The sequence below is a fragment of the Lepisma saccharinum genome, chromosome 3, assembly GCF_977018435.1.
Source record: "Lepisma saccharinum chromosome 3, izLepSacc3.1, whole genome shotgun sequence".
NCBI lineage: Eukaryota > Metazoa > Arthropoda > Insecta > Zygentoma > Lepismatidae > Lepisma > Lepisma saccharinum.
This window is the reverse complement of record NC_139231.1, coordinates 99102710-99357318: the sequence shown is the minus strand read 5'-3', so window position 1 is coordinate 99357318 and position 254609 is coordinate 99102710. Positions and strand designations below refer to the sequence as shown.

General features: G+C 38.4%; 1 protein-coding gene and 1 long non-coding RNA gene across 2 annotated transcripts; one reads left to right on the top strand and one right to left on the bottom strand.

The window, feature by feature from the left end:
- Positions 1-15998: 15998 nt before the first annotated feature.
- LOC145985905 (uncharacterized) lies at positions 15999-23898 on the top strand. The gene is made up of 4 exons (XR_014441465.1): positions 15999-16116; positions 19464-19523; positions 22679-22738; positions 23743-23898. It is a non-coding gene; the product is annotated as an uncharacterized LOC145985905 (long non-coding RNA).
- An 893-nt stretch (positions 23899-24791) lies between these two features.
- Positions 24792-229611, bottom strand: LOC145985904 (uncharacterized). The gene is made up of 5 exons (XM_083120042.1): positions 229577-229611; positions 181877-181915; positions 125920-126032; positions 27887-28635; positions 24792-25112 (listed from the first exon to the last, which is right to left on the bottom strand). Exons 2-4 carry the CDS (start codon positions 181880-181882, stop codon positions 27903-27905), a joined length of 852 nt encoding a protein of 283 aa, XP_082976168.1. The 5' UTR covers positions 181883-181915; positions 229577-229611; the 3' UTR covers positions 24792-25112; positions 27887-27902.
- Between the last annotated feature and the right edge of the window lie 24998 nt (positions 229612-254609).

Sequence of the window (254609 nt, the reverse complement as noted above, 5' to 3'; positions counted from 1 at the left end):
TGATATTTTAAATGGCATAATTAACCCTGTAATAACGGATAGCTTACGTAGTCACCCAACTATTGCGAACAGCGAAAGGAAATCACACGAGGATTCACGTGAATGGTCTAGAAAGAATTCTAATCAGAAATAATTGATTGATTTAGTTTATTTTACTTCACTTTTTGTGCCACTTTTGGCTAATTTGCCAAAATGAGTGATGACATGATGAAATTGATGAATGGACATTCAAGAGCACCCATTCCGGGATTCGAACCCAGGACCCCTAGCGTTCTTTTTCCCGATCTCGGTACCTAAATTTTGAGGTGCACACCCGCAGTGATTTGCAAGAACTTGGAAGGTCTGATGACGCTATCTCCATCACTTGAAGAACAAATCAAGTTAATTTTCACTTACTCATGTCACAATTGGTGGACTTTTCGAGCCACATTGTTATAAATCGAGTAAATTTATAGTTTACAAATGCTACATTACAACTCATTGAAGTCAGTGTTTACATAATTCTATTCTATCTGTAGGCAAGACATTCAGAACATTACGATCTATATTTTTCAATATAAAAGGACAGCTATTTTTGCAAGCATTATGCTTAAATTTAGCACTACTGTTTCGAAGATATTCTGAGGGGACGGGTTTGAATCCCCAATCTTCTATTTGTTGAAGCTACGCGGGAGACCCACTTTAAACTGCAGGTCCAGTCCCGATTAGCCTATCTGAGCATAAAGTGAACATTAAATAATAAAAAAACTGAACCAAACTGAGTCATTGATTAGACCCACGAATCCCACGGGAATGCTATTGGTCTTTCATTGCATTTGCTCGTTCGTATATTTCATGTAATCATTACTCTTGGTTAAAAGGGGTTCAATTCCATGCGGGATATATTACATTTGAAACTGTAGGTGCAGTCTCGATTAGACTCTCTGAGCATTAAATAGACCCAAAATTTGTCATCTATACTTTTAATATATCTGAAGTCAAGTATCCCGTTCTACGTGCGAGGTATTAGATATTTGGAACTCAATTCTTGCTGCATATTTAATTTGCTTCTTTGAGTTTATTCACCACAACCACAACCACCGACTCTACAATAGAGTCGACGATAAACGATCAACGATGAAGTCTCTGGGGTTTGTACTACTGCATTAGCATCTTCACGTACCTGTTGTACGGGTTCTTGCTACTGTATCGCCGTTGTTATTGTTTCTGCAGAACTGGTAACGTGAGTCGCCTTGCCCGAGCGAGTAGGAAGAGACGCCATACCATCGAATGTGCAAGAACTGAAGGTACGTTTCACTTTATCATATACAGAGAATTTCCCTGCAAAAATTGCAATTAAACCATACTACATGATTTCACTTAGTTGTTACTTCATCACACAACGTATATAAATATGGTACATATTACGTATGCTACAATTTATACTGTAAAACTCGGAGCACGATTTGTTACGTGTCTACCGTTTGGCAACCATCTTGCAGCAATAAGCTTCTACTCTCATGCAAAAAATGTTATAAAAAGAACCAAAGTAGCAGTTGTTTATACAAGGTTGCTGAATTCCAAAATGACATTAATTTTTGTTCATAAGCTAATGTTTTCATGTTACTTACGGAAATTGAACTGAAACCACACCCTCATTTTATCGTGTACCCAATATGTAAGGACTTTACTTTCTACAATGCAAAAGCAACCGAAAAGAGTTAGTCCTTGCCATAAATTGCTTAGAAGTGTTTAAAATAACGTGCTAAACATATTTTTCATGTATAATTAGTCCCGAAATAATACAAAAATAGTAAATTTCCTGCTATGTAAGTTTAATGTTTACGATAAAAGTAAGATTGTGGTAAAAGTAGTATTTTATAAAAACAGTAGTCACAATTTTATACAAAGTGAAAAGTGTTGTACATTGCAAGTTGTTATTTCAATATTATTTTCCGTAACAAATTTGCAGAAAAGTTTTCTTTTTTTAATCGAAGGTCGACAAATTCATGCATGAGACATGTTACACAAGTCATATCTTATATGGAATAAAGTGATTGTAAAAGTGACTTACTTTGAAAAGCAATTTTTTGCTGACCTCCGTGGCGGAATGGTTAACACAGCGCGGTGAGTGTCACCTCATCACATCACATCATCTCTCATCCTCATCGTAGCGATTAGCCAAAAGTGGTAGAAGAGAGAAGTAAAATAAACCAAATCAATTTTATTAAGGAGAACGACCAGTTCTGTGCAGAAAGAATTGAACTCCCTCCAAGGCCACGAATCACCTCACAAGGGGAGAAAACATGTCGTCGGTCCCGTGTTTCATAACAGTGAAGTGGTGTGGGTTCCGTGTGCTTGTTTTTACTGCAGCTTGTGGCTTCAAGTTCTCAATTTGTAGAATCGAAAGGAAAGTATGTTGCGAACAGTTCGGCAAGACCCTATTATAAATATTGCAGCTCATGTTGTTCAGGCTGCCTTACCACGCAGCCGCTCTTGTCAGTGTGATCTTCAAAAGTGGACGCATCTGACTATGTTTCCCTTACTCGTATTTAGGCGTGAAGTTTGATCAAGGTATATTTGTGAACGTTTGATGCATTTGTGATTATGAACCAAAGCTTTTGGAAAATTTCTTGAATTTTTCTTCAAGAACTTGATTACCTAATCGGAAACTCCATTACAGTCCACACGGTAACGTATTGCTTTCTTATGTTCATTACACTTTACGCTGTAATTTTGTTATCGGTGTGATATTTTAAATGGCATAATTAACCCTGTAATAACGGATAGCTTACGTAGTCACCCAACTATTGCGAACAGCGAAAGGAAATCACACGAGGATTCACGTGAATGGTCTAGAAAGAATTCTAATCAGAAATAATTGATTGATTTAGTTTATTTTACTTCACTTTTTGTGCCACTTTTGGCTAATTTGCCAAAATGAGTGATGACATGATGAAATTGATGAATGGACATTCAAGAGCACCCATTCCGGGATTCGAACCCAGGACCCCTAGCGTTCTTTTTCCCGATCTCGGTACCTAAATTTTGAGGTGCACACCCGCAGTGATTTGCAAGAACTTGGAAGGTCTGATGACGCTATCTCCATCACTTGAAGAACAAATCAAGTTAATTTTCACTTACTCATGTCACAATTGGTGGACTTTTCGAGCCACATTGTTATAAATCGAGTAAATTTATAGTTTACAAATGCTACATTACAACTCATTGAAGTCAGTGTTTACATAATTCTATTCTATCTGTAGGCAAGACATTCAGAACATTACGATCTATATTTTTCAATATAAAAGGACAGCTATTTTTGCAAGCATTATGCTTAAATTTAGCACTACTGTTTCGAAGATATTCTGAGGGGACGGGTTTGAATCCCCAATCTTCTATTTGTTGAAGCTACGCGGGAGACCCACTTTAAACTGCAGGTCCAGTCCCGATTAGCCTATCTGAGCATAAAGTGAACATTAAATAATAAAAAAACTGAACCAAACTGAGTCATTGATTAGACCCACGAATCCCACGGGAATGCTATTGGTCTTTCATTGCATTTGCTCGTTCGTATATTTCATGTAATCATTACTCTTGGTTAAAAGGGGTTCAATTCCATGCGGGATATATTACATTTGAAACTGTAGGTGCAGTCTCGATTAGACTCTCTGAGCATTAAATAGACCCAAAATTTGTCATCTATACTTTTAATATATCTGAAGTCAAGTATCCCGTTCTACGTGCGAGGTATTAGATATTTGGAACTCAATTCTTGCTGCATATTTAATTTGCTTCTTTGAGTTTATTCACCACAACCACAACCACCGACTCTACAATAGAGTCGACGATAAACGATCAACGATGAAGTCTCTGGGGTTTGTACTACTGCATTAGCATCTTCACGTACCTGTTGTACGGGTTCTTGCTACTGTATCGCCGTTGTTATTGTTTCTGCAGAACTGGTAACGTGAGTCGCCTTGCCCGAGCGAGTAGGAAGAGACGCCATACCATCGAATGTGCAAGAACTGAAGGTACGTTTCACTTTATCATATACAGAGAATTTCCCTGCAAAAATTGCAATTAAACCATACTACATGATTTCACTTAGTTGTTACTTCATCACACAACGTATATAAATATGGTACATATTACGTATGCTACAATTTATACTGTAAAACTCGGAGCACGATTTGTTACGTGTCTACCGTTTGGCAACCATCTTGCAGCAATAAGCTTCTACTCTCATGCAAAAAATGTTATAAAAAGAACCAAAGTAGCAGTTGTTTATACAAGGTTGCTGAATTCCAAAATGACATTAATTTTTGTTCATAAGCTAATGTTTTCATGTTACTTACGGAAATTGAACTGAAACCACACCCTCATTTTATCGTGTACCCAATATGTAAGGACTTTACTTTCTACAATGCAAAAGCAACCGAAAAGAGTTAGTCCTTGCCATAAATTGCTTAGAAGTGTTTAAAATAACGTGCTAAACATATTTTTCATGTATAATTAGTCCCGAAATAATACAAAAATAGTAAATTTCCTGCTATGTAAGTTTAATGTTTACGATAAAAGTAAGATTGTGGTAAAAGTAGTATTTTATAAAAACAGTAGTCACAATTTTATACAAAGTGAAAAGTGTTGTACATTGCAAGTTGTTATTTCAATATTATTTTCCGTAACAAATTTGCAGAAAAGTTTTCTTTTTTTAATCGAAGGTCGACAAATTCATGCATGAGACATGTTACACAAGTCATATCTTATATGGAATAATGTGATTGTAAAAGTGACTTACTTTGAAAAGCAATTTTTTGCTGACCTCCGTGGCGGAATGGTTAACACAGCGCGGTGAGTATCACCTCATCACATCACATCATCACTCATCCTCATCATAGCGATTAGCCAAAAGTGGTAGAAGAGAGAGAAGTAAAATAAACCAAATCAATTAATTGTGAGGTGTTGCACTTTTGTGTTCCCACCTTGCTGCTAGTAAGGAGAACGACCAGTTCTGTGCAGTGTAACGAACCTGAGAGTTTAAGGTTTTATATTTGTAAGAAGTTAAGATTTATAAAATGTTTGTTACTTCAAATAATGTGCAAGTTGTGACAGACAACTATAGTTAGATTGATACAGTTGTGTTTGGAACTTGTATATATGTTTATAAATACGTCATAATCTGTTCGTGTTGACGTCACTTTCTCATCTCAGCAGAGGAAGTGAACCCACCTGAATGTTTTTCACATGACGACAGACTCAGTTAGAAAACAGGGGAAGGTGAGAAATCAACAGAAACGTGCTAACGGTTAATGGAATGCCTGAATAGTGTAATTGGTAATTATTTTCGTTTTATTCTGGCTATACTCGGAAATAATAATTAAGTACAGAAACTTTCGTGTATTTACGTTTGTCTTGTCCAACGTTAATTCTATATGCAAGTGTGTTTAGTGATTGTGATGTGATTTAATATGCTATAGAATTGTTGATCTTCAGCAGAAACGTAAGAAAATCTGTACCTTGCTTGTAAGTCCGCATACGATAGGAAATATAAGTGATTATAAAACTGCGTTTAACTTTGAATACTGTGTTGTGTTTCTTTTCTACCCAAGAAGTACTGACGATTTGCAAAGATTCTCATGTTCCCGACTAAAGGAGTAGTGTTCTAAGTTTCTGACGACTGGTATACAAAGTGAAAAGTGTTGTACATTGCAAATTGTTATTTCAATATTATTTTCCGTATCAAATTTGCAGAAAAGTTTTCTTTTTTAAATCGAAGGTTGACAAATTCATGCATGAGACATGTTACACAAGTCATATCTTATATGGAATAAAGTGATTGTAAAAGTGACTTACTTTGAAAAGCAATTTTTTGCTAACCTCCGTGGCGGAATGGTTAACACAGCGCGGTGAGTGTCACCTCATCACATCACATCATCACTCATCCTCATCGTAGCAATTAGCCAAAAGTGGTAGAAGAGCGAAGTAAAATAAACAAAATCAATAAATTGTGAGGTGTTGCACTTTTATGTTCCCACCTTGCTGCTAGTAAGGAGAACGACCAGTTCTGTGTAGAAAGGATTGAACTCGCTCCAAGGCCACGAATCACCTCACAAGGGGAGAAAACATGTCGTCGGTCCCGTGTTTCATAACAGTGAAGTGGTGTGGGTTCTGTGCTAGTTTTACTGCAGCTTGTGGCTTCAAGTTCTCAATTTGTAGAATCGAAAGGAAAGTATGTTGCGAACAGTTCGGCAAGGCCATATTATAAATATGCAGCTCATGTTGTTCAGGAAGTCTCTACTTTACGAGGCAGCCGCTCTTGTCAGTGTGATCGTCAAAAGTGGACGCATCTGACTATGTTTAGGGGTGAAGTTTGATCAAGGTATATTTGTGAACGTTTCGTGGGATTTGTTTCATTTGTGATTATGAACCAGAGCTTTGGGAAGATTTCTGGATTTTTTCTTCAAGAACTTTATTATCTAATCGGAAACTTCATTACAGTCCACAAGGTAACGTATTGCTTTCTTATGTTCATTACACTTTACGCTGTAATTTTGTTATCGGTGTGATATTTTAAACGGCATCCTTAACACTCTAATGACTGATAGCTTACGTAAGCACCCAACTATCGCGAACAGCGAAAGCAAATCACACGAGGATTCACGTGAATGCTCTAGAAAGAATTCTAAGCAGAAATAATTGATTGATTTAGTTTATTTTACTTCACTTTTTGTGCCACTTTTGGCTCATTTGCGAAGATGGGGATGGGTGATGACATGATGAAATTGATGAATGGACATTCAAGAGCACCCATTCCGGGATTCGAACCCGGGACCCCTAGCGTCGTAGCGCGATGTGCTAACCACTCCGTCACGGGGGTCGGCTAGCAGAAATAATTAATTAGATTTTGAAATATCACAGCGCTTTTTTCGAATGGAGAGGAAATAAAAAAAACTGTTTTACTGGTGTCTGCCGAAGGTTCAGCCGAATTTTAATATACTCCAACATTTTGTACTTTTGTCAAAAACGCATACTTCTCCACATCTGTGTCGTAAATCAATGAACAATTGATAAATTTCTTGCATTACTGGCAAGACTACCAGAACAAAATATTTAGCAGTAAGGAACGAAACGTTTAGAAAAAGTGATTTACGTTTGGTGGCAGTTTCAATTTTTACTGTAGCATGTATACTTAATCCATGTACACGAATTTAAAAAATTAAACTACGGTAAAATAAACTAAAGGAACTGCCTGAATGGTATTAATTTTCCAGGCCCAAATTCGAGTGTCCTTGTCCCTGCCTTGCCCTGGTCAAGTAGGACTACACCTAAATCTTGCTATGGTTGCTGAAGGTAATTTACTGGCGAAAAAATAAAAAATAAAAATAAGAAAAGTTCTATCAGACACATCGAAACATGAGGGCAATGCATGAAGAGTAGATGGCGGAAGCATATTGGGAGCGAATTTACAATACCAGATCCGTCCCCGATTTTTGTAATATTTCGCAATACTCATTAATTGAGGCCTCCTAATAATGAATTTGAAGTTAAAATTTGAGGATCACGTGTAGAAATTGCGAAATAAGCGAAATTGAGTGGTCCGTGATCGGATCAGACATGCACGATTGCTCATTATTTACCGTAAGAGTTTGTGTTTCCAATACTTAAAAAACGAAATATACATTCCTGACATTACTACGACCCCAAATTTTAACTATGCTTGCCTAACCTAACCTAACCTTACCGTGAATGGTTTGTGGGGCTATCCGTCAATGGTTTGTTGGGCTACCCGTGCATGGTTTTACGACCCCAAATTTTAACTATGTTTGCCTAACCTAACCTAACCTAACCTAACCTAACCTTACCGAGAATGGTCAGTGGGACTATCCGTGAATGGTTTTGCGCTAATTGTGATAACGAACCGATAAAAAATCTTATTTTCGTAGCACTTTAACGGCAAACGTTCTTCATCGAAGACGCCATTTTCATATCCTGCAATTTTACGATCGATGCATTGTTGCCAAACTTACCTGTAATCAACATTTTATTTTACTGTTCTCTTCCGCCATTCTTACACGATCCATGCTCTCCAAGTATGAAATCAACAGTGTGGCAACGCTGTAGACAGCGTAACTAATTGCGAACGTCAATTGTTCATATCAACAAATATGGTTTCCATACTTGTATATACGGAGAATCATTGCGAGAATAGAAAAGCTTATTTTACAACTTCTACACGTTAATGAACAATTTCTACACCTCACCCCAACATGTTAACCTCAGATAAATCATCGCGACTAATTATTTCGTGAGTATAAGCAGTAGCATAGAAATTACAGAAGGGTCCGGTATTGTAAATTCTGGCCTCATATTGCCTTATTATGAAATTCCTGGGCACTCCACTGTTAAACACGGTAAGGATTAACCGTCTACATCGTTTAAGTCTTATAAGAAATAGTGTGATGTAAATATATATATCAAGATTCCTTCTTACGTGGAAACAAGTCATAATCATAAAACGTACAAGGGCTTTGTCACGTTCATAGATACATTAGGATCTGATGCAGATCAAGTATAATTATAAGTGAAAACTCACTTTAGATTCCACGTTTTGGATTTGCAGTCATAAATATGTACACAAGCATGACATTTACCGCTTTTGACGAAGATTCAAAGGACATTGAAGATTATTTCTTACGCTTCGAACAGCTATGTATTATTCAAAAGTTCAGCAATGATGAGAGAGTTCCTGTACTAATTGCCTTTATAGGTGCAAAGGCATTTAATGTTTTGAAAAATGTAGTCGCACCAGACCTTGTACAGAAGCTGTCGTATTCTCGTATAAAGGATAGTCTTTTGTCACACTATAAACCTGTAACTAATAAGTTTGTTGAACGATATAAGTTTCGACGTTGTGTGTAAGAGGAAGTTGAAACAGTTTCTGATTATTTCATTAGACTAAAGCAACAAGCCATAAAATGTAACTACACCAATTATCTGGACGAAGCTTTGGTTGAACAGATTATATTAGGTATTCGATCTGATGTTACTAGAAGAAAGTTGCTTTTTTCGGACTATCGGTGGACTATCACCATCCCAGATTTCTGGACTTTTTGTTTGTTGTCTGTGTGTCCTGTGACGAATACAACGTGAATGTACCACTCTTTGAGTTCCATCGGCAAAGCGCACTTTGTAAAGGTGAGTTCCACCCAACCTTGCTACAATATCTGCCTGCTTGAAGTTAGGTGACAAGTGCTTCGGTGATTGAATTCATACGGCTTCGGTAGGTGAAAATGTCCTGTATGGTTTGCTGTGGTTGCTCCTAGGCTTCAAGAAAGGAGGAGCTTCTGTCCTCTCGGCATCTCTAGTATGATCACCACGTATACAGTTTCACCATGTTCCTGGACTGAAGGTGAGGACTGAGGCTGCAGGAAGACTACGCTCCTCTCCCAACCGGGAATTTCTCAAAAACAGCAGGTACTCTGCTAACTTTGTATCGAACTGTAAAGAAGTCAGATGTGGATGTTCATGCAACATCTTCAACATGCCAGTCTTCACCGTGCGTACGTACCTCTCTGCAAGGCCGTTGCTAGGACTGTGGTGCGGCGGTATTGTGATGTGTTCAATCCCGAACTGTTGGCAAAAGGAACTGAACTTGAGGCTGATAAATGCCGGACCATTATCCGAAACTATTGTTTGTTGAATTCCGAGAGTCGAGCATGACTGAAGAATCCAGAGTATGGTCTCCGGTGTATCTAAGGATGATACTGGCCAGACATCTACCCAGTGACTGTAAGCATCCACAAGTAATAGGAACTTCCTCCCAGCCAAGAAGAAATGGTCTACGTGGAGCCTTTGTCCTACAAATCTAGCTTCCGGCTTCCTATTATCTGGACCTTTCTTGATCCTGGAACGTGTGGATTGACATGTTGCACAGGTCTGTATACAATGTTGTATATCCCTTGTCATGGGCCACCATGCTTGTGATCGTAAGGTCTCCATCATCGTTCTTTCCCCAGGGTAGTTCGAATGCAAGAGTTCCACAACCTTCGAGCGAAGCAACTGTGGGATGACTAAACTCCCCATCCACCACAGACATCCTGCCTCTAGCGAGAGAAGGTTTCGCCTTTCGTAGTAAGGGTAAATATTGGAATCCCTCATCCGTTGATTAAACCTTTTCGGCCAATCCCTTTTTACATATATATTGCAACTTCGGTTATCACTGGATCAGCATTGGTGTGAACAGCGATCGTCTGTAGAGAAATCGGCGCTTTGGTGCCTGTCATGCTGTAACACAATGTAGCTTCCTCATCCACTGGGTCTTCTATGGGACAAGGTAACCTGCTGACCATGTCCGCCACAGGTACACGTGATGATGTCACTACGTCGTAGTTGAATCCGCATAGAAAGAGAGACCAACGCAGTAGTCTGTTCGAGGCATGCTTGGAGATTGACTTCCCTGGTGAAAACATGAACTTAATGGCCCGTAGCATCAGAGATTAGCTCAAATTTGCTCACGCCAAACTACACTTAATGCTTCTCTTTCTAGCTGTGCATATCTTTTCTCCACATCGCTAAGTGTAGATGATGCACATGCCACCGTAGCGAGCTCACCTTCAACACGATGGCATAATCGGGCGCCGCAACAATATGGAGAACCATCGCATACAGCACAATAGGTTTATTTGAATCGAATGGTATTGTGGGTTGCGCTTCTCGTAGTGCCTTTAGAATGTTCCTAAATTCTTTGGATGTTTCAGTAGTCCACGAAACATCTTTCTTCAAGAGAGAGGTACGATGTGGTATCTTTGAAGCGAGATTGTGTATAAATCTTCGATAGAAGTTTAACATGTCGATAAAGGACCTCAACTGTGAGATGTCCGACGGTTCTGGACAGTCCAATATTGCTTCTAGATTCTTACGGGAAGGACTAATGCCTTTCGAAGATATGCAGTATCCCAAGTATTCGACTTCCATTTGAAGGACCACTACGGAGAAATACTGGCAATTCTTCAATTTTGCAAATATATCATCAATTTTTGCTAATGTTGAACTTCATATTTTCTGTCATCTTGTTGACAGTTGAAGAAAAATCAACACATAGCCTCAAAGACCCATCTTTCTTGGTGACTGCCACAAGAGGAGATGCCCAATCAGCGTCAGCGCCTTGGGGTTTATGGTCATCAGCACCAGGTTGAGATGGGGTAGTTTCGGAATCCGAATTTCGGTCCTCCGCCGATAGCTTCCAGGAACATCTCCACGGTGTCGTTGACCTCTTCCAGCAGAAACCAGGGATAGGCATCGAGTGCTCGCCGGACGTCGTTCCAGAGGGTTTTTCGCCACAGGTGGCGAGGACCGTTCTGGGGGTGGAGATTTTTTACCTTCTCAGCGGAGGAGAGGCTCACAGCGACATCGAGAGAGGTATGGTCCGAGGGCAGCAAATTCCTTTCAGGTGTTATCTCTAGTTCGCACAGTGTTGCCAGCACATAGTCCAAATTGCTCTCTCCACGCGTTTTGTACATGTTATGATGCTTCAACCCCATGCCGTGTATGAAAGTGTCGAGAAACCACTGATCACTTGGAACAATTTACGATTCCAGTTGTTGGATTTTCCCACTCAATGGAGAGATTGAAATCACCACACAACACGACATTTCCACATTTCATAGCTGCCAACACTGAATCCCTGCAAGCTTCAAGGATATGAAGGGGAGAGTTTTTGTGCGGGCGATAATATGAACCAAGAATAAGTTTATTTTCTTTATGAATATTTACCTCCACCCAAATAACTTCGCAAGCCCGACTCAGATCACGACGGTGTTTACAGTTCCATTTCGTGTTTACACAAATCATGACCCCCCCCCCCCGTTGATTTAGACGGTCGTTTGTAAAAATGTTAAAGTGCTTGGCGAACGGAAGTTCAGCATCACTCACAGTATCATTCAGCCAGGTCTCGGTGAAAACTAGACAGTCATATTCAGTGGCGTCTCGTGGCCTCAAATTTGGCCGGGGCTTATTTTTTAAAGAATTTAAAATAAAGGGTGATCCATAAAGAACGCCGGATTTGAAGTTGCTATAAATGAAATTAATTTTTGGAAAAAAAGCACAAAACACATACCATTCTCTTCAGGAGATATTAAGGTTTAAACATGGAAAACAATATCAGGCATATGACCCCCCCTACTAGCCCTACACGCAATCACTCGGTCCATGAAATTCACCATGAGCCGATCACACATTTCCCCATCAAGTGTGTTGAGGACACGTCGAATTTCTTGCTTAAGTTCCAACAAATTTCGGGGTTTGTTCTGGTAAACTTGTGACTTGGTGTACCCCCACAAGAAAAAGTCACATGGTGTCAAGTCACAAGATCGAGGTGGGAAGGTTTGGTCTCCTCGCAACGAGATTATTCTGTCCGGGAACTTTCACGCAGCAGATTGAATGTTTCTTGTGAAATGTGGCAAGTTGCACCGTCTTGTTGGAACCATACATTTTCGATGTTCATTAGATCCAAACGAGGCCACAGAAAATCAGTTAGCATTGCACGGTAACGAATTCCATTCACTGTCAGAGCATTTCCTTCTTCGTCTTCGAAAAAGTAAGGACCGACCAAACCCCCACTCCAAATCCCACACCAAACCGTAACTCTCTGAGGATGCATTTCCTTTTCCTGAATCACTCTTGGGTTCTGAGATCCCCATATTCGGCAATTCTGCTTGTTTACGAACCAGTTTAAATGAAAATGAGCTTCATCGCTGAAAATGATGCGCTTTGCGAAACCCTTGTTCTCTCGTTCCCTTTCAAGGATCCAGTCAACAAATTGCCGTCGTTTTCCATGATCCGCTGGTTTCAGTTCCTGCGTTAACTGCACTTTGTACGAGTGCAAGTGCAGATCTTTCGTCAAGATTCTTTGCATTGTTGTTGGCGCCATATGCAGTTCTTGAGCATGAAGGCGATACGATTTTGCAGGACTCACAGCAACAGAATTACGCACAACAGCAACGTTTGCTTCACTCCGGCGACTTCGAGGGTGTCCAGGGCTTTTGATGTTTTCTGTTGATCCAGTTTCTTCAAATTTCGATCAACCTACGAACAGTTGATTCGTTCGGTGCATGAAGATGACCAAGTATCGTACGGAGTTTCCGAACAGTCACCGCGAAACTTTCACCATTCTTGTAGTGCGTTTTGACAATCAAAACTCGCTGTTTCTTACTGTACCTTTCCATGGCGTTAGCAACACACACAAACAGTAGAACAACTGAAACGCTTCTCAACACAAAACCTCAATGATAACTGATAACAACAATCGCACCAACAATGCTGCCAACCAAACAAAAAACAATATGGCGTCCTTTTCAAATCCGGCGTTCTTTATGGATCACCCTTTATAATGACAATTCACATGAATTACAAAAAATAGGTATTTTTTTCTTCTAGACTACAAAACTGGACTTACTTTTTAGAAAGAATTTAAAATGTAATGACAAATTACATGAATTACAAAAAAACAGGTATTTATCTTCTAAACTACAAAACTGGACTTATTTTTTTTAAAGAATTTAAAATATAATGACAATTCACATGATTACAAAAGAAACAGGTATTGTTGTGAAACATACCTTTCTACGAACGTTGACTCCTGTTCTTCTGCTCAGCAAATTTTGTTATTACTTTTTCGTTGTAGCCCTCTATCTTTGAAATGTATTCTATGTCTATTGTAAGCAAGTGCCAAGGCATTTGGTCTGTCTTGTTCCATTGCATTTCTTAAGCAGGTTTTAATACGCTTCAATGTGCTGAAACATCGTTCAGATTCAGCTGTTGCCACTGGAGTTATTAAAACTATGTTTGTCCTTTTTACTGTTTCTGAAAAGGTACCCTCTAAATAATTTTAAATAAAAAATGAATGCAATCTACTGATAGAGTTTATGTTTTTCAACTCTTCACTACAATAAAGAACACGAAGTTACCTCTTCTATGAAGGGATAATAAATCTGGGAAGATGCCTCTGTTTAAAGATTGTTCTCTTTCATTATGTCCTCGTAGAGCAAGTTCATGTCGACCACAGAATTTTAAGCAATCGATAATTCTATTTAATATATGCCTATTTTTCCGGACAAATTCATTATGTCTTGTAATTGACAGCCTATGTCCTTCATCAATTTGTGTTCGAACATCAACCCTGCCAAACTCACTCAAACATAGCGAATGAAAGCCACCAAAACACTACAGAACAACACGCGAGATCGAACGCGACGCAACGGAACTAGCCCCGAATCAGCACTCAAATCCATTGCACTCTCCCCTCCCTCCTCTCACTGCTAGCATGTGACCTTCACTGTAGCGTAGGTGGGTGTAGGCCACTCCTTCCTTTGCGACGTACCTCGGAAAACGATAATTGACATCAATGCCGCTAGGAGCGCTGTCGTATCCATTGCAACAGACGATGAATTTACGTGGGTAAAAATCGCCTTTTAAAAGACTGTGTGATAGTTATGCGTTATGGTGATTGTTAATTACGTGAATACGTACGTTTTTCTTTAGGGGCTAAGCCCCGGAAGCCCCAAGGGACGAGACGCCACTGGTCATATTGTATTAACTCACTTAGGTTTATAGCACCATCAGAGAGCTTATTCTTTATGCTCTGTGTATTCTGATAATAAACAGAGAAAGCAGTTGCATTTTGTTTTGAGGGACCGGGGTTAAGGTGGATGTCGCCGCACATGAGCGCGAGGCAAAGCAGGTGAAAGTGCCGTGCGACGGTTTGCTTACCTCGTGGTTCGTCCCCTTGGGTCGGTGACCGCGACATGGCTGCCGAGAGTCCAGGTACACATCCAGCTGCAGGAAATAAAAGCTCCTATTTCCCAGGCTCCATCCATCAAATGAAGCGTCAAAACTACACGCTGACCCACTAGAAAACTGTTCTTCACATACACGGCGTTGAAGCACACAAATATAACAAAAGACAGTAGAATAATGTCACATTTTGCAGAGAGAAAAAACATGCTTCGACTACGTTCCGCCATTATACTATAAATATTCTTGGAATTTTGGTTTATCGAGAATTCAATAAAGTTTACTCTTTTGATAAAAAATGTTCAAGAATCAACTCTTCAATTTTACTGATTGATTGATTGAGTTGGTGTTTTAAGTCTATTTATGTACAGAAAGGCTAATCGGGACGGCCCTACAGTTTCAATTGGGATCTGAACCACTATGTGCCTCCACCGGGTATCGAACCCGGGACCCCTTGATTACAAGGCGACGACGCTACCTACCACTGGACCATCGGGGAGGTCCTCTTCAATTTTATTGAACGCATAAATTCTTTGTTTTCGATTTTCTGTCAGTTTGCATAACTTTCAATTACGTGAATCCTATCACTAGCCAAAAACATTATTATGGATGATAAATTGATATTAAACACGAGATAATATTTATAACACATACAAATATCAAAATTAAGGTAGCATCTGTAACTAAAAAGGAATTGTCTAATATCACATCAGCTTATAATTAAGGATTTCATTTCCCATGAGACATATGGATAAATTATTTGTGTTTTTTTTATAATTGTATGAATACCAGACTACTCAGGTCGACATTTTATGTTCGAACCATTGGTTCTCTACTCTGTACCGTGACTGCTTCAGTCCAAGAGGTGCCAGAAGCTGTACGCCTTTTTCTAGAAGCATAGCAATGGCGGTGCCCAGTACATTTACTGTACACACATCATAAGAATGAATGTATTAATGGCGCATAGCCATAATCTCGCTAAAGCAACATTCATAGGATAGTTTGGAGAATTTCAAAGAAATGCTTCCAGAACGGTAAGCGTAATCTATAACAATAGCTAATGCGTGTGGACGGTTATGAAACCAAATACAAGGCCATTATGGATTGGATATGTAGCATACTAGGTCGTTTCCAAATCTGCCTATAGATTAACAATGAATCACCTAGCTTCATGGCTTGCTCTTCCACAGAGCGAAATCCCATTCAGTTCCTTATAAAAAGGTCTGAGGCGCCTTGAGCATTCAGTTAGCAAAGATGAAAGCTGCCGCTCTGTTTCTTGTTCTCTGTCTCCTTGTTCTTTTCTCTTTTACGTTGTGCAGTGATTGCATTGGGCATTTAGAAACGGTAAGGTTATTTAATGTAAATTAATTTTTCATTGCATCACATAATACAGCCTTCTGTACAGGCCACAACACAACTTTCTTCTGTTTATCGGGGCAGGCCCGTAGCTAGAGGGGGGTAGGGGGGCAACTGCCTCCCTGAGAGTCTGCTTTGCACCCCCACCCCTGTGAAATATACCGAATACATTCTTACCTGGAATTCTCACTAATCTTTACAATTATATCCTGTATTACTCTAGCAACATAACAAAGACATTTATTGATTTTGTGATTTATGAATGTGTGTGGGATTCCATATAATGTCGTATTAGAATTGCCGGAAAAAAATCCCTTCCAGATTCATACTTCGTGAAATGATTTCGCAATTTTCAGTATCTGGAACAGTTGTGACATTTTTGAGTAGTCTTGTATTAAAGGTGCCTAATGTATTTGGATGTTTTTCTTGGATGTCTTGCTATGAAGTTTGAACTGAATATTTTTTTGTTTACCAAGTCTACCTTTTGGTAATAGCGATTCATGTGATAGAGAGAGGGAGTGGATAAATGATTTTTGTTACTTAGCGTTGCTTTTATGCCACATCTAGCTAATCGTGACAATGAGTGATGACGTGAAATTTATGAAGAGGCACTCGCAAACAGTGCTGCACCCACAAGGGGGCAGGGGCATTGTCCCCCACCCAATCTTGGACGGAAGTCCAATTTAAGGGGGGCAAACATTGAAGTAAAGAAACATGACTATAAGATCGACCACAAGGAAAAAAACTTTGGACGAAAAGTCCCCGCGCAGCTTTCCCCTCTTCCCTTCAGCTAGCGCCATAAGGAAGCATGGTCCTCTCTCCCCCTCCCCTCCACGTGGGAGTACGGTGCACAGGAGTCGCGGGTCTGCGCAGGTTGTTTTGCTTGTGGTTCCACTATAGCAGAATCTAAGAATAGCAGGACAAATGGATACTCAATATGGAATTAGTTTTCAGGTGTTTCTTGCATCTTTTTCCAGGTGGCTAAGGGCACTTGCAGGGGGCACAGAGGAGCAATTGCCCTTTCGATTTCAAATTTTATACAAATAAAAGTACATTTCGTAAAATTTTCTTGCTCGCTTCGCTCGCATGCACAAATATGATAAGCAACATAGGTGTGTGTTATGATATCCATTTTATAAAGGAAAAGTTAAGTCTTAACCCTGACTTGTTTGCATGATATCGTTTCCATAGCATGTTATATATTGCTCTCAGAATTTTAAACAGCAGAAAATAAATGCCATTTGCAACTGCGAAGCTATCAATGGGATTGCATACATTCAGGACAGAAGATGCCATATTTCGATTGCTTCTAACATCAAAAGAAGAATTAGACGATCAAATAGTGATTGAGAAAAGTTGCTTGCCGTGATGTCCTGTACATGCTGTGAAAGTTGTCGGTGTTATCAGGCGGCACCCTATGAATATAGGTTCAAGAAAATGACAATACATTGTGCCTGTAGCAGACGTTGTCTGTTAAAATACCTCAGGCACAACCTAATTTTTTGACAAATAATTATGTCAACTCTTCTGCTATGGAGTGGACTCTCCTAATTTTAATCATATATCTTAAGCCATTCTATGACTGGCAGAAATCAGTATCAGCATAAAAAAACCCTGATATTTGGGGCTTGTATGCTTCTGCTCAAAAAGTGGTGGCGATAAGCGGCTGAGATATCGTTCGGATTCGTACCATAGTCATTAAGGAAGGTTTTTTCATAATGTAAACAGGATACAATATTTCCCTCTATAAAACTTTTTATGAAATATTAATGATGACACAGTAATCCAAGAAGTCATTGATTAATCAAGGAATTCTTATTTGTTTTTCGGGTGTCAAACACATGTATTTCAACACAATATTTTGCAAAATGATTAACGTAACCAGTAGGCAAACATTGTATGTATTGATGCAAGAGTCTTTCATTTGAAGCAAATAGAATCCGTGGTGGAGTAAGGGACCCATGTCTTAATGTTTTAGCAAGTAGGCCTACAAAAAATAAATTACAAATTTTTACACAATTCATCAAAGTGTAGATAATATGTAACCATTATTATTTAATTAATTCTATTTTTCTTGCATAACACAACACAATGGTGTTGTTGCATTCCCGTCAGATTCCTTTGTGCGTAAAAATCTTGCATACTGGAAACTAGAGGGAAACATGATGAAGCACTATTTATAAAGGACTTCCTTAATCAGTTCTGTGGAGAAGCCCGAAGCTGTTGGTACACATTAATCGTCTATTAACATTATTGACCTGTAAATATAAAGTAGATACAGTCCCGATTAGACTATTTATGTTAAACTTTATCTTTGTGTTCTTTGGTAGTCCGAAAGTTCATTATCGAAATATTGTGTTTTGATGTTGCTCGAACTCTTTTTGTTCGTTGTAGTTTCAAGATATCATCACTTTCCTGTTACTTATCACTTTTGGAGGGGGGGGGGCAAGTGCCCCTCTGTACCCTGCTATATCTGCCTTTGCAACACAATATATTAAAAATTTTCCCCTCTAGGATTGACTTCGCCCCCCTAATAACAATTCCTGGCTACGTGCCTGTATCGGGGCGTTTAACCGTTTGGTGACTGGCCAAGGTAAGGCAATCCCACATAGTCTAAACATAAAATTACTTTTGAACTAATCCTCTTCCACCATTCTCCCATAATATGCAACGCTACGTATGCAAACAGGATATTAATTACACTCTCATTCTGCTTGTGAAATAAAATTCTGTCACATTGTTATATCTTTCTCTTTCTCTCTCTCACACACACTTTCGCCTCTCTCTCTCTACACATACCACTACCCATGAAGTAATTATTTTTCTGTTCTTTCTCGGTGTCTGTAGTGAGTATGTCAGTGGCGTGCCCAAGGGTGGGGGAGGTTGGTGGGGATCATAACCCTCGTTTTGCCTAAATCAATATCCAAACGGCATTCTGCTCTCTCTCTCTCTCTCTCTTTTCTTTCTCTTCCCCTCTCTCTCTTTTCTATTTCCTTTTATTCTGTAAGCAGCAGACAAGACATTAGAGAAGTTTAAGTTATATGTTTATTATATTTTCTTTAAAAAATCTATGTTTTTTATTAAATGAAAGAAAAGCGTCTGGGTGACAAACTACAGATATCAAATAAATGGAAATAATAGGATTTAATGAATTAATTAAATAAATAATTTATAATTAATCATTATAAACAATTTAAACGTATGGACATGATTTTATTAATGACTCATTAAAGACAGAATTCCGTTAAACAAGTGCATAATATACATTAGTTTTCATTGCAATTTTGACAATATTAACTATTTGTGAGGTACTAATAGCAGACTACACATTTCAGTGCGACGAAGATTCGGAATGTTGCGATGGGATGAAGTGCATACTTTATGAATGCATATAGGTCAGTGATTTTTTTCATTACTTTACTTACTATGTGTGTGCAGCGAACAGTATAGTGCCGCTTGTAAACGCCTCAAAGAATTTGACAGAAGGAAGATGCTTCCGTTATAAGACAGTTTATTTTTGTCTACGTTATCTACTAACCAAAATGCATTCTAATTAACCTGAACTGAGGTCATTAGTGACTATAAGCTTTAGTGACGAGTACAGTGCTGATTACCACAGGCTTTTCCTCTCAACTATATTATATACTTACTTTGCTTTTCCTCGCCTTAAACACATGTTTCTTCATCACATGAATCACAATCCCATACCCTAGTCCTCAGCGGATCTGTGTGCTTCTAAAACAGAAAAGTATCCCGGAGTACTGTAACTCACTTATGATGCTATAGAATTATATATATGTATTTTTTATGGACATTCCATTTTTTTTTTGTTTCACTATAAACTAAATTTGTAATGTATTTGGTTCGAGACTATAGATTTAGGTTCACTATACCCGAATGTTCACTACAACCGAGTTGAAGGCATTTAGACTTGACTATAATTATATTTTTTCAAGTTCGGAAGTTTTATATTTGGACATGCACGTAATGTAACATTTTAATACATTCTGAGGCCAACCACAAATTCTAATGATACCAGAAGTCCTACATGAATCGTAAACTTGATCGATCTCGTCGATAGCATAACAGCTGTCGCCTTTTAGTCAAGTAGTCCTGCGTTTGATTTCCGGAGGAGCTGCCTACACTTTACTCTGATGCTCTAGAATCCATTAGCTTCTCTGAACATAAAGTGTGTGTGTGTGGGGGGGGGGGGGGGTGAGCGATGTTATTTATATGCTAGCCAACGGAAGCCTTCCCGATGCCGTGGAGGTAATGAGTTTGAATTTGCGATTTTAAGTCCACTTTTATGCTCAAATAGGCTAACTGGGACTAGACCTACAGTTTAAACTGGGATCCAAACTGCTATCGAACCTTGTGGAGAGAGTCACCTTGTAATGAAGAGGTTCCGGGTTCAGTATGGGTGGGGGAAAATTAGATAGTGTTAAATTGCTGTTCTGTCTGAGTGTCCCTTTCATCAATTTCATCAGTCATACTTATCGTCACGATTAGCCAAAAAGTGGCAAAAAACGTATGCTAAATGACAAAAATCAAACTAACATTTTATTTACTCTGAGGCTGCGTGTGTTTGGTACACTGCTGTTCAGATAAAATGGCACATACTTCAACTGTCCGCACTTATGTGAATATGAGTGTACTTTGTCTTGGAAGTAGAACAAATCTGGTGACCTTCATATGCTCGTGTGGCAAGAAAAGTGTTAATGCCTAGCCATAATCTCACAACAAAACGTACGTGAATAATCTTTATATAATGCGAAGAAATGCATAAAATTGTAAGAATAGGCAATGCTTGTGTGTAAGCAAGCTTCCGTAACTAAATGCAAGACCATTGTCCCTTGAGTATGCAGCATACTTTATCGTTTCCAAACCCTGACACTAGAAACATTAAATAATAAACCAATTAGCTTCATAGCTTACTCTTGTTCAGAGTGGAATTGCATTAATTATAAATTGACTTGAGGAGCTTGAAGCACCCAGTTAGCAAAGATGAAAGTAGCCTTTCTGGTTCTAGTCTTATCTCTCCTGGTTCTTTCGTCGTGTTCATTAGTCACCGGCGGTTGCGTTGAGAAAAAGGGATCGGTAAGCACGATATAGGTTATGTACAGGGTGTTGCTCTGAAAAAGGTAACTGAGAGTATCCATAATTTACAATGCTTAGTTAGTTACCTTCTTTTTGCAACACTTGTACTTACATTAGACTGTGTCAGATATTCACTTTGTGAATTAGACTTGCACTGCAGGTATGGTCCGAACAGTTATGATTTCAAGTTCTTAAGAATGGAATAAAATTACAGTATTATTATTATTAGGACGAAGATTATTATGTAATTTACATATTTTTCCTACGTATGTAAAGTTCTCTCTGATCATTGCACCGTGCCATTAAGGCACATGTGAGGGAGGTGTGGAGGTAGGACTCTACACATTCTCTGTCTCGGATCTTGTTGCCTCGGACATCTGGGAGAAAACTGAGTTCCTGATGCAAATGCATGTAGTCCTTTCGTATATATTTTTTATGAATGTATTCAGGCACAACTTCGAAGGGGCCTCTTCCATGACGTAGTGGTACCTCCGTGTTCTTGTAATCAAGGCGATGCGAGTTGATTCTGTCGGAGTCAATTTGCACAGTGGTTCACATCTCTCTTTGAACTGCAGGTCCTGTCCCGATGAGCCTATCTGACCACACGGTCGACTTAAACGAACTTTGACAAACAATGTCTGGCCATAAAACTTGATAACAAATTCATCTTAGTAACTCAATGAAACATAATTAAATAATTATAGTAATATAATTGATGAAAATTAATATAGAAATCAAATAACACCAGTAAATAAGTTAATATGTGCACTTAATAGAGAATAGAGATATCCCCAATGAATTCAGAATATTCCACTACTTAGTTAATTTTAAGCTGATTAGTCTATCTGTAATCCTTCTACCATAAGATACGGTGTTGTTTACGAATGCAAGAAAAATGCAACATACAGACGTTATAATTCTAAGTTTTCATATTCGTTGGGAATTAACGTACCCTAATATTAGACTGCTAGTTTCAGCATCCATCTGTTGTCTCTCTAAATCTTATTCATAATAAAACTTCCAATTCTTTCAGTGTGTTTAATGGAAGCAGGCAATATTCGAAATTGCTTAGGTAATTATTTTATATTAATTTAATATCTGATTTGACTGTTTGTCAGTGAGTTACATTTGTGTAATTTCTGTTCGATACATATGTATTATATGATGTTATGCATTATAGGTAATACATACGTAAGATATAATGCATTGCATGTGTGATAAGAAAAGGCTTTGTGTGGCCCTAACCTATCTATATGAACATAAAGAAACAATAATAATAATGTAATAGTACTCATACGTGAAATTACATTAATCATTCAGTTAAAGGTTAATTTAATTCAACAAAATTAGAACTGTATTAAAAATGTCAATCCATAAAGTAAATGTGCATTTCTTTGTTATTTCTACAATATGAACTATCTTCAAGTTGTTAATAGAAAATTATACATTTTAGTGTGACAGGAATGCAGAATGTTGCAAAGGAATGAAGTGCAAATGTTTTGCATGCTTATAGGTGAGTCGACATCTTTTAAGCGATTTTAAGTGTATATTAATTCTATCTATACACTCGAAAGAAGCATTAATATTATTATTTAAGAAACAAAATCAAATATAAAATTCTTTTAACGGCAGTCATGGACTTGTAGTGTCATTTCTTGCGTTTTCAAGAGTTTTCTATTCGATGAAACTAGCTAAAATTTTTGAATCTTAAGTATTTAATTTTAAATTAATTTTAAAAAGTAACATAGACATATATAGTGAAATACGTGTACACAGATTAGCACATTTGTTATCAAATCCAACGTGCTTGAGGAAGCTCTTCTTAAGAAAGCTGCAAAAATTAACATACGACACAACTGGTTCGGCATATTGAATATGGCCGATAAATGCAGCTGTCAAGTACATGTTAGCCTACAAAGACAATTTTCTAAGTTATATCTGCAATTTTAGGGCAAAATTTCTTTAATTAATTCCTAAAATAAATCGTAAAATACTTCACATCATTACAATTAATGGATCAGCATATTGCATATGTGCTACCAAAATGCTAGCAGTGGTTACAGTGGCTTTATTAAAGTTGTTTATTAATTTTGTGTGAAAAAGAGTAAACTTGAAGCTCCAAATTTTTGAGAGTTCATACATTTGTACCCTGCAAAAATAGAGTTACTCTGGTAAACGAATGCCCCTGGAATTGAAGCGGGGCGGCACTTTCTGGAAAATCATCACCAGGGGCGTAATATCTCTTTGCTTTCAACAGTCACCTAGACGTGAATCAGAGTTCATGCTTGAAAAGAATCCTCTCCCGGAGACATGTTCATGAATATTTCAAACAATCTTCAAACAACACATATATGGCAAGTAAAGCTTTGAGTACGTGATAATTATTCGTGACGTACTTTGCTGGCTTACCAGAAGTAGGAGACGTATGATGTTACTGAATACGAAAAATGTGATATCATATTACATTTGTTTTTAGCCCATTTTATTAATTAACATGCTATACTTTGAACTTTACAGGTTGATAATAAAATAACAAACATGGCATCCATTTGTTTCCTAGGACACGAAACTGGGTTCCAGGAAGAAAAGAGATCTAAAAGCCATGTATGTTGCATTCGACCAAGAAAAATGCACGTGTTATTATTATTACAAGATTAATAAAATGTCGAAGTAGTTGGGAAATATCAAGTTTGATTTCAGTGCACGAAAATATTTAATAAAACTTTTTAGAGATAATGATTTAAACCTTACCTCCTTATAGATTTCATTTACTTTTTTTTTTTTCATTAGGTGTATAAATATCGATTCTTCTTCGGTTGTGCCGGACCCTTGGCGGAGTGATTAGTACATCGCGCTACGACGCCTGGTGTCAAATCCCGGCTTGGGCATGGATGTTTGTTTGTGAGTGTCCATTCATCAATTTCATCACATCATCACTCATCCCCATCTTCGCAAATTAACCGAAAGTGGCACAAAAAGCGAAGTAACATAAAGCAAATCAGTCAGTCAGTCAATCAATCAATCCTTGGTAAATGTATTTTTCCCTATAAATAAAGACATGTAGAACGTTTAAAGAGCGTTTTGCTCAACAGATATTAAGAAATGGAATCATCTGAATTTTCATTATTTGTCCATTACTTGACGGTGGATTGAAATTTTGGCCTTTCTTTATATACATAAAGAAACACGAATTTAAGAAATAATTAAACATGAAGCAAGCTTATTTTCTAAGCTTCAACATATCATGCTATTTACTTCTAATAATAAATAACTACTCACATATTAAATGTGACTTCTTCCCACAGAAAATACTCTCGCCTGCTTCTCTGCCACCCCACTATATTTTTTATTGGCACATCAGTCGTAGAACACTTCTTGACAGGGAAATAACTACAGCCGAGAGCATGCAGGCAGAGAGAACTGTACACATGTTGATGCTGATTGTTTGAACCCAAATACTACTACCCTTATCAGCACAAGACTTGAAATTTTAATGAATGTGGTGAACACGGAACTAAGATTCCGAAAAAAAAGAAAAGAAAAGAGCACAAGAACTGGTTTTGACACCATGCTTTTATTGTCTAAAATACATTCACATGAACAGAAAATTATCTGGTAAATGCAATACAGAGAGGAAAATGCAACAAGTGAATACTCGATTACAAAATGCAAGAGACTAAAATTTGTGACGAGATAAAGAAAAAGGGTAAACTATGATATGTGAATATTCTCTTTACACATGATCGAGGGAAACATTCAACATGAAGGAATTATAAGGTGTCCAATTGTTCAACAAGATGCCAGCATCGTTTTTCTTCATCTTAGCTACAGGAAAATTCGGGGGTTTCTATGTGCAGCGCCAAGTAGGTGGAAGTTCACTGGTGCTCCTTGAAAGAATGAAGAAATAAGTCAACACAAGTCGCAATGTGGCATACAATTACAAACTATTTGCACATTACAATATAGATACATATGCTTTTGCTTCTATTATTTGTGGTTGTCTGTATGACATACTATCATATTTCGTATTTATGAACATTAAGTTGATTTAAGAATTCATGCTGTACAGTGGGATCCATGAGTATTACCGTGCAAATTGTCCATGACTATTTTCATTAATTTTTCTCTTACATCCTGTATGTTTTTAAGTTATGGATTTTTATGTATGATGGTGCAGAAGTTGTCAACAGCTTGTTGTGAGTTTTCTTTTAATTCTTAAAGCTCTTATTGGGTCAAATAAAGTGCACGAACATGGTGATGGACAATTTGCACGGTAATACTCATGGATCCCACTGTACGAACCTTATAATTGTTCCTATTTTGTGCTAGTAAGTCTACTGTGCAAAATGTCTTGCCAGATACATTGAACTTAATATCTCTCTCTTATTCCTGATCTCTATTTTGTTTTTCAATTTTCCTATTTCAGTCTGGGAATCTACTGTATATAGTATTAAAAATATGTAGTATAAGTACAAGTATAAGTCCTACATTACTAAACTTTTGGTTTCGGTTTTAGAACTGTAGGAATTCCTTTCAGTATATAGAGTTCAATGGACCAAGATTCATTTATGGTTTCTTTCAATTTAAAACAACTAAAAGATATATATTAAAAAAAAATATTTTTGCTTCGCTACGAAATGAAGCTTTGTCTATGAAACAATTGTATACATTTAAGACTTATTTTTGTCGCTCAATTCAGAGACTAGTGTTATTCCCTGGCATTCTAAGGAATTGGCAAGCTTCTTAGTCTAGCAACAAATAATGGTAGCAACTTAATTAAATATTTTTTACAACTCTTTTCAACGATTACATATAATAGTGTTAATCAAATGCTTGAAGGACGATACATGTATTCGCACGTTATAACAATCTTACGCGTGTACAATACGAAGTAATTGTTAAACACACACACATCTACACAATTTGAAACACACATATACACGTGAAAGCAATAGGGCTAATTGTATATGTCACAATTGTTATTTGATTAATTATCTTTGGATTCCCTATTGTCAGAATAGTGTATGTATAACATATTATTGCCGAGCATTTATTCATTCAATTGCAACTGATGGCATACGTATGTTGTGATAAGTGTATTGTAATCATATGATTAATGCATCGTACATTATGTTTCAGTAATAAACGAATGAAGTGAAAGATTTCTGACCAGTCTATTCTACGTAAATGAGAAGACTTGCTGCTTATTTTGATCTAAGACAGCGAACAAATTTTATTTCATCTGTGCGAAAATTTAACAGGAAAGACTAGATTATTTAAAAGGCGAAAATAAACTAAGATATATGATTGTGGAAATGTCATTACAGTATTTCGAACTCTCATGATTGTGCTACCCTTGTCAATTAGAAAAACTTATTTTTATTAAGTAAGGAAATATTTCACACGGATAAATATCCAAGAAATTAATATCCAATTTCAAAATTTGCTATTTATCATTCAAAATGCAATCGAACTTGCCACTCGTAGGAATGAAGCATATGCTTGACTTTTTTACACGAGAGCACATATAAAATGAATTTTGGTTCGTAGTGAATACTAAAATTGTGTCAACACAGCCCATAAAATTCACGAAAATTTTTCATGTTTTTATGTAAATACTTTTTATATGAAATAATTTGTGCGGAAATGAGTTCTATCATACCTTTAGAAAGGCGAGTTGAAGAAAATGTAACATATATTTGATGTCAGTATCTGCAATCTAAGAATCAATTGTAATTGAGTTTTTCTTTTCATATTTCAAGAACAAGTCCTCTCCCCCTCCCTTGTGGCAGAGTGGTCAGCGTAATACGCTACGTATAGTAGGTTCGAACCCTGGATGTGACATGGGTGTTTATCTACATATGTATTTCATTAGTTCAACATTCATCATCATAGTAATGCCTAGCTTAAGATATACAAAAGGAACGTAAAGTAACAAAAATACAGAAACCCAGTTATTTATGCGGCGAAAAAAGTAACCTCCCAATTTAATTTTAATCTTGTGTTGATTATAATTTATATTAGAAAAGTGAAAGGTTTGTGGTATGATTCGAAAGTCAGCAACCAAAAGCTAGGTGGTAAGCCATGGAATACGAGATATGCTCTATATAAATTAGAACAAATGAGGAAATGAGAGCATTAATTTGCTTTGTGAATTGAATTCAGGTCTCTATTATTTTAACTGTGTTTATTACAAATCAATAGCTCTCCGTCTACTATAAGATCATTTAAGATATAGTTTACTAATGTATCTCCCGCAAACTTGAATATCTAGCACAATGTAACACTTTATTACAGTGGAGTGACCAAGAAATAACACCTTATCAATTTTTGCAGTTATCGGTTTTCGAAACGCATACAAGAAAGCTATGCTGAAAACAAAACAAACTGGAAGCAGGAGGCCGTCAGTATACACCTAAAGAGATGGAAAAATAACTACAAATATACAAGTACGGAACATACACAGAAGCGCCGCCGGTTTACGAAACCACACATCACTACATGAAAACATTTTAGAAAAATCTCCACCATTAGACAAGAAGCGCTGGAAACATTGTTCACAAGAAACGCAGAGGATTGACGTTGAACACGGTCAAGAGGACAGTGGACATTACCATCACCAGGATTTTCAGCACAGAATACCAACGGAAGCCAAGTTTACCATAATGTCTTGGTCCTCATATCGTGTTAAATCTGCATATCCTGTGCATGGGGAAGAGGTAGCAAAGGCCTTGGACGCCTCCAGGAGATCTTTTTCCTGGACTCCTTCCAGAGCTGAAGTAGTCGTCCCCTCCAGAACCCACAACGGCATCATTGACGCATTGCTCGTCGAAGGTGTTCACGCATTTTCTCTTCGTGAACTTCTTACCAACAATGTTACTCCTTCTTTCAACAGTGAATCTCCTGCCTGGGCTGTTGCTTGGATCGAATACGTCTCCGTCGTTGTTGCCACTGTCGTTGGTGCAGTTCTCGTCCCACAAATTTATGTCGCAGTCCCTGGAGTTACGTTCTGGACTTCGAACAGGGACCAACAGATTTCCAGGCCTGTTTGCAGGGTCTGCAATTTGACCGTCGAAGCAGTTCTTATCGAAAGCGTCGGTGCACCTCGATCCTGACTGCAGCCTATAGTAAACATCAGCGTATAGGTTTCCGAGATCCGCTTTTACTACGTCATAACTGGGCCTCTTCGTTTGGAGAACCGGAACTCCTCTTTTGCCTGGAGTATCATCCGGGCTGAAACTCTCGCCTCCGGTGCCGGAGTCGTTGATGCAGTTCTCGTCAAACAGGCTTAGGCAGGATTTTTTTGATCTGGGAAACAATTTGGGCGTGGAGCTGTGGTAACTTGAACTGCCAGATGGAGCAAAATATTGGTCCCGAACGATTCCAATATTAACAGCCTGCTGCATGCTGCTAGGGCGGTACAAAAGTAAAAAAAAATGAAGCTGATCATATTGATATCGGCCTTATTTGTACCTTTTTCTATACACCAGCAAACTGATTGTCATTATTATTTTTTAAAATTACGAATTAGAATTTTCTTAAGAAGGTATTTTATATTGAAACACAAAATATGTACGAATAACTATAAATTAAAAACCATTCCAGATGACACGTGGCTGATAGTCCGAAGGAAGGTTTGTGGCCACCATTTTCTTTTAAAGTCAATACAAATAGTATGTTACTGTGTTGCTGTTTGGGCATATTTTGAATTGGCCAGTTTTATCAACGAAATATGGCGGCCAATAATTTTACTATAGGATGTAGAATTTACATTACTATGCAAAAGGAAAAGGAGTATTTGAAATTTGTTTCTATTTGTTGTAGAACGAATTGTATTAAGTTCGTATTTTAAAACCGGAATGCATAACCATATGCAAAATCAAAGAAGGAGAAACTATTGTAAAACTATCTAAAACTATTGAAAAAAGTGGCAGGTGTCATCAAAGGAAATTAGCTGCCACTCGTAAACAAAATTCAACGTAAAATGTTTTAAATCGTCAAAAAATTAGGATTTTTAAAAATAGTCGCGGAAACAATTCTGGTCCACCTTACATGGAATGACTCGAACAGTAAAATAACTTTTTGTTTCATTGAAACAAATATGATTAGAAGATAACCATTACGTGAAGCAATAATTAAGATTTTTTTTTAAAATGTAGGAAGATTTATCACCGACTTTATTTTCTCCTTGATTAGATGTTCAAGCTTGACGAACAATAACGATACAGCTCTTGATATTTATTTAATCCAACTTTGTAACAAAATAAGCTAGTATTTATTGTGGAAGATTTTGTTGCGATGAAGGACTGCCTGGAAGCGTGGCATTGTCGATGTTCGGTGTGTGGAAGATTTGATATGACTATCATTGTGCAAGATCGACTACTTGGTTCACAAGAACAACATTTGAGAACGATATTAATAATAATAATATATATATATAATACGATTATATAACATATAATTAATCATAATAATAAAGAATAATATAATTTTGGCTCGCGGTTTTGTCCTCAAAAATCTGGCAAATCTACTGATATATAGTGGACGTTGATGGATGCCCTAGGAAAGACACAAGATGTGAAATCCTCCGAAAATCCTGTATATTTTGAAAGGAAGCAAAATACTGTTAGATACACCGCGGCGCTGCTACCTTTAATCTACAGGTTGTTGAGGCTCCTGCGACGTCTCTTGCCGGGATTCACGAAGGACTCGTAGTGCCTGGCCTCGTTGACGGCGTTGAATGCGTCCTTGTAGTCGCAGCTGTGGGACATCCCTCCGTTCAGGAAACAGGTCCTCTTGCTGGAAATACATGGTTGTTGGTGTTTATTTGTTGCTCATTAGCATGTATAAAGAAATCACATTTTTGTATATGCACCAAACTACATCCTGTACGTACTAAATGTTGACTTACGTTCAGTAGCGTAACTAAGGACTTAAGAGGTCTCTCACTCTTAAATTTCTATAACGAAAAATTTGTTCAGCTTGTCTTTCACCTCGATAAATCATTATTCTTTCAGAAATACAGCTGTGATGAAAGTAAACATATACGATTCATAAATCACCATGTTGGTGTTAAACTCCGCCCCACATTAGAGGCATGTATTATCTATTCTACAGCTTACAACAATCCTAACATTATTGTCTTTTCCCCAAGCATTAGTGTAAGATTTCCTTTGTTGTTAGTTTCCCACCTTTGTTCAAGACTTAGCCGTTTGAATGTCGACGCCCTTTTATTTCTTGAAGCCACTGCTAGGTCATTTGAAGCGATATCATGGGTACTTTGTAGGTGTAATTCAGGTAGATTTTTCAGATATTTAACACAATATCTGAAGAACAACATTTAAACACAAATAAAAGCAGGTACTTAAAAGTCACGGCAATATTTTATAATACGCTGGAAAAGTTTGGTAAACGATATGTTTTTAATTTATCGCTTCATTTTTTTCTGCCAACTGGCGAGAACCACTGAGATGCTCACTTAGTTACGCCACTGCTTAGATCTAACATAATAATAATAATAATAATAATAATAATAATAATAATAATAATACATTTCTTTAACATTACACAAACTTAACACAGCCGAAGTTATTTTTTCCGAATTTCGTTGAGTTTGGCCTTTCCTTCAAGCAATACTAAAATGATGTTTGACAAAATACAAATAAACTCACAGAGAAAATTATGCAGACATATCGCAGATTGGAGGGCGTGTGACTCCCACACAGGACATCCGGGTTCGTATATCTGTGTGGATTACCTCAGGTGGGAATTTTTTTCTCCATTTCCTCGCTTGAGCGACTGTGCGTTTCATCCTGCCTCGGAGCAATGGATACTGGGAGAAACCATGAAGGGTAAAGGCAGCCGCAGCATGGTGCGGATCACATCACCGCAGTCGAGAGATTGATTACTGATATCGAGAATGTTGTCAGGACATACCTCGACACGCCCTATGTGCCTTTATATCACGGTACAATGCACAGTTTTACCGTTCTTCATGTTGATGAATATATTTGTTTGGCATGTATAAAACTGAATATCGAAAACACATTTTTTTAGTAAATGAATTGATGATAAACATTGTTTGCAAATATTCATTTCCATGTGTAATATTTCATATTAGTTGAAACGTATGGGGTGAGCTAAAAGTCATTAACCAACTACATATCTCTAAAAAAAGACAAAGACAAAATAATAAGTGTTTTCATTCCTGCACCTCTGAAGTACTGTATGTTACCATGCCCATCCGCCATCTTGTATTACATCACCTTGAATTGAAATTTTGAATTTGAAAGTCTAAAGTGGAGATGTGAAATTTTTCGAGAAATCAAATGGTGTTCAGAGATGTATAGGAATTGTTTTCTATGAGTTTTCTCCTTTCCTTATTTCGGTGCTAAGTATGAGTAGTATAGATTAGGTCCTTCTAGGCCATCTTCTAGGACCTCATCAAAAGATGGCCTAGAAAGAACTAAACCATACTACTAGTAAGGCTACAGAACATAGGCATAGCTACGGGATGTGCCGAGTGTGCCTAGGCACACCCTAATGGGCTGCTTTATCAAAGAGAATTAAAGACAGATATTTCAATAAGAGAGAAAATAAGCGGCAGTTTGTAAGAAGTTGAAAATGTCATTACATGGTACAAACGTGTGCATTATCGCTAATGAAATGAGTGTCTGTAGTTTTTCGATTTTGTGATGTCATTGGAGAAGGAAGATATTTACTGCATTCTACTCTGTACTGCAGCGTCTTTCTTCTATACCTGTCACAAGCTGCACGTGTGAGAGAGCTTTCTCCAAGCTTTACCAAGTTAAAACTAAATTAAGAGCAACTCAGAAGCAGTTTAGATTGAAAGCCCTGCTCTCGCTATTGTCACGTGCCAGTTTCGACGACACAATGAAAAATGCAAGGAAGAAATGTTTCCCGAGAGCGACGATAGATGGCAGCACGCCATGTAAAGAAAAGCAGAGTTCATTGTAGAAAATAGGAGCGGAGATGATATATATTATAGTAAATGAAAAATACATAAAGGAAGAGTATAAAAATTATAGAAGGAGTGAATAAAATGTTGTATATAGCCAATTATGATAAATAAGAATATGCTCGTATATGAAACAATTATGAAAGTTAATAAGTGAGCAAATGAATTCAGAAATGTATATCCCTCTCCTTTTTGATCATCTGACGAGGAGAACATCGTCAGCTTTTGTGTTTCTCCGTCCCTCGGTGGCGCTGTGTTCAAATTAGACGCCCCGAAGCACTTACGGTTGCGCTTCTTATTAGACGCACTGGGCCGTAGGCAGCGCTTTGCTGTTAGCGATCCTGGGCTATTCCCCTTTTGGTCGTTACATAGGAGGTGGCGCTATTGTCAGTTTAGTCGACCCTACTCTTTCTATAAGTATAGCTTGCGTAGTTGCCAAAGAAGTGGGGAAAGCGAGCGCATATATGTAATAAATAAGATTACGCTTTAAAAGGAAAGAAAATGAATTAGAAGAAAGAAAACAAGAAGCAGCCTTTTCCAAAATAGAAGGAGGAAAAGAAGAAGAAGCCTTTTCCAAAATAGGAGGAAAAGAAGAAGAAGCCTTTTCCCAAAATAGAAGGAAGAAAAGAAGAAGAAGCATTTTCCAAAATCAAAGAGAAGAAAAGGAAGAAGTATTTTCCAAAAATAGAAAGAAGAAAGAAGAAGAAGGAAAAGAAGAAGAAGCCTTTTCCCAAATCAAAGAGAAGAAAAAGAAGAAGAAGTCTTTTCAAAAAATAAAAAGAAGAAGAAGCCTTTTCCAAAATAGAAGGAAGAAAAGAAGATTTCCTTTCAAGAAGAATATAACCGACGTAAATTTGGAATCAGCATATATATATATATTTCAATGTATATATTTTCTCTGTATTGTGTACAGTTTTCAGAATATAGATCCGCATTTAACTATATCCTCTTGGCTATAAAACGCTTTCTTATTTGGAATTCTCGAATAAAGAACCTATCCCCTGAGATTAAGAATTTCTATAGCCGTGGTAAATAACATTTAAGTACGTACCATCAAAGGGCGTAGCACTATTTGTGGAACAGGAAAAAGCTTAGTCTTTTGATGTAAATGAAGTTATTGATGAGTTTAAGAACATTGTACCCTTTGACAGACGTCTCTTGTTATAGATGACGTGTATTTTGATGTATTTGTTTGTAACATTTATGAACATTTTGTGTGTGTGTAATTTCTATGCAATTTGATTTTTTTCTACTACATATATATTCAGAAATTTCCAACACTGTCATTTAGTGAATTTATATTTCTTTACAAATATCAGTCCAGTTAAAGAGCCAAGTGATTGTGTTGCAAAATATGCTATTAAAAAGGTGCAAGACCTCATTTTTTTTCTTTGTGCACACCCAAATATGAAGTTCTAGCTGCTCCTATGCTACAGAACCTCTTCCTTAAGTTCAACTGTTCAACTGCAATGCACGTAATTCTATTAGATTGGACTGATTACTGAGCTTTCTGCTAAAAAAAAACAAAAAACAGACAGAACATTCACACATTGAAGAGACCTTGGATTTGAATGTGTACATCCAATAAGTATACATTTTTCACGGTCGCGTTGTTACCTTAGAAGAAGCACCAGGAAAAACAGTCCTAATTTCCTTTCATTTCCTTTGACATCTTTTTCGGTCCCATGAACGAAAAGCGCCACTTCTCTGTCTGAAACTTGGAAATAAATTTCAAAGGATTCTGATTGCCAACACGTACTAAGAAAATTGAAATTCTCTTTCCGCCCTGGCATATTGATGCAGCGTACCTCTCACCAGCCGTTTTGTCGCATCAACTTCTTATGATCAATATTTGACATCCTGTCAGAATTTGTTAATATACAGAGGCGTTGCTTTAGATATGGGTGGAGAGTAAATTGCACCTATAGAGTGGGTGACTTTTTCTCGCTAAAGTATAAAATGTATTGAAAAACTCGCGTGCTATGAATTCAATAATAGTATGCAACACTGCTCTCACAATGTGTTTTTGGTATAAGAAAGCGTTGAGTGCTTGAATTCAAAAGTTCGTGGTAGGAGTCCCGGTAAGGGCTTGAGAGTCCTATTTGGTAAGTAATAAAAGACATATCTACATTTTTCACTTTTCCTCTTATCTGTATAGATAGAGGAAAAGTTAAGGAGCAATATTTGTTGCTTTAAAATCGTAGCCAGCCTGAGGATTTATATACACCAAATTCTAACAAAATATTGATGCAATTATGCCCTTAATACCTAAAAATACGCAAAAAATGACCACGAATAGCAATTTCGAAATAATTTTCGCTGCTTACCCATAGAATACCAAGCGCTTCCGGGTTCGATACCAAGTGAAGGCACATAGTGAATCGGATCTGACTTTAAACTGTAGGTCCAGTGCCGATTAGCTACTGTGTATAAAATGGACTTTAAACAGCAACTCGAACCTTCAGCATACGAAGAAAAACAAACTCCTACACAAACAGGGTACAATATGCAAGGAAACAATTTTTTATTGAAAATGTTATATCAAAGCTTTATGACCAATAATTCATTCTGCAGTACATTTTTTTTTCAAAATTTACGACAGATTGATTGATTCAAATAGTTTGTTCTTGAGTCCACTTTATGCACACAATGGCTAATCTGGACTGGATCTACAGTTTAAAGCGTAAGCCGAAGCACTATGTGCCTCCGCCGGGTATTGCACCTGGGACCCTATGCTAACAACGCGACGCCGTTACCACTGCGCTATCGGTGTAACCTCCTTTTCAGAAAATAAATTCCCTTAAATTGAGACTTTCTGCAACTTTAAAAATATAGTTTTCCCCAAACTTCTAGCCATTTCTAAGTGCGTTCGTTTTGGCTCTGGGCAGGGATAGCGCGTGACATGGTGCAGATGCCGGCATCTTCGTCCCCGAATGTCTCGCTTATTTACACACACGCATCTTTAGCATGTAGACAATTATATTTATATTGCATAACGGTTACTAACCTGTGTTATAAGAGTTGTTCAAAGTTATTCACACACTATCTCGGCCCAGAGCCAAAATTAACGCACTGTATAATCATTTCCGGTATTGTAGACGGTTCCCACATCTTCCTGTACAAATTGTGAAAACCATTACTCAATCGGCAATCAAATCCTACGCTTGATGTTGTTTACATAGCTGGATGTTAAGCTGTAATTGTTAGATGCATATCACTGTTTGTGACATCGGCCTAGATTTGGTAACAAAATACTTTAGGAATGTGTTTCTGATAACGTCGCAGAAAATCTGTAGGCATTACCTTCCAAAAAGCGGCGAATTCCCAAAGCAACATCCGGGCTCACCTTTGGCTCATTTGAAGCTTGTTACTTCGCTAGAAACCTAGCGACCCGGGAAAGATCCTTTCAAAGGGAGACGCTTCGCAGAACAGCTCCCGATGAATTGAGAAAATAAACTTTGGCTGCAAGAAACAAGCTCTTCGCTAACGACCCACCTTCTTGAATTACCATTTTCATTCCATAAGGCAGAAGTTCCACCAATGCATGACAAGGGCGTTAGCGCAGAATCGCTTGTAAACGGAAGCACCTGCGGATGAATTGGATTGCAAATTATTTTCACTTAGTTGCGGTACTTGGCCTGCAGGTGAATGCTTCAGGGAAAGCAGAACCTGAAGACCAATTAGCGGCTCTAATTACAAATTTCCGAGAAATATTTTTTGCTTCAGACCATTCACGAAGACCTAAGTTACTCGTAAGTTAACAAAATTTACCCTCAGCTCAATAAACACATTATTGTTCTCATTTTATAATTTAAAAGTTACATGAATATGCGTTAAGGCAGCCATAAGAATGTTTTCTCCAGCCTCCATGACTGTATGGTTATCGTAACGTACTCTAAAACCACTGATGGCAGATTTCAATCCTCGGCGTTTGTTCCATTATCTGTTTCATCAATTTACCATCCATCAATCATCATCATCGGTTTTATCTAGGCTGCTTAACATCGAACTAATTACAAAAAGGAGAGTTGTGGTTTAGAAGGTCAAATAAGTAAAGGTTTGTCTTATATGCCTACTATGTAGTAAGTTAGGCTAATCGAGACTAGATATGAAATGTGCCTCCACCTGATATCGAACCTTGAATCTCTTTATTACTACAAGTAATTGGAGAATCGCCAGGTTTAAGATGGCAAATCCACATTCTACATCCAAGTACTCTTTCTATATGATTATTTGATAATTACTGACGATTTTGTTCTCTCGTCATTGGTGATGCATAATACGTCAGTTTCCTGTGCTTAATTAGTCCGAAACTACAAACAAAGCAAAATTTGCCACAAATCACAGCCATTAATTCATTGTTAAAAGTTAACGTTTTTCAAATGGTTAATTGTTTCTCATATTTTCCGTCAATTTTGAAATCTTATTTTGGTATTTCGCACCCCTGTTCAAAGTTATTTCCCTTTTCCATTGATGATCGAGGCCCATGGCTGGACGTCCAAATTCCTCCCGCCTCCCTTCTCTAATCCAGATCTTGTTGCATAAATGCAGAATGAACTAACAGCAGCTTCCAGCAATCAGGTCTTCGAATTCAGGATTTTTTTTACAGAAACATCATCGTTCTACACAGGGACAATGCAAGTTCACAGAGATGGGCAACCTTCTTCAAACTCTCAAGTATATCAAAACTTTAGGTAAAGAGAGAACCAACATTACACGTGGGTTTAAAAAATTCAAGTTATCGATCAAAGCTTCCAAACTTTACCTTTTAACTATTTATCCTGAAGCTAAAATTTCACCTGTGTGTTCGAAGATAATCGCAAGAGAAATAAAGCCTCTCCTCCTTCGAGGTAGAAAAATCATTTATCTTGTTATCTTGACACTAACACGAAATTAAAATTAAGAAAATACAAATATATTTTACCTATTAATGAGCAACATGGGAGAGTACAAATTAATATTTTCCTTCATAATGATCTGGCTCTTTTCCGGCCACTTCCCTGTCTTGTTCTTTTCCTGTCTTTCCGACTTCCGCAATTCCAACCAGAGTCACTCCGGCAGTGGATGGACAGATCCCTCAAGAGTCTTTCTCATCATTTTCACGCTGTCTGTTCATACCTGCACAGGCAGTTCCATAGAGGAACCTACAGCATTCTGAATTTATAATGCGATTGAACAAGGCTAGTCGCGGCGATGAGGATGAATGATGATTAGAATTGATGGAAGGACACTCACAAACTTAAGCTTGACGGCCACTGAGACGCGGGGAAACACTTCCCTTCCGCGCGTTTCCCTGTAGTGGGCGTTAAGATTTATACGCACACCCACACTCGACCTGGGATCGTCGGTAGCGAGGTTGTGAGTCCAACACTCAACACGCTCTGGCACAAGGACGGATGAACAAAGAATGCTGAGCTTTTTGCCCGCTATGAAGCTCCGAAATGTATTCAATGCTTCTTTTGGAGAGGTAAGCCATTCCCAACTACCGTGTGTTGGGAATTATAGCATTTTAATTTTGTTGACAGTCGGAATTACGCGGGAGCGCATTCGGAGGAACCAGAAAAAAGAATTCTCCTCTAGAAACCTCCAGATTTCTTCCATCAAATTCCCCACATTATTCCTCTCGCTTCGGAGAGGCGCACTGGAGTGGGAGGAGTTTCACCCTTTGATTTAATTGGAAGTAGAAATATTCTTCTGGGTGGCAGGGTTCAGGGCGCTCTAGTGAGCGATAGGCACAAATGTTCTTTTGTGTGTATGTACCAATTTGTGTAATGTTTCTTTCATTTATATCTAAATAAATAATAAAAACAATATCTAAGAAAGTCAATTGTAATGAAGAATGATTGAGAGAAAAGGACACTGCAAATAAATGAATGGAATATATTGGTCATCATCTAGAATGCAGAAACGTCGTCGTGTAAACAAACATACCTTTTCCTCCGCACGCCTGACTCGAAGTCTCAAGCAGTGCGTAAAGTGATTTCAGTCAATAGCCTGAACGTCAACCACAAATGAATATACATGAGTACTACTACTACTGACATTAATAATAAAAATGTTAATAATAATAATAATAATAATGTATGTTAAAATAAAAAGGTTCCTATTATTATTTTCCTGTAGATAAAGTAAAGTGCTCCCCTGTCCTTTGCACGACGCCATGAAGGCGTATAGGGGGTGTAAAGTTAGGGCCCCAGACTTTCTCGATTAAAGCCGAAGGTGGGGGTGATGCGATCAGCACCACGCTCCTGGCTGCCTTTACCACCCAGAGTTTCTTCCAGGTACCCACTTTATACGACGCTGGGTGGGTGACGGAGCCGCTTGAACAGGTGGAAAAAATCCTGGTTCTCCTCCGCCCGGGGATCGAACCCGGGTCTTTCGCATGGTAGTCAGACGTCATAACGACTTTTTTTATTTTAAAGGAATACACCTAAGCGGTAGTATTCCCGTTTTAAACTTTTTCTCATTTTCACATATATCAATTTTCTCTAATTTATCTGTATTCTTATTGGGACAAACACAAGCATCAGCAGTTGATATCTACGATAACGGATGTTGCTGCGTGGGTGGTCTTTAATTTGCACGTACTTATAACTAATTTGCACGGGTTTTAATTAATTCGCATGTACTTAGAACTAATTAGCATGTACTTAGAATACTTTACATTTATGTATTTGCTTAATTATAACTTTTTATGAATATATAATTATTTATTTTATGAAAAATATGTATATAGAAGGTAATTAGAGGTACTAAACGCTATGCATATGGTTTTATATTCATTACTGCAAAGTATGTAATGTATAAATCGATAATAATTAATGTTTATAATATTGAAAATAAGTTTTTATGGTTTATGAACTGCTATGAGAGGTGTTAATGGTACGAAAGAAGACGGTCCCGGTACTCGAACCCGCGATATGTAACGGTAATATTTATTGTGTACTATGTAATAATGTTATATCGCATGTAATATATTGAGCGGAGACGAACTATGCATAACGTGTGAGCTGAGTCTGATGCCAGACAGACAAGGGTGAACTCCGCGCAGGTAGAGGAGAAAGGAATTTGGGGAGTGTGCGTTCAAGGTCAAATGACGTCACAACGTTAGAACAAAGAAGGAATCTGATTCACCAATCAGAGAACGCGTCGGTAGATTTTCTGAACCGGTTTTTCCAAGGTTAACCAGTACGCAAGAACAGGAGAAAGGTATGCAACGCTGTAGGGCATGGGAAGGGTTTGATCCAGACAACAAAGGATGTCTGGAAATGCACAGCAATGGTCAAATCTCTGAAGCTATGCGTCGCTTGTAGAACCGGTTTCCGCCGCCAATTAATATTCCGCTCAGGTTTGCCTCCAAGGCACAGGACGCTTTAGCGCAGGGTTTTTTATCTGTACTATGAAGAAGGGAGAGCTATTAGGGACGGGGCCTACAGTTTTCACCATTTGCTTTTATTACGGGGTAACGAACCTAGGACCCTTTGATTATTGATTTAGGTAGTAAATGTATGTTACTGTGTGCTATTTAACTTAATTTTGAGTTTATTTTTTACCAAACTTTGACTTTATGTCAAATTTTTTACAAGTTTTTATGTATTTTTACAAAAATAACACTATTTGTACTAATCAGCAACATTTTTTATTAAATTTTGGACTCACAAAGACATTTTTTCAACTTTTAACTTATTATTTTACAACTTTATGTTAATTTTTACCAAAATAACACTATTTGTACTATTCAGGCAACATTTTTTATTAAATTTTGTATTTACAAAGAGATTTTTTCAACTTTTAATTTATTATTTACAACTTTATATTAATTTTTTACCAAAGTAACACTATTTGTACTAATCAGCAACATTTTTTATTAAATTTTGGACTCACAAAGACATTTTTTCAACTTTTAACTTATTATTTTACAACTTTATGTTAATTTTTACCAAAATAACACTATTTGTACTATTCAGGCAACATTTTTTATTAAATTTTGTATTTACAAAGAGATTTTTTCAACTTTTAATTTATTATTTACAAGTTTATGCCTATTTTTTTTACTCAAATAACACAATTCTATCTGTTCAGGAAAGACTTTTAGTTACATTTTCGACACACAAAGTGTGTGTTCTCAACTTCTATCTGTTTATTTCACAAGTTTAGGCTTATTATTACCAAAATAACACAATTCTATCTGTTCAGGAAAGATTTTTAGTTACATTTTCGACACACAAAGTGTGTGTTCTCAACTTTTATTTGTTTATTTCACAAGTTTAGCCTAATATTTACTCAAATGACACTATTTATATTATTCAGGCACCATTTTTATTACATTTTGAACTCTCAAAGACACACACACACACACACACACACACACAGAGAGAGAGAGAGAGAGAGAGAGAGAGAGAGAGAGAGAGAGAGAGAGAGAGAGATTTTTTCCAAGTTTACAGGATTATTCTCTAGTTTACTCAAATAACACGATTTGAACGTGTTTTTTTTATTACATTTTGGACACACACACACACACACATCCACACACACGCACACACAGAGAGAGAAAGAGAGAGAGATTTTTTCCAAGTTTACAGGATTATTCTCTAATTTTACCAAGGGGACTATAACTGGACGTTTATTTTCCCCCTTAAATATAACAATATAATGACAAATCACAGGACAAGACGATGCTAGCAGATGACTATGTGGCTTTTAAGTCCATCTGCCAAACTTTTTAGTATGCTATTTAGCCTTATAGTTTTTATTCAGGGTAATTTTCAAGTATTACTGACTTTTTGAGTGATAGACTTAATATCAGGGGTTATTTGTATCTGTTATATAATGCGAGTTTTATTTTTACTACAATTATGACTAAATTCCACTGACTGAAGATTAAAGCTTAGACTCTAAAGGGGCTATTTAACATGTATAGTGACAATTCATAGGACAATATGAACCTTACAGAGGCTTGTAGGAGGCATAGGAACACATGCCAGAGCTTTATTAGACTGCAAGAAGCACTTACAAGGAGTACTGCGAGGAAACGAAGTTGATTTTTTTGAGTCCTTTACCAGTTACACAGCCAATATTTGATATTTTGACACACAAAGTGTGTCTTGTCTAGTTTTGTCTATTTATTTCACAATTTTATGTAATTTTTTTATTCCAATAACACAATTTTAACTATTCAGGCAACATTTTTGTTGCAATTTGGACTTACAAAGAGATTTTTTTAAATCTTTGTATTAAATTTTCTATTTATTGCGTTTTGTATCTCACATTCGATATTACAAAGTTCTAAGGTGTGTATAATATTTCAAAGTATTTTCAGGGTGTATTTGTTAATGCATTTTGATAATAACTATTAGGTTTTTGAATGAACTAATGTTAAGAAAACGCGTCGGTTTTATTTCATCCAATTAGAAAACGTGTTGATTTTATTTCAACCAATCAGAGAAGGCGTCAGTTTTGCTTATGAGGTATAAAAACTGCGTAAAAGCAAGCAGAAGCTATTTTGAGAAGTATTTGTGAAGCATTGTGTCAGAGAAGACATCAAGTTGTGATTATTGGGCGTGAGTTTCAGACCAAGAACTCAAGAGAAGCTATAATTAAGGTAAATGATTTTTATTATGTAGCGTTTTTTAAATAATATGTAAATGCTAATATTGAAACGAAGAAAACGGCAATACAAACCAAAAAGAATATGCGTAATGTGAACAAGTACTACAACTATTTTTCTTTTTTTCAGGTGCTTCTAATTTTGTATGTGTGACTGAAAGGGACCATTAGTGAAAGATGGCGTTTTCAACCTCCACAAACAAGGCTAACCACACTACGGTGAGTACCTCGCAAGAGATTTTACCACTGGAATGTATATTTCTCCACTAGTTTTTGAAATAATATATAAATCCAGAAAACAAAGAAACGAAAAAAGCAAATACAGAAATGAATATGCGTAATATAAACAAGTACTACAACTATGTTTCTATTTTTCAGGTGTTCTTATTTGTGTATCTGTGAGTGGAAGGGTCTGTTACTGGAAATAACGCCAACAAAGTAACCGACAAGGACATGAGTCAAATAATTGCATCATGTCCATGTTTTTCCAATTATATCTATAAGGATTGTGTGTTGGAGACTTTGAAGAGGTATACACCTGGCAAGTATATTATATGCTGGGGATGTTATTCTAAACAAGGCAACCAACTAGCCCACGATTGTGTAGTTAACCATTTCTACGAGTGTGAGTGCGTATGCTGTAAAGATGAAGATTTACTCTCTGAACGTTATTTTACTTGCCAAGGAGAACGCTGTTTGAATAAATGCCAACGATGTGTTAAGTGGATGTGCGAGAGAATCCATTATTATTTACAGGATTTGGATAACACAAAACATATTTTTGATTTTTATATTACTAACCATGAGGATGTTGCGGATGCTTTGACGGCACACGAGGTACAGACAGAATACAAAGTTTTTTATAGTGTGTTATGTGAAATTTCAAACAATATCGAACTAGTGAAAACTCTTATAGATCCTATACGCTCAGCAGAGCTTACTTATGGTAGCACAGGATTTTTGTGAGAGTTGAATAGAGACTGACTAATAACAGCGAAAATGGTGCAATACATTATTGATGTACAAGGATTTATTTATAACAGAAAATTTATATTGCGTGAGATTTGTGTGAGTTCTACAAATTTGGACACTGTGTATTATGCGCTTGTGAGTGTTCCCGATTATTTCAAAGAGAACAAAGAATCGCGCTGGGTTAAAGACAATCTCCATGCATTAATGTATGATATTCCTTGTGGATGTGAAATATACTATGTCCGGAGGGCAGTTAGGAACTTGAACTGTCAAGGTGGTACATTTTTCTGCAAAGGAAAATCCCAAATTATCAAAGATTTATTTAATATTGATAACATTGTTGATTTACAAACTGTAAACTGTCCATCCCTTAAGAATTTGTACATGTTTCAAGGAGGATTGTGCAAGTATCATTCTGATACTTCTCCCCCAGCTGAACAAGGTTGCGCATTCAGAAATGTTCAAAGACTTGTATGTTGGTACAATAATAAAAATATTAATGTGTAATGTATTTTAGTGCTAATAATAAAGATTTGTGAAAAAGAAATGTTTTCTATGTTGTTATTTAGTTTTAAAGCCTTTATTCAAGGTATTTTCAAGTATTACTGGTTTTTTGGCTGCATCAACACATGGGTTATTTCTATTTGGTTTATTATACGAGGCTACAATCACTATATGTCTATGAGGACTAAAATCCACTGATTGAACCTTAAAGCTTAGGCTTACTATGTATATTGATTAAACACAGGACAACACGAATCGTACAGAGGATTGTAGGAGGCATAGGCCCACACGCCAGAGCCTTATTAGCCTGCAAGAACAACTTGTATGTTGAATTGTGACTGTTTAGCAATAATATTTATAAAGTTTAAATCATTTTCATTAGATTACATATATATTTTGGATTCAAATAAAACACTCAAGTTAAGTTTTTTAAGTTTATTTTTATTTAATATACAAATATAGAATATATCAAATTTACATATATGAAAAGTACTCTACCAAAGAGCAAAAGTCACATAGGGATTACGATTTAGCCGATGCTGAAATTCTTCCATGAGGGATTTGTAGTAAGAGAGAAATTTTTGACACTGTTTAAAGTTGAGGGTGACTCCACCAGAGATGCTGGTGATTTCCACTTTTATATTTTCTCCACTGCCTTCGAAGGTGAAGTAAAGTTCTCCTATAATGTTTATAGATCTGAATCTGTCTTTTTGTGTGGGGAATCTGTTTTTGTAAGTGTCGAAGATCACATCTGATTTGTAGACGCATGATGGGTACTCTTCTTTATTTAGGACAATGTATTTTTTTCATGTTTCAAAATCAATTCAGTGTCTGCGAAAGTACCTCGAATAATGATATCCATGTTGGCATCGATGATGAATCTGGTTTCTAGTTTTATGTTGTTCATTTGGTGGGTGCCTCTGATAGACTGCATTTTGGTTTGGTATCAATAAAAAGTTTTAAAAATATGCAACTAGTGCTACAAAAGGAACGGAAATTATCGACAATTTCTGGATTATAACTAAAATTCAGTTTGCCTTTTACATATCCAATATTTACAGACCAACACTAACTAGACTTCGATTTATATAAATGTAGCAGGAACTATATTTCTGAGAACCAAACTATATTAGGATTATATGTTAAACTTATACAAAACCAGATTATTCTATGTAAGTATATTTATATTGACTGGATTATTTAACAGATCAAACAGAAAGAAGGCAAAATCCACTAAACGTAGGTGATTGCATGAAAATAACTAGGTCAAGGAGTGACCAACAGTGAGCTGAGGTTATATATAGAGGGTCGCTCTTCATAATTCTTACCTTCGCTGGATCGGCGAAGGAACGCACTTGTGGGCGGTAGAACCTGAATGGGCTCCACCAAGACATCGGAGACTCGAAGCAGATGTCTTGGTGGATGAACCCAAGTAGGGTCATAGGCGCTAGGGTCAATTTGGTCATTTCTTCTTGTATGAGGAACCAATTTGGCCAACTCCCCAAATTAACTTAAATTGAGGTTTTCACGCATAACAAGTTACACTATATCTAATTACGGACATATAATACTAAAGCTTTGCTAGTAGTTGATGAGTTGACAGTAAATTTGAGAGTTTTAGCATTATTTGTCCTGAAATGGATATAAGTGTAACTTGTTAAGTGTGCCAAACACAAAATCTTCAACATATTGTACTATGTAACCTCAATTTTGAAAGCTAACTGAACTCTAGCGTTTCGAATTACATATAGTAAAGACCTCTATAGTGGTGGTAAAATACATCCAGTCTGTAAAATTTTGGAAATGCTGTCTCCTTCTCTGTCGACCCAGACCAAACGAGTTCTCAAATGATATTTCTTAACATAACTAACTTTTCAAAAAGAATACCTTGTGCTCAGATAGCTTAGTTGGTATAGCATTAGGGTTTTAACCTATCTGTCCAGGGTTCGAGTCCCTGTCTGGGCGGTTAGTATTTTTTAATTTTATCATTGGATCTTGTGCAGCCTAAATATAAAATATGTTTACAGTCTAAGAGATTATAATTTTTCTTCAAATTTAATTAGTTATAAGCAATGTAAGTTAATTTGGGGAGTTGGCCAAATTGGTTCCTCATACAAGAAGAAATGACCAAATTGACCCTAGCGCCTATGACCCTACTTGGGTTCATCCACCAAGACATCTGCTTCGAGTCTCCGATGTCTTGGTGGAGCCCATTCAGGTTCTACCGCCCACAAGTGCGTTCCTTCGCCGATCCAGCGAAGGTAAGAATTATGAAGAGCGACCCTCTATATATAACCTCAGCTCACTGTTGGTCACTCCTTGACCTAGTTATTTTCATGCAATCACCTACGTTTAGTGGATTTTGCCTTCTTTCTGTTTGATCTGTTAAATAATCCAGTCAATATAAATATACTTACATAGAATAATCTGGTTTTGTATAAGTTTAACATATAATCCTAATATAGTTTGGTTCTCAGAAATATAGTTCCTGCTACATTTATATAAATCGAAGTCTAGTTAGTGTTGGTCTGTAAATATTGGATATGTAAAAGGCAAACTGAATTTTAGTTATAATCCAGAAATTGTCGATAATTTCCGTTCCTTTTGTAGCACTAGTTGCATATTTTTAAAACTTTTTATTGATACCAAACCAAAATGCAGTCTATCAGAGGCACCCACCAAATGAACAACATAAAACTAGAAACCAGATTCATCATCGATGCCAACATGGATATCATTATTCGAGGTACTTTCGCAGACACTGAATTGATTTTGAAACATGAAAAAAATACATTGTCCTAAATAAAGAAGAGTACCCATCATGCGTCTACAAATCAGATGTGATCTTCGACACTTACAAAAACAGATTCCCCACACAAAAAGACAGATTCAGATCTATAAACATTATAGGAGAACTTTACTTCACCTTCGAAGGCAGTGGAGAAAATATAAAAGTGGAAATCACCAGCATCTCTGGTGGAGTCACCCTCAACTTTAAACAGTGTCAAAAATTTCTCTCTTACTACAAATCCCTCATGGAAGAATTTCAGCATCGGCTAAATCGTAATCCCTATGTGACTTTTGCTCTTTGGTAGAGTACTTTTCATATATGTAAATTTGATATATTCTATATTTGTATATTAAATAAAAATAAACTTAAAAAACTTAACTTGAGTGTTTTATTTGAATCCAAAATATATATGTAATCTAATGAAAATGATTTAAACTTTATAAATATTATTGCTAAACAGTCACAATTCAACATACAAGTTGTTCTTGCAGGCTAATAAGGCTCTGGCGTGTGGGCCTATGCCTCCTACAATCCTCTGTACGATTCGTGTTGTCCTGTGTTTAATCAATATACATAGTAAGCCTAAGCTTTAAGGTTCAATCAGTGGATTTTAGTCCTCATAGACATATAGTGATTGTAGCCTCGTATAATAAACCAAATAAAAATAACCCATGTGTTGATGCAGCCAAAAAACCAGTAATACTTGAAAATACCTTGAATAAAGGCTTTAAAACTAAATAACAACATAGAAAACATTTCTTTTTCACAAATCTTTATTATTAGCACTAAAATACATTACACATTAATATTTTTATTATTGTACCAACATACAAGTCTTTGAACATTTCTGAATGCGCAACCTTGTTCAGCTGGGGGAGAAGTATCAGAATGATACTTGCACAATCCTCCTTGAAACATATACAAATTCTTAAGGGATGGACAGTTTACAGTTTGTAAATCAACAATGTTATCAATATTAAATAAATCTTTGATAATTTGGGATTTTCCTTTGCAGAAAAATGTACCACCTTGACAGTTCAAGTTCCTAACTGCCCTCCGGACATAGTATATTTCACATCCACAAGGAATATCATACATTAATGCATGGAGATTGTCTTTAACCCAGCGCGATTCTTTGTTCTCTTTGAAATAATCGGGAACACTCACAAGCGCATAATACACAGTGTCCAAATTTGTAGAACTCACACAAATCTCACGCAATATAAATTTTCTGTTATAAATAAATCCTTGTACATCAATAATGTATTGCACCATTTTCGCTGTTATTAGTCAGTCTCTATTCAACTCTCACAAAAATCCTGTGCTACCATAAGTAAGCTCTGCTGAGCGTATAGGATCTATAAGAGTTTTCACTAGTTCGATATTGTTTGAAATTTCACATAACACACTATAAAAAACTTTGTATTCTGTCTGTACCTCGTGTGCCGTCAAAGCATCCGCAACATCCTCATGGTTAGTAATATAAAAATCAAAAATATGTTTTGTGTTATCCAAATCCTGTAAATAATAATGGATTCTCTCGCACATCCACTTAACACATCGTTGGCATTTATTCAAACAGCGTTCTCCTTGGCAAGTAAAATAACGTTCAGAGAGTAAATCTTCATCTTTACAGCATACGCACTCACACTCGTAGAAATGGTTAACTACACAATCGTGGGCTAGTTGGTTGCCTTGTTTAGAATAACATCCCCAGCATATAATATACTTGCCAGGTGTATACCTCTTCAAAGTCTCCAACACACAATCCTTATAGATATAATTGGAAAAACATGGACATGATGCAATTATTTGACTCATGTCCTTGTCGGTTACTTTGTTGGCGTTATTTCCAGTAACAGACCCTTCCACTCACAGATACACAAATAAGAACACCTGAAAAATAGAAACATAGTTGTAGTACTTGTTTATATTACGCATATTCATTTCTGTATTTGCTTTTTTCGTTTCTTTGTTTTCTGGATTTATATATTATTTCAAAAACTAGTGGAGAAATATACATTCCAGTGGTAAAATCTCTTGCGAGGTACTCACCGTAGTGTGGTTAGCCTTGTTTGTGGAGGTTGAAAACGCCATCTTTCACTAATGGTCCCTTTCAGTCACACATACAAAATTAGAAGCACCTGAAAAAAAGAAAAATAGTTGTAGTACTTGTTCACATTACGCATATTCTTTTTGGTTTGTATTGCCGTTTTCTTCGTTTCAATATTAGCATTTACATATTATTTAAAAAACGCTACATAATAAAAATCATTTACCTTAATTATAGCTTCTCTTGAGTTCTTGGTCTGAAACTCACGCCCAATAATCACAACTTGATGTCTTCTCTGACACAATGCTTCACAAATACTTCTCAAAATAGCTTCTGCTTGCTTTTACGCAGTTTTTATACCTCATAAGCAAAACTGACGCCTTCTCTGATTGGTTGAAATAAAATCAACACGTTTTCTAATTGGATGAAATAAAACCGACGCGTTTTCTTAACATTAGTTCATTCAAAAACCTAATAGTTATTATCAAAATGCATTAACAAATACACCCTGAAAATACTTTGAAATATTATACACACCTTAGAACTTTGTAATATCGAATGTGAGATACAAAACGCAATAAATAGAAAATTTAATACAAAGATTTAAAAAAATCTCTTTGTAAGTCCAAATTGCAACAAAAATGTTGCCTGAATAGTTAAAATTGTGTTATTGGAATAAAAAAATTACATAAAATTGTGAAATAAATAGACAAAACTAGACAAGACACACTTTGTGTGTCAAAATATCAAATATTGGCTGTGTAACTGGTAAAGGACTCAAAAAAATCAACTTCGTTTCCTCGCAGTACTCCTTGTAAGTGCTTCTTGCAGTCTAATAAAGCTCTGGCATGTGTTCCTATGCCTCCTACAAGCCTCTGTAAGGTTCATATTGTCCTATGAATTGTCACTATACATGTTAAATAGCCCCTTTAGAGTCTAAGCTTTAATCTTCAGTCAGTGGAATTTAGTCATAATTGTAGTAAAAATAAAACTCGCATTATATAACAGATACAAATAACCCCTGATATTAAGTCTATCACTCAAAAAGTCAGTAATACTTGAAAATTACCCTGAATAAAAACTATAAGGCTAAATAGCATACTAAAAAGTTTGGCAGATGGACTTAAAAGCCACATAGTCATCTGCTAGCATCGTCTTGTCCTGTGATTTGTCATTATATTGTTATATTTAAGGGGGAAAATAAACGTCCAGTTATAGTCCCCTTGGTAAAATTAGAGAATAATCCTGTAAACTTGGAAAAAATCTCTCTCTCTTTCTCTCTCTGTGTGTGCGTGTGTGTGGATGTGTGTGTGTGTGTGTGTCCAAAATGTAATAAAAAAAACACGTTCAAATCGTGTTATTTGAGTAAACTAGAGAATAATCCTGTAAACTTGGGAAAAATCTCTCTCTCTCTCTCTCTCTCTCTCTCTCTCTCTCTCTCTCTCTCTCTCTCTCTGTGTGTGTGTGTGTGTGTGTGTGTGTGTCTTTGAGAGTTCAAAATGTAATAAAAATGGTGCCTGAATAATATAAATAGTGTCATTTGAGTAAATATTAGGCTAAACTTGTGAAATAAACAAATAAAAGTTGAGAACACACACTTTGTGTGTCGAAAATGTAACTAAAAATCTTTCCTGAACAGATAGAATTCTGTTATTTTGGTAATAATAAGCCTAAACTTGTGAAATAAACAGATAGAAGTTGAGAACACACACTTTGTGTGTCGAAAATGTAACTAAAAGTCTTTCCTGAACAGATAGAATTGTGTTATTTGAGTAAAAAAAATAGGCATAAACTTGTAAATAATAAATTAAAAGTTGAAAAAATCTCTTTGTGAGTCCAAAATTTAATAAAAAATGTTGCTGATTAGTACAAATAGTGTTATTTTGGTAAAAAATTAATATAAAGTTGTAAATAATAAATTAAAAGTTGAAAAAATCTCTTTGTAAATACAAAATTTAATAAAAAATGTTGCCTGAATAGTACAAATAGTGTTATTTTGGTAAAAATTAACATAAAGTTGTAAAATAATAAGTTAAAAGTTGAAAAAATGTCTTTGTGAGTCCAAAATTTAATAAAAAATGTTGCTGTTTAGTACAAATAGTGTTATTTTTGTAAAAATACATAAAAACTTGTAAAAAATTTGACATAAAGTCAAAGTTTGGTAAAAAATAAACTCAAAATTAAGTTAAATAGCACACAGTAACATACATTTACTACCTAAATCAATAATCAAAGGGTCCTAGGTTCGTTACCCCGTAATAAAAGCAAATGGTGAAAACTGTAGGCCCCGTCCCTAATAGCTCTCCCTTCTTCATAGTACAGATAAAAAACCCTGCGCTAAAGCGTCCTGTGCCTTGGAGGCAAACCTGAGCGGAATATTAATTGGCGGCGGAAACCGGTTCTACAAGCGACGCATAGCTTCAGAGATTTGACCATTGCTGTGCATTTCCAGACATCCTTTGTTGTCTGGATCAAACCCTTCCCATGCCCTACAGCGTTGCATACCTTTCTCCTGTTCTTGCGTACTGGTTAACCTTGGAAAAACCGGTTCAGAAAATCTACCGACGCGTTCTCTGATTGGTGAATCAGATTCCTTCTTTGTTCTAACGTTGTGACGTCATTTGACCTTGAACGCACACTCCCCAAATTCCTTTCTCCTCTACCTGCGCGGAGTTCACCCTTGTCTGTCTGGCATCAGACTCAGCTCACACGTTATGCATAGTTCGTCTCCGCTCAATATATTACATGCGATATAACATTATTACATAGTACACAATAAATATTACCGTTACATATCGCGGGTTCGAGTACCGGGACCGTCTTCTTTCGTACCATTAACACCTCTCATAGCAGTTCATAAACCATAAAAACTTATTTTCAATATTATAAACATTAATTATTATCGATTTATACATTACATACTTTGCAGTAATGAATATAAAACCATATGCATAGCGTTTAGTACCTCTAATTACCTTCTATATACATATTTTTCATAAAATAAATAATTATATATTCATAAAAAGTTATAATTAAGCAAATACATAAATGTAAAGTATTCTAAGTACATGCTAATTAGTTCTAAGTACATGCGAATTAATTAAAATCCGTGCAAATTAGTTATAAGTACGTGCAAATTAAAGACCACCCACGCAGCAACATCCGTTATCGTAGATATCAACTACTAGCATCCATTTCCGAACCGGGATTCGAACCCGGTACCCTTGGCATTGTAGCGCGCTGTCCTAAGAACTCCTCCACGGAGGTCGACATACGACTGAGCTACCGCGGCTCATTATTTGTCTGTATCCAAACTGTATAAACAGAAGATCTATCACGTCTGCCATTTCAGGGAATTACTTTCTCATATACATTTTAAACGAATATCACCAAAATATATTATTTTTTCTAAATTTCCGTACTGCCAGCCGAGAGGAGACAAATTTAATACATGAACTTCTCTTTTCCTCTTCATCTATTCCTTACAAGAATTAATGTAGCAGAGAATAAACTTTTGTATAGTGTATGAAATAAATAAAATGGATGTCCAAAGTCGCAGCAGGAACTGAGTTCCGGTGCGTTCCAGCTCACTTTAAGCCCTGGTCTCAAGACATGTCCTCTCGATGATAAACTTTCCCATCTCTCAAGGTTAGGGACGGGTGAACAGCATTCCCTTTAACCCAGGGAACAAGAAGGGGAAGAAGATACTGATTTCCCTGAGACTTTTATCTTTCTCTTTCGAGTGTTGGAGAACGGCCTTCACACCTTTTCATTTGAGAAGGTAAAAGTTTCCCATAGAGATTACAGATATTAACGACATCATATTTTTTTTACTCTCAATCTTTTTCTCTCGCGAGACTTCCTCTTGCTTGAAAGCAAATTCGAAGCGGTGGAGCGCGAAAGCAGATGACGTGGAAACGGTCAAAAGTGGCGCTCCTATGCTCAATCAACTTCATCTTGTCTCCCTTATTGCAGGAGGAAATCAGCTCATCCTAGCGAAAACTCAACTACTCTATCCTGTCTATCTTTACGGAAGAAGCCAATTGTCGCTCATTTTATCTTTCCAATGAGGTGTATTTCAAACGTAAAAAGTATATTTCATATGACATTATCTCAAGTGAAATATAGGGCCTCCCCGATGGCGCAGTGTTGGCGTCGTTGCCTTGTAATCAAGGGATCTCGGCTTAGATACTCGGTGGAGGCACATTGCACAGTGATTGGGATCCCACTTTAAACTGTAGGTCCAGTCCAAATTAGCCTTACTGTGCATAAAGTAGACTTAAAACACCAACTCAATATTTTTTGTATCTGGCCCTGCGAGGCAAATGGAGTCTCTGTAATCTATTGTAAACCGTTTACAACACGCATAATTATCAACAATAAGTGTAATACATGTCATGAACGAGTCCGTGTCGCTTGCGCCGAGTCATTTGCGCCGAGGGTTCTTATCGGTTCATTTCCGCCGCGACATATGTCAAGACCTTCCTTGGTGGGTTTTCCCACAATCCGGAGTGTCATTACCACCGCGCATACGTGTGTTTATGACGTTGCCCAGCTGTAGCTGTGTTTATCTTCGATTGAAAAGGAAGGTGATTGGTAAATGAATGTAAGATGAGAGTATATATGAGGGATCTACATTGGGAAATTAGAATTTATGTAAAACTGAGACTTGAAAGAGACGACAAGATGTCTGAGAATATGGACATGATAGAAACAACGCGTGGAAAGCCGTTCCTTATTTATGCTTTACTTCCGGACAAAACCGAAATAACTTATCAAAGATTCTTTTCATTCATTAAGAACTACTGTTCTGAGATTAATCCGAAAGTGATCAACCTAGACTTTGAAAGTGCAGTACTTAAGGTGTTAAGAAACGTGTTTCCACTGACACACAAATATCAATACATCGAAATGGACAAACGTGTTGAGTGTGTTCTTTCGAAGTGCAGGAGCTCGGGCGATCTTCGAGGATGCCTTCGAGCATTTGCATACCTACAAGAATTAAAATAACGTTAGTATTGTTGTTGTGCAAGTGTATCGAAATATTGTGTTTATATAGCCTATACGCGTACGTACCTATTACTTGTATAATGTTTGCAAAAATAACACTGTATTTATCATGTATTTGACGATCTTATGTAGTGTATAGTCTAATAATTAAGTGCAATAGACTGGCACATTTATGTTGCTTTCCAAAGGTATATTTACGTAGTACTTGTAGAATGCTTGCAATATTTTAACAATAGTTAATAGGCTGATGCTAGTGTTGCCCACGAGACGAGACTTTGGCCTGTCTCGTCTCGAAAATATTCGTTTGTCTCATGACACATGGTCAATCTCGTCTCGTCTCGAATTTTTAAAAGCCTGTCCCGTCTCGTCCCGTGGACAACACTAGCTGATGCTGATTTATGTATTTTGTGTTGTGGAATAAAATTGATACAAGTAATCCTGTGTAACGTCTTTTGAAATAAGTAAAGAGAAGTCATGACTCTCTGAATAGGTTTTACATTTCAGTGAAACACAGCTTTGCAACGTCATAAACACACGTTTGATTTTATGTTTTAAGTCCACTTTATGCACCATGTGATCATAAACACACGTGAGCGCGGCGGTGATGACACTCTGGATTGTGGGAAAACCAGCCAAGGAAGGTCTTCACATATGTCACGGCGGAAATGAACCGATAAGAAGCCTCGGCGCAAACGACACGACACCGCCAGGAACACCACAAAGCTATGACGTGTATATCCCCGGCAAATGAAGGCCGGGGTAATCGCCAGGTCGAAGGAGAAGTTAATAAAAATACAAGGGTCTAGCACTCATTAATTGTTCTCTGCGTGTCTCGTGAAACTTAAGGAACTTTCAGACCGATGCAGAAAGTGACACGGGGCAGTTCACACCGAAGTGACAAACGACCTATCCAATTTGTAGAAAAACATTCGCTAATCATGAGCAACCAACAGACCGAGGCGACACGATGCACGCTATTAAGAAAACGGCCCAGTCCGAGCGACATTCATGCTACTCCGGTGTGCAGAGCAACATCCATTTCTGAAGGTTGGTTTCCAATAGATATTAGTCGCCTGTCGCTTTGGTATGAAAGCTCCCGAAGGACGTCCATTTTGACTGCCATCCACGACTGTAAAAATGGCCATGACTATTTGTAAAGTATTTATAGCTAATTACATAGTTAACGTAATTAATGTAATTTCAATTATTCGAGTTTCAAAACTATGTGCTTAGACAAGAGAAAAGAGACAATTTGACAGACTAGGTCAACTACAATCCTACAGTTTGGTGTACACACACCTGTAATCTTTCACTGTCAAATCTTCACCTCCAGTAAAAATTGAAATCTATCACGAGGTGATAAAGCACTGTTTGAAAAAACAAAATAAAAAAAGAACAAAGATATTCATTAAAATGTAACATAGGTATTAGGGAGACATAAAACCTAATGATGATTTCATTTCTTGCTTATTGTTGGGCCTCCCTGATGGCGTAGTGTAAACGTCGTTGCCTTTTAATCAAGGGGTCCCTGGTTCCATACCCGGTTGAGGCACTTAGTGGTTCGGATCCAAGTTTAAACTGTAGGTCCAGTTCTCATTACCCTATCTTTACGGAAAATAGACTTAAAACAACAAAAAAGCACAAACCTGGCTATTGTTGTCTCTGTTCACATGCCAACGTTGTCGAGATAGATGAACATCAATTTAACCTGTTATGTGTCTTTTATAATCTATGACGTAGCTGCTCTTAATCCGACCTAATGGAATCCTCTGTCCTGTAAAGTCGCCTTCTACTAAGCGAATTGTGAAAACAGGCAGACGCTACTCGGAGCTCCTGCTCGGCGGACACTCGACGATGGTTAATGAATAGGAAGCGGGTCCCTTTCTCTTTCCAGAAAATTCCAGCGTAGCTTTGAGGTCGAAAGAGCTCAGATGCAGTAGATTATCATAACTTCTGGGTTCACTCAGCACTGTTGAAACTTGAAACTTTTACTTGCAAAAAAAAGGGGGAGCTAGGCACGGGAGAAGTTTGTCTACAAACGTGCAGGCAGATGCCTATAACGGCGAGTGTGTAACTTCGCAACAGTCTAATAGTTTCGAGTCTAATAGTCTAATCTATCAGTGTTACAAAAAATTATAAGGAAAGTAGCAAGTTGAGAGGTGCTTGAAAGTAGTGTCCCGATGGGTGTTTGCCGGGGTTATGGGAGGAGGGAACATCGAAAATTTTGAGCGTTAATGAGGGTAGATTTAAAAGTTCGTAGTACTTGCATCGTTTATCATTTGCACGAATTTAGAGATGCTTGGGGTTTATACATTTGGAAACGTTAGTTGGTTGCTACATGCATTTTTTTTAAAAAAATTGCGTAATTCAGTTTTTGTGCATTTGCCAAAATGCGCCACACTGAACGAAAGTTGCTACATGCATTTTTTTAAAAAAAAGTTTGCGTAATTCAGTTTTTGTGCATTTGCCAAAATGCGCCACACTGAACGAAACACGATGTTGAAAATCTCCTAAGACTCTCTATAGTCTCTGCTCTTCAGTGAACAATAACGGATAACAAGAAGAAAAAAAAAATATCGAGTAAAAATAAAACGACCCTGAACTGAATCCCATGGTAACATTGTGACGAAACAGAAAGGCTGTAAGTTCACTTCAGAAGCACATAGTTTTTGTTTGTTTTGACTCCGCTTTATGTACAGATAGACTAATCTGGACTGGATCAATGGTTTTGAAGTTGGTGCCTCAACTGCGTACCGAAGCGGAACCCTAGATTTGAAGGCGACAACGTTACTACCACGCCAGCAGGAAGACCGAGTATGTGGAAAATGTAAGTATGAGAGCAATATTGCGTTTATCTAATGGTTCAGATATTGTTTTACCTTTTTGTAGGATTTTGTGTTTGCTTAGAACATAGGGTCAATTCCACTGATTCTCAGAATCGTCTTTTTACCAATTAGCGAATACAGTACCGTCATTGTTTAGAAACAATTCTAAAATTACACAGACATTTGCGAAATCACTCCGTAATTTGTATAGCTATTTAGTCTTCGTATCAATCACCCAGTACGTTCGGTGATTGGTAGCGCATTCGATGCAAACGCATTGCATTGCCTGTAAGAATAGAAGCGGCTACAACCCACGTAATGGAATGACCGGATGCCCTGGCAATCGCAATTGATAAAAGAGAAGATTGTGGGAACAGTGTTCAGCAAGACTTAAAAAAACAAACATGGCCGTGCTTCATCTGTATTTATTCGACCTAATGGTGTTTGCTCCATCCGAGAATTCGATAGCGCCAATTACAACTAGACATGTCTTCGGGTAAATCCTAACAGATGTGCTTTCCCAAATCTTCCTTGCGTGTAATGCGTAAAACGTCATCCTTAAAGTGATGTAATTATTTTCCAATACTTTTATCTAAAGCTAAAATTTAATGATTAAGTGCATATAATGGACGTGGTAGATTCAAAAAGTTCTCGGAATATCACCATTGGAATTGAAAGTTATAACACAACCCTGATTCACTTTGCAATGTCTTGGAACTTAGCGATTTTCTTGTTCTTAAACCTTGTGTTTTATGTCTTTTCAAGCCTAACATATTCACATGCTTCTTTTCAGTGTGAAACATTACAATCTTTCACAAGGGATTAGGCAGACCAAGTTCAGTGTTCTTAGTGCATTAGTTTATATCACGTGGTGCATAAAGAAAGGAGTCTTCCCAATGGCGTTGTTGCACTGCAATCAATGGTTTCAGGGTACAGAGTGCGATACCATGCCGAGGCACATAGTGATTCGGATCTCACTTAAAACTGCAAGTCCACTCCCGATTAGGCTATCTCTGCATAAACTGAACTTGAAACAAAACTCAAGCAAAGGGAAAAGCATCCGTCTGCATATCATGCCCCCGGACAAGGTATAAGTAGAGATTTGACACCTACCACTAAAAGAAAGAAGATAAACAGAGAGACAGAGACAAAAAGAGGAAAATGAGAAAGAGGTAGAGAGAGAGAGAGAGAGAGAGAGAGAGGAAATGAGAAAGAGGGAGAGATAGAGAAAGAGGAAATGAGAAAGAGGGAGAGAGATAGAGGAAATGAGAAAGAGGGAGAGAGAGACAGAGAAAGAGGAAATGAGAAACAGAGAGAGACAGATAGAGAGAGATCTCACAGGTCTACTCTCTGTTTTGTGTGAATATTCTTCCATGAATTACCATTTACTCAATTCTGTCTCTTTCTATCTTTCTCTCTCTCCCCCCACCTTTCTCATTTACTATTTCTCATTTACTCTTTCTCTCTCTCTCTCTCTCTCACGGTTCTACTCTCTGTTTTGTGTGAATATTCCTCCATAGATTACCATTTATTCAATTCTCTCTCTCTCTCTCTCTCTCTCTCTCTCTCTATCTCGTTTCCTCTTTCTCTCTGTCTCTATCTTCTTTATCCTCTTTCTTTGAGTGGTAGGTGGCAAATCTCTACTGGTATAAAATTTAATTTCAGAATTTGCTTTACAGAACTCTCCAGCCAATAGCATTATCTAAGCCTTATAGAGCATACATTATGAAGAATATTTAACTCCCATACGTACATTAACCACTAGGCAAAACATTACGTAAACTTCTTTCTGATACAATAAAAAGATAACAGGAAAATACGAAAGGTCGCTAACAAATAGGGCTGCCGATTTTCTTATAATGTCCCTACCAGACACAATATTGATTAGCCTATCCGTACGTGGAGCACTTTTGCATACAATCCATACTAAAGTTGCAACCTTTTGTATTCAATTATGTAAGGAACCTGTTATAACTACTAACATATTAGAATTAGCACATTCCGCCTGCAATTGTAACTGAAAGCGGACATCTTGACTACAAATGGTAAGACGAAGCTTCAAAAATTAAGAGGAAATTTTAGTCTTAAAGATTATATTGTTTGACCTTTAACATAAAACTAATTTTTGGAATTTTAAAAATCGTGGAACCATATATTCTTTGTATTAAATGGTTTCATTATAAAACGGTCTTTCAGTACTGTATCTGAAACTTTAAGTGAATAAATAAATATGTTGGCCTCCCCGATGGCGCAGTAGTTGCGTCCTCGCCTTGTAATCAAGGGGTCTCGGGTTCGATACCCTGTGCAGGCACATAGTGGTTCGGATCCCACTTTAAACTGTAGGTCCAGTCCCGATTAGCCTTACTGTGCATAAAGTGGGCTTAAAACACCAAATCAATCCAAATAAATATGTTATGAAAATATAGCCTGGTTCCTGTATTTTACACTCAATTTTTTCGATCTACCGCCAAAGCGCTTCTACGTACTACACCCTGGACTGCATTTTGCAAACTATCGAGGACCTGGCGTCTTGGCTTACAGCCAGTATAAACCTCTGTGATGTTCATGTTTTGTGCTGTCCATTCGTGTCTGTCCTTTTATCCGTTTCATCTTATCACCATTCATTCCCATCTTCGCAATTTGCCAAAAGTGGCAGAAAGGCGAAGTAAAATAAAGCAAATCAATCACATTTTAATACTCACTGAACCTGATTTATGTTATTAACTTCCGCTGAAGGATGCCAATTTCCAAGCGGGGGTCACGAATCAGTTCGACCCCACATCCCGACGCCCATTATCCGAAAGAATCCTTCCAGCGAGGATAGAATCGGGAATTTCAAGACGACAGCTTTGTCACTAACATCGAAGAAGCCCCAATGATATTTGATAAGGTGTTGCTTTGTAACTAAGCCAGAGGTGGGCAAAAACCACAGTGATCCTCATCCGACTACATAAGGTTGGCTTTGAACCAAACTTCTCTCTCAGAATGACTACATGGTGCTCTTCACACGTGAACAGTTTCTAAACCACGGATCTTGAGAATCCTGGCTGAAGACTTCCGCGCATAATGAGGTTGAGGCTCAATATGCAGGAAGGAATTAAGACCATCAGCCAATCGATGGGAGAGGGAAAGCAGCTCCAGGCGGCGCCGCGCAATCTCCTCGCCAGTTCCCAAAATATAGAAACTTTTAATTAAGACGCGGCTCCGGTAAGTACTCCGGCACCCGCGAAACAAGCTTCACCGTTTACCCGGAGGCGCAAATTGTCATTATGGTTCGTGATTAAAACAAGATGGGTACAAGATACATCTCTTTTTAATACGCTTCGATAAGGTCGTGACGCGTTTCATGGAGCCTCGTTTATCAGAGAAACCAATTAAGCACGAGGACTCGAACAGGTGAGAACAGGGGACTCTTCAAAATCACTTCAACGCCTCGGGTTTGGATATTCTCCTGGTCTAGGGATGGTACTACGAGATTAGATAAATCTTGGTCTAGAGATGAGATCGATGCGAAACTTGCCTTCCCGTTGGCCTAGTGATAAATTCATCACTCAGTGGTGACACAAAGTAAGTCCCGTCCCGATTAGCCTATCTGTGCAGACCTGAAACCAAAACTCTATCTCAGACTCGAGATTAAACCAATCGAGATGAGAACAATACCACGCCTATCGAGACTGATCGATACGAGAGCGAGAACAAGACTTGCTTTCAAGAGTTCTGTTTCGTTCTGCGTAAATTGATTTGATTTATTGATTTGGTTTATTTTACTTCGCTTTTCTGCATCTTTCGGCAAATCGCGAATGTGGGGATGAGTGATGATATGATCAAAATGACGAATGGAAACTAACAATCACCCATGGCCAGGTTGGTGTTTGAACCCGGGACCCCTGGCGTCGTAACGCGATGTGCTAACCACTCCGCCACGGAGGTCGCGTCGTCTTGAGTAAATTATGATGAAAAATCTAGTCAAATTTGTTTGTGTTTTGCACATTCACACTCGTAAGGAGATTACGTCTGATTATTTTTAATAGAAGAATTATGTGTTTTCTTTAATATTGAAAAATGAAAATACGTTTCCCCGCCTGCTTGATATTTGGGAGAGCCGAGTTCGATCCCCGGGGTTGGGATTTTACCACCAAAGTCTCTGCATATAGTGGCCCTCCAAGTCATCCAGTCTGTAATAGATGTACACTTGATGAAAACCCTGCTGATTTCCGTGGTGGTGTGGTTATCTCAGCGCACTACGATGGCAGGTGCCTCGGTCTGGGCATGGGTGTCCTTTGTGAGTGTCCCCTCATCAATTTCCATCATATCATCACTCATCATCATCTTCCCGATTACCCCAAAATGGAAGAAAAAGGACGTAAAATAATTCAATCAATCAATCAATTAATTGATGGAAACTTTGTGGTGTAAGGGCAGTCGGAACGTGGCGCTGATTCCATACAAATTACTCCATATCCCCTATATTCCTTTCCCATTTTCTGATTTGTTTAAATACGTTTCTTTTTTTGCATGCTTGTTTCCGTTATTTCCATAGGGGGACGAAATCTTGACTTCCCTTTCATGGGCGTATCCATCGGGGTGGGGGAGGGTAAACCAGGTCCAGAACAACTTCTGCTGAAGTACATGAAGGCATCTCGGTAATGGACGGCATCATTACTGATCCATAGCGCTCCTGGTGGCGGAAACGGGTAAATTAAACTCTATCACTGTACGAATATTTTTCTTTCAAAAGAAAACAGAAATTCAACCATTTCTCTCTCTTTTCTCTTTCGTGAACTTCACATCATTTCTGCGAGGAGTAGAAAAATTACCTATTTGACAGAAAAAATAATATTACCCTATTACATGAATAGTTTATTCACATTTTGCACCGCCCCTTCAATTTCATTACAAACAATTCTCTCCCAACTTTGGTTCTCTCAGATTTATTCTTCCTTCGATTGAACAAATAAATGGGACGATAAAGCTCAATTATCTCCTCTCGTTCCTTTCTGCCTCGTAGGTAATTGAAGAGCTTTGAACAATGTAAACGAAATATATTGAAAAATTCAGGGAACTCGGAGTTTTCTTGGAATCTCTGCGAAGAACGTAAAACAGTGAAGAGACTGGAGGTAGAAGAATAGCATTTTTGGTACACATTCATTTCATCTTCAGAATTTAAAATGTTAGATCAACGTCTACGGCAAGAGCGGGTTCAAGCTCTCTCGTGGTACTAATCCACTGATTGAAGCCATTGGGTTGTTGTGAGGATGTTTGGTATGTGGCGAAACTATACATTAGAATATACTAGTATATTATTTACAATATAAAATTAAGTTTCTGTAAGAATATTATGACGGAACTACCCTGAATCTGCTTATTTTTTACTGGTCTCAAGGAGATGAAAAAATGTCGAAGTGTGAAATATACTTTCAATAAAATATTTACCCTGGTCCTCGGTGTGGTGTAGAAAGTTACATTTAATAAACAACACACTCAATGTTCCAATTGATTGTAATCTAATGTACTGAATACAATCTGCTCAATGCTCAATGAATTGTTACAAATTGTTCGGATAGATTAGTTACCACATGTCAATTGCAGACTCGTGTGTTACCTGATTTCATTCACACAGTCTTAACAACTTATTACTTTGGTCGTTTTGATGAATGGATACTCAAGAGCTTTTTAATTAAGGATTAGTTATGAAATATAAACCAAACTTGCAATTCTTCAACTACTACAATACAATTTAACTTGACGTTCAGAGGGTGAAATGTATTCTGTTGCCCATTCCTCTCCAATGATTCAAATCTTCTTTCTGGTCACAATTATTTACATTTCTATAAGTTATGATTCCTGAAATATGAATAGTTTGCATAGAAAGTTTCGTACTGTAAGGATTCTTTCTTTAATAGTGTGGTTGGTTGACTCTCTATGGTGCTTACGACAAACAAACAGGTTTTGAAGACATTGGGGTTGAAGTCATCACATGGTGAAACTATTCGAAACTGTCTTCCACATCTTGCATGTTCTCATAATGGATGCTTGAAATTTATAGGCAACAAAACCTCTCCAGTTCCTTAAATGATCCTCTAGGTTTCCATGTCTCGAAACAAAGTTTCAAAAACGGCGTCTATCAAGCTGAAGAGTTAATAATATTGGTTTTATTCTCGTTGTTGTTATTATTATTACGATTGGTTGTGTGTGTGTATTTGTATATCTGCATCGTATTACGTCTTCTTTAATTTTTCAATGTTCATATCCTGATATAAATTGAATTTATTGTGTAGCGTATTCATGGTTTTCAAATAAATACACAAATAGTGTAAAGCGTTAAAATTGAAACCGTGTGGAAAGATGCAATAGTTTGAACGTGAAAGCTTTCCTACGATTTCCTACCGTACGACAGAAAATGGTCTTTAGCTTTCCTTAATGAATGAGACGAGGCGTTACATCTGATGCATTCAACAGGTATTGGGGAGAGGAAGAAGTGTGTTTGAGACGATATCGAGCAAATGTTGATCAATCTGTACTCGAACGTTACCAGATCATTCCAGACGAGAACAGACGTCTTTAAAATCGAGACTAGACCTAGACTTATTGTCCTATAGTCTCCAATCCTTAAAACCTTTTGTAAGCTGAAATATTAGTAAGATATATGACAATCCTTCCTAAGTAACAATTCCTGTATCATATGACTTAATCAAACATACCGGAAAGGTTAAAGGTTGATATGTTAATTTGGTTTATTTTACTTTGATTTTCTGTCACTTTTGGCTTATCTCGAAGATGAGGATGAGTGATGATGAAATTAATGATGACATTCACAAATAACACCCATGCCTAGGCATGGATTCGAGCCCGCAACCCCTGGCGTCGTAGCGCGTTGTGTAACCACTCCACCACGTAGGTTAGCAGAAATACTATTGTAGTTGATACTGTACTAGTATTCATCATGTTATGTACATCGAACATTTTAGTTAGTGCTCAAAGTGGAAATTCCTAGCTGTGGGGATGCTTAGTCGAGTATAGGGATAGGTGCTTCTGGAGACAATGAAGGAAGTGAGGGGATGTTATGCAAATTATCCTAGCTGAAGGATGCTTCATGCAGATTTTCTTGACTCGTGGGATAGCAACTCCGACTTAGAGCACTGGTTTTAGTGTAGACTTGTTAGTGTACATGCTTATACATATTTCTGGTTGCGTACTAACTTTTTGTAGTTGCGTGTAGAACAATAACTCAGGTTTAACTTTGCTTGTTGTATCTGTAGAGACACCATCGTCCGCATGCAACGAAACTGGAATGGACAAGCAACGCACCCTTTCATCCACCCTCATAGAAACTCATTGGAAATTGGAAGAATTATTTCCAATGTAGGTCTCCTTTGACCACAATTCCACGTGTTTTTGTCTCTGAAGGAAGTGAAGATATAACATTGGTCCTGCAGTTGATTCAGTCGTAGTCCCAGGTGTGCGAAGATAGTCTTTGATCTCTTCGGCGCTGTTGGCAAAGGGGGGACAGGGTGGCCTCCCGTTACGCCCCCCGTATCAAGTGTTTCCGTGTGGTCGGTGATCGATGCAGGGGTTGATTTCCGTGGTTGGCTGAGCAACGGCCATTTACGAGGTTCGCCGAATTGTTTGTCGGCTCGAAAATTACATTAAGCGGGCAGGATTAGGCGAATGGGAAAGTCAACAGCCCCCCCCCCACCCCGACAGGTAAATATTGAAGGGACACGGAGCAGGAAGGTGACCCACGACAATGAGGACATTACGTCAAATGGTTTAAAATTGGAAAACCATTCGTAGCAACTTGTCCCAAAGACAATTTAAATATATGGCTTTAAGATCCTTAAAACTACCAAGGTCTCTTTCTATGTACCTTCCTATATAGAGCAGAGGGTGGACCTTGTGGGTTCACCTGTTGCTTCGGCATATGATCTTAGCCCACACTATTAAAGGTGTGGTGTAATATAACGCAAACATGTGGTTTCATATGCTGAGAAGTAATGTATCACATGCTCCATTAACGGTATTGCAGATTTACAACCTCAACAACGTTGATGTAATGCACAAAAATAGAGTTTCGGTGGATTATCACCCTTCTAAACTAATTGGGTGTTATTACACTAGCTGCAACAGCACTGGAAATTGTTGTTAAGACGTAATTCAGACTATCCAATATGAATTTTAGTCTTGTGACGCTAATCGGGGTTCAACCAGTAGAAACAAAATCATACTGTCATTAGATGTTGCAGTGTTGGCTATCCATTATAACAATTTTGTCATTATATTTGGGATAAGATAAACTATTTGTTTTATGGTAGGGGGCATTTATTTCTGAATGCATGCTTACGTAGTAAATATGAATATGAATGACTAACCCAGTTCTGTTAATGTATGATGAGGCATTCTTTAAGAAAGAATCAAGTATATCTCATAGAATGATTGATTTTGCTTTTTAGCCGATTTTATACGTACATGCATACATATTTATATTATGTTTTATATTATATATTATAATTTAAATAAGAATAAAACCAATATTAAAATATTTTATATTTTTTATAAATAGATTCTAATTATGAGCCACTACACAATTTACTTAATAAATAATATATTAAACCACTATTATTCTGTACATATAGGAAGGCTAATCCTGACTGGATCTGCAGTTTAAAGTAAAAACCGAACAACTATGTGCCTCCACCGGGTATTGTACTCAAAATCCCTTGATTACAAGTCGACGACGTTACCACTACGCCATCAGGGAGGCTATATAGATCACATGAAACCATATGCCAGTGTAAATCGGTTTCCTCAATGACGCGATGGTACCTCCGTCACCTTGTAATCAAGGGGTTCTAAGTTCGATCTCCAGTGGAGGTGGATTGCACTTGAAACTCAGATCTAGTCCCGATTAGCCTATTTGAGCATAAAGTGGACTTACTCTTTGGCAACATTTCTGACGGAAGAACGGGTGAAGACGGCCGTCAGAAAGCTAATTCCCGTGAAATAATAGACCAAGATAAGCGACATTTTAACGCATGCCTCGTAATTTGTATTCTGTACCGCTAACCACAAACCGTCCTGACTTTAAGTGGTTTTCGTGGAGAAAGGGCAAGAAAGCTTTAGAATCTTAACACGTGCTAAGGAGAAAAAGTGCTTCCATTGCGGTTCGATGTAAATCAAAGATGACTTGCAATAAGTGGAAGATGGGTAATTTAATGGAAGGTGAATTTACTCCCGATTTTCATGAATATTTAAGACTTTTGAAATTAAATTTCAGTGCGATTCCATAAATCTTTACGGTAAAATCGAAACTTCTTATCATACCAAGTTTGTTTTAATTCGTGTTTCGAAATTGAGTTACGTGAAGCGTAGTTCATTATGCTCATATCAGTGGTAGTCTTATTGAAGGGAGTGAATTAATTAAGGGGGGTACAATGAGGGCGTCTCCCTCCAGTACAGAACAAGCATCCGTGACAGGTAAAGGTCGACTTTTATCTCATCCCTTTCGACTATACAATATTCAAACGTATAGACTAAATATGGTCGCACTCAGGGCTCGAAGTGGAAATGTTCACGACACGCTGAAGGCTTTATTTTAGTTAGCATAGTGTTGTACTTTTCTGTTTGATTACTACAGCGACGAGATTAACGAAAGTGAAATGACGTGCTGATTAGAATTAATAATAGTTAATATTAAAATATTTACATAAACAATGCAAAATAATGCAAAATAAATTGGACATGAGACTTCTGGAATTTTCTTTATTTTAAAATTTAAACAGGCGGAAATCGTGAATGGATATTACACCACAATACCTGAGACATATCCCTATTATAGCACAAGACACGTCGGCAAAAGACTCTTGTTTAAAATTCTCCTTTTAATGGAAAAATTATAAAATTAGCTAGGCGTAACTTTTCTAGGAGTTTATGGTTCACACGCAACACTGAACACGATATACGTATTTGTCAAAAGAAATATTTGACAGACTCTGGCCTGTAGGACATTTTTGTATTTTTCCGTCCGGTGCGGCTTAATATCATTATGTCCAGATGTTGCAACTCACATTAGAGCTATAATATTTTCTGGAGATTGTCACGGATTGAATTATGAGAAAATCTTAGGAAATGCAGGTAAACGGCTCTCGCAATACGTAATTAGGTTAAAAAATCTCAGGTCAAGAACCTCTCCGTGATTAATTTTGCATCATAATGAATCGTTACGAACGCACGCACAAGTGTAAATGCGTAAGAAGTCGCACCCCACCTATGCTCCTGGGGGACATCAACGGGCGCTCGGGGAATAGCCAAGGCGAAGGCGTTGCTCGCGAGGGGGAAGAGGGGCAACCCTAATGAATTGGCTCGACTAAGTTGATTACGCTCTTGTGTGACCTCCGGTAGTTTACCAACGCAAGTCTCTCTGCAAGAAACGGAATAAATAAATTTTCACAAAGGTCCTTTTATGGCCTTATTCAGGAAGCAGATTCACACTAGAATTAGTTTCCAACTACTCTAAGTCTTCGACAAATTGATGAACACTTGAAAGTTCCTAATATTTTATTGTTTGGCTAATAATTAAACATATATTTCTTTAAGCACGTGAACAATTGTGTAGTAAAAAATCATAAAATTGACAATATGGACGTTAAAATTTTCAATGGCATATTACATTGGAGACATTATATTTTGATACTCTGCTCATTGTAATAGTAATATTTTGTTACTCACTATTATTCAATCGAATTAATGTACTTACTTCAGCACTGAAAATTATTCAGATTTGAACGAACGAAATACATTTTTTCGAATCTTCCTACATACACTAAAACATCTTTGCTTATCAAGCTAAAATACCTTGTAACCATGGTATTTGCTAACAATGGTGTACAATTGTTATTGTTTTTATTATTATTTATTTGGGATTGCAACCTTTTCACGTTTACCCATAACAACCATTGTTATTGTTAAAGTTATGTTTTTTTGTTTTTACGTAAGAAAAATAATCTTGTATTTTACAACAAAGAAATCACGGAAAAAGTGGACATACTTTTCACAAAATTATATACTGAAGCAGAAAATTTATTTCAAATATGGGACGGAAATCCGATAAAGGATTCAGTCCGTTTTTGGGTGACTTACTTATTTAGCAATATTCTATTACTAAATTATATTCTATTCTCTATTGGTATCTTTCTCTCTCTTTCGCATTTTAGTATAGGCTTCGTTTCTTTAATTACATGTCATTGCACTGGAATCCTGTTAATTTGCTTCATGCACATTCTCTTTGTGACTTCAAGTTTATCTTTGCATATGCAGTATTAGTAAAATAACATTATTAAAGAGAGAAGAAAATTATCTATAAATTGTTTTTGAAGGAACAATTGAATCGGCAATTATGAATTAAATAGTAACCTGGTTTTCCTCTGAGGGTTGTAAGATTTTTGTCCGATCCTAGATTAATTATAGAATATACTAATTCGGTGTGCATGCTGTTCCTTGAAATTTCGTTCAATTTGACGTTCATTACATTTCCATACTAAATTCTTTGGACCGCAAAATTAGCAACACGCAGCAGGTGGAATTATGTCCAGTCCTTGCACACAAGGGATCAAAATTGGACCACTTCGTTATAACTTCCGCACCAACGGATATATTTCTCCATAGCAACCGACCCTTGCGGAGAAACAGAAGCCACCTCACCCACGACCAAATGACCACAAGTTAGAATTCATCTTTCTATAGTTCTCTTCGGTGGATATCAATTACTCTGAAGAACGAATTACTAGTATATTTGAATGAAATAATCACAATTGATCCACCTATTTCCTACATTGTAATTTTTTTGATAGGACAATGGTGAAACACACGAAACAATTTTCTTCCTTCAGAATATAGGCTAATATATCCCATAGTTCGCTATTTGGAACTAAAAGGGATGGAGTGACAGATGATGAGTAGAAATGTATTCATGTCCGAATATTATCAGAATAATTAAATCAAGGATACTTATCTGGGCAGGCCATGTGGCACGAATGAAAGAGGAAATAAGAGTTTACAAGATTCTTGTTGGGGAACCTGATGGTAAGAGACCTGTAGGAAGACCAAGACGAAGGTGGAGGGATAGCATTGAGATGAATCTAAAGGAAATCGGTAAGGATTGAAAAGATTGGATTGATCTTACCCAGGATAGGGACAGATGGAAGGCTTGTGTTGCTGCAGCCATAAACCTTTGGGTTTAAGAAGGCTAGTGAGTTCATTAGTTACTTCGCTGGACACGGAGTACCATTTGTGAATGTTTTCTCACTTAGGAAGTATTATCATTGCATTGTTTACATATTATATCACAAACATTGGTGTTACAGAGACACAGAGAGTGGTTCCAGAAGTTTCAAAAATATTTTTTAAAAAAAAATAACCTTTAAAATAACACACATAAATGGTTCTATTCTAATCAACAACATTTTAACGCTACTAAAGTCAAACTTTGCCAAGAATGTGTTGTGGACCTCCTGAGACCATTCTCTGTGTGTCTATAACACCCGTGTTCAGAATATACGTCACTGGTATATGTAAACAATGCATTAGTACTACTTACCAAGTGAGAAAAGATGCAAAAATGATCCTCCGTGATGGGCAACTAAGTGTTACATTAAATTTTGAAGGGGAAAAGTCGTTTCGTGTGTTTAACCGTTGTCCTACCTTACGCGCTGACAATCTCTCTCCAGAAGCACTAACTCTACCAAGTGACCCTGCATGGGAGATTATTTTTGTAAAAGCATGCACAAAAAATTAATTTAAAACTTGCAGAGCAACCGTGAAATCTATTTACCATCTTCAATACCCAACTGCTACGAAGTAACGAACCGGCGAAAGATAGTGGTTACAATAGCCAAGTTATTAATGTGCAGAAATGTGCACCACCATATACGTAGGTGGATAGCATTAGCAGTTCGTCTACCAGAATGAAATATAAGAACTAAAGCTTATGTTGTTAGTACGACACACTTGCAATATTTTCATATTGTTGAAATGTGATATAATGCAAGTTAATATATTTTCATATTGTTATCCATGGGCTGTCTCAATGAAGTAAGACATCAGTGTGTTAAAGAACTGTGTCGAATAAAGATATAGAACCATTTACAAATACAAGAACATTTGTTCATTACCAAGTTGAAAATCTTTATTGTATGCAATGTATTGACTCAATTTATACTCAACAACCTTAAAATTTTCGAAGATTATTTTTTCAATAATGATTATCTTTGACAAATTTTTCGGCGCTCTTATTATAACAACCCATCCGTTTCTAAATATCGTTGACTAAAAAGGAGGAAAATATTACATCCGTAGTTTGTTTATCGTAAATCAGTTTGCAAAACTAACAAGTTTTTATTTTTTTTGATCTCTTGCTTAGAAAATCAGCATTACAACTGTTTTGAAGTAGGTACGGGTTGCATACAGGAAGTGCCCGTATACTCTAAAAGGAATCTTTACCCCTTCCAAAATTAAGTCTTAAATATGACACTGTATTTTCTCTTTAGTAAACGGCTTCTTATTTGTAATCAATTTGTGTAGTTCTTATCGATATAACATCCAATTTTAATATTAAAAATTCTGTATGATTTGGGCATAGCAATTATAGTAAAAATGCTGCCATAGAAATTATATTAAGCTTTCTTTCTAACACTATTCACTGGCTTTAGGTGTACTATCAGCAAGAGGATACTCAAAAGAAACTGTACTATCAGCAAAGGATACTATAAAAAAATGGTATCAGCAAAGAATATTGTCAGCAAAAGCATACTACCAGCAAAATACACCATCAGGAAAAGGATACTATCAGCAAAAGCTGAAAACAATATATATTGTACATTTATGTTCTTCCGTACGCCAGTAAGTTCTCGGTAAAGTATCATTGTTACAAAGTCAAAATTTTGTTAGTTGATTATTATCTAACTAATAGTAACTCAATCAACTATCGATCAGTCTGTCCAGCAATAGCACACAACAATCAATCTCAAACCAGCTGCTGGTGTTAAGATTTAAATTTCTGAAGTTGAAGGCTATTTAGCAAGATAAAAAAAAGTAAAGGCAAAGTGTTCCCCTGTGCATAGCACCACGCCATGAAGGCGTATAGGGGGTGTGGGGTTAACGCCCCACACTTTCTTGATCCGGTCGTGAGTGGGGGTGATGTGATCAGCATCACGCCCCTGACCGCCTTTACCCCCCAGGGTTTCCCCCAGGTACCCATGTTATTCGACGCTGGGTAGGCGCCGGGGCCGCTTCCACCGTTAGAAAAGTTCCCGGATTTGAACCGGCTGGGGATCGACGCGTTACCGACTGAGCCACCGCGGTTTAGCAAGAGTTAACATTATACGTTATAGGATATTTCGATTGGTTCGTCTGTCTCTCTGTGGTGTCAAATTAATGGAAAAGTCCACTATAGATTATTTATTTTTGTTTGTATATCTATCGAATTCTTCAAGTTTAAGTATGAAATTTTGTGAGTAGGAACAACTATGAAAACTGCCTCGTTAGTCAAATACGTTGAGTGACCGGTTCGAGCTTACACCTGATTATGGGCGTTCTTCTGTCCTTTCATCAGTTCCACCCAGTGGCAGCGATTAGGGGGGCAGTAGCCCCCTTCTTTTTCGCCACTTTTGCTCCCGCACTATACTAAACCTTATATGCCAAGCGAAAGTAACCTGTCCTTATTACCCTCTCCCCCAGTTTTGGCACCTTGTCCCCCCAGTTTTGGAACCCACTCGCCGCCACTGGTTCCACCTTATTCCAATTCATCCTCATAGCCGCTATTAGCTTAAAGGAATATAAGTGACGCAAAATCTTTTTAATATATAAAAATGGGTGTATGTGTGTATGTATGTTTGTTCCAGCATAACTCTCGAACGCCTGGAGCGATTTCAACCAAACTTGTAACACGTATCACTTGCAATCTGGAAGGAAATACTGTGAGGCTGAGACACCCCTGGCATCCCTGGGGGTGGGAAGGGGGTGACATGTAAAACGACCGATATTAGTGTGGAATCAATAGTTTTTGGGATCACTAAGATGAATAGTGACACTCCCAATGCCGTTCAACTCCAAGACACCACTGGCACCCCTGGGGTGGGAGTGAGAAAGGGGTGACATGTAAAAATAATCGAAACCGACCGATATTAGTGTGGAATCCATATTTGTCGGGTTCGCTGAGATTAATAGTGACACTCCCAATGCCGTTCAATCCCAAGACACCCCTGGCACCCTACGAGTGGGGGTGGGAAGAGGGTGACATGTAAAACGACCGATATTAGTGTGGAATCCATAGTTTTCGGGGTCGCTAAGATGAATAGTGACACTCCCAATGCCGTTCAACTCCAAGACACCTCTGGCAACCCTAAGGATGGGGCTGAAAAGGGGATGACATGGAAAACGACAGATACTAGTGTGGAATCCATAGTTTCGGGGTCGCTAAGATGAATAGTGACACTCACAATGCCGTTAAATTGATTTATTCTTGCTCCTGGATGTGGAACTGAAAATGTTGTTCATAAATGGTTGTTATATTTATATTATAGTGAAATTGTAAAATATATTACTCCATAATTTGTATACTGCTCTTATACTTTAAAATACATGTAAATAAAATTAGTTACATTTTACGCTATAGTTAGAATCCAATAAACATCCGGACAATGCCGGGTAATCAGCTAAAGAAAATAATTGTGAAGTATAAACTGGATAATTTGTATCAAAAGACCGATAAATGGCCGAATCCATGTGTTACAATCATTCTTGACAAAATTGGTGTACTATATATTTGTATATTATGAATATCAACTGACGTAATAGGTCATATTGTTAAAAAAATCCATAACAAACGAAATATGTTTGTTCGCTCCAGTTCCTTGTCCGTACCAATGGAGTATATCTTGGATACATAGTCAACGTAGATCCAACTTCCTACGTTTGAAATTGATACCAAAACGCTAGACTTCATCAACCCGTATTCAGAACGCAATCACCTATCAACTGAGTGGAGAATTAGTCTTCACTACTCTAGTGGAGAATAAGCCTTGCTACCTTCTGCCTGATTTCTCAGTTTGTCAGGCACAGGATATTAGATTGAGCTTGTCATACAGCACACCAATTCTTTGAAAGTTGTTGAACACGTACACGCAGACAGGGACATGCATTTTCCATGTTCTGTTTATCCAGTGTTCGAAATGTCACGTCATCTAACAGTCGCCTCATCCAGAACATGTTCTATATCTTGTTTGTATCTGTATTTTCAGAATGAATACTCCTTTTTCCACATAAATTGGATTTCATGCTTCAGAATCGCCGTCTTCACAGTGCAATTTTGATTCCATGCTATTTCCAATTCCAGAATTTGCTGCTATCCGGGTTCGATTTTTCTTCATCAATGCCGCTGCAAAAGAATCTATGGGGCTCTCACAGCATCTCCTCAGTAGGTCCCTGTGGTGCTGATCACACCAGCTCCCACTATGTCTAAGATCGAGACTGTGTACCGTATACTTTGCATGCATTTTTACATGGTAGAATTCATAGTTGACTTCTGACTTTAATACAGAGCCTTTATATTTTCTATTTTCAATTTTCATTTCATTTTCTATTTCCTAAGCGTGATTACCTTTTAGCAATACTGCTTTCCAAACAGCTGATTCACATTTGCCCTCGGTACTGACGGAGGAACTAATTTTCAATAATTGAGACAATAAATATAAATGGGAACGCATAATTTGCTTTTAGACATGGTTTCGGCAACCGCCATCAGAGAGTGATCGTGACGTCATTCTTAAGCTGATCGATAATTTATGTTAATAGATCACAACAAAGCCACACAATATGCCACTCTCGTGTAGATTCAAAATCAATTATAATAATGTTACTTTCGATCTCGCCATTGAAGTTCCATGCTTTGAGTCCCGGCATGGCTTTTCTTTTTTAGCGTTCCTACATCAATTTCATCTAATCATCACTCGTTCTCATCGTCGCGATTAGCAAAAAGTGAAATAAAGCGACCCTAAATGACAATATAATAATGCAAGTAATAATAATAATAGTGGTTGGATGTCTTCTGCATAACCCTTGTTGGGATTATCACTACCCCTTCAACCTCTGGAGTAGTTCCCTGAAAGGCAAAATCCGCCTCCCTTTTCGATGAAGGATGCAAGTTATTATATTAAGGACTAAACGACACTATTTCTATTTTGGAAGCTGTTTCTGACGCCAGTTAAGATGGAAGATTAGCAAAAGTAATGCGCAATTTAATTAAGGGACGGCAAACACAAATACGAATAAGGATCCATCGAACAGTTTATACTGTTGGCACTATTATTGAATAACTTTTATTTTTTGAAATACCTGATTGTTAAAGGTAAATTCCAGCTTAATGAATATAACATTCAACTAGCACTCTCAGGCTTTTGTTAATAGCGTTCATACAGTCAAGGTAAGACTCGAAACAAAAAGTTATTCGACTGTGGACTCTGGCAGTTTATTTTCTGAAAGATATGTGGTTACAACGAGAATAATGTACTAATAAAACAATACGAAAATTGTCGCAACAGACGTAACCTAAATCAGACATATCATATGTAGTGCTTAGTGAAAAATAAATTTCTTGTGAAAGTAATACGGTTCCATGCCCTTAAACTTCTGACTGTAGAAGGCCATCGCATGTACTTCCTTCCAATATGAATGTGTTAAGATTCTTCAAACTGCGTCCATGTGGAAAGTTTCTGTCGGTGCAAATTTTGTGCACAAAAATACTTTAGGTTATTAGCTAAGATCATTTAATTTTCCTAAATTGAAAATGGAAGAGGATCCTCAGACACATCAGTTGGATGAAATCACTTAGTAGGAACAACATGGATTTCGAAATTCCACAAGTTGAACAAGAGCTGGATTAGGATTACAGAGGGTTCTGTTCAGTGGAGGGCGAAACCAACTTCTCGAGATGAAATACTCCAAAACCGAAAGGATTTGCAAACCAGTCGAGATTCAGAGGTAAATGTTCACTGGAAACACATTCTCAGGAGCAGGCTTCTGGTCGTACTCAGATAACAAAGGAGCCGAGAGGTTCAGCAAGGCAAATTCGTCAGAGCATCTGAAGGGTGGGGTGGATGCAGAGGTCAGATATCCAGAAGGAATGAGCGCACTGCTTGAGTGATTTTTGTCGAAACAGCCTTCAAGGCTAAGACCAGACATGGAGGTGGTGTCATATTACCAATACGCGGAAACGCGTCACTTGCGTTCTGTTGCTGCGTCCCAGTAGGCGTTAAACTTTAGGCTCTATGTCAGGACCCAGGATTTCCTAGTAACACAAAATAATTCGCGGCGTTAAACAAATAAATACATAAATAAATGAGGCTTCATTCACCGTTCGCGCAGTGCTGTTTACGCACAAATTACCCTTCCTGCACTATTTTTTTTCTGTAATTGAATGCCTGAAAAGGTAAACAATTGAGTTTGTTCCTTTCTCATGCATCTAGTGAGATTTGGAAACTCAAACGAGCTTAAGCTGTCTCGAAAGGTCCTCGACACCACCCCCAAAAACAGGAGTTAGTCTAAAATTCTCATTTTTAATTAATTGTGTTCTGACGTACAGGTATAACTACGAGGAGTTGGCAGACTGAACAAACTTACAAATTAACTCGTCGCTGCAAATATCCATTCATTCACATCGTATCGGTTATCCAACGAGTAGAAACAAAACACCGTCTGAAAGTCGGTTTAAAATTTGAAGAAAGTGACGAGAATGCGAACATATTTTAATGTACACAATACAGTTTTTCAAAAGACCTGCAACTCTAATTTTGATTGCTTATAACAACAACTGACATAGGGATTCACATAAGGTTTACCGTATTATTGTATTACTGTGTAAAGGTAAAGCACATTTGTTTTTAGTTTGTCAAATAAACATATCTTCTCCTCCACATATACAATATATGTATATACTCATTTCATATTAAGTAATTGACCTATTGGCCTAGCTCCTAGCATAATCCTAGTCAACTTCCGTGGTGGATTGATTAGCACAACGCGCTACGACGCGCTGAAGTCCTGGATGAAAAAGCATAGAAACTGACTTAAATTGATTAGATGTTGATGTAGGGGAAAACTGCCGCTCAGGAGTTTTCCTTAAGAAAAAATGGAAATAGAAAATAAGCGTTAAGTGGTTGACTTTTGATCTCTGCACGGAAGCTCCATGGTTCGCGTGTCGGCCTGGGCATAGATATTCTTTATGTAGAGCCCGGGTGTTCAGGTACTGAAAAGTATTAAAAATGGCAGGCAAAAAGGCAACGAAAAGTTGAAAAAAAAGGCAGTTTATGTCGAAAAAAAGGCAGTCAAGTTTCAGAAAGAGGCAGTGAAAATTGAAGAAGAGGCATTAAAAATCGAAGAGAAGGACTTAAATTCTTCTCAAATCTTTAAAAATGTATGTACAAATAATAATTTGAATAACATGGGTTATTGAAAAACGAAATCAAATAGAAGAAGAGAAATATAATTTTAAAAAAAATGCCTTGTCAGAATTACAACAGAGGCAAAAAAGGCAAAAATGTTTGAAAAAGGCAGCGTAAGGTGAAATAGGCAAAAAAAGGCAACATAAAGTATTGTTCAGAATGTTAAGAACCTTTGGATCGGTGTACTTTTGTGTTCAATTTTTGTCTACCAGCGTCTGAAACGAATAGGTATTTTGCCTAAAATCCTGTCTCTATTTATGAGCGTCTCTTCATCTAATCATCACTCATCCTCATGATCGCGATTAGCCAAAATTGGCAAAAATGAAACGTAAAATGACAAAAATACGAATACAATTTACAGATTGTCGTAATTTTAGTTAAATCATGATTTACTATATCCCCATTTACACCATTAAGCTAAGTGTTGTTATATTGTTTTTCGTCTCCAAATGCCATAAGGGTTCACAGCGCTTCTGGCTTAATTACAAGTTCATTTTTATATCTTCATTTATCTGTGTACACCAATTAGTTGACTCTGTGTATTGGCATACTATAAAACTGCAGTATTTTTCCTCACCTGGCTGAAAAACCGGTGAGACAATTTGTAGTCTGTACCAATTAGGCTCGTTTATTGGTTCGTTGGGAGAAATTTTAATTATTAGTTAAAGTGAATCTACTTCATCCAGCCAGAATATAAAACCCATATGAAACAATCTTCGGATACTTTTATTACACTCGAAATGAAGCAGCAGCTCTGTTCCTCATTTATTTTCGCCAACCACCTGCGATTTCGACATCACGTTGTCCTCGCATAAGCCCGCGGACGTGTTGCCATAGCAACAGAGCAAGTTAAACTATTATCAGTCATGTTCCAGAAGTGAGAAAATAGTCCGCATTGCGTAGTTGAATCTATTTAGTTCTTCATCGAGTTTTATTTTCAGTTTTATACTTCCCTTTTGCACAAATAGACTAATCGGGACTGAGTCTGCAGTTTAAAGTGGCATCAGAACCAGTACCTCGATGCGCAGTGACGAACGTCGTCAGCTTGTAATCAAGGAGTCCCTGGTTCGATATCCGGTGGAGGCACATAGTTGTTCAGATCCTACTTTAAACTGTAGGTCCAGTCCCGATTAACCTTTCTGTGTATAGAGTGGAATTAAAAACAAACAAACAGACCGGGTACCTAACCTGTTGTTCCTTGAGTTCAACACACAGAAAACTAAATGCATCATATCGATTGATGCACCAGAATGCATCGATTGATGAAGTAAAGTGTATTTTATGGCCTCTTCAGAGAATCAGATTCACATCTGGGTGCATTTTTGTATGTCGTGAAAGAAACACCAGAGTGCATCATTCGATTTAAGTGAGGATTCCTTTCAGTCGAGATGCACTTCAATGCATCAGTTGATGTTCCTTGATGCACCTTCCTGCATCTCTTTGGATGATGCACTTAAACGTTTGGTCTGAGCTACAGAGTTTATGAAGCTCAGGCGAAACGTTTAAGTACATCATGAAAAAAAGATGCAGGAAGGTTTATCAAAACGCATCAAGGTGCATCAACTGATGCATTGAAGTGCATCTCGACTGAAAGGAATCCTCACTTGAATAAAATGATGAACTTTGGTGTTTCTTTCACGACATACAAAAGTGCACCCAAATGCATCAAATGTGAATCTGATTTTCTGAAGAAGTCATAAAACACACGTTAGTGCATCAATCGATGCATTCTGGTGCATCAATCGATATGATGCATTTATTTCTCTGAGTGAATGAGACGACGTTACCACTACGCCATCGGGCCCATTTTGTTCTTCTTGCGGTCTCTTAATTATTAAATCACTTCTTATTATGGAGAATATCGAAGGTTCTACTTTCGAGACCCGAATAAGCACTTCTCTTGTGCGATTGTGTGAAATACCAAAGGACAAACACAAGTGGCGGTCGCACTGGATTTGGGGTCGCTCTAGAGAACGGATGAAGAGATCCTGTGTACTAATAAACTCATAAAACTTTCCCCTTCATTTTCCAGTACTTTAAAAGAACTTAACACGAATCTAGCAACCAGAATGACACGTCATTCAGGGATTTAGTAGGCTGGTGTATTTGGGTTGGGTGGTGAGCAAATTTGAATATATTATTATGTAAGTTGTATATTGTTTTCTAATATTAATAACATTTATTACATTTGATTTATTTGATTTGATTTATTTTACTTCGCTTCTTGTTCCACTTTTGGCTAATTTGCGAAGATAGGGATGAGTGATGATATGACGAAATTGATGAATAGACATCACAAACGTCTATACCCAAGCCAGGATTCTAACCCGGGATCCTTGGCGTGGCGTCGCACGTGATGTGCTAACATTTATTACATAATATGCCACATTAAGTTTCCATTAATAACTATATACCAACGGCTTTTAATATATATTAAACTATCATAATTACATTTTAATTTAACTTCGTTTATATTCCAACAAGTACTGTACAATAACTAAAAAGGTGAAACCGTTTGTGATCTACACACAAAAAATATTTTGAGTATTATAAAAATTTTGAAGTAAAATTTCCTCTAAAAATGTGTGGGTTCCACGGGACAGTCTTGGGAGGCCAGTGCCCTCAGGTTCCCTTTAAAAACTTCCCTTCCGTTAACATGCAAGAAAAATCAAATAATTTAAACAATACTATTCCAATAGTAATAGGGTTACATCTTACCTACTGTGTGGTGAATACTATAGAAATAGGGGTAAAAATTGTGTTTAGTATATCGTTTGCTGCTCTTACCTCGCTCCTTATGGAAAATAAACTTTTTCGCCAGTAGAGTCCATGCATTGAACATTACGTAGATCATTTTTTAAAATGACGTATGCATTGTTAGGATTGTTGTATTGGTTAACTATTTTATTGATCAAAGGCATTTGTTTTATACTCGACAAGGGAATAGAAATTCCTTTATTAATAACGACTCCTTCGATTACAATGCTGTTGACGTTTCATTTTAAGTTTTATAAAGAGAATCTTGTGTTGACCCCTTTTATCTCAAGGCCTTGGGGCTTTTATTGTAGCTACTTTGCAAACACAAATAGCGTTGGTAAAGCAATAATTGTAATATCAATTTTGACGAAACGTTTTAGTTTTTTTGACTTATATCGCTTTTCTGCCACATTTGGCTAATCGTAACGATGAGAATGAAATGATAATATTATTAAATCGATGGAGGCAATCAAGGACAGCGAGATTATGATACGCACAGCGAAGCGACAAAAGTTTGTAGTGAAAATATGTACTAAACATTTTTTTATACAAATTGACTACCTAACCACTCCCTTCTGACGGCTCTTGGGTGATTTCAGAAATTAACGAACAGAGCTTTGTCTTTTTTGTCACCTGGCAAAAAATCGTTTCCAGAGAAAGATAAATCACCCGAGCATCGCCAATTTTCCCTCTCTTGTGCGTTTTACTGAATACCCACTAAACAGGAGATTGCATTGGAATTGAATAAAGGCTCTCTGAATTCGGCTTTCTCATGTATGGCCTTTGACAAGAGAGATCTCCTTTTGTAATCTGGACAATATGGAACATTCGGGGGATGAAAAGATGGGATCAAACAGTTCACGTTTGGCTTCACCGATGGCTTTGTGGATGCTGTGAGAGGTACGCAACTTACTAAATTGACGCTTGCTCCACAAAATGAGGTATGAATTCAAAATACAAACAGGCATCCCATAGGAGACATACGACATGTGGAAAGTTCATCATTTACATTTAGAATGTTATCAACAGCAAGAAAACGAATGCCCACATTTCCAATCCACCTGCAAGTTTTCTACTCTATTAGTTAGTTAGTGTTTTTGAGGTCACATTGAAAGTCATGCATATATTCAGCGTTATGTGCTTGACGCTCTACGTTAAACAAGTTGTTCAGACAATCCAATAATATTATAACATACGTATTGCAAAATAAAAGCAAATAGTAGCAAATAATATGTAATAAAAGATACAAATATCCAATAACACAATAATACAGATAACAGCGCAGCACTAAGTGTGAGCCAGACTTGTCACGGCCCAGCAAGTCTTCCTGGTCCACTGTGTCAAAATATGAGGGAAAGCCAAATGTAAGCCTTAACAGTGCGACAAAAATATAGGACAGACTGTATACAGCTCAAATTTACATGAGGTATCAACTGTTATTCACAAAACAGCCTCAAGGGTGCAACACTGACCAAGTGAACTTCACAACACCATTTTTGTCATTTTAAAGATGGAGCCTCCTCCATACAATTGTACCAGTGAAGAGCAGTGGTCTCGTATAAAATAAGCCAATTTCACGATAAAAATTAAATTTAAGTGTACAGTTAATGATGAATATACATTTTTCTTTGAAGTTGTTTCCGACCTAAGTCTTTGACAGCAATGCAGTGATCTACCCATAACAGAAACTGGCGTCACCACTGAGAGAGAAAGAAGATGGAAATGACAAGAATTGAGACAAGGGAGGCACAAGATAGAAAAACACAATTCAAATGAGAGAAGGCAAGATGAAGGAAAAGTGGAGGATGTTAGATCTCAGAAGACGGGGAAATGGGGACTTATTAGAAAAGTAAACGGTGAATAACAGTATCCTTACAGGTGAAATCTGAGTGCTTGCTCAATATCAGAGAGCCGTGGCCTATTTAACAGGCGAGCAGCGTGGGGTGTAGCGCGTGAAACGAGTGCCGGAAGGGTAACTGTCAAGGGATCGATTCTAATTCAGGGAAACAAATAGCCGTGGGGCCCATGTCAACGCGATTAGTGCCCCAGCTGCTACGACCCCACCGAGGTTCGATCCGCGGACACGAGAAAATGGACCTGTACTAAATCCTAGATTATAGCTATGTAGCTGAGATTAGATTCTCCTTGGAGGGGGGGGGGGGGCGTAAGGAGTGTTCTTTTGGGATAGGCATTGAGGTGTCAATCTCTCTTCCACGCAGCACACACTGGAAACGAGACACTGGCGCCTGAAGCCTGTCTGGGACTTCCATCGAGTCTTGTCCATTCGAGTTTGTGATTGTGCATTCATCTATCATCTTATAATCATTCATCTCCATTGTCGTTATTAGCCTAAAGGTGCAGAAATGGACGCAAATAAACCAAACTAAATAATCAAACCTTCTCCTCTAAGTTTCGAATGAAGAATTTTATTGTTAATCAACTACATCAAGCAAATAAATGACATATATGCCGTTGGCCTTAAGATCCGTAAGTCGAACAATCACTTCACTCTGTCATCGATCCACAAAATACGTGGTTTGGAAATTTAATAGTGGCATCTATTTATTCTCAAATGAAACAAAAGAGAAACCTCTGTGGAACTTTTACAGCTCTTCGATATAGTAACCAGCATTGTGTAGAACCGTTGCCAGCGACGTGGAAGTCGTAGTACAGCAGCGCCTGTTCTGTTGATGGCTCGAATGGGGAGAATTGCCTGCAGAATCTCTGGAACAGTTTGGAAGCGAATGCTCTTCACCTTAGGGATCAAATCAAAGTCACAGGGGCTGTTTGAGCATCTGTCAGCCCCATCGAGCTAACAAATTAGCCACAGGTTGCAACGCAGGTCGCAGGTTATGTTCCAAAAATGAACAGTAATACTACGCATTGACTCTCTGTTCTGGAGGTACGACGACAATCACAACTTTCACATTAGTGGGGTTCTGACTACACAACTTTAGACCGCCAACTCCAAGGACACTCTACCTAGGTATTCCTCTCGTCACTGCGCATGCACCTAGTGTTGGAAGGAAGAGTCCATTTACTGGAAGGTATCAAACTAATATGTGAGAATCACCAGTTCCGTTTCATGACGTATGTACAGCAGTGTTGCCACTTAAATTTCTAATCCACGTACAAATTCAGGATGCAAACGGTTCAGAATGGATTTGAAAATCAACAATAACGCTACGTTTATAAATTTTACGAGACGTTATGTATAAAATGTCTTCCATTATATTATGTACCCATCCACCGGATATCAGAAGCAGCGTAGTTGTAATTCCTCCTATCACCCATGAGCACGTCATTTTTTGCAAATGACCGAAACAGTTTAATAAATTATCTTATTTCCCTTACCATAATCAACATTCTATTGGGTGTATTGGTCTATATTCTTGGTTTGCATTTACTATGATTATTATATAAAATGTGAGAGCATATTAAAATTAGAATTGTGATTGATTGATTTGTTTTATTTTCCTTTTCTGCTACTTTGGGCTAAACTATTGTTTGTTACGGAAACACATCCAGCTGATGGGGTGTAAGTGTCTTTCTAAAGACACCCAAATGTCACTCTCACTTCCAAATAGTATAGTACACCCTGGACTGTTTGAAGACTAGCGAGACTCTCTTTGTGACTGTCCCTTCATCCATCTCATCTTATCACCATTCATCCTCATATTCGCGATTAGCCAAAAGTGGCAAAATTTCGAAGTAAAACCAATCGAAGTAAAACCAAGTAAAACCAGCTCGTATTTGTGTACTAAACATGCAACTCACGAAATCGGCAATGTAATGTTTACAATGGTCATACTTTTCAAAATGTCTAAGCAGAAACATAAAATGTCAGAGCCCAGGAGACAGTCACATTGACAAGTCTTTTGGTTAAAAAAGGACTAAAAGTGTTAGAATGGTTAGTTTAGCTACGATTTGGTTTTATGTTGACGCGTAAGGGCTGTTGTGGCAGTACGTCACAATGAGAATGAAAGTTGCAAACAGTGTTGTTGCCTTAAACCTAAGTATCTTGAACAGGAAACTACATTAGATAACTACTTTCCAGTTACAGATAAACCAAGATGAGAAAAACCCCGGCAAACTTGCGTTCTAAAGTGAACAGTCATTTATTTTCTCCTCTCGCTTCCCCTTCGCTGGTGCCCGAGTTCCCTCGTGTTGTCATATGTGCTATCTACTTCCCTCGCTAACTTCGATGTCAAAAACTTGAACAATGTTAAATGGCACGCTCTTATTTTGCTGTGCACATTGTTTTCCTCTTCATGATGATAAAATAAAACTTGGCATTGAATAAAAAAGTTGACGATGATGTGTTGAAGAACGTCACACATTTTGGCAACGTGGGTGCATCATTACATGGCAAGCAGCTGATTGCATCACTCACGCTCCATTGCTCGCTTGAGAATTCAACGACAGTGCCACAGGGGTTTTGTTTTCTTGGTCGAGTTGTATCCTTCGTTTGTCCTAAGTTTGGCGTTTTCCGCGAACTTTGGTTCGGCCGTTAATGTCTGTTGACTAAGTTACGAGGTACGTGCAACAGGTATAGTGGACAACAGACAATAGTAAACATCACCTTTATAGTTTCTCTTAGTTCGTAGTGGTTGCAAGATAGAGGTGGCTGTAAATCACGAGGTGGGCCAACGGGCTGTAAACAGAGCTTTGGAGCGGACGTGCTAAGCAGTCGAGAAAAATCGTTGTGGAATAGCAACTGCACTATGTTTTATAACGCCTTGCTATTTTCTGGCGAGGGGCGAAACTACGCCTCCGTACCAACACCTCACGAACAAGGACGAAGGTCTCGAGACTAGTAAAGCTGTTGCATTTCTCGCTAGTTTTCTTCTTGTGAAAAGTATCATTATGTTCGACGAACTGCCAAACTTTAATAATCCGCTGTGGCAGGTAAACATGCGAGGCACGTTAAGCAAGTGACGTTTCCTGGTGTTATTAATACTTTTCGCGTAGGTTAGGTAAGAATTTCCTTACGTTCCTCCTTTTGGTTGAGTGTCGCAATACATGGTGTGAAAAAGGAGCCATCGATTTTTAGGTGAAAGGCAGCTTTGACAAACTTTTGTACAATGTGAGTTGTTGATATTATTAGTTACTTTTAAATATTGCAGTCATGCATTCTTCATGTTTTATAGACTTGGCGATAAATTCATGAGACTAGACACGACAAAAAAAAAAAAAGCGAAAAACAACTCTCTCATATCACTAATATTGCAGTGGTTTAGTTAGGCAACGAGAAATGTACTTGCATGACGGCATTGATGCATTACCAATGCATTGAACTGTGCTGCTATGCCCTAGCTTCATTATATTTCAGTTTAAAATTACGTTAAAATAACTTGCTTTCTAATACAATGTATAGTATTGACGAAGAAGTTTGTTCTTGATTGGTTTTGATTTGGTTTATTTTGCTTCGATTTCTGCCACTTTTGGCTAATCGCGAAGATGAGGATGAGTGACGGACGATATGATGAAATTGATGAAGGGACACTCACAAAGTACATCCATACTCATCCCGGAATTCGGACCTCGAACTGGCTTTCAGTAGCCACATTGTTAGTCGTCCACTCAATGTGCTAGGTCACATATCTCGTCTCCTGTAGCAATGAAAATTGCTTTGTAAATGAATTGTAGTTATTTGTAGAGAACACACATCTTCAGAACTAGAGAAATATTGAAATATTAAAAAAGAAAGCTGACGTTTAACATATCTCGCTATACAATTCATTGCCGCCTGGATACCTTATACTCTGTCCAATGAGTCTCTCGAGCAAGCGAACGAAAACAAGTGTCCGTCCAAGCATTGACTCGAGAGGACTCGACCATGAACGCGTCATACGGAAAGGGATTGCATGGAGGGGGCTACCAGCAGTTTGCAGCAGCGCACATTGTTTTACTCCACCCACGCGCTTTCTCTCCTCTTGTGTTACACGCGGCGTTGATCCGCAGACTCCGGGACGGAGTATAGAGGCCCATTCACTACTTCCGAGATGAAAGAAGTTATGATTAATCTAGTGAGGTAACAAAGCGATCTAAAAGTAAGCAAAAATTATAAAATGGAAATCAACTGCAAAGCAAAATAAGGTAAACTTTGTGACGTTCCTTTCTGGTGTTCGCCAATGGATCACGGATCACTACGTCACGGTAGCTACCCAATCTCCCTGTGCGGCAGAGTTATGAGACTCTCCTTAATGTTATGCTACACAGCATTCTCAGGACGAAACGATTAAAACAAAAAAATAGCTTCTTGCTATTTTACAAATTTAATAACTCATTTTACCTTTAAACAATCACTGCAAAATAACAACAATATTCACAAACGCAATCACATTTGAATTAAGTTCCGGCTTTTCCTTTAAAACAGTGTTTTTCACAAAATTAACATCATCTCACGCAACTCAACTTACTTTTTCCTTTTCACGCACTGTTGTCCCGGCAACGGAATCAATAAAAGATTGGACAGTTCTACAAATGTTTATAAACCGGAAATGACTTCCGCTTCCGATATTGCGTGTAACAAATATATAGCAAAAACTACAAATTTAAATCAACACAAACAACAGCATTAAAACTAACAAATAAATCAAACAGATTTCTGTGAAATTAACAGAAAACAAATAACATATTACATATCGCCAAAATAGACAAGGCGTATCAACTTATCCTATGTGCATTGCACCATGCCATGAAGGAACATTAGCCCCATCTATTTCGCTACACTTTGTAACACCAGGTGTAGTGCAGGGGCATCCCGGTGTTAGGCTGGTGCATGGGAATTGCGTTCAACCAAGTTGACGCTGTACACAAGAAATGCCTCTTTCCTGCTTCCAACATTCATTTGATTGGTAAGCAGGTACCACGTGACCACACACCAAACTGTTCAGCGCTCCAGGAAGTAGTGCAACCGGTGCAGACACCAAATACATTACGTGACACCAAATCGACGAAGTAGACGGCTTGTAGTGCACTTTGTAACCAACTTAACGCGAGAGTGCAAAAGACAGCGAACTAGTGTGGCTACGAAGAGTGTGGACGCAGGACATACTCATTTTCGATCTCACCCATTGTGAAAGTGATGTGAACAGCAGCCTGTCTCTGCCCTCCCAGGTACCTACTAAATCCAACTCTTCAGAAAATAAACAGAATATTAAATGTGAACCACTTCAATCAATTATGACCGAACGGCTTAAACTTGTTACTGCTTCGTAATTACGAACCCTGAATGAGAGAAATATATTGACTTTGATATATGCAGAGTGGTTTTGACGTTGTGGCTTGCCGGTAGCAGCAAGCGGTCTGTATCTCATCATATCATCTCGTCGCTTTGTTTACAGGCTTCATGCGGCGATATAGCGCGGTCAGTTCTCAGCAGGTTTTTAAGTTCAAGGGTGGTTTACATTGTTTGTGTTGAAACAGTTTCCTTTTAAGCGCACGTTTCGAGCAGAATGCCACATTGTTTTGAGAGGTCATTTGTTTCGTCGCGTTCCCCTAAGGACACAGTACTCGCTTGCACAAACCCACTGTGTTAATAACAAGGTACTGGTACTAATGCGAAATTTGATCTCCCATAACCAACCAAATAATATACACATGCTACTTCTGAATGCACCACTATAGTGAAGGAAAGATGAAAGTTAACTTGTTCGACCATGTTGAATTTATCATGTTAATCTGTGTTTAATGTCGATATGTAATAGGAGCGACAATAATGTATGTATATATATATATATATATATATATATATATATATATATACAGGGTGTTTCTGTGACCATGTTACAAACTTTCAGGGATGATGGAAGGGAATAAAAGCATCAATATGAGATCAGAAACCTCTGTCCAGAAACACCTCATTCAGAAGTTAAATGGTTTCAAAACCATTCTCACATGAAAGGTATGCAATCCACAAACTTATAAGGGAGCCCCACAAAAGAAAAGAGGATGTGACCTTGAGAAACTAGCAGATAAGTTGTTTGTTTATGGACATAAGAGATAAGAAATCTCAATCCGAAAATTCCCAAGTCAAGAGTTATAAATCAAAACCGTTGTTGGAAGGTACATGGTTCTATGCAGTCCCTTTTTCCAGGATGTGAAACTACCACAGTGGCTCTGGTCCCACTTTACCTGTAGGTCCAGTTCCGATTAGCCCATCGGAGCATAAAATAGTCTCAACAAAACCAAAGTTTAACCAAAATTTGGGATGGTTATGGAAGAAAAGAAAGATATTTCTTTGTAGCTTTAATAAGTAAATTACTATCTCCTACCATTACTACATCATACATAATTAGCCAATTATAGCAGTTGTTCAAATTTGCATCCTCCAGTATCGATGCAGGCATGACAGGATCACAAGAAGATTTGTCGCATACGCTCTAACATCCCCGGAGTCGTTCGGGCGATGTCACTGTCAGCAAGGATTCTTGTCAGTTCTCATTCATTATCCACAGGCGTCTCGTACACAACACGTTTTACGTGAGTCCACAAAATAAATCAAGTGGGAACAGATCAGGTGAACCTGCTGGCATACCCTTCTCGTCACTATGGTTTGGCTTGTAACTTCTGAACAATGCTTTTCCGGACTGGTGTTCCTTATCTCATATTGCATCTTTTGTCTCCTTTCATCATCCCTGAAAGTTTGCAACATGGTTACGGAAACACCCTGTATATATGTCTATATAAGAAATGTAATCATTCTGTACGAGCATCACTGGTACAGTTGGTAGGACCTGGTTTCTATTCCTTTGATAGGTGACCTTGAATGTTTCATATGTTTCCGTCCATAAAAGAGTCCGGGTCTCATCCAGCCTCTCATTAATGCATACCTTGAGCTGATTCTATTTTTACGACTACGAACGTAGAGCTCTTATTCCTCACATTCTGAGCTTAATGGTACCGTGCAGTGACCACAGGACAACTTCAACTTTTCCCTTTTTTTTATTTTTTATTTTTAATAATTTTGTTCTCAGTTGTCATTTACTAGAAGCACAGAACCTCTGGCAAATTATGTTGAAAATTTTCTCATAATATTTCTGGAGGGGAGAGGGTACTTTACCACTTACCGCATGAAAGTCCATCCTGTGCGGGGCAAGTGCGTAAAAACTCAAGCAAAACTCGACCGCGTACTCTAGCTACTGACGATGAAACAAGGGCAGAAAACGTAATCAAATTGATGAAATGAATCCCCTCGTAAAAGCGAACTCCTTTCAACAAAAATCATGAGCGAGAGATTCAACTTCGCGTATCGTTGCCTAGGTCGTACCTGCTGAGGTCAGATCCCCAGGCGGATGATATCACGTGTCAAAGGAATCCACGTCGAAAATTCTGTCGCCACAAAGAGCAATTACGGAGAGGTATTTTCTTTTATTTCCCACTCCGGGCAGGCCTTGTTTAAGAGGCACAAGAAGCTATGCGTCGAAATATTCTCCCATGCGACATATTTGCCTCAACTTTGTAGCAGACTTTAATTAGCTTCGTTAAATACGAAACGACTGGGGAAACTGTATCCGAAAGAAGAAGGATTGGGGAGGGGGGGATCAACTCCGGCGTCGGGGCGAATGTTGTTACTTCCGTTTCCTGTGGGACTGGTGAAGGGAATTGATTTTGAATCAGGAGGGTAAAGAAAATATCCAATTAACGTTATCTGAAAATTTGTTTTCTATTCTGTAGGAAAGTGTATATTTATCTCTGTTTGTTTTTCTGTAAATAGTTCGTTTCTCTAGCTCGAACTCTTCCATCTCAAAGCCATGACAACGAGCATATAATAATAATAATAATACTAATAATAAAGGGCCTCCCCGATGCCGCAGTGGTAGCGTCGTCGCCTTGTAATTAAGGATTCGATACCCGATGGAGATGCATAGTGGTTCGGATTCCACCTTAAACTGTAGGTCGAGTCCCGATTAGCCTTACTGTGCATAAAGTGGACTTAAAACACCAACTCAACAAAATAATAATAAACTTTATTATATTGAATATACCTATTGGTATCTTGACTCTAATTTGGCACATTGTGCAAGAGACAGAGCCACTATTTCATGAAATATAGAAACGGACAAAACACAAAATACGCTTTATACTGGTAGTTCTAAGAATATGTCACGTTATTTCAAAAATATGCCTTTCCAAATACATTCGGCGTGCAAGATGTGATCTTTGCTAAAGGCACCCAATAGTCAACCTCACTTCCGTAGTACAGGGTCAACGAAGTTAGTAGTAAGGTGTGTTTTATACAGCGTATATTGATACACTTGTAGGTTGAATTGTATCTTTTGCAAATATGCTGTATAAAGAAACAAACTGGCGGGGTACTAATTGAGGTGAGTGTACACCCCTGTAACTGCAGTTTTGCAGGGCAACGAGGCTATGACGTCTGGATCTACGGCCAGTATGATCCTCTATAGGGGTATGTGTTGTCGCTGGCCTCGGTGGCGGAGTGGTTATCACAGCGCGCTACAACGCTAGGGGTCCCTGGTTCGAATACGGACTTGGGCATGGATGTTTGTGAGTGAGTGCCCCTTCATAAATTTCATCGTGTCATCACTCATCCTCATCTTCGCAATTAGCCAAAAGTGGCACAAAAGCGAAATAAAATAAACTGAACCAATCAAGTCAATCAATCAAACCAATCAATCAATCAATTATGTGATGTCCTGTGTTTTGTCCTTACATGTGACGAGCGCCCTTTTGCAGCTTTAACTTTTAACCTCGGCAAAGGGAAACGTGTTGAATTTTGTTACGGCAAGGAGCTAGGACTCGTGTAATGTGAGAGGTGCAAATATCCCAAGTGTTGGCACACCCCAGCAAAATTATTTCAACCAACCATTCAACGAAATATATTTATTTACATAGCACTGTCACATGTAGCACACTGTGTGAAGCACGCATACAGTATATTACTAGTATTATTATTTTCCTTATGTAGAAACCTTCTGTAAGTGGAAAATGTTTTCCTCGTGCCGGTAGAGAAATGTGATGCGAAGTTTGAAATTATTCTCTGCAAGACCTAGCGCTATCTGAACAAGTTTATATGAGATGTGATGGAGGTCATATTTTTCCATTGACCAAGTTTGTTGTAGAGATAAAGTTGCTTTTATACAGTCGGTAGCGTCTCAGGCTCTCATGCGAAAGTCCTAGATTTGAATCCCTGGATGGGACATACCCGACAATGTCCCTGCAGAACCTGTAAGAAGGAGTGAGAAAGCGGCCGGAATATGGTGCTGACTACTTCACCTTAATTATGACGAAGATCGAAAACATGAAAAGACGTACGTACCTCCCATGCAGTGCCAGTGTAATGTGCTATGCACAGGGGATAACATTATTTTTTTGTGAGAAAAAAGGGCAACAAAATATAGATGTGGGTTGAAAAAGAAAGTCCCTCATTTTATGAAATATTTGGGCACCCTACTTCGCGAGGAACTCCTTTCGAAAAAGAAGGCAAAAGAATACAACACAGTGCAAATTCCAGAAGGTGGTGATGGAACCAAACGCAAATGCTGTTAAGGGACCAAAAAGGATTATCCTTTACAGAAGGAAATTGATTTAGGGAGAAGAGGACCCTGAGAGACGCGAAAAAGTTGAAAGAGAAGCATAAGAACTGGTAGGTGCATCACACAAGGTTCCATGCGAAGAACGATTCTCACTAGCTGTCATAAGTTCAAAAGAACACAAGTCCCGGGTTCGAATCCCGGCCTGGACATGAATATTTGTGAGTGTCTATTCATAAATTTCATCATATCATCACTCATCCCCATGTTCGCAAATTAGCCAAATGTGGCACAAAAAGCAAAGTAAAATAAAGCAAATCAATCAATCAATCAAAAGAACACACGGTGTCCTGGAAAATTCCACACCATCGACGAAATCACAGTGTATGTTCAATATGTCCTCTGTTGAATTCTACACAGATCTGTAGGTGGAGTTGCATGTTGCTGAGCATACAGGGAGCTTAATATGGGGCCATGGCATGGTATTTGTCCTTGATCCCGGAGCGGAGGCAGACTAGATCGCGAATTCTCACGCTGTACACCCAAGACTTCAGGTACACCAATTCCAAGGGTCATCTGCGACCAATCCAGTTGTCCCGGAAACGTAGCCAGTCGCGTAGAGCTCTGGCGTATTGCGAGTCAATTTTACTAATTTTGCCAAAGTGCGGAATTTTGGGACACCCTGTGTATTTTTTGCAATTTAGCATTACACAATCATTGCAGAAAGGGTTGTTGTAAATAATTTTCCAGCGGCTTACATTCTGAATTTTGGGAAGAAATCTTACATCAGAAGCCGAGCTCGTAGACTCACACACTAATCTGGTTTCTGCAGCTGATTTTGTGAGCCTTGCTCTAGCCTGAGCAGGATAGAAGTCGTCGCTGAAGAGGAACCTAGAGGGTCGGTTTCTTCCCTCAACGCACGCTGGATGTATAGAAAAACAAAAAATTTACAAAAGCTGGAAGCATTATGGGAGTCACTCTTCCCTGTTCCTCATATCCATATTGCATCCGTGGCGGAGTGCTACAACGCCAGAGGTCCCGGGTTCGAATCCCCGGCATGAACATGGGTATTCTATGTCTCATCATCAATTCATCATATCATCACTCATCTTCGCAATTAGCCAAAGTAGCAGAAAAGCGACGTACAATAAACCAAATCAATCTATCAATTTTACCCTTATTGGCAAACTCACCACGATTCTCGATAGGCGAACGAGTTAGGGTGTCGACTCACAATGTTCCCACCGAAAGTTGCAGTTTCGAAACTTAGATTGGACATAGTGTTCACTTTCTTGTCCCTTTGGAGCAAATCAGAGATAAAATTCAATTTAGGAACAATGAAAAATTTGAAAATATACTGAAAACAGAGATACTTTCTTAACTGATTTACTACAATTCCAGTATTCTGATTTATCATTTTCTTTCTTAATCAGTCCTTAATTGCGTCTGCGCATACGAAGAACACGACGTATAGGAATCATGTAAACGTTGTCTTGTCAATATAAAATCTTCGCCTGAATATCTGTCGATGATGACGCACGCGAAAGAGCAGACGGTTTCCTTTATTTTCATAGAAAGGGCGTTCCTCTCCTTACAAATGAGATCCATCTAACAAGTTGAAGGGCTGAGTGAAGTCGGTTCTACAAGCTCCCTTGGGGACGAAAGCTTAACGCACGTGTGCGTAAATCGTGGTCCGATGAAGAATTCGACACGTGTCGCCACTAAAACCAAGAGCAATGACCAAAGGCAGCGGAAAGACCAATTATATAAGAATAAATATAATGGAGTCGTTTCACTATCATGTCAATTGAATCGTTTATTTTGGAAACCCCTGTCCAACATCGAAATTTAATTCTCTTTAAAGTTTACATACATCATATGCAATACATATGATAGCCAGCCTCAGTAGTGGAATGGATATCACAGTGTGCAACAACGCCAGGGTTACGTGTTCGAATCACAGCCTAAGCATGGGTGTTCTTTGTGAGTGTTTCTTCATCAATTCCGTCATATCATCACTCATCGTCGCCATTACCCAAAAGTGGAATTAAAACGATTATAAATAACAAATTCAAAAGATAATGCCAGAATATTGATTTAACGCGTTCTTATTGAAACTGGTATAATAATCTAACTACTTGAGACGAAGAATGTATTTTTATTATTTACTCTACACGTGCATTTGTGAAGATAGGGAGTTTCTGAAATAAATGGTTTCAGTTCCACACGAGTTTTCAGCCAATAAATTACTACATTTCCATTCATAGTACTACCATCGAAAGTGGCTTCGAGTTCTAATACGTAAAAAAGAAAAGAAGAACAATTGAGAATTTATGTTCACAGAGTGACGGATTCAAAGCGACGACAAAGTATATTGTTCGATCGGCTACCTCGTGCAGACGAATCCAAACGCAAAAGGGATAATAGGCAGAAGCATGAACAAAATCTTATTTCATTTATATGTGCTCGGTTGTTTATTGTCTACTTGTGCTTGTAATTCGTGACGACTTACTATTCGCAGCAAAACATGCGACTAATGTTATGATGTTGAGGTTTTCGTTCCCTTCCCATTAGTACCCTAAATCTGCTGGAAATATTCAGAGAAACATGCAGAAATTCTTGAAGAGACGTTCACAGAAAAAGCCAACTTCTCTAGTCTTCTTGCTTGAGGCAGAAGCCCGCCTACGTAAGCTATTATTCCGAGGTTGCTATTGAGGCAATATGAGCAATTTCGCCAAGTGAAGCAATTGCTTTTTTTTTTAATTCATCCAATTTTATTTAACCGTTCCTCCTTCCTACAATTTCACTCGTAAAGATGTTTCTTCCTGCTCGCTTTCTCTTACTCCTTTTCTCCCTGAACAGCTATTGTGGGACGGATACAAACAAGAGTAAGGACGCTGGTCTGCAGCCAGGTAAATGTCTCCGCCTTCGCTTAGTGAGAACCTTTAGGGGGGAGAGTCTTATTGAAGTTTGGTCAGGGACGTCACGAGAAGGTTTAGAAACCATTTATACCTGACCAAGTATCATGTGTGCAGTGGGATCAAAGAGAAACAAAGACGTTGTAACGTGTAGCAGTGTTCACGTTACAAAGATGTATATAAACTTAATATTTTTCTTTGTTTGGTACTTATAAATTTTATGTGTTAATATTTCATTACCAAGAAAAGTGAAACACACCTCGTATATAGACTATACATCCTGATGTTAAATATAAGTTCAAAGAGTTTGTTTCTTTCTGCCAGCAAGCTGAGCTGGAATTTCATTATCGGTGACAACAATACGAGAAAGCAATCGCTATTGTGTAGAAGCCAGGCAGACTCAACTTGATGTAAACGTTGAAACCGGGGAAAAGACGAAAGATTAGGCTGTCTTCCCCACGCTATATCTGTCGTGTCCCTTGGCGGACAATAAATTAATTAATATCATATTAATCCCTGATTCTTTTACTGCAAGACGGTGTAATCAGAATTTAGTTACGTTAAGGTAAACGAAAGTTATGCCCGCGCAAGACAAAACCAGTATTTAAAAAAAATTTTGCTTAACATTTTAACGTTGTAAACTTTCTTTCTTTCCTTTGTTGTCTTTTCGCGTGGCCGTTGCAGGGAGAGAGGGGAGTTGGAAGAAGCCATACTCCCTAGTCAAATTAAATGCTGAGTGTAACAATTAAAATTATATTGCCTATTTAATATTCACAAAAGGGTAAAAATAATAATTTCTGCATGTAGCTAATTATGTTCTTCATTGATATTTTATTAATATGTATTTTATTGTAATGTAAAATTGATGTTAAGATAAAAGTTTGTAAATCCTTCACGGCACCGAGAAATCCTATATAAGCAGCGAAGCTCGGTGGCCCGTATTCTACATGATGGAATGAAGATACAAGCCAACAGCAGACCAGCCTACAACAAGCTTATCAATCACTGCAAAGAGCACTCGCTCAGCTACGCCACCGACAAACCACGCCGAGAGAGGCCGGTCAAAGTAGTACTCCGACATCTGCCGATCGACCTATCAACGAAAGAAATACAGACAGAGCTAGCAGCGCAAAACTACAAAGTACAACAAGTTCAGCAGATGAAGAAACGAGACCCGAAGACCTTCATTAAGACACCGATGCCATTGTACCTAGTCTCATTGAGCAAAAGCGAGACAACACAAAACATCTACAGCCAAGACCACATCCTGAATTATGAGATGAAAGTGGAACCATACCGCTCTCCAGGTATACTGCAATGCCACAGATGCCAAAGGATAGGGCATTCCCAGAGCCAATGCAAGGCTCAACCAAGATGTGTGAAATGTGCAAATAATCATTTCACAGCAGAATGCCAAAAGAAAGACCGAAAACTCCCTGCAAAATGCTGCAACTGCGGAGGAAACCACCCGGCCAACTACAGGGGCTGTAAAATGTTCCAATCAATACATCAGATGAAACCAAAACCAAAGCTAGATGATGGGAAGGAACAGCAGAAACAACTACCATTCAGCTTACCACAAGAGAAGCCACCGGCTAAGACTACACCATCGACTACCAAGAACTATAGCCAGATACTTCAAATTCCAAATGAAGAACAAGAAGAGACAAATGAAATCATCAAATGGATACTGACAAAACTGCAAGACAAGAAAATAAGAAAGCTCATCAAAACGGCGAAAGACAAGATCGAAAAGGCGAAGAACGAATCAGATAGAACCGTCGCAGCTCTGCAGGCACTAGTCGAGTTCGTCACAGAAGTATTCTAAACAGACAACCAAAAACAACTCAGATATAACACGAAATGTCATAGCAAAACGGCCCTTTTAGGACCAAAAATTAAGATAGGCCCTTGTAAGGACCAAAATTTTGTCGGCCCTTTTAAGGACCAAAACACTCAGTTCGTAATAGAACTGCCACTACAGATCGAACCTCGAGCGACAGTTGCAGAGGTAACAGAAGCCAGATCACCATACTACGCCACTACCACAACTTAAAACAGATGGGAGTCAAGGAAACGGTACTTCTACAAGAAAACTTCAAGAAAATGCAACGTGCAACGTGCAACGTGGCCCGTGTCCTTTTTGTATTCGAACTCCAGATAAATACGGAACTCGTATTACCGTCTTTTCTTTTCACACCCGTATTTCTGAGCTTACTTCGACGTCGCTACTAGGAATTGGGTTATTCTGGATTATCGTTAGGACAATTACTTAGCTCTTCTGGTCAGAAGGCTTATGTTCTCTCGGTTCTATGCTCCTGGTCAGGAGATATAATTGAGAGGATTGTGATTGTCGTAGGATATACCAGAATTCGGGATCGGTCGATAGACTGTTAGTAGTCAACGTTTGTGTCCCTGGTCAGGGAACACCTTTTCTTATTCTGTGGTCACGGATTAATTTTCAGTTCTCTGGTCAGAGGCTGAAAAGAGAAAAGGAAGTTGGATACTTAACTGGATATCGACAGAACCTAGTGGGAAAAAGGATTGTTGATTGCTTATAGAATCTTGGTCAAGATCTATAAGTACATTGAGAACCTTTGACCTAGAATTACGAGGGACCTTACATCGAGGATTGAAGAAGCCGGAATAACCCGAACCTTGAGCCGAGGGGACTCAAGCCCCGAAGAGATACTGAGCGTGAAGCCGAGGCTCAATAGACCCAACCGAACCAAGTACGATCCAGGGCGGATCCTTACAACGTTGGTTTTTATTCCGCTCTATACTCAGACAGGCTACTCGGAACTGGGTCCACAGTTTAAGGTGGGATGCAAACTAGGGATGGCCAAATCCGAATAAAATTTTATCCACATCAAATATTATCCGGATTTCCGAGTTTTATTGATTATCCAAATTATCGGATATCCGAATGTGTACATTATCCGGATAGTTTTATCGTTTAACCGTTTTCCGGGCTATCCACAAATTGTTTTATTCGTCTTTTTCGTTTTTCGCTTTACTGATTTTATCCTTCATCAAATCTGTTATATCCGGATATTCTAATTATTCGGGTATTCTGATTATCCGAATTCTTCAGATATTTTGATATCCGGATTTCCGAATATCGGATAATTTGAAATTCGGATATCCTTTATATAAAGAGAGAGAAATTAGAAATATAGGTACAGAATTAGGGGAAGCAAGAAAGGGAGAGAAAGATAAAAATGAAGAAAAAGAAAGAAAGAGAGGGAGAGAAAGAAAGAAAGAAAGAAAGCGGCAAGAAGAGAAAGCAGAAGAAGAAAGAAAGCGGCAAGAAGAGAAAGCCAAAGAAGAGAGAAAACGACAAGAAGAGAAAGCAGAAGAAGAAAGAAAGCGGCAAGAAGAGAAAGCAGAAGAAGAAAGAAAGCGGCAAGAAGAGAAAGCAGAAGAAGAAAGAAAGCGACAAGAAGAGAAAGCAGAAGAAGAAAGAAAGCGCCAAGAAGAGAAAGCAGAAGAAGAAAGAAAACGACAAGAAGAGAAAGCAGAAGAAGAAAGAAAACGTCAAGAAGAGAAAGCCGAAGAAGAAAGAAAACGACAAGAAGAGAAAGCAGAAGAAGAAAGGAAGCGACATGCTGATAAATCGGAAAATGAAGAACGGTGGAAACAGCTGCACGAAACTCTAAGCAAGGAACTGTCCCAAAATAATGAGTAGTGGGAGGTACTCCACACAACGCTTACAGTTGAGCGAGAGCGTGAAATGGAAGGAATTACTCGTTCCATGGAAACTCTGGGAGTGAGTGTAACCGAGATGAAGGAACAGATGACTGCTTATCTAGGGAAAAATGAGGAAGTAAGTTCTAAGGTTGCTGAAGGCTTCGAGAGGTTAGAGAATTTTGGTGAAGAACTACGTCAAGGAGAAAGTAAGGTTTCCTCTTTTTGCGAAGAGATAAATACTAGTATTTCCAGCTTATGTGAGGAAGTAACCCACAATATAACCAGCGTTCGTGAAGATGTGGATAACATTGCAAAGAATAACACTTGTGTGGCCACCGAGTTACGTCAGCTGAAATTAAACGTGGAACAAAACATAAGCTCCCTGAGAGACAGGCTTCAAGGACTTCGCGTAGATTCAACTCAACAGGAAACCGCTGTTAAGTCACCTTATGGCTTTGATAACCATCAGTCAGCTGGAGAGACATCCGATTATTTTGAGTGTGAACGTGCACGTGGACCTCTGAGAAAGATCTCAAGGAAGAATAATGATAGGCGCACAGTGGAAGATCAAATTGTTCGAGGTATGGAAGAAGGAATTAATCACAGTAAAGTTGTGACCTCCATTGGAAACTCTGATGCTGGAAGGTTTGGAAAAACCTCGAAGACAGAAAAAAATCGGAAGAGACCTTCTTGTGATTCATCTTCGGAGGACGAAAGACCACCGGGAAGGATTCGTCGGAAGAGGCGGAAACCCGGAAGGAACTCAACTCCATCTTCAGATTCGGAATTAGATAAAAAAATCGGAGGCCGATATGTCAAATTACCTCGAATATCTGACTTAAATCAACTCCCTAAGTTCAGTGGTAACATTGAAGCTCAAAGTGCACAGAAGTACTTGAAGGAACTAAATGTTAACTTTGAGCTTATGCAAGTTCCAGAGAAATATCATCTCCAGTTACTATCCAGATTGTTTACCGGACAAGCCGATCATTGGTTCCAGGCCCATTACGAAGAGTTTAAGGACTACAATGGATTTTGTAAAAAGTTTACTGCTACATTTGCTTCAGAGGAAGCAAAACAAAGACAATTGGACGTCTTGAGAAATAGAAAGTACACTAAAGACTCCAATCAAACCATGGAAGAGTATGCGTAAGGAATCTATGCTGGGTTTAAGAATCTTTCTCCCGTACTCATAGAAAGTGAGGTCTTGAATTTGATAATTAAACAGATGTCTTATAAAGTCAGACAACTTTGCCTCGTTAACCCACCGAAGACAATGAAAGAGTTAGCAGCGTTCCTGAAAAGATATGAAGTGAATGAGGAGGCCGAAAGCTGGAGAGCAGATTGGTTCAAGAGAAATGAAGCTGGGAACAGTAATAATGGAAGGTTTAGAAATCAGCAACCAATGCAGAGAAATACAGCAGTGAGACAAGGCGTCCGAGAAAACCACGGACCTGCGGGGAGAAATATTAACAACAACGTCCGTAACCATGAGGAACCAAGGACAGGTAATAATGGTTACCGTCAATCTAGGGAGTTTAGAGGAAGGAAGTGGTATAGAAGTCGGCTTAATAGACAAGAACCAAGATCTGATCCCGAGACGAGAGCACCAGAAGGAGGTTACGTCGAGAGAAGAAGAAACTCTGCATCTCCTCCTCGAAGAAGAGTCTACAATTCTCCTAACCGGCAATTCGTGACTTCAGGATCTCAGACATATGAATCAGAGTTACCGAGGACCTTTGAGCAACAACAAGCTGTTGATCAGACTCGTCAGTTCTATTGGAGCGCTCCAGTGGTTCCCACTAACCAAGGTTTAAATGGGAATCTTGCTTAAGTTCCGTTCCGCTTGGGCAAGGAAGTAGTAAGGAACGATTAATATCCAATGGCGAAACTTTTAACAGGGCTTACGAAATCCATTACAGCTACTCCTTAACCAAAGTAGAAGAGAAAGCTGTGGAAGAAGGGATTAAGAGGTCTGTTGAATTAACTACTTTCCATAGTACGCCCAAAGTTAAAGCTCAAGTTGCAGACGTTCCTGTCGTTTGCTTACTCGACACTGGGAGCGAGGCTTCGTTGTTAAATTTCGACATTTGGATGGAACTACTTGAGAAGTACAGGGGAATGAAACTACAGAAGGATCCAGAAATTCGAATAGTTGGAGTAACCGGTTCGAATCGGATAAGGATTTGTGGGAGAAGGAATATTAGCATTAAATTTAAAGACCAAGAATTGAACACTGAAGTATTTGTGATAAAGAAGTTAGGTGTTGATGTTCTACTGGGCATGCCGTTTCTTAAGCCCTATGGAGCCAATATCTGTTTGTTGGAGAACGAGTTGACATTGCAAAGTAGCTGCACCCCGCTCACTGTTAATATAGATTACGACGGAGGCAAGGAAGCCAGAGTAAACGTCGCTGTGTTGGATAAGTGGAGTGCCAGTGAAGATAAAATTAGGGAAAAGGTTGAAGAAAGTCAGTTATTGTCCAAGAGTGAACAGGATAGTTTGTTCCATTTGCTTATGAAATATCACCATGTATTTTCAGAAAGACCTGGCTGTGCTAGAGACGTTCAGTGTGAGATATGGTTGAAGGATTTAGAGCCAGTGTTTAGGAAGCCTTATCCGATCCCTGTTGCCAAGCGTGAAGCTTTAGAAAAGGAACTAAATCTATGGAAGGAATGGGGAGTCATTCAACCTTCGAATTCTGCCTATTTGAATCCTTTAATTGTAGTGGATAAACCTCAAGGACAAATACGCCCGTGCATTGATTTTCGCCAGCTCAACAACAAAATTATAGTTCCAAGAAGTTCCGTCGAACCCATCCATGAGTCTTTGCAACGTTTCCGAGGATCCAGGTATTTTTCCAGCTTGGATCTCGCGTCTGGCTACCTTCAAGTAAAAATACACCCTGGCCATAGAAAATACACAGCTTTTTCTTATCGAGGTCGCTTATATGAATTTACTCGGATGCCTTTTGGACTATCGAATGCGGTCAGCACTTTTGTCTCAGTCATGCACAAATATTTTGGTCCAGAGAGTGAGGAGTATCTGACCGTGTATCTGGATGATTTACTTCTTCACTCCAAGACGCTTCTAGAGCATTTACAGCATTTACAATTGGTCATAGAACGATTGAGAGAATGTGGAATGACCATGAAATTAAGGAAATGTGAATTTGTCAAAAAGGAGATTCGCTTTTTAGGGCATATAGTATCAGGAGAGGAAGTAAAACCTGACCCCGCTGAAAATGAAGCCATTTTGAGATTTCCTCGACCGACTTGTAGAAAGGACCTCCGGAAGTTCTTAGGTCTTGCTAATTGGAGAAGAAAATTTTATCCTGGATTAGCACAGGATGTAGAACCCTTAAGTCACCTCCTAAGGAAGGATGTTAAGTGGAGCTGGGGTGAAGAGGAAGAACAGGCGTTCCAGAAAATTAAGATTACGTTAGTTACTACTGGTGCATTGTCTCAGCCAGACTTTAATTTAAGCTTTTGTCTACAGTGCGACGCCTCTGCTAAAGGGTTAGGCTGCATATTGTTCCAAGAACCAGAAGGTGGCGAGAAAATTGTAAATGTTATCCAATATGCAAGTCGAAAACTGAAGAACAATGAGAGACATTATTCCATCCATGAACTGGAGTGTCTGAGTATCATTTTTGGTGTGGAGAAATTTTCAGTTTATCTAAAAGGCCAATCATTTAAAATATACTCGGACCACAAGGGACTCGTCTGGTTAAAAAACTCTCAGGATCTTAATAGCAGGTTAACTAGATGGGCTTTGAAACTACAGGCTTACCAATTCTAGATTATTTACGTCAGAGGAAAGGATAATGAGATAGCTGACACTCTTTCCCGGTATCCTGCGTCCGATTCACCAGAAGGAGATTCCGAAGACACTTTTTAAGGTGAACTATATTTGGCAAGAACGGGAAGAGACTGAGGAACTGGAGAAGTGGATTGAAGCCCAGAGGGAGGACTTGTTTTGTCAAAACATCTTGAGCATCTTGGAAGCTCCAGAAGAGACTGATACCATTACTCAAGGTAGAACTAGGAAGAATTATTGTCTACATGGAGGTTTATTGTTCAGAAGAGTTCAGGGTGAATCCGTTATTTGGAAGCTTTGTGTGCCGGCAATATTTGTTTCCCAGATACTTAGAGAAAATCACGATAACCTAGGACACTTTGGCATTACAAAAACCAAAGCAAAAATAAAATATAGATATTTTTGGCCCAAACCATCCGGAGATGTTATTCGGTATGTTAAGGATTGTGAGATGTGTGCCAAGACAAAAATGGATAAGATAGGAATCCTGAGAGAGAAGCTTCACATTTCACCCAAGGATCCTCATGAGATGCTGTATATTGATATTATAGGTCAGCTACCAACTTCCCATGGGTTTTCCTACATTTTTACTGCCGTTGACATTGGCACAAAATTCGTTTCGGCCTATCCTCTGAGGAGAGCTACATCTCAGGAGATCGTGAACTTATTGGAGAAGACGTATTTTGCTCACTACCCTCGAGTAAAAGTCATCCTCTCAGACCGAGGTACCCAGTTCACTTCGACAACCTGGAGCGAATACATGAAAAGGAAGGGCATTACTCATGTCTGCACCACAGCCTATCATCCCAGCAGTAATGTGGTAGAGAGAATTAACCAAGAAGTCGTCCGTCTTTTGCGGCTGTTTTGCTACAGAAAGCATACTCGTTGGGCAAATTTCATCAATGATATGGTTTGGTTACTGAACAATTCAGTTTCCTCTGTTACGGGATATGCTCCTTCTGAACTTTTCTTAAACAGAGCCATCCCGGAGGAACCTCATGAAAGGTTTTATTGGCCTGTAACACAGGTCAAGCCTTGATCCTGAAGGAAGGAGATCTGGTCCTAGTGAAGAACCGTAAGCTGAGCTCCAGTCGTCTTCAAACCATCTCCAAACTCTTCGAGGTGTACGTCGGTCCATACATCGCTACCCAGATGAGGGACAACTCAACACTTCTCCTGCAGCCGTCTACAAAGGAGCCTGTAGATCGGGTTAACTACCAGAACCTATGGAAGTTCACCTGTTCCCAGGAACGACGGAGGGAAATACTCGGAGAAAGCCAGATTTCTTGTGACTAGTGTGGAACCTCAAGACTTGCCAGTGAATTGTTTATGAACATTAAGTGAAGTTTTGAAAATTTTCACAATTTTTCTGTGAAAGAGAAAATTGTTCAAATTTTCTCGTAGGAAGCGGGGCAATTGTAACGTGTAGCAGTGTTCACGTTACAAAGATGTATATAAACTTAATATTTTTCTTTGTTTGGTACTTATAAATTTTATGTGTTAATATTTCATTACCAAGAAAAGTGAAACACACCTCGTATATAGACTATACATCCTGATGTTAAATATAAGTTCAAAGAGTTTGTTTCTTTCTGCCAGCAAGCTGAGCTGGAATTTCATTATCGGTGACAACAATACGAGAAAGCAATCGCTATTGTGTAGAAGCCAGGCAGACTCAACTTGATGTAAACGTTGAAACCGGGGAAAAGACGAAAGATTAGGCTGTCTTCCCCACGCTATATCTGTCGTGTCCCTTGGCGGACAATAAATTAATTAATATCATATTAATCCCTGATTCTTTTACTGCAAGACGGTGTAATCAGAATTTAGTTACGTTAAGGTAAACGAAAGTTATGCCCGCGCAAGACAAAACCAGTATTTAAAAAAAATTTTGCTTAACATTTTAACGTTGTAAACTTTCTTTCTTTCCTTTGTTGTCTTTTCGCGTGGCCGTTGCAGGGAGAGAGGGGAGTTGGAAGAAGCCATACTCCCTAGTCAAATTAAATGCTGAGTGTAACAATTAAAATTATATTGCCTATTTAATATTCACAAAAGGGTAAAAATAATAATTTCTGCATGTAGCTAATTATGTTCCTCATTGATATTTTATTAATATGTATTTTATTGTAATGTAAAATTGATGTTAAGATAAAAGTTTGTAAATCCTTCACGGCACCGAGAAATCCTATATAAGCAGCGAAGCTCGGTGGCCCGTGTCCTTTTTGTATTCGAACTCCAGATAAATACGGAACTCGTATTACCGTCTTTTCTTTTCACACCCGTATTTCTGAGCTTACTTCGACGTCGCTACTAGGAATTAGGTTATTCTGGATTATCGTTAGGACAATTACTTAGCTCTTCTGGTCAGAAGGCTTATGTTCTCTCGGTTCTATGCTCCTGGTCAGGAGATATAATTGAGAGGATTGTGATTGTCGTAGGATATACCAGAATTCGGGATCGGTCGATAGACTGTTAGTAGTCAACGTTTGTGTCCCTGGTCAGGGAACACCTTTTCTTATTCTGTGGTCACGGATTAATTTTCAGTTCTCTGGTCAGAGGCTGAAAAGAGAAAAGGAAGTTGGATACTTAACTGGATATCGACAGAACCTAGTGGGAAAAAGGATTGTTGATTGCTTATAGAATCTTGGTCAAGATCTATAAGTACATTGAGAACCTTTGACCTAGAATTACGAGGGACCTTACATCGAGGATTGAAGAAGCCGGAATAACCCGAACCTTGAGCCGAGGGGACTCAAGCCCCGAAGAGATACTGAGCGTGAAGCCGAGGCTCAATAGACCCAACCGAACCAAGTACGATCCAGGGCGGATCCTTACAACGTTGGTTTTTATTCCGCTCTATACTCAGACAGGCTACTCGGAACTGGGTCCACAGTTTAAGGTGGGATGCAAACTAGGGATGGCCAAATCCGAATAAAATTTTATCCACATCAAATATTATCCGGATTTCCGAGTTTTATTGATTATCCAAATTATCGGATATCCGAATGTGTACATTATCCGGATAGTTTTATCGTTTAACCGTTTTCCGGGCTATCCACAAATTGTTTTATTCGTCTTTTTCGTTTTTCGCTTTACTGATTTTATCCTTCATCAAATCTGTTATATCCGGATATTCTAATTATTCGAGTATTCTGATTATCCGAATTCTCCAGATATTTTGATATCCGGATTTCCGAATATCGGATAATTTGAAATTCGGATATCCTTTATATAAAGAGAGAGAAATTAGAAATATAGGTACAGAATTAGGGGAAGCAAGAAAGGGAGAGAAAGATAAAAATGAAGAAAAAGAAAGAAAGAGAGTGAGAGAACTTGAAAGAAAGAGAAAAACAAGACAGAAAAAGAAAGAAAGAGAAAAACAAGAAAGAAAAACAGTGAACAAAATAAGAAAACAAAAACAGAGAAAGAGAGAAAACATGAAAGAAACAAATAAAAGAAGAGAGGAATACATATAGGAAGAGAAAGAGAGAGAGAGGGAGGGAATGGAAGAAATAAGGAAATAAAAAGAGAAAGGGAAATTGAATTAAGAGAGAAAAAGGAAGCATGAAGCAGTCCAACCTGAATCTATTTCCACCATTCTTCAGCCCACCCAAAATACAAGTAAATTCTACACCGTCAGTACTGGATCTCGACAGGTCCGCAACCGAAAAACACCAGTTTCAAATACTGGGCAAGAAATAAGTTCCGATTAAAGTATCTCAACATAAAACAGACTAACAACAAACTTTGGCATTGATGGAAAACTGGAGCTCATATAACTGATAAATTCAATTAAAAACTCATTAGGAGTGACAATAGATAACAAAAGTAACAATGAACAGATGTTCACAGGAACGGTTTACTGCAAGAAAAATCATGTTGCTATGCAATAAAACTGTAGTAATGTGCATTTGAAATTTACGTTCACGTTTCCAGTTCTTCAAAAAGTAAGAATATTTAATCTATCCATAAGAACGAAATCGCGCACTTTTACATCTCTTTATTCTCCGTTACAGACTTCTGCAACTTTGCACAAGAAAAATCGTCTCGTAACTTATTATTACTGACGTAAGTACATCATGTAACTAAAACTTTTACACTTTGGAAAATTTATTGTAAGTTTATGACATAGCTAAAATAGACGAAGTTCGTTGCCTTTATGAACAACATTTCTCTGATTTCTGATTAAACTTTATAGGAAAAGAATCAACCAATAGCCTTGTACCAATAGCAAATGTACGAAAGGAGGATACAAAGTGTCCAAATTGTTTAATAAGTGCTTTATCTTAAATTTCAAGTGCTGAAACTGTACAATAGAGGAATTTCTTCGTGTCCTACATCTATGCTTACATGATTTTTCGTTCTGTTACTGAAATTTCGAACCCTTGGAACTAAATTCGGTGGGACAGTTGTGCTCGAAATACAGGGTATCCCAAAAGCGCCATCTATATCAATGAATGAAGTCGGTAATTGTAAGATCAAAGATGTAATTAAACACACATGCCCACACTCACGATGCACGCTGTTGAAAAAACTCCCCAGTCCAAGTCACACGCAAGCGACATTGCTAGTTTGTCATGACACTCCGGTACCAAACTTAGCATTTATTCTTGAAGGTTCGTTTCCAAGTGACGCATGTGGATTGTGACTTCAGTCTGAAACCTCTCTAAGGAGTAAAACGTATGTAGTGAGGGCAATGTTAATATAACCAGGGAGGAGAGGTGACTGAAAGTATTTCTTTGGTCGATGCAGTATAAGTTTATACCATTGAAGGAAACAGCATATGTTTTTTCCACCCATACCAAGTAAACGTAGAACTTCCTAGGTGGAAATATTATGCTTCCTTGGTAAAAAGGGTAACATTTGTTATCGTAAGTCAGGGAGAGGGAAATTTTCTATGCCTAAGGTGTAGAATATGGTAGTATTGAAACTATGGCTTTCTTCTACCCCCGATTACTTAACGTGCAGGTTGCCATTATTAAACAATCTGTATTATGTTTATTGTGTAAACAAAATGTGTGAAATATCATTTCTGGTCATTTCCATGGTTAAATTTGCATAAATTGGTATTATTGACTTAAATAGCGTGAATACCTGGAAACTTTCCAGGTAACAAACCAATTGGTTATATTCAGTGAAATGAAATAGATTTCCAAAAAAAAGAAAAGAGTATGCGGGTTTTGTTGGACCACAGTATCATGATATTTCATAAATGATATGAAAAGCATGAGTTTCTTTCCCCTCCTACACCGACTTAACTAATAATTTAACAGATGGGAAACGAATTGGATTTCATTTCTTATATAGTAAGGATTGAACTTAGCTTTATGTCATAAATTTCCTAGAGGTGGAGGATTTTTTTGTCCATACTCAATACCATGATCATTCAAATAGGTAATTATGCCCCCCCCCCCAACCTCACCCTGTCTTCCCCGAAATACCCTGTCTCGGTTATCTCTGGAGCAAGATCACGCATAGCGTCAGAGAAGTGGGGGAAATCGAGTGGGCAGAATGAAGCTGTACACGCTGCTGGGATGGCTGTCGCTTTCCTCCCACGCCAACTCTCACGTGTTCATTGGTAGAGCCGTCTTGTGTCACTACTTGCGCAGAGACTTGTTTTCTTTCGCCTGCTCCAGAGATAGATAGGACAGAGTATCGAGCGACCACAAGCAAAGGAACTTTCGGCCAAAAGTCTCCGCGCACCTTCCTCTCCATCGTTTCAACTCTGGCTATAAGGAAGCATGCTCCACTCTGCCCCTCCCCTCCACACCGGAATACGATGCATAGGAGTCGCGGATCTGCGCAGGTTCTTTTGTCTGTGGTTCGACTATACATGGCACAATGTCTATTTGAGAGATTAGTCTGATTAGATGCTTTTCGTGGTCGGCTTTCGTAAGTTGGAGCTCGATTGCTATCATGACGCAGGCATCAAACTCGGGACCACTTGAACCAAAAATGCACTATCCATCCGTGTACAAAGAGCCAAACCTCAATGCTATATTTAATAAATTCTAAAATTCTTACATGTTGAAGAACATTTTAGTAATTACAATCAAATGACACGGAGATACTGCGTAACACAAGCAAACATTTACAGTGTGCAAGTTACATCAAGTTCAAAATGGAGACTGCGTCCCTTCAACGCTTCTTGAAAAAATGCCATTCTTTCCTACGGGTTTCATAGAAGCAGGAAAATTGACAGCCTTTTATAAATGCTTGTAACGCAGAGGGAAAATGTTTACGACGAGAAGTCGTATAACTTGATGCCCTCCGCTGCTGTGAAAGTTTGTCTGTTCTGTACGTATGACACCTTCGAAGAATTGTTCAAAGGCAAAAGGATGGCGCATTGATACGATTATGACACCAAGGTTTGTGAATTAAACTTCAGACTGGTTATTCAACACTTATTGGAAACCAGACTTCCAACAATGAGCGTTGTTTATTCAATCAGAGTGACGCTTGCTCATAAATCGCGGGTGTTGTGTCTCTTGATCCTTTATGCACTTTCTGCAATTGTCATTTGGCTCCGAGCTATCGAACTCTGCTTTCAATTTCCCCTTGGTTCCGCATAAAACACCAAAACGCATTCCACCTTAAAGGTGAGGGAACGTATTCTCGAGGAAAACAGAAAAGACAGGATCCGCTTCTTTAAAGGTCTTGCTAGAAGCTCTTACTCCGTTCGTGATAGTGAGCAGCTAATACAATAATAAAGCTGTTTCTATTTCCTTTGAAATATCTACAACCGAATTTTTGTATCAACGAAGCGAAATGAATTTGTGCTTGCGAAACTTCCATTGTTTACACAACAAAAATATGCAAACACTGCATTATAATCTTGGCTCCTTACTCCTGTAATCTTATCGCTCCCAAGCTAAGAACACTATTGATTGTACGTTAGCGTTTTACAAAATTCTGCAAAACATTATCTTTGTTAAAAAATAATTACAAAATTATTTAAACCACTTACTTTGTTGCTTGTCTTACTTTATATAAATTTATATTTTGAAGTACCTTCTGTTGCTCCTACAGCACCTCTTTAAATGCCCCTAACAAACCTTTAACATTCTTCATAGCAGAAGTCATTCATTATATTTAAAGAAACAATTCTTGGTGACTCAACTTTCCTGTTATCTATATTTTGAGAAAGACCCATTTAAATGGCCAAAGTACTATAAACCTATTATGAAAGACCTACCTTTTAAATTACCAAATTACTAATTTTTGTGAAATCGGCGGTTTCGAAAACTGTGTCTCAGTGGTTTTCCTCAGTTGTTTCATTCAAGACAAGGATTTAGACCCTTTACCGAAGGACATCGATGTCTACTTCTGCATTCCTGGATCATTAACCTTCATTTTTTCCCCATTTGTTTCTTTGCTTGAAACATAGTGGTATCATTATGCAATGAAATCATTGTAAAGCAATAATAATAATTTCGAAGCAGCTTGTGTTTTTTTTTTTGTTTGACGTGTAAGTTTATGTAAGCCAATTAACATATTAGTTAACTTTCGATGCTTATTACGTCTAAGATTAACACACATCCTCTTTTTTCCGGACATGTCCTACATGCTAGTGTTGTGTCATATGTCCGGGATGAATTTGAAAAAAATCCTGAATGCGCTACAATTTGAGCGTAACATAATATGCATTTCGAAAATGCTTATTTAAGTTAGAGAACCATAAAATCATATGAAAATTATTAGCATTAGCATGCTATTTTAATTGGACATTATCCAATTAGCATTGTATTACAGGTGTAAGTAGTAGAAGCCCTAATATTGCATGCTATAAGGAACAACTATCGTTGATATTTATAGAATTATGAAAGTTGTTAGTATATTACATATTTAGTAGAGTATAGTACAGAGCATTCCCTGACATTCGCTACGAGACTCGGTGGCAAGTGGCCCGGCGTCAGCGCTTGTATTTCCCGGTGAACGGGGTCCTCGACAGTTGCACGCTACAGTCTCTCTTTTTTCGATCTCCCTGCCTTTGCTCTCTTTCCCTTTCTGTTGACGTTGCAGACTGACGCCAGTATAATACTCCCTCGGAAGTTGTGTTGTCTCGTGTCCGTGTTAAAGATTGTGGCTTAATATGGCACTACAAAAGTTTACAATACAACAAAGGATTTATCTTGTCGAGTGTTACTTCGGAAAGAGGAATTGTGGAGAAGTGCGAGAACGTTTTGCAACGAAATTTCCTGGTGTTCCCGTTCCACATAGGACCACTATATTAAACCTCGTAAAAACGTTTAGAGTAACAGGGTCAGATCTAAATAAAAGTGGAAAGAGAAACCCACGTGTACTTACTGAGGAAAAACTCGATGAAATAGGACAAAGGTTAGAACAGTCTCCTCGGAAATCTATCCGACCCCTCGCACAAGAAACGGGTGTTTCAAAAACCCTCTAGGTCCCCAGATTTGTCAGCCTGCGATTTTTATTTATGGGGAAATCTAAAAAATAAAGTATACAAAGACAATCCGCACACCATCCGTGAGTTATAAGACAGTATTCTACGAGAAATCGGGAGAATTACAGTAGACGAACTTGCACGTGTAAATGCCAATTTCCTTCGGAGATGCCAGGAATGTGTTGCAGCAGAGAGACATAATTTTCAACACCTTCTGTAGTCAAGGTTAGTACACAATATGAAAACTGTAATTTTAATAGTCGACTCTACCGACTGTCGCGGACCCCGTTCGCCGGGAAACACAAGCGCTGACGCCGGACCGCTTGTCGCCGAGTCTCGTAGCGAATGTCAGGGAATGCTCTGTATATATAGTGAATTTTCTACTGAACTTTTCTCATTGATTTTGTAAAAGGTTGTATTTCTTCAGTGTAATTTCAGACTTTAACCCTTCAGAGTTCTACAATTATATTTTGACAAAACTAAAGTTTGAAAAATAAATTGGCCTGGTCGGAGAATTATGCTTGAAAACACACGTAGTAGTGATTTAAACTTTGGAATTTTGTATTCAAGAATTCCTTTAAAAAGTTTCAATTGAAAGTGTGTTATTTCAAGTTATTTGTTAAAATTTCCTATTATTATTTACTGTGAATCATCATATCCTAGATTTTAATTTCAAGCTGTATTTTTTTTAAAGAATGCGTTTTGCTTTTTGCTATCGTGATCAGGTAACCCTGGCTGGATATGTATATAAACCCTTCAGAACAATTCATTATAAAAAGAGAGATATCAGTTTTAATTAACAGCATTCTCGCTCATTCTTGAGTTATCTAGAAGCATATCCTTCACCCAAAAAGCTGAAGAGGTCATTTAGGTTACACGTGTACACAAGAGCGTTTTGTGCCATGAACACGGAGATGTAAAAGTATGCCGGTGTACATCCATTTCAGCATTGCACGTGTCATCATTATCTCTTCCACATGAATAATAATGGACTGTTTAGAGTTGCAACGCACGAACAAGGAAGTACATCATGAATTGTATTTTGTATTAAGGGAATACATTTAAAGTTCAAAGCATGGTAAATTAACTTGATGTGTTGATATCCACGGCATAGACAATACTGACGGTTGCTCTTTCTGTTCTGAATCGATAACATCTAATCTCTTTCGCACTCGACAAGGCCGTAGCTCGTCCAGTCAGTCGCCAGCTATCTCAGCGTGGAATGCAACGACAACGCTTTGGGCACAATGTGAACATACCCACATATTTTCACTTCAGCGAAGATAGCCACAAAAGGAGAATTTGTTTCCAATGTACCACGTGCATGATAATAGTCTGTACACGTGTCCTACATACTGACTGATTATGTTTTCCTCCATAATTTATTTGGTCAAACTACCCACGAGTAACTTATAAATAGTGAAATTTGCCCTTTCACATTTTAACCTTGTTTTTTGCACTTTGTACATTCTTTGCAAATTTAATCGTACGTGCTCATTGTAACGAAACAGAAGTGTAATAATGCATCATAACAGACTAATGTCATTATTAGCATAACATTTTAGAAACATATTAAAAATCTAATACAAGTTTTAGTTCTATTACCAGAGAGAAAGAGGAACAACATACAAATTCTGTTTTGGGCTATTTTCGATTTACGTTTTCGGTAACCATGAACATAACTAAGTTGTAACAAATAGGAACAGTACAATATTTACTTATGTTTTTGTGGTCTATTTTGTTTGAAAAGTATTTTCCATATAGTTGCAATACCATGTTTTAATAAAATGAAATCCTATTACATGGACAAACAACACGTTGTAAGGAATGCATATTTCTAACCCTGAAACATGTTTTTCTCTGCACAGGCTGGTATAATAGCCTGAAGTCATGAATGATATCAACCTTTCGGGAATATTGGATATTCTCTAATATTCCGTTAATAATTGCTATAAATAATTTATATAAATTGCTAAAATTATAATAGTTTCAGAGACTGTATGTGGATATTTTCCTGCTTCTTAGACAACCTGCTTAATTTGTCATATGTGTTGCCTGATAATCAGACTGAAATTCGAATATCTTCCGAATCGGATACAACCCAACTCTTGAAACCAGATATTAATACAGTCAATTTTGGGCTTAAACGCATCAACTAAGGAATGTTTATAAAAATACCTTCCAGACATTAAAATACTGTTACGTAAACATAACAGACAGAAATAATTTCTTAGCTATTTAGACTCTTGGATCAATTAGAAAATCGACTAAAATTACGGAAACAAATGGACTGTATATCTGCACAATTTTTCACAGGATCTCTCTCTCTCTCTCCGTATGTGTGTGCATATGTATGTATACATATAATTGTACGTGCTGCAATGTCACTTTTAGCAGTAACCATATCAAATGAAATCAACCGTGTGTTGTTACTGAAATGCACCTATATTCAAATCTTTAATATGGCCCTCTTATTGGTATAAAAAACAACATGATACCAAACATTTCTGGTGGTTGAACGCTTTGATTGGTCGACTAACAATGTCACAATAAAAAATCCTAGTCCGGACTGCTCACTAAAATTATTTTGTGTTTTTTTACTTCAGCAATTTCATGCTTTCATCATTCATGATCGTCTCTGCGATTGATCTGAGGAGGCAGAGAAGCGATACAAAACGAGGAAATTTGGTAGATTTCCTGCACTTTTAGTAAGTAATTAGATTTTAAAGTGCGGCCCTTAAGTCGTTCTTGCTCTCAAGGCGACTCTAGCCTGGCATGTCTTCTTTCTAACTCAACATGCCGAGGCAGAACAACTGAAACTTCAACAGAGAACTATAATGTTTTAAATCTTATTCTGGTTTATTGAATAGTGTAGCCTAATTGTTGTTACCTTAGCGCCTTAAGAGCAAAAGGTTTCAATCCCAGGTAAAGCATAGCGTCCTTTTACATTGATACTGATATTCTTTCCGGATTAGTATACTAAACTTATGACCTTAACTGGTCATTTGCAGGCATGTGGGTGAATCGCAGAGACATGCAACCACGATTATATTTACACAGCGCTCAGTTGGTTAACTTCTGGTTTGGGACCGCCAAACCCTCCCCCTCATACATACAGACACACACACACACATACAGGCAGACGTTTCATTCACTCTCTACGTACTACATCCTGCTTGGAACCTGATGATATATTCATATGCTTGTTCGTCGAAATCATTCATCAATTAATCATTGTCAAATTCAAGCTGCGTTGTCAAGATATAATGAACAAGTAGCACATAATTATGGATCATTTGTTTCGTACAATATCATTAGATACCAGAAATGATCATTCACATGTACATACATAATGTAATTCAAAATATGCGTACTCATTAGTCCGTTTATATAGATCTCCGCAAAATACAACCATATTGAAATGTATAATACACACAGCGCCATCTGTTAAGAACTTTTGCGTACAATATAAGTAAGTATTTTTATGTTTCTAGGTCCCAGCGTGTCAAAACAAGAAAAGTTTAACACACGCTTTTTTTCTCCCTTAGGGGTTGAATTTAGGTAAATTCCTCCATAGTGGATATTTGTCATAAGAGAAAAACATTCCAAAACTTTCAAGTTTCTAGGTTCAGGGGGTTGGGCTGTGCGTTCATGCGACAGTGAGAGGACAAACATTTTAATACATTAAGATTACATAATTTGCCTATTGAATTTAATGTTCTAGTAACCGGTTGTGTCCTAATTGCGAACAACGCCAAAATTGTCCTAATTGCGAACACATAAAAGTGAGAAATAATTTCATGTCCTAATTGCGAACACATGAAACTGAAATACCTGTTTTCAAAAACAGATAAGGTAGTGATGCAGAGGGACAGCTGGTTTGACTAACAACAATAGCCAACCTGATTGACTTTTATGGTATTTTGCTTTGTAAATCCCTCCAAGGTCATTCCACCCTTTTGGTCTGTCCACGTAATCTGACTTTCATTCGCGTGTTAATGACTCGAAAACCCCTTGGTGCCTAAAGTGATGTGGAACTGTTTCAACAGGAAGCACTGGAAAAATAATGTAGTGGAGGGATGGAACCGCAAAATCAACAGGGAGCTAGGTAGTCCGCATCCGAGAGTGAAAGATCTTATAAAGCTTAAAGGCTGAGGCAGAAATGTCTAATTGCATGATTATTAGGATGGTTTGATTGATTGAGTTTTTAATTCCACTTTATGCACAGCACGGCTAATTGGGACTGGACCTACAGTTTAAAGTGGGATCCGAACCACTATGTGCCTCCACCGGGTATCGAAGCCGTGACCCCTTGCTTTCAAGGCGACGACGCCACCTACCATTGCGCCATCGGAAAGGCCCGATTTTTGGTATGGAAATGAGCCTGGAAGATGTAAAACGGAAGGAAAAAATGTGTTGTTTTTTTGTTTGTTTTTTTGGACGGGAGGGTGACGAGGAGGAAACTTGTTTACTAACAAGTAAAAGGAGATTGGTGGTATTCCTAAATTGTAAAGAACAGTGTCATTTTTTTTTAAAAAAAATTGAAATTTAGGTAAAGTTAATAATTGTATTATTAAATGACGAAGCTTTTTTTTCGTTAAGAAGTGTGCAGTACGTATTCCTATAAAAAATAGGCCACACTTTTATTAATAAATTATATACACCTTGGAGATTACTTTAGTCATGTCGAATTTTCTATGATCCAACAAAACACTAATCAATCTTAAGTCTGGAAATGAGTTCCTTTAAAAAAAATCGTTAAGAAGACTCTAGAAGTGTGAGAGAAAGTTGTAGGTCCCAAGTCAGGAAAGCGTGTTCGCAATTAGGACACAGCCCTTCGAGGATATTTCTGTTCAGGCAGCAAGTGTTCGCAATTAGGACTGTTCGCAACTAGGACTATTCGCAATTAGGATGACACCTAGTAACAATCTCATTTCTGAAGAACGTAAGTTCGAGATCCGGTCACGTAATTATTATTTTCTTTATTCTTCTATCAATATTCATATTCGTCATTGAAATTAGCGTAGGAGATCCATGTCAAATCACCCTAAATCAATATAAAGATTCAAAAATTGTGAACAACGAAAGGGAAATTGTTTTGAACGCAAAGCAGTTTATAGAAAATTCTTCAGCAAATGTTACACTGCCACAAAGCTGCAAGAATGACCACATTCACAAGTTTATGTGAATTTTACAAACCTATTCCTAGCGTCTCTATAACTCAGTGGCGGGGATGAAATTTCTGAGTAAAGATCTACCAGACAGATTTTTGTCTGCCTTTCTACAACTGAGCCCACTACACTCTCCTCTCGGTGTATCCTTTCAATCTTTAATGATAACCACTCCTCTACGTTCGAACCACAATAAGGATGATTATCTTTGATGTTCCTGAACTCTGTGTTGTTCTTGATATCTTGTATATTTACGGCAACTTAACCTTTGCAGACATAGCTTTTATCATGGATCTGAGAGAACGTTGGTCTTCAATTTAAAGGCTTACTTTTAGTCTTTCATGAGGCGTTCATTTCCATCACATTAATTATAATTGTAAAAGTGCTCGTTAAATTTGAGAAACGCGTCAAACGTTCTTTTTGTGGTAAAAGAACTGATCCTCATTCTAAATGGTGGATGAAAATATACAGAGCTTGCCCATGCAGGGGAATGGATGGACGATGGTTCTATGGTTGAGCATTGGAGCAATGAAACGGTCAGAATTTTCACTTAAGGTTTCCTATCTGAGGAGGATGGTAACCTCGGATGTCTTCATTGCGAGCACTGGTAAAATTCTCCCTTGTGCATTTCACCGTGTTACTCCACACATTTTCGACTTCGGCCGTAGCGTATCAAGTCCAAAAGGGGGATCGTTGATTGGCTATGACAGCCTTTAGCCACTCGCTTGCTAAGCGAGAGGAACGTTGTAAGGAGAAGGGGGTAGCTCTGAAGAGCAACGTCAACACTCAAACTGCAAGGGGACTAGCCCCGTAAATAAAAACAGACGGACATATATTTAAAAACATTACCTTTGACTGAACAGGCAGGGGAAGGAAAGACAAGGAATGTTCGTTACCTGGAGTTCTACGGCGATCTCTTCTCCGCTGGTCCTTGGATCGACGTGGTCCTACTCTGTAAGCAACGGCCGAGGGAGCAACTCCGGGCTCCAAACTCTGTACTTTCGCCGACCGATATTCTAAACGATAACTTTAACTTCCCAATCGGTCGTTCGCTTCTTTTTCTAAACTTATGATGTCTGTGGAGCTTTCTCGCGATAACCGGATTCAACGTAAACTGAAAACAACTAGAAACGGAGTTCTTTTGTAACTACTTCATCTGACGGAAGACGGAAGACAACTAAGACTGATATTTTCTCACGCAACTTATTTAAGTGAAATTCGAACTATCGGCCGTTACGACGGTTGCTTCGATCGCGTCCTTTGGTAACGGCAATTCTGAGCAAGAACGCTGATTACTGATTTCACTTTCTAATGCAATGTCAGCGGAGTTTTTCCAACTCCGCTGAAGGACGCTGCCGCGATGAGCTTTTAAGAAGCTCTTTTTCAATGCTTCAGCGGGAACATTTTTATAACGTGATTAGCTTATTTATTTATGATGCCCGGGTCCTAGGTTCGATTCACGTCTGCGGCGTGATACGGCACACCGCTCTGGGGCAAAAAATTAGGTTCACGTAGGGAAGTTAATTTTTTGTAAACCTGCTGCTTACATAAAAATGGACGCGACTACTCATCCTGGAGGGAAGTTAATTTCGTTTGTAAACCTGCTGCCTAATTTTTAAAAAATTGTCGCGGCTACCCATCCTGTCCAGTCAAGGATAGAAGAAAGTATATTTGAACAAAAACCAGAGAACATACAAAAAGGCAAGAATGGGTACACAACCAAAAAATAAACACAACATAATATCATGCAGAGCCTAATTAGGCGTGATACGGTAGTAATCAACATCACGCTCCGGTTCCCTTTACCAGCACGAGTTGCCCCCAGATGCCAGTTGATAAGAGGCTGGGTAAGCCCTTGACATAATCGTACAAGTTTTCACCTGAGATCAACCACAACGTATGTAGTGTTTATAGGATATTTCATGGAAAAGTACGATTTAAAAAGTTAAACAAATTGTTGATCATAAGTAATAACAAATATGAGACGTGCTTCCAGTACCAATTGATAACCTTGCGTCACGTGATCAGCCAGTCATGCTGTTCAATGAAGGAACGGTGCAGATAAGTTGTTCCAGTAGATGTTGCCATGCTGCAGGCTTTCAAGTGTTTGCCACATGGAAGCTGTTTGAAGGATCTTGACACACATTCATATTCGGAATGAAGTTTATGGCAAAATCTTTTAAGAGAAATTTAAGTTTCCCTGAGCACTAGGTTACATCCGTTAAGACAATTTTTATATTGTTTTCCTAGTACCATATTCAAGTTGCAACCACATAACTCGTGGCGCAACAGCCCATTGAGGGCCCGGGCCTACGTATTGACTTTTTAATTTCTTTCATTTTTAAAGGGGGAGGGGAACCCCCGAAGTAAGCCCGCCTCAACCCGCATACATTCGAAGGTATGCGCTTAATGTCCTGGTACCTTTAAATAAACCAGGACGTCAGTTTCCTGAATTTAACGGTTCCCCTCCTTTTTATTATCTTTCTTTACATCTTTATTTTCAATTTAATACATAAATACAAAAAGAGAAAAATAAATAAAATATAGTAAAAATATTCTATATATACATTGGTAACTTCAAATTTATATTATTGTATTAAACAATTCTGGTAACAGGAACAGGTCTTTGACAAAGTATTTTTTTTTATTTATTTAAAGATTTTAGTTTATTTGGTAATTAGTTAAACTATTAGTAATGTAGTCCAATGTTGAAGTTTTTTATGTTAGTTTGTGGTTAGTTTTAGTTATCTAACTGTTGTTATTTGGGTATGTTATAAATAGGTATGACAACCATTCTGAAATCCAGAACAGTTAATGGTTTGAGTGGTTAAAGATGATTGGGTTGTGGGGGGTGAGGGTTTAGATGTGGGTGATTTTATAGAAACTTCTTTGGGGGTTTGGCTTTGATTAGTCTGCACGGATCCTAATACCCAGTCTGGTTTCCAGATTAGGTTTCATGAGGTCGCAAGTCCGAAAGATAACGGCGTCAACATCATAGCTAGCATTCCTCGTCGGTAAGGCATTCGCCATATATAAAGCAGGCGCCAGCTGAAACAGCGAGCGATCAAGTTGTTAACACACAACTCTTGGCGCAACAGCCCATTGAGGGTCCGGGCCTATCTACCGACTGCCAACTTCACTCTCACCTGATCCCATTCACTCACTCACCCGATCTGGGATATCATCCAACCAGTTATGGGGTGACGTGTGGTCAGCACGACGAACCCTCCGTCTCTGTTGTAGGTTTTATGACCGGGTTACGCTACTCATTTGCATCTCCTCAATTTCCTCACGATGGTGTTCAACGGTCTCATACACAGGCCGAAATCTCAGGAGAAAATTTGTCACGCTTCTCCAGGAGAATCAAATCTGCGTGTACCCTGTAGCCGGAGCCCAAAGCATGACGCCTCAGACCGCAGGGCCACGGAGTGGAACGTTGTTACCACATACCTTTCGGGAAATAAGCACTCTGTCATGATCTACAGTTGAATATAGTTTTATGTCTTGAATCTTCCAATTGATTGTTTGAAGGCCATTCATAAACAAAAGCGTGAGAGTGATATTTGAATTTTGCATCCGATATGGAATGTACCTTATATAGTTTCAACCATTAATACGCGGTGGAAAATTAACAAAGGCTTGAATTCTGATTCTTCGTTTAAAAAAATAATCGAGTCTTGAAGATTGACGTCATCGAGGAGTAACGTGGCATTGCAGTTTGAGTCATCAGTACATTGTATCTACAAAACATTGGCCTAAATATCCTTCCGGGGCTTTTCTCAGGCTCGTGTATTGTCTACTCTAGTAATTAGGATTTCCTGAGTCTATATTTGACACGGGAAAACGTACATTATGGACTAGCAAGAATACTCGATCCCACGATTTAATTGCATTTTCACACACAGGACTTGATCTTTTTCGTTAACGCTTCAATAACTTTTTAACTCCCAGTAGAGACGATTCAAAATGTTGATCGAGAATGTAATTGTTTAGCGAAATAGCAATTACGGTTTATACATGAAAGCTGTAGAAATATTAACTAATATCGATTGCATTGTCTACTCGATTGCTAGTTTGAAATACACTTGAGCAACTCATTAAAAGTTTTTTCAGTTTTCTATTCTTTGTTATCTTCAATAATTGACGTTTCTGCAGCAGCTGCGCAATAGTAGTTACAAGTAATAGCATTTCTTTCAAATAACGTAAACTGTAACTAGTTGCTTCTTAAAAATAAGTAACAGCCACTTTTCTGATACTAACATGCAAAATTAAGGTTTTCAGGAAAATAGATATATAAATGTGTGTGCGTGTGCGTTATGAACAAATATTTGGTATGACGTATTTTTTTTCAAGTATAAAAGTTTACTTCAATGACGACAACAGAATATTTTTATAGGTTTGTTAAGAAGGGTGCATAGCCCCCAGATGGTGGTCCACATAAATTCTCTACTAACATACTCAAGAACATTTACAATTTTTGTACCAATGACACAGGATCAAACTCAACGTTAGTCACATTAGTGGTAGCCACGCAAGTGCAAAGTTTATTTTACTCCTAACAAGGAACACATTCAGCCTGATGTATAAGCAACCCGACGTACAACAAAGATAAACGGGATTGCATAAGAACTGTAATTTCTTCTATAACAAGCAACCGAGAACAGGGTAAAATCTTTGCTGCTATCCCGCAGTCATTTGCATGGTTTCTTATGTGGTTTGATAGTATAAAATTTCGACTTGATAGTGAGCGGTATGGGCTTCGATCTTGGAAACTAGATCTGTTCCGGTCTAGCATCATGGAAAAGATGTTAAGAAAATTGGATAACGCGTGGTGAGCACATCGAGCCCCATGGCCGTTTTTTTCTGGCTTTCAGGACTGAATCCCGCTACATCTTCTTTTTAAATAGCTGTTAGATTGTCCTCGTGACGCTGGGTCAGCGCCGATATTTGGGGGCTCCCACCTCGGATCGGACCCGGGGCCGATTGCACCAAAGGTAAGAGCGTTGCCATACACATATACAATATATTTATATTATAACAATGTAATATTAAGAGTCAGGAACTTATCAAACTTAACACTACCAATGTTCCTACCACTTGTTCAAGTAAAATTTTAATTTACATAATTATGTTGTGGAACTATGAATTGAAAATTCTGGTGTTTACCGCAACGGATCTACTATACAATGGACTTGAAAAAAAATCCGTGATCGATAAAGAAACATGTAAGTAAGTTATGGCCATTCAAGAAAGGAAGATCCTGATTGACTGGGTACTTCTCAATTTCTCCCTCTCGCTGAAATTTCTAAAAATACGTTCTCTCTCACACTGCTGTCACGTGGAAAGGCATGGTGGCACTTAAGGGCGGACAGCAAGTGTTCGCTTCAGAACTCATGAACAATGCATCCAAGAGGGCCTTCAAAGGGACGGATTTTCCCACGCATCTCATCCAGAAACATGGTGGTCTGCGGGTCCACGAAATATGGAATAAACGTGGTTTTATTCCTTCCAGGAGCACATTGCAATTTCTACGCTCTCCTACTTTTGCTTCGAGAACAGTGCACGGCCTGGGAATCACAAGATGATGATACTGTCTTTTGTCATTGTGCTTTTTTTGGTCACCGTTTAGCAGCGTTTTGACAACACATGCTTGCACATGTACGTCTTCTATAAAACATTTGCACATGTGTGCCAAGAAAGGAAAGTTCAAGTAAATTGTTGCTGAAAAATATGCACTTAAAATATATTTCTGTTCAACATCACAGGCGTTCCCAGAGAGGGACTGAAAGGGCTACAGCCCCCTCCAAAAAGTTGAGAACCATGAAAATTTTGAATCAAAAACAGCGATGAACTCGGGAAAAACCAGAGTAGTAAATGCAAACTCCTCTTCTCTTAAAATGACCCCTGATTGCGATTTTTGAGAGTGGAAAGTTCGAAGTATACGAGATATCTTGTTGTGTCTGCCGTCCCCCTAGAAAGCAGCTATACACTAACCACCTTTACAATTCCAGCCCTTCCCGAAAACAAAAATCTGCGTACGCCAAAAAAAAAACGGAATGAATGATTTGTAGGAAATGTAAGAAAATTCAGGAATATATTTACATTTATTTCTTATACCAGTATATGAACGCACCTTCCCATATCACAGCACTCCGGAAATTCACCAAAGATTCCTCCATTTTACTCGATAACTTATAAGAGCGAGCCAAATACAATCTGAAAATTATCTTGACTAGAACCGATGCCATCCCCAATTTACTCCCAATTCTCACAACAAAACAAGATATAGCTGAGATATCAAGTTTTTCTGGCATAATTCTCTACAGGCGGCAATTCTTGTGCGTAAGATATCCATGACCATAACAAGCACGAATTTCTGTTCATCTTGTTCAATGAGCCATTCTACACATACACAAGGGGGGAGAGAGAGAGAGAGAGAGAGAGAGAGAGAGAGAGGTCTGGAATGAAAGAATATTTCACAAATAAATTGGTAAAGAAATGACTACTTAATGAGAAAACAACACCACGGTTACGTAGAAATAATAAATGCTTAAGGATCCTGTTGGGAAAGTATTGATTTTCACGTATATGTATGCTAACTATACACTCTGCTGCTAACCAGCCAGGGGCACACGCGCCAATGTACGTGTACGCACATACGCACACATGGATTTAATTTCAAATAGTTTTTATTAGTTTAACCCTACTCTTCAATGTCATTTTTAATGGTGCAGTCACCGGCATTAAAAATGGGATACCTATATCCTGAAATACTGCTTTCTCTGCAATACTTACGTATGTGCGTTGCATAACTTTACTGCAATGAGCCAACTCCAAGAGCACCTTTTCAGTAGGAAGTCCTTCTATTGCCTGAGAGTTAGGTAACACACATAATGCAGCAGGGAAGTATTTCAGGATCTACGTGTCCCATTTCTATTCCCAGTGACTGTACAATTGTTAATTATATTAACAATTAATCAAATGATCTCACGTTCGGTGGTGAGTTTGGGTGTCCTGAAACTAAACTCTTGATGCTATCATCGACGAAAAGCTAAACTTCAATGACCACATTACATATACTACTAAACGAGCCATGCGTCTCCTTGGCATTCTGTATAGGTTCACTGAAATCCAAAACCAATCAGCCATTAGCATATTTTTCAAATCCTTTATCTCTCCCATTCTTGAATACTGCTCTCCCATCTGAACTGTGGCTTCTAAAACTAATCTACCCAGGATTGATTCTGTCCTCAGCTTTTTCCTCGCCGTTGCTCGCCATAGAATACCTTCTCTCAAAAACCTCAATAAAACAGATATTATGTCTATTTTGAACATAAAGTCACCATACACTCGTCACGAACTATCAGACATGAAATGTTTATATAAAATCATTAATGGAAAAATTAAAACCGAATTCCTTGTCAACCAATTTAATCTATAAGTATCCGCACGGCCAACCCGCTCTTTCACATTCCCGCTACAAGGCTCTCTCTCCTACAGCGCTCTCTTTACTATAGCCTCCCCCCACTTATACAATAACCTGCCTGTAAATGTTGATATTTTCTTGTCAGAACACAGTTACCGACAATCACTAAGAATGTACATGTAACAATTTTATTTTTCGTCTGCCATCTTGTATTGTCTTGTTATGTTGTAATTTTTATTTTATCTTGTTACAATTTCAGTATAAAATGGTCTTTCAGTACTGTGTCCGAAACTTTAGTAAATAAATATATAAATCTTATTTCATCGTTGTACACTAATGTAAAACCGTTTTTAACAATCCTTAAAAAGTTTTTTTCCTAGAGAACAGATATTCTCAGCTAACCAATACCACAATATAGTACCTAGGTATTGATATCGAGTGATTTGAATTATTTTGAATAACAAGATAATGTAGAAAAAGGAAACGCTTGAGAATACAGGTGGTACAATTTCAGTTCGAGAGTTTGGGGGGACACAATGTTCCACCTCCGTTCCTGCGCCACTGAAATTACTGCAACGCATATGGCAAGGGAGTCGCAGAAGACTCTTCGTGTTCCCAGGCACCCTCCAGTTTACCCAGTCTCTGTTTGATCAGCATGTCCATTAAAGAGCATCCGGAGCCCGCAATTATTAGACCAGTCTATTCAGCAAATGCATTTTAACCGACCTCAGACATTTCTTATTCGGGTTGGAATGGTAGGAAGAGAAGAATTCCACTCTTTGTAGTTTAATTACCTCGCTATACGTGCATGGTTTAAGAGAAATTGCACATTTTGCGCAATCTTTCTCTATCTTATTTTAGTACGAATAAGGTCGGAATTCTGGTACTTCTATTGCTAGAAATTGTTTTACTTGCACGAAAGACAACCGCTATAACTAACGGGTGGGTAACATGGTCGTGTATTTTGTTCGAGTATAATCAAATATATTTTAATCTCTTTTCGCAACTTAGATATATGGGGAGAGGAGTAACTTTTTTTATGCTCTTCAGCACGTTATCTTGAATAAAATAAATGAAATTGTTTTATTGATGATAATTATTATGTTACGTATTATACAATATAGGAAGGTCAAGACGAAGATGGAGGGACAACGTTGAGATGGACCTAAAGGAAATCGGTAGGGATGAAAAAGAGTATATAGATCTTGCTCAAGATAGGGACAGATGGAAGGCCTGTGTTGCTGCAGCCATGAACCTTCGGGTTTAAGAAGGCTAGAGAGTTAGTTAATTATGCAATATTTGTCTTGACATTTTACGAATGTAGAGCGACAGCAGCATCCGAAATCCAGAGCGGCTAAATGTTAGCGCGCTTGTATTTAGTATGAGTAGCCCGGTGTCGATCCTCGGTGGAAATTCTAGCATTTCGAGAACGAGTGGTCACCGTAAGTAGTCTACTCTGGTAACCCAGATAAAAGTGCCGATGGAACTCGATGCACAGTTTACGGATGGTGGGCCTCTAATCATTCAAATAATCTCAAAGGGCCTCCCCGATGGTGCAGTGGTAGCATCGTTGCTTGTAACCAAGGGGTCCCGGGTTCGATACCCGGTGGAGGCACATGGTGGTTCGGATCCCACTTTACATTGTAGGTCCAGTCCCAATTAGCCTTACAGTGCATAAAGTGGACTTAAAACACAAACTCAATCAATCAATCATTCAATAATCTCAAGTAATAGTGAGTTAAATCTCATGTAATAAAAAAATATGTAATACAATCATTGCATACTTTACAAGCACTAGCTACTTCTGAGTGAGTTTGAGTTTGAGTTGCTGTTTTAAGTCCACCTACAGTTTAAAGTGGAATCCGAACCACTTGTGCCTCCATCGGGTATCGAACCCGGGACCCACTTCTGAGTGAGTTTTGTCGTCGACTCGGGATATCGTCAGCGAAAATTCCAGTTCAAATGACAGGCCTAGGTTTCGGTGTTCTGTTTTGAAATTTTTAATACCGTAAATATTCTTACCAAAATATTTTCCTAGGCACACAACTGCGCAATACTTTAATTTGTAGATATACGGAAGATAAATATCAATTATAGCCTTCAACAAAATTAATTTCGAGTCATGGAAATCACAGGATGTAAGAACTACATCTTATATTACATACCCACTCTCCGTTACTTACTACTCGTATTAGAATTCATGTGGCATATTGAAAAAAAATCACACTCAATATGTTTAATTCGACACCAGAAATTAAACACAAAAACTGAAAATAATTATGTCGATACAGAACGGGCCATGATTTAAAATGGGTGCGCTGGGCGATCGTAAAAAAGCAACACAATTAAGAAAATAAATAATATATTTGAAAGATTAGATTATAGGGAAAGGGCAGGAAGATATCCACCAAACCCAACGCACCTAGCATCATAAATCCGGGCCTGCAAGAAAGTAAAGTTTTCACTTACTGTACTCTGTCCATGTTCTGTTCCATCTGCCCCAAGATAGACATAACCACGGCCAGGAAGCGTCTGTTCTGATCTATGTTCTTCATGTGCCTGTCAGGTGGCGTGGAAGAAAAACTGGACAATTAGTCAGGGGCGGACTGAGCAGCCACTGGGAGCTATGATTCCGAGACCACTTTTTATTGCTTCATAAAAAAGTAGCTGGCCATGTTAGATGTACATTAACCACGATTGCTAGCAGCACATACTCGGCTTTTTTCATAGAATTTATTATCCCTTGTGTTTTTTCTGTTTTAATCTATCCAGTGAATGCTCAGTTATAGGTCGAAAACAATAATGACAAATTTTGTAACAACACACTTATATTATTTAACATGCATAAATAATATCTAAAGCATAAATAACAGTCTATTTTTAAATATTTTCAGTTTGCTGGTGCTATGTAATATCATAAAACTATACTACATACAAGTGAACTATTAAATTAATAAGAATTCCTGGAATAAGTAAACATTTTCAATTACAAGCTACATTTAGCACTAAAAAAATAGTATCATTCCTCTCTTGAAATACGTGCACGCATGATTTTCTTCTGTTCATTCAAGACTTTTAGCAGTCGTAAAACAACTGTAATCTATTTAGAACATGTAATACTTCACACTTAACTGCAAATGTGAAGAAACGTGGTAAATACTGGAAACGTGAAGAAATTTTCAAGTTATGCTGAAATAAGTTGTGCTGAAGACTTCATTGTATTCCAATTTTAGAAACGTTCCATAGGAAGGTGGCACAATTATTGCATGTCTTATAAATTAAAGTTTATCACTTGTTACTAAAGATTGTAGCAGAAAAACGAGATTTTCAATGTCAAATAATCATATTTCCCCCGTGTTCCGTTGGATAAATAAATTGTCGAGAAATTTGCAAAATTACTTATTTTTTATTTATATTTGTATGAACCATAGAATAGTAAAAGAAGCAAATAAAATTGTTTTATCTCAATTATTCTAGTGTTACGTTAACCTGATATGTCTGCAAATGATTCAAGAGCAGAGATATTCCTGGAATTGTTAATTGTAGATGCATAATTACGATTATTCTTTTCAATTAAAAACGACTTAAGCACGGCAAAATTGTATCTCGCTGGTTGAGTGTTTACCACCTCGATTTGTAAACAGAGAACAGAGAAATAACCAAGGATATTTGTGAAACTCAATGTAATTAGAAGCCATTTGTTGACATAGATACGAAGCATGTTTTGCATCTAAACATTTTGGTTAATTACCAGCTATACGTGTGTTGCCATTTTGTCTTCATATTAGATTCCCATTGTACTTTTCTCATTTGTAGGAATGATGGAGGATCTTCCTATGATGTATATACATGTATAGTAAGTATACTATGTGTACAGATTAATATGAGTTCCACCTCTTATAATTCTTTCATTAGACGAACATGTTATAGAGACGCTTTAAAATTAAAATAAAACAAACACAAAGTTTTAGAATTTTTAGTAAGCACGAAATGTTACAAATAATAGATTATTGAAATTATTAATATTTTTAGAAAGATCTCACTCTTTTGTTATCCTACATTATTGATATTCTAAAATCTGGAAGTGCTTTATAATGTAAATCTCCCGACCATGGGTTGGAAATAAAGTGCACAGATGACAAGAGACTACATGATTTGAGACTAAATATTCCTAGAAACAGTCTATTTCCATGACTTGCTTTCATAGTCAAATATTTACTTCCTATTCTAATGCCTAGCCTCTTCACTGGTATGGTTGTAACGTTGTTGCCTTGAAATCAACGGGCCTCGAGTTTGATACCCAGGTGGAGAAGTATAATGATTCGGATCCTACTTTAAACTGTAGGCCCAGCCCCGATATGTGCATAGAAGTGGACTTAACACATCGAAGCAAATTATTCTAATACCTAATTTAGATGATTACATTCAGATTGTATGATGTTATGAAGACATTTGTGTCAAATTTTTTTATTTAATAAAAATTCATAGCAAATTTATTAATAAAAGGATACTTCAATGTGAATAATAAGCTGGAAAACAAAAACATTAGCTCGAGAAATTCATTTGTCTTTTGCTGAAGTTGTGAGCTTAAATTTCATGAAAGTATAAATAATTGAAAATTCCTATCTTTCTGCTACAAACATATTTTGTCCAACTCGGGGTAATTGAATTATGGAATTGGAGTGTCTTATTAATGTTTTTTGAGGTTATAACAGTTCAATTTACTGAACTTCAGATGCATGCAGTTCTTGAAATTGAACTTCTAGATCACGTTACCTGTCGATGAGACTGTCTGATGAAGGTTCATCCTCTGAGCTCGTAGCTGACGCCACCGCAAGGACCAGGCAGAAGATGACCACAAACTCTCGTCTGACTTCCATCTTGTTAATCTAAAATTAAAAGAATAGAGGCCTATAATTACACTTATTACTCAAGAGCCTAGTTTCAAGATGGAGGCACATAGTGTTTCGGATCCCACTTTAAAGTGTAGGTCCAGTCCCGATTAGCCTTACTGTGCATAAAGTGAACTTAAAACACCAATTCAACCAACCAACCTAGTTTCAAGAGTTGGATTTGATTTTCCGTGATTTATTACTTTTCTACCTAGCTACGTTAAACGTGTCGATAAGAGTACTTTGTAAATAAATAAAATAGTTGAAGACCAAGCATAGTGAAATATTAATATCTCATCCAGGTCTCTAATCTAGGATCTTGGCTTCGTAGTGCGCAATGCTAACCATTTCAACACGGAAGCTACCTAACTCCAAGCTTTTTTGAAAAGAAAAAATAGATCAAATGTATCATAATTGACTCATTGATTTTGAAATCACGTTAAATAGGGGTATTTATGAATATTGTTGACCAACCCACTCGTTACTACAAAACGAGAGCGTTTACCACCACGCCATCGGGGAGAACCTACATGATGTTAATTATACAGGTATTTCATAGGGGTATATCAGCAGAATAAGGGGAGATGTTATGGCTTCTTTTGTCGGCAATGAGTGCTATATTTAACTGCAGAGCATTCCGTGACATTCGCTACGAGACTCTGCGTCAAGCGGCTCAGCGTCAGCGCTTGTCTTTCCAGGTGAACGGGGTCCGAGACAGTCGGCTAGAGTCGACTATTAAAATTACAGTTTTCATATTGTGTACTAACCTTGACTACAGAAGGTGTTGAAAATGATGTCCTCTGCTGCAACATATTCTGGCATCTCCGAAGGAAATTGACATTTACACGTGCAAGTTCGTCTACTGTAATTCTCTGAATTTCTCGTACAATACTGTCTTTTAACTCAGGGATGGTGTGCGGATTGTCTTTTTATACTTTATTTTCTAGATTCCCCCATAAATAAAAATCGCAGGCAGGCCCTGTTAGTATAAACTTTTTTACGGGCTTTTCACCCTCCACACAATACAGTTCCTTCGCACTTGGTCATTGGTCGAGTCCTCTCGAGTCACTATTGCATTCGCTTACTTCAGAGATTCCCAGGACAGAGTATATGGTGTTAGATGCAGAACAAGATTGCCCCGATTAACCAAAAGTAGCAGACAAGAGGCATAAAATAATAAATCATTTCTGAAGGGAAAGTCATGTCGACTCCTTTTGCACGAGTCAGCGATATCGTTTTCCGTGTTTAGCATCCCTCGTAGAGCTTGATGCTGTTCTCTCCAAATATCTCGTTCTCTCAGAGGTATGCCCAAGGGACCTGCTGCTCATGAAATTTTACCTCTGATTTCCCGGTAACTCTCAAAGCGCGTGACAAATTGACTTCTGATGCAATATTCACGTTAAGTTAGAACTACTTTGACGCTAAAAAGCAACTCGTCTTTTGCAAACCAGTTTCTGTTAAACTCCCTCTACAAGTTCATTTTCGGCTCGTATTGATGTTTTAATAAATTATAGATCTCAAACCATTTATAATTCTACTTGCAAATCTACGATAAAAAAAATTAAATATTTATCAAGTTCGAGTTTAGATTACTGCGTAGCCAAAACATGCTTCATGCTAGAGTCTATCCATAGTTAATTGAATATAGTTTTTTTACGAATTGGCATTAAGGGTTAATTAAGGGTGAATTCCAAAAACACTTCCTCCTGTATCGATTTGGGTTTTATTTACTACTATATTTTTACATGCAAAAAGTTTTATATATTTTTCTTTTTGGATATAATTACTTATTGGTAACATGCGAAGGAATATTCCATTGCTTTATTTTCACATAACGGTAAAGCAATTTTTTTTCGAGAATCTCTCAGAGAGTCCAAGTTTGTTTTCTAATCGAGACTGAACATACAGTTTAAAGTGGCATCGAGGTATCAGGTGTATCAGGTAAAGGCAATGTGCCTTTACCTGATATTTTGTTGTATTTTTGTTATTTTACGCCGCTTTTCTGCCATTTTTGGCCAATCGCGACCATGCGGATGAGTGATGAACACTCACAAGGAACACCCATGCCCAGGCTGCAGGGGCGATGATAGGGGTGTGTGAAAAGGTGCTTTCGCACCCCTTAATTTTCTTCCCCCTTTTCAAAACTCATTATTACCAAAAACACTATTAACTCTTGCATTGTCATATTATTGGACTTATTAATACCATTCCGTTATGTGGAGCGTAGAATGTTTTGTATTGGAGTGAGATCCCGGTCATTGTACACATACACAATAGGCAAGCCATTGTTCCTTAGCTGAAAGAGAAGTCGCATTTACTTCATGAACTGAGGCACTATCTCTACAATGGTCAGCGGTTGTTATCTATCTCTCGTTATTATTGTTGTTAAGAATTGTTCATAAGACACAATATATGAAATTTCCCCGCCTTAACAAGCTTTGTTCGTGTATTTCCGACAGCGTAGTGGTAACGTCGTCGCCTTATAATCAAGGGGTACAGGGTTCGAAACCCGGTGGAGGCACAAAGTGGATCGGAACACACTTTAAACTATAGGTCCAGACTCACTTCGCCTTCTCTTCTTCTTCTATTGCACTACAGCCCTTGGTGGGTTCTGGTATCTCAACTCAATTCTCCTATCTGTGCATAATAGTGGACTTCAAACTCAAAGAAACGTTGTTCGTTTGAAATTATAAATATGTGGTTGTTGTGGTCAAAGGAAGCACAAATGAAGCGTCACTAGTAGTGTCCAGTTTCATTTGCATATTTTCATAGAAGCCTGCTCAATAGGGTGTAGTGAAAATTTTTTTCTTGAATTTCGAAATGCCTGTAGTCAGAAAAGTTGCATTTTGGTATCAGATAGTCAATAAAAAAAATCAGCTCTCTAGGTCAATTTCTTCTGGTACCCCAAGGCCTCCGAAGTTTTCATATGTCCACTTATTTTAGCGTATTGGAAGATACATGGAGAATTCTGGATGTGATGAAATTATATCTTCATATCCGCCTTTAAAAGCAAAATGAGAAAAACTCAGGAACCTCATGTTTCAGAAATTAGTGAAAGTGTTTCTCACCAAGTGGTAGGAATTTTGATGAAAGCTTCATTGCCATCAGTGTCACATCAGCAAGTCGTTGCAAAAGTGAAAAAACTTCACGAACACTATCGAAATCTCTTAAAGCCCTTTAAGCGTAGACAAAATGAAGAAAACTAGAAGAAAAAATTGCATTGTATTGCTCACATGCTCACTCTACATTATTTGATATATCGTGTTGCAAGTGTAAAGATTTTTCAACCTGTGTTTGTTCTAGAGAGAAGAAAGTACCTATTCAAGAAAGATAATTTCTTTTGGATCAAAGAACAACGAGAAAAATTTTCATTGGAAAAACTGATTTTAAAAAATCCAAAGAATTTCAGAAGAAGCAAGCAAGAAAAGCTATGGAAGAAGCAAGACCTTCAGAAACATTTGTCAATCTGTAGTGTCAATGCTGCTACTAGTAGCCGCAATCAAATCCATCAAGTGAACTGGAGGAAGAAGGTTGAGATACTGACAGCGACACGAGTAAAATACTTAAAACCAAATCGGAAATGCTCTCCACTTCAGCGAATTCCTCATTAACCTCAAACGAAACTCAAATGCAGTTGCCTCTTAAGAATTTTGCTAGAGAGTGTGACAGACATCGCATATCTGACAGAAGTGCAGATAAAATTGCTAGTGCAGTTCTTCAAGATGTAGGTGCAGTGATGCAGATGTGATAGATGGGAGCAAGGTTAGAAGGAAAAGAAGTAAATTCAGGAAAACAGCTGCTGATAGTTTGGATACTCTGACTGGATTGTATTTTGTTGGCAGGAAGGGCCAGGGAAGAATTAATGATAAGAGAGGAGTGAAGAATTATGGTCGCGTCGTAACAGAAGAGCATGTGACTCTAGTCCAGGAGCCAAATTCCAAGTATATAGGACACGTCACTGTATCACTATAAAAAATAAGATCTTGAGCTTCTGTGCTAGGAAGGAAATAAGTATGGACGATCTTCTAGCAGTTGGATGTGATGGTACAAATGTGAATACAGGAAACAAAGGAGGAGTTATTGTTTTACTCAAAAAATAACTTGGTAGACCCCTCCAGCGGCTTATTTGTTTGCTGCATATAAATGAACTCCTACTGCGCCATCTCTTTCAGAAAATTGATGGATTCACAACTGGTCCAAGGGATTTTTCTGGGGAAATAGGAAAAGCTCTACAAACTTGCGAAAAACAACCTCTTGTGCAATTCGATCCAATAAATGTTCCTTCTTCTTGTCGGCTTGTTGGGAATGTTGACTTTGAAGACTTAAGTACTGATCAGAGGTATCTCTATAATTGGTGTATTAGTGTAACAAATGGACACTGCAGTGATGAATTAGCGAATCGCAAACCAGGCCCATTAAACCATTCTAGATGGCTAACAACAGCTGCAAGACTGCTAAGGTTGTATGTATCGACTGATAAACCCTCAAATAATTTGACAACTCTTGTGACCTTTGTGGTGATGGTATATGCTCCAGTGCAAAGATATGGATTTATCTTTTCAACTATCAAGTCAAGAGCATTGATGAAAACATTTCACACTAAGAAAGAATATAAGTTGTAAAAGTAATTAGTATTACGATATGTATTATAATAATGTAATGATATAGTACTAATGGGTACTTGGGTAGTTTATTTTATGTATTTCGAGAGCACAACTTTATGGTTGTATTCAAATATCTATATTTTGCACTTGTTTACTTAGGAAACAGGGTATTCTGTGTTTCAGTTCAGGAAAATAAATAAAAAGTTATAATTTTCGGTGAGTAAATGCTGATTTTTAATATGAAATCTTCAGTGACCCTGGGGCACCACTAAAAATCAATTATTTTTTTCTGAAATAGTTAGGGTTAATTAACTGTATAATAACACAGCTTTTCCCTACAGGCATCTTCATTTTTTGAAAAAAAAAAAAATTGCCCTATATTTTCACTCCACCTTACTACTCAAACTTGATTGGTATTTGATGTAATGGTTAAAGCATATTTCTCGCTTTCTTTGTTTTCAACTTCGCACCCCCAATTTTTTTCCCCACACCCCCTCAGCACTCCTAAATGATTAATCCTGGCGCCGCCGCTGCCAGGCCGGGACTTCGAACCCGGGAACTTCGTACTTTTCCATGCTAAGTGATTAATTACAAGAGCATCAACATGAAAAATGGAAGATATCTATGCTTTTTAAATTGTTTCATGATAACCGTAGATTGTCGTTTTTATAACATTGTACTGATTTGAAAAACAAGTACCCCATATTCCATATTCTCTAATGAAACCATGTTTCAATAGATTATATACACTGAACTATCCGTATCTGCGTAATGTTTTAAAACTATACAACTCGCCATATGCGATGGACGATGAATCCGTGTGCGCAGTACACAGTTGAGAGTCACTTGACTGCGACAACCAATCCACGTCCTTTGTATTGCAGCTGCTTCAAGCAAAAGTGTGGTCACGTTGGTGTTTCTCTCTATGCCTGCGCAACCAGGAGACATCGCATGTGACGAGCTGCATAGAATAAACTTGCTTCAAAACCGTATCTATAAATATTAATTCATAAATTACGTTCCTGTAGTTGAAATTGCTACCTGTTTGATTTTCTTCTACTACAATTTCTCCATGATATTCACTCTCAAAGATCCGCTGCTTTAAATTGTAGGATTCGTTTCCACTTTTCGGACTAGGTCTTGTGCCGTATTTGCGTGCAGAGAAATATGATAATAATTCTTGTTTATGCGTTTCATTACGACATGTATAGCGTGATGGGATGTAATTAGCCAGCCTTCCTACGAAATCCTTTTATTGTCCGCCTGATGAAATGCTTCACACTGCTTGAAGCGGAGAAGAATGACTCCCCGTACATCCCGACAGAGCTCGTGTTATATTGAAAGGTTAAAATGCAAAATGCAAGTTTTCAGGGTCACCTAAGACGAATATGCATCAGAAGCAACTTGGCCAATATAAAGGGTCTCTCAAGTTCAATTTTGTTTCGTGTTCAAGCATCAGCTCTTGGCCTGAGATATGCAAAACGTTGGCATGCAATACTCTCAGGAAACAGCATATCTATATTACACATTCGTTACTAATCTTCTTTGATTGCATCCAAATCATGTTCTTGTCAAACAGTTTCATTAGTCATAGTTTATAAGAGAATACCTTACAACAACAACAACACACACACACACATACATCGTGTTTATATTTTTAATGCACTTGCGATTTTCAAATATCTGAGAAACCTCAGATTTTATATACTCATTTCAGAAGATTCTTGCATCAAATTCTCGATATATAACAACTGGGAATACAGAATTGATTATTGCTTACATAATTTTCATTAACAATCGAATTGCAACTGCACTAATAATAATATATTGCAAAAGAAAATTGTGAAGGAAAAAGAAAACTGGGCGCTGCTGTGTGCTCCGGCACCTCTGCAATAGTTAAAGTAAATGATAATTCTTTTCCTGGCCGATCCCTGTGGCAGAGTGGATTATACAGCACGGTACAATACCAGGGGCCCCGGGTTCGGATCACGGCCTGGACATGGATCTCCTTTGTGAGTGTCCCTTCGTCAATTTCATCATATCATCACTCAACCTCATCTTCGCAATTAGCCAAAAGTGGCAGAAAATCGAAGTAAAATAAACCAAATCAATTTTTGAATCAATTCCATCAATATTTTAGAGATCTTTCCATGTCTCCCTTCCGTCCGTTTGGTTAAACAAGACAACGAGGATGAATGATGATGAGATGAAAGAAATGAATCAATATCCAGAATTGTGCACTCACCAAGAAACTTCTGCTGTGAGATTTGAGGCAAGTACACAGCATACTCGAGCAACCAGACGGCTATAAAACATTGATGCAAACAATATATTAATCTTGGACTATCTCTGACTATGCCAGCAATTGTAGGCATATATTCCTTAATAAAAATCAAATATAAAAGGCACCTTCATCATCACATATGCCGTGGAATCTGGTGGCGCACGGCATGTACAGGACAACCCCTTCTAAACACACCCAAATGTGAACCCTCCTTCCACGTAGTACACACTAGACTAACGAAACTCTGGCTTTTAGAGTCAGCCGGTATAATACCACAGATAAAGATATATATCATTATCTGTGATATGCTCTGTGGGACTTGTGTGATTGTTCGTGATTGTCCATTCATCAATTTCGTCTTATCAATATTCATCCTCATCTTCTAAATTAGTCAAGGTGGCAGAATACTTCAAAATCCGAAGATGGTGACATGTATAATAAGAATGAGATTCACATTTTTTTTACAACGGGATATCTACGCTTACAGAGCAATTTCTCTCATGTTTATTTACATCCGGGCTCTTGGGAGGAAGACTTTTCTATCAATTCCTTTAGAAATAATTCTCCGCGATTTGCTGCTATCAGCAAACACTGACGCAGGAGTCGTCCGCCGGTGACAGTCCAATCACCGCAAAAACAAAGAAGATACAAAAATCCGCGACCAATGTCAGCCCCTTTGATAGATTGCTTGCTGGACCATGAAAATTACCCTCGTGAAATGTAGCGAAGGATGTCGCTTCGATCACGGCATCTGCCAGATCCATCTCCTCCCAGGCGGCCTGGCCTTTCAAGGCAACTCCCGATTCCAGGAGCAATTACAGGCATTTCGATGGCTCCACGGAGAACCTCCGCTCGCAGTGACGGAGGACCTCATTTGCCGGAGGAATGCTCTGATTTCTACGCAGTGCACGAGGAATAGAGTTCAGTGACTCGCAAGTTACAAGCACGTACATTCTTCGCATCGTTTGAGCACTTCTCAGGTGTCATTTGCGACTCTTGGGAGGGCAAATTTCCGAACTTTTGATTGATTTGCTTTATTTTTTACTTCGCTTTTTGTGCCACTTTTGGCTAATTTCCGAAAATGGGAATGAGTGATGATGGTAACCACTCCGCCACGGGATCTGACAAATTGCCGAACTTAGTAGGCATTCGAAGGGTCTTGTACACACCACAGAGTGACAATAAATTTAACTTAACACCAACCTTTTTACGAAAGACAAAGGAACCTTTAAGCACAAATCGCATATTTTACTTAATAGCATACATATTATAGAAATATGTGTTTATGCACATTAAATGTAGTCAAGAAATTAGCTTAACGCTAAGTCAATATTGGCTTACTTTGCAAAAAACTCTAGTGATATTCCTTTGACACTTTGGAAATGATATGGTGTTGCGCCTTAGTATTATCTTCTCATCAAACTAGCTCTCTTTCTCAATATAAGGTCACACATATGTATGTGTGTGTGTGTGTGTGTGTGTGTGTGTGTGTGTGCAGTGGCGGTGATTATGGGGGGGCGAGGGGGCAGTTGCCCCCTACTTTTTGCAACTTTTGCTCTTGCACTATGCTAAACCTTATCTACCAAGAGAGAGTAAACTGCCCTTGCCCCCAGTTTTAGAACCAAATCGCTGCCACTGTGTGTGTATGTGAGTGTGTGTGTGTGTATAGACACGTATATGTATGCATGCGGTGTATGTGTGTGGGTGTGTCTGTACGATCGTTCTATTGTAATATGGTTGCCATGTTCAGTATAGGTTTATAATATGCCCATCAAACGAAATACAAATATGTTTATTGTGTCACATTCGTTCAGCCTTTTTACGTACACATTTAGAGAGAAAGTCGAGGGAGATATATTGTTTGTGGCTGTTTTGTTATTTTCAGCTAATTAATAAATTGGAAACGTGAGACATCAAGTAACGCTATAATTGTTGTGTTTCGTGTAAAACTGCCTCGAAACAAAAGACTTGCCATTATGTCATATTTCAACCGGTTTCAGGATTTTTGAATAATTCTATAAAAGTATACAATTTGGAGCCTTGCAAGTGATTAAGAGACACTCAAAGAGAACATCCATGCCCAGGTCGAGAATCGAATCCGGGCTCGATAGCGTCGAAGCGCGCTGTTATAACCACTCCGTCACTAAGATCGGTGAATTGTGATAAACATAATATTTTATTCATGTTTGTTCTAAAATTGCATTTGAAATATATTTACTTGTGATTATTGTTCCAGAATTATGATAAGCACACACACTAATATTTCAAATTCTTGATGAAAATTGCAGAAAAGCAATGATAGAAATATAACCTTAACTTGTTACCCATTCGTTTTGCGAGAAACAAAGTATTGCGTGAAGGAGGAACTCTTCAAGTCTTCCATTAACTCATCTTAATTAACTGTCCAGGAGTCGGAAATTATGTAAGTTCCTCTTCGCTAAGAGGGCGAAAGCAAGAAAGGAGGAGTCAGTCGAGAAGTCCTCTCTCGTCCTTGAAAAACAGTTAAATTATTAATTAATCCTCTTGCCAGCGTGGAAATCGAAGCAACTCGGATTTCTAAGCACGGCCCTCTGAACAAAATTATTCCCTCCTCCACGTTCCGGAAGCATTACCTCTGAAAGAGGATCCCTGCTCTCCCATTGGACGTTTAATGTTTAATTTGAGTCCTGCAAGGGAATTCTGTTTCACTTAACACGCACCCCCTCCCTCTTTTCCCTCGACCTGTTGCTCTTCGTACCAGAAGGTGACAATCGAAAAGACAAGCCGATACGAAGTTTCCGCAAGAGAATCGAAGGCCTCATCAGAAATACCCTTGTACGCGCTACAGTTGTTCGAGTCGAGTGTAGACAGCGTAGCTTGGCAGTTTAAATCTTCTTTTTACAGCATAAATTCAGCGACTGAGATTGTTTCAATACACAAATAGTACATTTGAGGACTAAAAATGGTAAAAGTTGTAAGTGCCAAAAGCGAAAGTGTTGGGAAATCGCATCGTTCAGCACATCAGCTCGTAAGAACGTTCACTATAGTGGCCTCTTTACACGCCCTTTGAACTGCTTAGAGGGATACCAGTCACATTTCACATTTACCACATTATAAAGCATGGCACATTTCACAGTTTAACGTGGAAAAGGGTGTTTGAATTATTGTGGCACTTACAGTGCTTCCCAGTTTTAGTCTTCAATTACGGAACATTTGCACAATGTATGTTTTTGCATTTCTAAGAAAACAACAAAAAAACTGCATTTTTCTATAAACCCTGTGTGTTTACTTCTTTCCTTCTTTTGTGTTTACTTTTCTTTTCCCTCTTATGAAATTACATTGTACTCTCTTATGGGTAATTTTATTGTCTGTCTGTTCTTATTATTTTTACACGATTATTTTAATAAAAATACTGTAGATATAACCGTCGTTAAGAGGTAGAGATGTGTCCCACAGTCTTAACTTCGCAATGGAAAATATGATTTGTACAATATTTCAAATGCATAGATGAATTACAGTATTTGGGCCGGACCCTGTGGCGGAGTGGTTGGCACATCGCGCTACGACGCCAGGTGTCCCGGGTTCGAATCCTGGCCTGGGCATGGATATTTGAGAGTGTCCATTCATCAATTTCATCATATCATCACTCATTCCCATCTTCGCAAATTAGCCAAAAGTGGCACAAAAAGCAAAGTAAAATAAAGCAAATCAAATCAAATAAAAAATTATTACAGTATTTGGAAGTGTATTGCTTCCAGCAACGGTAATTGTAACTATAGTTACATCTTCAAATGAGCAAATATAATTGTAACCAGTAAGTATTTACTCGCAAGGCAGTTACAAATAACAGTAACATTTTTTGAGGAATTCTAACTGTAACGTTTTGAAAAGTGACTGCAATTGTTACTTTTTGGAGTAGAATTAACATTATCAACAGTTACCTTCCATTTACATCATGTTACTTAAATTGTTGACTTTAATATTTGTAACGTGGGAAAAGTGGAACATTTGGTAACTGTTTCCAACTATGTGTATTCTCTGGATAATAAGGTGAAAGGATATTCGTGAAAGCTGCCAAGACAAGGAATCTCTGGCCTGTAACATCCCGCTTTATTGTCTCGAAGACTCCAGTGTTTTGTTTCATCGTTTATTTCTTGCAATGATATACAATTTTAAAGACTTGTGTTATGTACGAGAGACATAGAAATAGACACATGTAAGTCTTCATATAATTATTTTATTACAATTAATTATCAATGATTGTGTGTAATGGTTTGCAAGAACATTTGCTTCAGTAAGTTACTGTAAAAGTAACATACAATTACTTCTCAAGTACCAGTAACAGTTAATTGAGTTACTTTTTAACTTTTAGTATAACGAACGTGCCAGTGTGCACGATCGTTGTACAAGGAATTCGTTATGCGAAGAACCATTGTTTGTATAATAATATATGGGTGGGTGGGTATAACGGGTTGCCGCATTCCATACTAAATTACAAATATAAATATTATTTTTAAAAAATAAAGTTCTTTATACCAAAGTCTCGTTTAAGCGTCAAACTTGTTCTGAGTCAGCGAGGCCCCCATCAACTGAATCGATGGGGGTCATTTCATTTTCTACTCGCGGTCTGCTTACAAGTTCGTTTTCTGCTAGCGCAATCTGATCATTTCAGAATCTTAGAATACTTCTAGTGGTGTCATTATTTCAATTAAACATTAATTTAAATTATCACAAAACACAGATATAGTGAAAACTATGAGTGGGAAACGTCGGATAGTATATAATAGCAGCAATACGTCATTATACGCGTTTGGTAATGGAAAACAGTCGATGAGTAGGCCGGTAGTTTGGACCGTAACACATGCATATGCATGTGATGCCAATATCATTAAGGAAGTATCAACTGCGGAAACGAAGGTAGAGCGAAAATAGTGCGGGCTTCCAATTAATGAGTTGGTGTTGAATATTCTGCTTTACAAATTCAATTGCGTAGTTGTGCTTACCACTAGATTTCCTCTAACCCACAGTACATGCATTTCTATATTTTTCCATTTCTCAAATGCTATTTGTTTCGTTCATCGCACTTAATTTCTACACGCTTAGGTAAGTTGCTGAATGCTCATGATTTTTTTCATGTCATACAAATGTGTGCGATGAAATAAACCCAATTCCAGCCTTTGTCAAAAAAAAAAAAAATCAATAATATGAAATTATAAATGGAAATCATGGATTTAGTGATCATGGAAACGATAGGTGTAACAGAAGAATGTAACAAAAAAATCAATTATATAATTTGTATGTAAGTTATGTACAAACTTGGTAGTTCTTTTCATGGGGAGTTTGGGAGCATTTTCGCAAACTTTCGAAGCAAATACACAATACATTAAAATTTTTCTTAAAAATTAACCCTCATCTCAAACTTTAGTTACGTGGATGCTAAACTGATCATTAGACTATTGCTTATGAATTCAGAAATACATGAAATATCTCAGTAAGAAGTTAATTAATTTTAGAGGAAATAGAATATAATATGACTCAAGACTTTGCGAACAAATCATGAAGTGTGTTGCAGGCTGACAATTTTCACATACGAGGTGTGGCAGAAAATTAATGAGACTGGCAACACTGTGCACGAATCAACGACGCTGCTGACCCCCCCCCCCCTTCACATGGCAGTTAGGTTAACCCCTGCCCAGTACAAGTTTTAACTTGCTACAGTTGTACGCAATTGTTGAAAGCGTCTGAAGTGAAGTTGTTTTTGTGAGTGGCGTTACGAAAATGGACTGGCAAAAACTTTGAGCAACATGTTACCATGCAATTTTGTCTAAAGCTTCGCGAATCCGCTGCTGATACTTGTAAAAAGTTACAAAGGGCTTATAGAGAACATTCTCTATCCAGGACACAAGTCCTTTTTAGAAGGTCGAGAAGGAGTGGAAGACGAAACCCTAGCGGGAATACCTTCAACCTCAAAAACGGACAACGATGTGGAAAGAGTTAGGTTTGTTGTTAGGTCTGTCGTATACCGACTGAACATCTACGCCAGACCTAATCTGTGTCATCAATGTGCGCCGGACCTTGTTATTATATGTTGTTTAATGTCAGTTTTCTATTGTCTCGTTTCCATCATGTATTTATTTATTTTATTTATTTATTGATAGAGCTCAACAGGCTGAGCCCAATTGTAGTGCTCTAATTACATAATGTTACTACAATAGATTCAGTGTTCCAGTAATAGTTTTTTTTTAAAATTGTATAAACCCATTGCAAAATATCAATTGTGTTATTTACACATGAAATTGTGTTGAAAGAGTTGCACGCTCTCCACACCAGAGAGGTAGAAAGAATTTATGTTTTCGCTCTCTGGTAATGAAATATTTTGTGCTTGGAACGTGTTTTGGAACTGGGAACATTAAATGATATGGCTGATAATAAGTTGGAATCGTCTATTATACCGTTAATTACTTTATACAGAAAGAGCAGGTCATTTACTTGTCGTCGGAGTGCTAGTTTTCTGAAGTAGTCTCTGAGACTAGATTATCGCATGAATCGAATGTTGGATATTCTCCACAGGCTTTAAATTTGAGATATCTAAGACACTTTGACTGAATACGTTCTAGTTTATGAATTAAGTCTATTTGAGTGGGATTCCAGATTACTGACGCATATTCTAATTTTGACCGTACGAGGGAATAGTAAAGTACTTTCACTGGTTCTATTTTCGTGAAGTCGTGGCTTGATCGGATTATAAAACCTAAGTTTCTGAAAGCGTCGTTAGTAACCGTTTCAATATGCTTATTAAATTTTGAGCTTGGTGTCGAAGGTCACTCCGAGGTCTTTAATTTCATTTTTGCGCGTGATTTGTACATTTTTAATAGTGTATGGAAACACACAAGGAGCTTTGCGTTTTGTGTAAGTGACTACGCTGCATTTTGTTGGGTTAAGATCCAACTTGTTATTTTTACACCAAGAAATCACTCTGTCTACATCTTCCTGTAGTTTCAAGTAGTCGTCAGAGGTAGTTATTTCGTGGAAAAGCTTAAGCTCGTCGGCAAAAAGCAACTTTTGAGAATTTTGTATGCAATTTGGTAAGTCGTTGATAAGTAATAAAAACAAAAGCGGTCCAAGATTGGACCCTAGGGGAACACCAGAATGTGTCGTGAAGGGACGACTTTTGATTTTCCTGTATATTACAGTTTGCGTTCGATCGGCTAAATATGAAGCGAAGAAATTTAAAGTATTATGTGAAATATTGAATGATGCAATTTTCTGTAGTAATATATCATGGTCAATTTTGTCAAATGCCTTAGTAAAATCGGTGTATATTGCATCGACTTGTCGTGTGTTATCTAGTACATTGCGTGCGTAATGGGTAAAGTTAACTAAGTTTGTTACGGTAGACCTCTGCAGTAAATCCATGCTGATAATGAGAGATAACTGGATTGACGTGTGCTAACATCCTCTTGTAAATGATTTGTTCAAATATTTTAGCAAGACTAGACAGGATTGCTATCGGTCTATAATTTTGTAAGCTTGGTCTTTGGTGAGACTTGGGAATAGGACAGACAGACGATGTTTTCCATTTTGAAGGAATAGTATTGGTATCGAGAGAATGGTTAAAAATTTGCAACAAGGGATATTTTAAAATATCGCAACATCCTCTTACTATGTATGGTGGTATGTTGTCGGGGCCGGTCGTTGATTTGGATTTCAAATTCTTAATGGCAGCTTCTACCTCGCTTACGCGGATGTTGCGCAAAGTGAAAATACCAAGTTGTTCGTTAGAAATTGCTATTTTCAGATTTTTTACGTCATATTTAGCACTTTCGGTTGCGTACACAGAATGGAAGTAAGTTGCAAAGGCATTCGCGATGTCATTTTCGTCTGTCAATATGTCTGCGCCGACTTAAATAGCTTCGCAGTTTTAATGGGATTTTTTACTTTTGATATAGGACCAGAATCGAGAAGGGTCCACACTTATCTGCTCTTCAGACTGTTTTATGTAATTAGTGTGAGCTACAGTTATGTCTTTCTTAACCTGTGAGCGGAGCAGAAGGAATTTTTCCTTATGTTATTCTTTGTTTGTAATACTTTTCTTCCATTTTAACCTGTGGTAAGATTTAGCATTAATATTTTTCACTATAGCAGGCGTAAACCAGCAAGGGTATGTTGAGTTCTGTAATTTTTGAAGGGGAACGCACTCATGAAATATGTCATAAATTAATCCGTAGAAAATATCAACAGCTTCATTTACATTATCGGCGCTATTTATTAGCGTCCAATCCGTTTGTGATACCAAACTGTAGATTTTTGAATAGTCTGCTTTCTTAAAGTTGTAGGTGGAAATGTTTTGTTTTGACTTTTTATTTGATTTTACGGAAAGGCACTGGATCTCAGTTATTAGTGAGGGGTGATGTGTGTCTTCTGGTTGGAGAGGGTGCAACTCTCTGCTTACATCTACATTACTAACATTCCTTAATATAAGGTCAAGTAACCTATTGTTTACATTTTGAATATTGTTTACGTTTCTGAGAGCATGGTAAGACATAAAAAGTTGTACATCCTTACACACTGGCGTGAGACTTAATAAATCAGCGTTCACATTTGTAATTTCAGGTAAATTAAAGTCATTTTTGCTTGTGTCTGAAATCTAGTCGTATTCTTTCCTCCATGCTCCGGGATATCGAAGAACCCAAAACTCAAGGTCAGATCGTCGATTGAAGTTGAAAATGATCATCAGCGAGTAAAATTTGAACCGGTTTACCGTCTATCAAATGTTAGCACCTGGATGCTGCACCACGACAATGCCCCATGTCACAGGGCAGTCTCTATCAATGACTTTTTGGCAGAAAAGAGCAGTCCTGTGGTTCCTCACGCTCCATATTAGCCGGATCTCAGTCCCTGGGACTTCCTTCTATTCCCCCGGCTCAAAAACCACTTGAAAGATCGCCATTTTGCTACTTTGGATAATATTCAGAAGAGTGTAACTGACGAGATGAAGGGTATTCCTGCTAAAGCCTTCCAGCACTGCTACGAAGAATGGAAACAACGCCTCCGTCGCTGTGTAGCTGCCCAATGGAACTGTTTTGAAGGGGATAACCTTGATTTGTAAAAATAATAATATTCAGGTTGAAAAGAAAAATAGGTCTGATTACTTTTCAGCGACACCTCTTAAGTTACGTTTCCCTCGGTGCAACAAGTATGTCAAAGTCATTCGTAGATCGTTACTTCTGAGTAAGAGACTATTAAAGAGCAGACACAGGCTGAACTTCGCCCATCAATAAAGAATTTCTAATTCTAATCGTAATTCTGATTCTTCTGTGGAAAAGTTGTAGAGAATCGTTCAAATAGTTTTTTCTTTAAAAAATATTATCATTTATCAAACATTTCTGAAGTCTAGCCAGAAACGATTTGCAAAATGAATGAAACAACAATAAGCAACGGTGTGAAAGAAGACGTGTTTATTTATTTGTTTGTTGTCAAGTTTTTTGACACTTTGTATGATTTTGAACAACCAGAAATACTGAAAGCCTGCTCAGCCTACTGGCTATTATAGCGTCGTGCATTATGCTCATTTTTAGAAATGTCTACTGTTTTCATCTTTTATAATTTCATTACTTTTGTTTGTCTTAAAAATCGGTATTCGCCTACCAACATTCCTCATAAAAGCTTGAGGTTCAACTGCACTCCTAGATATTCTGATTTTGCAGAAAATAAATTATATGGTGGTATTAAAAAATGCTGTTAATTTTCATTTTCCGTTTCGCCTTGAATGCAAGGAAGAAATGTAATAACTCCCATCTTCCGTGTATGCATCCTTGTCGCGGTTCTTGTAGCGGTGGCAAGGGAATGGAGAGTGGCAGTCACTATAGCTCTTTTCAGTTCTTACGTCGTGCGCTCTAGAAGCTGGTAGGGGAAGTGGAGAGCGGGGAACATGTCGCTGACCAACCACAGAACGGACCACCTAGCGGTGGAGCCGAGAGTTACGTAGTCGCGGGAGGAAGCTGCAGCGCTAACTTCGTTCTGCACGTTGCTGTGTTGCCAATTCACCGCGTTGCTGATGGTGTTTTGCCCCAGTGTTGATTCCTGTTTGTTATGAGCGGAATGTAGGAATAACATACGTGGGAGTAATTGTTGTCGCGTCGTGTATTGTTTAACTGCATTGTTTCTTCGATAAACGTGTATGTGGCATGTGATGTGACGTTTATTTGTACTCTCCTTGTTCCATAGGGAGCTTTGTGCTTATTAACGCAGTAAGTATCGTATGATGGCGAACAGGAAAGAGGTAGTTTGGAGCCAAGGCAGGAAAATAATGAGTAGGGTTCATGGATATTTTCAAAAGGAAGCAGAAAACAGTGGTCCCTTAGTAAGTGTGCACAAAGTGCAACAGAGAGTGTCGGAAGCTTGTGGAGTGACGCGCGAACTGTGCAGCGTATTGTTAGGGAAGGCAAAGACAGTCTTGAGGCGTCGGGTTCCGCGTCATTTGAATCACCGCGCAAACGAATCAAAAGGAACAGTATCACAAAGGCTATCGACGGTTGCGATAAAGATATAATAAGAAGAATTATCCTCGGGTATTATGTAAAGGGTGAATATACAACACTGAACAAGTTTTCGTTGATTTGCGTACACAAATAAGCTTTCAGTGGGGTGTTTCGTCGTTGTGGAGGATACTGAAGTATATGGAGTTCAAGTACAAAAAGAGCAATGACGGTAGACGATTCCTGATGGAGAGAGCCGATATAGTTACAGCCAGAGTAACGTTTTTTGCGAAAAATGCATCTTCTAAAAAATAATGAACCTTTGCCCTATATAGGTATTTCATTTAGATGAAACGTACATACATCAGAATTACGTTCCAACGAAAATCTGGCAAAATAAAGAGGGTACAGGGGGTTTAAAAGTGCCCGTGGGTAAAGGTGGGCGCATTATTGTTTGTCACGTAGGTTCCAGTCACACTGGTTTTTTACAGGAATGTAAATTAGTTTTCAGTGGTTTTTGCAGTTTTTAGGTACGCTTGACGAAAGAAACATCAAAGACGCAGTGATTGTAATGGACAATGCTAGCTACCATTCGGTACAGTTGGAAAGAATTCCTACAACGTATACACTTGATATCATACACTTATCGGTATTCTACTGACCACAAGATGGGGATAATACGCATTCTCAGGCCATACGCGAACAATGGGACGTCTGTATTTCATAGTTCTTTCGATTTCAACTCCTCTTTCTCGCTACTCTGGCAACGCTGCAGTCTCTCTCTCTAACCGGCCTGTCTCGTTGCGCTGGATAGGTCGTTACCCCGCTCTCCACTTCCCCTGCCAGCTTCTAGAGCGCACGCCGTAACAACTGAAAAGAGCTATAATGTCAGCGCACACGTTAATTAAGGAATTCTCCACATTATGCACTGAAGTGCCAGCCTCAGCTTGATATTAAACATTCTCCTCAAGAATAGTTACCTAAGTTTCATCATGCACATTGCTCTCAGTTTGCAGAAAATATGACAATTTTTTCTCTCCCCCTCTAACTAATTTCTTATGAATGAAGTTCCTGGAATCTCTGGAGCAAGAGAACGAAAGCAAGTCTCTGCTGAAGTAGTGACTCAAGAGGGCTCGACCAATGAATAAATGGTAAGGAATGGGTATTCCGTGGAGGTAGAAAAGTGACTGCAGTTACCAGCCTTTGCAGCAGTGAGTACTGCTTCGCTCCACCTACTCGCTTTCTTCCCTTCTCCAGCGTTATGAGCGGCCTTGCTACAGAGATTACCTCATTATTTTTTTAAAACAAATTAACATACATAACGATTGAAAAACTTATGTACGTAGCGAGAGAAAATAATCACGCTTGGTGGCAGCACTGTCCGGAATGTATTCTCCCCATACGCAAAGCAGACATGCCAGCTTTAGTATGACTGTAGTCACCATGTCAGCATGGCGTGTCGTACTGAGGTGGCGTCCAACATTGAGTTGCGCTCAGTCGTCCGATTTTTGTGGACACGAAGGCATAATCAGAGGGAAATCCATCGCCAAATTGTCAAGGTGTATGGTGGGAATGCAATGTCACATCCCATGATCAGGAAATTGCCAGATGTTCAAAAGAACGAACGTGAACGACGAACAGTGTGTCGGGCAGCCTGCAACTGGGACAATATCGACAAAACGGAGCATGTGAATGCAATCATCCTTGCCAACCACCATGTGAAAATTAAAATAGATTGCAAGTGAACTGAACATATCATACAATATTGTGTCTATGCTGATTCATGCCCAGTTGGGTGTATAGTAAACTGTGCTCTCACTGGGTGCCACGATTGTTAACCGATGAGCACAAAAGTCAACTCAATTGAAATTGGACAGAATTTTTACACACAAGAAATAAAAAAAACTGGTCACACGATTCGAAAAGTGCTTGGAATACCTTGGTGACTATGTCGAAAAAAGTTAAATGTTCATGCATTTTTCTTCAATAATTATTTTCTTTCTAATGTGTCTTGTTTGTTTTATACAGAGGGGTTTAACTTACTTTTTGATTTGCCCTAGTATAATGTACGGGTCTCGCACTTCGTCTCGTCTCGACTTGAATATTTCTGGCGGTCTAGAAATGCATATTATAAGCAATATACGTATGTGTTCCTCAAGGACCTCTGCTGACCATATTGTTGAAACTATTTAGCTACAACCCTCTTGAGCGACAAGAAGAATATAGAGTATTTTGTGAGACACCCCCCCCCCATCCTCCCCGGTCTTCCTAATCTATGAACTGTATTAGGAAGTTTTTGAACCCTTCGGTACCAGTGTTGCCTCGGGAGGGGGACAATCGTTATGTTTCTTTAAAAAAGTTTTTATATTTTCGTCTTCTTCTTTTAAATAATATTAAAAATTGATTATTTTGAGCAAGTACTTATAGCCTGATCTGTACTGAACAAACTCAGGTATACTTTGTAACTCTACCACTCGTAATTTACAATATATTATATTTTATAGAAGGCGGGTCAGAATTTCAAAGTTCGCGCTGAAAATACGGTGGGTGTTGAAAACTAATGTTGTGGAAAGCAGGCCGGGCATCAATAAGTGCATATATTAAAAAAAAAATATTTCTTCCCATCAGATTGAAACTTAGTAACAAATGGATTTAGTTAGACATGGGATATGAGGGCAGAGAGATGTTTTTCAGTTTTCGGTTTTGTAAGAAGTCTAAATCATGTATTTCCCCTTTCTTTTCTGGAAAATGTCCGCCCATGGAAATTGAAATCTCCTTCACCGCCAAAATTCAACGTCAATACAAATCAGACGATACACTTTATCTCATTTGCTTTTCCCGCATTATATTCCTAGAGCCTCTGTTGGAAGGCAACAGAATGTCGTTGCTGCGTTGAAAAATGTGAGCGACATTTGATCATCCTTAATTAAGAACTTCCAAGGAAGCAGTCATTAATCATCAATTGGGCAGCAATATTTCCCATCACAGGAGCGATTTAACGGGGAATGTTATTCGGGCAACAGCTTAACTTCATGAGTTCATTCGTGGTCCCAATAGAAGATTCTGCTGCAGAATGTTACAATTTTCTAAATTTTACATATTCGAAACTCTGATATGTGCTCCATCGAAAGAAATGGAACTTCTTGAATGTAAGTAAGGTGATAATGAAAAGATTTTGTGCAATGGTTTTTACTTGGTTTTATTCTGAACATTTCGCAACGTTCAAGGTATCTTTGTATAGGTGCTGATAATGATAAGGTACCCCGTGAACATCGCAACATCATGGTATGGGGGTTATGAAGATGGTGTCGCACACATTCAAAGTTTCTGCCATTTGTGTAGATGATGTAATCAGCACCACGTTCTGATTCTGACACCATTTACCCACCCAGTACCTCGCAGTTAACGTAACTTTATGACTTTGCACTCATGTGTATAGACAGTTACAAATTATAAAGTACAACACGGATTTGTCTACTTTGTTGATTTGGTGTCACGTAGTGTACAATTTGGTGCATGCACCACGTTCAAGAGTGGTATACAGTGTGATGCGTGATCACCTGGTACGTGCTAACCACTCAAATGACGTTAAAAGCAACAGGCAGGCATTTGTTGAATCTTCTCAACGCAGTAGCGGCTTCTGCCTATTCCCACATTCGCACGTGCACACCCAAATGAATCTGTAATGCAATTAATTTTTATTATACTTATTCACTGAACACTATCTCCTCCAAAACATCAACCGTTTCCACGTCCCATCGGCGACCATATCTTCGTACGAGCACCTGCAGACTGAGGTGCGTTCATTTCACACAAGTCGCAGTGTGTTCATTTGCCACTGTTTGTAGCACACAAGGAGAGGGAAGGGATTGGCGCCTGTAGCTTGCAGTATTATGGGCTTTACGAACACTGCTAGAGATGTGCTCACAATGCAACACTTCTTCTGACGCAAGGCTGAAGTGCACACCCACAGACCCAGACCACCAACCGCCACTGTCTCAACGTGAACACAACTATTCTTGCGCACAGCGTCTACTTGGTTGCACCAGTCTGACACTGGGATGCACCTACGCTACGCCTAGTGTCAAAAATGACTAAGAACTAAAAATGACTATCTATTAGGCTGGGTAAAGCCCAGAGCCGCTCGTTTGAAGAATATTGCTGAAAAAATTTGCAACCTCAAATGACACACTCCTGTAATCCAACCTTGGCCTCCCTCGTGGTAGCCAGAGGCTCTATCGACTGGGCTACAGCGCATCTCGTACATTTTATTATTACATTCATAAAATGAAATATGAGTAAATGCGTATAAAAGAATAGTAACAGTGAACTGCCAAATATCGAATAGACTAGAGAAAAGTTCCGTTGAGTAATTTATTGTAATTCCTTTACGTCTTCGGCCAACTTTTTTTTATAATTATGGAAAATGTTTTTATTGCATGCATAAAAAAGGCAAGTTTTCAAGCTCTGTGTGTTCACATTAACATTTAAACGCTTCGGCAGCCCTCTCTGCAACCGCTTGTCGATGGTGGGAGACATTCGATACGAAACGCGCTGAGATTTAATTAACGATATGGAGCCGGGTTAGCCAAGGAAACCGAATTTGTAAGTAGATCCTTGTAATGGAAGCCTCCAAAAGATGTTTTTCAGAACCTCTCATAAACAGCATTGAGTGGAAATACATAGGTTTTGGTGATGAATGAGAATTGGTGCAGCTTTTCTGTAGCTAAAAGTGCGGTAAACGTGCATATTTTTTTTTGCGATCGCTTGCCTGACGTAAACTGGAATAGCAAAAGGTACATGAAGACGCTGTACCTTATTCACGGGCCTGAATCAAATAAATTCTTATTTCTGTATAGGGTTACCAGACGTATTGTATTCTAAAATCTGTTTTTATGTTCTACAAAAATATTATTTTAGTCTTAATACACCGCACTCACTGACTCTTCAAGCCAGCTCAAATCATTGGACTTGGAAACATGGAAGTTTAAGGGTGTCTTCCTCTTACAGTTTCCAGATTCGACCCCCAAGGGGGAAAATTGACCTATAAGCATGGAATACTATGACTTGGATCTGATGACCTTATCATTGTACGTTTCTTCACGGGGTTGTCAAGTACTGATGGTTTTACTTACTTAACGTAACACAATTATTTTAAGATGGTGTATTTATCTGTTTATTTTACCATTTATGCGAAAAATCTTTAATACAGAGTTCAAAATAGAAACTATTTAAAATGGTGGCCAAACAAGAAAAATATTAATATTTTTAGCTCAAGCGAACAAAACTAATGCGTTCTAAAATGTTTGGTTCGCTGTTGCGAATTGAAAGATACAGGCTTATTTTTAAAAGAACCTGTCAAGAGAACTACTGTACTTCTACTACTGAAAATATGTCTTCTAAATTCACAACAATGAAACAAAGCTGAAGAGGAAAAATCTATTTCGGAGTTGTAAAAATCTGTACGAGATATTCTACATAATTCAATCCAGCACACCGTAGTCTGTAGAAAGGCATTTCATAAACATTCTGGATGACTATTTCTGTCATACATTTTCCTGTTACGAACAAATACAACTCTCAAATCAGTCAACACGGTCTCATGCTAATCAGTCACCCGCCTGAATGCACTGATTTGAAATGATGCACTTAACAGTCGCCATATCATCGAAGCTTTTTCCAAATGGTGGCCACTTCTTGATAGCGGTATGTAAGTTCCCCATAAGTGCCCATAATATGGAAGTTGAACTGTATTTCGCCTCGAGTACTGCCACTCCACGGAGTTCCTTGCCGCCAGAACGGAATATTTTCTTTGTCTTCGGAGGTTCCTTGGCGCGCTGACTCGGAGGAACTTCCCACGTGGCCAGAGGGCGCATCTGCATCCTTCCGACATCCAATCAGTTTTTCTCATCATCCTGCCCGACACCTTCCACCAGCCGCTCCGCAATTAGCTGCCTCGTTGATCGTGCTCCTTTGCTAATTACTGACGGCGGGGAAACTGCGGCTCTTTATGGAACGCAAATGATGGCAGAATCTACCTTCGAGCCATAAGATTTACTTCTAATTCGCTTTGTAAAAAAGTATTAATTACACAGAAATATTAAGCGATCATCTGCGAGCTAATAACATACGATGTTATCTCATCATCATACATTCTCAAATAATGTGTACATCAATCCAGCTACAGCGTCTTACGTGATGAAGTGATTATCATACCCCTGAGTATCTTGGTTTGAATCTCAGAGAAGATACACATTCATTTCGTGATTATGATAATTCGTCTACAACGTCGCGGTTAAGCTAGGGAATTAAATTTGAAGCTACCTTCGTATGCATTGCACTGTATCGTGAAGGCGTACAGTGGATGTGGAAATATCCATGCAAGCCGTAAATAGGTACATTACCTTCTGTGATCAATCACTTAAAATAGAAAAGAAATTAAACAAAAGAAATAGGCACGTCATAAGAGTTCATGGGTTCGGGTCCTGATCACAGCTCCACTGCGTCTATTGGTTGTCAATTCCGCCTCAACATCATTCGTCCTCCTTGTTGAATTCAACAAAAAAACGTACAAAACTCCGTGCAGACGACGCTGATTTACTTTGGTTCAGTCAAAAAACTTTGTGAATATGGTGAGCAGAGGCCATGCATTTCAAACTTCTCTCTTCGCTCGAGCACCAATTCCATTCCGCGGAGACGACCCAGACACAATTCCCGAGTAGCGAAGTTGGGTGGCGATGAGTCAGCGTCAACACGCTGGACACAGGTCACTGGGGCAGCGCGGATGGAAACATCCTGATCTCAGCTTAAGGAAATCTTTCCCCTTTATGAATTCTTTGATGTTACATGCATATGTGTCTCTCTGCATCTTAGATTATAATCGTCAACGCAGGATCGTGGTGACTTGACGCTGCGTACTGGCTTGTACACCCAACGGCAAAAGTAAAAGTAGGTGATTTCGATATTACCATTTTCAATATGTGTTTCACAATGTAATGATCATGAATTACAGTAAAAGCTACCATAAGCAGGATACATCTGCTTATCATCAGCAGAACTTCATTCCTTCCTTGAAATGTAGAGTAAAAAGAGAAGAAAACAGCAACCTACTATTATATCTGCCGTATAATTTACTTTATTTCTGCCCAGAAAAAAGAAAATGAAAAAAAAAACTTTCTATAGGAATTTTGATTGAACTTAAAAAGAGCACCAAGCCTAGCAATTGCCAAATATTTGCACCTCACCATTGAAGGGTTAGGAAATATATTTTTGGGTGTCGCATTTTTTCAGTTTTGGCTAATCGCGACGATGATGATGAGTGATGATTAGATGAAATTGATGAAGAGACACTCACAAGGAACACCTATGCCAAGGCCAGGATTCGAGACCGAGAACTTTGATAGAGATTTCGAAAGTCGATCACTTAACGCGCTTGGCAACAAGCCGGCTGAATTATCAGATGTGAATATCAAATATATAAATATTCAATTAAATAATTTTAATAACAATATATTATAAAATTAAAAACGATTACTTTATTCAAAGTATTATTTACACTAGCAAATAAAATTTTTATTTCTTTCTACAGTTGTGGCTTCACAATCAAGTGAAAAATATTGAAGCAAAATATTTTCGTATGTCTTTAGTGTGGTTACCTCAAGGGACAACTCAAAAGACTTCATAAGTTTTGCTTCTTTTAACATACGCTCTGCCTCATTTAAATAATGGGTAAATATTCATTTATTTACACAGCACTTTTAATCAAGGGAACGAGCAGATGGCTCATACAAAAAGAAAGTCGCAACTGTTCCGATGAAAGAATTTTGTCCTTACTGCTAGAGAGAGGCTCTCTTCAGAATTCTTGACAGAAACACATGACTGTGTACCTTTGTAATGAGAGAAATGATAGCTGGAAATGTTTTTCTTCCCCATGTAAATAGCAGATAGAAGTAAGAGAACAACTAAAGATCTCCATAACTCAATGTTACATGATCGTTCAGTTTAGTAATTCTTGAATGTAGCCTTTACAACTTATAATAATAACAATATGCCACAATCTTCGCAAACTATCGCAGGGATGACGTGTTCAAGGGTGCCATTAGCGTTCTAGGTGGTTCTTTATAAGCTGAGAGTGGTATGTTAAAAGCCTCATAGTTTCCGGCGTGAACCTTCCAATTTCATCTAGGCTGTTGCGTCACTGCGGGAAGTAGGAGACGTGATTGGTCACCCGCAGACGTGAGGTAAATCGGATCAGTGCACCACGTGCATTAAAGTTACAATATCTCAGCGAATAATAAGAAATGAAAGTAATTTATAGATTTGTCTAGTAGCTGAAGGTTTGCTTGTTTTTATGAATATAATTTCAATTGTGATAAAGGCACTGATATTCAATAAATAGAGATTTTTTAAAAAAAGTGATCCGATTTCCCCCTACCTCCCATACATTACGCTTGACACATATAATTTGATCGGGGCATTTGATGTACTTTTTCAAGGGGATTTGGAACTCAGAGACTAGGAATCGAACCTGCAACCTCTTGATTGACAAGTGATAGTGTTAAATATCTAAATTCAGAGTTGTAAAAATATTAATTTTCTTCATTTACATTGAGCGCCTAACGAGATGTAGATTGAAATCAATAATGAAATGTTCCTCCATTTTTAGTCCTGCCAGTTGCCGAATCACCTCAACTACAAAAACATTGATTTTAACATTACCGTACCATAATTAAAATTAAAATTACACGAACCTTCATACGATCCAATAATTCCCGTAATTATAAGAACATATATCTGAATTGTGTTTACAAACAAATATCAATTCTGGCATAAGCTTTTTCCTCTAATAAATTACTTTCAGTTAATATGAAGTGGAATCAACAATTGGGGTGCGACAACGAAATGTGTGGGATAATATATATATTATAAATGACAGTCTGTGGCCAATTTTGTTTCATTTCTTCAAATTGTGTGGTCGCCACCACCTCGTTACCCAGGTACACAGGGTTAGTTACCTTGGTGTAATAGTTTACCTACAATCCAGTTGGAAACCTTGGAACTACATATAAATTTCAAAGCTTACTAAATATAAATTTATCAAAAAGGAGAAGATGCCCAACCATCACTGATTGTACTAATGAAATATTAGTAAATTTAGCACACACTGGTATTTATTAGTTCACGGCTCGCGATACGCTACTCCAAATGCCGCACTGTTCACTTTTAACACGTCACTCACTATATCTTCTGATTGCTGTTGCAAATTATCACGCACTGTAATAAATTATTTCGTGAGGAAGAGTCATTTTGGAGAGGAGAAGGTGTCACCACGTAAAAATAGATGTCACCATTCAACTTGGTACAATTATTGTTCTCAGCTTTTCTTTCTTCTTTTGCTTGTAGACTTATATTCAGGTAACACACTGCTGGAATTTTAAGTTCTCCAAAGTAGCAGTAATAGCACATTTTTATTAAAGATGCTTCATACACTATGATATAACATAAATAGTCTTAAGTGTGGTAACCTTTTTTAAATTAGGAATGCAAGCAAGCTACGAATCTTGAAATATAACCTATATTATTTCTTAATGAATTTTTCTTTCTATCCTCATTTCAAAATGTGTAGGATATAAATATCACAAACCATAGCATAAGCGAGAAATATCGAATGATGTACATGAAATATTGGTGCTCGGTAGTGCGGGAGGAGCGGATGGGGGCAAAACACAATGCTGACTGGAGTGTTAAAATATCTAGTTACCTAGGCTGAAGAATCTCGTTTGGAGAACCGGAACTCGTTACACCTAAACAGGAAACAACGCAAACAATTATTGTTGCGGTTGACTTTTCAGTCAACTTTATGCACAGATTGGCTAATGGGATCTGGACTTACGGTTTAACCACTATGTGCCCCCACCGAGTATCGTACCCGGGACCCCTTTGATAACAAGACGATGACTTTAACCTGCACCATTGGGGAGATCCGCAAAAATTATGTCTACATGCAATGGCTATGGTTGCACGTGTAATCAGTAGCATAAGAATTTTAAGAGCGAAACATGCTGCAGCTACAGTCACCATATCTCCAATCTATTGAAGCAACTGCATTGATAATTCTCTCCGAAAGAGCATTTCCAAGAATTGTCCTTTTTCTCGTGCTGCCGAGAAAAAATTTCCTTCCGTTCCCTTTGGATTTTCCCACAGCGTTCGCCTTCAATTCCTCTCTTTTCTTCCATGCTGCTTCTTCCATTTTTAATGCTCTAATGGATTCCAGGTGGAAAACGTACAATCCAATATTATTAGTTGCCTTTGCATTCACAGAATGGGAAGGGAATTCCCTCGTTTTTCGTGACGGGAAGCATTTGCTGGGCGAACGAAGAAATGAATGGAGAAGGAATTACTGTTAGATATACGAAAATAGAGCAACCTTAACTTTTTTGAGAGAATCATACGCCGGTTTAGGCATAGGTGTACTTTGGGAACGAGGTAAATGGGTACTCGTCCCGCCAAAACTTTTACGTTTATTAAAATTGAAAAGTTCTTGGTATTAGTGTAATAATTAGTATTTTTATATGATATTGCAAATCCAGCGGTTATTTTCCGAAATAGTCCTGGGTGAATTTTTATCGGATGGAAAACTTTTCGATTCTGCAGGCTCAAAGTTAGGTCCTAAGTTACGCCCATATGTTCAGGTGTGTGTGTGAGTGTGTGTGTGTGTGTGTGTGTGTGTGTGTGTGTGTGTGTGTAGGAACATTTCTCCTAAAGGAGCCTCCGTGATGAAGTAGTGGAAATTCCTTGTACTTATAATCAAGGGGACCTGAGTTCGATACTCGGTGGAGGCACACAGAGGTTTGGATTCCACCTTGAACTATATGTCCTGCCTGACGTACGAAAACATAGTGCTAGTCTGTTTTAAAAATGGATTATATTTTTGCATGAGATGAAATCAAGATGCTTCCTTCCATAGCGAGACGAGAAAGTTCAACTTTAAGTATCGAGCCAAGACCAAGAATAAGACAGACATTTCCAATTCGAGACCAGAACGGAAAACACTTCTTCATTCAAGACACGAGCATCAGTACCAAATCTGCCCACAGTGGTTCTTATGTCAATACGAAGAGGGACATGCTCATTTAATCTTTAAAGATTGACCTGCGAGAGGACCGCGAATCGACAGAGAAGCAGAAGGAATTGCGGGTGCTTGAACACCGCATCGGAAGAGCCGTAACAAGACGTGGCTTCCTATAACAGGCAGGCAGCTTCTGCATCCCCTAATGAGGCATGTGCCAGGAGCATGGAGTGCGAGATAACAAGAGGATTTATTCCGCAGGTGAAAAGGGTAGAATCCCCCTCCGAAGTTCGCGAGAGATCAATTGGGGTGTAGCGGGGCATAAACTTCCACCCTTACAAGCAGCATTTCGTTTTAAGGAGGAAAGTTGTCTTGTTGGAGAAAAAGTAGTGAGGGAAACCAGCTTGAGTGGCTATGATCTGTGGGGCTACTTTCCACGACTTGTTATCTCCAAGCCAACTCCAAAAATATTCCGGTGCACTGATAAACATGTACCTGTTCTGTATCCGGTGTCGCTGACAGTTCAAGAGTTTCTCCTTTCAAGAATTTTGTGTTTAGTGTCGTTTTCAGTGTGAGAATTAACTGGGGGCTATGCCAGGGATCCCCCTACAAAACATTCTATCCCCAGCAAAGGGGATATCCCCCTCTAAGAAAATGGAATTGAAAGCATACAGCCGTGTCTTCCCGTTTCGCCCATTCCCGTTTCGCCCAGTTTTATTGTTTTATTGACCCAAGTGCTAACACGCGCCAGAACGGAGTACAGTTTCGCCCAGAGGGAATTTTTAAAAGATGATTTGAATGTGAAGGGAAATGTGAAAGTAAGAAGCCAAATAATCAAAGGGAAGCCTTGTCGCATTGTTTAATGCATTAATAACAGAAATACAGATACATGGACATAAGAATACACAGTACAAACACAATATCAACAATAGTATTAGCCAGTGAGGTTAGGTTAGGTTAGGCAAACAAAATAGGTGCGCGACATCCTTCGTTGCATTTCCAATACGATTTGTTAGAAGATCGTGAGTGAATTGGATATATAATATATATTATGGCTCTACACGACTGGGAATTTTTACATTCACATTTCCCGCTGGCTCGGGTTATTACTTGGGCCAATAAAACAAGTTCTTCGGTACTGGGCGAAACGGGCATGAACCGCATACAGCATACTATTTCTCAACTGTGTAAACAAACACAACTGAAAAGTAATTTGTGTCCATTAATGGTGCAGTCACTAAAGATTTCCAAGCCGAAAAGTATACAGACTTGTGGAGTAAAAGAGGACACCATTCTCCAACTGCCCAACCTTATCGAACATTTACTAAAGTGTTCACAATAAACATATACGTAGGTTAAATGGAAATTAAGTTTCAACTTAGCAATATAAATTTGGTCAAGTTTTCGATGTTGCTAGTTCGATATATACGAGTTTTGGTTTTATTAGAATTTACTGTTTCTAAATAACGTGTAAATGTTATCATAAGATACAATGACTTTGGTTGGAACCAAAGTTCTATGCTACTGAAAACAGCAAGGCAGTAGTTTAGTTTACTGACTAGGAACATATATACAAATTTGCATACCCTGAAAAACCTACTTTCCAAAATGAAATCACAAACACGTCACATCCCCCCTTCAAAACAAAAGTCTTAATTCCGTAACGTTCTACCCTGTAGAACTTGGGATCGAACCATTAGGGTTGTAACTCAATTTTAAACTACTACACTCGCTGGCTGCGATGGCCCTGAAAGGGCTAGTTGTGAGGTACTAAACTAATACGAGAGGGGGCTGGAAAGTTCATGAAATCACCCAGAAGAAATAAAAATTGAAACAAATTGTTGTAGCCATTAGAAAGAGCATATATTGTAAACCTCTTATCCTGCATATGATCCTTTTGTCATTGTTATTTTTTTTGTTTCACGTTCAGTAAGAAGAGATGGCGGAGGACCTAAGGAAATTTGAGAAGAATGAGCTTCGCAGTGTCATCAAGTTTTTCGTGTTGCAAGACAAATCCCCCATGGATATCCATAAAACTTTGCATGAGACTTTGGGGGAACATGCCCCAGGATATACAACAGTAGCCAAATGGGTGAGGCGTTTTAGGACTGGACATGGTGAGACTGAAGATGAACCTTGCTTTGGCAGGCCTGCAAGTGCAGTGACTAGGGAAAACATTGTCAAAGTGCACGACATGTTCATGGAGGATAAGCGCATATCCACCAAAACCATTGCTGCGTATCTGGGGATATTGCGTGAGTGTGTGGGTGTCATAATATCAGAGTATCTGGACATGCGGAAGCTCAGTGCGAAATGGAACCCAAAATGTCTGAATGCTGACCAGAAGAGAACATGAGTGCAGATGTCACGGGAGATCGTGCGCAAATTTCAACACCCTTATGATTTTTTGCGCTGTCTGGTGACTGAAGATGAAACATGTATTCACCATTATGATCCACAGACTAAAAAGCAACCCATGGAGATGCGCCACAGTGGGTCTCCTCAACCGAAAAAGTTCCGAAGTCAAAGGTCAGCAGGGAAGGTTCTGGCATCCGTCTTTTGGGATAAGGACTGTGTCATCCTCATAAAATATCTTAAACAGGGTGAAAACATCAGTGCTGCTGTTTATTCCCAATATTTGATTGAATTGAAGGCGGCTCTGAAGGAAAAACGTCGGGGAAAAGTGAGCCGTGGTGTGCAATTTCTCCAGGACAATGCGCCCTCGCACAAGGCCCATCAAACCATGCAATTGCTGGGGGATCTGGGCTTTACCTGTGTACCCCACCCACCCTATTCCCCTGATATCGCCCCATCCGACTATCACCTCTTTCCAAACCTCAAAAAACATCTCAAGGGCTCACATTTTCCGTCCGAAGAGGCACTGGTTGAGGAGGTGGAGGGCTGTTTTGCATGGCAGGACAAAACCTTCTATTTGAAAGGGTTACAAATGTTGAAACATTGTTGTGAAACGTGTATTGAGCTTCGGGGGGAATACCTTGAAAAATGTATTAAAATGGTTGTTCCAGGTGTATTCCTTCTGGGTGATTTCACGAACTTTCCAGCCCCCCCTCGTATAATCAAATGACATGACTGATGTTTAAGTCCCAACACTTCTGACTGAGAATGGCAGGTTACAGGATAAGGGATAATTTACCCGTTCGGTACGGATAGCCTCTCTCCTAGCATGGTTCCTCCTCTCAGCGATGGCAATCAAAAGACCCCGTGCTTCCTAGATTCCTTGGTTTTGTACCTGTTGTGACCTTCAATCACCTTCCACCCAGTGAGCCACGACAACTTCCTGCCTAAAAAACCTCTTTCTCAACAAAATCTAGGAGCAGGTGCTGACAAGTTTGGACAGGATTCTACCCGTATCGATGGGGTATGTTACGATTCGCACAGTGGTTTTCATAAATGATCTTTTACAGTTGTTACGTTACCTGGTTTTGTAATTGAAAAAACCTGTCATCAGTACTTCCGTGGAGAATAACAAGACCTTAACAGCCTACTGTGATAACACCTGAGATCTGGGATAAACCGTAAGGCATAGATAAAAGTAGATATCATAAGGATTCACACTACATCGTATGAACCTTTATACAACCTCGAAATAATAAATTATTTCAATCAAAAATTGGTACTTTTTAAACATAGTGTTGTCATGACATGATAAGGAGAAGCATTGACTTTGAATTAATTCGCGGCAATTTGAACCTCAGTAATCTCAAATAGCGACTCTATCGTAAAAAAAAACATATGTGGTGGCAAGTTTAATTAATTAGTAAGAGACCACAGGGCAGCGAAACAGAGGAATTATGGTGCATAACATTCTAATCTCCTGATAGGGGATTTTTATTAATGTAATTGATATAATGTTTTTGCTAGCTGCACATTGTACCACGATTCTCAACAAAGATGATTGAATTCCTGCAGAACTCGTCCGTGCAATATTGCTAATTGCAATTATTTGCGAATGTGCATTGAGAGCGGAATTTTGTTTTGGACACACTGGTTCTTTAGTGCACATACAGAAATGATTCCAAATAAATGGGCGGAAAAATGTCAAGACTGGAAGAAGTGGAGATGCGTTCGATTTCGAGTAGCAACAGTACTAACAAACTTCGTAGCGGGTAGCCAGGAAGAATGCAAATAGAAATAGCAATATTTTAGGAGGGGTTTCCGAAATAACAATGTCTCTGAATGACAGTTTGCCATGCCATGATGGATAAATAAATACTTCCTTCGTCTAGGTCTGTGTAGAGTTCTTTAGGAAGAAAATGCTTCTTTATACTCTATCCCGGGAATGTCTGGAGCCAGCGAACGAAAGCAAGTCTCTGCGCAAGTAGTGACTAGAGAGGGTTCGAGCAATGAACTCGTGAGAGGGAATGGGGTTGCGGGGAGGGAACGACTGCAGATAACAGCCTTTCCAGCAGCGGGTACTGCTTCGCTCCGCCCACTCACTGTCTCCCCAACTCTGCCTTCATGCGTGGCCTTGCTCCACAGATTGCCAGGATAGAGTATAGTGAATCATGTGTTTCACATTCTTTCAGCAAATTTCCGTATGAGTAGGTAAGGGTGGATAGAAAATTTTTCAGCACTGTTGACAGCGTAAGCTGTAGTATTCCTTTAGGAATGGTACCAAGGTGGCCTTGTAAAAGTCATGACGAGGACGAGACCAGTGGTTTCGAGATTTGTCGAGATAAATCGCGTGTCGTTTAGACTCGTTAGAGACTTTGAGATATTAAAATTAACATTAACATATAATGTGGATTCATTATGTGATAATCATGCTTATAAATTAGTAATGAAAGGACAATATGTTAAGCTTAGCGATAATGTCATACCGTGGTGGCGTTGCCCGCGTAGATCGTTTTTTCCGTCATTGCATATTTGAAAAATTTACCTCAATCACATTTACTATACTGTTGGACTTCTTGAACATACCAAGCGAATATATGCTTTATCATTTTATAAATAAATTGTTCCATTTCTGACATTAGTGGCAATTAGAATCTGTTTGGCGTGTTTCTCAAGGGATTGCAGCGTCGAAATGTCAAAGAAAAGAAACTTTATGCGAATTAACGACTTCAAAGTGATGTGAAAGTTTGTGCGGTGAAACACTGTTTATGTTGCTTATACTTCGTACATTCTGTCGTCAAGAAATGTATTGTCTTGACGGTTAGAGATCGGTTATTCACACGAACTCTCCAGTCTAACTCTTGCCTATTTTGGGGGAGCAGGAAAAGGTTTTATAAATTCTTGCCTTGACTCATCTCACCCAAAAGGTCGGTAGGTGCCGGGGCTTGCCACTAGTTGCCCTCTGGAGATGAGGCCTGCTCGAAGAAAAGGTTTTTCAAAATCATTCTCTCGCCCGAGTATGTGGAGCAAGCAAACGAAAACAAGTCTTTTACGCAAGAAAGGACGTGACCAATGAACGTGTGAGATTGAAGGGTATTGCATGGTGGGGGCAAGGCGGCTGCAGCTACCAGACATTTGCAGCACTGATTTGTTCGTTCCGTTCTCTACCTTCTCCACCGTTGTGAGCGGCTTTGGTACACAGACTCCTGGGATGAAGTACATATACCGTGTAGTGTGACCGTTTTTCTTTGCAGAGTCGTCAATAACCTCGACTGTGTATCTAGATATGTTGGAACAGTTTGCATTTCCACAGGTCGAAGAACTGCAACCTGACATCATGTTGCAGCAGGATGGTGCCCCTCCTCACTGGGCCTTGATAGTTATTCAGGCTTTGGACGACACATTTCCAGGTCGCTGGATTGGCAGAGAAGGACTCATTCCCTGACCCCCAAGGTCTCCAGACATAACCCTATTTGATTTTTTCTTTGGTGCTTTGTTAAGGATACTGTCTACTGGACCCCGGTGCGGGACCTGCAGGAACTGCGAGCTCGCATCAGAGCAGCAATTGCACACGTTAATGAGGACATGCTAGGACGGAGATGGTTGGAACTGGAATTACGCTTAGATATCCTGCGTGCTACAGATGGCGCACACATCGAACTCTGTTAAACGGCTACTAAAACTTTAGGTGTGTGTGAACATTCTGCCGCAAATCGCACGTTTCTACCAATCCCCATTTCTGAAATATACGTGATCAAAGTTGTAAAGATCATTTTGGAACACCCTGTACTTCGAGACTCGTGTCACGCTGCGGAGACAAGACCGAGACTTGAACGAGACGGTACCGAGAACGAGATTAGATCGATGCTTTGCATTTCAATACCATCTCTACATTCGTTTGTTTTACAATGGCTAGTGTTGAAAACGTGGTCGGTATTACCGCTGTTGTACTCGTACCTCATTTTAAAATTACGTGAAAACTGCACAGCAGCTCTCGTAATCATTTCGCACAGGCTAACAGGAGAAGATGATTCAAATCTGGTCCTGACAGTGCGTGATGGGCTCCAAATCATGAAAAGTTGAAATTGGTCGAAAGTTTTCAGGATGTGATGAAGCTCGTCAAATAAATACTTCTTCCTTATGACTCGACACAATCAGGAAGAAACAAAAATCTACGTTATATAATTTTGCATAAACATAATTAAATTTTACTATTTTAAGGCGAATATTTATTTTAAAATAGTTTGGTTTCTCATTTCAACATGAGAACTTCATTCACAAAGATTAGAAAGAATCACATTATCGATTCATTCGATTAAATCCGCTACCAATCCGGCCTTCATTCTACAAATTCCGAAGTGTCAAAAACAGATCGTTCTGGTTTCTCTCATTTTCGGTCTACATAATTGTTCAACACAACTTCTACCATGCTTCCTCTTTGTTTTCCATGCGCCTTATCCTGCCCGTAGCGTTTTATCTCAGGTGTAACTCAATTTGAACTTCGGAATTAAAATTGATTTTTAATTACTTCATACAACCATATAAAGGGTGACCCAACGTGAACGGCAGATTTAAAAAAGAGAAAAATAATATTTTCATGAAATGGCACATTTTTTCTACATCATTACAAAAGGTGCATGTTGCCAGTTACGTATGAAAAACAATATCTGTCATATGTGCCTTGCGACTTGCTCTGCATGTAGTCAATGTATCAATGAAATTACTGTTGACTCTTACACAGATTTGTTCCTGGATTTGGCATATGACACGTCGATTTTCCTACTTGAATTGTGGTAGGGTTAGTTCGGGGATTGTGTTCATAAACCTGCGATTGCACACCCCCCAAAGGAAGAAGCCGCAGGGTGTCAGATCAGCTGACCTCGCTGGCCAGTTCTGGTCGCCGTTGCGCGAAAGGACTCTGCCCAGAAATTTGCAGTGCAGCAAGCCAGTGGGAGGTGAGGCAGGTAGCGCCATCCTGCTGGAACCAAGAGTGTTCAATATCCACACTATTCAAATAAGGCCACAACCATATGTAAGAACAGTGCCGCCAATCAAACAAGAACAAGACAATGACGTAATCGACATTCTTCTTGGGACACCCTTTACATTGCTGTTCGGAAGCACGGTTTCTTCCATTACAAGGAAACATTAAATACAAAAATGTTTGTGGTTGTAATCTAAATATTAATTTACGCTGTAATATTACTATTATTAAGAATTTCTCTTTTTGCTTTTGAACTTTGTAATAGATTTTTCCACGGAGGCTGGTTCAACATTCGCTATATTTTCTAACCTTTCTTTAACTATAGCGACATCTTTCTGGGGCATGAGTTTAATACTATTATTTTATAGTGTTATATTTATGCTATTTCAGCTTTCTGTTTTCCGATATTGTTCCATAAACTGCTCTTTCATACATACATACGTATTTGACGGCAAAATGTTATTATTATTATTATTTTGCACGATGACTTGGTTAAAGCTACCCTTGCACATTTCAACATGGAGGAATATGATGGGATGAGGAGGTAAGGCCCCCACACATTCACAATCTGTCATTTGTGGAGGCGATGTAATCAGCATCACTCTCCGGCTCCCTTTAGCCTCAGGTACCCATTTATTAGAGGCTAGGAACATTATTAGAAAAATTCCCAAATGAAATTACACACCCTAATTCTGGACTCCCGCATTTTATACAACCTTTCTTAACGACGATCAGTTCTACTACTAGGATTAGAAAATAACACGCGAGTTGCTACAAAATAATATTTCATTATTTAGCAGAAAATAAGGCATTGTATGAATAGTTACTTAGTATTTCTTTTAAAATCTCCGGGTGCGTATATTTTGGAAACTAGTAGTTCTTCCATAGGTGTTTGTACACGATTTGACAACTTTTAAATTTAAATTATAATTATTCATAAAAATATCGTTTTGCTAATTTTACTGTGAGGTAGACATTTTCACTACATTATTTGTTACTGGAAAACTTACATCCATGTCTTGACCATTGTCAAGCTTGTGTATTCCGTTGCTTTGATTTAATTTCTGTTATTTAGCATCGCTTTTCTGCCTCTTTTGGCTAATCGAGACGATGAGAAATGATTATATGATGAAATTGATGAAGAGACATTCACAAATAACACCCATATCCAGGCCGGGATTCGAACCCAGCACCCCTGCCGTCGTAGAGCGCTCAGATAACCACTCCGCGACGGAGATCGGCTATATATTGTTGCGTGGCAGTTTACATCATCAATAGTTTTAACAACAATAGAACTATTGTTCAGTGGATTGTATTTGATTCGAAACCACGGAGTGCACGCAGTGGCGGCGATTAGGAGGGGCGAGGGGTCTGTTGCCCCCACTTTTCTCACTTTTGCCCTCGCCCTCAGCCAAGCCTCATGTACCAAGGAAAAGTAAACTGTTCTTGCACCCCCCCCCCACTTTTTGCACCTTGCCCGCCTAGTTTTGGAACACAATCGCCGCCACTGAGTGCACGTGTTAACTACAGCGAACCTTTTTTTTTCACTTTTCTTCCATGTCACATCAAGTAAAATTTCTGCCGATTATATCTTCAACATCATTACTTGTCTGGGAAATAAATGTACGGAAATATGACAATATTCATTGAAACTGTCAATATAATACGTATATAAAACATTCAATTTGATGGAATATTATCATATCTCATTCTTTAAGTTGTTAGTTTTGATTTTGCCGTGCAAATTGACAAGCGAATGTATTGTTCAGGAATACATTCTTATTTACCGTATGAAACTGTATGCAGATGACCGCGTTAAACTACTACGACTGTCTTGTTCATAAAGCTACAAATTGCTTATCGGGAGAAGGAGTTCATGATTATAGTTTCTGTATCCGCGGATATATTTACGGAATTGATGTCCACAGTATCTCAATTCTCGACTGGAATGAGGCAGTGGATGATGGAATTCAGGGGTCTTCAGGCAACAATCACTCCCCTGCCAAATTTGAATTCCATCAGTTACAGAGATAATTTTAGCGAGTACCAGCTCTCAGGTGGTAATCTATGCATAAGGATTTGTTCAGGCAAGAGCAAAAGTAAGCTGGTGTCAGTTACAGACCCTGAGAAATTGAGGAAGAGGGAGGATATTTTCTAAGTGAGCAGTCACATGTAATATACCACTAAATGCCGTACAACAAATGCATATCTTGGCTATAAGATCATTTATTTATCTATTTTTTCTTGTTTACTAGGACAGGTGGGACGAGCAGAAAGTGGGTCCTCTTAGCCCCTAATGGCTAACAGATGTGAAACGATGTGGAAAAATGAACTTGATTAAACTGCTCAACCATCACGAACAGCAATACAAGATTGCTTGACCAATCACCTCATTGCAACCTTCAAGGGAAGAATTAACATTTTATAGATTTTATTATACGGATCACTTGTTTTACTTTAACACGATAAAATCCTATTCTGATGCATTAATTCACATTTAGCTTGGGTTATTACTTTCTAGAAATATTTGCAAAGGTTTTCATGGACATTAAAAAAATCTCCAGAAGTTATTTTTCGGGAAGGGGCTTTGTCACCATCAACTCGCCTGTGCTCGTAATCGGGTATGTTGCGGGGCACATCCACCTTGCAACAAATGCCGAAACTAAATGCTAAGAGCTCTAAATCTGATCCTCCTCAGTGGCGTACGCAAGGGGGGTTACGGGGTTTAACCCCCTTTTTGAGCATTTGAAATATTATGAAAAATGCTGTGGAAAAAATAATGAATATGTTTTTTTTGGGGGGGTGACAATGAGAATTAACTAAAGAAAGTTATTGGTTCGTTGTAAGCGGCTCATATATAGACAAGGACTAGGCGGTCAAGAATACAGTCACCAGTCCGCCTTCCCATTGTTTACCGCGTCACTTTTGAGTTTCTGAATGTCTCTCTTTAAAATGTCTCACTTCGTTAACTAGACAATTATTTCGTAATAAAGAAACAGAAAAATGTACCCAGAATTTGTTAAAAATCGAATGACTAGAAAGTAATTTAGTTCTATTGCTTTCATAAATATTATATTTATGTAGATCTCTACTACTTAACAGTAGTAGTGGTATTAGTATTATGAGTAGTAATTAAATTAATTAATTCATTATAAGCATTATTAATTAATTATGTATATTATTATTTAAATAAAGTATAATAAAACAATGGTAATATGAATTTGGGGAAATTTCAGAAATACCCCCTTGATAAAATTCTGCGTACGCTATTGATCCTCCTAACCGAACATTTCCGCGTAGGTCTAATTATTCGTATGTGGTTATGTTAAAAGGGCTAGGTTTAGAGCTCCGAAGCTTTGAGTTTTGGCATTTGTTGCAAGCTAGGTGTGCCCCGCACCAGATCCGCTCGTAATTCCCCTGTTTCCTCAGATACAGAACTAAGTTATGAAAATAATGACGTTTACGATAGGAAAGTCTTTCTGAATTCCAGTGTGCACACAAGCTCAAGGAAAAGCAACCAGTCAAGCATAATGAATATCAAGATCAAAAGCAGTGTAGTTAGTACAATCTCTTGATAACGAGGGAATAAAGTTAATCACTAGGTAATACAGGAAGTCCCGTGATATCTTATCTCCATTGTTGTTAACATTGGTTAATCAAACACTTGACACTGCTTCTTCGATTACTTACTGTGCAGCACACGTGGACAGTAGCGGCTTCTGCCTATTCGCACATGCACACCCAAATAAATCTGTAATGCAAATCATTATTATTATACTTATTTATTGAACTCTATCTCCTTCGAAACATAAATTGTTCTCACGCCGCTCCACCAAGAGAGATGGTGGAGATGCCTGCGATCCCTGATATCAACTCGCGTAGACCAGGCCGCGATCGGGGATGAACACAGTGGTAGTTTTGCTCGCTAGGACGCTGTTGCAGCAGTCACGTGGAGGACGCTGATTGGGTGTTTTATCTTGAGCGCCGTGTGAGGAGAGGTTGCATCATTTAGGAAGGTTGTGAACGCAGCGATCTGTGTGCGAGCGAATGTAGTGTTGCAAACCCAGTCCATTGGAGATCGTGTGACGGAGTCGATGCAACCCATATATCATCGCAAATTGAGGGATTTTTTTATGAAAAGGAGGAGACGACAACTCAAACCAAAACGAGAGTTTTAAGCATGCCTTTGCTTCGTGCATCTTCGTCAAAATAAACGGCCTCTGTGGCGCAGTAGCCGAATTATCAACAACCGGGGAGGGAGCGTGCATCAAATAGTCAGCTGTTTTGCATTGTGTGGCTGTTACTGCGTTACAAAATTATTTAACGCTGTCAAAAGGTCGTTCCTGTTTCAGTGCAAAGTGTTTGATTTCATGATGAATAGGGAAACTGCAGATAGCGAAAGCCGACTTAACGTTATTGAATTTTTGGAGGGAAGTTAGCTACAAAGCCTGTAGCAACTGCAGTAATATATGGATACGGCGGAAGAGGAAGAAAATTCTGAAGTACGATTACGAAGCAGGGAAGTATGAACTTAGTGAGTACTGTTATTTGCTTTAACATTTATTATTCTCTTGATTTCGTTTGATTTGCTTGCTTTGATCAGTCTGTCATAGAAATAAACAACAGCTAGATAGATTACAACTGATTTCCTCCGTGTGGTAGTTGGATCGGCTTCCTTGGTGTACGCCAATGTTATTATTCTCCTTGTTCATTAATATCAGCAGAGCGGGGGAGAAAGTTTTTACGAAATATTTTGCAAATCGACAATAGTATTGATATTGTAGATCGGTATTTCTATGTTTTGAGTGATTTTGTCAGGTTATCGAATGCTGAATTACACACTGCACAATAACATCGCTTTTCTTGTGATTGGCTGGATAATTTCCGAAATATTTGAAATTTGTAAAAAAATTCGTGTGAAAAAATCATGAAGTACGTATAACTCTGTCATAGCCCCATTTTCCGTGAAAGGTGATCAAAACTTGGGTTGCCAATATATTAAGCTTCATTATGTACGAAGGAACGTGTGTGAGTATTTCACAGGGGTGGTATAACATTTCTGGACGATAGACTGAATTGCACATCCATAGAGCCAGACCACGAGCCGCCAGTGCACCTGGATATGATCGAAGCACCATTACAAACATAGCTTTAGTGACAAGAGGAAACACCAGTGCCATCTGTGGTTGACATTTGGAATGAAGAATAAGATATCTGGTGCCCTCGTTACAGAACAACACTGTGGTTCCCGCGGCTACGTATGGTATAACATGTTTCCATGCGTCTGTTCACGTACCGTTGCAAAAAGAATTGTGTCAGTTGGAACGTTGCAGTGATGCATTATCAAAGAATTAAGCTTTAAAGCTAAATCAAATTAAATACAAATCTTGTAATGAGCGCTCGAACGATTTTAATGAATGTAGTTTTGATCAAATGTAACCAGGCTCTGCCGAAGGCATGGAAAGGGGGGGGGGTGATGTTTGAACACTTACCAAAAGTAAAATTTTCAGAAATAATTTCGGAAATCTTACTTGCAATATGTAGATATATAGTGAAACAGTGGCGGCGCCAGAGGGGATAAAGGGGTGAAAACCCCCTCCTCTGACAAGTCCGCATTCTAGCATCCTCCAGAAAACAAAGAAAAAGTATATAATAAACGTTTTAGCCCAAATATGATTTGCTGTATTTGATATTTCGGTTTAATATTAAATGCGACTGCACCTACAGAAAATGTTTCCACCACCCGCCCCCTCTAACCCCCCGACACGGTCTTCTGGCACTGCCTGCAAGGAAAGTGTAACAATAACAACAAAGATATATTTTCCTTTAAAAAAAAAAACACCATTTAATTACACTTGAATAAAATTTGATAATGTGAAGTTGTATCTCCCCCAACTCACAACCACCCCTACCCCTGCCGCCACATTTACAGTTTGGACAGTGGCTATACGCGATTGCATTCCATCTGGGAAAATAAGTTCAGAAATATTTGCGTCACAAAGTGTGTGATTCAGGGTATGTTGTGAAATCAAGCTGCACCGATTTCTTTTTTTTACATGCACAATATTGTTTCTTAATTTACTTTGTTTTTCTGGGCAGCCTAGCGCAGAATTTCGAACCCAGAACATACGGTGCATTACTACACGACCGTCACGTGAGATGAAATTTTAGATAAACAAATATAAGTTATTACATTTCAACATTTTTTCCGAAAAAAAAAATTCCGCTGTTGAAAATGTTGAACACTCCATAGATATATTTCGCTCTAAAGGTCAATTACATTGAATTCCAGACGATGACCAGCGCTTAGAAACGTTTGCCAAAATTGAATAAATATAATTTTTCCATATTAATGACAGTGACGGGTCAACGAATTGCAATCGCAATAAACGAGCTAAATGCAACTGGAAGAGGCAACCGAAGCGTCCAGAAAACCAATAACCGCAGCAAATAAACTGAATTATTGTGAATGGAAGTGAAACATATTGAAATATACCAAATGAATTATTACCCGCTACGGGACGAGACGAGAGTTGTAAATACCAGTCTCGTTCTCGTCTCGTCTCGAAACTCTCAATATATGTAATCAAGGGCGCCCGCAGGATTTTTTCCCAGGGGGGGCTAGTCATAGAAACTATTATTATTATTATTATTATTATTATTATCATCAGTGTAAAATAGACTGTAAGCTTAAATGTAACCCTGCTTCAAATAATAATAATAATAGTTGCTGTGACTTACAGAAAGTAAGTCACAGAAAACAATATTTTTTTAAATAAATTATGGCTATACTATCACCATTCGAATTACATTAACTCTTTCTAGAAATCTCAGGGGGGCAAGTGCCCCCTGACCCCTCCCTGCGGGCGTCCTTGTATGTAATACAGACAACTTATACAAAGGGTCAACGTACAAACTTGAACTGTACTACGAACCATCAGAAAACTAAACTATATCCTGAATATGTATTCAGTCACGCAGCACAAGCTGACTATTGACAGTAATGGATTGACTGTGTACTTAATGTATGCAAATTATATTATTTATACGTTAAAATCAGGTAGATATCCGGTTGGTATGTTTGAAGTAGTCGTATAGTAAAGTTTCTAATAGATAAATTTTTCGAGGGAAACCCAGAGTCTCAGCTCTCGTCTCGATTATAACATCATACACTCCATCACTTGTGACGTTAAGACAAGAGATGACGTGCTTCTGTCCCAGGTTTCAAGGGATTTTTTTGCTCCCTGGTTAGGTTAATGAAGGTTAAAAACTGGACGAGAATAAAATACGCCGTAGGGCGATAGTCACATAGCAAGTGTGAAGATGGATCTGAACATATTTTCAAATTATACTCTGGCGGAAGCAGTGTGATCGTCATCACGATTCGGACGCCTTTCACACCCCCCCTTCCCCACATCACCATCTTTTGTAGGAAAGATAATAAGGATTTCCATATTTCCTTCGTCACCGCTGGAAAAGATCCGGAGTTGCTTACACAGAGTAGACCTCGGTGTACACTTGCTTCCATTTGCTACCGAAGGTTCTCGCCTATGCAAAGCTATCTTTTGTGAGAGTTCTTTCATCATTCGTCCTTAATTGTCGTGATTCGCCTAATTTAGACGATAAATGACGTAGAATAAAAATTCAAAACACTGAGATAAACTACCCCGGGAATCGAACACAGATCCCTACGGTTTTTTGACAGCAAATTAATCAAGCCGAAAACGAATAAAGATTGTAGAAGAATTATCGAGATTCAGTTGATGATTTCTTTTATGTGTTTGTTTTAAATTATGTCATTTTGAACAATATGCCAAAAATTAATAACTTTAGACCAAGATATTTAGATAAAGTAACTTTATAAACAGGAATTAACGGTCATCCAACGATGTTTGAATACGAATCTCACGAACTAGAAACGTTAAAATGACCCTTTGAATATAAATCATAGTTTAACCACTAGGTTATCGGGAAGGTTCAGAATGAAATGACCTTAAATTAGATCGAGGCACGGACACTACAATCCTAAAAAGATTGGTCGTAACACGAAAAATAACAACGTATTTTTTTATTCCAACCTTTTGGCAATTATTCTCAAGCAACATAGCATAAAGATAAAATATTTACCTATTCAATTTTTCAAAATAACTAAAACTCGTTGACAAATCAATAGATTCACATATTAAATAGTATTATCGTGAAATTCAGTAATTTTCAACCCACGGAGATTAATAGAATTTTATTTTCACCCCCTACAACTCTTTCCCGGTAACCAGGGAACCATTTTCGAAAACGCGACGCCCTCAAATCTAATTTTTTTGCTCCGCAAATGTTTCCATCAGCTGAAAAGGAGAAAAAATAATAATTTGACGTCGCGTTCCCTCGGTGGTCTGACAGAGACGAGCTGCCAGATATGAAAGGCTCTAATCAGAAGTTAAACAATGACCACTCCGTTTAAACCTTTTAACGAACCAGGCTCAAGTGTTTGACATGAAAAGAGTAATTAAATTTTACTTAATAAAAAGAAAAGATGGTAAAATTGTAAATATAAAAGTACTGAGGAGTTCGTTTTGCGTAACTCGTGCGAAAAGAGTAGGAATGTTTGATTAAGTGTTCCATAGGAGATGGAAATATATTTTAAACATACATTGAATGAAATGTAATTGGAAGTGCTGTCTTTATTTTCCCATAATTCTATCACTAAAGTTTGCAATAGTAGTAATACAAAATATAGCACGAACCTCACGCACACGATAATTATTTACAAACATATAAGAGTATAACAAGCACAGTCGTTCCATACCACCTCTGTAGGAAAGCGCTTCGAGTGTTTTGACTCTCATTTCCAAAGGATCTGAGTTCGAGTTCCACCCAGAGCATACATATTTAATTATGTTTTGCCTTTCGCCTGTTCCATCAAATTATTATTTGTCTTTATCGTCGCGATTGACTGGAAGAGATAGAAAACGGACTGCAAATAACCAAATGAGACGTTGAACGAGAAAAGGGGCTCAAGCCACAAACCTATGAAAATTGAGTTATATGGTGGAATGCATGTGCCTGCCAACATATTTTCATGTTCTATTGACATTTTCGCTAACAGTAGTGTGGTGGCTTGGCTCCAAAACCGTGTATTGGCCAAGACCAGAATGTGGGGAGTGTCAGTGTGCAGTTTTAGGAGTGAAGGAATGGGTCAATCTGCATGTGGCTTGGTACCTTCTCTCCTTCAACGCGGACATGCCCCCGTGGCGGAGTGGTTAGCACATCGCGCTACGACGCCAGGGGTCCAGGGTTCGAATCTCGGCCTGGGCATGGATGTTTGTGAGTGTCCATTCATCAATTTCATCATGTCATCACTCATTCCCATCTTCGGAAATTAGCCGAAAGTGGCTCAAAAAGCGAAGTAAAATATAGCAAATCAATCAATCAATCAATCAATCTCCTTCAGCGCCTCAAATATAAACAAGAAAATGTTTGGTGCGGGAAGAAATATATGGTTCAGCAGTTATTGAAGGTAATGATTACATATTGATTACATGTAAGCAGCTGATTGCATCACCTACGGTCACTCCACTCGCTTAGGGTTGAAAATTCGAAGACAGCGTGAGAGCGTTTTTCTACTCTTGGTAGAGCAGTACGTCCAGAAGGCCAAGGCCGTGCCGAACGAGTAAAGGGAAGAAACGCAACAAAAAGTGAACGACGAGATACGCTGTGAAAAAATTGGTGCCCCATTCAACGAATATTGTCAGTCTGCCATGAAGTAAGTTAAGTTGAAAATGTTCTTGCTCGCTCTTCACGCAACAAAAAATTATTACTTGAAAATAGTTATTTTATAGTAATTAGTGGGGTCCCGGGTTCGATTCCCGGTGGAGGCACATAGTGGTTCGGATCCCACTTCAAACTGTAGGTCCAGTACCGATTAGACTAACTGTGCATAAAGTGGACTTAAAACACCAAATCAATCCAATCCAATCCAATCCATATAGTACTTAGTATGAGTGGCGACGAATGGTTTTCAATACTGGGGGGCAAGATGCCAGAATTGTGGGGGGGGGGTTCAAGGACGGTTTACTTTCCTTTAGTAGACAAGGTTTAGCATGGTGCGGTGGCAAATTTGGCAAGAAGAGGAGGGCAACTTCCACCCGCCCCCTAATCGCCACTGCTTATTATATGAAACTCTATTAAGTAATCAGAACTGACAAAATCTGAAACGTGTTCGGCTTTTTGAAAAATGATTATAAACGTTTATATCCGAAAAAAATTGCTTCGCCACGGGTTATAATTTTTCATGCTTACTTTTCATAATATTCTTATAGACAAAATATTGGTGTATTAAAGGCAATAATTTAATTACAATATGCTGCATAGTAAAGCAAATATTAAAGTTACAATAGAGAAAGATAGACAAGGTCAAAAATACTTGGAGCTTTTTTGTCGCTTGACAGTTCTGTATTAACAAGTTGACACGTGCATTGATATTAATTGTTGTTATTTTAATTTCCTATTCCACAAATGTTTATTGTTATTAATCTTAATCTCTTTTATTCAATTTGTAATTCTTATGATATTTAATATTTAAACCTATCACTGTTAATGTCAGGATAGTGACTGACCTTTATGTTCATATATTGTAAGTGCTGCTGCCATAGGAATTACGATTGAGTTTTGTCTTGACTTTGGAGTTTCGGGCTTTGAGTTTGAAAAGCGTGATAAATGTGGATTGTAATATGGTGTTCTTTCTTTGAAATCTCTATGGAACTTCGCACATAAGCATTTTTATTTTGCTAAGAAGTAAAATATAATTTGTTTTCTTAGTGAAAACTTGATTTTGATTTGGTTTGAACAACGAACGAAGAGAGATATTACCCAATACCCTGAGAGGCATCACGTGAATGCTACGAGTCTTCAAGTGATCATTTTTATTGTGTTGTACTTATATAATCATGTTCTTCTGGGTTATAATGTTACATGCTTACTTTTCATAATATTGTTCTAGACAAAACACTGGTGTATTAAAGGTAATAATTTAATTACAATATGCTGCATAGCAAAGCAAATATTAATGTTACAAGAGAGAAAGATAGACAGGGTCAAAAATACTTCGAACTTTTTTGTCTTAACAGTTCTGTATTAACAAGTGAGCATTGGAGAGAAGAGTTCTGTTGTAGAGAGACGCGTGTATTTGATATAAAATTGGTGTTATTTTGATATATTGAGCAGGTGGGGAGGGGCATGCTGAATTTTATTCTCACCCAGAACTGTGTCGGGAATCTATGGAGCAGCGACGCGCATAACGGTAGGGAAGAGGAGAATGCGAGTTGGCGGAGCAGAGCAGTGCTCACTACTGCAAACAGCTGGTAGCTGCGGCTGCGTTTTCCCCTCCGAGCACTCACTTCCCCTGTCACGCGTTCATTGGTCGGACCCTCTGGAGTCACTATTTGCGCAGATGATTTGTTTTCGTTCTCTGAGATTCCCGGGACAGTGCGGTTATGCGACCTTAAAATAACTGCAACACAATATATAGCCTACTACGCAGTTTTGAGGGTACTCTATTCTAAAACAACCTTTGGACTAAAATTTGCTTCCTGATATCAAAATTCTCGTACAACTCCTGTGTATTTGTAGGGATAAGAACTGGTTAATAATGAATGTAAAATCCGCATCAAATGAAGAGGCAAATCCAGGCTCAGATAATGCCTCGCCCATATGTAATTTGTTAATGGATGCTTTGCTTCATAAAACACGCATTTTCCCTCTCTTGTAAAAATCACCAATCTGGGTTTGTATTAGTATAACCACGACCTTCTGTTCGATCCGAACTTTTACCAGACCTGATGGATGTTCCCCCGTCCGATCCTCGTCCCTTGGGGCAAACCCCGCTGCTTTGGCGTCTTTTACGTATTTGTCATTTCGCCACGCCGTGTCCTGTTTTCATATTTGTTTGCCATTACATAGGAAGCTTGGAAAGCCAGACATGTGCCTACTCTTCAGGCAGGCTCCATCCAATGTGTTTATGGTTTTATTTTGCAGAGGGTGTGGGGTTTTATTCTATTTTTAGCACTGTGCGAATTGAGCTTTTTGGCTTGGGGGAGAAACCAACTCAGTGGCGTATTTATGATTTCATTTCGGTTTTTTTTTGGATATGCAAATTTGTATATATTACTAGTTAGCAAACTAAATTATTGCCTTGCGGTTCTAAGAGCATTGGTTCTAATCTGGGTCATTACGTTTTGTTCTTATAACACTAGCTGATTGCCCGGCGTTGCCCAGGTATTTATTTATCCCAATCTTCTATTAGACAGGAAAATAATGAATTCCAACTATAGTGTGAAATGAAACTAATTTTATTTACAAAGTACAGTATACAAATTATAAAGTAAAATTATTAATTTAACTCAAAACTTGATTATAAACAACATTTTTAGTTTCACCTGCAGGAGCAAGAATAAATAAATTGAACGGCATTGGGTGTGTCAGTATGGATTCCACACTAATATCGCTCGTTTTCGATTATTTTTACATGTCACCCCCTGCCCACCCCAACCCTTACGGGTGCCAGATGTGTCTTACCCCCACAGTATTTCTTTCCAGATTGCAAGAGATACGTTTGGTTGAAATTGCTCCAGGCGTTCGGGAGTTATGCGGGAACAAACATACATACATACACACATACATCCATTTTTATATATTAGAAGATTTACACGTAATTTAGAAACAGTATATTTCTAACGTTGGAAGCGGCCCCGGTGCCCACCCAGTGTCGAATAACATGGGTACCTGGGGGAAACTCTGGGGGGTAAAGGCGGTCAGGGGCGTGATGCTGATCACATCACCCCCACTCACGACCGGATCAAGAAAGTGTGGGGCGTTACTCCCACACCCCCTATACGCCTTCATGGCGTGGTGATAAGCACAGGGGAACACTTTACCTTTTTTTGATATTTACATTCTAAGACAACCCAAACTCATTCATAAAAAGAGATATCGATTTAATAATACTGAATACTTGCCCAAATTTATATTGCCAAATTAACATCCGACTAACCGACCTGAACACTTTAATACATGCAAAATATCAGCAATATGCCATGAAAACTTAAATGGAAAACAGCCTGCTGTTGTCTCGACTTGGTAAGGTTAGTACGTTTCAGAATGGTGTCCTTCTTTAATCCACAAGGCTGCATACTTCTCGGCAGGGTAATCATTGATAACTGGACCATTAACGGACACGAATTAGTTTTGACTTGTATTTTTTACATAGTAAAGAAATGGTACATTATATGTTTCAATCTATTTTCTTTGAGGGGAATAAAAAACAGGGATTAAAATAAATTTGTTTAGCCGGAGATCCCCCACGTTAATTTGAACACTGATTTTTCGGTCTGTTGATTGCCGTTTCTCAGTGTGGTATTTCAATAATTTTCAGCTGAAGGGAAATTCCAGCAACTATTCTCAAAGCGTTCATATATCTTATAAATTACACAGAGAGTTCCCGCATCAAGTGCCAAAAAGTAGCAACTAAATGTAGAATCTCTCCTCTTATTGCCCCTTGAAATACTGCCCTGCTTTTTCTTTTACAACATACTCTCGGTATAGCCTCTGCCTGTACGAACCGACATATCCTACTACAGATGTTGTAGTGCCTACCCGATGGCATAGTGGTAACGTCGTCGCCTTGTAATGAAGGGGTCCAGGGATCGATACCCGGTGGAGAGACATGGCACAGTGGTTCGGATCTCACTTTAAACTGTAGGTCCAGTCCCGACTAGCGTTTCTATGCATAAAGTGCATTTGAAACAACACTGGCGTCTCGACTCACAGCCAGTATAATTCTCTGTGGGACTGGTCCTGTCCATGTGTATTTGTGATTGTCCGTTCATGAATTGCATCATTCTTTATTCTCGACTTCGCGATTAGCCCAAGCAGTGGCAGAAAAGCTACCTAAGTAATTCAATCAGTCAATCAAGATTTACTCATCAGTAATGTATGTTTTTAAGGCAATGCATTACGTCCAAAAGTTTCATAGGAAGGGCGAAGAGAATATCACATGGTACAATCAATTCTTGCATTTCTCTCTCCATTCTCTGAATAGAGAATTGATAGATGAGAGGGAAGCGACGAGAATCAATGGATGATGCTATACGTGACTTCTGCTACCGGTGGAAGACCACGACGGGTAAACAACAGACACGTTCGCCATTCGAAATCAGGCACACCGGGATGATGTGATTGTGATGTCTCGCAGCTGACACTGTCGCATGTCGCATTTTCTCCACAGAGTTATGTATAGTTTCTTGCTAGGCTGAAGCAGCTGACAACCTTCAGAGCTTGCGTTTCTTATCCGATGAACAGCCAACGATATATATGCAATTCAATTTAATCATGTCAGATCTGTCAGAAACCTGAAATCCACTTCCAACCCTGAGCGACCTCGGGTTCTTTCCAAAAGGGAAAGAAAGGTTTCCCCCTCAAAGCACTGCTTCAGTTTGAACTTATTGTGTTCCTGCAACAGTCTATGGTATTCTTAATTGTAATTATCGATGCCTTATGGTAATTAACGGAAATTACTGCGATTCAAATCAACTATGGTAAAGATAGGTAAAGTTACCCCTGAATATAGTACCGTGCCGTGAAGGCACATTGAGGGGATGTGAGGATAAGGTCCCACATATTCTCGATCCGGCCGCCTTTATCCTCCAGGGTTGCCCCCAGGTACCCATTAATTTGAGACTGGGTGAGCTCCGGAGCCGCTTTATGCGGGGGCAAGGCCGGAAAAATTCCGACCTTAGATCTCCTACCACGCTAATCGAACCCGGGTGTCCCGCGTGACAGTCAGGCGCCCTGCCGACTAGACCACCGCGGCTCATAAAATCAAGTATGGGTAAAGACTAAAAACTAGGTACGCGTATCACTTGTAATATGAAAAGAAATACTGTTGGGGTAAGACACACCTGGCACCCCTGGGGGTGGGGGTGGGAAGATGACATGTAAAAATAATCGAAAACGACCGACATTAGTGTGGAATCCATAGTTTTTTGGGTCTCTAAGATGAATAGTGACACTCCCAATGCCGTTCAACTCCAAGACACCCATGGCACCCCTAGGGGTGGGGGTGGGAAGGAGTGACAAGTAAAAATAATCGAAAACGACCGATATTAGTGTGGAATCCATAGTTTTCGGGTTCGTTAAGATGAATACTGACACTACCAATGCTGTTCAACTTCAAGACACCTCTGGTACATCTAGGGGTGGGGTGGGAAGGGGATGGCATGTAAAGATAATCGAAAACGACCGACATTAGTGTGGAACATGCGCGCCGACTACGTGGGTGCTCCGGGGCTCGAGCACCCACATAAATAATTTTGTGGGTGCGCCGCACCCGCAAGAGTTTTAGTTTGATAAAAACAAAATAAAATAAATATTTCTCACTTGCCATTATCAAAAAAAATAATCAATTAAAACATTGAGATGGATGTTAAAATTTCTAACCTCTAAAACATAATTGTTTTAAATGTGTTTGTGCAAAGGTAACCAAGCAACACATTCCCCCCTTCTTTGCCTGTCTCTGGCCAAGTCAAAGGCAGTCTCCACAATAACAATGGAAGTATATTGACATTACCAAAATTGCAAACAAATTCATAAGTGCAAATGACGTGTGTTTTATATTGAAAGTTAACATGTCATGATTATTATTATTATTATTTGGTACATAAAGTTAGTCATTTTATAGTTTCTGTTCACAACAAAATCCTTGCATAGTTCTTTCTGGAATACATTTAAAATTATTTGCATTTATGAAGATTTTTTCATTTTAATTTGTATGAATGTGGTATTTTCTTTTAGTAACGTGTTGATAATATCATTGCCTCTTGCAATCATTGTGCATGTAAGTTGTTTAAAGTATACAATACTTGATAATTACAGATCTAACCGCCATTGATATGCACCCACAGAAATTTTGGAAAGTTGGCGCCCTTGGTGTGGAATCCATAGTTTTCGGGGTCACTAAGATGAATAGTAACACTCCTAATCCCGTTCAACTCCAAGACACCCCAGGCACCCATAGGGGTGAGGGTGAAAGGGGGAGACATGTAAAAATACTCTAAAACGACCTATATTAGAGTGGAATCCATAGTGTTTGGGGTCGCTAAGATGAATAGTGACACTCCCAATGTCTTTCAACTCCAAGGAACATCTGCCATCCCTGGGAGTTGGGATTGGGTAGGGGTTGAGATGTAAAACAACCGATATTAGTGTGGATAATCATAGTTTTCGGGGTCGCTGAGATGAAGAGTGACACTCCCAATGCCGTTCAACTCCAAGATACCCCTGGCACCCCTAGGGGTGGGGTGAAAAGTGGGTGACATGTAAACATAATCGAAAAGGACCGATGTTAGTGTCGAATTCATAGTTTTCCGGGTCGGTAATATGAATAGTGACACTCCCTATCCCGTTCAACTCCAAGACACCCTGCACCCCAAGGGGTTGGGGTTGGAAGGGGTGACATGTAAAAATAATAAAAAACTACCGATATTAGTGTGGAATCCATAGTTTTCGGGGTCACTAAGATGAATAGTGACACTCCCAATGCCGTTTAACTCCAAGTTCATTTTACACTATAGTTAGAATTAATTATTGTCCTGTCTAATAGAAGATTGGGATAAATAAATACCCGGGCAATCAGCTAGTAGATATACAAATGGTTTTGTTTGCATGTTGCACGTGTCGCTTTGGTCTGTAAGCTCTCTTAGAGTACGAAATATCAATAGTTTGTTCCTTAGAGTTACATGACGAATGTAGTACCTTCTTTCTATTATAGGGATTCATATGAATTTAATTTCTGTACTTGGTACACGCCATTGTATGTCTCTCCTTCAAACCCTCCTACTGGCTATCCTTACTATCCCTTTCACTCGTTCTGCGGGGCATGGAATCTTTCAGTGTTAAGTCCAATGTATACTAACCGAACAAGATCTACAGTTTAAAGTGGAATCCGAATCACTGTGCCTTCACTGGGTATCGACGACGTTACCATCGGGAAGTTCCTGTAAGGGATAGATATTGAGATGTTATATTCATGGAAAGTACGCAAACCTCCCCATTCCATTTCCTTGCCCCTCTTTCACATCCTTTGCCCTCTCACCTGCTCCGGTTCTGTCTGATGGTTAAGATCAGAAGCAATAATCCACGACTATGCATGTAATCTATAATGTGCCCAAGTATGGAGATCGATACAGTATTTTTAGATGTGTTTACTCACTCCAGAGAGGAGCCACGTATCCCCAAGCCCCTTGTTGCCTCTAAGAATGACATTCCCCGCCTCCGCCATCTTGCAATAAAGTTACGAAATGCAGGAGAAGTTATACGGAGGCTGTTTTATGAAGTCTTCAACCGAGAGTCCATGGCAACCCACTTGATGAATCCAGAGTAATCAAATGCGAAAGCTATTCTTCGGCCATTATCTGACTCAAACGGTTGAAAGCAATTTGGAGACAAGATGGCAGCACTTTCACTTGCAATGGCCTCTCGATGACAAGACAACCAGGCGGGATTTGCTGCAAAAACAAGAGAGCTGCGACTGGAGATGAAATTCTCATTAAGAGCATTCGAATGGGATTATCTGAGCAAATTATCCTGTATCCACCTTAGTGACGGTGGTTCTTTGTTTCTCCATTGGAAATGTTTTTACATGCTGTACTTTAATGGTAAAAGGGTCACGGGAAAGAAGCGCTCTTTAATTTTGTTTCCTAGGTTAGACTACGAACAATAATGTTTGCTACTGCTACGAATGAGAGTAATCTTTTTTTTAAACGCAGGGCAGAATTCGGCCGGTTTACGTGGCATTTTTAATTTATGCCGTAAGTTGGTTTTCACAAGCTGAAAAAGTGTCCGTCCGTTAGTCCACTTCTGTCTCTATTTGTATTCCTAAAGTTTCTACAACTATAAAGACAAAATTTGTTGGCCTGTTAGATCTACCAAATAGTGTTTAAACGCATCTGGATGTGAATAATAATAATAATGGATCTCATGTAACACACACACACACACACACACACACACATATATATACTACATATACTATATATACACATATACTACACATACAAATATAATATATCTATATAGACAGCGCCTTTCACGGTCGAGTCGTCCGCGAAGCCCCGGCCAGCTCGCCGGGCAGGTGGGGCAGGTGGGACCGTGTCTCCCGACATTTAGATTCACAGCTGTACGCTGACTTTCCCACTGGACGCATCAGTGCTTCAGTATCTGGCGTTCAGTTTGCACGTGTTTGTGAAGTGTTATGGTGTTAGCAAGTGTTTTAGATTGTTTTGTTTTAGTTTACATATTACTGGTTCTTTTCTGCAGTCTAATAATGCCACGCTATACGTACAATTTAAAACAACGAATTGTTATCGTAACAGGTTCCCCTGATTAGAGAAAAGTAGCAAGCCAAAAGCAATAACCTCTTTCGTCCGCCGTTAATCTCTCAAGCATTCAAAGAATGCTAGGCCAGTATTAAATCAATCCTCCTGGTTGATTGAAAGTAAGTTGCTGATCAAAGGCTATTAGGGAGCAATAACCAGGTGGTGGAAGAAAGGATAAGTTAGTGTAACGGGCGACTTGGGGTCTTTTGCTTTGGATCGAGGAACGAGAAACATCGGGGAACTTGAGCGAGCCTGCATAGCGCAATTCTAAGAGTCTTCTCCGAGGAACTCTTCATCATCGAATAGACAAGTAATATCCTTCTCTAACCATGTTGATCTAAACTAGAAGATATAAACCCAAATTCTTAGTGTTGTGCCATTTCATGTGTAAGAGTAACCTCTCGCCCATTACCATCAAGTTATCTGCCCAGGGCGAGTGCTCACCAGTGAGGATGAATGAATGACGAAGTTACATCAACCAAGCATAATGGTTAAGATTCTTGGTAAGATCTCACGAACCTTGCAGTTCGTTACGTTATGTACAACTCTTAAGTCATTACCAATTATTATAGGGAAGGAAGTTATAAGGCGTTTTGCAGCAGAATTCCAAGATGTTGCTGTCCCACACAGGAACAGTGTTCGAAAACTTGTGGACTAATTTAGGGAAACAGGTTTTGTTCTTGATAAGAAGCAAAGGATAAAACGACGTTTGTTAACTGAGGAGAAAGTCGACGACGTTGAAGCATTATTGGAACACACTCCTTGCACAAGAAACATACATTTTTAAGTCGTCTGCGTGGCGAGCTACCCAGCTTTTAACCATGAAACCATACATTAGAAGAATTGAAAGAAAATATTTGGAGAGAAATAGAAGCAATTTCGGAAGAGGAACTGATACGTGTTAGTGAAAAATTGCTTAAAAGATACCGTAAATGTGTGAATGCAGGAGGAGAACATTTCTAACGCCTCTTGTAACACCGTACGTGTTTATTCTAATAGTAACTGTCCATCTAATTGTACGAGCTTATTTGATTACAAAGCTAGCTATTCCAGTTACGTGGATGTTGCATCAAGTTTGCCGGCATACGAACTCTCGCTCCCAGATGGGCCTGCTCCGCTCCGCAGACAATTTGACCGTGAAAGGCACTATAGTATACATACGAAATATATATCAGGAACTATTAAAGCAAGAGCGTAAATTTTAGAATTTAGCAAATACTAATGTAATGCGAGATACAATATCTCCCTCGTTAACCACGTATTTGCTTTAGGATAAAATGAAAATACTGGCCTCAAAATAACCCATTCGCATCTACATATTGCGATTTCCTGGAAATATGCTTTCGGTATATCTCTTGGGCATCTTTCCTTTATATTTCCATTTTTATTTTAAAGGTCACATAATCAATTATTATCGTAAGTATTAAGACGCACAAATTTCAGAAAGTTATTTGTCTTGCACTTAAAATCCAGTAAGTGCAGGAAATATCCAGGATTTTGCTTGCCATGCATTACCAAATAGAACAATAATTTCCTCGATTTATTACAGTCAAAGTGCTGGAGTGGGTGATTTCAATTGTTGTTTTGAAAATATAAAAGTACAAATTATAATTTAACATGCACTTCTAATGTTAACGCTAATGAATGCTTGGAAAAAGATTTACCTTCATTGTTTCTGCCTCTCTTGACGGAAGTAGACTCCCCTGAAATAAATTGAACACAAGAATGTTAAATTCAAGATCGAGATCTCACCTAACAATTAAAATTCCAGATTCATCAAAATTTAAATATTTATTCGCAAGAACACAGAGCAATTAGTATTAATGAAAGGGGAACATGGGGTGTCATGGGTGAACTTCCATGTAGTACACCCAATTGTCAACCTCACTTCCACGTAGTTCACCCTAGACTGCATTTGCAGACGAACGAGGCTCTGGCGACTGGCCCTATGGCCAGTATAATTCTGTGTGTTGCCCTGTTTTTTGTCCTTACGTGTGCTGAGTGCCACTTTACAGCCTCAGCTTTTAACGGAAGACAGACTATTTTAAGATTTTACTTATGCAACGTTCGAGTTATTATTTCTAACGGTAAGGGACTGGACCCCGTATCATGTGACGAGTGCAAAGTAACCTAAGTGATAACGCACCCAAATTTTTATAATCAAATTCAAATTCAAAGGGGAACGTATGTTTTAAAATTATTCAAAAAGTTTTATCAAGTTGTCCTTGGGGCAACCTTGAGGGGTAAAGGCAATCAGAGGGTGGTGCTCATAACATCCCCTACAGTGTGACCGAGACCGAGAGTATGTTGGGTCCTACCTCCATTGCACGACGCAATGTAAGGGGGGGATAATTCTACCTTTCTTTTAGTTTTACATGATAATGCTTTAGCATGTGCATAACATAGAACTTCAGTAGAAAATTACAATGAAGGTGAATCAAGACAGCGCACATGACAACACTATCGAGTTTTTACTAAATGTTTTTGTTGCGAGAGACCCGGGTTCGATCCCCGACGGGCGAGAACCGGGATTTTTTCCACCTGTTCAAGCGGCTCCGGGGCCCACCTAGAGTCTTATAAAGTGGGTATCTGGAGGAAACTCTGGGGGGTAAAGGTGGCCAGGGACGTGGTGCTGATCACATCACCCCCACCTTCGGCCGTGAACAAGAAAGTGCGGGGCCCTAAACTCACACCCCCTATACGCCTTCTTGGCGTGGAGCATTTTACTTTGTTGTTGTTGTTGTTGAATTGATGTTTAAAGTCCACTTTATGCACAGTAAGGCTAATCAGGACTCGACCTACAGTTTAAAGTGGAATCCGAACCACTATGTGCCTCCAGCGGGTTTTACTAAATGTCTAAACACTAATGTACCACAAGTTAGTATATTCCTGGAGGAACAGAGTTACTCGCACAGTCAATTCATTCCTCCTAGACTGAACTAAAGTAAGAATCAACAAAATAACATTTGTTCTGATTATGAAGGCCAGCCTTTCATGGCTTCGGTTAGTAGCCAGAGAAGTTCCTCAAATGCATCTACTACTCTACAAGTTGTGGTAACATGAACTACTGCCACACCAAAGCTTGTAGCATTTGGTAAGTTTAAAAATAGCGTCTTAACTTGATGGCTACGTTGACAAAGTAATGTGTTAGTAACCTTGAAAGAGGCCTCCTCGATGGCGTCGTGGTAACGTCGTCCCTTGTAATCAATGGGATACGAGTTCGATACCCAGTAAAGGCTCATAGTGGTGTGGTTCGCATCCCACATTAAATTGTAGGTCTAGCCCCACTTAGCCTATGTGTGCATAAAGTGCAGTTAAAAACTCAAATACCTTAGAACCCTGTTTCTGTTATAACAATAATGTAGAAATTTCGACAAAACCATCCTGTTTTTGAAGTCACGAATCGGAAATTATGCCGAGAGGCGTAGCGTTTGGGGAGGAAATAAGATTACTAATATCGATGTGTGGGAAATTTACTCTTCTTGCCCGCTTGTTGAACGAATACTTTAAAATTCATTTTCGTGATAATGTGTTTGTGTCTTTTAAGCATAATCCTTCTTCCTCTATGGGAAAATCAGCACAAGAATAATGTTGACTTAAGTTGCTATAGAGACGTAATGTACGGATTGTGTAAATTCAATAATGAGTAAAAATTTTAAAATATAACATGAAGTTTAACTTTGTTCTTTTGACACATATTATTTTGTTCTGTTTTTAGCTAGTGTATTCCCATTCTCCATACATGCTAATTCAGCCGTTTGTTTCCAGAGAAAACATATACAAAATCCATGACGTTCGGTAATAGTTGCAACATTTCGTTACCTACAGTAACATGCAATGCATCTGTTGACGCGTGTTTCTTCAGTTCCTATTTGGAAACATGCAAGGGACAACGCCTAAGCTGACGCCTGTGGACCAATCGCTTGATCCTATAGTTTAGCTCGTAGGCAGTGCAATAGGTTCAGAGTTCCCAGGAGGAAAGTTAGGTTGATGAGTTCCGAAACCAAGCATTAATCCAATTGTGATTGATCCAACTAAGCGGACCAACTCAAATCTCAATTCTCATATCTGGCGGAAGGATTTCTGCAGCCAGGTGAGCTCGTAAAAGAACACGCGAATTGCCTTCATTAGCCTCGGGGCAGCAATTTCAGAGTCCATTTCGGTCTGTTGGGCAGGTGGGAATGATGTCTGGCCACAATAAGACATCGCAAAAGTCACCTTAGACCTTCAGTTCATGAACTTAAAGAAATGTCACTTTAAGTTACTTTCTTGAAAAGATGGAAAATAAATTGAAGACACCGGGGCGAGAAAGCGCCAAACCACATTTTCTTATTTGTAAGGAACTTACTTTGAAGCTCAAACAAATCCGCAAATCTGCGTTTACCCTCGAAACTTCTGCCACTCGCCACTCTGGCCCAACAAAAGAAAAAAATCTTGATATGTCTGGAACTGACTTTCGTGTCATTTCATTTGAAATATTTTACAAGTGCCTGGTTTTTACATCTCTCTCTTTCTCTTGGTGGGATTTCGAACCTAGGAACTTTGAATTACTGAACTAGTACTGTAACTATTCTTGTACCTGACATATGGAATTGACACCTTTTTTAAAAATAAGTTTGATTAGATTTGTTATCGTCTTAATGAAGATAAGAACAAATAGGAAATGTCCCGACATACATCCACGTGATGACGCACACTATGCTCCCCTTGGATTCTAGTAACAATCGGTTTGTATTGCATTTTTTTTAATTATTGAGTTTTCATTGAATGGAAGTGTGGTCTTCATTGAATGGAAGTGTGGTCTTCATTGAATGGAAGTGTGGTCTTCATTTCTTGAATAGAAGTAACAATGGAGAAGTCGACAATCTGGCCAGATGCGGAGAAGTCATTGTCTATCTTCTGCAGGAAGTTCCTCAAATGCCCATTGAAGAGCCCCCTTTAAGAAATTACTTATCGCTAGAAGCACATCCCAGGCAATAACTCCCAGTTCATATGGTACATGCAAGTATTCTACTAAAATCATTTGTTTGGAATTTGTGAGCACCTCAAAAAATCTTCCAGTAGAATTAGTTATTACTTAAAGGATACCACAGAACATTGTTGTATTCTGGCTTATATTGATACAATTTTCTACATTACAGAACTTTTACACACACACTCAGACATAGGCTCTACGCAATTTATATGTGTGTATTGTGGAACGCTACACAAACTTCTCACTTTTTCCTTCACCGTATATGTCTCTTCAATGCATATAATGCCGTGCCATTTAAATCTAGTTCTGCTTATGAATTACTAATGCACAGCGGCGGCGATTAGGGGGGCGAGGGGGGCAGTTCCCCCTCACTTTTCTCCACTTTTGTCCCCGCACTATGCTAAACCTTATCTACAAAGGGAAATATACTGTATTTGACCCCCCCCCCCAGTTTTGGCATCTTGCGCCCCCCCCCCCTCACGGTTTTGGAACCCAATCGCCGCCACTGCTAATGCATTATAACGTTTACTCAGTTTCCAAATTGTGGCTAATTTTACAAATTTGGTTCGAAGTCTTGTTACATGTAACAATAACTTAGGTCTGGTTGCAGTACGGATACTAACACAGTTGAGTCTATTATGTAATTAAAATTTTAAGTAGCATATTGAGCTAATTTAAATCACATCTTTAAGTTTTTCTAATCAGTGTCTGATAAAAGCTCAGAATATAGGCTGAATTTATGATATAGTTATTTATCCCTGTAGCCTACTTCAGTTATGTCAAAGATTTGGACCGAACGAATTTTTACTTTCTATCCATGGGATGCCATATTACACATGCTTACCCTTTCAGTGAGAGATCAAGTTTGAATTATGGAGCTGCTTAATGTACAGATCTTCTTTACAGCACAGACAACATCTAGTTTTCTGAACGATTGGTTTATGCTATGGTGAATAATGCTCATTAAATCTTAGCGTCAGCATGAATATCCATGATTTTTTGCACATGTTATTAGGTTTCATTTCATTGCATATTGGAAGTGTTTTTACATGTTTACATTGAATCTTATGTACATTCCTTGGTAATTATGAAAATTAATAGAAATCTCTCTTAATCTCAACGAACCGTATTTGTTATTTGCGCAAATAAGTTATTATGCAACGTTATTTAAAAATAATCATTGCACATTGAAATCTTTCGGCACCACAGAGAGGAAATAGGCCATTCCTGTGATGTGTACCATAACGCAACTCCCATGCTGCGTTTGGGATCGAACAAGTTTTATGTCATTTCTATTCAATACCTTGGATACGATACGGTACTATGCAACCCTTTGAAGGAATTTTTATTTGATTTGTCTGTTGGTTCTCAGAAATACCTTAGTAGCTTCGTTCGGATAATTCTCATCCAAATTAGCTGAAAAGTTGTATACAAATTGCTCAGCTTTTAGAAAGCTATTGAAGTAAGGCCAGCCGCACACCGGATCCGACAGGACGCGACGCGATGAGTCATTTTTGTTGCAAACCGACTCGGGGAACGTTTAACATGGGACTTTTATGGGCAGCCGCACACCGGACGAAACATTTGACTGAAGTCAAATTCAGTGGCGTATTCCAAGAATTTGACCCGGTATTTATTTTGTATATTTATTATCTAGAAATAAAGCATTAACAGAAGTTCAACAACTTCGAATTTTCCGGCGATATATCTACAAAGTTGGTTTACTGGAGGTAAACCAGATAACATGGAGAATACTACACTGGTGCAGTTAAAAGTGTAAAGGTAATGTTAGTAACATAAACAATACATTTTATACAAACTGGCTAGATTCACAACATATAAAATGATACATTTATTCTACATATAGCCTACATTGATGTATTAATTCAGCTGTAAACTGCTATGTACCGTTAACCCGCTTCTCAATTATAAAAGACAGATCTAGATCTATTGCGTACATGGACGAAATCTGCGTTGCTTCGTGTGATTATGTGAAATCAATGAAGGGGCACATGCAAAGGAAGACCCATGCCAAGGCCTGAACTTGAACCCAGAACTTACAATGGCGGGATTTCAGTTGTCCATTGAAAGCGTTCGACCACGGAAGTGACACATTTCAGCTGGTATTTGAAGTTCGTAGTCTTGTAAATGAATTGGGAAGAAACATCTTATGTAAAATTTAAATCTCTCGCATAGTAGAAGGATGTTTGCCGTTTCTGCTGCCTCAAATGAAAAGCAAAGCAACAACAGTCGGGCGTAGGTGCGGGTGAAAGAAGTTGCAATCGAACATTTCAGGTTCTCCGCTAAGTCAACCTGTCCCCCCCCCCCCCGGGTCCTGCGGCAGAAAATATACTCAACAATAATATATCTCGATGTCAATTAATTTTTTTTTTTTTTTTGCATATTAAAGGTGTTTCAATGTACAGTCACCGGCAATAAAAATGGGACACATAGATCCTGAAATACTCACTTCTCTGCAATGCGTTATGCGTGTTGCCTAACTCTACGGCGACGAACCGACTATAATTACAACTTTTCAATAGGAAGTTCTTCTATCCCCGTAGAATTAGGAAACACACATAGCACATTGCAGGGAAGCAAGTATTTCTGGATCTAGGTGTCCCATTTTAGTGCCGGTGACTATACATGAATATTTGATACTCAGAGACTGAGTAAAGTGCAGGTACAACCATGTCCTAACGTCCTCTCAAGAGTGATGGATGAATGTTTTATAAATGATTGAAGTTTTTGTTTCCGATTGATTTGCTTTATTTTACTTCGCCTTTTGTGCCACTTTTTGCTAATTTGCGAAAATGGGGATGAGTGATGATATGATGAAATTGATGAATGGACACTCACAAACACCCATGCCCAGGCCGGGATTCGAACCCGGGCCACTGGCGTCGTAGCGCGATGTGCTAACAACTCCGCCCCGGGGGCTGTACATTTTTGATTCATTGGCTCTGCGGTAGTTATAAGTTGAAGTGCAGCACTTAATGCCTACAAACTCTCCTCGTATATTCTCAGAATGTGACAATTCCAATACTCTCAACTTGGAAATTCGATACTGCACAGGGATGAAAATAACACTTTGTTCTTAAATTGAATTTATAATGACTTTTACTATTCCTGTACGACGATATATAAACGTAACATTTGTGTTCTGAATACAGAAAAGAAGCCATTGAAAGTAATATAAAATCGATTGTATAAATGTCGCTCATGTTAAAAATACGGACGTGCAATCACGTTGTTGCTCTTTTTTATCATTTCCGTACTTTGTTTTACCAACTGTTCACGGAATACGACTTCTTACGCTACGTTGTATTTATCGCCAAAATGTGTTCGTTTTCGTTAGGTTGGGTTCTTGCTTATTAAGTTGCGTACGTTTCTAATTCCTGGGCTCACTGGACCGTTCATCCAGCAATGCTGCGTGGTGTGGATTTCTGAAACGAAATACTCGTTCGATTCGCTGCTGGAAGAAATTATACTTCAACGTAAACCACACTCAATGTAGCGCATTACTGCGCGGGAAGACCGTCCGTGTTATATTACCGTCAAGAGAATATAACTCTCCTACATTTTGCGTTTATTAGTTTCCTTTGTGTCTAATGTGCCCGAAAGCATTAAGCAGGTATTAATTACAGGTACTCAAGCACAGCAAGAGTTCTCGCACGTCTCCTTGCCTCCATAAAGCGGGTTCAGCTGTTCACTCAGTCTCTGCAACACTGATTGTCTTCATTTTATACATGACTTCATAATTTTTAATTACCATAATCTAACTCCCATTTGTAAATTTTATCATTGGGTAACAGGATCTAACAGAGAAGGCTTAAGTTAACAAATTGTGTAGTCGCAACGATTTTGCAACGGCATTAAGCTTTGCAAGTTCATAAAATGTACCAGAGAAGTAATATTTGTTGTACATATTAATATTGTATGCATCACCAGTGTCGGCGATTAGGGGGTTCGAGGGGGGCAGTTGCCCCCACTTTTGTTGCCAATTTTGCCCCCAACACTATGATAAACCTTATCTACAAAGGGAAATAAACTGTCCTTGTCCCCTCCAGTTTCGGCACCTTGCCCCTCCCTGTTTTGGAACCCATTACTATTAACAATTGAGATAATTTCTCTGTCACAATCATAACAAGTTTGAACATGGTAATGTGTAGGTTTGTTACATTAACAGACCGAACGAGAAAGTTTCAACAAGAGCTGTAGGGTGCAGCAATATGCTGCTGAATGAAGCGTTTTAGGAGAATCCACTAATGAATAACTTTAATAATTATCATGTCAAGTCATGATTATATATTATGAAGAAGAATCATCATGTGCGACTTGATAATAGGTACATTAAAACATGATCTTCATCATCAACCTCTGTATCATAGGTACATTAACACATGATATTATAGCAGAAGCCTTAATTTTACAGAAGTTACGTTTATACCGGGTGTTTAAAAAACATTGATATCATTTCGTAATCAAATAACGTTACCAGTTCTCTTGTAAATGATCTGAAAATTTAACAGTATGTGTAGAAACACCTCAAAAGTCAATGTGTAATGTTATGTGAAGAGAACTTTGATACATGTCTTGTTTTTAGTGATTAGGGCACATTCCCCACGAATGGTAAAGTCAACAAACATAAAGTTCGCATTTGAAGAGAAGAAAATCCCCATGCCACACTCACCAAAAGTGGCTGTCTTCTGTGCCATCTTCAAGAATCATCTTCATGGTCCGTTTTTCTTTGCAAGAAATGTAACCGGCGATGATGATCTGCAAATGCTTCAGACCTGGCTCAGGAATACATTCGTTGCAAAAGACCATGAACACTTCATTTTGCAACAGGACGGAGCACCACCTCACTGGAAGCTCACTGTGCGGGCGTATCTCAATGAGACATTGCAAGGGCGATGGATCGGGCGTCCTAATGATGAAGATAATATGCTCTTGAAATGGCCACCACGTTCACCAGACCTGACCTCTTTTAATTTTTCTCTGGGGCTATGCGAAGGTCCTCTTCTATGTCTCCCTCATCCTACAAGCCGAGGAACTCCAGCAGAGAATCACCGCCGCACTGGAGACTGATACCACAGACATGCTGTAGCGTGTTTGACAGGAGCTGGACTAACGACTTGACGTGTGCCGTGTCACAGGCGGTACGCATATTGAACACGTGTGAACAATCATTTGTGACATCCACGGACCTTTGAATATCTTTCAAAGTTTTATGCATAAATCTTATTGAGTTGAGGATTACACATGTGTAGTTTCCTTTACCTTGACTATGTAGTTACTGAGATATTTACATCTGTAATGATATCAATTTTTTTGAAACACACTGTATTGTGAATTATGTAAAGATAATACCATTTTATGTGATATTTAATCTCGCAAATATCAGTAACCATAATTATAACAGTTAAACAAGAATCTAACGTACTATATCAACAGAAAGAAAATATATTATTATTATCATCATCATTTTCATCATTATCATTTTTCATTTGTAGAAGTTTCATACTTATAGTATCAGGTATCCAAGAGAGAGACATATTCCATTTCACATTCTAAAGATATCAGATGTCATTGTGTATCTTCTTTTCAAGGAAATAAATTATTAAACTTTTCTTAGAATAATGACGTATTTCGTCTTCTTTTTATCTGAAGATGTGAAACATGAGCATTTTAAATAATTTTTCCAACATCTTTGGTGAAAGTATCTAATTTTTGTGTATATATAAAGCTTTAATTAGGACTTATTTCTGTTAGTAATTTAGGTACGACACCTAATATTCTGTTCACTATTACTGTGGGCAAACATGGACATGTCGATATATTGTAATACTGGATAAATTCCTGATACTAAACCGATATTTGCATAGGTACTTGAGTACATATTTCTGCCCGGTACTAAATAAACGCACAAATAATAAAAAAACTTCCAAATCCCTTTCATTATCTACAATATTATGTTCATAAAATGGCTTGCCAACGTAATATTTCGTCGGTCGATACATTCCCCACACAAAACTCTACAAGCACACTGGCGATTTTCCTGGTGCAAATGCGACCACCACATCACCAGAACGTCCGTCAGTCGAGCACGGTCGAAGGCCGTAGTGTAAAATTTCAGCAGAAACCGGATTCATTGTGACCATATGGTAAATCTATGGAAATTGCGAAACTTTCTATCGGATACTTTTTGTTGAGGTTTGCTCAGGATCAATGGATATGATTTTCTCATTGCGGGCAATTGTACTACTATTAATTAAGACACACTGTATATCGGTATATTATTTATTTATTTATTCAATTATATAATTATTCAATTACTTCCTCAACAGAGGACAATCCTCCAACTACAGAAGGCAGATAAGCAATCTTACAAAATATAAGGTTATAAACACACACATACACACACAAAAAAGAAAAAGCCCTAAACAGAACAAATGCAATTAGCATACATACAAACATACATAGACCGATAGTACAAGAAATCAATTACATAATCGCAAATAATCAACTTAAACAATCGGTATCTTTCAGTTGAATTTCACCATACGAGTACAAATTAGTTGTCAATCAATTTTTTGTAAAGTCTGAAAGGCAATGAGAAATCTAAGCTCTGGATATTAATCGAAAGCTTGTTATACAAATCACACATTCTACTTAATGGACTGCTCTTATACAAGGGTTGGATAAAAAGTAATGGCAACACTGCTGTCCCGTGAAAGGGGTGAGTCACAGCGCCACAAGCGTTTCGTGGCTGATAAAGGAATGTCAGACGAGGAAGTGTAGTGAGTGGGAGCGATTGTATGTTATTCAGTCAAAAACAGCAGTGCTCTGAAACAGAGGACGAGAGTGCAAGCGCCCTAACAATATGTTTAGGCAAGAAGAACAACGTCTCTCAGGCAGACGGTCAACGCAGCCTACTTCTGCACCTTCTTGCAACACCAGCTTCGTCTCGCATTAAGAAGGAAGCGACGGCACGGTGTCCCATCATCCTGCTTGACAATGCAAGGTGTCACACTGCGAACAATGTGACGGCGCTCCTGCATAACTGGTAGTGGGAGGTACTGGAACATCCGCCGTATTCACCGGTATGAGACCGTGTGATTACGACCGTTTTGTCAAAATGAAGGAACCACTGGGCGGGAAGCACTACGACACGCGCGAAGCCATCATACGTGCTATAGGGCGGTCACTGCGGGACATCGACAGAGATGGACGCGCTGACGGTGTACGACGCCTTCCATACGTGTGACAGAAGGTCGTAGAGATGAGGGGCGATTACTTTGAAGGAATGTAACACGTGCTCCTCTGCCAATACAGTCAAGTACCAATTATACCAGTGTTGCCATTACTTTTTATCCAACTCTTGTATTTCTGAGTTTTAGGTATTTTAGGAATCAGTAAATTTCGTCCACGTAAGTTATTTCTCCTCGTATTAAATTCCAGTTGCCTGAGAAAATAACTATTGTCCAATATACAGTTTTATACAAGTATAATTGATATGCGCCATTGATTGTAGTGATGCATCTGCCACGCACGCAGTGCTTTCCTGTCACCTGTTGCCTCTCTCTTGAACCGCCGGACTGCGATCTCCGAAACTCTTAGTCGAAGCAACAAGTATCAATCCGCAGGAACTTTCTCTGCGTCTTTGGAATCGATTTCCGTAACCAAGTGCTTCCTCCGAACGTCTGGAGGAGAGGAGGTGACAACTGCCTTCTTGGCAACCGCATTATGAACTTCGTCAATCCGTTTGAGTGGGAAGTTAGACAGGTGCAATATTTTAAACCAATCAGTTTCTCACAAACAGGATTACACCACCTTGCAACACCTCTCGACTTCTCTGAAGATGTCTGTAATTTTTAATTCCGCCCGTTTCAGGACTGTCTGAATTAGTTCATCTTCCAGGTTCTGGTCGTCAATAGGCATAGATAGGCATGCTAGCATAGACTTTTTTTGTTCCGCTATATGCAGGGTGATTCAAAAGTCCGACACCGTAGCAAAACTCGGTTATTAGTGCAGATAGCGAGAAATGGAAGACGGGAAAAGTTGTTGGAAGCACGTAGTTTTCAATCTAATGAGATTGAATTTTCAACTTAGAATGCACCGTTGAGGCTGTACACTGCTACGAGCCTCAGTCAGAACAGACAATGCCTTATTGCCATGTATTGTCCTTAAAAGAAGTATTTACTTTATCGCAATACCGTACTCATTATCGTCATAAATTCTTAATGCACGAGTAGCTAGTAAAATAGGTGCGATAACGTAAATGCTCCCTCTAATAAACTTATTAATTTAACTTCACTTTCCTTCCACTTTTGCTAATCGCGACGATGAGGATAAAATTCATGAAGGAACACTACAAACGAACGCCCATGCCCAGGCCGGGATTCGATCCCGGGACCTCTGGCGTCGTAGCGTGCTGTGCTAACTACTCCGCCACGGAGGTCTGCACGCTCCCTTTAAGAACGAAGCATGTGGAAAAAAGTAATTTTCCATTCTCACCGAGCCTCGAACCAGTGTAGCCTCAATGGTATGTTCAAAATTCAAGCACATTCGATTTAAAACCACAATTTCCAACAGCTTCTCCCTTTCCATTTTTCGCTATCTGTACTAACATCGAAGTTTCCTTGTGGTGCCGGACCTTTGAATCACCCTGTATATCAGCATCGAATCGGAGATTTGGTCATGACGTTATCGTACTAACTGTGTTCAAGAAGCGATGCCTGGCCCTGTAATAGTAACCAATGAGATCAATGGCTGTCGTGGACACACGCACCTAGCAAACTCGCTTTGAAGTTAATTACTACCCGAAGCGACAAACACACGTACAGCACACAAAGTGCGGTCTGTGTCGCCGAGTGCGTTTACAGACCGACTCACGAATTTCCTTCTGAAGGATCTGAGTCCGTTTCCTGAACACTGCATAGATGTTTCGTTCAGTTTACACTTTCGCTTATTCGGCTCTCTTGCATATTTCAAAACGTTTGATAAAGCATAAAAAGGGTTCGAAGGAGGAAAGGAGTTCTCGAGCAAAAAGATGCGTCATCGTACGTTAAAGACACGTCATAGGCGTTCTCCCTCTCTCGACGTGGTAGAGTAAGCGGAAAATCTTTACCTTGGACCAGATAACAAGTGTGTTTCAAGGAATTGTGTTAAACGGTTTCCAGGTTACAGATAATATTCCAAATTGTGTTTTTCAAATTATTAATGTATTTCTATTCTTTGAGAAACTTTTTTAATGTCAGTTTATTGCAAACATTTGATAACAAACAGGAAGATCAGGTTACAAAATGTGGCATAAACACCGCTTCAAACTGAATCAGTCCAGGGGTGTAAGATAAGACCTTCTGAGAAGGCACCTAGAAGTCAATCTCAGTTCTAGGTAACACCGCTGTAACTACAATGTTGCAGGATTCTAGATCAACAGTCAAATCCCCTGTAGGGGTATTTGTTGCCATGTGTTTTGTCCTTTTATATACCTCGTATATATATATATATATATATGCTGAGTGCCCCTTTACAGCCTCGGGTTTTAGCCTAGGTAAGGAGATTTTACACCTCAGAGACGTTTATTGATTTTAGTTATGGTAAAGGGCTTGGTCCCTTGGTCAAATAGCGCAAGTGCTGACGCAACCAAATTTTTTCCCCATCATTTCAATTAATGAACTCAGTCCAATCTTGCACTTAGAATGCTAGAGCTCTTAAGTGGTCCTCAGTAGTCTCGACTGAAAATTCCTACATTGCCCAAGTCATAACCGAGACCTGCAAAGTCTCAGAATAGATCATTTGAGTGTCTCTGTTGTCCGCAATAGGGGCACAGAATCGCAACAGGCAAAGTCAACGTCACAAACTTTTTCACCTATTCACTATTACCCTAAAAAAAGGCAGGCAACACCTTTAAAAGAGGAAGGAGCACACTACTTCTCATCATATTTCTGCAACGCTACTGTTGTAGTTATAGTACTACTACGCATGCATTCTGCGGTGTTTGTGACTTGGAAGTAATTAGGAACAAAATAATAAGGGGCTGTTTACCACACTTTCCACATACATTTTTGGAAGGAAGGGCGTAGTCGAGAAGACTATCTAGTTAAAGAATTATTAATCCTCATCTGCAATTTACCTCACACAATAAAATGCTCTATATTTGTCAACCTTTACGAAGATAGGAAAGATGATTAAAAATAGGAGTAACACACAAAAACTAACATGATTTCTAATATATATTCTGTCAGCAAAGTTCGAATCTGGGCACTGAGGCAGCAGAAATTACATTCTGAAATTTTGCCCAACTCGTTTTTATTCTGCGAGTGTCTGAACTTTCCAGACGAAGTCTCTCTTTTCATAATCAGATACTTTGTCAACTCGACTCTAGTGAAAAACCACAGATAATATAAAGAGAAGTTGCTCGTAGCTGTCATGGAGAAAATCATGAAAGGATGTTCTATAACTCGTGTGAAACTATTATTATTTATAACATCAGTGATTTTGCTTCGCCTATCTTAGTGAAAATTTTGTGCCGAGAGAAATATCAAAACGACTTGACTTCCAACGAACATTTGCTGCTTCTCTTCCTTGAAGGTATTTATGGAATGAATATCGAACTTATAATTTCATACATAGTATAATATGTACTCCAACTTAAGATGCTATCGTCACGTGTACAAGATGTGGTTGTAATTAGTAAACTATTTTCTAAACATAATTTTTCCTGATTTGAGAACATTATTCTGATTGATCTATTCGGTTTCCATATCTCTGTATCAAGTTTATCTATGGAATAATTATGTTTATGAAATAGTTTACTAATGACAACCACATCTTTTTGGCACGAAAACACGTTTTCCTGCCTGATACTAGTATTAACTAGTTATACAAAGAGTTGTACGTAGACTACCGATGAAAGAAATGTGCTTTCTTTTCTATTTTGCTGTAATTTCACCTGTTTATGATACCGTAAGCTATTTAATTCATTTTCTGTATTGTTAAATCTAGACTGTGTTAATGATTTATTTGCCTGTTCGCTGGAGCTTTAGCCATTACAGAGGGGTAAAATGGCTAAGTTTCCTCACTAGTGGTTTCATATGGATAGATTGATTGATAAATAGATTGATTGATTTGCTTCATTTTACTTCGCTCTTTGTGCCACTTTTGCCTAATTTGCGAAGGTGTGGATGAATTACGATGCAATGAAATTGATGAATGGACACTCATAAATATCCATGCCCAGGCCAGGATTCGAACCCGGAACCCCTGGCGTTGTAGAGTGATGTGCTAACCACTCCGCCACGGGAGTCGGCTCATATGGATAGAACGTGCACTAATATATTCTTCACCGTTATTCATCCGATTATTTTGTTTTATTTCTCTGTCAAGTAATGTACTTTAGTGGTTGCCGCTGAGTATTTAACAACTCTTATTATTCTTCATCTTCCATTGCTTCTTTAACAAACTCATCCCATATCTTCTTGTGCTCAAGTTATTTCCAATTTCTTGCAGTTAGTTGTCTCAGGCCTTCATACACGTTGGTTATCCATCAGAACTGTAGTCTTAAACTGTGCATTAAAGTTTCTAAATGGATTCCATTGATTATTTTCTTTGGCAGTCGTACAGAGGGCATTCTTTCTACATGTCCTAGTCACTTTATTATTTGGGCTTTAGTGCATCGCATATTATCAGCTGCATTTACTTGTTATTCCAATTTTATATGATTTCTCATTGTGTAGAACAATTAATTTCCTATTCTGGTTAGTATATTTTCCAGAGAATCTGTCTCTCAAAAATTCCCAGTCGATTCTAATCTCTTTCCCGATAAAAGTCCATGTTTCAAAAAAACATTATTATCATGATTAATTTAATTTTTTCACTGTACGTGTTATGGCCACATTCACTATTTCGAATTACGAATTTTGTGATAATGTGTAAAGCACGATTGATTTCTGGGTGTTTACTTTATAGTTAATACACAATTTTCACAACTTACTCATCTGAATTATTTGTTACCCCGAACTCATTGTAAATTCAGTTAATTCTCTCGTTCCAATGCATTTGTCACTCAAATGTGTTTAATATGCACTACATTTCCACCCGTTCGATTGCGGCTTCATTAAATGAGCACTGTGCATATGCTTGGATAATTAACTGCGTAATAAGCAGAGATACACGATTTGATTATTGGTCAATTATATTCCTCTGTGCTATGTTATCAAAGTACCGTAATAATAATAATAATACGTTTGTCGTTCAAGCGTTAAAGAGATGTACTTTCATGCTACGCTGAAATCTACGTAGATAGATGTATCGCCAGTTGCAAGTCTGGACATGTTTGAACTTGTATAAATCGGCCAAAAACGAGTCTTGCTCTGTGTCCGTAACGATCAAATATAGCAAAAATAAAGAACAATTAAGCATATCTTAAATGGGATACGTATTAACTTAAACGGGAAGAAAGGAACAACTCGTGCCAGCTTGATGGTAGAGAATAGTAGTTGTGTTACACAGAATCTAATAGGGACTGGACGTATGGTTTTCATGAACATTTCCCTCAAACTCGAAAATCATAGCTACAGAACAACATGCATAAAATATTATTCCATGATTTAGTTTGTATTAATTTTATTGTGGCCGAGCCCAAAGCACGACGCCTTAGACGGTGCGGTGTACATATTCTTTAGAAAATTCTGTACACTAGGATTGCTGCAACAACCCGCATTCATTCACGTATAACTCGGGTGCGTTTAAACAACAACATTTTCTCCTTGAACTGACCAGTCATATTGCTTTTTACATTAGTGTTGCAACACCAAGGCCAGGGGATCCCACAGGTCTAGAGTCACTACACAGAGTTTTCAGAAACCTTTGAATTTCTTAGATTGTTGTTTTAAGTCTACTTTATGTACAGATGGGCTAATCGGAAATGGACGTACTTACAATTTAAAGTGGGATGCGAACACCCATGTGCCTCCACCAGGGATTGAACCCGAGACCCCTTGATTGCAAGGCGATTATGTTACAAAAGCGCCATCAGGGAGACTCTCAGAAGCCTTTGTTTTGTTTTTGCTCACAAAACGGTAATAGTTCGTTTCTGAATAGAGAAGAGCGTTTCTTAGCTTATTTGTAATGTTCTAACCGTAGTACTACCGACTCAAAAGATCGTACCTGAAACGAACGCCACGAATACTTCTTCCCACTGCCTTTAGCAACCCGTCGTGGCTAACCTAACTGTACAAACATGCAACCAACCAAGCCACCAATCTGATTACCAGCTGCGAGGATTCGCGTTGGATGTTCACAAAATCCTTAAATCTATTTTATCTAGTTCCTTACCGATTCTAAGAATCAAACGACTGCTCGAAGACCTCGAAATTGTTCGATGAATCGATTGTGTTTCGAGAAGAGCATTTGGGGTGACAGAGTCCTTCTTCCAAGGAAGGATAAAGCGAGTGAATGATGGGACGAGAGATTTGATAAAGCGTTTTATGAACTATGGAGGTTCTCTCCAGAAAGGCGATTCACTTACAGAAGAGAAATGAGTCCCCAGAATGCCCTTGGCTGTAGAGTCTCCAGATAAGGCTAACATCTTCGCTCAAATGGATTTACTAAAAAGGCGTAACATAATCATATTTAAACACCGTTCTTATCTTGTGGAGCCTCCTATGAGGCATGCAGTTTCTGAGGGTTTGAATTTTATGCTTTCGGGTCATTCCATGTTTATATGTGTTCTTGTTACAACCTTCAGGCATGTTCGGTACTCTTAATCAAATGTCATTAACATTAAAGTTTATTGATAACATAAAATAGTAATACATGTTTGGGCAAGTGTTACATGACTATATGTATAGGTATATTATGGAAGGGTTAAACTTTTAGTTTCTCAAAAATAATAATTTATCTATTAATATTATTATTATTATCATCATCACTATAATTAACCCTAATTTCCACCCTACTTGAATATGCAAATGAATTATGGTTTCTGACAGCCAAGAATTACCTTTAAAAAGTTGAATCAATTCAAAAACGTTTTATTTTATTATGTACACAAAGTTTAAAAAGAATTACTATGAACAGCATTATTCTGAATGGTTAACACAGTTGAATATGTCTAAATTAGAAGAAAGAAAAAATGAAACGGAACAATTTTGTACACAAGATTTTATCTTTCCAAGTAGACAGTGAATACTTTTTGAATGATATATCTTATAAAATTCCCAGATATCCCCAGAGGTATAATAGCTGAACTTGAGGAAAGCTACAATATGAACTTATGATAATGTATAAGATTGTAGGATCCATTGTATTATTTTAAAATTATATATTCAATTTTATAATTTTGTGTTTCCTGTTTTGACACCTGGTTGTCATATCGTGCTCATCACTGAAATAAATATTATTATTATTATTATTATTATTATTATTATTATTATTATTATTATTACTATTATTATTAATCAGTCTTTAGAATGAGACTTTGACTGGGAATGTAATTTTGTTTTAGTCAACATCAAGCATGAGCTAATTTTATTAATTTAGAAAGTAGCACTACATTTTAGAAATTTGACAAGTTGTAGGTGAAAACTTTAAAAAGGAGAGCTTTCGTTTCTCAACTTTTGAAATTTCCAGCAACTTTAAGCAAATTTGCCAACATTCGCAATGCCGCGACTGTTTCGGCCATTCGTCAGTGCTACTTTTCAGTCTCAGAAGACAAATATGATGACAGCTGTTAGGACGATCCTTTTCCTTGAAGATGAATGATCATCCCCGTCTGCAATATTTATCCGGATATAAAAATTTCCCTCCGGTTGTTCTAATACAAATCTGAAAGGATAAATATTCTTCCCCGAAGGCAGTTCAAGGGAAGATTCCATGCAAATAATAAGCTCCTCCAGAATACAACTTTCATTCATTCTTTAGAGTTGTGGCTGGAATTTTAAATTTTATTTCCCTATTTTTTATTTTGATGTTCCCAATGAATTCATTTTGATGGCCAATGAGAGAGAGAATGTAGCCTTCCTTTCTTATTTTTCTTTCTGTGAGTTCTACTGTGCTGCGTTTATTTTAAGGTTTTTCTCTCCTTTTTTAACCAGAGTATGGAAGAAGACTAAACGAAAGACATGACATAAATATGTTATTGTTTTCTTGAAACAGTTATGGACACTTGGGAGGCGATTTTGCAAACAGGTCGTTCTTGTATATTGAAAAATAGCAATTGGCTGATCGGCATCCACCCGTGTTCGCCCTATTGTTGCTATTGGCTCATGTTTGTAAACTCCTCAGTGACAAAGTGCTGTTACTGGTCGGCTCACCTTCTCGTGTAATAGCGAGAAGTGCCGTAAAATAAAGAAACTACAATTATTAGAAATAAAGGTATCCTTTGTACAGTCACCGGCGATTAAAATGGGACACCCAGGTCCTGAAATATTCGCTTCCCTGCCAGGTGTTATGCGTGTTGCCTAACTCTACAGCAATAAGTGGATGTTAATAGCAAACTTTATATGGCAACTTCTGCCACCGCCTTAGAGTTAGACAACACACACAACGCCTTGCAGGTAAGCGAGTATTTCAGGATCTAGGTATCCCATTTTTATTGGCGGTGACTGTACATAGCATCGTGACATGGAGGCGCATATGGATGTGCAAGTAGTGCTTCATGCATTTGCATTTTCTATCTAGGTTTTAGTGAAGGTGATGTTATCAGCACCACACGTGTAGCAAGCAAGACGCCACACACACTGAACCACAAAGTCTCATTCTTTGTGTGTGTGTGTGTGTGTAAAGGTAATGTTCTCCGTGCATACGGTGCCATGAAGGCACATTTAGGGGATTTAAGGGATGTGGAGGTAGGACCCACACATTCTCGTTTCGGCCATTTTGGAGGTGATGTGATCCGCACAACAATCTAGCCGCCTTCACCTCCTGGGTTGCTCCAGGTACCCATTGATTTGAGGCTGGGTGAGCTCTGGAGCGGCTTTATGCGGGTACAAGGAAAAATTCAGACCTTAAATCACCCTCTCGGGGAATCGAACCCGGGTCTCCCACGTGGCAGTCAGACGCTCTATCGACTAAACCACCGCGGTAAGAGTGTGTGTGTAATATTTACTCTCTATATATTTTAGACTCGATTTGTCATCATAAACATTAGGAACCGATAACGCTTAGTCCCGGATGCTCCAGTATGCTTGTTTCTTCATCCTCTCATCGAATTATCATTCATCTACCTTGTTAATTACCCTAAATGAGTAAAAAAAGCGACGGCAACTACCATAAAGTACAACAAAATGTTTATATTTTCATTTAGAACGGAATAATTCTGTGATCAGAACGAGCAATTTCAACGATGAATTTCCTTGTTTCGTAACCTTCCATGCTTCTGGCCTTTTTCGATTTGTTTTAGGATGAAAATAAAATATTACCTCAGGTTCATTATCTAAAACAACCAAAATATAGTTTCAAAATGGCAAATGTAGACGCTGAGCATAGAGGAACATTTATATGGCATGAACAATACCTAAACCCTAGCTATTTACAGTCATAAACAGATCGCCTGCAGCGTTGTGCTTTGGGCAGATTTTTAATAATGTAAAGACATATGAAAAAGTGGGTCATGAGAATGTCCTACAGGATATAAACACATCTGGAAAAAGGTTTCAAATGTTCTATAGCATTTCAAATTATATAATTGTAGTTGCTATGGTGGAGCTAAATTTTTATGTGAAGTATCATCATTACTTTGTACTGCCTTCCATGAAACATCTGTGTTGTAAATACTAAGTTGTCCTCCTCCGTGGCCGTGCTGTCTAAGGCGCTGTGCTTTGGGCTCCGACTGCGGGACGTCAAGGGTTCGAGTCTGCCTGGGTTCAGTTACTGGGTTCTCGGCCTGTATATAGGACTTGTGGTAACCCACCATTGTGAGGAAATTGCGACGAGTGAGTCACAGATATCTCCTATAACTGCTGGGGGTTCGACGTGCTGACCCCACGTCCTCATTACCGGTTGAAGATCTCCACATCTCTAGGTAGGATTGTGGGAGGGAGACTGGCAATCGGGAGATAGGCCAAGACCCTTACAGGACTGTAAAGCTACGGTTATTATTATTATAATTATTAAATGCTAAGCTCTTATTTTTGGATGTCCGAAAAATGTAGCGTTTGTGTTTTGTTTTAAGTCAACCTGATGCTCAAATAAGCTAACTGCGACTAGACCTGCAGGTTAAAGTGGATCCGAATCAGGATGTCTCTCCACCGAGGTATCGAACTCGGGACCTCTTGATTACTTGGCGACGGCGTTACCACTACGTCATCGGGGTATCATCCTTTCAATTAGCTGTCTCTCCCTACAGAACTCCCTTGTTGTTTTCACTGTTCCGGAAATTTGTACATTAAGCCCGCGCATAACGGTAGAGAATGGGAGAAAACGATTGTGCGGAGTGAAGCCGTGCGCGCTGTTGCAAACAGGTGGTAGCTGCAGCTGCGTTTTCCCGTCTCACGCGTTCATTGGCCGAACTTGAATACTTGCGCAGAGATTTGTTTTAGTTCTCTTGCTCCAGAGATTCCCGGGACATAGTGTAGTTGCTGATTCACGCACTTCTCTCGTTCTCCATTTTTTCTCCATTATAACGTTTTAATAACCAGAGAGAGAGAGAGAGAGAGAGAGAGAGAGAGAGAGAGGGGGGAGGAGACAATTAACTAGAAATCGTTGCCTTTTCCTGGGAATATTGGTTCGGAAAATTCTGGTTAAGATAAAATACAAGTGTCTTGGTTTCCGAGGGTTTACCATTGACCCAACCTCAGTCTTGCTCAGATCAACAGCATTCAGAATGATATGCAAGAACAAACCCATATATAAATATATTCGGGCCTCTCCTAGGTCGAAGTGGTAACGTTCAGGGTGGGGGCACATAGTGGTTCGAATCTCACATTAAACTGTAGGTCCTGTCCCGATTAGTCTATATGTGCATAAGGTGAACTTAGAACTCAATCCAATCAAGAAGTTCTCGGCCAAGAATATTGAATTTGCTTTACCTAACTTACTAAAACTGAAACTCAAATAATTGCAGTATTATTTTTTTTTTCAATTTGAATGCTTCAAGTTGCTATACTTAAATGCGAAGTCCGTGTGTGTTCTGACTCTAATCACCTGAATTAAACATCCATTTAAAGGCATTAGGAATGGATCATTCTCTAGAGACCAGAGTAAGCACTGTCCACTTTAATCACAGAAAGACTATTTACACATCGGAAATCGAACCGCAGACATGCAGACTAAAAATCCCAAATCTTTTGAGCCGTGTCAGGTGGCACGTTAACTATGGTGGTGTTAGAGGAAAAGCGGAGGGGGATATTTCCGTTCGACAGGGCCTTATGTCGTAAAGGAGAAAGCCCCTCTCATCCTCGGTCCCGTCTCTACTTACAAATATACCTGTAGTTCTCGGTCTCGTCTGAATCCTGTAGCTCGTCTGATTCCAATTTATGCACATATTGCCTAATCGGGACAGTTTAAAGTGCGATCCGAACCATTGTGCAATGTGCTTCCACCGTAACGAACCCGGGACCCCTTGATTACAAGTCGACGGCATTACCACTACGCTCCTAAAACATAGGTTTCAATACATTAAACAAGAGATAAAACAGGCAGCAATAAATTAGAATTGTTCGGTTTTCAAAATACAAAATGCCAATGGAATGTAACACTTATGAAATTAATTAATGATGTTGACCTGAGAAAACTGCATCCAGTGGTTGAAAACTAATTTAAACTTAATTTTATATTTGTCAGCAGTTAGACATATTTGAACTATTACTCTTTATGATTATGGTATAATTCACTTATTAATGTTTTATTCCAAGGGTACTTTTTAATTAGTGTAAAATGTTTTAAAAATTAAAAAGTTATTTACGAGTAAAATTGTTGGGATCGAATTTATAGTGCCGCGGTGTCCTGAAGGTTAAGAACCATTATGGTACATATCTATTTAAATAAAAAGGTCTTGATAATCAGCTGCCATTTCATATGTCACTTAATAACAATCAGATTTCAAGATGTTAGTGAATCACTGTTGTTACACTAATGTAGAAACTAACCGGTAAGGGTACTATCACAGGCATACATATTTCACTTGGAATTCAAGTCCACCTCTACAGCGATTAGTTCCTCGTTTCCTTTGATGCCTACAGACAAGTCTCTAAAAGACTAGCTGCCTCAGTGGCCGAGCGCGTCACGTGCTCTCACCACCGAAGTTCCCGAGTTCATATCTCGGCTTAGTAATGAGCGAGCGTTCTTTCATCTTTTTATTGCTCATCCTCATCGTCTCTCCCGGATTTGAATCCCGGCCTGGACATGCGTGTTATTTGTGAATATCCTTCTATCAATTTCATCACATCATCACTCATCATCATCTCAGAGACTAGCCAAAAGTTGCAGAGAAAAAAGTAGAATAAATCACATTAAGCCCATCCTCATCCTTGCAATTATTCCAAAGTAGCATAAAACGACTTAAACTAAGCAAATAATACAAATCCAAAAGACTTTCTTACAATAACGTAAAATATCTCCATGATATGGCCGGACACTTATTTTTATTCCAGCTTTCCTTTCGCTTTCAGAGGTTGAGCAGATACATTTTGAAGATAAGTAGTTTGTAACTTTCTTGCGCATGCGCGACTCTGTCGCTTACAAATTCCACATTCAGTTCGCTGAACCAGTATCCCCAAATGAGCGATATCGCCACCTGGGGCCGGTTGAGATGTTTACGAGGTCGTCGGGAGACAAGTGAACGCTAAGAGGCAAGGGAGCCGCCAGAAGAGCAGCGGTTGTCAACCTGTGGTACACGGACCCCCAGAGAACCGCCACACCCTTCCAGAGGGAATCCGTGAACAAATGTTACGAGCTTTTATAAATATAGACAAAGTTCTAAGGAAACTATCAATTATTAAATAATCCGATTCTAAACTTAAATTAGACATTTTTTATCCTTTTAATTATTGGATTGTTTACAGTGAGAAACTTCTTAGTAGGAAATCCACCATTATGATATCGACATTTCCAGGTGTCATATTACAATGTACATCTGTAGAAGATGTTTTTCATTGATAAGTGACATGACGACATGTACGTGTGAATGTTCGTTACTGCTCTGGAAGAATGCAAAGAAACAGTTTTGTAATCGGAGAGTCAGAACTCAGAACACGTTTCATCCATTGAGCCCGATATAACGAGACTTGCAAGTTCCATTCAGCATCTGCCTTCTCATTAAAGTAACATCAGGCCATATCTCGCTGTTTTGACTTTATTTTTATTATTACTCTAATAAAATATGACAATTGAAATCAGTAGCGGCGATTGAGTTCCAAAACGGGAGGGGAAGGAGGACAGTTTATTTTTTTCTTGGAAGACAAGAAATACAATGATGAAGCCATAATGCGGGGACAAAAAATATCAAACAGTTGGGGGCTATTGTCTCCTAATTGCCTCCACTGGTTGTAATGAAATGTATTGTATAATTGTGATAATATAACCTTGATGAGAAACCTGAGGACTTTAGTTGTTCCAGAGTTTAAGTTTTAAGTCCACTTTATGCTAATCGGAACTAGACCTGCAATTTAAAGTGCGATCTGCCTTTACGCCTCTAGAATACTGCAACGGACCACTTTCGCTCGCTCAAACTCGTTCGAATCTCCCACGCTCGATCGTACTGCACTCGTAGTGGAATGATTAGCAACGTCCCATATTTCAGAGCCTAATGAACAGCACTGTCAACATAAAACCCATACATTGAAGGAAACCACTCCATGCAATTACAATTCTAAATAATAATTCCGTGTATTATTATGTAAAACTCAAATACAGCACATATGAAAGTATGAAATATCTACAGACCGAAACGTAAAATGAATACACATGCTGGCAGACCTGCCTAAGCAATTACAAATATCGTATCACAGTGCAAGAAGTACGTCTACATCATTGTTCACTTACCGTAAAGGATAATCATAATCTGCGAAATAATAAAATGCAGTTATAACATTCAATCGAACATCATTTCAATGTGAAGATAATCGTAGAAACATAAAATGTCACCCTAAGCAGTTACAGCCCATAATCATATATTTCATTTTCACATATCTCCGTAAGATACACAAAACTGCATTTTAACATTGAGATGATGGTTATGTTGACTTTTTTTTTTTAATTTCACTTCGTATTTTACTTCACAATCCATATTTGAGTTCCCACTACCATAGACAAATTACGGAAATACGTCTACTAATAGGGTTCGAGAGTTCGATATTTCGCTCGTTCGCTCGAGCGGAAGAACTATCAATTCTGTGTGCCATCTACCGTTGCCCGTGCGAGCTATATGCCTCTCGAGCGAAAAACGCTCATTGCAGCACTCTATACGCCTCCTATACACCTCCTTTGATGTGTATCGAACCCAGTACCCCTTGATTACAAGGCAACAACGTTACCGCTACATTATCGGGAAGGCGACGCCAGGGGTTCCGGGTTCAAATGCTGGCCTGGGCATGGATATTTGTGAGTGTCCATTCATCAATTTCATCGTACTCATCCCCATCTTATCAAATTAGCCAAAAGTGACACAAAACGCGAAGTAAAATAAATCAAAGAATCAATCAACTATCGGGAAGGCCCTTTTGGATATCAAATATTGGGGCCCACGTACTGGGGGCCCACAACAACGATATTTTAAAAATGTGTCCGAGATAGAGGGAATGCCTGCATGACGATCGCTTATTTGCGACTGTCAGACTATGAACGCAAATGTAAACTTTCTTTCACGTAGTACAGCCTGGGCTGCGTTTTGGAGACTAACGAAGCTCTGGCGTCTGGATCTCCAGCCAGGCTGATCCTCTTAGTAATTGTGTCTTCGTCCATGTGTGTTTGTGATTGTTCCTTCATTATATCATCATCCCATCGTCGCGATTATCCAACAGTTTTAGAAAATCGGCGTAAAATAAAATAATTCAATCAATCAATCAGATTGAGAACGAAACAAATCAAACTAAAGTATGAGTGTCCAAAGCGTGCTTAATTATCGTCATTATTGTTCAAATTATATGTCGTTTTGTTGCAACTCTTGAAACTCTAAGTACTTACAAGGTCTGACAATTAAGTTCGCGAACTGGCCACCGTGCGCTTACTTTTGCAGCACTGTACAAACAGATCGGTAAGGTTTCAGTGTCTCACAGCTGTGTTCGTGTCGACGTTTGGCGGTGTCTTACTGAGTGACGTTCATTATTTATAATGAAGTGTTTGCCGGTTTTGTTGATGCGGAAAAGAATTATAATCGTGAATCATTCAAGAATATTTTTTATCAAGACCCGCCCCCTGTTCTGATCCTCTCCAATTGTGTGGAAAGCAGCTAGAAAGTTGAGATTGCAAAACGCATCCTCGCCATACAATTGAAGAAACCACGCATAAGGTTGCTGCAGTATCCGTGAGAGAATGTGGTCAGACGGATTCAAGTTGGCGCCCTGGGGGATGGGTAACCGTCCCTCCGGATTTTAACATGTTTGTTTAAGTGTGAACGAGATTCCGGAGAGTGATTTTAATCTGCTAGAGGTTGGAGGACAGACTGATAATATTAAGAATTTTAGATGTATGTAAAAATGAAGTCCTGTGTCGATCTCAGTTGCGGAAATGGATGTAGAGAAGAGGAATAAGAGGATGAGGGACAGTCCAGATGTGGGAAACCCTAAAAGAAGAAATGAGGAATATGAAATATTAGAGGAACAGAATGTGGATAAACCAGATAAGGAAGATTGTCTAACTCTGAATCCATTCAGATATCTTCTATGTGAGCTGCAAGCGAACATAGCAAGAGATAAGATTATGGTAACATCGAAATCTATATTAATGGAACTTGTCTCGAAAATTCAGGCACAATATGAGGACTTAAAAACGAAATGTGAAACACTCAGAGCAATTAATGTTCACCTTCAAAAACAGTATGAAAAGGGGGAGAACCCTGATGGGGATAAAGGAAGAACTACGTACGCAGGTGCAGTAAGAGAGGGAATACCAATAGACAAACCACCTACCTTTAAATCAACAAAACCAACCCTATTCCTGACAACTCATGTTAAAGTATCAAAACAGATTCAGGATGTAGGGCCTCCCCGATGCTGCAGTGGTAGCGTCGCCGCCTTGTAATCAAGGGCTTCCGGGTTCGATACCCGGTGGATGCACAGAGTGGTTTGAATTCCACCTTAAACTGTAGGTCCAGTCCCAATTAGCCTTACTGTGCATAAAGTGGACTTAAAAATACCAATTCAATCAATTCAAGATTTAGGATGTACTGACAGAAAAAGTCAAACCAAAGAGAGAAAATAAGAATCACTAATATTAGGAGGACAAGAAATGTTTTAATAGTAGAAGTAGCCACTCAAGAAGAGGCGAAAAGATTACAAGGCAATCACGACTTAGCGCGTGAAGGAATAAACATTGAACCTTTAAAGAAGAGAAATCCATTGGTTATACTGTATGATATTCCGACCATAATGGAAGACGAGGAGCTACTACAAGAATTATACTACCACAATCTCGAGGGTAAGATGTCAAATGAAGACTTTGAAAATTATTTTAATATTAAATTTAGGACGGCGCCTAAGGGGCAACGAAATGTACATGTAGTTCTGGAAACTTCTCCATTAATTAGGAACCTTCTAGTTCAAAGAGAAAAGGTTTACCTGCCCTTCATGATGATTAATGTCAAAGACTTTATTTCTGTACCTAGATGCCTGAACAGTGTAGATTTGGGTCACTAGCAGTAGGAGGCATTTTACGTCTGGAATTAGAATTTATTAAGATTGATTTATTGATTGATTGATTTAGTTTATTTTACTTAGCGTTTTGTGCCTCTTGGCTAATTTGCGAAGATGGGGATGAGTGATGAAATGATGAAATAGATGAATGGACATTCATAAACAACCAAGCCCGACCGGGATTCGAACCCGGGACCCTTGGCGTGGCAGCGCGATGTGCTAACCACTCGGCCACAGGGTCGGGCAACTTATTAAGAGAGCAGCTATTTATTGGTTCCGAAAAAAATGAGTTAAAACTTCAAGAACTACATCTGGACAATATAGCTTATAAAAGAGACATAGATTTGGACGTTATGAGAAAGTGGCAGAAGGAATGGGAAGTCTACACTGAATCACAGCAAGCTAAAAAATATATCTCAAATGTAACACAGCGAATGCAATTGTTATAAATTGCAGTTGAGAGTTCCACGGCTACATTTGTAAGGGAGCTCAGACATAAGTAGTCACATGTGATTTAAAGTATCCACTCATATGTTATTATATGAGTTAAGTCTCTTGTTGGTATCATATATAACTATAAATTCAAGAAATGAGAGTTTATTGGATAAGATATTTAAGAATATTAATACTCTGGCGGATGAGGTTTCCATGGAAGAGGAGAGTGACTTTCTACAGAGGGATAAGCAAGAAGACCGTGGACAAAAGAAGAAACCTAATAAAGATAAAGGAGAGATGTTGCAAAGGGTTAGACCCACAAGATCACTAAGCAGATAAGAACCAGTAAATGTAAAAGAGAAGAGCGAGACCATATAGAGATTGGAATTACAGCAATCAATTACATTACATCGGAAAGAACCAAACAAGTTAAGAAATAGAAAGGTAGAAACAGAAAGATACGAAGATGTAGAGGAGGAAGTAGAGAGAAGAAGGAGAGGAAGAGAGAGGAGACAAGACGAAGGAAGGAAGAAGAAGAGAATTAAAAGAGGAATGACTTGCTAGACGTCTTCGTAAGAAGATGGAGGAGTGAGGCCGAAAGAAGAAATAAGAAGTGGATTAAAAGAGAGAAAATATCAGACACTTTCCATCTCCACTCTCTCTACAGAAACTAGCTACAGTATTTTCAAAATTAATAGCTGGTATACTAAACCAGGTTTAAAAAATAGTAGTTAAAAATTTCAACTAGAACCATCATTACAGTAGGACTCAATAACATTGCAATCTAAGGATTCCATTAGAATTCAACATTACAAAACCCAAATATAATTTAAGTAGGGAACCTTACAGATTCCTCCAATGCATACAATACCTCATAAACAGTATTTGCTCAACACATAGTACTGATACCAACTATTCTAATTTCTTATATTCTACTCTCAAATCCATAAATATTTTATTTATTAAATATTATATCTCATACTTATATATTTCATATTCCAAATTTCTTGGATTCTAAATATTATATTTATTTTATTATCTTAGATGTAATCTTATATGTAATATTAATATTTTATTGTACTCTAATATTATGTTTTATATTTTTATTATTCTTAATCTAAAAATAAACCCACATCATCTAAGAATAAGTTTTCCAATTACACCCTGGTTTAATATTAGGTACTAGGGACCACATACAAACATTAGGAGGTGAAGGAGGTAGCCCGAAAGAGTGCACGACACGGAGATCTTGCTGAAAAAAAAGTATTGATGTTGCGTGTTTTTTGTGCCGTCGTAAGAATGTCGGAGCTTAAATTAGAGCAATGAACAAATATTACTAAATTCCTTGTAAAACTTGGCAGGAGTGGAAGTGAAATAAGGGACATGTTAATCCAAGTTTATGAGGATAATGCTATGAAGAAAACAGTAGTATGCAAATAGATTAAACGTTTTTATTTTGAGGGAATAGAAAGTGTCACCGATGAAGGGAGGCCAGATCGGCCAGTAATGAACAGAATTGTCGAACACATTGCAAAAATTCTGCATCAAAATCGTAGGCTGACTATGAGAAACAAAGCATATTAAGCAATACAATTGATAGAGAAACAGTTCGAAAATCTTAACTGAAAATCTTTGCATGAGAAAGGTGTGTGGAAATATGGTCCCGAAGGAACTCATCGATTAACAAAAGCAAATGAGACTCAAAGTTTGCCATGACCCTTTGAAGAGGCAAGACGATGTTATCGCTGATGATGAAAAGTTCATGCTCCTCAAGGACTTTCTTTACCCCAATATAAAATAAATTTTGAAAGGAAGATATTTTGATGACATTCAAGACGTCAAGGCAATACAATGACAGCTCTGATGGCCATTCCAGAAAAAGAGTTAGAAAATTGCTTTAGGTGCTAGCGTCGGTTCATATGTTCCCAAGGAGAGTACTTTGAAGGTGACCGTAGTGATATTCAGCAACGAGGTACGTAGCACTTATAGGATGAGTTCGATAACTGCATTGTCATACCTCGTATGTATCCTTCTATGCAGAGGACAAAGTAAGGGTTATCTGATATTGAATACGATGCCGAAGGAGCATCCAAGGGAAAATACGTGGTGCTGGAAAGAAACTTAATCTGCCGGAAGGTGGAAATTTTGTGGGAAATTCCTTTTTCCTTAATTCCCTTCTCCTCATCCTAATGAAAACGTCAAAGTTTCCCAGATAAGTAAGAAGCTTTAAACATCTTACATCATTCCTCCCGTGTTGGAATTCAAATTGGAATTCTTCAGGTTCTTCTGCCGAATCTTCCAAACAATTCCTGCCTTCTGCTATCTTAAGCTTTTGTCGTGTTCTTTTACAATTACAACAAGAAAAAGGAGATTAAGGGAAATTATTTTATCTTTCTATCCTCTTTAATCTACGGCAAAAAAACATTGCTGACTATTTTTTCCTGAAAATAATGCGATTGTTCTTCCCGCACCGTGGCCGTGCTGTCTGCGTGAGGTTTTGGGGTCTGAGTTGTCGGCCTCCGTGGCGGAGTGGTTATCTCAGGGGCCCCGCGTTCGAATCCCGGTTAGGACATGGATGTTTGTGTTTGTCGGGTGACACTACCGCATGGAGGTATTCCTTAAAAAAAAAAAGTACGGGACGCGCACAGGTTTGAGTCTCCTGACGCAAGAGTAACAACTTTTGTCCCGAGATTTCGTCATGTGTATGGAACCGGGGAGCTACCTATGAGTAGCGTAGCTTGGTCTTGGAAAACCTACAACAACGTGCTGACCACACACCACAATAACACGTCACTCCATAACTGCTCTGCCGGCAGTCGGTAGGTAGGCACTGGCCCTCACGGGCTGTCACCTATCGGGTTATTATTATTGTTCATCGTTTTCAGCTTGTTTTTCCTAAGGTTTCGAACCGGATTAAATTCCCTATAGGAGTCCAGAAGTAGTGAATTAACACATCATGTGCAAAATATTATAGTCCTGCTGTAGTGTATTTAACCGTAGAACGGACAAACTGTGTTTATGGACCCAATTGGTAAAAATCTCTACTTCCAGTACAATAACACCGCCATTTGAGTTGAAATGCAAATTGTATAGACTTTCCATGCGAAAAGGACTAGAATGCTAGGCTACAATTTCATGCTTGAGGGAAACATTCTTAACGTTCAAACAAATTCACAATTCTGCGTTTACACTCGAAATTTCTTCTGCCATTCGTACTTTGTGGGCTATCCCACAAAAAAAAAGAGTTGTCTTGAAAATGTCTGGAACTGACGTTTCATGTTATTCATGTCAACATTTCATTTAAAATATTTAGCAAGTGCATTGTGGAAATAAATTTTACTTGGCACTATCTCACCCAGACCCCTTCTATGAATTGCTAAAAACTCTCGCCTCTGAGGCTTGCTGTCCCAGGGTCTAGTCTGGCGAAAATTCCGATTTTTTTTCTCTTTATTCATCATCTTGCGATATGATGGGTAGATTTGAACAAAAAAGAAGAGATCGGCTCTATTCAAGAACAAGTGACAGTGGGAACGGATGTCTGACTTATTAAAATCCGCCTGGAAGAAGCTTGCTCCACCTGGATTTGGAGAATTTATGATTTCTAATTTTCGTTTCCCAGACGGAATAATTTGTATAACTAGTATTTATTTTATCACTCGTCTCTTAACAAGATCACGCAAAACATCATGGTCGTATTTTCCTGAAATTCTCTCAAAATTCCAAATATTGTAATTATCATTATAAAAGTTAATAATATAGGAATCCCAGAAATTCTGGCATGGATCTAGTGCAACATAGTAATATTTTCAACACATAGACTGATTTAAATAATAAAATTTGTAACGAAAGCAAAGCAATAAAGATAAATAAGTCGATTTCAATCGCGATTCTTATTTGCATGTGATTTCACGAAATTTAGTGGAATTTTCCACTCGGCATAGGTAGAATATGGGAGAGCGCTTTTGAAAAATAATTTTGTTTGAGAAAATTTAAGCCTTGTTAAGGCTCACATTGGGTACTGAGGTCTGCAGTTTCAACAACCAGTTTGATGGCCAAGTGCGTTAAGTGGTAGACTTTTGATCTCACCACCGCATATCCTGAGTTCGAGTTCTGGCTGTGACTGCGATTGGGGAGGGGGGGGGGCAGTTAAGTCATGTCTACCAAGAGAAAGTAAACTTTCTAATGATCACTTACCTTCATTGTCGCGGCGTGGGGTGTAAGGGATGACCTGGTAAGCCTCCCAAAAATCAACATCACTTCCACATAGTACCTCCTGGTAACTGCTTCTTGCAGGTAAACGAGGCTCTGGCGTCTGGACCTACGGCCAGTATAATCTTCGTAGGACTGTGTGTGTGTTGTCCTGTGTTTTATTCTTGTGTGTGCTGAGTGCCCCTCTACAGCCTCAGCTTTTAACCTATTTAAGAATATTTTAGTCAACGCAGACAGTAAAGTTTTAGTTGTGAATGACTGAATTAGTTTTAAAAATTGACTAAGGAACTTTTAAGAGACCTTTTTTTGATTTAGTTAAGGGGTTTAACCCCATATAACGTGACGGGCCGAAATAGCCTATGTGCTGAAGTGGCCAGAATCTCGTACAAATCAATCAATCTACCTTCATTGTCGCAGTTTGGCAAAAGTGCCACAAAAGCCACGCTAAGTAACACTGGCGAGCGCTTGGGTGGTTTCAAATTGGATCAGACCCACTGCACAAATGAAAGTGGCATCCCCTTTGTGTAAGATTTCTCCAGCACTTTTTGTACAAAAGGCTTTACTAAGGAAAGAATCATTAATTCCCTCCTACGAAGACGGTCTTCAGATTTGCTTTGCACTTTTCTCCAGGGATAATCGATTTCTTGTCATTTGCATTACGCGTTACTTGAGATAATAGCAATTTCTCTCCTCTGAGCTTCTTCCTAACCTTTCTTTGTATCTGCTCTAATTTTTCCTTTGTGTGGTTTGCGAGCTATTTATTAAAAGTAGGAGTCTTTCTCTGAAAATAAATTACTGCATTATTGTATCGACTTCGGCATTCCAAGTAGTTGTCCAGAAAATGTGTTAAGAAATTATTTTTACCCATCACAAGGAGAGACCTAAATTTATCGTAAAACCTTGATTTTTTTTTTTTCATTTTCCAAAATGAAACTTATACTTTTCTAAAACTAAATTGCAGGTTACGTCGTACTCAATGCACCGTGCCATGAAGGTACGCACATTCAGCGTGCTATTAACTTCGGCTGCATTAGACTTTGATATTTAGTTTCAATCTTCGTATATATTTCCTTTGATTTCTCCTTCATTTCACTTTTCTACTGTAGGTTCAGTTATGTTATGCATGCGTGGAGGCATGGTCGTTAAGCTGAAAGAAAGGTAATACTATCCCCTGTGCATTGCACTGTGCAATTAAGTTAGAGGGTGTGCAGGTAAGGATCCACACATTATAGGTCTCTGCCACACATGCCTCGACTGCCATGCCCCCCCAGGGTTGGCCTGAAGTGTCAATTTATTAGAGGCTAGGCTAACTCCAGAGCCGCTTTATGCAGATACAAGTTCTTAAAATACCAACCTTAGATCACGTACCATGGGATTCGAATATCAAGTTAGACTTTTCTTACTACCCTCACCACTGGGGAGCTGGCTGTAGTTTGATAACACAAAACTTTATTGCCGACTTGTGACACGAACTCGGGTCTCCATCGTGTAGTCAGACGCCTTACCAACTCGACTCATAGCGATCCATTATGCTTTTGAAAATGTCTTTAATTTTTAATAAACACATAGTTGAAACTTTATCATTTGTTGCGTAATGTGATTTTAAAGTTGAATGTTTGACATCATCAAGGACTGTTAGTTATTTCTCAGAAATTATGCGACCTGAAATATACATATCGTTGCAACAATAAGGGGAAAGATGTAAAACATCATTGAAGTAGTCAAATTCTATGCGATATTTCCAAAAAAAAATCTCGCCATAATTGCAATAGTGCAGGTGTTGTTTCACTTTCTGTTGCTGAAATATTTAGCGTCGTGTATTAAACATGGTGAAAAATATGAAACGATGGATTACCAAACGAAAAACAAACAAACGATGTTGGTCTTTGTTAAAGATATTCGCCTGCGATGACTGAGTGAAAACAGCAACTATGATGGCTGCCATGTAGGGCTAGCCTTGAAGTGACCTTTGCTTAGATTCTACGTACATCTAGCCTGGCGTGGGTAACTCGCGTGCACCTGTGGCAACCAGCGAGCGTTCCGTGCGGTGTGAACTTTCCGCCTGCATACTGAACGTCATGGCCAAGGAGCAACAGTGCAGCAGTAAGGGAATTACTCATGAATACGATGACGAGAGTTTTCAGACTACATTTTTGCTTCTGACTTTAATGGTAAAGTAAATTGGAAAATTCCCATACAGCTCAAATGTTATCTTTAACTATTACTCGAAGTAGCTAATTCGGGGGGGGGGGTCCTTGACTGATTGAATTGTTGTTTTAAGTCCACCTTATGCACAGATAGGCTAATCGAGACTGGGCCTACAGCTTAAAATGGTATCCAAACCACTGTGCAATGTGCCTCCACCGGGTATCGAACTCTGAACCCCTTGATTACAGGTGTCTTGTTTTCGTCACTAGTGCGAGGATTATTAGGAAGACTGACTGATTGACTGATCTCTCTATTTTGCTTCGCTCTTCTGCCACTTTTGGCTAACTGCGAAGGTGGTGATGAATGATGATAGAATGAGACTGGTGAAAGAACAACAATAAACACAAATGAACAATACGCAACACAGAGGATTATATTAGCTGTAAATCCAGTCGAAATAACCTTGATAGTCTGCAACAATGCACTCCAGGTTGACATTGAGTGTTCTTAGAAAAGGTTACCCCTCACACCCCGATTAATAGGAAGAAAAATCACTGTGATGATAGCTTTCACACTGCACGAAAGCTACCTCGCTCGCTCCCTCCTTTCCACTCCTCTCACATTCTTACATCGCTACAGTACCGCTTCTCGCTCTGCAATCCACACGTGCATTCAAGAGTGCTCTTCAACAATTACATCTGGTTGACCAGCTCTGACTTAACCGTTCTATCAAGTCTTTTTGTTGCAGCATTGTTTGTGGAACAAACTGATGATGGAGTTACACAAATAATACCAACTGTTAATTGCAATTGGTTTCGTGGCTACCAATTAATGTCCTCTTCGCCAATTCATGCGGACGTTTTCTCTGGTGCCGAGCCTACAGGAGACGTAACTGCAGTAACTCAATTAAACTCTGCGGCTCGTCGACCTTCAAACACCTGGCAGGACGTTTTTTGTCGTTCGGAGGGTTGTCAATTCGTAGATCCCCACCGCAGGAATTTTTCTAAATTTCTGGTTTGCTCGTAATGGAAAGCTCTTCTTGCCAACCCAGTGATGTAAATTGTGATTCGACTGCTAATTTTTATTGCACGTGCCGTATAACACATATGTCGTTTTCGAACTGAGTAATTGCAAAATACGAAATTCAACATATATTTTCGATCCCTTACGTTATCCCATATCTGTTTCGGATGTAACGGATAATTCGGATATCCGGATAAACCGAATATGCGGATAATCAGAATATCCGGATAGTGCAGATTTGATGAAGCACAATGAAATACAAACACGACGAATAAAAGAATATGTGGATATCCCGTAAATCGGATAAACAATAAAACTGTCCGGATAATGGACACATTCGGATATCCGAACATTTCGGATGATCCGCATATATCGAAATCGGATATCCAGATAATTGTAATAATCTGAATATTAGAATAATCCGAAAATCAGATATCCAAATAATTCGGATATCCGGATAATCCGGAAAATTCGGATATCCGTATATCCGAATATCAGAATATCTGATATCCTAATATTTGATTGATTGATTGATTTGGTGTTTTATGTCCACTTTATGCACAGTAAGGCTAATCGGGACTGGACCTACAGTTTAAAGTTGGATCCGAACCACTATGTGCCACCACCGGGAATCAAACCCGGGATCCCTTGATTTCAAGGCAGCGATGCTACAGCTGCGCCATCGGTGAGCCACAAATTCGTTGCGTTTCCTTTCCTTTTTTTTCAAATCTTACTCGCTTATATTATCAAGGTCTGAGCTTCAAACCACTTTTGTTTGCAACTGTACAAGATGTTAAGATAAATTAAGTTCCATTCACCAACTGATGAGAAAGTATCTCTTTGAGATGATTATGTTCGAATATACATTTCAAATTTAAAAAGGAAAGAAACTTGAATAGAGACTACAGAAAATATTTCCCAGAAATATACTGAAGACCGTGCATTAACTGAAGAGCGATATGCTTCGTGGAACATGAAAGGGGTACGATCCCAGAGCGGCATTCATTTGTGATTCTTCCCCAATACCTCCCTCTCAGGAGCCACTTCTTGGATTAGCGAGCGGAGATAAATACGCCAATTACTAAGGTTTACTCCAAAGGGAAGGAGTAAGCATTTCATAAGTGCTTCAGCCTTTTCACTTTTCATCCTCTGCCTCCCTTGAGCCCATTCGTCGCAGCCTGAGGACGCTCTCGACCGCGAAGAACGAGGAGTCAAGGTGGATGGTAGGGAGGTGCCTTCGATAGGATGATTACAGCGTTAGAGGTACTTGACGAAATAAACCAAGAGATCCTCTGCAGATTTTTCCCTTCTATTTGTATTGATTTTTAACCTAACTACTCGTACATTCAGATTCAGGTAAAATACGAGGGGGTTTACAAATGATTTAGACTGGGGTTGGTATTCGATCCCCGGAATAGGCAAGCCGGCGACAATACAGTACTCTGAAAGAGTGAATAATGATGCGGGAGACTGGTAGATGTCAGGAGTAGTGTGACTAGCGTGCTATTTTACAGGCAACCTGTGTGGCGTCACTGACAGATTATGGAGTGTGATTATCACGGGCAGAAGTGCACTGCGTGGTTCCTGTGGAAAGAAGGAAACAGGCCAGCAACCATTTACAGCAGATTGCGCGCAGTGTGTGGTGACAATGCCCCGTGATGAATCTTGGTTTCATCATTACGTGCCGGAAATGAAGCAGCAGTCCATGCATTGGAAGCACAAGGGTATTCCTGCACCCAAGATGTTCCGGTTCACTCGATCCTGTGGAAAACAATTGGCAACGGTCTTCTGGGACGCACACGTCATCCTCATAGTAGATTGGCTCCCGCCGAACGTGACCATCAACAGCGATGTGTATTGTGCTTCTCTACAGAAGTTGCGTTGCCGGATACAGCAGTATCGCAAGGGAATGTGGGCCAAGAACGTTCTGTTGCTTCATGACAATGCTCGTCCGCATACCAGCCACCGCACTGAGGATAAGCTGAGATCACGGGGTTCACTGTGTTAGCCCATCCTCCTTACTCACCAGAGCTCCCACAGAGCGACTACGTCCTCTTCAATGAAATGAAAAAGCTCCTACGTGGTGTCAGATTTCCGGACAATGATGCCCTCAAAGCAGTTGTCAGAGACTGGGTACGTGACACCACAAGAGATTGGTACCGTGCGGCTATACGAAAGCTACCGGAGAGGTGGCAACTTTTCATCGCTCTTCAGGGAGAATACTTGGAAAGGGCTGAAGCCTAACCTGGGAGCCTGGACTATCCACGATATGGTACGTGTCATTACTCTAAATCATTTGTAAACGCCCCTCGTACTTGAAAAAAAATCTTCAGATTGTCAACATTTCATCATAATAAAAGTTACAACTGCCCGAGAAAAATTAGACGCTCCAGAAAGAAAACCCCAACCAGATGACATTTGAAAAGGACGCAGTATTTTCTTTCAGTATGGTGGTCGTAACACGATTCGAAAATTATGACTACGTTGATTGAATCTTTTTTTGTTTGAAGTCCACTTTACGCACAGATAGACTGCTCGAGACTGGACTTTAAGTCTAAAGAGGAATCTGAATCACTATGCGCCTCCACTGGGTATGGATCCCAGGACCTCTTGATTACAAAGCGACAACGTTACCACTACGTCTGCAAAGAGACCTGATGAATTTTAGTACGTTTAATAATATTTTATGATAAAATTACCTGATAAGTACTATTCGTTCAATATTTTTATCAAAACTTCTATACTGGAAACTGTTATTCAATTTTGGGATCGAAGCACATGATGAATTTCATATAAACGAACATATATAAACGAACATATGTGTCCTTTTTCGGAATTTTCTCTTTCATTTGATGCATTCGCATCAATCTTTTGTGAAAAACGAAATAGGAAAATGTATATTTGTATTATATCTCTAAAATAGCATTATTAGAAATGTGGTAGTGAAGCATACATAATTTTAAGAATGGTAGTGTTTGTTTACTATTTTTATCACTATTGTATGTGTTAATATAGATCTTCAGAGTGCTATTAAAATCTAATGTATCAAAATCTAAATACGAGTATTACCTTGTACGATAAGCCACTTCATTTCAAAGAAATTTTGTTCTTTTTTAATGTATGGGAAATCACTTTGGAGTAGGTTTGAAAACACAGTTTTCCTTGTGTATTACAAATCAGACATTCTCAAGTCTGAAATGATTAATCACTAACCAGATATATCATGGATCTGGAAAGCTGTTGTAGCAGTTTGGAAAGCAGTATCTATATATTTATTTGCAGCTTCAAGTATCATACAATCACTACATAAATCAACGAAAATCAATTATTTATTTTTAGCAAGTCCTGAGAAATGTGGCAAAAGTTTAAAAATAAACTTTGTGAGAATACAATTGTTAGTACCCTGTACTAAAGGAGGATGTGGGGACAAATGATATACGCTAGTGTAATTTTAGTTTCTGGAGTGAGATACATCCTAAGCTGAAGACAACTTTCGTACCGAAGCGAAACCCGACAGGCAACACGAGGATTTCGCACCGAAGCGACACAGGTCTCCATCCGTTCTACAGAAAAGCATTCACAGCGCATGCGCTACCTACAAACCGAATCGGCACGATGCACACCAAGGACCATATTAGTGTGACGTCACGCTGCAAGAGTGAGTCAAAACTAATTATCATGTGGTTTTACCCTATGAGATAGCATTGGTTTTCCATTGAAGGGGGCAACTTTAAAAATTATTTTAATCAAAATTGTGATGTGTGTTGTACATCAATGTAAAGATGAGATTTCGAAGAATACGTCGGTATGTTACACATACCTTACAGAGGAGAATGAAAAAAACACTGTGTAGGAAATGGAATAACAAGAATGCTCCTAGCGCCGTCCGATCACAACAGTAGCCAATGGGCGGCGCCGCTGCAGTCACGTGAGGCTGTTGAATTCTCAGAATTCATATCAACAGCGTCACTGAAGATGATCTCGGTTTATTCTCTACCTTATTCTCTGTAAGGTATGTATAATATATAGAAATATTCTCCGAAATCTCATATTTACATTGATGTACGACACATATCGAAGAAAAGGGGGAACCCCCGATTCCTGAATTTAACGGTTCCCCCACCTTTTTATTCTCCTTCTTTACATCTTTATTTTCAGTTTAATATATAAATACAAATTTAAAAAATAAGATACACATCACAATTTTGTTTCATAACTAAACTAACTAACTAACTCTCTAGCCTTCTTAAACCCGAAGGTTCATGGCTGCAGCAACACAGGCCTTCCATCTGTCCCTATCTTGAGCAAGATCTATATACTCTTTTCCATCTCTACCGATTTCCTTTAGGTCCGTCTCAACGTTGTCCCTCCATCTTCGTCTTGGCCTTCCTACAGGTCTCTTACCATCAGGTTTCCCAACAAGAATCCTGTAAACTCCTCTTTCCTCTCCCATTCGTGCCATATGTCCTGCCCACCTAAGTCTTCTTGATTTAATTATTCTAATAATATCTGGACATGAATATAAATTATGTAGTTCTAAATTCTGTAATCTTCTCCACTCACCTGTCTCCTCATCCCTTTTAGGTCCAAAGATTTTCCTAAGGATCTTATTTTCAAATACTCTCAATTTATGTTCCTCTTTCAATGTAAGGGACCAAGTTTCACATCCATATAATACTACAGGCAAAATTACTGTTTTGTATATTATAACTTTTAGTTTCTTAGATATTAAACGAGAAGACAAAAGTTTATGAAGAGAGAAGTAACATGCATTTCCTGAATTAAGCCTACTTTTTATTTCATCTTTAATATAATTTTCATTTGTTAATATTACTCCTAAGTATTTGAATTTGGAAACTGGTTCAAACGAGTTATCAATAATTAGATTTTGATTATTACCTAACACTTGGTTTCGGCCTGTAAGCATATATTTAGTTTTCTCTTTGTTAACTTCCAAACCTATCTCTTTAGCAGTTTTGAAAAATATTTTAGCATTATTCTTAATTGTATTCACATCATCCCCCAGTAAGTCTACATCATCTGCATATGCTAACAACTGAGTCACACCATTTAATTTTAGTCCTTCTTTAGTTTCTTTTACCTTACTTACAGCATATTCTAAGGCAAAATTAAAGAGCAATGGAGATAATGCATCTCCTTGTTTTAACCCATCATGAATTGTAAATTTGTCAGACATATTAATACCCACACGAATTTTACTTTCTGTTTCACTGGTGCATACTTTTATCATACTAACAAGCTTCTTAGGTATTCCAAACTCTACTAATATATTATATAAATTCTCTATTTTGACCGAATCATATGCTTTTTTGAAATCAATGAATAGCTGATGGACATTTTGATTATATTCCCACTTTTTTCCAGTGTCTGTCTGATGTGAAAAATTTGATCTGTAGTTGATCTGTTACGTTTAAATCAACATTGATAATCACCTATAATTTCATTAGCATATGGGGTTAGTCTTGTTAAAATAATGTTAGGCAATATTTTGTATGTTGTTGAGAGGAGAGAAATTCGACGGTAATTATTGCAGTTCATTTTATCACCTTTTTTAAACACAGGAACAATTATGGATTCTTTCCACTGTTGAGGGATTTCTTCTTTATTCCATATTAAACAAATTAATTTATGAATTTGACATATTAATGCATTTCCACCATATTTAATTAACTCAGCTGGTATTAAATCAATGCCAGGTGCTTTGTTATTCTTTAGCCTTTTAATAGCATCTTTAACTTCAGTCAAGTTAGGTTCTGGAACTAAAGGTTCTGCTGTGTGGACTTCATTTAATTCTGATTTATCTCCTACATGGACATTTAAAAGGTCATTAAAGTAGTTCTTCCATCTATTTAGAATATCGCTTGGGTCAGCTAGAAAATCACCGTCTTTATCTTTTATCAAGTTTACTTTAGGTTGCCACCCATTTCTAAATTCATTTACACCTTTATATAAATCTCTGATATTTTTATTTTTGCTGTTTGTTTCAATTTCGTTAATTTTGCTTTTCAAGTAATCTCTCTTTTTACTTCTAAACGTGCGGTTAACTTCTCGCTTTATTCTATTATAATTGTTTAGATTTGTATCATCAGAGTTATTTAACCACCTAAGTCTAGCCTGATTTCTTATTTCTATTAGATTATGACATTCAATATCAAACCATGGCTTACTTTTTCTTGGTTTATGGTATCCTATACTTTCTTTACCTGCTGATTCTATTGCATTACGTATGTGCTCCCAATTCTTATTTACGTCTGTCTCATTTATATTTTCATCATCATTTAAATCCTGCAAAACATCAAATCTATTTGACAGTTTAATTTGGTAATCTTTCTTAATTCTTTCATCAGTAAACTTTCCTGTATCAAATTTTAGAACTTTTAGATTTTGTTGCTTATGATTTATCACTAAGAGTCTTTCTCTTAATTTAGCAATTACTAAATAATGGTCACTGGCACAGTCAGCACCTCTATGTGTACGAACGTCAATTATACTAGTATGCCTTCTCTTATCAATGAGAATATGATCTATCTGACTATGAGTTTTACCATCTGGAGAAGACCAGGTATATTTATGGATATCTTTATGTTTAAAAGTGGTACTTTTCACAATTAAATTCTTTGAGGTTGCAAAAGTAATCAATCTTATACCATTATCATTACTTAATTCATGAAGACTTTCTTTACCAATCGTGGGTTGGAATGTCTCTTCTTTGCCAATCTGTGCATTACAGTCACCTAACAGAATTGTCATATCATACTAAGAAAATTTATCAAAGACCTGTTCTAACTCTGTATAAAAATCATCTTTAGTATTATCATCTTTATCTTCCGTTGGTGCATGTATGTTTATTAAAATAATTTTTGTTTCATAACTGCTGTCATAATTCTTAAAGCTACCCCTTGCAATGAAAATTTCAATGCTATAGTATACGACAAAGCCACGTGACAACCTTGTTTGGACTCAAATCGTGCTCAGTTGTTTGCTGTGACGTTGCCACTTATATGGTCCATTGAAAAACCGGCCCAGTCCGAGTAACGTGAAACCACAATTGATGCGTAAAGCTTGTCGTGGCATTTCGGTACGAGAGATTGAAGTTATTTCCAAAGGTTGGTTGCCAAGTATCGCTTGTCGCTTCGAACTGGTCTGAAAGTTCCCTCGGACAGAAACGGCAAGCGACGAGCGACAGGCGACAAGTGACATGCGACACGAGGATTTCGCCGGAGATGGCAATCGGCGCTGGCATCTCGAGTCCGTAGAAAATCCTTCACTACGCATTTGTGACAAACAGACCAAGGCGACATCTTGCACGTTTCTGAGAAAACGGCCCTATTGCGAGCGACACGGATGCGATATGTGAAGCTTGTTGTGTCACTACGGTACGAAAGGCTTAGGTTTATATCTGAAAGTTCGCTACAAAGTAGTATCTGTCGCCTATCGCTTTGGTCTGAAAGCTCCCGTATGAAGAAGCCTAGCATCCATCAAATGTCCTGGTAGACCATAACTAAAGTGGTGGAATAAATTTCTGTCTTGTATGCAATACTTAATAAAATAGTTGGAACGACCTCCCATAAAAGATCAAAGCACATATTAACTTTCAAATGTAAATTTTTTGAAGCAAATAATGCATTTGTAATTGATATCATGCTGTTCAATGCCATTTTGAAAAATATAACAATAAGTATTTTTACACTAAAATAAAATTTTAAGTATTATTTGGCCCCAGAAACGTATAATTAATATGGATAGTTCTGTTACGAAGAAATGGAGCCCTACAAGGAAAACCTGACTTTACACTCGGGATCAGCATCCAAACAAACATAAGAATGCCATGAAATTGAAATTCTTCATTTCTCAAATTCACTGCTGACTGCTGTTCATTTACATAATTAGTTCCGTACTCAATTGCTAATTAATACTCCTTTAAACATTATTCAATGGCATGATTGGCAACTAACTTTGAGAACCAAGGAACCCGTTCGAAGCAAAACAACTAGTATTACTTGACGATCTCTACACTAATTCAGCAACAAAGAAAATCTGCAATTCCTTCTTGTCAAGTCGACGTAAGTTGTTTATCAACAAACAAATATACTCAGAAGTAACCTTTCCGATTTTCTGTTTCCTATGTTGAAAGTTAAACCCCTACATTTTACGCCTATTTTCAATGTATTTTTGGTTGCCTATAAATAGGCATCAGATTGAAATTATCGTTTATTTTTCAAGAACACAATCACTTTAGACGCTGATGTAGTTTGGAATGTTCAATTACTTTAATATATAAATTAATTTGTCGGTAACTCGTTCGAATTCCGCCCTGGGCATGGGTGTTCTTTGTAAGTGTCCCTTCATCAATTTCATCATATCATCGCTCATCCTTATCTCCTCGATTAGCTAAAAGTGGTAGAAAAGCGAAGTAAAATAAACCAAATCAATAAATCAAAAGAATGTGCCGTCACTCATTGATTAATCAACGCATAGCCAAAACCCTTGTACGTACCTAGAAACCTGAAAGTTTAGGGTTGTTTTTCTCTTATGAAGGAAGGGATTTCCAAAATTCAACCTACAATGGGGAGGGGAGCCTGTTAAACTTTACTTTATTTTGATGCGCTTACTGCACAAATCCATGGATCTAGCATCATGAATATATACGTCTCGAAATGTTTATGTTTGCAGAGATTAATATAAACGGAGTAACGGACACTCATTACAGATGTTTATGGAAGAACGCGGACGATGCCGCGGGTGAGTCGCTATTACAGTGTACTATATCTTATATATACTGTATATGTGTGTACACACACACACACACACACACACACACACACACACACACACACACACACACATGTATATATATATACACACACACACATACATACCTACATACATACAGTGTGATTCAGTAAAAGCGTGCGAATAGGTAACGGAAAATAGGTGATGAACCACTCACCAACTTGAGCTGGACTGTACTGAGATACAAAGCACCGCCTTATTTCAGTGTGGATGTCCGAAACCACCTGCACGTTACCTTTCCTACTCGCTGGATTGGATAGAGAGGGTCAATTACATGGCCTGCGAGGTCGCCCGACATGAATCTACTCGATTTTACGTCTGTGGATATTGCAAACCACTTGGACATGGAATTAGTTAACAGGATTATCGCCGCTCGTGATGTGATTTTTAACACACCAGGAATATTTTAGAGTGTGCGTCAGAATCCCTATACACAACTGTCATGCTTGCATTCTGGTTGGTCTCCATCATTTTGAAAAAAACAACAAAAAAAACTGTTGTGAGGTGCCTAATTGTACGTTGTTAACATCTGCTTGTCAATGCTATGAAACTAGTGTCAAGGATGTATCTCATACACATAAATCAATGCCAATAAATTTCGCCACTCATTGTACGTCAGCAGTGAGTGACACTACCTGTCCGTACATGTCAGTTATTTGTCATTCTTATGGACGATGATACATGCAAGAGCTCGACATGTTTCAGCCCATATATTGTTACACTACCTTCTCCCACCCTAGTTTCCTTATCTAAAATTGTTCAGTAACGTATCACCTATTTCCTGCTTCATTTTCGCACTCTTTTACTGGATCACCCTGTATATACTAAACCATTTAAGACGAAATTATGAGTTTCAGATGGTATCGCAGAAACAGCAAGCGATCTGCCTCTTGCTCTTGAATGAAGCAAATCCCCGAGGAAGAATTTCGAAAGATCCAACAGGTTGCAGCTTCTTCCCCCGATCTGCGAGTTGAGGACCAGATTGTAGAGCTGACCTTCACTCTTCCAACATGTGTCAGCTGTCTGCGTAATGGGTGAAAGAACAGACAAAAATTGCCAGTTGGATTTGAGAGCATTTAAAGGGAAAGCTTCCCTTTCAACATTTCTATTTCTTGAACCTCTACTATTAATAAATAATTATTTCATGTTATCATATGGTGGCTTTAACCTTTTAGCCAATCGAATCCGTGTTCGATCCCCGTACAAATCCCGTGTTCAATCTCCGGGGAAAACCTGTGTTCAATCCCCGGGGAAACCCCCGCAAATTTTGATTTCGACATAGCATAGAGAGGAGAAATACAGAATTCCATTCCCATCAGTATCAATGGGACTCGTGCTGGTGAGTTTTGTTTAGATTTAAAAAATACATTCTACTACGACATTAAATAAGAAAAACCGTTATTACTTATCTAAAAGTATGTTTTCTTCAAAGAAACTAATGTGGATAAATAGAAAATATAGAATTTCTAAAATTATTTTTGAATTTATCATAAATAAGTCTCATCTTTTTATTTTGAAACCGGAAATTACTGCGAATTTTTAAATTGTGGAGAACTAAACGTTCTGGTGTGGTAAATATTTGATCCTTTTAACTAATAAGGATAAATAGAAAATATAGAAAATTTCAAATTATTTTTCATAAGTAAGTCTCATGTTTTTATTTTTGAACCGGAAACTACTGCAAATTTTTAAACTAAATGTTTTGGTGTGGTAAGTATTCGATCATTTTAACCACGATATTTCTTCTAAATATGAGAGAATCAGGCAATTTCAACTTTAGATCGATCTTCCAAAGCTCTCATCTATAATTTCGAAGGTTTCAATACTTGAAATGGTAATTGTAATGGAAATAAAGTTTGATTACACACATGGGGACAATTTATTTTCAAATATGTATGAAAGAATGCATTAATATTTATTTTATAAAATTTTATGTCTCGTTTCATGTATTATTAATTTTGTTTTCGGCTAGATTCTACAAGGTTGACATAAATAGTCGCTACTTGAAGGACGACTTCGAAGAACATAGAAGTTTTATTTTACATACATTCAAGAAATGAGTTGAATTAAAGCCGCAAGTGCATGTCGTTAAAAAGAAGCTCATGGGAAAACGATGACAAAAGGACGGGGGGTAATTTCGAAGAGAAAATTGCAGAGAACCTCAGAATAGCTAGGCCATTTCCATTCTTGCCTACACAAAGGCCGTCTTAAACCTTGGGACCGACTAGACAGTATCTGTAGCGCCATTACCGTAGTTTCCAGTGGGAGGACGTTTCGGATCCCACTTTAAACTGTTGGTCCAGTCCCGATTAGCCTATCTACCGTAAAGTGGTTTTGAAACAAACTTTTGACATTATAGACTATTTTTTCCACTCCGGTAAAAGCTGATTTACTTCTCAATTCACGTAACAATAATAGCGAATATTTGGCATACCTTTGAAGTAGCTTCTTTCGTTTAAGGTCCAATGTTCATTTTCGTCCATAAAGAGATAGAAAATAGTAGAATTACAATATTTTATATTTTCTCTTAACGTTGTTGCCCCCCCTCCCTTTTTAGTTTAATTACGACGACGAGATTAATCATGGAGAAAGCTCGAAGAAATCGCCATTCTTTGACCGGGTTTCGAACCCAGAACTTGCAAAGATGATAGAGTAAGTAGAAAACATAAGGTTATGAGCCTCTAAGCAGTAGTGGGTTATGTTAATGGTAATAATTTTAAGGTATAATTTAGGGGCGTTTCTCTTTCCCACCCACTAATTCTGTTTATAACTTTTCGACCCAGCCTGCAGTAGATACTACCACTCTTGTTTGAAACAGCATGAAGTATATAGTCATTGGTACAGACAAGTGAGATTTAACTTTAAGAAAAATCGAAAACGGCAAGTCCTTTATTCCTAGGCTGTAATTTGAAACCTCTTGTATTATAGAACATTTTCGCATGACTTTCAATGAAGTGTATCCGATTAAAATATTATGCCACTAAGTGACCTACCTAGCAATATTAGAAGCTGCTAATCTTGACCCTAAGTATCAGAACAGATTGGTTCGACTCTATATATAATTCAAGTTGTGTAATGAATATGCATCTCATTACAACAAACTTTTCTTTAAAATATTTCTCGTCTTAGAATTATCATTCATTTCCATTTGCATTTTCAATTGAAACAAGAATGTGAATATTGCTTTTCATTTCGTTTAATACATAGTATGAAAGTAGAAAAAGGAATCTGTTGTAAGTTGGCGCTTGGAAATTTAAAAATGTGTGTTTGCAATACTGTATTTGAAGTGAATTAAAGAAAATGCCGACCTTCGCGGCGGAGTGGTTATTACTAAGACCTACGACGCCAGGGATCTCTGATTTGAATCCCTGTCTGGGAATGAGTGTTCTTTCTGATCTCAGTAATTTGATCTAATCATCGCCCATCTTCATCTTCGCGATTATCCAAAAGTGGATACATAATAAAGACTTAAAACAACAAATCAATCAAAATAAACCAAATAAATCAATCGTATGAAGATAAAATATGGAATTCATTTAGATGCGGGGATTGCATATTAGACCGAACATTTAAAATTTACATTATACTGTGGCCAAGGGTAGGTGCTTCTCATTGAATTGTAAACTTTTAAAAAACTGCCATCAAAATCAACCTTTTCGACGAGCGTGGGAATAGCAGTGGCCTTCTTGCAGAGAAGACAGGAAACGGACTTCCGGAGTTTCCCGCCAAATACAAATTTAAGCGAAACGGACCCCGCGTAAGTTGTTTTCGCCCAAGCCAAACCTCGGGCGTGAAGTTTGAAACAAACTTGAAGAAAGTTTCCTTCGAAATGCTAACGCGGGGACCGTTAAGTTGCCTCGGAGCGAAAGAGCCGAGATGCGCATTTTCTTCGGGACAACGAAATGCGCGCGAGATCTCCGACTGAGCGAACTGGTCGATATCTTCCGCGAGAGAAAACTTACCTTGGTTGCTTCGACTGTTGCTGCTGTGATCTGCCACCTGCCGCTCAGTGAGTGACTCCGCACGGGACGTGAATATTTATATTCTACCCTCGCTGGCGCACTCGCCGTCACGGAGGCGACCAATGGCAGGTTGGGGTACCTGCAGCCGACCCCGCCCACCGGAGCATCCGAAACGAGACTCTTAATACTTCCCTTACGACGTGGGGTTCCCAATGTAACCGCGGACGCAAACAACCTGAGCGCAGAACGAGCGGTCCGATTGTTTTTGCAAACTCTTTCGCGGGAAATGAACGCCAGTAATTTTATCTACGAAGGTTTTCCTTGTTCGAAATGGAAAGATTTGCTCTAAACTTTCATTCCCCGCTCTGGGTTGGATGAAATCTCACAAGGAGTTTTGAGTCGACTTTACGCACAGATAGACTAATCGGGACTGGACCTACAGTTTGAAGTGGGATCCGTACCACCATGGGCTTCCGCAGGGTATAGAACCCTGGATCCCTTGATTACAACGTTACCACTACGTCATCGGGGAGAGTAGAACTTCTTAATTTATACTTCTTAACCCGGGATTGATCTGTATTTATATTTTCCTTATTTATCGTCGTTTTTCTGCCACTTCTGGCTGATCGCGACGATGATGGTGAGCGATGATTAGATGGAATTGATGGGACAGTCACAAATAACACCCTTTCTCAGGCTGTAATTCGAACTCAGGAACTTTGATGGTGAGATTCAAAGCCGATAACTTAACGAAATTTTAAATTGACACACATGGAAGAACAAAGGGCCCAGTCGTAAACATAGTAGGCCCATCTCAAACCAGCAATATATCAAGGCAACAACACAAATTAAAAAATAGATTTTTTGAAAATATTCGAACAACAATTCCTCGACCACTTTATATGGAATGTTCCATACAGAAATCCGACCGCGATCAATGGATTTTGTGTACTGTTGACAAATCCAACAATCGACAAAAATACGAGTAGTAATAGCACGGTCTACTTGGTTCCATTATGCGCTTCTAAAATTGTCAGTCAAGTATCATGATAATTATGCGTGTTGTTCGGTTGGATGTCTCCTGTAAGGTATGATTTCCTCACCAAAATTAATTGTAAGTATGCAGCCAATTATTCATATCATTAGGATAGCAGCCATTTCAAATATACATACTTGATATGTTTCATGCTACTAACACGAACGATTTGTTGTGAATTCTAAGTCATACAATAAAAATCTGATACATTAAGAATATCTAGGTCGTTCGGGATGTAAAAGTGTCAATTAGTATGAAGTGGTACAGTACGACGATTTCAGAATGAAATATCATTATGTGGATGAATTCACTCACTTGTGTATCTGTATTTAAAAACTAACATACTAGCAATTTTATTACTGATTTTAAAAATGACATAAATATATCCATCATTGCACGTGGTGAATTTTGCATTTGCAGTCCTTTACATTATCATTAATATGAGACTGTAAATCCTGAAACATGAATCATTCTAATGAGCACATGCAGAGTACAATTCGTGTTGTTATAGTAGAAGACTTCATTAAATTAGTCTAAAATTGCACCTCATTTTTGTTGAAAATGTGCTTTGAAGAGTATTCTTATCAAATGAAGGAGTTAATTCCGAGAGCTCGAATTTTTTTGCCAGAAGCACATCTACTAACAATGGCGAGTTGAGGAGGTATGTCCATTCTGTACCCTCAGATATGCTGTGGGAAAACCTCATCAGGACAACAAAACACAATTTCCCCACTTAAAACATTATTTACTCCCTCCTTGCAAACATTTTAGGCACTAGTAGCACTGACTATACAGCCAAGGAGGATCGGAAATCCAATTACCTGAATATTAATAAATCGAGGGTGCTGAAATGTGGCAATAAAAATGCTCGCCTGTTTCCAGATTTTAAAGTTTCGAAGGCAACAAATAAGCTCATATTGTTTTATTTGCCCGAATGTTATGACGTAATCTCCCCAAGGAATTTGAGAGTATTTGTTATATATATTAAAAAATATGCGGATTTATTCCTTGACATGTTTTTTATACGCCCGAAAGACGTGTATAGTTTAAGAAGACAATTCCAGAATATTTATTTAAGGATTTATATGATTAAAGGCGTCTGTAACGAAGTGTTTTTAATAGTTAAAACGTGGGTATTGCTACACTGCTGTTAGACGACTCTTTTAAATGCAAAATAAAACAACAAAGCAACTCTATCGTTCATTCATACACGCATTCTATGGCATATTGGGATAATATTACAATTACAAATGTTAAATTAATTAATACTTTGACGATACTCATGTGATTTCTTGGCTACATTGCCTTTTACAATTTACTGTTTTAGTGTTTTAAGTGTAATGCGATTAATTGTTCTTTGTGAAAACCCTTTTATCATTTCTGGAGGTACAAATATATTTCAATTAGCTATTGTTTGGCTGTTAACATATACTTTGTTCTATAACGTTGATTTTGTCCGCCGGAATAAGGATGTCTAGTTATGCCATAGCACTGAGTTAAGTTATGCAATGATTTACGCAGACTCGCTTTAGATTGATGTCATCTCTCTCTCACACACACATGGTTGGATCTTACGTTCGCTGCATTCCCTTTGACCTGGGTAGGGTGAAAGTGGTCCTACAGTTTTATAAGGTGTCCACACTCCGGTTTTGTTCTTCGCGGTTATCCTGGTCGGCGAAAGTGGATCACTCGGTAGTTCCATATGGCATCATCGGCATCACATGTTCACTTCGTTGGCACGTCCATGACGGTACTCGTACACTGTCAGCTCCATACGATAACTAGTGCAGTTGTAGGTCAGTCCTTCGCTGTCACTCGTACGTAGAGATACATGGCTTAGGCGTTGAGACGAACATACGTAATGAGCCATTCGCGGTTTTACATGGACACACATGGATATTAAGTGTTATTAACTTTCGTATTGACTGTTATGCATTTCGGTATTAACTTTGCTATCAATTGTTATCAACTTCTACTAACTTAGGGCGTTGTTCGGGACGATTGACACAAGTGGACGTGTCTGGGGTTATTCTCACATAACCACACGTATGTACACGGATGCGTTGACGGTGAGGGGAAACCACCCCCTGGGTCTACTTTGCTCTACTCCATGGCTTTAAACAATCACTCGTTTTAAAAAGACAAGTTCAGATCACAGGTCTGATCGCGATTCGAGCTAGGTCGCGCGTAGCTCACACTCCGGTGTCGATTCTTGGCAAAACTGTGTTCTGTCTATCCCCAAACATCTCTTTTATGCTAGATTTGATCGTGGTGACGCTCTAGCCTCTGTGTTTAGGTATTTATTTATTGTTTTTGGTGGTTTCACCGTTGTCCTCCTATCCTGGTCTGTGCTAATGCCGTTCGTTGATCTCTGCTAGCAGCCCCTCGTGCAGAGATTAGGCTAACTCCTCCGCTATTGTGGCTCGCACGTCCAGCGAGGTACCTCTGAACGGGAATGTCCTATTGCATTGTATACAGTGTTGGATCTTTAATAATTTATTACTCCCGTAGTTCGGTTCTGATTATGCTGAAATTCTGGAATCTGTACTTTCATGATGTGGTCCTCCGCTGGTTAAAATCTCATCCAATTCGGTCCAGTAGTTTAGAAGTTCCTCTTTTCCTGTTATTCTACATATGAATGCATGTAAAATCAGGATTCGAGCGAAAAACGGTGGTTGGGCAAGCTCGCTTTGGCTAAAGCACTTGGTAGACATCTTTATTCGCGACGGATTTTAATATTACCTATTGTAATTAATTCTTAATAACGGGCAATTAGATCAATTACCTTTTACTCAAGATACTGCATGTAGGGTTATTCAGAAACAGCTTGGCAGCATAACCAAAAAACAATTAATTGAAGCTTTCTTATAACAGATAACGTGTAGATGGACATGGCATGGCTTACAGAGTTTTGTGCTAACATGTCGTCCTCTAGTGAGAGTTTCTTCTGAGCTTTCTTATCACGAAACAACAACTAGTGTCGCAGTGCCATGATCGACTCGAAACAAGTTTAACAAACACCCACCACCCAGAGTACCACCATTATTATATACATAAACAGTCGGGATTGTGAATGTGTGGAGTCTTACCTCCACATCTCCACATTTTCCTTCACAGCATATTGCAATGTGCAGGGGATAGCTTTACATTACATATTTATATCTCAAAAGAGAAAGAGAGACATAAAGAGAGAGAAATTTCAAACATTTTTGTCTCCACTTCGCACAGATTACGGGGGTTCACTGTGTTGGTATTTTGTGTTTAGACACATTTCAGATCATCACGTATGGTCATAAAGAGATAAATTTAAATAGAAGAAAGGCAACGTGACGTAACCAAATGAAAGCAAACTTCAACATCATCAAAAGTTAAGTTGATTCAGAGATTGTAAACTTTCTCAGGTTGATTTGAACTTTTCTATCCAAAGGTTTTCGAAGTATCTTTTCTGTTCTATAGACGTGGTCAGTATATCCACTCTCACTTGGACTTCCCCTCTTCTCGGCAACACTCACTGTCCTGTCGTGTGTAGAACTCATGTGGTAATGATTTGTAAACTGCAACCTGCAACTACTAAACAGACTCCGACCCGATCACGACAAATCTATTAGTCACCCAGCCAGATCTGTTTCAGTACAGTCACCCGGAATAAAAAAATGTAACATCTATAGATCCTGAATGATCGTTTCCCTACAGTCCGTTGTGTTCATTTTCTAAATCTAGGGCGATGAGGCATTTTCAATAGAAATAACATGTTTTCTTGTGAGTTTTGCTTGATACCCTGCAGGAAATGTTCCAAATGTTTCTGGAAACACCATATGAGTCGAACGCATTGCTATTAGTGGTTCAAATGTTATAAAGGAGGCAGAACGCTGAGGAGCAAAAATCTTGGGTTGTGGGCAAATCAGATTTGGTTGTTGCAGCGCGTCCGAATAGCTGGCGAAATACGAGCCAGACACCCACTTTAATACCCTGACCTGTCGATTGCTGTTGTTTGTAAGCCCAGTGATCTTTTTACTTAGGCTTGCGACGATTATGTTACTGTCGATTAACAACACATGTACCTGTGGTCTCTGTTGCATGATGGTCATCCTAGCAACAGCAAAGTTATTTTCATTTAAGGTCACGTGGTGCTAGTGGATGCGGCAGACTTTCTGGTGTGGATGGGCCACTGGATGATAGTCAGAAATTTTGGTGGGCCACGTCCTCAGAGAAAAATCTATTTTGATTTTCACATTGTTATTACGTCGTTGAGGCAACGAAATTTCCTGTAACATTCACGTTCATTTTACTTTTAACAAGAATTTTGCATATTATTGAATTTTGACGGTGTGGAGCAACAGGTACGCCAGTCTGACTTTGGGTGGGCCATGGCCCACTCTTGGCGCCGCCCGTGCGTGTTGAACCATCTTCTTCTTCACCTATAAAAACATTTTGAGTTTCGAAACATCCTCCAACAAATGCTGCTATATCACTTGTTGAGATACATATTAATTTCAAAATCACAGGATTCTTATGTTATTCTACGCGTTGAAATATAATACTCATAATTTCTAACTTAGTATATTAAAATACTACTAGATACATCAATCGGTTCTGTAGTACTGGCATCCCTTTGTAACTTAATAACTAAGAAAGTCGCGGAAGGAGGAAACACTGTGATTAAAATCCTTTGGTCTGGTGTGATTTATTTGGAGCAGATATAATACATCCAGGAAGGCACCTCTTATTCTAAGCAAGTCCTGTTAATTCGAATGAACACATCTTGTCCGAAACCTGTATGGTTGATTTCCTGTTCGTCAAGGAGTACGCAGTCCCTAAGAATGTTTATGAATTCTCAGTGAAATGGCACAGAATATGAGAAAAACCGGAAGCCAGTCTTCCTCGGTCATTTATGTTAATAAGACATGCAGATGGCTAACACGCACACTATAACCATATGCAAGGTCTTTGAGCGTAAAAAAGAGAAATGTTTAGTTAGTTTGCCACCAGATGGCTTTGATTTGGAAAGGACCGTGGCTAAGAAATACCGGAGGTCGGAGGAAAGCAACCCTCGTCAGTGTTGGCACACGAAGGGAAATTTCCCTTTTGCAGGGAAATTCGGACCGAAATTTTAGCCAAAAGGGAAAAGGGAATTTCGATTAAGAATATCACAATTTCAGGGAAATTTTAAGACATCTGAGTGCATTATTACAGTTTATGTTAAGTTCAAATTTCATATTCACATTTTCATTTCTTCTGTTCTTTTTTCTGCTCCCTTGAATATAACGTGTATATATTTATATTTCTGTTAAGTACGTCGCTTTTCTGCACATTTGGATAATAGTAACGATGAGGATTAACGATTAAATGGATTCCTGACCAGGATCCAAACCGGGACATCTGGTCAGGAATCGATGAAAGTGACATGTATGTGAAAAATTTATTTTTTATTCACAAGGACATGGACCAACGGAAATACTACTACTACTACTGCTTCCACCACCAGCACCACCACTAATAATAGTTACAGCTACTGCTACTTCCACTACTAATACTTATTATTATTATTGTATGATTTGCTTAGGTGAAGGGAAAAATTGGTTCGAAAAGGGAAATTTTGCCACTTGGAAAAGGAAATTGAGTCCTCATATTGTGGCAACACTGAGCCTCGTGTGGGAACTTCACTTCCCACTGACGAGCTGAGGTTAAAGCACGTTAAGTTGAGTTCTTTTGAGTGTTAAAAGGGACATACTCGGAATGGAACAAAGTCCCGGGAGTAGCGGTTTTTGTAGTGGTTTAGTATTTTAAGTTGTTTTATGTAGTGTATTTAGTTGGGATATTTTATTTAAAGCACAGCACACTGTGTTCTATTCTGAGTTAGGTCTTTTCGGGGGGAAAATGAATGTTGAGATTGGAAAATGAAATTAATATTAAAATTGGAAATTAAAATGAAATTAATATAGTCCCCTTTTGGTTAAATAAAATGTTAGGAAGTCTTAGTTATGTAAAGATTTAATTGTATAATTTAATTGTTTCTTGATTATTTATTGAATTTAGATTGGGGTTTATATTCTTATTATTATCATTTATGTAGTCTTAAACACTTCAGGCACGATGTTGAATAAACCTATTTACTATCAAGCCTTTACGTATAATTCCTTAAAACCATCAACTTTACAGCTTAAGCCTCCCACTGCCATTTTTGAGTTATATTTCTGCTAGGTTATTGTACCGGCTTTAGTTGTAAGCCTTGTGTCCTACATTAAAGGACAATATTTCTTGTGTAAATAATTCTAAAGGACGTGCAATAAGAAACTGGTCATAACACGTACGCACAAATGGTAATTACAGCTTTAAGGTTAAGCACACTTTTAGTGTAATTCGTCTCACAGTCTTGATTAAAACTCTCGATTCTCCTGCAACTAGGAATTTGCAGAAACTGAGGAGAAAGCGTTACTAAGTCATGCTGTTACTTGAACTTTTAACCACTGTTTTCTTTCTAACGTCTGCGAATCGGAGACTTCGTCTTCAGGAATTCCACGTTTTGATTAGTTTGTAGTCATCTGCATCATATAGAGATGTGTGATGAGAGATTGTTTTGCAGGTTTATTCAATGGTGTTTGGGCCACACGGTGTTCAGGCCAATATTGAGATCTGTAAAATGTGCTATGAAACAGAAAAGTGGTTCTAGTATTGTTCTATATGAGACTGAATGGAAGGGTTCCCTCTCGGTCGCATAGGCTAACCTTTCTCTAAATTTGGGGCCTCTTCTATGTCATAGTGGTACGTCATCACTTTGCAATTATTAAGTGGCCTCGATCGGAGTCACAATCTGGTTCGGATCCCACTTTAAACTGCAGGCTCAGTCTCGATTAGCCTTACTGAGCATTTAGTGGACTTAAAACACAAACTCAATCAATCATTTCAAATATGTGATACAGATGATAACAAACTAATTAACATCAAATCAATGGCAGAACTACAGGGTGCGGCACTTAAAACCAGCCCGTCCCTTCATAAGATATCATTAGATGAACAATTTGAATGATTAAGTGAAATTAAAACAAAATCAAACAAAAGCAATACACCAAATGAAATTTAATGTTGTGTGTTAAGATTTCTCACCTTCACAATAGATGCTGAAAGTGTCCTCCACCCACTTCAACACACGTCTGAGCACGTTTCAGGAGATTCATGTACACCTTTGTTAATTCTTGAGTGGTGATGCTGTTCAAGATATTCTGGATGGAGGTCTTGAGTTCTTCAATTGTGTGTGGATTTGTTTCGAATACTTTCCCCTTTAACATTCCCCACAAGTAAAAGTCACAAGTTGACAAGTCAGGTGACCGAGGAGGCCACAGGCCTTTGCTAATTGTCCTCTCTGGAGTAAACATTTCATGCACACGGGATAGTGAAGCATTTGATGTGTGGCTTGTTGATCCGTCCTGCTGAAAGTAACAGAACTGACGCTCCTCTTCTGTCAATTGTTCATAAAACTCTTCCAGAATTCCCAAATACACGTTACTGTCTACTGTGGTTTCAAGAAATATGGGCCCCATAACGCGTTGTGCGGAAATGGCACACCAAACACCAATCTTTTCGTCATGCAATGGCTGCTCGTGGATTACGTGTGGATTCTGTGACGACCAATAGCGATTGTTTTGGGAATTTACGTATCCCGACAGGTGAAACCACGCCTCGTCACTCATGATGAGCATCAATGGATCCAAAACACCACTGGCAACATTCGTCAATAGCCATGAACAAAAATCCACCCTCTTCCCCGGGTCAAGCTCCCTCAGTTGTTGCACTACACTTATCCGGTAAGGTTTTAACTTCAGCGCCCTTAACACACGTCTACAACTTCGCTCACTAGCTGGAACCTGTTGACTTAATTTCCTCGTTGATTTACGAGGACTTCTCGCCATTATGTTCTGCACCTGCCTCCGTAATTCAGGTGTGCAGACAGATGGTCGTCTGTCCCTGGGAGCATTTGCAACAGATCCTGTACGCCTCCATTTCCCAATCAAATCCTGTATTGTGCGTTTTGCTGGAACAGGACCTCCTGGAAATTTCTCCTGAAACAACTGCCTTGTTTGCACAAAGGATCCCGTGCGCAGAAAAGCTTCAACAATTGCAACACGCTCAGGAATCAAAAAACGGCATTATCACGACTTCACCCAACAAGGCCTGATTCTCAACTGCTTTCACTCGACCACGGGTTCACAAGCCACCTGTTGGTGAGAAACAGAATTAGTAACTCATGCAACGCCATCATGTTCATTTAGATGTTTTACATGTTCATTAGCAAAGCAATTACAGCGGGCTGGTTTTACGTGCCGCACCCTGTACTCATGGACGTCCGCAGGATTTTTTCCAGGGAGGGGCAAGGAAGGTATTTTTTTCCATGGGGGGGGCAACATGGCATATTTTCCCCAATAATAGTATTCATCCCTCAAAAAACATTGCTTAAATTTGAATTTATCATGTTCGTACAATAATTAAGACACATTATTGTGGCTGAAATTAAATTATATGTGTGAAATATGTAATTTTATGGTTCACTTTCATTTTCCAGGGGGGGGGCACGGCCCCCCCTTGCCCCCCCTTCCGGACGCCCATGCCTGTACTATCGGATTAAAAATGATAGATTCTCGAGTTTAGACTGCAATAAAAAATTAACCAGTAGTCCTACAAAAACAACTAATATCAAAATTTATCTTATTCAATTGTGCGCTAACCTATGCTAATAAATTCTTTTCGACTATGCCTTATAATTTTTATCGTTGTGAGAGCAAAAAATGGTTGTATTTTTAGTTTTGCAAACGATCGATCTTTTTGAAATTGTATAAATAAAAAACGTATTTTCCGATCCTGATGAAATTTTGGTATGGTGCAGCCAGATAACTTTTGAATACAAGTCTTAAATTTTAGATTAAAATTTGTCAAAAAACCCGTTTTGAAATTTTTTTCCTTAGTATTGGGTAGTCCTATAAATACAATATTGGTCTTGTTTTGAAGCATCTGTTTATAAATTCCATTGTCATTGTCAATTCACATTGAGAAATAGATTTTTTACAGATTTCTATTCAGCGGAGTAAATATACGACCCACATCTATGTGCGTTGAAGCAGGGAAACTGCGAGCTGGCTGGCGCTGGGAGTCGGTGCTTTCTGTGTTGACACGTTCCACGTACATCTTTACTCCGCTGAATAAAAATCTGTATAAAATCGGTTTCTCAGTGTGAATTGAAAATGACAATGGAATTTAAAAACATATACAAAAAGCTTCAAAATAAGACCAATATTGTATTTATAGGACTACCCAATACTAAGAAAAGTTATTTCGAAAAATTGATGATAACTTTATTTTGACAAATTTTAAAAATCTGAAAATTAAGATTTGTATTTAAAGCCTATCTGCCTGTACCGTACTAAAATTTCATCACGATCGGTCAACCCGTTCTTTATTTATACAATTTAAAAAAGAGCGATCTTTTGCAAAACTAAAAATACAACCATTTTTTGCTCTCACAACGATAAAAATTATAAGGCATACTTGAAAAAATAATTTGGTTAGCATATGTTAGCGCACAATTGAATAAGCTAAATTTTGATGTAACTCGTTTTTTTTTTGCAGGACTACTGGTTAATTTTTAATTGCAGTCTAAACTCGAGTATCTATAATTTTTAATCCGTTAGTTGTCTCCCAAACTTAGGAGTTAAAAACATTGATTAAAAGTTCATGTAATACAACATGAGACAACACTCACTGATCACTTACAAAGAACAGTGTAACTTATGTTTGTTATATAGACAGGACCTACTTCAGTCAACTGTTCATACACTAGCAACTACCACATTTATCCATAAAGCTAAAATTTGTCCTGCCCAATGGGAGATAATGGCATGCGGCTTTGAGTCTTCATTTGGTTATTGTGTCGCTTGAACACGGCCCTCGGAGCGGCTGGGAACATGACGCTTGCGGTCGAAATCGGATGTACGAGGGCGGCTTGAAAAGTAATGCCTGATATATTTTTGTTATGGTGTAAAGACATTTTGAATTTTGAACAACCATGCATTGTACTCTTCAGACTTTCCCCCCTTCTCCATTCCAAGTTTCAAACTTCTATCACCATGGGTTGCTGAACTAGAGCGAAGAAAATGGCAGCATGTAACCATACTATGTCGGTGAACCTGAAACTGGCTGTGGTGACCGAGTTTCTAACTGCAGAAAATGTGTCCCCCAATTGACATTCATCAGAGATTGAATGCTGTTCATGGCAATGAATGTGTAACGTCAGTACTGTATGATGTTGGGCTGTTCATGCTCACAATGAAAATCCCTGAGGAGGAACTCACAATGTGTGTGGCAAAGAACTTCTTGAGAGTTAAGCGTTCCTCAGCAGGGGTTTTCATTGTGAGCAGGAACAGCCCAACATCATACAATACTGACATTACACATTCATTGCCATAAAAATCCTTCATTCTCTGATGAATATCAATTGGGGGACACATTTTCTGCAGTTAGAAACTCTGTCACCACACGCAGTTTCAGGTGCACCGACATAGTATGGTTACATGTTGCCATTTTCCTCGCTCTAGTTCAGCAACCCCTGGTGATAGAAGTTTGAAACTTGGAATGGAGAAGGGGGAAAGTCTGAGGAGTACAATGCATGGTTGCTCAAAATCCAAAATGTCTTTACACCGTAACAAAAAAATAGCAGGCATTACTTTTCAGCCCGCCCTCGTATGTATCCCCTCAACTAAAGCGCACAGCGCATTACGTAGCTTTTCAAGCCGAAGTTTCGTGAAGTTTATATTCGATAAGCACACTGCAGAATACTGCAAAAGAGGCAACTCTCATCAACAACTCGATATCGATTGGTTGGGTGATTTGGTGTTTTAAGTCCACTTTATGCACAGTAAGGCTAATCGGGATTGGACCTACAGATTAAAGTGGGATCCAAACCACTACGTGCCTCCACCGGGTATCAAACCCGGAACCCCTTGATTACAAGGCGACGACGATACCACTGCGCCATCGGGGAGGCCAACTCGATATCGAGAACAGATTCATGTTGTTTTTAGACTATCCTTACAGTTTTTAATGTGTTGTGTTCATCCTATGCAGAACCCTTTACAACATTCAATTTTAACCTTTCTCAAAGGGCTCTCACAGCCCTGTTTTATTTTTTAAAATTGAAGGTAAGAGTTTTAGATAAGGGCATTTTTCCCCGTATACATAGAAGGCTGCAAAATGGCCATACGCGCCAAAGCACCAAAACAATTCAAATCAATCAATCAAACGTGTCGGCGGTACGTGGCACTTCTCTGTTAAAGTAAATGCCAGTCAGTATTCCTTTCATACGAGCGGAAATGTCTTGTTGAAGATAGAGTGATATTGTGTTCTGTCAAATTTGCCAAGATGATAAGTAATACTTTGCTTCCAATTGTGAAATACTTTAATTAAAATAAATCCATGCACTTGAGTTGAGAGTATTTGTGCTTCAAGTCGCTACACGGGCACGCGACTGGGATTGAACACGGGACCGCTCGCGTCAAAGGCAAGAGCGTAAGCCATTTGACTAAGCAGGAGCTCTGCATTAAGATCGAACATGATTAAACGATAGCGTTATTGTTAATGTCGAGAGTTGCTGTAAAATACGTGTGTGGTGTGTCGGAGGTCGAAAATACAATTCAAATTATCATCCATCACTCCATGAGCTATTCTCATATACTAAACCATACCTTGTACCATGCGACTTCATTGTGGACTAGTGGGTTGAGTATGCAATGTAATGCATCGTTAGCCTCCAACCAGCGTACTTGTCAAAGGCCGATCAATTAATAGCTCCATTCGGGATATTGCTGCACACCGGTCGAGTGACGCACATATCACTGCTCGACCGGGAAAATTGACCTTTTTCCATTGTCAAAGCTACAAAGTACTTTGCCCCATGGAACCGCAGATAGAGCCGTAATGAGCTAATAGTGACTAATTGGGTAAGCCGTTAACAATGTATTCGAAGACAGAGCGGACGTGTATATATATATATGAAGGTCACGCAGGAAATTTGAATGCTAAATATACTCTTCTGGAGAAAGAAAAAGAGAGGGAAATAAGGTAATGGAGAAAAATCAAGGTCATTCATCTCAGGGTAAATATTGTTTTAACAGAGTAAAGCAACATCTGTAGTATAGAAATCTTGAAACTCTTCCTGGCGTTAGGAAAGAGACACAATCTAGCGTCATGCTGAAGTAACTTCGCAGTTTAGAACACAGAGGTTCAGTATATTCTTGGACACTAACAAATATTGAACAAGATTATTTAAATCTGTTTAAGTTAACAAATGATATTCACAAGAATTCCTATTTTGAATATCATTGATTAATCCATTATACGAAACAGGAAAGTCCGACTGTCATGCAACGTGTCACGACATAAAAATAAATCTGACTGCATTTTGAATTCAGCGTGAGAAGTTCTATTTGATTTATTCTATTAAGAACATCCTCTATGTTCTGTGTGCCCCAAAATCATGTTGATCAGTTTGCGTGCGCTGGTTGAAAGACCAGTCACAAATACATGTCGAAAAGGCAGACTGTGTGGAAGAGAGACAGGCGTTTGAACGTCTTTCTTGCACTCTTACACTGCAAATAATTTTGTGCGAGTTGCTCTAATTAATTATGTGTGCGTGTGCGTGCGTGTCAGAATCTGTAATATTTGTGCCTATTTAACCTTTCAATTTTGTACACAAAGTGTGAAGGAAGAAATACAGGGTGTACACAAATGAAGTATACAACTTTCTGATTGTAATAGAAATTAAACCACAATATATAATCAAGAAATTGTATTTCTAAAATACATACTAATTTTGTTTACTGTTGTTGGAGGCATTCGTGTTCACGACTAGCAATAGCTGCACTTAACGTGGACTCCTTACAAACGCTTGACACACCCATTCCAATATTTTCCCCGTCTCTTTAAGCCTCTTAACCCACTGATCGATGGTATTTCGTGTCGGCGGTCATTTTTACAATTTCTGAGTTAGAAATTTTGTCTCTGCAAACCCAGACACACGTTGCGTTTTCCTGTGGAGACAACGTTTCTGTATTGTACAACTAGTGCCGCCACTCGCCAAGTTTTTAAACTATCTCAATTTTTCTGGTCTACAAAGAAACTTCTAGAGTTAATTATTTTCCCATGACAGACATTTCCTGTATATTGCCGTTTTTCATTACACTCTGAAATTGTATACTTCATTTGTTTACACCCTGTACGTATATAATACAACCTGAAGCATTATTCTCTATTTTTGTAGAAATTTTCCATTTCGTGACACAAGAAATCTATTGGGCGTTCGGATTGACTTCGAAAGAAAAATGGGTCAAGGAAAGGCAACAGTTCACTATTTTGTTGCTGCGTTTTGCTGCTGACACATCCAAATTGCTTGAGGTAAATCGATTTGCCTGCGTAATAACTTCTCGTAATGAATAGCTTGCTCTCCAGATTTCCTCCTGCCAGAAATCGTAGTATTCAATGGATCCGTGCTCCTTTTTTTCAGTTTCGCCATTTCCGTTTCTTCCCCTGTCCTACCTTCCCACTGTAATTGCTATTTGAAAGAAGGTTAATCAATTCATTAATTAATAATTTCTAGCTTTGTTTTCAATTTCTACAAGGAGCTGTAGGTTACTCCTATCCATGACTATTCAGCATTTTAAATTAAAAATCGACTGAATTGTTCAGTCTGAACCTCGAAGCATTTTCGCGCCAATGTTCTATTCACCAAAAATACTTGAAATTGGGATAAATCAATGCTATTCAATGTAAGCTTTGGAGTAAAAAACGTTGCTTTTCCAGACCTCGAAACCAGTGCTGTTTCATGAAACTACGTGTGCCTCACTTCTTTACTTGAGCAAATTCTTTACGCGCCACGTTTTATCGTATAACACTATTCAAGTCTATGAAGAGAGCACGTTGAAAATCAGAGCTACATTGAAAATGCGATTCAACGAAAGCTTTTAGGCCTATCCACAATGTACTAGCTCAAGTAACGTAAAGTTTACACGTCATCCATCGTACTCCCTCCCCATCCTCCCCAAAATCTGAGGTTACTGTTTGTCACATTTAATTAGAAAAGTTAAAAGGGTTCTGAATTGAAAACTTCATTGTTTTCCTTCTAGTATTGTAGGATACGTTAGTAGTATTCTAGGCAAAGAGAGTGGATTAGAGATTTGCTGTGGCAAAAATCGAAAACAAAAACACAAAAAGCAACAAGTTTTCCACATTACAACATGTCTTCCTAACTGTCGAATGAAATAGAACCAGACAGTTCTTCTTTCAGCAGGAGGAAATCATAATTTCTATGTGAGATGCGAGTGTGTGTACGTATGTAGGGTGTCTGGCTTATGCCTTTAGTAAGATGAAACGTTTATGAGTAGAGTCACACTTAACTTATCTAATGGCAAAGCCTAACAAACATCAAACAAAGGGAATTAAAAAAGACTGTACAGGATGAGGCTTGCCACATTGATGCTTCAGTTCTCCTAATATACGTTGCCCTGAATGACTTAAAACAATCTAGGAATCATTGTTAGTAAATAAGGAAGATTTAAGATTGAAACTACATCATCCTCTTCGTGTGAGATGGCAGAAGAAACTTTCTGCCATACATTCCATGGAACTCGTTTCGAACTGTTTCGTTAAAGCATTCCCAATGGAGTTTTCGTGACACAACTGTCTCTTTGTGGCGAGAAAATTCTTAATTAAAGTTCCAGTCGTCCTCGCTGGAAGTTTTCCTCGTAATTTTCGATGATCGTCTCGTCCTTCATTGACGGTGATTCTCTTCAGGGGAGATGGAAACCTGCTGGGCTCGCGACCCGCGCAACAGTACTGTGGAAGGGGTTGCATAACCTGCAGGTTGCAGCTCTCTTCACAGAGAAATATAGCTACTCCCTCTGTCCCATATTGTCCGGTACACTTTTGTTTGTTGTCACAAAATACTTGTCCCATATTCAAACTGTGACATTTGTGTATACAGAAGAAGAAAATGAAACACGGGATTGAGTCATACAACGTTATTACTCAAGGATCAGTACAAATTGGCCGATCAAGTATCCAAAAGAACATAATCAAAAAGTTACCATTTTGGCATACCGGACTATAATTATGGGACAGAGGGAGTATTATTTTCCTGTAAAAGATGACCGTTTCTCCCGTTTCTATCCATCAACACATATTACTTTCTCTTTATTAATCATTAAGTAATGTGTGTGTACAGATTGAGTACAGAACATTATTATGTTTAGTATAATATTTTCTATTTACTTATATCTTAGTGAACATGGCGAGGTTAAGACCATGAAACGTTTTGTCCCAATTGGCCATGATATTTATTTATTTATTATAGGAGTTTATACTGCTGAAAACAGCATTTAATGTCTTATTACAGCAGTTTGCACAAGGAACACATATCATACAATTACAAGTTGACAGAAATACACAAAAAATAAATAAAACGTTCAATTACAGATAATTGAAAATATATCACCACCCTCGGTTCCTTCGAGAAAACCAAACTCCCGTGAGGAAACGAGGCTGATGTGACCGCGCAGTGGAGCATGCTATAGATAGTCCTATGCGTCTCGAGAATGTTCATTGAAAAATGCAGATGTTACAATTAAAACCAGCATGTTTCTAAGAAACCAGATGAAGTTATATATTAACATGAGTTTTATTGCAAGTATTGAAACCAAATTGAAAAATATAATAAGGTTAACAAAATCTTTTGGAACCATTCTATCGTTCCAGTAATTCATCTAAGTTAAATTAAAGACACATACCAAATACCATTTAGACTTAACGAACTCTACCTTACATGAATAACGCTAGTGTACGTGCAGTGTATCAGATCGGCGTGCTACCCAGAACTCGAGTGCTTCAGCCTTCCTGGTAGCTCTTGAACACTCGAGCTCGTCTTGTGCAGCACCAATCAGATCACGCCTGACGTCATCTCTACTTCTTATATTTAACCCTAGAGTTCGTTAGTGTACACAACATCTTGAAAGACCCGTTTATATAACAAAGTGGTCTTAAATATAGACAACGAATCTTACACTAACACAAAAATAAAATACGGAGAAGATAAACATTGAATCCTAATAAAAGAGATGTACAACCAATAGATTTACTTAGAATAATTATACATTTCGATGATCCATTTGAGGAATATTAATTTAAGAATCAACATTTATGAATATTGAGCCTTGCTGGATAAGAATTGATAATCTTAATAAGAAAGAGTAAAATCATATTGCATAATACTTTTCTTCAATATTGAGGTACCCAGGCAATGAGAAGAATAATTTAGAAAACAATTTATGTCAGAATCTATCTCTTTCCTTCCCTTTATATTTGTCGATTTATCTATATATTTCTTTCTCTAATCTCTCTCTGGCTCGTTCGCTCTCTCTGACACACACACACACACACAAAGAGAAAGAAAGAGAGAGAGAGAGAGAGTTGAGAGTTATAATTTGCACGAGACATTGTTTAGGGGTCTGACTGCTGTGCCAAGACCATGGTTGTATTCCTTGCGTGGAATATTCCTCTCTCGATGTTCCTGCATAAGCCGCTTTGAGGTTCATCCAGCTTCCTTTGATGATAGATGTAAACGAGTAAGGTCGGCTGGAAAGAGATGATTTCATAGTACTGGCGCTGGCGGACTGTGACTCTAGAACTGTGCAATGCATGTGGGACTACTTTACTTTTATTGGCCAAAAATGCTTTGTTGTTCTCGAAATTATATGTACATGATGTATAATGTAAATGCATCTTATCGGTTCCATTTGAAGCTTAACGCACGATCTCATTTCCGATCGCGTTCTGGCCAGTTCTGATTGTAAATTTGTTACGCGTTGTTTATTCTAACTTGTATGTATTTTATTTGTTTATTATTCTCCCAGTAATAAGTTTATTTGTGTGTTTTAATGTTAATAACAGTGTTTTTGAATTTATAGTTTTGGCTTAACGCAATGAAATGCTATACCTAAAATCCCTGGCCCTGAACACCGGAAGCTGAAGTTATTTCTGGTTTCGAGAAATTTCGGTTACAAGGACCACGGTGTGTGATGATACAGAATGAAGTGTGTGTTATCCGTGAAGACGCAAAATCTGCAGGAAATACTATTTTTAAAAGAGAAATGTTTGTTGTGCTTGAGTATCTGTATGTGATATAGTCATTATGTCGCTGTGAGCATTGGCAAAAGGTAATAAATGATATTTTAATTTTTCCGTCATCACACACCGAGAGGGCTCATTGCGGACGTCTAAAGAAGCATCACACAACTCTACCGTCCTAGGAGATTGGGCAGCTACCGTGACGTGGTAATACTTGGCTCCAACAAAATTATTTTACGTCACAAATACATTTGTTCTTTCGTCTCATCGTCATCCATTATCATTGCCACGATTAACCTGAATTGCTAGAATTGTTGCATTTTATAGTCACACATAAGTGTGGGGGGGGAGGGAGAAATAAAATATAAACTAACGCATAAGGAAAATAAGACATCACATATCTATCTTTAGAAGAAAAGTAAAGTGCTAGCCTGTGCTTTGCACCACGCCATAGAGGCATGTAGGAGGTGTGGAGTTAGGGTACCGTACTTTCTTGATCACGGCCGAAGGTGGGGGTGATGTAATCAGCACCACGCCCCAGAGTTTCCTCCAGGTACCCACTTTATACGACGCTGGGTGGGCGCCGGAGCAGCTTGAACAGGTGGAAAAAATCCCAGGGATCGAACCCAGGTTTCTCGCATGGTAGTCAGACGAAAAATCTTAAACTTACTGTATTAACTGAAAACCTAATACGAGACAGATGTTTACTTAGCACTGGAAACTCTTGCCAGGATGTATTCACTTTGCATTTGGACCGTTTCAAATCAAAATTATTCCCCGGGAGCAAAATTGTTTCGAAAATCAATGGAACAGGAGGTAATTCTCTCACCTCTCTCCCCCTCCCTCTGCAGGCGACAGAGAATTCGAGTAATTGACCGAGGAGCGAGATCTCGCATGATGAGCATCGACTCGTTGCCCTCCGGAATAATTGGAGGCAAAAGTCGCTCTGCGAAAGCCGATTAATTCATTGTCATCGCAGATTTAGCTTCCGCGACACCAGAGGGATTTAATCTTCCGACTCTGGTGCAAGACGGAAGCGCTTTTAAACATTCCGTTGCCTTGTCATTTTCTCGTGTTATGTGGGAAGAGAAACTAACGCCTCCCCTCACAACTGATCTTTTTAGAAATCTGTCTTGCACCCTTGTACTGCCATGCAATGATGTATTTCGAACTATGTAACCATTCATAAGATAGAAGCCTTAATATTAAAGTATAGTGAGTTGTACAATATTAATTTAAATTTTTCAAAGCTATGTATAACTAAATAATACATACTTGAAACGTCAATAGAGTCCTGAGGCTTCTTAATTTCGTGTTTTATGATGTACTGTGCTTTATCGTGTTATAAATACAATATGTAGTAAAATAATTGTGTTATTGTTCATTGTAATGATATTTTACTCGCCCTCTGATGTTCAACTGTTTTGTTCCAAGATTAGATATCTGCATTTATTATAATCAATCAATAAAAAACGGTTCTATCTACTTAAAATGAGTTGAATGACTATCCCACCAAAACTTCAATTAGTGAGATGATTGGTTCATTAATTTTACGTAGCCGAGATGTTAAGATTTAAAAAATGTGAATCTTATTAATTTCTTGACTATGTATACAAAAACTTACAAAAGCTCCACACATAAAGGGCACATCAACAATTTAACTTTAAACTGCAAGATATGTATGAAATAAGAAATTCTGATAGGTAGTGTGTTGGCCTAGTACAGTTGAGCTACTAATATAATTGAGCTTGTTACTCAATTATATGTTCAATATTTTACTTAATACTTCTTCTGATTTCAAAACTAGAACGCAAATGGCGTAAATAATACTAAATTTCAATTAATGAACTTATTTCTCGAGTGCGATCACCTTGTGCACACTGGTGGTCCTTTTAAATCCCCGATTAATGTGACACGACACCCTTACAGTACCTAATCTAATGTGCAGAAAAGTAGTTCCATTCAAAAGGCTTTACATTTCGACAACGAATAGGGTTCCCCGGGAAATTCGTTCCTTCCTCCACATTCAGTTCCCTATTAAGAAACCGCACCTTTGCACTGCCGCGAAAACTGATGCCAGGTAAACTAAACTTTGTCACAATCGAAACAAAATTATGTGGAAAATCTATCCATTTCATTATCGGTCTGGCGATAGCCACAGTCTAGTCAGTACTCCAACATCGAGATACTCTCTAAGCCATTACACTCAAAAGAACTCTTGTATTCTTTCCCAACTAATGAAAACACTGTCATCCTCCACTGCTCAACCTGGCTCTGTATATATATACAGGACCAATATACGGGAATTTTCATTCCTTAACGTTTTGAAAAACAAGCTAGGCTTATGCGATCTCGTAGCTTAGTGCTCTAGCAAGCTGTATCAAAATCTGCATACACAAAATTAATACACTGGAATGAATTATAAATCATAACACTATGCATGAGGAAATAATAAAAATAAGACGATCATGTGATGCTGTGATCATTACATGCTGGTAAGGCTATTAATCTATTTTACACTAACTAACTAACTCTCTCGCCTTCTTAAACCCGAAGGTTTATGGCTGCAGAAACACAAGCCTTCCATCTGTCCATATCCTGTATCGTACCGTATCAATCCCTAAGATTATATGTTTATTTTATTAAGTCTCTCTGAACGCTTCACGTTGACCAGGGCATTCACTTGTTTTTCTCAGTTGTCTCAAGCCTCTGAGGCATGTTTATAATGCACAGTGTTGCGCTATGCAAACCTCCTGAGCATTCAGGAAAACAGGTAGTTCCTTCTGTTTATGGAGTCAGCGGTTTGCATAGCGGCAATTAATAACACGATTCGGCATAGAGGAAGAGCTCGTTGGCCTAGTGATATAGAGGTGAGACAAGCTGAGGGGGGACTGACTTTTGGGATTGAGTTGAGAGAGAAGAGGTGGTTAGCAGAGCAGTAGGTCAGAAGTGGAACGACGCTTTGGTCGACGAATTGGAGAAGCTAACAGAGGACTTCGCTTATTCTATTCAGCTTAATACTTCAGATAGACAGGTAATTATCCTAACACCCAGCCATGATTCAGGTTCAACGGTTCACAAAACCCAACGAGTGACCATTGTATTTTCTGTAGTTTAGTTCCTTAGTGTGATTTTGTACCTTTCGCATTGCCAAGCGTTAACTCGTCATGCCAATGACGGGTGCTCTCATCAGAGGATGAATGATGAGTAACTTACATCACCCATTGATTAATTGGTTAACATTCTAGGTACTTGTAAGATCCCACGAACTTTAAGGTTCGTTACGTTACCATCAAGCTTCCAAACGAGAATCCTGTAAACTCCACTTTCCTCTCCCATTCGTGCCACATGTCTGCCCACATAAGTCTTCAAGATTTAATCAATCTAATAATATCTGGACATAAGTACAAATTATGTAGTTCTAAATTATGTAACCTTCTCCACTCACCTGTCTCCTCATCCCTTTTAGGTCCAAAAATTTTTCTAAGGATTTTATTTTCAAATACTTAAGTTATGTTCCTCATTCAATGTAAGGGACCAAGTTTTGCATCCATATAATACTACAGGCAAAATTACTGTTTTGTATATTTTAACTTTTAGTTTCTTAGATGTTATACGAGAAGATATAAGTTTACACATGTGTTTTAAATCTACTGTTCTGCATATATGCTTCTATTTAATTCGAGAAGGGAGTTTGTTGCTTGGTGAAGGAGCGAAAAGACTTTATTGTCGGAAGCCAGATGGTAATCTCGGAAACGGTTCCTCACCACAGACTATGTCAACCCTTGGAATATCATGCTACAGAGTGACGTCATTAATTGGTGCGCTGATAAGCTGATGGGGCATGCAAAGGTGATAAGGGAATGTAAACACTGCACGGACGCGAGCTCGACTCATGATAGGAAATACCTACAAAGCAATGGATCGGAGTTCAGTCAAAGAGTACGTGCAGTTGGAGTTTCGACGGAAAGATTAGGCTGGAACACATTTTATTGGACATAAGCAATTGGCAACCAGGCCTCCCTTTTATTTATTGAATGTGAACCTTTATTGTGAAAGCAATGACCAAAACCCGACTTCTGCCGTGCACGGTGTAGGGTAGAGAGTATTGAATATCAGAAATTCTCTAGTTAACCCTAGCTTACCAAAAGAGGAAGGGGGCTGCCAGGCTCACCGACTCTTGTTTTGTGATAAAAGTTGAAAATTTATTATATTGTTCCCTAGGGTGTTCCCAATATTTATGTATTACTTTTGTTCTTAAAATCTTAAAGGAACGTTCTTTTTAAGCAAAATTCCCGTAGTAAGCCTATCAAACCTCCTCTCCCCTTGGGAGCTGTGTTTCGACATGACACGCATGGTGGTTGGTATCACAGGAATTTTCGTAGTTATAATTAATATATAACTCTGCACCTACATAAAAATATCATTGATGCGACATTAATATTTTTTTTAGTTTTAGTGAATGATAAAATATGTGTGTGACATCCATGTAATAATTGTTTTTTGTTTTTTATTAATGATGGAAATATTAGCAATTATTATATTCATTATACAATAACAAAGGAAGCAGCGGTTCAATTAAAAATGGTTTTTAGTGATAAAAAAAAATTGAGCCTCAGGTAAGTAAGTTTTGTACGGTATTCTAGGTTTAGAAACTAAGCTACAGTAAATATTACAGTTTTGAATTCAATGTTAGGATTCTAACGCTCAAATAACAAGAGTCACGTTGCACGTATAGAACTCTTTGAAATGAACATATGATTTCCAGAAAATGTATTTACTTTGAATGTAAAATCTTCCCGACAGTTAAGTAATTGATTTGACATCCCTGTTCTCTCTCACCAGATGGTGAAAAAGAAAAATCTAGCTTTTAAGGTTTTCAAAAATTTCGCTTTACCTCGTCCGTATTTAACGTCCTCAGTGAAGACAAAAGTCATATTTCCAGCTCAGTGTTAACAAGATCATCGGTTCTTGCGGGTATTTGTCTCCTTTATAGAAGTTATCGTACCACACAGATCATTTTTTTCCTGGTTGGTTCGTTTACATTATCCTTCAATGATGAAATAGAAAGTTTCCCCATTATTGATTCAAAAGTCCCTGCTCTTCCTGTTCCATGATTGATACCTGTATCACCCCTTCACATGCCTCTTCAAGCACCACCTTAGCATTGTTTTTGTAGAATTCTCTTATTCTCTATTTATTCTATATTGATTTAACCAGTAATATTTGGTTGAGTTTTTTGATAACCATAAACAAAATTCGGCAATTTTGATTAAACCATTTGGTAACCATAAATAAATGTGATTAATTTAGTTCGAATTATTTTAAATAAAAACTGTCAGTGAATTTCCAAGCAAATGTTTGTTGACTTTCTTCTCGAATTTGCAGGCAAACTTTTCATCTTTCCAACTCCTTGTCATCCATGTTGGGAGATGATAGTATTTTTAAGTAATGTTTTTACCTTTTGAGAGCCTTTACCCTGTCTCTGTGGAAGCTTTTAGTATCTCCTTATCTTTTTAGCGTGTTGCGTTTGCCTTTAACAACCTTGCACTTGCTCCCAGTGGATTTTAGATAAGGGGATTTTTCACGTATACCTTGAAGGGCGCAAAATGACCATATCACTCCTATGTTGACGCATCCCAAAGAATTTAACTCTTTCACTCATCTAGTGAAAAGTTATGAAACCTATAAAGACTCATCAAAATACAAAACTCCGTAAAAAATGGTGAAAATTTCTGGAGATTTCCTTGATCCAATGACCGAAAAGATTAACAACAAAGAACAAACTGGTTTTCATTATTCCTTATCAACGATTCCCACAAGGATTCATGAGAATTCATCCCTATTTTTATGAGATATTACATTGATATTTGCTGTCTTCTACTGACTCAGGCTGCATCATAACAATATTCCAATCTGAAATTCTGAAAATAGCGCAAAAAATCCGTCCTTGGAAATCCACCACACAGATATGACTAAGTCTTGCACATTATTTCTTACAAATAAAAAATATAAAGTGAACTTTTAGTAACTTCACAAGTAATGTAAATTGGGAAACTTTCTCTTAAATCGATTTTTTTTAAAAAGAAAGTTTCAAATTTGTCTACCCCTTGTGCTACCTAGAATATGAAACTTCTTGTTTCATTAAACGTGCTTCATTTCAGCCTGTTTCAACTGTTAATATCTATCCGTGTATTTTGCGCCCGTCCTCAGTTATTCCACCAAGCTTTCCATTCGTGATTCTTTGAGTGCAAGATAAAGTTACAAAGCACTAGAGCTCAAAATTAAACACCGACCTGGATTAAATATTAGCATACATCTCCACTCTTTATCTAACTTTTTCAAGTGGATGATCTGGTTCATATAATCGGTAGCTTTCGTCACAGTTCATTCTACATGGAGGGATTATAACTCACATACGATGTACACCAATAAATCGGACCACGGATTAGGGCTGAAAAAGGGACGAAGTGATCAAAATCAAAAACAATTGATTGGATTTCATATATTGTGTATTTGTATCTTATGTCTTCAATTCTCGTTTTGAGAGAAGTAAGAACAGCCGACTATAAGCCAGTAACGTGCACCGCGTTCAATAGATACGAAGGCAAGAAGAGAAGAAGAATAGTAGCAAGTTGTAGGGAACTGGTTGAAGTGGCGTGACGTTCTCGAAACGTAAGCAATCTTAGTAATAAATCCAGCATTGACCAACTTTAACCACCGTAACCAGTTCAAAGATAATGAATTTCATAAAAGCCTACATTAGAGGGGTAAAATTACCTGAAAATTTAGGAATGAACTGCAAAGTCGTAACATGTACTCCTTTCAAAATCAGCT

Coding starts and splice junctions, on each gene's coding strand:
- LOC145985904 (XM_083120042.1), bottom strand. Junction 28,636..125,919: donor TCAGACAGTCTCATCGACAG/GTAACGTGATCT, acceptor GTACCGCCCTAG/CAGCATGCAGCAGGCTGTTA.